General features: G+C 39.0%; 16 protein-coding genes, 1 long non-coding RNA gene and 1 other non-coding gene across 26 annotated transcripts; 6 read left to right on the plus strand and 12 right to left on the minus strand.

The window, feature by feature from the left end:
• Window positions 1–8,717: 8,717 nt before the first annotated feature.
• ca8 (carbonic anhydrase VIII) lies at window positions 8,718–21,166 on the minus strand. Of its 2 annotated transcripts, XM_068340907.1 has the most exons (10): window positions 20,723–21,165; window positions 18,147–18,338; window positions 17,854–17,978; window positions 16,405–16,500; window positions 15,177–15,239; window positions 15,020–15,068; window positions 14,587–14,699; window positions 12,388–12,581; window positions 9,847–9,893; window positions 8,718–9,749 (listed from the first exon to the last, which is right to left on the minus strand). In XM_068340907.1, exons 1-8 carry the CDS (start codon window positions 21,066–21,068, stop codon window positions 12,447–12,449), a joined length of 1,119 nt encoding a protein of 372 aa, XP_068197008.1. In that variant the 5' UTR covers window positions 21,069–21,165; the 3' UTR covers window positions 8,718–9,749; window positions 9,847–9,893; window positions 12,388–12,446. The 2 variants fall into 2 exon arrangements, with proteins under 2 accessions (XP_068197008.1, XP_068197009.1); XM_068340908.1 differs by lacking the exon at window positions 9,847–9,893 and having other exon boundaries at window positions 20,723–21,166.
• An 8,842-nt stretch (window positions 21,167–30,008) lies between these two features.
• Window positions 30,009–39,162, minus strand: xkr4 (XK related 4). 2 transcript variants are annotated; one of them, XM_068341523.1, is made up of 4 exons: window positions 38,468–39,162; window positions 34,205–34,404; window positions 32,333–32,687; window positions 30,009–30,609 (listed from the first exon to the last, which is right to left on the minus strand). In XM_068341523.1, the coding sequence occupies exons 1-4, from the start codon at window positions 39,160–39,162 to the stop codon at window positions 30,009–30,011; spliced, it is 1,851 nt and encodes a 616-aa protein (XP_068197624.1). The 2 variants fall into 2 exon arrangements, with proteins under 2 accessions (XP_068197624.1, XP_068197625.1); XM_068341524.1 differs by lacking the exon at window positions 32,333–32,687 and having other exon boundaries at window positions 34,195–34,404.
• A 1,691-nt stretch (window positions 39,163–40,853) lies between these two features.
• On the minus strand, window positions 40,854–56,677 carry LOC137612808 (potassium voltage-gated channel subfamily B member 2-like). Its single transcript, XM_068341522.1, has 3 exons — window positions 56,487–56,677; window positions 53,332–54,086; window positions 40,854–47,404 (listed from the first exon to the last, which is right to left on the minus strand). Exons 2-3 carry the CDS (start codon window positions 53,914–53,916, stop codon window positions 45,422–45,424), a joined length of 2,568 nt encoding a protein of 855 aa, XP_068197623.1. The 5' UTR covers window positions 53,917–54,086; window positions 56,487–56,677; the 3' UTR covers window positions 40,854–45,421.
• A 1,026-nt stretch (window positions 56,678–57,703) lies between these two features.
• dnajb6a (DnaJ heat shock protein family (Hsp40) member B6a) lies at window positions 57,704–62,692 on the minus strand. Its single transcript, XM_068340797.1, has 8 exons — window positions 62,545–62,692; window positions 61,298–61,404; window positions 60,626–60,735; window positions 60,391–60,456; window positions 59,955–60,065; window positions 59,556–59,702; window positions 59,267–59,465; window positions 57,704–58,584 (listed from the first exon to the last, which is right to left on the minus strand). Exons 2-8 carry the CDS (start codon window positions 61,360–61,362, stop codon window positions 58,479–58,481), a joined length of 804 nt encoding a protein of 267 aa, XP_068196898.1. The 5' UTR covers window positions 61,363–61,404; window positions 62,545–62,692; the 3' UTR covers window positions 57,704–58,478.
• A 455-nt stretch (window positions 62,693–63,147) lies between these two features.
• exoc3 (exocyst complex component 3) lies at window positions 63,148–71,729 on the minus strand. The gene is made up of 16 exons (XM_068340641.1): window positions 71,600–71,729; window positions 70,569–70,774; window positions 70,119–70,338; window positions 69,817–69,989; window positions 69,368–69,580; window positions 69,046–69,224; window positions 68,601–68,717; window positions 68,046–68,163; window positions 67,287–67,412; window positions 66,968–67,068; window positions 66,575–66,685; window positions 65,750–65,891; window positions 65,113–65,235; window positions 64,823–64,984; window positions 64,041–64,162; window positions 63,148–63,670 (listed from the first exon to the last, which is right to left on the minus strand). The coding sequence occupies exons 2-16, from the start codon at window positions 70,710–70,712 to the stop codon at window positions 63,466–63,468; spliced, it is 2,256 nt and encodes a 751-aa protein (XP_068196742.1). The 5' UTR covers window positions 70,713–70,774; window positions 71,600–71,729; the 3' UTR covers window positions 63,148–63,465.
• Window positions 71,730–72,695: 966 nt separating this feature from the next.
• LOC137612814 (uncharacterized) lies at window positions 72,696–74,346 on the minus strand. The gene is made up of 4 exons (XM_068341532.1): window positions 73,670–74,346; window positions 73,524–73,583; window positions 73,012–73,074; window positions 72,696–72,750 (listed from the first exon to the last, which is right to left on the minus strand). Exons 1-4 carry the CDS (start codon window positions 74,337–74,339, stop codon window positions 72,722–72,724), a joined length of 822 nt encoding a protein of 273 aa, XP_068197633.1. The 5' UTR covers window positions 74,340–74,346; the 3' UTR covers window positions 72,696–72,721.
• A 4,291-nt stretch (window positions 74,347–78,637) lies between these two features.
• Window positions 78,638–84,344, minus strand: cahz (carbonic anhydrase). The gene is made up of 7 exons (XM_068341434.1): window positions 84,187–84,344; window positions 83,120–83,317; window positions 81,568–81,686; window positions 80,785–80,877; window positions 80,020–80,082; window positions 79,752–79,907; window positions 78,638–79,597 (listed from the first exon to the last, which is right to left on the minus strand). Exons 1-7 carry the CDS (start codon window positions 84,218–84,220, stop codon window positions 79,478–79,480), a joined length of 783 nt encoding a protein of 260 aa, XP_068197535.1. The 5' UTR covers window positions 84,221–84,344; the 3' UTR covers window positions 78,638–79,477.
• A 912-nt stretch (window positions 84,345–85,256) lies between these two features.
• Window positions 85,257–135,855, plus strand: LOC137612748 (disks large-associated protein 1-like). 7 transcript variants are annotated; one of them, XM_068341431.1, is made up of 16 exons: window positions 85,257–85,344; window positions 110,912–112,425; window positions 121,627–121,841; window positions 123,394–123,589; window positions 123,750–124,029; window positions 125,186–125,310; window positions 125,964–126,089; window positions 126,306–126,458; window positions 126,833–126,915; window positions 127,470–127,515; window positions 127,827–128,108; window positions 128,235–128,367; window positions 128,706–128,797; window positions 129,655–129,807; window positions 130,798–130,890; window positions 131,229–135,855. In XM_068341431.1, the coding sequence occupies exons 2-16, from the start codon at window positions 111,028–111,030 to the stop codon at window positions 131,451–131,453; spliced, it is 3,600 nt and encodes a 1,199-aa protein (XP_068197532.1). In that variant the 5' UTR covers window positions 85,257–85,344; window positions 110,912–111,027; the 3' UTR covers window positions 131,454–135,855. The 7 variants fall into 7 exon arrangements, 6 of the variants coding, with proteins under 6 accessions (XP_068197532.1, XP_068197530.1, XP_068197529.1 ...); XR_011038870.1 differs by lacking the exon at window positions 85,257–85,344 and adding an exon at window positions 85,354–86,060 and having other exon boundaries at window positions 130,793–130,890; window positions 131,229–131,367; XM_068341429.1 differs by lacking the exon at window positions 85,257–85,344 and adding an exon at window positions 85,354–86,078.
• Window positions 135,856–142,775: 6,920 nt separating this feature from the next.
• ptf1a (pancreas associated transcription factor 1a) lies at window positions 142,776–143,885 on the plus strand. The gene is made up of 2 exons (XM_068341508.1): window positions 142,776–143,457; window positions 143,610–143,885. The coding sequence occupies exons 1-2, from the start codon at window positions 142,848–142,850 to the stop codon at window positions 143,810–143,812; spliced, it is 813 nt and encodes a 270-aa protein (XP_068197609.1). The 5' UTR covers window positions 142,776–142,847; the 3' UTR covers window positions 143,813–143,885.
• Window positions 143,886–145,257: 1,372 nt separating this feature from the next.
• Window positions 145,258–152,835, plus strand: LOC137612874 (uncharacterized). The gene is made up of 3 exons (XR_011038881.1): window positions 145,258–145,314; window positions 151,957–152,356; window positions 152,589–152,835. It is a non-coding gene; the product is annotated as an uncharacterized lncRNA (long non-coding RNA).
• Window positions 152,836–171,114: 18,279 nt separating this feature from the next.
• Window positions 171,115–185,122, minus strand: paxip1 (PAX interacting (with transcription-activation domain) protein 1). Its single transcript, XM_068340287.1, has 23 exons — window positions 184,929–185,122; window positions 182,341–182,475; window positions 181,962–182,005; window positions 181,746–181,809; window positions 181,378–181,488; window positions 179,854–179,929; window positions 179,078–179,596; window positions 178,742–178,839; window positions 177,180–177,981; window positions 176,547–176,641; window positions 176,249–176,344; window positions 175,971–176,108; window positions 174,825–174,946; window positions 174,357–174,541; window positions 173,904–173,947; window positions 173,324–173,391; window positions 173,108–173,210; window positions 172,776–172,944; window positions 172,484–172,584; window positions 172,157–172,291; window positions 171,944–172,019; window positions 171,612–171,675; window positions 171,115–171,363 (listed from the first exon to the last, which is right to left on the minus strand). Exons 1-23 carry the CDS (start codon window positions 185,007–185,009, stop codon window positions 171,351–171,353), a joined length of 3,339 nt encoding a protein of 1,112 aa, XP_068196388.1. The 5' UTR covers window positions 185,010–185,122; the 3' UTR covers window positions 171,115–171,350.
• Window positions 185,123–201,362: 16,240 nt separating this feature from the next.
• Window positions 201,363–204,175, minus strand: en2b (engrailed homeobox 2b). Its single transcript, XM_068341470.1, has 2 exons — window positions 203,719–204,175; window positions 201,363–201,679 (listed from the first exon to the last, which is right to left on the minus strand). The coding sequence occupies exons 1-2, from the start codon at window positions 204,173–204,175 to the stop codon at window positions 201,363–201,365; spliced, it is 774 nt and encodes a 257-aa protein (XP_068197571.1).
• A 10,203-nt stretch (window positions 204,176–214,378) lies between these two features.
• On the plus strand, window positions 214,379–219,357 carry cyp7a1 (cytochrome P450, family 7, subfamily A, polypeptide 1). The gene is made up of 8 exons (XM_068341052.1): window positions 214,379–214,461; window positions 215,963–216,203; window positions 216,306–216,515; window positions 216,797–216,991; window positions 217,096–217,295; window positions 218,228–218,358; window positions 218,518–218,696; window positions 218,811–219,357. Exons 1-8 carry the CDS (start codon window positions 214,379–214,381, stop codon window positions 219,111–219,113), a joined length of 1,542 nt encoding a protein of 513 aa, XP_068197153.1. The 3' UTR covers window positions 219,114–219,357.
• A 5,240-nt stretch (window positions 219,358–224,597) lies between these two features.
• Window positions 224,598–227,535, plus strand: tmem70 (transmembrane protein 70). The gene is made up of 3 exons (XM_068340952.1): window positions 224,598–224,810; window positions 224,999–225,089; window positions 226,225–227,535. Exons 1-3 carry the CDS (start codon window positions 224,625–224,627, stop codon window positions 226,665–226,667), a joined length of 720 nt encoding a protein of 239 aa, XP_068197053.1. The 5' UTR covers window positions 224,598–224,624; the 3' UTR covers window positions 226,668–227,535.
• Window positions 227,536–228,340: 805 nt separating this feature from the next.
• Window positions 228,341–240,662, plus strand: LOC137612883 (choline transporter-like protein 5-A). Its single transcript, XM_068341671.1, has 22 exons — window positions 228,341–228,471; window positions 229,805–229,853; window positions 230,240–230,313; window positions 230,923–231,007; window positions 231,770–231,854; window positions 232,018–232,146; window positions 232,270–232,330; window positions 232,556–232,652; window positions 234,154–234,237; window positions 234,492–234,604; window positions 234,751–234,882; window positions 235,747–235,846; window positions 235,937–236,029; window positions 236,344–236,431; window positions 237,368–237,636; window positions 237,729–237,823; window positions 237,920–238,023; window positions 238,109–238,182; window positions 238,839–238,909; window positions 239,017–239,105; window positions 239,461–239,545; window positions 239,999–240,662. Exons 1-22 carry the CDS (start codon window positions 228,390–228,392, stop codon window positions 240,091–240,093), a joined length of 2,154 nt encoding a protein of 717 aa, XP_068197772.1. The 5' UTR covers window positions 228,341–228,389; the 3' UTR covers window positions 240,094–240,662.
• Window positions 240,663–242,111: 1,449 nt separating this feature from the next.
• LOC137612023 (epidermal retinol dehydrogenase 2-like) lies at window positions 242,112–262,436 on the minus strand. Its single transcript, XM_068340320.1, has 7 exons — window positions 262,351–262,436; window positions 258,686–259,013; window positions 257,298–257,429; window positions 256,619–256,718; window positions 252,999–253,143; window positions 248,639–248,764; window positions 242,112–244,347 (listed from the first exon to the last, which is right to left on the minus strand). The coding sequence occupies exons 2-7, from the start codon at window positions 259,004–259,006 to the stop codon at window positions 244,251–244,253; spliced, it is 921 nt and encodes a 306-aa protein (XP_068196421.1). The 5' UTR covers window positions 259,007–259,013; window positions 262,351–262,436; the 3' UTR covers window positions 242,112–244,250.
• Window positions 262,437–269,515: 7,079 nt separating this feature from the next.
• On the minus strand, window positions 269,516–277,139 carry LOC137612733 (proenkephalin-A-like). Its single transcript, XM_068341412.1, has 3 exons — window positions 277,018–277,139; window positions 276,075–276,221; window positions 269,516–270,290 (listed from the first exon to the last, which is right to left on the minus strand). Exons 2-3 carry the CDS (start codon window positions 276,216–276,218, stop codon window positions 269,715–269,717), a joined length of 720 nt encoding a protein of 239 aa, XP_068197513.1. The 5' UTR covers window positions 276,219–276,221; window positions 277,018–277,139; the 3' UTR covers window positions 269,516–269,714.
• trnag-ucc (transfer RNA glycine (anticodon UCC)) lies at window positions 272,486–272,557 on the minus strand. Its single transcript has one exon. It is a non-coding gene; the product is annotated as a tRNA-Gly (tRNA).
• Window positions 277,140–288,358: the final 11,219 nt, after the last annotated feature.

Below are 288,358 nucleotides of genomic sequence, written 5' to 3' on the forward strand. Positions count from 1 at the left end.
AAGCATCTCCAAAATTCTAGTTGTTGTGGGGTGTGTTCAGCGGTCAGCATCGATCAGAAGTGGTCCCAGGAAGGAAAAGCAGTGAACCGACAACAGGGTCATGGAAAGATCCCATTTTCCTTCAGTTAACATCAGCCTTATACCTTACTGATGATGTATGAATATTAAGAAAACCATTAGAAGAGCATTTTCCTAAATAGTGTTTTTTGTTTTGTTTTTTACCACATTGTAAATATGTGTACACTAATAATATACATAAATAATACCACATATGTGCTCTTCTACTATCTCTATCCTGAGCATCGGTGGTGTGTGCTGGACACACAAGTCCAGTCTGTGGACTAGAGATTGAAAAAAAATCATATTTAGGAGTTGTAGTACGATAACAGTATTTCTGACGAATCCTTTATTCTAACAGTTCGGTATGATCATGAATATGTGCTCTTAGTCTTTGCTATTGAAACATGGCTGAGGGACGGTTGAGTAAGATTGAAATACTCTGCAGCTTTTTGTGAGCAGAAGACTGAACCACCATATAGTAAAATGACTCGGTGGATGACATTTAGCTAAGTTCAGGATGATGGGGGAAACGTTCTCTCTCTTCCTGTCTCTATCTATCTGTCTGTCTCTCTGTGTTTTCTGGGTCTCTGCTCTGACACAATTACACTTCAGCTCCTATCAGCTCCTGGGACGCTCCACTGCACCCCAGGAATGGAGACACACAGAACTGCTAGAGTCACTCTCTGAAGTTTTTTTTTTAATCCTGTCACGCTTTTGACTAAAATAGATTTTTAAATTAAAATGGAACATGTTACTACCCCTATATTAGGTTTCAATGAATAAATCTAAAATCAGTCATATCTTCGGTAAACCTTTCAACAGTAAAGTCAATTAACACTTAAAGTTTCATCAATTTTCACTCTTCTTAATCAAGATGCAATTGTGTTTGCTCAAAAGGATACTTCAAGATTATTGTGTGCACAGCTTCAGGAAGGAGGTCAGCTTGGATGGATGTTGTCATGACTGCATGCCATTTCCTGCTGAAAGTCCCTTTTCTATTATTATTACATTTAACTTCACTGTAACACATCTTTAATAGCTGATTTGTCCTGTACTGTCCTTATAATAAACACGTTTATGTGTAGTGGCTACCACTTCCCTGGAAAAGACAGTTTCATTGACTGTTTCTAGTCCTTATTGCTGCTTTTTTGTGTTTTTCATTGTACTTTTTAGCTCCTAATCAGACTCAGTATTACAACATAAAATTATTCAGCCACTAAACCTGAACCATAAATGTCCCCAAAGTGAAATGCACACTTTGCACCTCAGAGAGTAATCAACAATATTCACTTTGTCATTTACCTTAAACTAAAGTTACGTCAGCTGCATCTCTCCAGCATATGCATGTTTACGTAATGGTAAAAAAAAAAAAAGGTTTTAATTATTTAGTTGCTGCTCAAGAACACAGAACCGCATTCATTTTGGACACAATGTCAATAATAAAATATAAAATAAATATATACTGATAATCAATACAACATCAAGAGATTGAGCCAACTGTTTGACATCGGTGCAAACAATTCTACAAACCATGTAACAGGAAAAGATCCTCCTCCTCCTCCTCCCCCTCATCATCATCATCATCATCATCATCGTGATCATCATCATATTACTAGTCATTTATTTCTTCTCTTCTTCTTTGACTTCCTCTTCATCTTGTCAGATGCAGTCATCGTCATCATCAATGCAATTTTTTTCTTTTGTGGGGAAAGAAGAGGAAGATGATGTGATGGTGATCAGTGTGATGAAGAACAGAAAATAAAAGCATAATGCGATGATGGTGATGATAATGTAGTATATTGAGGAGCAGTGAAGGTGAGATAGACCTGACAGCTTGTGCTAAACCGGTCCAGTCCCCCTCTCTGAACCGGTTGCTGGTCTACATAACATTAGCTGAACACAGTGCAGACCCTACAACCCACTGTTGCCATTTCCACCACCATTCACCACAACACAGCAACTTAAGAAAGTACTGAGTGGGGAAACCCCATCAGTGAGAACAAAGGAAGCCTCTGGGGTGACAGGTAGGAAGGACATCATCAAACCTCAGAGGCCCAGTTCCTGTCCTGAGCATGAAAACAAAGCCACAGCTAATAAAGACACATCATACAGTTTGTGACATGAAAACGTCCTGATGATCTGTCTGTCTGTCTGTCTGTCTGTCTGTCTGTCTGTCTGTCTGTCTCTCTATCTCTATCTATCTATCTATCTATCTATCTATCTATCTTTCTATCTATCATCCATCCATCCATCAATCTATCTTTCTTGTTCTTCCTCATCCCTTGTGATCTCTTGTGGGCTATGGTCATTCAGGAGTTAATGATGTCAGTGTTAATGCGATCTAGGCCAAGGGCACAATGGACACACACACACGTGCGCACACACACGTGCGCACAAACACGTGCGCACACACACACACACATACACACACACACACACACACACACACAGGGTAAACAGTGAGCGAGGGTCAGACAGATGGTCAAGTTATCAAACAGCAGGGGAATTCAAACCATGATGCGCACCACACAAACATACATATATAGTTAGAATCTATCCTTGTTTAGATTTTTATATATATATATATATATATATATATATATATGCATTTCTTTCTTTTGTGGGGAAAGAAGAAAATCGAGAAGAAAAAAAATATATATATATAGCCACTGTTAGGCTTCAGAACCATGGATAAAGGCAGATCATGTGACCATGGCATGAGGATATTAGCCAAATGCAAACGGTCTGACAAACGTAACAGTAACACCCAAAAGATTCAGATTTCACGTCATGTCAAAATACCTCAGTAAGTGAACAGTTCGCTCTGATGTCTAATTTTCGACTTTCCTGTTGGTGCGTCATCTGCAGCGTTTTATCCTTTTTTTATCCACATCTCTGCAAACGTCTGAGCAGGGAACAAACACAATATCAGCGATGAAAAGAAGAATGTTTAGTGTGAATGATCTTGAAGATCAAGACTGCTGGCAATTCAGGTCACGGTGACAGTCAGAGCCAGCAATGTAAACTATAGGCTACCTGTAAGAAAACTGTCACAACCTGCCTGTTTTGTCATATTTTTTAAATCATTGGCAGTGTTGTCCCCCCGAGGATAACACTCATTCAGCAGATGGAGACGAACATCTGAACAGTTGCTTGCTTTTATGACAACAACAAAATCAACACTGAAAACTAAGGCTTTTGGTGGCAAAACAATAATTTATTCACAAATATAAATATATAACCAATAGGAACATATGAACAATATAAACAAATATTGTTTTATCTTTGACATAAAACTTGCTGGCCTAGACTTCTTCCTGGTAGCGATCAGGTGTTCCAATTTGTGCCTGCCCATTTGTCCCTCTAGCCTGCTATCTGGGTTGTGGTTATATGGTGATCTTGGAGTACAATGGCCTTCATCAGTCATCATCCTCCTCAGCCCCCCACCCCTGCACTTCCTCCTCCTCTACCTACTCCCTCTCCTCCTCCACTATGTATTACTTCACCACCCTTCGCGTGATCTCTAACAGTGTTTTACACTCTTCTGGGTTTAAAACATGTTAAACATAGAAGCCTGAAAGAAAGATGCAGCAAATTGTTTTGACCAGTTTTGTGACCTTCTGATGAACGGGTAGTAAAGCAATTTTGGTCCAGATTATCAACATATGGAGGATTTGTAGGTCAACAACACACTTGAACTGGGACACCTTGATCAAGAAGAAGAAGGAATAGTAGACGAAGAACATGTTCAAGTGGTTGCTCTCCTAGTGCCAGATCTGACATCAGGAGATCTGGATCTGAAAGACTGAAATCGATCTTCAACCATAAAAATGTTCTGAATGTTGTGTTATGTAGGATTAGACCTGAAAAAATAAAATAATGAAAACAGTTTGGGTTGTTTTCAGTACCGAATGTCACGTTTCAGTTTCGTTTTCATTTGAGAGAATTCATATAAACTATCTTAAGGAACATGCTATGCAATTTCCTCCGGGATTAATAAAGTATCTATCTATCTATCTATCTATCTATGGTCTCCACAGAGAATGATAAAGGCGAATTAGCTTCAAAATAATTCAGAGCCAGAATCCTGTGACTGAATTGTGTGCATCTGAACTTCCTGTTAAAAGTGGTTGAGATCTTGTGATGTTGCAGACTGACGAGGAAGTAGATTAAATAATCGATGCGTCTCTCTGCTGGAGAAGGTGAATCTATTATGACGCCGTCGCAGGTGTTGTGTCTGGTTGGCAATGCTGCTGACGTCGTCTATTCATATCAATCCCTCCAGCATCTCCAGCGTGGAGATAACATCCGTCATGAACTGCATCCATCCTGTCAGGGAGTCCCAGGTTGTCATTTCCTCTGCTTGAAGCAACAGATCAATACTTTTAATGCTTTCATCAAACTGACCATCTGCACAGATGTTACACCTCACCGATGTCACGTGGAAGTATTCTAGTTCTATCCAAGCCTGTTGTCGCTGCTGCTGTTAACTAGTCATGGATTAGTTATTACTAGTTAGCATTAACTATTGACAGATCTGACCTCACTGACAGGACAGAACAGAAGAGGAGAACACATGCCAGATGTTTATTATCTGGTAGAAGAGAATAGAAGGTAAAAACATGTAAACAGATTTTTCTGAAGCTCATTACCATATAATTTCACGTCTGTTTGCTTTAATCAAACATTTCTTTTTAATTTCTGCATGACTTTTTGTCAGGATGTCACATGGATGCATTTACTTGAGTGGACCAGTAGCTGTCTTTCATATTTAAAGATTAAATTTTCTAGATGGAAGGGTGGTGGTCATTATCTTACCTGGGGGGCCACTAGAGGAAGAGTCTGTTCCAGGCTGGACCATATCAAGTACTCAAAAAAAAGTACAACTGATCCAGTCTTTTCAATTGTTATTAATATAGACATTTCAGAATGTGTCAAGTGGACCTTTTTAAAAAATGTATTGTAATAAAGTCAGCTGCATGGACTTAGATTATTACCAGTCAGCCTCAGCTGTGAGAATATCCAGATACAGAACTAACGAAAATAGTGAAAAAAGGTCTGAAAGTTCTTGATGTGCATCGGAAACTACCACACAGTCAATAAAAAGGGCATGTTTTAAAGGAAAGCATTTTTTTTTTAAAAACTGTTCTTACATGTAAAAACTTCCTTATTTGGTGAATTGGGACTTTGATGCAATTTTCAAGAGTGCAATCTAAAAGTGAACCAGCATTACTCGGATGTACTTTGAAGGATTCGGACAGTTATTGACAGTGTTGTCACAGATCTGAAGTAAATGCTGCATTGAATCCGAAATATTGTAAGCGGATCACGAAATCCATCAATTCAAGTATTGTTTACTGAAGCAGAAACTTGTGGTATATCAAATTCTGCTTTTGTAAATGAATAGTGAAAACTGAGAGATTTGTATTTTTGTTTCTGATGACATAAAAAGAAAGATCACGTAGCAATCAGTAAGCAGTCTTGTTTCCAGAGTGGTGATTTGTGGGTTATGTGTCATCTTCGGCAGACTCTTGCAGGTCCAACCATTTCTTTCATGTAGCTTTAGTGCCCCCTGCTGGTCTTCAGGGGAATTTACCCGCAGTCCGTCATGTATTTGGTTCAGAAACTAAACTCTACATTAAGTTGAACTTAATTGTGTCAGCACAAAGACAATACACTTAAATATATTGCACCGCCTATCGTTATATTACACCGCTATAAAGTGAACATGTCGTGATTATATGCTTAAATTTAAATTTTAAAATTACATTTTCATTCGAGGATTCAGAAGACAGAGTCAGATGGAGGCAACTGATTCGCTGTGGTGACCCCTGAAGGGAAAAGCCGAAAGAAAAGAAGAAGATAGGACATGCATTCATTCATTCATTCATTCATTCATTCATTTTCTTCACGCTTCATCTGCGTTTGCGGGTTTTTTTAACATTTCCCGGCGGACTTATGGGCGAATGGCGGGGGATACTCCTAGCGCGACGGCGGTGCACCGTGGACAGTGGACAGTGACGTAAAATCGCTGACCAAAGAGGTGTGATGCCTCATTGAAACAGCAGAGGGCGCTGTACTAATACAGCGTGTTGTCTGCCGCTCACAAAGGCGTCACTGCTTCACATTACTGTAGTTTATTTCTTTCCTCCATGGGATCGTTCCACTCATGGTCATTCGCTGGTTGAGCGTGTGACAAAGGCGTTTTCAATTTTATATTATTTATATGTTGCATTTATCCTTTATGTCATTCATCTTGTTAGCCCCTCCTTTTCTCGTTGTGTATCCAATCAGTGGGCTTTTATTCCCACAGTTCAATATTAAAATTCATTAGATCAACGCTACAAATTTAAAAAAAAAAAAAAAAAGACAACAAAGGTATGAACACAAAATGCATACACATACCAAAAACAAATCAACTTTATGTCATAAAGAATTTTTTCCCACATGTATTGCTTTTTAATAACGTGTCAACATTACTTGCACACCTGAATTTCATCTGAGCTGGTGTTGAGAATAAACCCAAGAATATCTCTTTTGTTTTTTATGACAAAAACTGATAAATAATAGTTTTATATTGTGCACTTATAATTTGTGTTATAATTTGTGTATGCTAAACCAATTGATAAATTATTGACAGAATTTGTGTGAGTAGGTAGAAAGATAGAAGATAAATATATACCGGTACTTTATAATCCTGAGGGAAATTCCGTCGGTAAGGGTAGGAAAGGGTAGGAGTAAGGGTGGGAAAACAAATCAATTTTATGTTGTGTCTCCATTAAAGTTAGAGAATATAAAATTCTTTCTTTCCAAACCTATGTCTCACGGAATTGAAGCGAATGGAATCAAAAGCATGCCAGTAGGCAGCAGCATGAATTAAGAAGTAATGCCTGACAATCGAGTTAATTGTTGCAGAAGATGAGATGCATTTGCAAATTCTAATGATCAGTGATTATCATGACACAGAGTTATCTCTGAAACTGCTATAATTAGAATCATCACGAACAACTATTAGCTTCAGCAGTGCAACGTTGCAATCAGTTGTGCAATGTAACAGCAGTCTGCTGGTTCTCAGTCATTCAGCTTGAGGTAAATCAAGAAGAGCATGAAAAGAACTGGACTTGCTGAAGGTTGGTTTGACATTGATGGCTTCTTCAAGCCCTCTCTCAAACCATCTGTCTTCTTTGGCCATGAAGTGTGTATTTATATCCTCAAAAGAATGGCCCTTCTCTTTCAGGTGCAGATGGGCAGTCCTGCCCTGAGTCGTTTGTTCTCCTGGTGTTGTGCCGTCCACTTGTGGAGTACTGTAGTTGGTTTGTCTCCTCAATCTACATGTCTGGATGCATATACTACACAACCATCCATTCATTTTCTTGTACTGTAGATGAAATGATCACAATAGTCTCGTCATTCTTTCAGTAACACTGTGCAGAAGACATGCAGAATAATGTCTCACTATTACATACTGACTGTGCACCACTATCTTTGAAACAGCGAATACACCTGTGTCATCCTGAAAAAAACAACCACACCCTGAAACACCTTCCAGAATTTGGATACCCATATTTGAACATGCCCGCGGTACGTTTAATTGTCTTAGAGACAGAGAGACAAATGCAACTGAGTAAACAGAACATTTATTCAAATCAGGTAAGTCTCCATGTTTGCCAAATGGATCAGTCTGTCTGTCCTTAATGGAAGTCAACTGTAGGAATAACTCAGTCCACAGGGAATTGAAGAGAGAACCAGAGGGTGGCTCTGATGGAAAGGTGTCAGTTCACCTCCTGAGCACTGCCAGGGTGCACTTCAGCGTGTGTGTGTGTGTGTGTGTGTGTGTATACCCCAGCCTATAAGTGTGTAAAATTAGAGTGTAAGAAAAATGTTCCCATTTAGGATGAATTAACAATGGATTAACTGTCTGTAGGTGTTGTCTGAATTACCTTTGATTTTATTTGCATGTTTTTCAATACCGGACGTATGAATTGAAGGTCTACTGGACATCACGTTGGAGTGTGGTGTGAACATTTCAAGGCGCCTCTATCAGTTCCTCAGGATTTTTCAAGTGGAGGGTTGCTGTACTATTTCACTGTATGAACCTGGACTATTTGTGTGACCTTTATTTGTAGAACAATACAGATTTGATTTGTATTTAGATTGTGTGTGGTGGAACATATAAATAATTTGTTCTAATCTTAGATTAGTGGGAGATGTAAACTAGGCTACATCGTGAGGGTTAATGGTGAAAAAAAATGTATAAACCAGTCTCACATTGTGGCTCACCATTGTGTTTCTGCTAGTCTCTGGACTTGATTGTGGTCTGTATATATTATTGGATGGATCAATCCACTGTTGATATTTAAACACTGGATATTTATCTTGTTACATTTATAGTTTTAGTAAGTCTGTTATAGTTTATTGTGGTACGGTAAAAATTTTCAGGAGTCACCGTCTACTGCAGCACAAACACACACACACACACGCACGCACGCACGCACGCACGCACACACACACACACACACACACACACACACACATGGATCCATGGATCACGTTACTTTATTGGTTTAAGCAATGAAATATTCAAATTAGTCAAGCTCTATTGGCAACGGAAAGAAAACAATTATTATTCTTTTTTAAATAAACTTTTATTTGTTAGACTTTCTTAAGTTGCAGAAAGAGGCAAAGTTAGAAGACTTTTTTAACCTGGATCAGTTTGTAGTTTGTATGTCAGCATTTCAGCAGGATTACACAAAAACAGATTTCAGTGCAGCAGAAAGCCCCATCACATTTTGGTGCAGATCTGGATCAAGAGGCAGATGCAGGATGTTTTTCGTCAACAATAGAGCTTTTTTCACCTTAAGAAAAATTTAACAATACAATATACTGCATATGTGTGTGTGTGTGCAATTTGGTACAAATCCAAAAAATGAAATTATCCAACAGATTTAATGCTTGGTATGCCAGCTGTAAATATAAATATACCTAGAAGCATTCATATACAAAATGATTGGAGCTCTACTGATGGGAGTTTTAAGTAATAATGAAATGTGTCCATAATATAACCTGCACCTCCTCTTAAATCTTACAGGGATGTTGTGTTGTTTTTGTGTAAGCATTGCATCCCATTCTCCAAGAAGAAGAAACATTTTTGTATTTGCCCCAATTCAAAAATGACAAAAATGTAACATTTAAAAGTGTTTGTAACTTTTTGAATAATCATGCAAACGAACAAACAAACAAAAAAACAGTAGCAAAAACACAGTCTCCTGGAGGTAAATATTATGTTAGAAGTACAGTTTGCACAGGGTGTGTTTAGCCTGTGCAGCAGTTCTAATGTAGTACATTCAGACCTGCCTAAGGTCGTGTGTGTGTGTGTGTGTGTGTGTGTGTGTGTGTGTGTGTGTGTGTGTGTGTGTGTGTATACAGGTATATCTGTGACTTTTATTTTCTCTCATTTCAACAGCAGAGAAAGTCTGATATAAATCCCACTTCATCTAATTCGCATCTAATTAGGGCATGAACAGGAACACACACACACACACACACACACACACACACACACACACACACACACACACACGCATGCACAAAAGCTCACGGTGAAGGTAAGAGATCAGTAATTCAAGTTCCACTCCTTCCATCCCTCCATTTCCTTTTCCGTCTTCATAACTTTTATTTTTACTCTTCTTCTGTAATGAAAGATAAAATCAAATTATTAAAAAGACAATTGATAACCATGTTAACTATATTTTTATGCCAGTAGAATATGTTTAGGTAACTTCTTACTTATAGAAGCTCCAGAGTCCTAGATAGGTTGTGCAATGAGAATGTTCCTACAGATGGAGAAATTATGTTTCATTTTGTTGGTATGAAAAAACGAGCGTTAATGTGTTACATTTGTCCAGACTGAAAGAACTCATAGATACAATTTCTAGAAACGATCGTGAAGTCTTTGTCCCACAACGTCCATTTTAGTGACACGTCTCACAAATTATCTGGGGAGTAGACACATTCTTGCTGTCTTCTGTCTTGCTCACTGAATCGTACCTGAATACTGACTACTATCAATCAATCAACTTCAACTCAATCAACTTTTATTTATAAGCTTAATCATATCTGAAGACATTTCAAAGCGCTTTACAGATAGAAAGCCAACAATGCCCTCCAGAACAAGCATAAGCGACAGTGGCGGGGAAAAACTCCCTCATTGAGGAAGAAACTCCGGGCAGGACCCATGCTCTGGAGGGCGGTCATCCGCCTTGACCTTACGTATGTATTACGTATGTAAAGTACTACAAATGTAGCTGGAGGCAGTATCTCACTATCAATATCACAATTCATATTCTATCAGTGTGCAGTGGATATACTGCAAAAGCAACAAAAAAAATCATCTGGCCAAGAACATTTAGAGGAAAATTTGCAGACTTTGATCAAATGACACATTTCCACTCCCAGATCTGTTTACTTTACAGACCTATAAAATTTTCTCAAACACCATCAGTTTGTATTTCAACTTGTGCCACTTGTCCAAAACCAAAAACGTGCAAAAACATTCCCATCAACTATTTTCTTCTTCTTCTTCCTGTGATTGTGATCTTTATTCCACAGCAACATCTATTGTTATTAGCCAGTAATAGCCGGTTGTATTGGTCAGTATCTCAGGTGGGTTTGTGTTGCTGGGACCCCACAAGTATCAGTTTCCATTGTAAACAAAAGTCCTCTGTTCTTTCTCCCCATGTCCCCCTCCCTTTATCGCCTCCTCTTTCATCCGTCTGGCGTTCTCACTTCCCTTCTCCACAGTAGCCATTTATCTCATCTTCACTTTGCTTCATACATTTTGCTAGACTTATCATTTTATATATTATAGACTGTATGAACTATAATTACATTTCCTTTGTGAAGAAATCTGTGATGTGTTGCTTTGTAACATAAAATAAGTTTGCAATTTTGTATTGAAATCATGGCATTTGTTACAGGTTATGGTCGACATTTCTTGTGTCTGTGACACTGTTGTGTACTACGGTTAATTAGAAGAGAAAGCAGCAGACTGTTTGCTACAAACAACATTATGCAGCTCTTCTGCAGGACCTTGCTATTCTGTTTTACATAGCGTGGAATGCTAACCTGACCACATTCCCTCAGAATAAAAGTCGTATCTATCTTCACCTCTTCTGTGTTTCTGCCCCGTTGTACCTCTGCTGCTGCTGAGCTACATCCCCTTACTCTACATGCAGAATATAGGCTGGTCCCAGATTAGTAAACGAACTGGGTTAGTTCTTCCAGGGCTTGATTCATTACACTGTGGTACCAGGGGAACCAAATACCTCAGGGACAGTATGTCTATTTCCATTTTAAATCTGTCCCTCATGATGAAATATACCGAACCTACTAACACGTCTAGGTCAAAATCTGGTATACGACCTACAATACACTCAGTGGTCAGTTTGTTTGTTGTTGGTATCTATCGTGTGAACAATTAATTAAACACTACCTGAAATAGTTGTGGAATGTTGATTTAGAAGGAAGACATGAAATAAAAGTACGAAAGACACTCCCTACTTATATGTACAAATGTTTGATAAATTTGATCATTTTAATTTCATACAGTGCTTGTTGTTTGAGGTGGATTCATTTGGTGGTCTCCCTCACATCTTCTAGTGTATTATATTAATACTATATATGAAGAAGAAATGTATCTTATTTATTCCCTTGGGGAAATTATTTAGCTACTCTATCTTATCACACACACACACACACACACACACACACACACACACACACACACACACACACACACACACACACACACACACACACAAGGGGACTGTAAGCATGCAGATAATAGTGAGAGGTAGAGCGGTGGGCATCTACTTCATGTTGCACCCCAATGAGCAACTTGTAAGGGGATGGTGCCTTGCTCAAGGGTGCCTCAGCAGTGTTCTGGAGGTGAACTGGCACCTCCCACTGCCAGTTCACCCTCGGAACTTTTTGGTCCACTTGGGCCTTGAACCGGCTACCCTCCACTCCCCCGCCCAAGACTTGACTGAGCTACTGCAGCCCCAATAGAGACATTCTGTTACATTCAATGCAATCTGGAAACCGTAAAATATTCTAAAAGGATGAGATAAAAGATTATCATATTATTGGCAGGACCTTAACTGTACTAGAAACTTGCCTAGGTAGATGGTGTGTGTCCTGCTATCACATGGATAGCAGGACCCAATATTTCCAGATTTCATAGATAGAAAGTCTTTGATGATTTCTGGACATTTATTTATAAATGTTTGCAGTTCTTTTTTGTGAAAACAACAGAGCCCACATCCTTACCTTCTATACTTTAACTGCATGTCCTGTAGTATGTCTGGGGTAAAGGTGGAACATGAAAGTCACTGGAAGGCGGCAAGGACTGTCCGGTCACTCAGCGGCTGGGTGGGACGGAAGTTGTCGCCCAACAACCCATCATTCCCATCTAGCAGCTCCGCCCCTTTGACGTGGGACCGCAGTCTTCGGAACTCTTCAATCTATACAGATAAAATAGAAATGCCCTCAGCGTAGAGGACAAAAACTCACGTCAAGTCTCGACACATGAGAGTTTTGTCAAATAAGATCAACAAAAGCACAGTGTTATTCCCGGAACTTGTGACCTTTATAAGAATTTAGTTAGTAGTCTGCATTGAAAAAAGATCCCAAAAAGAGTCTCTTAATTTTATTGTTGACAAAGAGGAATAGGATCTGAAATTTGTATTGTGCTGCTGTCTGACTAAAAATAAATTTTAATTTGCCCTTTGGCATTGGTTATTCAGCATTATAATGGTTTGAATTTGCTCTGCACTGGTGTAAAAGTGTTCCTGTAATAGTTCTAGTAATTTCAGATATTAACAGGAACAGCATTTGCCCAAAGCACGGTAGACAGTGAACAGCCTGTATTTACTCAGCACACACTGTGAGCTTTTTACACATCATTTTGAATAAATCATCTGTTGATATTTTCTTGCATCGATCAAAATGTTTGCCCTGAATTGATGCAGAAAGAACCCCAAGGGCTGACATCCTGTTCATGTGTAAACACAGTCATTGCAGATATTATCACTTCCATAGCGTGTATTGTATGATGGATGACTACATTGCTCAAAACAAACATGACAACAGTTCCCGTGCTCTTGAGCTATGGACTTAACAAAAGGATTATACTGCACTGTCTCTGTGCAAAAACATGTGCACATAGCAACTGTTGAGTGACTTACACAAACACACAAATGCACCTTAGCATGCACATATACACTGTGCATATACACATCTCTAGTAACCTTTTAGTGGCCAATAATTGCCAGATGCGCTCTGTGTGAGGACACTCCTGCTGCTGCTCATGCTCATCTAACAGTGGGACCATGGCTAAAACAAGAAACGCCAAACAAGGTACATTTATGCAACGTATGACGCTGACTGTCTACAAAGTTTTCTATGCACTGAAATTATGAGGCGCTAACTTAATTTTGTGGCTCTCTCTTTCTCTAAAAACTTGCGTTTCAATGAGTGAATTTTCAGTGAGAAAAAGTATTTAGTTAATCAGTGTCAAAATAATACTTTTTGAAAAAAGAAATGTTATTTGCTATTTTAGCAATTTTCTAATAGATCAAAAATTTAATCACACACATGTGTAATTATAGTGTAATATTTATACAAGTACTTTAACTGCCTTTAAAGTGCTTACAGTGTTAAGTATCCAGTTGTGCTAGGTGGCCAACTTTAATTTATTTATTGACTAATAATTTGCATATAAATTAATTTAACATTTGTGTTGTTGTTTTGAAGGCTGACCTAAGACCTGGGGAAAGGAGTTTAAAGTTATGCCTTGGATTAATACTGGCCCATTAACAGTCATGGTAATTTTATGGGCTTTTCACCCTCAAAAAGACAAATTTAATATATGCTAACCTAAAATCACCAGCATGTGCACCATCTGAAGTGGGAGTGTGAACCATATTAGTCGACAAGATCAACTTCTCTGCTGCGAGCGAAAGATTCATCTCGTCTCCCCCTCTGGTTTTTACATCTCTATCAACATTTGGAGTCAATAAAATTACATTTAATAAATGGCTAATTTTTTGTTTTCCAATCAACGTTAGTATTCATGTAAAGAACAAGTGTCTGATGCTGGTTTGTTCTCCACCAGAGAAAAACAATCTATACTCTTGAGTTGTTAAATCCTTTACTACCTTCACCACAAGTTAAAAAGTGAGCTCTGTGGAGACTGGGATTATATCAAAAGAAGATGTGTGAAGATATTTTATTTTTCGCTTTGGTAATTTATTTATTTTTTTTGCCTAGCTTTTTTTTTGCCTAGCATTTTTGGGACAATGGTTCCTTTAATATCAATACGAGGATCAGATTCAAGTCAGATCTGTTTACTTCTGTCTACAGATTTATTCCATTTCAGTCTTGGACAACCAGGTAACTAGTACTAAGATCTCCCCAACACCTTTCAACAGCCAGTTCTGCTTTCTTTTTTTGATATTTATGTTTTACCTGTAACTGTGAAATGGTGAGAGGGTATCGGTACAGGATCCAAATCACTTTTTCACTACAGGGTGGCGTGGTCAGTGATCCCTCGTACACCCAATAGTCTCGTAGTAAAGGATCTGAAGGCAGAAAAAAATGGGATGCAAAAAGCAGTGACAGCAGCTTGCTAACCTGCATATGCTAACCACAGCTAAAATTGAAAGCGATACGGTCTACAAACCATCTGCAAAGTATTTATCTGGTGTTCATCTTGATAATGTTTTGCACATTAATAAAGCACCAGCTGTTTACATATTGAATATTGGAGAGTAATGGCATCCTGGTAAAATGTGTTCTATTCTATTCTATTCTATTCTATTCTATTCTATTCTACTCTGGAAATGTAATCAAACAATCAACAGTTTTCACAAGGTTTCATTCTTAGTCATTTTTTGCTCACCAGGTAACAGGGTGTTGGGATTGAAGCAGGGGATTATCTTGCTCTTTCCCTGTTGGTACCAAAAATTAATAATAATTGTTGTGATCACAAAGTGATTACTCATCAAGCATCTTATACATATGCAGGAAATGATCATTATCATCATTATTATTCTCACCTTGTACTGCAGGTCCTGTAAAACTTCAGTGATGGCTTTCAGACCCAGATGCTCCTTACCAATCTGATAAAAGCACAACACATTAAGTTTTTGTGGACTGTAGTGGCTGCATGATTTGTCAATGTATCTTCTAAAGACCTAATGAAGTCACTAAAGGGAGCAAACAGGAAATATGAAGTGAAGGAGATATTAAAAACTCAGTGTTTCCGGAGTGTAACCAGGATTGACCTGATAGCTGGGGTTTTCTCATTGTAGGTATTCTGATGTGGAATGGTTTCCTCTCCTCATAAACTACAGAATTTTTCCAGCACTGGAACTAAGAACCAATGCAATGGAAAATCAATTTTGTAGGAATGTAACTGAAGTTGTTTTCCAACTTGTGCAATTGTTCTAAAATTACACAGGAAGGTTCAAACCAATCTGTAATTAGTATGTTCTCTCATTAAGATCAACAGTTGCATGTCAAAATTAAAGTGTGTGATGTAACAATTGGCACTGACAATAGTGAGCAATTTTAGGAATGGGGGGAGGGAGGGAAAAACATTATCTGCTTAGGGCGTCATAAAGGTTTGGACAGCTGCAGGTTAAGTCAGTTTGTACCACAATAAACTAGGAATCAAAGAATACCGGGAAACACAATTCTGTTATGATCACTAATGATCCTCATCATTATTATCATCACACGTAAATTAATAAGATAGTTTTCACTTAAAAACAGGTCAAAACACCTGAAAAAAATCACTTGAATGAGCAGAGAAACATCAAGCTTTTCCCACAAGTCCATTTGACTATATTCAACTCAAAGATCACATGACCTGAATGACTGAGAGTCTTCACAAGCAAGTCAGACCCAAGTGTCTCATAACAGAGAGAATACTAATTACTATGCATGCTGAGACTAGAAGAGCCAGTCTAGTGATGACTAGACAACCAAGTAAGTCATGCATTCATTTAAAGTTGTCTATCAGGCCACATGGGCAACAGTTGAATTTGAAAGCCAGAGAAGGGGTTGTTTGTATATTTTGTACATTTAATGTGTATCAATGACTGTTATAAATTGCAGTGTCAAAATAAAATGGAAAAATATACATGTTTAATCTCAAGGTAATACCAACTGATCTTGGTCTGAAAAGCCAATTTATATTAACATTTCTTCTTTGAACATGAAGCATTAAATGGAACCTGCTGTCCAGCCACCAGCCTGCTAACTCTTGCTGCGGATTCCTACCTGCACAAATAGAGCTATGGTGAGGATGCCATTCTTCTTTCCCAGAGCATCCTCCAGCGAGTTAAACAAAGTGCTGTTCCAGTGAATTAGATGGAGCTACAGACAGACAGACGAGAGAACACAGTCTGCATTGGAGAGGTGATTGTTGTGAACAGGTGTAGGGAACAGTGGGAAGTACAAGAGTGACAAACCACCAGCTGGACTTTCAATCCTGCTCCTATGTCAAGTTAACAAGAATATGAGAGAAGAAAAAGCCAAGACAGAGACAGGATTTGATAAAAGTGATGATTAACATGTACGTATCTCACTGACAATCATTTATAAATGTAAATACAAACAAATATCTGTTTAAGACTGTCAGATGAGCATTTTGCGATTATGAAATGGGGTTAAAAATTCTGCATTATTAATTTGGTTGATATCCAACATCCCTTACCTTTAGTAATACTCAAGTCCAATTAATAAATAACTTTAAAAAAATCTGACCTGAAATTTTTGCTGTTCTCCAATATCACCTTTAAAAGCACAAAAGTGTTTTCCAAAACATGTGTGCACAATAGTTGTTAATAGTTTAGTTAACATTAGCTAACACTAGACGTCACAAGTCATGTTGTTATGCAAAATTTTGAGAGTTGTTGAATTTATTTCTTGTGAGAGAACTGTTTGTGGGGTTATTCTGCATCTCTATCCAATGAACAGAGCCATGGACAATTGAGAAATAATGTATTAAGCATCATCAAATTAAGTTAAATTTGTAAGAATTCATATTTGACCTTGATTTTAAAATAAACGCCAGATGTTAGTCTCAGGACATGCAGACTGAATGACAGCAACTGGGGTTAAAATAGTGACCTGTAAAGGAATAGCTCAACATTATGTGAAACATTCTCTTTTCTTCTGAGAAAACAGGTATATCTGAAATCCTTCACTAAAATTCTTCTTTAGCTAGATAAAAGGACTATTTCTAGCATAATCAAATGCAGAATAGTATGCCAAATGCATATTTCCAAGGAAATAGTGCTGTGTTGATTTTGAATGGTAGAATGGTATCGATCATCTCTTTTTATTCTTGATTTTATCGCCTAAAATTTGAAGAAAGAAATTGAAATGTTAAAATATTATTTTTAAAAAACTACTGTGTTATCTGTTGAATATTTATCAGACTATTGGTATAAAGTTTAGACCTGTGGATATACATGTCACCTAAAGTAAAACACGCACTCATTGAAACATATTGACTTCAGAAGCTTAGAGAAGATAAAACAGATTTGGGCTTCAAGGACTCAAAAACTACACTGCAGTCTGAAGGACAGCCATCTGAACACACAGACACTTTCGAAGGCTGTTTGTTCGACTCTACAAGTGCAGCTCTCACCATGGTCATGGCTTTATCTCCCTCTCTCTCTCTCTCTTTCTCTCCTGTTCTGTGTGAATGTGTAATTGCAGTACCTCCATTGGGAAAGCCTTGAAGTTGACAGTGTGCTCTGATCCTCTCTGGTTCTCTTTTCCCCAGTGGAATCGAACCTCATGAAGCTCAAACTCATGATCGCTAGGCAACGGACCCCCAATAACGACTGAAGACGGCACAGGAAAACCGAGGCATTGTGGGCAAGCACCCGGAGGAAGTAGGACACAAATCAAAGTGACTTGATTGGCAGCAAAAAAATAAAAACTCACTCTTACAGTTCTTAAATCATTGGTTCATGATTTTTGAGATTCTTTTACTTCTTCTTGAGGCTCACCTGATTTGGACTTGAGAACGATGCGGACAGTGTGACCATCATTGATGACCTCACAGTCTCGACACACCACGTAGTTTGGTGATAAGCCCACGTTCAGGAGGGAAGGGTCATACTGAGCCTCCCTGGAGTTTAAGTTAATGGGAGACTGGTACTCGCCATTGGCTGCTGGGAAATGGAGTCCCCATTCTACACCTATGATTGAAAAAATCCTTAAGTATTCAAATACATTGTCAACTTTATGATCTGTGTTTGTATGTGCAGTGTGTTGCTTTAAAGCAGGAGGTTATTTTATCAGCAGGCAGTCAAACAGGAAACGCACAGATCTTACTGATAAGTACGAGGTCTGTTCTTTCCCCAGCAAAGCATTGTGACAATGTGACCAAACAATGAAGATTCATCATTTAGCTTATTTATGTTACTTATTATTACTTTCACCTAGTAGGTCAAGTGTTTTCTGGAATTGGTTTATTTCTTTGTCAGTTTAAAGATTTACTAGAAAAAAATTTTTTAGAAAGATTTTGTCCAAATTTATTTAGAATTAAAAACTTTAGCAATTATTTATTAAATTTATTGTTGAAGAGCAATCCATTTAATGGTGGTGATCGAGTTTATTAAATTGTTGCACAGTTCATGATTTGCTCTGTTGTTCCAGAGATTTGGGAGCTACAAGGAACTTTTCCTGCAGTGGTGGTGAGCTCCATTAAATTTGGACTGACATCTTGATTAAGAAGAGAGCTTCTTAGATAAAAATGTGTGTGTAAACTGTCCTTTCTTTTTTTTTTAATTTTAACCCTCAAAACCTAATTTCTTAGGGTTAAACAAGGACATTTATTGTCACACCAGTAGTCGAGGTTTGGCCAGTCACCAAATCCTACCTTAACCCTTAGCTGGACTGTGGTGGCTGGGAAGCTGGATTGATGAATGGAGAGAGTGAAACGGTATAGGAAAAGTGATCCTAAAGATAGGCTTCACACTGCATTGGATTCACTTACAATTACTCCAGCAGAACAATGACAACATTGTGTGACATTTTGAACCCAGTGTGTTTTTAAAGGGAGGACAAACATTTGGTGAGTATTGTGTTCAGGAAAACCCAGTACAGTCATGGACCTCTGAGAAAGGGAGCTGGCTATACCTCTCTCCTGCAAGCACAGTGCACTGAATACTGAGCTCCACAGCAATGGGGGCTGAGGGGACACATCACATTCCCCCTTTCCTCAGCAACTGAAGCCTTGACAACTATTTACTAAAGGGAGTCAGGGTTTCACCACTGCCACAATTCACATAAAAAAAAGCTGTGCAAAATCTTCTTTGCTTTTAGGCATTTCTACATCATCTCTAATACTGCTAGTTAACTGATCCTTAGGTTGACGCAGTTCTCAGCTTATCTGTTTTACACCAGGTTGTCATGAAAGACAGAAAAACCCAAATTAAAGCTGTGGTTTCTGCAGTATGTCCTCCATCATTGTCACAAGAGTGCTTGCTCACGGGGTAGTTTTTGGGCCGGTAGGCCAGAGTCTAAACCAGCTCTTTTGGACTGAATAAAGTAAAAAAGGACTCGTTCCTGCCTGCCTTCTTTCCTTCCTTCCTTCCTTAGAAGATTGTCTGAACGCAGTTCTTTTCAGATGCAAGTTTCCCACACGACACGGCTGCGACTTTCAAGCCATGCACTGATGTCTTATTCATGCAAACAATGGTTCATTCAGCAAACTTACAGTTAAAATGTTACAGTTCAGTATCACAGTCCATCCTTCCATGCTCAGTAAAGGCAGCAAAACAGGAAGACAGAGTGAAGGAACGTGATCCGAATGAACTTACAACATGGAAATGATATTTTTCTTATATTGCCTTTTTGTGTCAATGAAAACAACACTGTCGATAACGCCGCAATGATCACAATATATAATATTGAATCTTGAGATTAGCGTGTGTAAAGGTGATTCAGTTTCAAATAAAAAATAAACAAATAAATAAAAAATATTTATACAAATGAATGAAGTTGGTGTGATAGCACAATACATACTTTAATGACAGATGACACTATCCTGATCACATTGATTCTTGAGAGACAACTATTGAGTCGAGGTTCATCACCTTAAACATATAATACGAGCTTCTGAATACTTTGTAAATCTGCATTTGGTTGAATTTGCAAATGATTGCTTTGTGTTTCTATTTACATTCTACACAGTGTGCCAACTTTCTTGGAATTTAAATGACACTTGCCATTCAGATTCAATCCTTTCATGATATATTATGATAGTAAAACCGTCTGTATAACACTTAGTTTATGCAATTAGCCTCATGATTCATCATTTTCTTCATATTCCTCATGTGGCTTCTATTTGGTGTATGGTATAGTTCATTAGCAGTTTGTAAGCTGCTCTTAACACACAATGGAAATTTAAAACATGAATCAACACTGCACAATAATTTCACATAGTTCAATAAATTAATTAAAGTATATACAAACTGCAAAATATTTGTGATCAAGATTATAAAACACCACAGTTTTGTACCAGCTAGGATCACATTTTCCCCAGCATCCTTCCACAAACTGATGAGGAGTACTTTACCTTCCTCGTAGCCCCAGTCCAGCTCATCATCCCCTGACTCCTTATAATCCAACCCCTCACTCGAGTTGTCAGCCATGGTGCTTGTCAGTCTGCTCACTGTGTGCACAAACCAGTCAGCTCTCCCACTAGACTCCCAGTCACACTGGTTTTTATGATCCTCTGGACACAAAGTCTCTGGAGTCTGAGTGGATTCCCAGGAGAACAACTCTCTCTGCTTTTCACTTTCAAATCTTCCTTTCTTTCTTCCCTTGCTTCTTATCTTTTCTTCACCATACCCTGCTCCTACCCTTCTCTGTCTGCTTCTGTCTTCCCTCTCCTGTCGACTTGCAGCCACAATGTGAAACATGTGAAGCTCTGGTGTTTCTTTTCTCTCTGTTGCTCCTCCTCTTCCTCTCTCTCCACCTAACTGTCATCTCTTCCTCTCTTTCTCTCTTCCTCTGTCTTCCTTTTCCATTTCTCTCTTTTCTTTTGCAGAGCAGACTGCAGGTGTGCTCCCTCACCCTGGCTTCCTTCCAAATAACTGCAGATCAGTAGAATAACTTTCTCAACCCTCCTTACTTCTTATGCTGCTTTCATCCACGACTGTTGACTGAAAATAAACTGTTCAAGGTGTTTCACTCCAGTATTAATGTGCTTCAGCTGCAGTTAGGCGTGTATGTTTCTGTTAACCTTTTTGCTGCTGTGGGTAGCCTGGAGGGATTGTGCTGGAATGCTGGCGGGAAAGGGTCATGCTGGTGTTTCTGTTGGAAATCACAGATCCATCCCTGGGTGAAGAAAACAGCAGTGGTTGAGAAAACAGACTGAAAAAAGGGCAGGTCAGAGAGAGTGAAAGGCCAAACTGTTTTCCAACCATTATGATTTCACCATGTCCAACGCTGGGTGGGGAAGATATTAAACAGAAGGATCAGATGAAGATGCTTTTCATTCTACTGTAAAAAGAAACAAAAAGTTGGCTGAACAAGTCAAAATAGATTATTAAGCTCATTTGCCCTCCTGCTGTTCTGTCATAATTTCTTTCTTTTTAAAACCGTATCCTCAAGGCTGCTGATGTTAATTGCCCCACATTCCATTAGCAGGAAATTGGCCCCCAAGCCATCTGAAGGCAGGCAAGCTCCACTTCACTGGGGATCTACAAGCTGAAGGTGGACAGCTGTTCATGCAGCAGCCGGTACCACCCATTTGAAAAGCAAAGTAGTGATTTTTTCATTTTGAAAACTTGTAAATTGAAATGAAAGGACATATGCAACAATTTACGTCAAAGAAATAAATAGGATAAAGGGTTTACTCATGTCTTTTCCATTGCTTAGACTATATGTTGTAAAATTTAAAAAAAGAAAGAAAAAAGAAAGAAAAGCGAATGAATAGAAGTGTGGATATGGTATTAGGTCATCATTGACTATGTGATGAAAGAGATCATACTTACAGTTCAGTTGTCAGGATGGTTAGGTGTGACTGCTCTAAGAAACAAGCCTGACAACCTCCAGACGCTTGTTGATTCACCATCGTGGATTCTCACGATGGTGTTTTGATTGTTTTCAGGGATGCGGCACATCTGATCTTTTCCCTTAAGTTCCGTGTTACATATGATGTGGTTCTAAGTTATTATTCATTTAAAATGATTCCAAAAGAAAGCACTATTACGTGTAAACCCGGCCCTCTCTAGTAGCATGAACACTTCTGCTGCACTTTGCAGCCCTCTGCCTTTGGCAGCAGGTAGAGCCTCTGATGTTTCAGCGAGCAGATCCTGATCCAGAATCCTGAAGTTCGGAAGGATTTCTGACCAGCCAGTTCAACATAAGTCATGTCTTCACCAAAGTGATCAAAGACATTCATCCTTCAGAAGTGGATGACTCACAATAAAAAGGTGTGACTAACATCAGCTGTGAAGACACAGTGAGTAAATCAGACATCTTTGGAATTAAAAGGAGTCCTATCTCTTATCTTTTGGTAGAAGAGACCCCCTTTTGTTCCACATCCTGTCTTGTGACAAGATTAGAACCTCCCAGACTGATCTGACCACTGAAGAAAGAGAACCCAGCTGGTATTCATCTTCCATCTAACTTTCACTGAGACAGTGAGTGGGAATACTCCCAAATACAACACTGAGTTTTTACTACAGTACATAAATGTAAGATTTGCTGAACTTCAGTATAATCCCTGACACTACTTAATACTGAAATTCTATATTTATGCACAAAAAGCTGTGATGCATTAATGCTCAACAATGGATCATTATATAATTTTTTTTTTACATTTCAAAGCCCTCATTGGGCAATAGGTGAACTATAATTAGCTAGTTGTAATTTTATCGAGAAGTACTGAAAATCATTTCTGTGCATGTTATACAAACATTAAAAAAATTAATGAGCCTTTAAATAAATGACCGCTATTTAGAAATAAGATTCCTGTCGAGGTTTACTGTAGGACCCAAATGCGCCGCCGTCAGGTAAAAGGGAAAAATAGATTTATTTAACAACGAATGTGAAGCGATGATGAACCAGATGATCAGGCTGAGCAGGTAAATCGGCAGGAGAGGAGAAAACAAGCAGGCGGCTGGAATGGTAATAGTCCAACAGGCAACGGACCAGAACTGGAACACGGAGAGAACAGAGTTATCAAAAAGTCAAGGTGTGGATACTGACAAGCAGTACAAACGAACTGGCGATGAATGGTGGAAAGCTGGTCCTCATGAAGGTCTGGAGATTGGTCACAGGTGTGGTGCTCTGCTGCCAGCAACAGCCACACCCAGGTAGGTGGAAACCATGAGGGACTCAGAAGAGGGAGAGAGAGAGAAGCAACTGCAAATCCTGACAATTCCCATATGTGATGAACATATATCGGTGCTACCATCTAGTGTTTATGAACAGTTATGATCAGGACTGAAGTTGGTCATAAGACTTATTTAAAAAATGAACAAACTTGAATCCAGGAAAATTTCCACAGTGTACTTTAATTAATAAATTAATTTCAGTAGTTCATGTTGCGTAAGCTTCAAATAAAAATTTACAAAAATCTCTTACTGCATATACAAAAATTTAATTTTAAGTTAATCACTCAATGATTTATTTTTTCCCCATACAATGCATTTTAGTTCAAACTTTAATCAACCAATGCAAATTACTAAAAAGACCTTTTTTTATACAGAATATTTGCATCTCTTTTAAATACAGCACACACACACCACAATTATCATGTTTATAGTAGTAGTTATAGCATTCATTGTTGCCTTATCTTTTGGGACATCCTTCATAGCCAAAACCTAAAACGGAGGAATGTTTGTTGTTGAACATTTTGCATACAGTTATTTACAGATATTAATTTGTTCTTTTTTCACCAACTCTCGAAACACAAGGATTGCACAAACGTAACTGAAAACTTCCTGTTCATCTTCTGGTTACTATGCATTACCTGGAACTGTGACCATTAGATGAAACTTAACGTCGTCACCCATCACTGCTACAGTCCCAGTTTGTCAGAATTGATATTACTAGTTTCTGTCTGACGTTCAGCAGTAATTTTTGACACATATCTGTTCATAATGGGATATAAGCATCAGATAGTCTGGAATGATGGAGGAGCAATGTATACACTTGTTAGACAATGATTGAATGCTAACACTTCATGCTATGAAGTGGGTAAAAGGAACACAACTGGCTACCCCACACACTTGGATAAAACACAGCAAGTGAATCATAAACCAACAAAATCTCATTACAGCCTCAAATAATATCCTGGATAATAAAACTGAAATCACACAAAAATATTCTGGAATAGAAATAAATTTTCTTATGGCAAACAAAATACACCAAGCAGCTTTGAAGGTTTTAAACCAGCTGCTGATGTATCATTTATAATCCACCTCCAGTCAGCTGGACACCAACCACCATTAAGAACATGTGGGACATTAATGGTGGATTCCTGTTGAATCTTTTGTAAGTATAATGGGATGAACTGGAAGAAACTGAGGAAATCATTTGTTGATGGAATTTTGTTTCATTTTTGGAAATACTAAATTATTGCTTCCATTACAGAACAAAATCAAAAGGGAACGTGGAGGGAATTATATTCAGGAAACTTACAGAGGTAGTTTCATGTGCATTATGTATTAGTACACACCATAAATATAATTCCCATATTAGTCTTTTGGTCACAATTGAAGAGTAAACCGTTTGCTGAAAGACTACATGAGTTTACAATTGCAAATATATGAAATTCTTTGATTTTCCAGACCTTTTAATTCATAATTCCCTCCACTCATTGTTTTGCTTTAGCAACAATTTGATGAAAACAAGTGGGTCTAGTGAAATCTTGATAAACTAATTTGAGTAAAGTTTTAAATGAGGTTAAGCTTACTTCATGTGATCATTCCATGATATTAGTACTAAAGCCTGTGGTTACCTGCAATGTTATCCTCAGATTAATGTTCATCCCTACGGACCTACGTGTCTCCAGTGATCATTTGGAAACAAATAAAGACGTACATAACTGGAAGAAAAAGACAAATAAATAAATAACATACGACATTTACCAAATGAAGGTTAAAATAAGTCAAATTTAATATGATACTAATGTGTTTTTAAAGCTTCTTAGAAATATAAACTGACTTCTGTCATTCTCTTTTCATTGGCACAAAAGAAGAGTTGATCCTGAGCTCTGTAAATGAAGTTTTGAACAGTGCCTAGATAATTCTTGCCATCTTGCTGCTTTAGCTTCCTTTGATAGGTTCAAAAATGGTGTACAAGTATAATAATAGTACAATGAAACCTGACCAACAGCAGTTAATTTAATATACTCTGCTGTACTTCTCTAGTTGCCTGGAATCGCTCTCGCTTTCTCATGTACAAACACGCTCACTCACACACACACACACACACACACACACACACACACACACACACACACACACACACGCACGCACGCACCTCACTCACACACACACACACACGCATGCACGCACGCACGCACGCACACACACACACACACACACATACACAACCAGTCAAAGTTTGGACACGCTTTCTCCTTCAATGATTTTTCTTTATTTTTATTTCTACATTGTAGATACAAACTGAAGACGTCGAAACTATGAATCAAGAAATATGGAATTATGTAGCAACCTAACAATTGTGGATGAATGTTTTATATTCTAGATTTCTCAATGTAACCACCCTTTGATGACAGCTTTCTAAACTCTTGGCCTTCTCTATTTGAGCTTTTTGAGACAGTCACCTGAAATGGTTTCCATTTCACACATGAGCTGCATCAAGGTTGATTTATGAATTTTCTTGCCTTCTCAATGGGGTTGCTACCATCAGTTGTGTTGTGCAGGAGTCAGGTTGGTTACACAGTTGACAGCTCTATTTGACAACTGGTAGGATCAATATTATGGCGAGAACCAATCAGATGAGTGCATATGAATGGTGTATATGAATTTTTTATGCACAGATGGTTTCACTTGAATTTGTTTTTACTCCGTGAACAAATGTAGAACTTTCTCAGACCATGCTTACGCACAAAATGAAAAATCACCATTCTAAAACTCAAAACACACTATTTTTACCCATGATGCACAGCATATTGACATGACATTGATATAAAAAAAAAACTTTAAAGATAATAATTAAAACCGCAAATTTTCTATGTTGAATAAATTTACTGAATAACCCTGAAAGGGACACTTTTCCACTGTTCAAATAATTAAAATCTTATTTCTTCAATTTAACAATTATAAAAATATGGGCGTGTAAGTAAAATGGAGCAATTTTGCATGTTCTTTGCTCAAAACTGAAAAACAACCACCAATTATGAAATTACACATCTGCATTAAAGTACAATGACCACCTAACTAACATTCCTCAATGGAGAACAGTGCCAGAGAGAAGAGAGGGTTTTATGCCATCAAACACGGTTGGGACAATTGTCTACATCCACATGTGAATTAGAGCTCCAACTACAGACTCAGAGTGCAGGTAATCTGTGATACTCAGTGTGGTGGGTCATTAGTCTGGAGGAACCCACAACTTTTTTTATTCTACAGAACAGATGGATGGATGGTTTGTGCTTGTATTTCACATTACCAGACCTGAAAACATGCCTTAATTGTGCTCATCATTTAAATTATTTTTAACATTTGTGTGACCGTGGATATGGTCTTAAAACTTTACTGATGACTCTTTTTGACACTCCAGGAAACCCTTCAATAACATACAGTAAATGTTGACATGCGTGCCGAATAGAGCACACATGTGGTCTACCGAACGGCTGTCAGATGTGCTTGGATACAGCTGGTAGTAAACTTCTATCTAATCCTGGTATGTTGTGTCCTCCACAAACTTGCTATGGGCCATCGTATTCCCACATCAGCAGAGCAGCACTTCAGGCTCACTATGAACTAATGCAAGTGCTTTAATAATGTGAGCACTTTTGACATTAAATACAAATGGATAATATAATCCAATGCAGGAAGATGCAGAAAAATCTTTGGATGCCTCCACCTAAATACTATAACTATAAAACGTACTTACATTGCTTCAATCGGTAGTTCATTCAGAGTTCTGATGCCTTCAGTGATAATTTACAATGTGAATAATCATGAAAACGAAGAAAACCACATATACACGCAGTATGGGTGCGTTTGTGTGCGTTTACGTCTGTGTGCTTGAATTTTAATTACAGGGCTCATTTGGTTTCTGTTTACTGTATTGCTGTATGATACTGTAGGTAGTTTAAACGCAGACACACTTACTATACTGTTACTTCAACAATAGTCAGTATAGACGATGCACACATACAGTATGCATCACTTTTATAGAACAGAACAGTGTGTTACAAATGATTGACTGTAGTCTGAGGCATAGTGTAGCACTGACTACTGTGCACTGAAATCTGATTGGGTAACCCAGGTACCTTCATATACCTGCCATGTCTTTTTAGTGTGCTGTTTTGAGTTAGATGTAGTGAGTTTAAAGGACTGGCCAGTACGTACAGTTTAAGTTCCTGCTGCTTGTATGAATGGAGCAGTGAAGAGATAATCGAGCCTCCTGCTCATGACTTCCCACACAGGAGAATATAGGGGTTTTCAGTTAGCTGCAGAAGGTTTATTGATCATTTGAAGTATCTTGGGTTTGCTAAAAACATCAGCTATATAATGTAAAAACTGTAAACAGGACTGTGTGTCTCATACAAAACACAATTATAGAAATAATACATAAATGAACACATACATACACACACACACACACACACACACACACACACACACACACACACACACACACACACACACACACACACACACACACACACACACACACACGTAAGCCACAATGATTCAAGAAACTTCTGTAATAAATTCCGAAATTGCTGCCACCAATAAAACAACTGTTAAAAGTTTGATGTTAATTCTGGTGAGAAGACTACCGATGGAAACTCATGGTTCCCTCTCAGGTCTGCATATTTTAGGCTCCACATGAATTCTCTATTTAATGCAACGTACAGTATATTTAGTTCACATTTGTTATAGACACTTAAGTGAGAGAGCTGTGAAGGATTTGGCTAACAGAACATCTGCAGTGTATGATGATGTCACTGTTTCCTGTTTCCCAGCATTACTGAAAGGCATGTTCTTAATTCAGTGCAGAGAAATGGTGTTGTGTGGGTTGGTAGTGCACTGACACTCCGTATGCACGCAGAGATAAAGTAACTTCATTTGTAAAAACACAAGTTACAAAATATGCTGTAACAATGGCAAATGACTGACCTTGTGATAGACAGTGTGCAATTGCTTGGGTTGAGGCTTTTGATAAGTTTGTGTGATGTAATGCCTTGTAATTGTGCTCATAGTTTTTGTGTACATCTGTTTGTCTGCTGCTTTTTCTGAATGAGACTGTTATTTGTGATATTTGTCTTACTTAGAGCTCTCACAGGGGCACTTCATTTAAAAATCCATTCTGTTTACTTTGTAAAACAGTAATAGCTGTTGTTGAATTAGTAGAAGGACAAAGAACAGAATTTTATTCCCCCATGTATTTATCAAAAAACAAACGAACATTAACTATCAAGGTGTCCCTTCACTGATAGATAATATCACAGAGGCAATTGAAACATCAAACAATAAGTTCTTCTGAGCTTATTGTTCTTTCCTTTTTTTTTTTTTTGTTGAAACACACACTCAGACACACACGTATCATCATAATCTATTACATATACACACATGAAAACAAAAAACACACAATTGCAATAACTATGACAACTCTACAAGAAACCAAAATGTTGCATGTTTTATCGGAGAACTGTTCAACCTGGTGTTTATTTTATTTTATCTGAGATAGCTGCTCATCACTTGACCTTTCTTGTTCTTCATCCCCAATTTCCTAATTTCCTCCACCATCCTCTCATTTTCAGGTACTTGTTAAATCTAAACTGCTCTTCCCTTCACAAACGAGTTAACCACAACCACATTTTTCTCTTGGCATTGTGCGACTCATCTCTGAAAAGATGAAAGGCCATCGAGTTTATGTCTGACCGTTTTTCACTCCTCCTTTATATCCCTGTCCTCCCATTCAGCCAGGTTTACTGGATTCAATCTAAAGAAATCACAATGACAAATGATTAGAGATGCTACTTTCCTGTTGTCATGTTGTTTACTGATCTTCATCTTCTTATGTAGATCAGAATTATCCAAGAATTGTCTAGGGCAGAGTGAAATGTTATAGTCTTCCCAGACATCCCTCTGACCAGCTCCTCAAAAAGCTACAGGACATCTACAAAGAATTGTGGTTGTTTTTTGGCACACTCATGTAGTTAAAGTACAAAACCCAAATGTAGCTGCTATTGGAACAAATCATCCAAATTTAGGATAGTTAACACACTAGTGAACACGTTGTAATAGATATAACAGTTCGTTTCCTCATCATATTGGAGGATTACCTGTGTAATCCCAACAATGCTTGTGTTGTGATTACCCTAATTCGATTCAAAACAAGCTGTGTTTCAGCTTCAGAACACTGTTTCAGTGCCAGAACAGTGTTGATTTGCATTCAGTTCATGGGAGACAGGAGTTCCCTGATGATAGGAAGTAAAAATAACAGCAGCAAAGAAGCCAAATGCATCCAGTGACATTAATTGCACTGCGCTCTATTTGCTCCTCAAATGTCGACCAGCAGGATGTTGATGCTGAATTTAAAGCAAAAGGGAGAAAAAAACAGATGAATATTGTTTGTAAAAAGAAATTCTTAGTCTATTTCATCCTCTGGTGGCTGCTTTTACAGGTTTCCATAGGTTAGAACTATAATGTGGTTTCATATTCCAACCTCTCCTGGACCAAAGTGTCGTCCTTGTATTGCAGTCGTGGAGGAGACAAGGAGCAGTCTATGGCCAGGATTGTTTTACGTATACTGCGGTCAAGGACATGGCGCTCCCATGATGGATAGTGGTTCCTGCAAAGGTCAATCTTGATGACAGTCTCTTCCAGCCGTGGAGCACGAGATGAAGGTGTGGATGGAACCACTGGTCGAAACTGGAACACTGGCATGCAGCCATCCCGGTCAGAATACTTGCCCATATCACGATCCGGGGTTATGGTGGCACCTCGGTTAGATCGAAGTGAGTTGGTGGCATCCTCAGATGGGAGGGTAGAGAACTGGGAAGTGGGGTCCAGGTTAAGACCCTGGCCGCTCGGTGAGCGTCCAAATCGTGGACCGTTGGGATGGAAAAATGCATAGTACATAAGCATAAAAACCACACCTGTGAGGAAACTGCTGAAAATGACACAGAGCGCTGGTACTGCAAATGCGTCAGTGGTGTAAGTAGATCGGTACAGATACCACAAAGCACTGAGAGCAGCATTCTCCAAAAGGATCACCAGGTAGTAGATGAAAAGCCGACACCTAAAACAAGACATAAGACATGATGAGAGCAGTTCGATCACATAGACAGAAACTGACAACCCTGCTACAAAAACAACGGTATTTGGACAACAGAATTTTTTTTTTTTTTTTTCTAGTTGCAAAAAAATTTCAGCTGCGTGAGTACCTGTAGGAGAACTATCTCCATCCACACAAAAAGGTATTTCTGTGCAGAACCTGCCAAAGAAATCTAAGCCAAACAGAAGTCTGGGTATGACATACGTAATTATGGATCTGTTCTTTGGATCTGACAAACTTTAGGCCCAGAATGATGCCAAACTACTGACAGAAAAGTGCAGTTTTTGCTTAGTATCACGCCTGAATTCAAAGTCAAATTTACAAATACGTAGGTCAAGGTAGCCCAAATTCCTTAACATAGCCCAGGAGTGGTGCACCTCCAAACCCAACACCAGGGCTATCAGTATCACATCACAAGCCAAATTTCCCACAGGATCTTTTTTTTGTTTCGGTGTTTTGTCCATAGCTGGATCTTTCCCACCTCAAAAACATGTTCAGGTGAATTTGTTGGTTCCAAATTGCCCGTAGGTGTGAATGTGTGCTTGAGTAGTTGTTCGTGTTTCGTGTGGCTATGTGATGCACTTGCGTCCCATCTGGAGCGTCTCCCCACCTATCACCCATAAGTTCTCCATGATAGGCTCAAAAAGCCCGAGCAAGGGAGGCTCAGAAAATGAATGAATGAATGAATGAATGAATGAATGAATGAATGAATGAATGAATGAATGAATGAATGAATGAATGAATGAATGAATGAATGAATGAATGAAAATGCTCTTGAATTTTCCTGAAAAACTAGCAATGGATGGGATCACAATGTGTCTCCATTTGTCTTCCCTCCCCTGGGTAATGGTATCTTTGTGGTTGGGTGTGTTGATCTTCGTTCATATAGCCACTTGTCTTAAGCACATTCCGGATGTTTCTACATCCTCCTGTTCTGGTTGGGGTGTTTTGGGTCCAATGGTTAAGGGTTGTGATGACCCCTAACTTGTGCTGCAGTGACAGGTGAGAATCAAGAAGAAGATACTGCTTTGTGTGGGTGGGTTTTCTGTACACAATGATGTTGAGATTCCCATCCATTTCAAGGTGTACTGGACAGTCCAAGAACGACAGGACATTGTCTCTAACATCTTCACGGATAATCTCAATGTTGTGATTCACTGTCTTGATGTGGTCTGTAAAGGCCTCCACTTTTTCCCTGTGAAAATGTTCAGAGCCTTGCTTTCCACCTGTCTCATATACACATTGGCTTCAACAGGAGTACAAGTGAGCCCATGGCAAAGCCATGTTTTTGTGGTCCGGGGTGAAATATGGACTTGTGGAGGTTTTCTCCTTACTGTTCTGACTGCTTCCTTAGTTGGAATACATGTGAAGGAATGACATAATATGAAAGGAATACATGGTTTCAGCTAGGTTAAATTTTATTCCCTTGACCTTGAAGACAAAGTCCAGGGAGGTTTTCACATGGTGTGAACTGTTTCCAATAAGAGTGGATGGATGGATGGATGGATGGATGGATGGATGGAAAGAGGGAGAAGGCAGGTATACTTGTTTTTTAATGTTTGTTTTTTGGGTGTGGTATGAAGTAACACTTCATACCACACGTTTAATTCAAACAAAAATATAAGAGAGGAAGAGACAGACAGAGAAACAGAGGTTCATTACTTTGAAAGAAGTCAAACTTCCTTACCTTGTTGGTCCTTCCTTGACATTAAACCAGGAAAAGATGTAGATGATGCCAACCACCATGTCAAACACAATCTCCTCCCACTTGCTGATACAGAAGTCTGTCTCACAGTGAACTATCCAGAAGGTCATGATGCACCAGTGCAGGACGATGAAGATCCCAAAGTAGAGTTGGAACACAGAGGCAAACAAGGCAAACGTGATGACCCTTGCAGCAATAGTGAAGAAGTGCCAGCAGAACTGAATGATGACGGCCAGGTAGCTGATGGGTTTCTTGTCATCGCGAGATTCTCGCAAGGCCTTCTGGTAGGATGCCAGGGCCCAGGCCAGAGAGACAAGGGATGCTGCTGCCGTCATACCTGCAACATAAAGTTACATAGTGTGGAGATTTTTATGTACAAAATGCTATTTTGTTAGTTGTTTCACTATTTTTACAGTTAATATTATATGCAGTCTTGTGACAAATTGTCCAAATTCACTCTCACTTCACCTTGGAGAAAAAGAAAACTAAAGAAAAGTTGGGGTACAATCTGTATAATCTCTCTGTGTCTGCATGGTTTCTCTCTAGGTTCTCCAGCTTCCACCCACCACCAAAAAGATGCAATGTATGTGAATTAACAAATCCAAAATTGTCTGGAGGTGTGTGAGTGAGTGATTGTCTTTCATGTGGCCCTGTGATGAGCTGACATCTCTTTCCACTCCACCCCAACTTTTGCCTGTGGCGAGCTACGCAAGCCGCAAGGTGGATAAGCCATTGAAGATAAGAGGGTTGCAATCATTTCGTGTTCAAGAAGATGAAGGAATGAACAAATGGCTGAATAATTCAAGACTGAAGGATTCGACTTGAATTCAACTCAACAGGAGGTAAAACGAGATTATTTATAATCACAATCGGCATGTGTCCCTGAACACATAGTCCATGCAGTCTGGTCGTCTAGTCCTGACAGAACCCTGCTGCCAAAACACCACAACTTTAGTTGGACTATACCGGGAATGGCAACAGGGAAATACTTGTTAAGCTGAGCTCTTAATATTGAACCAATGAAAGGTAGGCAGACAATATGAAGTTGTTCTTTTTTCAGAAGAGTGCATTTCTTTTGGTACAATGCAGCCCACCTTTCTAGGCTGAATAGTGCCAATTGTCTGATCTTTTTACAAGTGCTTCCGTAACCCATGGAGTAGTTTAGGACATCTCTTGTATGGTAAGGTGTACCATTTGGTTCAGGAACAGATGCTGTTCAGACTGTTAAATCTCTTAGACCTCCCTCTAAGGTAACTCATTGATGTCACTCTTTCTCAGGAGGAGCAGCTCTGGTGATCCTAAACGGCCGGAATCAGCGTGGCGTCTTTCAGATCACCCTAACGTCTTCAGGGCCTACCTTGCATATCTTACTTCACCAACCAGAGTTTTAGAAAACCTGTGTGGGTTCTTGATGGACTGAGCACATTTATTCTCTTTTCTCAGACTCTGAAACCTCTCTACCTTTCTCAGTGCACACAGTTCTTCTTTTGAAGTCCCTGTTCAGGGTCTAGAATTCCCTTCTCACCATCAAGATCTCAGTCCTCACATGTAACATTAAATTTGATTAGGTTTTTATTCCTTGGAGATGTAAGATGTAAACCTAATGCCAATATAATCAGATCTTTATTCTCAAAGGGGGGGGGGGGTATTTTTCCCCAATAATGTGACTGGTGCGAGATAAGGAAAAGAAAAAATGTGGACATGTCCGACAAGGGTATCAAAAACTTTAACTTTGTGCACAAACGTTTAACAATAGTATCACCTGATGTTCTATTTTGAAGACTTGTCATGCCTGTATGAAACTGACATTAAGCGAGGAGTGAGAGAGAGAGAGAGACAGGGACAAAGAGTTACCTTGCACAGCCTGAAGTTTGTGTGTTTGTATGATGATGCAAAGCTGCAGCACGAGTTGTGGAGCACTTTCCAGAAACGTAACCAATAAATGCAGCATGCTCACATCGGCAAACTCATACACCATCCTCCAGTAGTAATGCCAGCGCTCCGTCTCTCCACTCTGACGACTCAAAATACCCAGGTAGATGGTGCGACAATACCTGGGGAACACGGAAAAATACATCACTTCAACTTCAATCAGTCAATAAAAATGGATCAAAAATAACCGGACAGAAGCTAAAGTGACATCAAACAGATTTCAGGCAGAAAATGGCTGGGATTCTCCGCTTCAACTTGGATTCTTCATACATCTTCACATGGATTGTCACTTAAAGGGAATGAGTTTGAGTGGGATAATGTTCATGAATTATGCTCAAATGAAGTGCGACCTTTAAATCCTATTTAAAATAATTTGATCTACTCTAATTCATTCATCTAACATGCATTTTGTATCTGTCCACCTACTCCCACTTTTCCTTTTTATTCACAGTCCTTCACACTCTATATTTCAGACATTAGCTGTGTCCCACTTCAGAAGCCAAACCATAAGTTGGGTAAATGAAAAAAGGAATTACCTTTCCAACAATATCAATTTTGTGTTTCTACCCCAAACAAAACAGGAGATATGCTCTAATACTTTATGGATACATTAAGAACACACAGCTTCACACATTCAGCCAATAGAAATACAAAATATAGGCTTGTGCTTGACTTGCAACCACTAGTGTGCTTTAAACGTCTCATTTCGTAGGGATCACTTACTGTTATGTCAATGTTTTAAGTGTGACATGACAGTTTCTAGGTTTTAGTTGCTAGACCAGTATTAGGTTTTATGGGTAATGTGGCCACTGTGACTGAGACTGGCGATGTGTTTTGTTATGGTGGAAAGTGTTGTGTGTAAATAAGTAATGCCATTGTAACAGGTCAGAGGTAGGACCCACGTACAGCACAGACTGAGACCAGATCAGGAATAGTCTAACAGTTTATTCTGAGGTTCGCACAGAATGGCAGCAATATTCCAGACCAACAGTCTCCGTAAACAGGAATCCCAGGTGACAGGTATCAGACAAGGAACGAGCAGGCAGAGTAGTCAACGACAGAAGGCTGGTCAGTTTACCGGGGCAGAGACGAGGAAGACGGGTCGAAGACAGGCAGGGTCGTAACCGAGGAAGCAGTCCGGAGATCAATACGAGAGAGCTATGCATGACACAAAGACAATCTGGCAGAGACTGAGAGGAATGGGAGGGTATATGTACTGAGCCGGCAGGTGATAATCAGGTGAGGAAACACAGGTGAAGGCAGTTGCACTGATGAGTTTGGAGTGGAAGGCAGGTAGAGCTGGGCGGATGAGGGGAAAACCAGGAGCGGATTGTGACAGCCATTGCTGAATAAAAGCATCATATGCTCTTGAGCAACACATCTAAATATATGTATGCGCAAAAGAGTGAGATCTTTGCAAAGTCGTGATAATATCTCGCTCTAGTTGAGGATTTACAGTTGAAAAACATGATATTACAAGAACATGTTAAGGTTGGTGTTTTATGTCTCAGGGTCAAAGCTAGTCAGTTTACCTAACAACTAGTTTATACAATTCATCAGTTCACATTCTTAATGTTCATTCAGGCTGCTGACACATGGCTGTTTGGTTACATTAACTATACTATAGATTATCTGTGTATTTGTCAAAACCTTTTCAATACAATGACAGAGTTGAAGGGATAAAAGAAGCTCTATCTATTTGCTTTCCATCCTTAGTAAAAGCAATGTACCTTGTGATATGGTAGTACCTTGTGATTATTTGCTCTGTGAATTATTCGCTCCATTTTAAAATAAAATTATTTTTAAAAACATTTTAATCCATTCCAGTCTTGTAAAAAAAAAAACCCAACCCGTCTAAATTGTGAAAAAAAAATTCTCAACCAATAGACATGTATACTTTGCCTGGCCTTGATTAATTACATATTACTTACGTAAACAATAATAACGTATGAAAAGAAACAGAAAACTCATGAGCACACTCGAGCTACGTCTTTACTCCATGAATGAAAACAAGATCCGGTCTCAGCTGATGTATCCTTCCACCAACTAGTGGTGCTGTCACGAAGCAGGGCTCTTATGTCAGACTTTCAATATTATGTTGAAGAAAAAAATGGACAGAGATCTAAAAATTTCAATAAGATATAAAAATTTCATAGCACTGTATTCTGACTTGTTGCAAAAGTGTTTTGCATTCAGAAGAACAGCTAGAGAACAAAACCATGGTAAATACAAACACTGAAAAGACAAAAAAGAAAGAAAGCACACTGGCTCAAAATGACATTGCCACATCTTTGACTAGTATGACAACAAAAGCAGAAGCTGGAAAGACATCGACGAATCAAGATTTGATTCCAAAGGGTGGAGAAAACTGGGTGTTTTAAACTTGTTTAAAAATTGGACCCTGAGTATTTGATGAGGAACATTCTTGTTTACATGATTTTTTGGTTTTCCTGCAGTGATCAGCACTTGATGTGCATTTTTTTTAGGGTCACTGTCTCTGCCCCCCTTGCTGCTTGTTGTGCTCCTCTACTCTGTCTTGTAGGAAGACTGTGGGCTCTCTCCTTCAAAACGTTCCCTCATCCTGCAGTTTACTCCTGCCCTGGAAGAGTCAACACCTCGGCAGCGTTACACATGACTTATTCATGTTGAACTGAATTGACTTTTTAAATCCAGTTTCCTTCTCGCTCTTTGTCACTGTCCTTGAGCCAGACTATGACAATGATGAACAAAAACATAATTGGTCCGCAGGTTCAGATTTTCAGATATTCTTACTTTAAGTAAATCTGACAACAGTGCCTCTGTGTTTGCACTTTGTATGAAAAAACAAATTAGGACACAAATGTTTTAGGGCTAAAAAGACTAAGGCTTGAGACAGAAGCCATAGTCATTCATTTCTGGGGGAATTAAGTCTTAGTTCATTATTCTTAATCAGATTCAAACCAGGTTCCAAAAACAGATTCAGATGTGTTGATTATTATGTATTTATAAAGGAAAACCGTTATTTTATTAATATTGATAAACTATATAATAATTTAATATAGTATATAATATAAAATGTATTATTAATAAAGTAACTTCCTTAATCCCCAATAGTGAATTTTTTTTTCAGTCTATATATTTCACACAGTGGGTTTCAGTTCCTTGCTAGAGGGCACCTCAGCAGTGCTCAGGAGGTGAACTGACACCCCTCCAGCTACCAGTTCACAATCTGTACTTTGGTCTGCGCTGGTCTTGAACCAGCCAACCCCTATTCCCTCAAGCCAAGTCTTTGTGGACTGAGCTGCTGCTGACTGGTTTGCTATTTAATCTTGATCCTCCCACCTCACATGACCTAATGTGAGAGCAATCAACATTTTATAGTTAATATAATTCATTATCGATTTTACTTTAACAGTTTGTAGCCTGAAACAGAAGTCTGCCTCTTACATACAACTTTTGCCGTGAATATGGTTAAAAAGGATTAGTTATTGTAGCAACATTGATGGAAACGAGGAAATGGAATTAGAGAACAATATCAAGCTGATCAGAGAACATAAACCTCCCTAACATCTGAATGGATAATTGAGAAAGTTTATTCTAATTATTGATTGTTCAGCTCTAGTGTCAAAAGCCAAAGTGATAAAACTACCCCACCTCAAAAATCCTTTTATAATATCCCTGATCCAGATACTAATCATCACCGAAATCCAATGGTCTAGGATAAGCTTGGATTCATCTTCCCCAAAACTTTCGTGCAAATTCTTTGAATCAAACACACCAATCACAAAATCTCCTTGATGGAGGGAACAACCATGAAAAATCTGTAATTTCTAAGAACAAAATACTAACATGTCAACTGTTTATTTGATGCATCAATTCAGGAATGAGAGATTTATTTGAAAGAAGATATTAATAATGGATCTCAAAACTGTTCAGGCTTCAGCAGCCCCTCTGGAACAGCCACCAATCTGACCATGGGGTCGGATTTAACCACAAATGTAAAACCTATAAATATGATTTTTGTTGGTTTTCCAGCAGGGTACATATTGGATATGATAGCTGGTGCCATGGTCTTGGAGCAGGCATTAAATAAAAGGCCTATTACTGTCAGGAGGGGGGGGGGGTCATCTTAGCATTCATTTATTCCACATGAACACAAACACAAGGCATCAGTTTTTCCAAGATGTCAGTCAGCTTCCCTCCTACCTCCATATCTGACCCAGCTGGAGGATGTGGATGACTGACTGGCCGAACCAGATGCTGAAGGAGACGTAGGCCGACCTCCTCTTCTTTTTGCCCCCCACCACGGTGCTCGCAGTGCTGTTGGTGGTGGTGTTCTTACTGACGGTCGACGCCTGTCTCTGCGGGGTGGCCGGGTGGTGCGGAGCGCTAACGTCACCTTGTGATGCGGAGCCGCTCAGTAGTTTATTCCTATCGAGGTGCGCGCAATCCGCTGCGGATTCCGCTGCGTCCTCGGAGCTGAAATCGTGGACGAACCATCTGAAACTGAAAAGCTGGACCGAGAAGGAGCCAAGAATGACAAAGAAGAGCGTCAGGCCGAACCACCAGTATTCGTGCTGGAGGTAGTAGTCGACTGACAGCCACACGTCGGTACCCACATCGGCCAGATACACGGCCACTGCCGAAACGATCCACAGGCAGTCCCACACTGTGTATTTCTGCTGCACCCGGGTCAGCCGAAGGCACACGGAGTTGGACCCCCCGGCGCCGCAGCATCTCGACTCCCCGTTGATGAAGTCCGCGTCCGCCGCGTCCGCAGAGTTGGGCTGTGCGCTCGGGTGGAGTCCCTGCACCGACACGGGGTGTTCCGAGTTCTGCAACGGAGTGAAGGCGACGTCACTCTTCTTTATCTTTAGCACCCCGTCCGATTTAGCGGCCATTATTACAAATCTAATATTCCTCGTCCGTTATTTCCCTCCGAATCGCCTCCTCTACCCTCGCCTCTCTCCGTCGACACCCTTGTGCGCGTCTCTGCTCCTCCTTTCGGGGTTGGACTACTTCCTATACACTGACGCTTGCTCATAATACAGAATATAGACGAAAGTGACACTTAACGGAGTCCCGTTCTTGTGTAGATCTGTGGTCTGGGTCTGATGGAGGGGAAGCGCGCTGCGTCCTGCGCCCTCAGACAGTCGGCATGTTTGGATTCCGTTCCTGCGGTTTGTCCCCCTCGATCGGTGCTGATGCTGAAGTGAAAAGAGAGAAAGCTGCCGCCATTTCCTTCATCCATAACGCTTAAAACCCATGACATCATCGTCGACCCCCCCATCCCCTCCTCACTGACTCTATCCTCCACTCGTCGCGCCCCCATCCCTTCCGCTCTGACTCTCTCCATGTCAGCCACTTTCGTGGGTGTTTGCATACAGTTTGGGCCCTTACAACACACACACACACACACACACACACACACATACACACACAAGACTGTTGTCGTTGAGGTCAAATTCATGACAATGAACATTTTCCACTTGGACCAGAATAAGAGTTGGAATTGAAATCAAATTCAAGAGCTGTCATGGATCAGAACCATGGACAGCTCTGTTTGGCTCAGGCCCATGCGCATCTCTGTATGTCGACCCCAAAATGGTGTTGAAATGCCTCAATCGTCCAAACTGGTGAGCTGATTTACAGAAAAAATTTTGACAAACCGGACTCTCTGTGCGAATACAGAAAAACTTTTTTTTTTTTTTAAAGTCATGCATTTTGTTTTCCAAGTGCCAATTTGGCCCATATTGCGGTGGCAGATAGTTGCGGATAGAGCGCACGTATCAAACAGACGCTGCAGTCTCCCCCCCGCCCTCCCCACACTCCGAAGGTTACTTTAGGTAAATATATATTTTAATTAGTAACAGTAACATTTTGTATTGTCATTCCTGTCCCCAGTATGGTCACAAGAGTTTGAAATGAAAAGTGAAACTAAAATTATGTTTGTTTGCTTGCTTGCTTGTGTTTGTTGTTTGTGTGTGGTGTTTGCACTTCTAGAAAGGCCGACCTGTTTCAATTAATGCTGGATATGTTGATTATCAAATAATCTAATGCATGGGGCTAAAACAAGTAATTTTCAGTGGTGCTCCAATACCATGGCAACCACAGAAAACAGACGATGGGTTGACAGACTTTTTATTTAGCAAACGCTTCACAGAAGATTAACTTCACTCAAGTCTTTGTATTGTGCAGTTCAAAATTAAATCACATAAGTTTGATGTTGAAGCTAATATTTAATTCTTGAATGTACAAGAGTGACACAAGATACACTCGAGACTAAACAATGAATTAAATGAATATTAAAATTGTAGTCATGTAATTTACAATACAAAAAGTATAATACGGACAATTGTAAGTGGTTTCAAAATATTTAAGAATGGAAAGAAATGTATTTAATTCATTATTAAAAGTTTTTTGTATCTGAATATTCAAAACAAGCAAATGCTATACTTTTATATTGTTTAATTGTACAAAAGCATTTGGATCAAACTAGCAATAATGTTGCTGTTTATATATTAAAAAAAAAATCCTTAGTGGAAATTTAAAAAAAAAAAGATGGAATACCAAAGCAGATCAGATGAAAACATTTATTCATTTTGCATAGTGGTTACTGAATCAAAAGTTTCTACAAGTCATTGTTGTCTTGCTTTACAAATAATGACACAAGTAATCTTCAAACAGTCTGTTTCTGACCAAGTATTTAAAGCATAAAGCGAAATAAATGACAGAGTAAGAACACAAGATGATGAAGCAGGTTTTTTATGTCTGATGATTGATTTATAATTGGTAAGAAAGCAAATTACTTTTTTTCTTTTGGTAAATTATGTGTAAACAACCTTTGTGTGAAATACTAACATTTCTGATATCACACAGCCACATGGTCAAATAATCCAGAATAAGCAGGACCCCACAAGGGAACAATTAAATAAAATTACTCGGCTTACATCAAACCTTTACATCAAGTATACAATGACTCATTTAAAGTCCATATTTCATCACAGAAATACCAGAAAATATTTTTTCTCCTGGCTTTCTGTGAGGACAGACGCATTCCTTTTTGTCTCCTGTCTTCTCTAACTCTCATCCCGGCAGTTTATTTGAATAAAAAAAGAAGGTTTGACTCATCCTATATGAACTTGTACCATGGACCATCAATCAATCAATGTCAAAATAATGATAAGAAAATTATCACATTCTGTTTCACTTTTGTTTTTCTCATTCACAGTATTTTTGGTTTGTTTGTTGTTTGTTTGTTTGTATTTTAATCACAGTTGTAGTACGCCACAATTGTTGAAATCCAGTACTTGCTTGCAAGCAATGTTGCATGGAAACAGGTTGCATATCCACATAACCACTAAACAGAGTCAAAGAAGAGAAGAAAAAAATGAACACAAAATCAAAAAACAAAACAAGAAGAATACATCTGATCATATTTTTTCACCTTCTCATAAATTGTCTGTTTATGAAAAGGCACATTTTTAAATAAATATACTGGAATATGAACAACAGCTTCTAGTGTGTCATATAAAAATGGATGAGTTTTAACTCAGAATATGTCATCTTCAGTCAATAACAGTGAATAACTTAAACGGCCGTGCTCTGTGCGTTTGATTGTTGCGGTAAGTTAATGCACAATTGATAATAATTCAGAAATATACCAGTTAGATTGGGAAGCCTGCACAGGGCAGTCTTACTGTATATTGCATTCAAAATACAACCAATACAACACACGCATGAGAAATCACACAGACACTCCCTCTCCAGTCATTATTACATGATTTACATCAAACAGTACATGCAAGGTAGAACAGAAGAAGCACCTTGTGGTGACCCCATGGGCTCAGACACTAACTCTTTGAGTGGGACACTGTTCAGACTAAAGACGCAGCTTTAGCTGGAATGAATACCAAAAGGGTGAATATGGACATTTTCCTTCAAAGAATCGTTGATTATTTATTGCAACTTTATGACTCCAATTATTGTAATTATTATCACAGTTCCCACGTAGGTTGTATTTTGTGTAGATCTATTTAAATGTCCTTTTGGTGATGGTAATGTAGTCACCAAAGCAGTTGTTGAGTCCCGAAAACACGGTGAGATAAATATCATCATATTAAGAGAAAATACATTTTCAAATGATAACCATTTTGAAAACTAACCTAGACCACTGTCATGTGGAAATAACACACAGCCCAACTGTTGCTAATACTCTAATACTGCAAATAATATTTGTAACTGTTGAAGTTCACATGAAATAAAATACAAATGACAAAATATAGTACGAGGGAGAAGTGTACGTATTGTCTCGTGTCATCAGGACTCTTGCTTCATAGCCTTTTTCAAACTATATCATTACCTTGTGCAAATATGTCATTCATCCATCTTCCAACTGTACAGTGGAGAACTAAAGAATCCTTGCACTTCTGTTTCGGTATTTTTTTATGCAGACAGTAGCATTTTCTTGACAATTGCTGAGCTTGCGCGTAGTATGAGCCTCATAACTTCAATTACTGTGGCCACTATGAGCTGTAATACTTTTTGCGTATTTTAACATCAATGGATTTTGATAATTGTGTTGACTTTTCAGTAAATTACTGTTCACTCTTGTGTGTTTGCTTATTTTTTTGTTTATTCTGATTTGTATTCATAATATTCTTTATTTGTATATATGCAAGTCAATTTTCATTTGGAACAATCCAGTCTGTTTTGTCTCATCTTATTGTTTGGTGTAACGGTTCTGTTCCATGTACCAGCCACACTGGGATGAGGCAGGATGGATCCCAGCTAAAGATGAAACAAAAGACAACGTAGCTGTCATCATCTTCTCTTTCCGTTGCTACAGAATTCTACTACAGCTACTAAAACTGTTGCTTCCTACTCTGTGTGTCTCACATCTTTCTCATAATGTAAAAAGGCAAAAAAAACATTTTATGATGCATGAGGTTGATAATGCTCCTCATTTTCATGATATATCGTATGGCTTCTTTTTTTTAAATTTTTTCAGTTAATTTTATGATGTAGGAATATTTTTTTATAGCATGGATGATGACCCATCATCCATGCTAACTACTGTGTCCTTTTCTGCGTTTGTGTAAGAGGAAATACCTCTCCAGACCAGCAGGTGGTGGTAGCCTCTGTTTAACAATCACAGATGGCTATGGGAAAAACAAGGACTGCAGCTCATGTATAAAAAAAAACCATTGTCATGATAAATCAGAGATCCTGGCATTTTCACAAAACCCTCTCACCATCTAAATCACATGTGTCAAACTCAAGGCCCAGGGGCCGAATGTTGCCCGCCACATCATTTTATGTGCTCCGCGAGAGCATAAAAGGTCAGAGAGCCTAAAAATAAATAGAACAAAAGCATGCTTTGGCCATAAACTACATTTCCCTCAATCCAGTAATTAAGCCCATTTTAGTTATTACAAAAACGTTTTGATTGTTATTTTTCTTTATTCATTAGATACTTTGATAGAGGTCTGTGGGTTCATAGACTGACAAAAGAATTTATGTTGTAACTGAGCAACAAACAAATATATTTTTTGAGTGCAACTTTAATGTTTGTCATCTGAATAAGTAATTAATTCAGTTATTTAACATTGAGAAATAGTTACATTTATTTTACATTACACTGAGTAACATTTAGTTACATTTTTAAGTTACTTCTGGCCCTTTGATGGCAGCCATTATGCTTTTGTGGCCCTCGGTGAACATGAGTTTAACACCCCTGATTTAAATGATAGCAGTTAATCTTATGTTGTTTTGCTGTGATCATGACAATATCTGAGCTATTCAGGTATTTGAATGATGGATAGCACTTAAGAAGTGTTTCCTGTCTGCGCTCGTTTGACTTTTATTTTCCTGTTTTTCTCTCCCCCTCTCCTCTTGACTATTGGTTTTGGCCTTGATCATGAATGATGAGATTCTGCAACAATTCCTGAGTTGCAGAATTTTATTTCATTAAATTGATGTAGATATTTAGATTCATTCTGTCAACTTCCAAATGCTAACTTGTTATAACTGAATATAGCAGGGCTAATTGCACACACATGGGTCATCAATGCTTTGATGGGATGGGAAATAAGGTCACATTTTCCACCCCTATTTGAACATTACGTCAGAGCGAGTCACGATTCATCAGGCTATAGTGACACATCTTGTATAGAACTGCACAAAACTGAGACAGTAGCCCTAAATTGTGATACAGGCAGCGAGTGATTACCTGCAAGTTTACTGATCACATTTATTAATGAACTTGTCCATTGTCCCTATGTGCTTCCCTCTGTCTTTTTTCCAATTCAGTTGTCATTTTAAATCAGTGCACTTATATCATCTAGGTGCAAAAGCCTTCCTGCTTTTATTTCCAGCATTATAGAGAAGGGAGTGACAACAATAACAAGAACAAAAGCAACAAAAACAACAAACCTAACCAAAAAATAAATACATACACACATTCTTTACACAGTGAGATATAGCAGATACATATTTTTCTTGTATTATACAGTGCTACACTATCTGTACCATTGACGTGATTGAGTGAGACCTTTAATTCTGTAGAGTATATGAGCTTATGTTTAATCTGGAACTTTTTATAGGAGCACAAAACCTGGCCTAACACAATGATGTGCAAGCAAGACCTATAATAAAGAAGAAAAATCTTGTAAAATATACAAGTCCCATAGGCAATTTTAAAAGTAATACCTGCTTGGCTGTAGAAATAAAAACACTCTATTAATAAAAGGCTTATTTTCTGCTCAAAACTGAGCCCTACATTATTATAATTGAGTCACAGTTGTTGCTTTTTTTTTTTTTTGCAGAATATCAGTCCATTCTGACAAAAGACAGTATTGATCAAATAATCCCCAATCAATAGACATAGTCTCCTGACTATGACTCCCACATTATCAAGTAATGAAATGTTCTTGACAGCTGTGCTTATCAAAAAATAAATAAAGCAATTAACTTTGAAAAGTCTTGTGAAGCACAAGTTCATCTCTCAAAAAGAGTTAGTAGTAAAAGATGGTAAAAGTTTAATGAATGTTTGTGTGCACTAAGCATTGATCCTTATATACGTTTTTCTGGTCAGTTATGGAAACTGAGCATCTCCCTGCTCTATTTGGCATACTTCTGAACCTTTCCATAGTTTTGGCCTCACATTCTTGTTTCACAGGGTGGAGAAAGGTTTTTGTCCAAAACGATGTGATTTTCTTGTTTCTCTCCACTACCTTCTGGTCCCTCTCTCCTTTCACATTCCTCCCACGGCTCCATAGTTACAAGCTCTTGAGTGCAGTTTAGCTGGTTGGCTTTAGAAGACAGTGTACTGGGACTGTTGCCTGACTGGGCAGTCGGTCTCTCCATGTGATCCCATCTCTGGTGGCTTAAGCCGGTGAGCTGTCCTTCACCTTCTAATCTCCTACCTCCTGATCCTTCACCTGCCTCTTGGGAGTTGGTCAGACTGACAGATTGCTGGGCTAGAGATGGAGATTGCAGGATTGCCTGCTTTGCTTCCTGTGTCACTGAGCAAGGATATGTACCAAACGTGGAAACCAAGTCATCAGGAAGTAGTTGCACAAACTTGGCTGAGCCAGAGGGGGCTGCGGTGGTCATTGCCTTTCGTATGTCATCCTGGGCTCCAATGATGTCAACTTTAAGAGCTCTTGTCTTTTGAGAGCTGTTGTAATCTTGCAATGAGCTGCCGATCCTTTGATAGGTGTTGTCAAAGGTCTCACCTTCTTGTGCCAAACCCATATCTTCAGCCCCACTTTGTCTGGGACTGGCCACAAATTCATACAAACCTTCTTTGATGATGGTCATTGACTGAATGCTGTCAGGGCCTCTATTAAAATCAATGGTGCTGATTTGACTTAGATCCAAGGGGGGAGGGACACGGTGTCTAGTACTAGTTGGACCTCCGTCAGAACTTGGGGTCGAGGAGTTTCTTTCTCTCCTCTCCAATGAAAAATCATCAGAAACATTGGATGATGCTCTACTCACGCTGGCTATAGGTGAAATTACCGGGGTTAGAGTTGAGCTGAGTTCCGTTAATTTTTTTGGTTTTTGCTCTGGGATCTTTGACATCTCTTTGTGTGTGTCATCCAGCCACTTTGCATTTTGGTCACGTGAAGTAGTTTTGTTTGATGGCAGCTTGCCTCTTTCAGGGGAACCAAGCTGAGTCACTCCCTGGTAATTTGAAAATTGTGGCATGTCTGTATTGCTGGAATCTGCATTGGAGTAGTGTTTGTGGTAGCTCCATCGGCTTGGTGATGCGTGATTGTCCACAGGGCACTTGCTTTCCTCTTTCTTTTCACATAAGATGTCTGTGAGTTCCATATTACGTGCAAAAGCATCCCTTAGGTTAATAGAAATAATGCTTCCACTCCGTTTGGCTCTTTCAAGTGCCTCCCTCCTCTTTATAGCCTTCTCTTGCCTCTTCTGCTCTCTATAAAACTCTGAGAAGTTGTTGACAATGATTGGAATGGGAAGGGCAATGACCAAGACACCTGCTATGCAACAAAGCCCTCCAACAATCTTGCCCAGCAGGGTTCGTGGGTACATGTCTCCATAACCAACAGTCGTCATAGTAATGGTAGCCCACCAGAATGAGGCAGGGATACTGGTGAATTTGGTGGCATCTTCATCCTTCTCAGCAAAGAACACCAAACTAGAGAAGATCATAATGCCCATGGCTAAGAAAAGGATCAGCAAACCCAACTCATTATAGCTCCTACGCAACGTGAACCCCAATGACTGAAGTCCTGTTGAGTGTCTGGCCAGCTTTAAGATTCTCAGAATCCTCATAATTCGAAAGATTTGAACCACTCGGCGCACATTCTGGAATTGCATCACATTCTTATTTGATTCAGTCAAACAGAGAGTGACATAGTAAGGCATGATAGCCAGCAAATCAATGATATTCAATGGTGCTTTGATAAAGTCCCACTTATTGGGTGCTGAGAGCAAACGCAGCATGTACTCCATGGTGAACCAGGCAATGCAGACAGCCTCAACATGGGCCAAACTGGGGTTGTCATTGAACTGGCCAAATTCATCTACAACCTGGAGCTCTGGCAGGGTGTTCAGGGACAGAGAGATGGTGGAAATGATGATGAACAGAATGGAGATCATAGCCAGAATCTGAAAGACAAAAGCAACATTTTATTTTACAAATTACTTGACAGAAAATGGTATAGACATTTATAGTTCCCACAGGATAAATGATCGTGACTAATGAAATAATGTCAAAATGTCAAGATAGATTTTCACAAGCCCACATTTAAATTCAGAGATTGTTTATTAACCTTAATATCTATCTTTAGCTGATTTGAGGAAACTATTGCACTGTTTGTCACAACATGACTCACTGATAAATTAGACTTACAGGACTCAACACTACTAATACCATTGTTCATAATAATCCCTAACAGGGAACTCTATCTGAGGTGAGTCTTCTCTCTGTGCTAGGACATTTCAGGATAATGGTAATAGGATTATGTTGCTATCTTTGGAAAGGATAAAGAGAGGTTAGAAGTGTTTACTCATTCTTTCCTAACTAACAGGAAGAATCAAGGTACAGTTTGGATGCAGAAAAAATGATTTACATTTTATGTGTAAATTTGTAAGAAAATAATTAACATGTCATATATAAATTAAATTATGAACACTTTCCCATTTTAAATTTGAAAGCAACAAAATATATGTGGTGTTTTTTTAGTAGAAATATTCATGAGGAGAATAACCCTTTTGTAAAGCTAAATGATAGCTGTGCTTTATAGCTGTAAATACCCAGATAGTGATACCAGGTGAGTTAGTTGAATTCAAACACTTTGAGGGAAACTAATTGCTTTAAATCATTTAATTCAGTTCAGTTCACTTTGCTTTCAGTTTAGGACCTTAGCAATACCGAATTATTCAGCAATACTGTATGTAACAGTGTGGTTTACAAATAATAAGTCCGGTTTCTACACTTCAGTTTTACTCGCATAAGCTTTGTTACTCAAATAAAACCCTTTGTTTATATAGTAATTTTTAGCCTACCCTTGACTTGCTTGGCTTAGGCTAAGTACCAGTGGTTGTGGTTCTCACCCTGGAGTCATGTACTGTTATACTGATTGTTATCCTGCACAATGGCACACACGTCAACTCAGAGTAATGGAGACCAAACACTGTAGTGGGTGCGTCAATTTTTATCTTAATATCAACACAGAGACATTAATGCATGCGTGCATGCGTGCATGCGTGCATGCGTGCATGCGTGCGTGCGTACGTGCATGCGTGTGTGCATGTGTCGTGGAAGAGGGGGGATATGTCTTATGTAAACTGTTTTTAGCATTGTTTTTATGCAAACCACTTTGGATTACTCATTTTGTATGAAAAGAGCTTTCTAAATAGAGCTTTGATTGATTGATTGATTGATTGATTGATTGATTGATTGATTGATTGATTGATTGATTGATTGATAGCATTACACAGTGTGCACACTTCCTGCTTCATAATCCTCATTCAGAATTTGTTATCTGTGACAAAAGCTTTACATCAAAACCACAAAAGTAAGCAGGTACACAATATGCATGCAGCTTGCCATCCATGTGATTCATCAGATCAGGCCAACTTGCTCCATTGCACCGTGGTTCAGTTCTGAGGCTCATGATTGGTGGTTTTTGGTGGTGGACTTGAATCATGAGCCTAGTTGGTCTGCTGCCATGCAGATCCGTGCACAACAAATTGTGATGCGTATTCTGACACCTTCCTATCAGAACAAGCTTTAACTTCAGACCACAGGGCTTGCCTTCACTCCCCCCCTGCATCAATAAGCCTGGACCATTTTCCCAGCTTCTGAAACATCAACTTTGAGGACAAAATAATTACTGCTGTTTTTAATGGAAATATTTCAAGGAAAACTGACAAATTTTAAGCAGTTCTATGTCTTTACAATTTGATATCATGACTGCTCAGTATTCACCATTACGCCAGCACTTTGTATTCCAAAGTCCTTGTAATGACATAATTTACTCCAGTCATGCTGGTCATGCAGAGAGCATACACTATAAAATCAAAGCTCCCCCCACCCCCCCTTGCTGTTTCTACAAAGGTTAATACTGTTAATCTGCAGCAGCTGCCTTTCGCCAATTAGAATTCTTTCATTTGTTCTTACCAGGTAATCTAATATTAAGTAATTTACCAACTAGGTACTCTTTTTTCACCCATAAAACCGCATCGTGTATCTTCACTGTGCATGTCAGGCTTGCTGGAACGTGACCACGCTTTCCACCTCTTTTCCATTGAAACTTTTCATCTGTGGTAATGAAGGACATCTCCTTATGCCTGTCTTAAGTGCACCAGCAGGGCTAGGCAGACTGTATGAGGTGACGGATCAGGCAGGTAAAACAGATGAAGCAACCAAGGCTGTAGCTGTAGAAAACTGTGCGTCTAAATGCTCTTCTGCCCCTGCAAAGTGGATCACTCACAGAAAAAAGTGTCTTATATTAATTACACTGACTGTGTGTCTGACTGCAGTGAACTGTCCTACACTCTGATAACTGGCAGTCAGGAACACAAATTTTATCCTGAAAAAATGTTTAAAAGGTTCCTGCAGCAGACCAAAGGTATGAAAGTTTTAGCCAAACATCTCATTAAAAAGAAAAGAATCAAGAAAGACCATGAAATATTTTGCCTAAAAAACAGATGTTTCAAATTAGAAAACTTTATTTTAATTTATCTATGCAATCTCCCTTTTTAAACGCAATTCGTCTAACTCTCTTCTGGTTGCTGAGGGAACCACTGGTTCATAGAACCATGCTTGGACTGTTGACAGCGCTGTGCTGAGGTCAGACCCTGAATTTTCAAGGCTTTTTTGAAGATGTCATAGTTTATTTTTCTCCTGCACAGCTTCTCATCAACTCTGGCAGTTTTTAATCAGCGTCTGCTTCATCCACTGACACAGAGTTCTTTGGATCTTTTCTATCAATGTTGTTGTTGAGTTGTCAGATAAAATGTCTCATAAAGATGATTAACGACTGTCTGCCTGCAAACAGGTCATGCATTTGGGTCCTAGTCTGACCTTTAGGATAAATCTGTCACAACTTTCAGAAAATGGGTAATCCTCATGATACGAACCATTGACTTACGAACATTCTTAGATACGAACAACTGCACGCCGTCGTGTACGACTAATGTACAGTGCAAAAATTGATTAGAATTATTACATCAGGGAACAGTCACTTGTCTATAAAAAAAATTGAGTGAACGACAGGCACACAGCAGAATTCTACAAAGCTTTTATAGCATTCAATCAATCCTTCAGCACAGGTCTCCTCCTTCCAACGTTTTACTAGCCCATACATTCTGGCACTACCCAAATTTACCAACATATTGGCAAAAGATTTTCTGATCTTTTTAAGATATCACAAGATGTTATCAATCCTAAACCACTGATGCCAGTTTTTGACCTTTTTTTTTTTTTTTTTGTGAGGAGCATGATGACAGTCATATTACTTTTAGCACACAGTCTGATTATTAAACTGGAAGCAGCCCCAGCCTCCAACACTTTAACCTTATGAAGTATGTTATGCATCATATGCATTTGAAAAAAACATTTTTTTCATTGGGAGGATGTGAATATAAATCTACTAATCTGACAAACTTCATCATTTGAATAAAAATTGGCCAACTTTCCCATTTTGTTGTTAATATGAAAGTACTAATGAGCTTTCCCCACATTCACATAGATTTTTTTTATTTTTTTCTGTCCCTTTTTTCTTTTTTGTGCTCTTCTCTATTCTATTCAATAGTCATTGGTGCTGCTAATCAGCCGTGTCTAAATATATTTCCCTGTCGCTTATATTTGAAATGACCCCGCAAGACATTGTATACTAACTAATAAAACTGCCCGTTTACTGGCAGACAGTAGGTCACTTCATTCTTGCATTATGACAATTTATGTTTAATCGTTGTTTTATACGTCTGTTGAAAAGTTATATTTCAGAAAAGCCAAGATATTGTTTGTATGTTTAACTTTGGAAACCCCCAACAACAACAAAAAAAGAAGGAATTTAAAAAAAAAAAAAAAAGTAAAAATGTAAAAGTTACATTATGGTACTACAGCAATGTATTTTGTTTATGTGATGTTTTTATATCCTGCAATTGAATTGTATTTTCTTTTGTATTTAGAGCAGTAATGACATTTAAATGACTTCAAATGGCGATTATAGATTGAAATTTAATAAACAACGACTTAAAAACAAATCAGCTTACAAACAGGCTCTCAGAACCAATTGTGTTCATATAGGTTGAGGACTCATACTGACAGACACAAGGCAAACATATAGGATGACTGTAGCATCCTATAATAGTGCAGTTTGACTTAATCCTTCAGGTACGACCTCAATGACTCTCGCTGTATTAGAAACTTTTCCAGTGAGGTAGAACTGAAGAAGTCTCTTTGATGAAATATCTTCAAATCCTTCAAATAAACATAATCCAGTAGGTTCCAAGTAAACCTTCGTGGATTACAGACAGGAAAGCAAAATTTCCAGTAAATTAAAAATTTCATTACCCCCTCCCTCCCTCGTGCAGGTCATATAGTTGGTAGGAAAGATCAGTCTGTAATTCTATTTGTAGGTGTACCTATCCTGGTAAGAACCCCAAAGCAGATTAGGCCATATTCCTCCCTCATTCTAGACAGTGTTCAGCCAGAAGCAACACATACAGTCCAGTTTAATGATTATGAGAAGAAAATTTTACAGGAAATAATGTTGTTTCTGTGACTCACTACAAAAGAATGAAAAACAGAATGGCATTAGACCCAAAAAATAAGAAGATTATGTAAATTGTCTGAAACTAATCCCTATTATTGGAGCATTTAATACTCATACTATCAAATAAAACTCAACTATTATGAATAGCGGTCCATCTGGACTGTGGAGTGTGTGGGAGTGTGCCGCTGCTGGTAAAAAGAAAACTACAACAAAAATGCTGCACTGTATTTTCCACATGGCCAGGTAATGCTCTAATCAGCAGTAACAGAGAGCTGTATGTGTCACCAAGACGGGACGCTCCCATTGGTTAAACCCTGAGCTACTTTACTGCTACTGAGAGGCAAATGGCTTGTGTTGGCGCAGGATCCTAAGCAGCTTCCCTCCTGCTGACTCTATGTTTCAAACATGGTCACATGGACCTCTGAAGGCCACCACCGCAGTGCTCATTGATGAACCCTGTCATTTATCATTCAAAATCAACCACACATGTATGACATGCACAATATTACATACAAGTCGATGTATGTAATGTCCTTGTTCAGTTGTTACACAAACATACAATTTAAAAAAGTCAGGAAGGGGCAAATACTTTTCATACCACTGTAGATGTTTTGTACTGGACTCCATTGTTTGCCTTATTGCTAACCACTGCACATCTCAGCATGCTTCACAGTCCACCTGAGAACAATGTGCTGGATCTCCATTCATTCTTTATCTGCTCAGCAGTCAAAGTGCGCTCTGTATGTTTGGAGATGAAATTACAATAGGGACTAAGGCTTACAAAGAAAATTAAAAAGTGGATTAAAGTTGATTAAACTTTATTGAGTTAGATGGTTGAACTTATGAGCTGTTCAAACTTTGTCAGTTTGACAAATTCCCATTGGAATGTTCAGTTCAAACACTTCCTTAATTTCTCACACGTGGAAGTTGTATTATGTCCAGTTTCTTCTTCTGACATCTAATCATTACAGCATTTATAGTACCTGCTAGAAAGAGGTAGAGCCCAATCCTCTGTCATAAGCAGGATTAAAGGTGTAGCATCCAGCCAGTAGTTTCCAGACGAAGATAAATACATCTACCCACTTTTCATCAGAGACATGGGATTAAAGAGTTTAAATAAAAAACTGTGTGTTTTCACAGCTTTATACATAGTGTCAATGTGTGTGAGTATAATGTAGTTCCAATGAAATGTTTTCTTACAGTATTTAAGATGAAGCCTGGTGTGTTTTTACATGTTAAATTTCCATCCTCTCTATCACCATCTCATATGAAGGAGGATTCTGGTGGAGTGTGTGCAGCTGGCCTTACCTTTGCAGACACAGATGAGCTGGGCTTCTCCAGCAGATCCCAGAGCTTTTGCCTCTTCTCGGGGCAGCAGCCTTCATCCTCCCCCTCACCATCATTTTCCCTTATTGTCTCTGCCTCCCTTCTCAGCTCCTCATTCATTTGCTCCTTTTTCTGGTGGTACCGTGCCTGGCAGCATGACTCCAGGTAGATCTCATCAATACCCCAGTAGTCCAGCTCTTGGCCAAAAGATAGGGCACACATCTCCTCCATCATGTGTAGTTTGCCTGTTCTGTAGAAGTTGAGGATTGAAGAGAAAGCCATCGGGTGGCGATCAAAGAAATACTCATTTTCTGTGACGCTGTAGTCATCGCAGATCTCCAGGAGTGACTCGTGGGTGTTGCAGTCTCTTAGTCGTCCCAAACGAGTCCTGGGAAGTCGGTCGAGTGTTCTCCAAAGGACTTCGTGTGTGAGGCCCCCCACATTAAGTCTGACTCGTCGTGAGCGGGCCTTGATGCGAATGATGTCAATTGGCTCAGGGGGGAGCACAGGAGCGGCGGCCGGCAGTGGTAAGACTTTGGGTGTGCTGTAGTTCACTCTGTCAGTCATGTTTGTTGTGCATGTGCTTCTCTCTTCCAGCAGGGAGGGGTGACCTTGTTCACAGGTGCAGATGGGTGTTTTGAACTGAGATGATGGTGAACAGGGTAAATATTTCCCAGGGTATAATGTGGGATCACCTTGTGGGTTTCAAAACGGTGAACTACGGAATCGATCCATCGCTGAAAAAAAGACGCAACACATTTATATTAAACAGAGCAAATATCATTTAGGAATGAAGGTTATCCGCAGTAAGACAGAGTACGTGTGTGTGAATGAGAGGGACCCAAGTGGAAGAGTGAGGTTACAGGGAGAAGAGATCAAGAAGGTGGAGGATTTTAAGTACTTAGGGTCAACAGTCCAGAGCCATGGAGAGTGTGGAAAAGAGGTGAAGAAGCGTGTACAGGCAGGATGGAACGGGTGGAGGAAAGTGTCAGGTGTGATGTGTGATAGAAGAGTTTCAGCTAAAATGAAAGGAAAGGTGTACAAAACTGGTGAGACCAGCGATGTTGTTTGGTCTAGAGACAGTGTCACTGAGGAAAAGACAGGAGACAGAGCTGGAGGTAGCAGAGATGAAGATGCTGAGGTTCTCTTTGGGAGTGACCAGGAAGGATAGGATCAGGAATGAGTACATCAGAGGGACAGCACATGTTAGAGGTTTTGGAGATAAAGTCAGAGAGGCCAGACTGAGATGGTTTGGACATGTCCAGAGGAGAGATAGTGAATATATTGACAGAAGGATGCTGAGTTTTGAACTGCCAGGCAGGAGGCCTAGAGGAAGACCAAAGAGGAGGTTTATGGATGTAATGAGGGAGGACATGAAGGTAGTTGGTGTGAGAGAAGAGGATGCAGAAGACAGGGTTAGATGGAGGCAACTGGTTCGCTGTGGTGACCCCTGAAGGGAAAAGCTGAAAGGAAAAGAAGAAGAATCTACTGTAGGTCAGTGTTTATGGAAAAAAAAAACCTTGTTAAAACCTCAAACAAGAGGATTCTTAGAATTCCACACAAAGGGTCTCTTCCCCCATAAATTCAATAAGCTCCTAAACATACACAACACCTGCATTTTTATTTAAGAACTTAGATCAAATTTCTCTTTATGAGGTCAGTATTCCTGCTCCTGTCACCGATAAATGTTTCATTTGGTATTTATTTTACCTTTTGGAGTTAAATGGATTGCTCTCAGGGTTCTTATAAATTATGGATCCACACATTTATCCTTTCATCTGTATGTATGCAAAATTGGAAATCTGCCAGTTAGCTTAATTTTTGATTAACAAAAAGTTTGTCCAAAAAGTTGAATGCAATGTCTCAAGTTGTCGTATTCAGTAAAAAGTTTTAAACTGTCAAATAAACGTTCACATTAACATGTCAATTTTAACAAATCATAGAATAAAATTTTCATAGTTTTCCATGGTTTTAATATTTTTTGGATTATTCTGAAACTGAAATATTATACTGAATATCAAAACAGAGGACTTTAAATAACACAGGATCGATTTTAAATTTTAAATATTTAAATATTTTTCCGACTTATTTTCAATTAAATTTGAACAATCCAGTAAATCTGAAGCTTCAACATTCACTTACAGTTCTGTCAAATGTCTTGTGTGGGCACATGACATTGGTCTCTTGCAAAAGACAATCGTTTTTAACCTTATAAATAAACGACAGTAGATTTTAATCCCAGAATTGTCTCAGTGACTGTTCCAAGTGGTTTAAAATTTTAAAGCCGGTTAGGAAATTCCATGAAAGTGGAATATGTGACTGACCTAAAAGACTCAATTCATTTGTGAGTCAATGGTCAGACTAAAAAGGAGCAGTTGGCTCTTTTTTTGCACTAAATATTAATTAATTATAGCCTGAATAATAATAATTTAATAACTGGGTATTATTTTTAGTTTAGACATTATCTTGTACCAATGCAAACTTAATCCAGTGTTAGAGAATGAGTGGAATCTGAGCTGAAACTTTCTTTGGTGAACTATAAATGCTTATGTTGCCACGAGAAGTCCTCTGACAGCCGAACCTTTATCTGATTGTGTAATTGAGTTCCACAAATCCCAGCAGTGGCATTAGGCTTTGTCTTCCCTGGCTCAAGTCTGCCTTAGTTAATAATAGACTGACTTCTCCAGGGACACAAATGAGACACACAGTTAAGAGACGAGCGAGGTGCAATGTTCCCGTCCCAAGATGTGTCCTTGTCCTTCAAAATTAATGAACTTCTGAAATAGAATTATTTAGTTTTATAATTTAATAACACATTTTATATTTTATGAACAATTGTGTAACAGGTTACGCTGATGACCTTTCTCTTCACTGTCTTTATCCAAATCAAAACATTAAAAAGATGAAGATTTGGATTCAAATATAAAAAGCATTCAAAAACCCAAGGTGAGAGCACCACATTCATGAGATTAAAACGACTCACTCTTAAACCCAGATTAAGATCAGGAGCCCACAACAAATTGGAAAAAAAAAAACCCCACAAAGAAACTAAACAGGTAGAGAAAAAATTAAAGGATGTTCAAACCAACACATATCACCTGGACCCAGTCTCTAAACAAACTAAAAGAGTTGCTTACCGACGCTGATCAGGAGGTCCGACCATCGCACCGGTCAGTTATCTGAGCTGCTCTGCATGATCCCCGCTCCTGATTTGTGAAAGCTCCCATGAGAACACACAACAATGGCGATCTGCATTTTGACAAACATACAAACAACAACAAAAAGTACTGGAAAAAAAACAAAACACAAAACCAGTCAGCCAGTGCAGGAACGCAAATGTCCCGGGATGTGTGTGTGTACAGCCATGAGGGGAGAGAGAGAGAGAGAGAGAGAGAGAGAGAGAGAGAGAGAGAGAGAGAGAGAGGGGGAGAGAGAGAGAGAGAGGGAGAGAGATTGTGTGTGTATATGTGTGTGTGTGTGTGTGTGTGTGTGTGTGCGTGCATGCGTGTGTGTGTGTGTGTGTGTGAGGGAGAGAGAGAGAGAGAGAGAGACTCAGCACCATGGACAGCTCCAGATGGCTGGAGTTCCTCTCCTAATATTCGATGTTTTTAGGGTCAGTGCTTTTCATCCACATCCCTGATGTTATTATTATTATTATTATTACTATTATCATCATTATTATATTTGTCAACAAAGATAAGTTGGTTTTTTTAATCATGAAAAAAATCATCAACAGGTCTAAATCTTTTTTAGGTTAATGGTTAAATTCCAAACAGATGAACATTCATATTTAACACAAAACAGACACAAAACATTTAATATTCCGTGCCGACCACCATGTGGAAGATGAAGATGAAGGCATCCTAATCAGGTTTCAGCCCCATGGATAAGGGCCGATCACACCAACATGACGAGTCTGATGCGAACGGTCTGTAAAACGTGACATAAACACACCATGGAGGAAGATTTCAGTCATGTCAAAGGCTTGACCCTCCTCTTCATCCTCTGTTCAGCTGTGTGTGGATGTTGGATTTCCTTTTCTTGTGCTGCTGCTTTGAAGGCTTCTTAATTTTTATTATTCATTTTTATTTGCAATGAGAATTTCTGTGTGCGGCAGATTTGTTATTAAGTAAACTACTGTATGTACTATGTAATACTGTATGCTCCGATATATCTTTTTCTTTTTAATTATTGATGGGATTGTCCCACAAAGACAAAATTAATTCAGGAGAGATGTAAAAACCAGAGGGGGGGAAGGATTCCCCCATATTTTTAAGATAATTCAACTTTTATTTAACAGCTGAGTTAAAGCTGAATTCCATTGGGGACAAACCATCAAATGGCTTCCTACAGTGTCTTACATTGATTTTCTTTTCCTCTATCTTTTCAACTGTTTCATTCTTTATTTAGAATAAAATGATGGGGGGGGGGCCCTCAGAGAAAAGATGGACAAAGATGTCAGCATCCTGAAAACAGGATGAAACCCAACTTTACTGTTTTACAAAGTTCACATAACTCCTTCCACATCCATATTATAATTTATAGAATGCCTTGTGTATCATAACGCAGCTAACATTAAGACTCAACATCACATGTACATGCATTATTAAATAAACACATACAATGGAATTTGAAAATATGTAACTATAACTATACTAACACATTTTAATTAATAAAAAATCCAACATAGGGAGAAACAATCAGTCAAAAAAAAGAAATTTTAGTAGTTCTACCTACTACAGAAATTTAAATGTGACATTTTTTAATAGGATGCTTCATTTTCTAAACAGAGTGTGAATGCTATCAGCACATGGACTGCAACACAGTGGGGTAGTGGGAGATAAGAGCATTACAATACAGTGGTCCCAAACACTGAACAAAGAACACACCCTGAGCCAAGGTAGAAGGACAGGTGCAATTCAAACGTACATCAACAAAATGCATAGAAAAGCCTGCCACCAAATCCTCCGCTTTTAGTACTTTAACAATTGATAGCAGGGATGAAGGGAAATGAGCAAAACCTAAGTATGTACATCCAAACCGCAGCAGAGCTTGTTGCGTTTGGTTCCTCGCGCCTTGAGCTTTGCTTGTTGGTCTGTTTGTGCTGAGGTAACAGTTCTCCAGCAGCGTTACTTGTGTTCCAGTCGCAGCAGCTGCTCCTTACCATTAATGGTTAATGACCGCAGATGCCCATCCTCCTCCACCTCCACCCGTTCCTGACCATTCTCTACAATTCTGATATGAAAGAGGAGCAAGACAGAAAAAGGTATGAAATTAAACTTGAAATGAAATACGTCCAATGGTTTTTCTCTGTAGTGAGGCCACTGATAGCCATTTCTATTATTTCCATTCATAAATCCAAAAACTCATAAGTTAAAGGAAGCATGCTCTACTAAATATTGATGCAATTTTTTTTCTGTTAGGATGACCAAAATTTTTGCATCTGTGTAATCTTTTTGTGATGCATATTGCACATTGCACATTTTCTGATGGTCCAATAAACCTTGTTTCACTTTTGAAATAATACTGTGTTCATCAGTTTTTTGATAAATCAAAATTAAGTTGTTCAGATCCAAACACCCAATGATTTATAAATGAAAATAATGGAAAATGTCAGGGGCGTCCAAACCTTTTGATACCACTGTATGAGCCAGTTAGAAGTGTCTGTGATAACGTGTTGGTACAATTGATTACAGTTTACTAGCTGTTTATGATCAGCATGCAGTGGGGTTTTTCCAAGAAACATTCATTTATTTCTTACAAATATAATAGCGTGCAAGCTGAAAAATAGAAGTGGACAAGGCAATGTTGGGTGGGAGCATACTGTCATATAAATGAAAAAAAATAAATAAACAAGGCACCACTTTGCTAATGACAGATGCTAGTTCAGGTGTTACCTTTGTTAGTCACCATGTACCTTTTAGTAGTGATCTTTCTGCCATTAACAATCTTTGTTGAAGTAGAAACAGAGCGAAAGTTGCCAACGTTGCCTCCCCCGCCTCCTCCGCCTCCTCCCCCAAATGAAGTAGAAGAGAAAGAGGTGAAGCCATCCCCGCCAAGAGAACCCATGGATGTCATGTGACCCATTGTATTCAGGGAGCCGAAAGTACCAAAGCCTGAGAGAAAGGGCAAAGACAGTGTTCTTTAACATTTCTGTGCGGGTGCAACATATTTAAAATTATTTTATTGTACTCATCTGCACATACCTTGGTCAAATGGTGAGAAACCAGCACCAAATGCAGGAAAACCAAAGAAACCCCCAAAAAAGGAGTCCCCTGTCCGGCTGCGATTGACCCGATGCTGGTGCCGGCGGCCATTGTTGAAGAACGGATCGTAATTGAATGGGTCAGCCCCTGAGAAACCAAAGGAAAAAGACAGGTGAGAAGGACTCAAGATGAACTCATTCCACTGGTAACACTGGGCGTCCGGGTCACACTGGGCGTCCGGGTCACACCCCACCCCTGAGCCATAGTCAGCTGGGATAAGCTCCGATAACACTTGTGACCCACAACTGACATTTATTAAATTAGATTCACAAAAAGACACCAATAAAATGTCAGATAGGTGACATGCTAACTTCTATATACTGAAATCGTATTACTTACCGAAAAAGTCTGCAAACGGGTCTCTGCCATTGAAGAATTCCCTAAAGACGTCGTCTGGGTTGCGGAATGTGAACGGTTCGTGGAAATGGTCTCCATTGTGGAAATGTCCCCCTGAAACGATGCATGATTCAAATGTTTGCAAAATTCAAAGTAAAAGGTACAACAGAAAAAAATGCGTGATGGGTCTTTAGCATCACATGTGACGTGTTTGGCTTCTCAAACTGCTTTCCTAGACACTAAATGTCTTGAAGTTTGGATATATTTAAAAACAAAGTTGACAATGCCAGGAAGACGTGATGATCAGAGAAGTCGGACCACGATCACTCTGATTTCTGGGGTTCTTTGCTCATCTGGGTTCTCTGAATGGCACGCCTTTGTCGCACCATCAAAAGTAGCTCTATTGGACTCACTGAGTTTTGCCACAGAGAACACTTACCACTTCCTGTGCCGTTTCCTGTCAGTCCTTCTTTTCCATAGCGATCATATATGCTCCTCTTGTTGGCTAGAAGAGGAACAAGATAACAGAATAACACCACTACCAAAGCAAGGAATAAGTCAAAAAGCACACAAATAATGCAACTCCCCTTCCACCCTTAGAACGAAGAGTTCATATTAGTTTCACAGGCGTCTGTGTTTGTCTAAAGGCTCAGAGAGATCATCGCGGTACCAACCATCTGACAGGACTTCGTAAGCTTCTGAAAGCTCCTTGAATTTCTTCTCAGCTTCTTCCTTGTTCTCAGGGTTTTTATCAGGGTGCCACCTCAAGGCCAGCTTTCTATAGCTGAAGTTAGACAGGGAGACGATCATGACAACCAAGAATATTTGACAACAATAATAAATAGTCTACTTATGATCTTTGAAAACTGATTCTGAACCTACTGGACCACTTAGTTCTGACTGACCGGTGGGGAGTTCAGATAATTAAACATGATGTTTTGTGTGTTAATGACATCACAAAACATTAAATATGACTCATCCACCTGTAAAAACCAGAGCTGTCACTTATTAATCAAAATTTGAATGTTTGAATGTTGAGTGAAAACTTCATATTTAAGCTGTACTTGTTGTTCAAAATGTAGGATGCTGAGTCAATTAACACATCAATATAGCAAATTTAAAGAATGTCACATGTAATTCTGATCAGATTTTCAAAAAAATTTCTCCCCGCAGGCAAATTATTTTTAATCCTGAAACTGAAAACAAACAAAAAAACAATCAATGGCTTTCATAAAATTTCCCCCAAAACAAACATAAGCGATCAAATATCTTCTGCCAATTCAGAAAAAACTATGACTCATTCAATGAAACAATGACTCACTACTTTTTAAAAACAAACAACTCACGCTTTCTTAATGTCTTCTGCAGATGCGTCTCTCCGCACTGCTAACACCTGGTAGTAATCCACCATTACGGATGGATGATGAGACAGAGTTCAGCAAGCCTGATGAACCTAAAAATACACAGACATGGTAACATCAGATTGTAACATCAAAGACATCAGCAATATTAAAGACATCAGTAACATTAAAGCTGCTGTTCTTCACTTGGCTTTAACAGTCAAAAGATTACAGGCTTTTAAGCAGGGAGAGAAGGATTCCACAAATAACATCAGTATCTTCATTACTACAGCAAATAATGTACCATAAGGTTTCACTTATATCTGCGGTCAACAATGTCAACAACGTCTATTGTTAAGGATCCAGGGTGATGAGAAAGGGGCTACGGGACGGAAGCATACATGGATATGGGTGGATTGTTGGAATGTTTCTCTATACTATACTATTGATCCACCCACACCCACTGTACCATATGTACAGTGCTCAGCACAAATGAGCACACCCACAGATTTGGCAGAAAATGTGGCACAAGGCTATTCCCATACTTGTGCACACACACACATATGAGACCCTCTACATAAAGTAATTTGAGATCAAAGCTTTATCCAAGACTCATTATTAACCTAAGCTTTATGCTGGGAGTGAAAAAATATCTATTAAACTCAGTTTTGTCATAAGAAAATTAACTTATGGGTTTTGGAAATACAGTATTATTTCTAGGATTAGGGTTACACTCACACACACACACACACACACACACACACACACACACACACACACACACACACACACACACACACACATTTCTACTCCATCTCCCTTAGATTGAGCCTCCATGCCGTCCGTTCCTGCTTCAAAGGTGATGTTAGCTCCATCTCTCGGAACAGATTGCTACATGATTCATTCGCCTTTATCCGCTGCAGCGGGTCGCGGGGAGCTGGAGTCTATCCCAGCTGCCCTAGGGCGTGAGGCGGGGGACACTCCGGGCGCGACACCAGCGCACCGCGGAGCTACGCAGAGACAAACGCTATTCAAAAATAAATCCAGGATGGCTTAAGTAAATGTAATATAGCTGTATGGTATGATACGTCCAATAACTGACAAATAAAATGGAATTATAGCTACCGAAGCTCTTTGTGCGGTTCCCGTTAACTTATCAGCCAACCTGCCGCAGACTAGTTTAAATGTTAGCTTAGCTCTTTAGCAGTCAACATAATTAGCCACAGAGGCTGACTATTGCGTCAGACACTCACCTAATCCTAAATCCAGTTTCTTCAGCACCTCTCTGCAGACATAGGAGAAAGACCTCTAGTCTTTTATTTTGGTCGTTAAAGAAACTAATCGTTGTTATTCATATTCGATGATCCACTGTCTCAGATTAAATGTAGCTGCTCCTGGCTCTTCGTCACATTTAGATTTGTTGCTGCTCATTCCACCTCACGGGCGCATTACCGCCACCTGCTGGACGGCAGCCACAGATACGCTCTTCACTGTTCCAAACAAAATGTGATAGTTTCTAATCAATATACTTATTGTCTTTGCAAAATTTTACATCAATAAAATTACTGCAAAAAAAATCATTTTTGGCACTTTTAAGAAAGATGCCACTAGATGTCAAAACAATTTCTTCTGCTAAAACTATTTAAATGCTTATATATGGCTATATATATATATATATATATATATACACACATATGCATTCTACACTTTTGTCTTTCCATCACTCTGGTACAAGTTCATCCCTGTCTCATCTGTCCACAGGATGTTGTTCCAGAACTGTAAAGGCTTTTCTAGATGTTGTTCAGCAAACTGGTTTTCCCGCTTTAATACACATACACCCACTTCGGTTCATTGTCACAACTATAATTTTATTATTTTGTTGACGTAGATGGTAGAATGATCAAAGTATCAGCAGCAACAACAGACATGGTACAACAGTGCATAACAAGCTTAGCTAAACAATGAGAAAGATATCACTCATGATATCATAAACATGTACTCATGCAGCTCAGTGTCCCCCATAATGTATTTGCACCTAAAATTACAAAGACCCTTATAAGTAATCAATAACAAATTTGTATGAAATTGGTTTCATTGTTTATTTGATAGTAGCTAAAGAAAAAACATTTATCAATGATGGGTTATTATACACACATACACTCAGAGCTGGTGACTTATTTGAGTAGTTTTGCAGTTGCCATTGAGGTCATGGTAGTCATGGTGGTCATGGTCATGGTGGGCACAGTGATATCTTTAAAGATGGGTTGTGTCACACCCGAGTAGGAAACTTTGTTTTCGCTGAGAGCCCCAATGATCATTTGACGCATTTCCCTGCTGGCATCGCCGCGCACAGCCAACAGCGCCTGGATGTGATCCTCCCTGTAAAGAGCAGAAGGGACATTAATTTGAAGTGACAAGGAGCAGGATTGCTTTGTAATTACTGATTGATTTCCCCTGGTGTCTTGGCTTTCCATATTTTTTGAACCTCTCTTTATTTGTGTTCAATATTTTTTTCCTGTCTTATTCCATTTCTATTACACACAACTTAATTTCTGGACATCTTAGATTTAATTTTTTGGAATGTGTGGTTTGTTACTGACATCTGGTGAAAATGTCAATGACACACTTTGAGAATTAAGTGAGAAATCATAGCAGCTTATCTTGATGTCAACCACTATGCAATTTGCATAGTGGTTGGAATGTCTGCTCATGTAAGGTGAACTAGATGTCAGGGTGTGTCTACATTTACCTGATGTCAGGGTACTTGGACACCAATGTGGTGACCTCCAGGAACAGTAGTGTGGGGTCAGTCAGCTTGAACACTTCAGCGATGGCAGCAATGGCACCGCAAAGCTGGTCTGTGTCATCACCCTGTGTAAAATTATCACAGTAAGCCACGTCATACTAACATGATAAATCCAAAGGTATTCCTTTCATGACCGCAAAAACTTAAGATTTGTTCAATGAAAGTCCAGTTTGAGATGTCTTTAAAATGTATTATTTATTCTTGCAAACCGAATTGAGCCAGCATTCGTCCTGTGTGGATGGAGAGAAAAGCAGCAACTTATACAGAGCCCCAGGGTAGGCCATTAACTTCGCTCCTGGAGCTGCTTTTCGAGTGATACTTGACAGTTTTTATACTGGCCTAGACACAATAAGTATAATAAACCTAGAACATGTGTTTTATAAACTGCTGAGATCCAAGCTAACGCAGGAAATAAAAATGGCATGGATTTCACAAAAGACTACTGTTGTGTGTCATTGAATTTCACAGGACAGTCAGGGTAATTTCTCATCGATTCTCCTCCCCGTACAATCACTATGCTGCTTCAAAAGCTAAATAATGACTGTTTCTTTATTGCCAAGACTCAGGTTGTTAACACTAGACTTGAAGGGACTGCTTGATAAGCCAAGAGCAACACTTTAGGCTAAAATTCTCTGTACTGGTATAGTCTGACTCAATATCACATAAAAAGTGGCCCATAAAAGTGAACATTGGTGCAGTAGAGAGAGAATTCGACATGAACTCACAGCAGATAATTTCCTGAAAAGAAACTTGAACTGATCAGCTTCTTTGATCATCCTCTCTGCTCCCTCTCTCCTCTCATCAGCGTTTTTAAAGGTGACTCTCTTCTGCATCACTGCTTGAATGTACTCCACAACCACCCTGCGCAGGGCCTCATTCGTCATTTCCTGCACACACGACCAATATGTCATCATATCATTTGCTCTCATTCATTTTCTGTAGCAGAAATCACATTTTTCATTCAAAGTTACAAATTGCTGTATGAAAAACATTTATATTTTGGCTATTGTCCTACCTGATTGAAGGGTGTTTTGATCTTGTTGAAGTCACTGAAGTAGTCCTCAACCGTCACACAGATGGTGTCAACAGCATGAGAGCCAGTCAGCCACTTTCTGGTCAGCAGCTCATTCAAGTGATGCTGGTTAATGGAGAATCAAAATCAAAGCAATTGAAAATGGTAAGAGTGGGAGCATTTTTTAAGTAAATTAAACAATTTGAAAGTCATAACTGGTTTTATCCTTTGTTCTTTAAATTGAAAGGAACAACACTTAAGCAAATGATGCGCCATTGAGCATTCTCCTGAAAAATTGGAGAACATCCCTTGTTAAAAAACAAAATATCTTCATACAGTCCAGGATTTCAAATTTTAAGTCTCATCCTGTACTGTGTTTCTACCTCAGACATGACTTACACCATTACTATGGTGAAGATTTCAAACTGTGTCAAATCTTTACAAAAGTTAATTCATAGTAATAAATGTTATTTCTGTAGTCTGTATGTAAAAGGGCTCATTTCTATAAATACAAAAAAATAGAAAAGTTTGTTTTTCTATTCATTCATAGAAAAAGATTTTATAGACACAAATAACACCTAAAACAATACAAAAATGTTAAAAAAAACAATCTTTGCTAAATATTTTTCTCTCTAATTACTTCAAGATCAAGGAAGACTTCGTCCAGCAGGAATTGACACCCTTCTTTGGCGACCTCATTCAGTGTTTTGTCTATGGCACCATCGCTGTCAGTGGACTCAAAGGACTGGGAGTATTTCCTCTTCAGACTGTTGACAGATTCTCTGAAAGGTGCAAACATAGCATGGGATAAAGTCACGCTGTGTGTTATGTGTCTATGTATAATTAATCTAATATACACACATATATGTTTTACGTGACAGCCTTTTACAGCAGCTGCTATCCTGTTTCTCTTGTTTGTTTGTTTTTAGGTGTGATTCCATCTGTTTCCATTTTCATGGGCTGAAAGGAATTTATTTACAAGACAAATTTGGAAATGAGGAGGAAATTATTATTTTGTGTGCATTCTCAGTCATCCAGATCATATTAACCCATTTTGATTTCCATATTTCTGGTGTGCTGTATTTATACCTATTTGATTATATTAATGAACTAATATCTTTACAAAAGCAGCCTGGATGACAGAGGAATCATGAAAACAACATTCAAATTTAGCCATTGATTATTTATTTTCAAATATATTAATACATTACTGTCAATATTTCACACTCGGCACAACAAAAATATGAACTAAACCGATTTCTTCAGTCTTTCTCAAAACGCAAGCTTGGATTATTTGATGGTATCCATCTGTTTGGACCTCAGTGGTGGAGGATGTATGATTTACTAGATTGATTTTTAAATTATCTTTGTTCAACCAGGGCTAGACAGGGATCACAAATCAATGTGAACAGAAGTATTAAAGTGACATTGTGAAAAGAAGCATCAGTATTAAACAAATTCTTACTTGAACGTCTGGCAGTTGTTAATGATCGCTATCATGTACTGCACATAACACTGAGGAAGCTGTCGGTCTCTCAGGTGCTCCTCTTTGTACATCAATGCCTGCTCTCTGTATCTAAAAAACAACAACATGAAAATCATTCTGATTTGCAGAAAAATTGGTACAAATTGAAATAGTTCATTTTCTTGACCTGTGCTTACATATAACAAATTTTAAAGGAAATTAAAACATCAAAACCTAAAGTGTGAAAGGAAAGAGAATGCATCAACAGGTATCATTTACAGTGAACTAGTAATATATTTGGTGAAAGAAAGAATAAAATTTTTTTTTTTTAAAAACAGATCAATGAGAATTTTTATCACAGTCGAGGGGATGCCTGACTATTGCAAAATATACCTGATCAGGAATGAGTTCATCTGTTTCAGGCAGAGCTTCAGAACTTGTTCCTTGAAATCCCCATCAATCTGAGCAGCAACTTGCAAATTCTGTTCAAACATCTGACACAGAGTGAAGTGACATCAGGTCAGGAGTAATGACACAATTCCTTTAAAGTCCTATTTCTGTCCACTGCATTCACTTTTTTTGGTTTTACATCAAGTAAAAGTGTTTTGGTAGTTTCTCAAAAAGCCTGTGTGTGTGTGTGTGTGTGTGTGTCTGCGTGTGTGTGTGTGTGCGCATGTAAGAGTGTGTAACAGTGTGTAAGAGTGTGTATTACCTGAAAGACAATTGCTGGCAGTGTTGTCTGGTAGTATCCATCTTGGTCAGCCTCAGGCTCAACATCTTTATGCCAATCCTTCTTATCAGTTTCCAAAGCTTTTCGCAGCCACCCAGTTATATTAGACTGAAAACATGGACATGTAAATGCAGTCAGGTTGGCCATCCAGAGTCTCTACATTTAAAGAATGTGTTTTAATAAGAAAAACTAATAACCCCTACACCATATACAACGATTATCACTTTACTCTCTAAAATGACAAATATAACTGATTAAATGCCAAAAGAAATGACTGGTAGTAATTTGGAAAATATTGTGATCAATGCGTCACTCAATGTTAAGAAATTCCATACCCTTATTTGGCAGGAAACATTTTTGCTCATTTAAATTAATTAATTTAACATATCAAAATTCATTAATGATAACACATTTCAAAACTGCTTCAGTGTTCACACTGCACTTCCTCTCACCGCTCATATATTATATTTCAGAGACACAGATTCTTTGCACTACCGTAAGATTACTGATTACTGATTATAACTAGATGTCTATTTACAGCTAAGCGCTAAGAATTTCATTATGGTAAGTTTTAAGCAGCTAGTCTAAATGAAATAAAAACAGACATGATAAATTACTTGAACAGTACATCCATTCATGTACTTGTCATTGTGTGTGTGTGTGTGTGTGTGTGTGTGTGTGTGTGTGTGTGTGTGTGTGTGTGTGTGTGTGTGTGTGTGTGTGTGTGTGTGTGGTAATTACTGTAAATGTCTTGATATATTTGCTGAGGAGGTCATCCACCATATCTTGAGGGAGCAGAGGCTCCAGCTGGTTGATGTCACACTCTGACTGTAGGTCTGGATGGCCCATCATCTCCACACTGAAACACACAAGTTCATCTGAGGGTGTCTAAATGGCTTCTGCAACTCAATGGCAACACTGTTAAGAAAAGGACTATAAAACTTTTTTAAAAATTTAATAATAATGATAATAATAATAATAAAAAATCTTTATTGTCCCGCAGTGGGGAAATTTGTGAAAATTACATAAAATTTACATTAAAAAATTTACATAAAAACCAATAAATTAGGCAATAATGTATAATGTAATGTGTAATGTATTGGGTGTGATTTATTAACATTTTTTTTCTGTTTTTTTTCTGGTCTAAAGGTACAATGAAATAGTACATAAGATATATATACCGTATATACAGTATACCTGTATATAAGATACCAAAGTCGTGTATTATTAGGCCTTTATCGTAAGGAACAAGCCAGACATCCTGGAAAATTGTTCCAAAACAACAAGTTTGTGTACCTCTTATATGTGTTGAGGACCCAAGTCAATAGGGTCACAATTTCATTTGCCTCCAAGTCCTCAGAGGCGAGTTCTTTGACACGGCTGGACACAGCATTGTGATACAGACTAAAAAATCTGAAACAGACATTAGTACAGTATGAGCGAACACTTAACTAAATGTGTTAAACTATAATGGAACGTGTTAACTGATAAATTTGACTTTTTTTAATCTTCAAGTTGATCTTGTAACATGTCACAAAATTCCTTATTCAGCTTCACCCATTCTTCTGGTAAATGCAATTTCATACTTAATCAGGAACAACTGGAAAATCTCTTTTGGTTTCCTTTCAAAATTTAGTTTTAGTACTTCTAACACACACCTCTAAAGTGACAAGTGGATATTTACAGTAAGTTGCAAGCAAAAGAACATTATTCTGAATGTGAGACGCTGAATATTGTTTACCTGTTGAAAGTGTGGTAATGTGGGGGGAAACACTGCACCATGAGGTTCTTGACAATAATGAGGTCATCCAGAACATACTTCCTGGTTATTTCTAGAAGACGAACCAGCCACATTTTATCAACTTCTCTCGTCACAGCCTGGGTACCCTCAATGCGGGTACTGACTGTGGCCTCCAAAACCTGGAGCAGAAACATTTCTAACACTCTTAGGAAAAATCTAACTTGTCAATGCAACACTAGATGTAAAAGCAACTGAATGGTTGTTTATCTCACTTTCTTTTTACATTTTTATTGTGTATGTGGTCTACAATGACTTCTCTTACTTCAAACATCTTGTCCTTCCAGCGTTTGGGCCTGCCAGGTGGGATGAACCCTGTCTGCTTTTTACGATCAACCATACGGCGATCAATCTTCTCCTCCCGCTCAATGATGCGAACCACTGATACCAGCATGGTGGGGTCGTGACGAACTGTTAGCATGGACCTCTGCAGGACCATCCATAACTGTTTAGCCAGCTCATCTGATAACCCTTGAACCTGAGGAAGGAAAGAAATAGATGGATAACAATTCCTTATAACTAAATATGTTTTCCAGCTATCCTAATTAGACACATGAATGTTTAGAGCTGCAGTCTATAATGGTGGTTTTGAGACTTGTAATCAGCACTATGTGCTGTATATATATATACAGTATGTACACAAATACACTACCCACATTCAGGGATATTCAGCTATTCTGCACCAACCCTTCAATCTCTATCGCTTGAACTTACATCTTCAAAATAGATGGAGATGAGGTTCATATCGCTTGTGTTCTTGCTGTCCATGCGATACTGCTCATACATAAGGTCATCTCGTGAACACTCCAGCTCCATCAGCTTCCTGTGGGCCTGCAGCAGCTCTGCCTGCTCTATCACCTGCTGCGTCTCCGCCACAATCTCTGGTACTGCACACAAGAAGACACACAGTATGACGACCACGAGGAGACAACACAAAACAAACCCCTCAAACTCAGAGGGCGTGAAAATTTGTGATGTGACACTAAATCTATGAGGTAGAGCTGAACAAAACTTACCAGAGAAAATATTTTTAAGGTTTTCCACGGCAGATGCCAGTTGACTGTGTTGTACAACAGCGTCTTTGACATCTTTCAGGTTTTCTATAGTGTTGATACTCTGCCTCCAGTCTTTACTCACATCAGCCAGTGAATTCTGGATATTTTTGACATCCAGCAGGGCACTGTGCAGTTGGGTCAGTCCAGTGCGAACGCCATCGAGCTGGGACTGGATGGCCGCCTAAAGGATTCCATAGTTCGTTATACCATAGCTACTACTTTTTGTGTTATGTTTATAATTCATTTTCAACGAAAGATGAGGTTACAAGCAATGAAGTAAATATATCAATAACTATTGTTAAGGGAAGAGCGGTATAAAAACCTCATTATCATCAGCCAGAGCTGGAGTTCTATGGTGGAGCAGCCAACTCCAACAGCTAAAAAAAAAATCACTTCCTTCAGACATATTACCTTCAGTCGAGCCTCCACAGACGCCTTTTTGCGGGCTTCTCTTCTGCGGTACTGTTCTACTTTATCCAGCTGATCTGATCGTTGCAGCATTCCTGCAACGCGCTGTACCGCCGTGGCAACTGCTTCCCGGCTGGTTTCTTCCATGTTGCTGGTAACTAGTGTGGAGTATCAATCGATTCCAAAAGCCTCGTTCAATCTCACTGGACCTGAGTAGAGAAAAATGCTGACTGGCACCAGTCTGTCTCTGATCTAAACGATTTCATCTGTAATCATATAACACTTAATTCACGTAGTAATACATTCTTTCTGACATACGTCGTTACTGAGTTGTAAAACTAAACAGTGGAAGAATTGGCATCACACAGTGAATTGAAGAAGACACACATCGTGAAAACTTCTTGAACTTTCTTGAATTATGAAAAAATTTTAAATATTAAACAGCCTACCAAAGTGCTTATTCAATATATTGACATTCAGCATTCATTTGAATTTGTTCGCTATAATGATGCACCTGACAAGAACATAAACTGGACGCAAGTTCTTTCAAGAAAACGTCAATGCACCCAAGACACATCAGGTCAGTTTATACAGATCAGGTCAGTTTATACTTACAACTTACAGGGACACTGATAGTACTACCAGTACACTGATATACCCACAGGAAAACTACTATTATTACTGATAGTACAGTCAGAATACTACAAGTACAATGTCATTCCTACAGGAATGATGCTAGCTAGCTCCTGTCAGCTTCCATGGCGCTACGTTACGTTTGTTAAGACGAAACAGAAAATGAAGAGGACACAACTATAATTCACATGAACCCGTTTTCCAGTTTGACACTACAGGAGTGAATGTTTGCCATTAAAACCTGGTTGGTCAGCGCTAGAAAATAATTTAAGTGCTAAGCTAATGAGTTCAGGTCAACTAATTTTCTAGCATAAGCTAAGCTAAGCTAACTACGGAGGACAAACCCTCTTTTCCTGTTTGAAAAACAAGTTCACCGGATTAATCCGAAAAAATATTCTTACCTCAGACACCTAAGGGATAAACGTAGGGGTGATGACATGCATATCTGTCAATGTCGGATTACATTGCAGGTTTATAACGGAGTGATGAAAACACAACAACTTTCTTCCGTCTTCCTCCTTTTCTTCTTCTTGTAGCCTACGGGCATCAAAAGTGTATTATTGCCCCCTAGAGGTCATTTGTAGAGTGCAGCGTTCATACTGGATGCGTGTCCCCTTGGAGCATGCCTGCATTGACCTCATATTCATCAAATGTGTCATCGTCAGCAACGACCCCAGCTCTTGTGTTGCTATATATCATTCTTATGGCCATAAACAATGCTGGTGGAATACCATAAGCCTTTAAGATCTTAAATATTCAATAAAAAGTTATTCTGAAGTCCAAAAGCATTATCATTACGGAGTGGTTGTGTTTTCTCACTTCTTTTATGATGCAGCGCGGCACTAAGATGTGGCTTGAGGTGGATCTTCCTGAATCCATTCTGGTTAAATCAGATGGGGTTCAAGAGGTGCCTGAAGGCCGTTCAGGGCAATTGGATTGAAGACGTTATAACATAAATAAGACATCTATGAAATCACTGGTGTTTGTGAGATTTCTTGCTTTAGTAATTGGAATAATGACAAGTGACCACTTGTCCAGCATGTGGTTGTTCATCAGACAAGAATTGCACAGGGGAAGGATGATGCTGTTAAGGTTGCAGATCTTGTAAACCTCAGGTGGAATATTATCAGGTCCAGAAATTCTACCAATGTGATGTTCTTTCCTGCTCGTACCGTAGTTGGACATGAAACAATTACTGATTGTCTCATCTTTATGAAAATGAATGCCAGTGCTCAACTTAACACTGTAAGATTCTGAAAATAAAAGTGCACCGTGTTAATAAAAGGCAGTTGCTTGTTTCTTAGAGGGTTGGAGGTCTTTGATTTAGACCTCCCACTGGCTGTTCCACTGGGGTGTTTTATTAGTGTAAATGAGCAAACTGTGCCTTCAATTGTACTCTGGACAAACACTTTTTGATAAATGATGAAACAAAAAAAAACCACAATGAATACTTGTACAAGTATTTATTGAAAAATATTATAATATTCTCATTTTAATGCTTTAAAAACAGAATCCGACAGGACTCAGTGCTGTGTGTGCTTTCTATTTCCACCTGGAAGAGGAAGAAATAATCTTTTGTAACCAAAGCCTTTTGTAAACAACGTTTCCACTCATCAGTTAAACTGCACCATGTTGAACCCTTTACTGTTACGCTTATAATACTGGATATTTCAGTTTCAAAAACTAAACTCTTCGCTCCTACATAAAATGAACATAAATGTCTAGAACAGTGCTTCAATGGTTTCCTGTTATGGCAGTGAACACATTGCCCCCCTCATCCATCCTGATGACAGCCTGGGTAGAAAACACTTACCTGTTGACCTCTCAGGTTTGCTAGAATTCCCTTTAAAGCCTCTTTGCTGGCTGCTCTGCTCTTCTGTAGACAGAAATGGAATAATATTTCTTAGATTAAATTATGGCATACTGGTGTTTAGCCTATTTTTACCCAGTTCATTAGAGGGGAGGAAAAAAAATAAATCAAACGGCTTTCATGCACTTCAGAATTTAAAATTTCAGTAAAAATATCTATTTCAGCTGAATAGTCATCTGTAGGGGTGCACACATACCTCTCACAAAACCCTTAGACCCTCTTACAGTGTCTTCATGCATTGCTCTCTCAAACCCATTTCCCAGGAGTTCAAATTAAGAGATGGTCAGCTCAAAATGAAGTGTGTACAACTACTATCACACCAATGCCAATTTGTGATCACAAGGTTTCTTGCAAAAACAGGCAATAGATAAAAGAAAATGCATTTCTGTTTAGATTCATTAGATGTCTAATATTTACGTTACAAAAGGATTTGCAACCATTTGTCACTTAATTACCTTGAATGCCGTTCCTGCGCTGGTTTTTTTGCATGTGTGCTTGAGCCTTGTCTCTATTGTCTGTGAAAACAAAGTGACAAAGCATGGAACTTCTGTACTCTCCTCAAGAGACAAAGACCAAGCGCAAATTTATTATAGTTGATTACCTAAAGGTTTAATAAAGTGTCTTCTGCTTGGCTCCAAGTTTGTGTTTCCACACTTGAAACACAATATTTCACTACACTGGGTGGAACAGTCCACTAAACTTCCCTTTGGTAGAGACTTTTCTGTGTGCTGGTCAGTCACTGGTACAAACAGCCTCTCGTTTCTCTGCTGATTGGCCTCTTCGCACCCAGATGACCCATTGTCCACCTCCCTATACATCCCATCATGGAGAATCATCTGGTCTGTAACTAAGACTTTCTCCCGTTCCGAGTTAAACTGAAGCGCTGCCTCATCCTCTGAAGAGACACAACTGTTCTCTTGTTGCTCATTTACAATGACCGATTGCTGGTTTGGGCTTTGAGCAGCCTCAGGTTCAGAAGACCTATTTTGATCAATGTCATCTTCAGTAGGAGTTAATAAAACTTCGCTAGGCAGGTTAGTCAGGCGGTTTAAGGGACTCAAGCTTGTCTTTGGTTTAGAAGTGTTATTTTCAGTGTTCATTTCTGTCTTCCTTCGTGGACTTAGCTTGTCAGTCGGGGTACTAAAAACAGGCCAACTGAACTCCAAGTCAGAAGAGGAAAACAGGCGAGAACACCTCCGTTCTTTATCAGATTTGACAACCAGGTTGTCATTTTGGGATGACGGTCTTACTTTTTCAGCTTTGTCTATCATCTCATTGGGTATTTCTGAATCTAACAGGCCTCTCTGTGCCAGACATTCTTCAGTGGGGATGAACGGGGCAAGAGACTCCACAGACCAAACAGACTCATTCATTTTTACATTCACTTGACCATTATTTAAAGATAATTCATAGGGAATGGCATCCGTTGTGCCTTCGTGCGGATTTGTCTCATAGATCTGTTGCTGCTGCTCCTGGGATTCCTGGAGGGAATACAGCAGTCCATCCGTATGGGAAGAGGACCGTCGTCTACAGCCAACCAATACCACAGATTCCTCTTCTGTTCTGGACATTGGAAGATGCTCCGATAAAAAAGGCAGTGTGAGGATCTTGAAAATTGTTTCATTGTCCTTGGAAGAGGAAATATTTTCCGTGTCACCAACATCAGCGATGCCTGGCACCACTGCATTGTTCTCGTTTTCAGTTCCACGCAGATGATTCGTTTCAGTTTCATAAGATGGAAGCTGATCTTCAGTCAGTCGTGGCGTACCAGCTGACATTTTCGGCACTTTTGCCTGTGGTGTTCCAGCTCCCCAACTCATCAGAATGTCAGGAACAGAGGCAAGTCTCTCTTTGATCACCACATCTTGTTGAGAAGAGCTGCAAACAGGAATTATCCCATCTGGAGAGGTCATTGACCACACACTGCAGTTCCGATCAGGATGTGGATCCTCCTGACCAACAGCTTCCGCTGTGGCGCTGAGGTGTGCATGGCCAGTTCTGGTTGGATAATGGAAGTTAAAACCATGACTGAGCTTCTCATTTCTTCCGGGAAGCCTCAAATCTTTTGAAGTAATGCTAGTTGAAGTTACACTCTTATCCTCAGCAGAGACTTGTCTTTGGCTGCTAGAACTAGACGGGGAGCTTGAGGCTGTTCCATGCCCAGAATCTGATCTGACAGGTGGGCTTCCATCAACGTAGCCACCTTCACCTCTCTGTGGGGATTCTGTCTGGACTGCAAAGTCCACGGATTCTCTAACAGGGAGCGGCAGGCGAATCCTGCGAGCGTGGATTGGGTTCTGGTACGCACTTGAAGGATGCATCGGTTGGGGGAGGAAACGTCTGTAGTCGACAGGTTGGATGTGAGGTGTGGGCACAATATAAGCAGGTGACTCCATATAAGAGGGAAGTGGGAATTGGGGCATTACCATACCATAGCCTGTAGCAAAAAAGAAAGAAGATGGTTCAGATTTGAGATACATACAATATAATAGGATAGGGATTGGGTTCGTGTGATCCATTTTGGCATTGCAGAACGCTGTAGCTCGTCCTTCATGAGAAAGATCCCTTATTCAATTGGTTAAAAGTGCTAGGAAGAAAGTAAATTAACTCTTTTCGGACTGCAGGAAAGCATTCATTGAATGAATTGATCTCAAACAAAAACGTTTCTGCAAATTAATTTGCAAGACTTCCATTAGCAGGTAGTTTAATCTAGATTATAGAACAGGAGCAACAGTGCTCTCCTTCCCCCATTAGCTACCATCAAGCAGGGCGAAACATAAAACATCCAGTTTTTTCACAATTGTTTGGTTACTGTATAACTCCATGTCTGGCTTCATCGTTTTGATGTCTTCAGTTCGTATCTACACTATAAAAATAAAAAATACTGAAAAATCACTGAATGAGAATAAGTGTCCAAACTTTAACTTGTAGTGTTAAAGGAATACTTTCACTGGTCCCATCTTATTATCCCTTATAATAAACTATCCATGAATACATTTTCTTATCTATCTTGTTTTCTCTAAAATTCCATTCTAAAAATCACATCTATGTCATTAGTTTAAAATCAACAAAATTGAATAAATTAAATCTGCATAACTCACCCATGCCTGGGAAGCAAGGGAAGGGATTTAAAGAGAGGGGCATGGGCCACTGATATTGGACCAAATGTGGGACAGGTGGAGGAGGGATACAGAAGACGGGCCGGGCAGGAAAGAACTGTTGGGGGTGGGCTTGAGGCCCTTGATCTTGGCTGAGACCTTGCAGTCCAGGCTCCTGCTGTCCAGCGTTGTTCACACTAATGTTAGGGCAAGAAAACTGGTTCCCAGTATTCAGTCCTGGGCGAATTAAAGGTGGTGTGGGACCAGTTGCTGCTGCCATAGTCAACCTGCAGAGAGGGAAGACAGATACTAAACCTTCACTGTAGCAGGAAATAAATACAGCAATGACAACGAGAAGAAAAAAAAAAAGCACAACTACAACTGTAAATCTGCTACTGTGAAGATCTGTTCAACTTTCTGAAAATATTGAATCCTTTAAAAAGATATTTCAAAACCACCTTAAGAAATTACTCAATGTATTTTATTGCAAAAAGTAGAAATTAAACCATACATTTTTATCACACCACTTATGTGCTCTAAAATGCTCCCAAAATTACTTTGAAGAGTGAAGTGGGAAAAGCACGGCAGTTCAGTCATTGGTTGAAAGCCAAATTACATCGAAAAAATGAAATGAATTTGATTCAAAACAAAATGTTTCTGCGAATTAATTTGTTCATTGCAAGACAATTTAATTTTGAATTTTGTTTAATGTAGAACATCTGTCATATTTTAGCTTAAAACACGCAATCATCAAAAAACAAATAAACAAATAAACTCACTGCTAAAGAAACAAAAGGAAAAAACTCACGGATCCAGAAGTTGACCTGTATCTGCATTAAATCTGGATGGCTCTTTCCTTGGCCACCAAGTTAACCCTCGACAGGATATAATGAAATGTAGTTTGTTGTTGGTTTTTTGGTTAAAATATATGTAATGATAAAACAAAAGTAAGATAAATAGTTGGGAGTTATTCCTAGGCCAAGGTTTTGGTGTACAGTTCTGGCCGAGTGTTGGAGCTTCTCCTGGTTTTGCTATTTTGGGAGCATTCAGTTCAAAATTGTGATGGATAGTCTATGTAGCAATTTCACTTTTAAAAAACAGACACAAACAAAGAACTGACTTTAGATTCCTAAATTTGACATTTCTAGGGCCATCATTAACTAATTATAAGCAAGCATCCCCATTTCTGGCTCCCATATCAACTTTAATTTAAATTTCAAATTTAAAAAAAAAAAAAAGTCAGTACATGTTTACTTTCTGTGCTGTAAGTGGACAAAGAAAAGCAGGTAATCTGGGCATTTTACCTTGTTGACAGGATCCGTTTAAAATCACACACAACAGTGAAGAGATGAAAGCTGGCAGAAGACACAGCTGCGTTTAAGTGGACGTTAATCAGAGCAGCTTGTGCGTCATTAGGTCCGACAGGGAGAGGCTGTGCGACAGTTCACCACAAGAGGGAGACAAAGTCACACCAGATGACCATGGTTGTTTGTTCGTTTGTTGGAAAAAAAATAACAGACCAAAAAATAAAAAGTGACTGGAACAGACAATTGATGATATCAGTATAGAAATAAGCAGTATTAGACAGTATTAGGTGCCGCAAGGAAAAAAAAACAGAAAGGAAAGGCAGCAAAAGGGAAAAAAGTACAATGATGGACACCAGACTGCATTATTGCAATTAAAATTTTACATAAGGTCTTCAAGGTTTTGAAGAAAACACCCTGATTGGATAATTTGAGAGGAACACAGGTAATAATAATAAAAAAGAGTCTAAATAGATTTTTAGTAGAAACAGAGTGTGGGTAGACCTACTTCCTTAGGTCAAGTATGATTTAGAAGACTTCCAAGTAAGTGTAAATATTCCGTCATGTTTCCCCCATGCAAACCAAGTAAGCAATTGAGTCAAACTTAAAGCTATAGACTGATTGATTTGACATTACATTTCACAAATGTTATGGAACAATTTGTAAATGAAAGATTAATAAGTCATTGAGATGAGGGAGTCAATAAATCACATTAAAGAGGTATCATATGAACCACTGACCAAATCACCACATCTTCCTTCACCTTCAAAATAAGTAACCGGATTTCAGCATTTTTAGTCATATTTTGAGAAATTTTGTACAATATAATTTTCAGTTACGTAATGATGTGTTGTTATCCTAGATCATGTCCATCCATATGCCATCAGTTCTCAACAGATGAAAGATGATCCTGTTTTTGAGCGGATTTGTAGATTTTTCTATCAGGTTCTTGCTTACATGAGTGACATCTCTTTTCCAGCAATCCACAAAAAGATGCCATCCTGTGGTCGTAGCTGTCATGAACGTCTTTGAAAACCTCATTATTGATTATTGTGTCCAACACAATAATCGACAATGGTTGCCATGAGGATGAACAGACAGTTCAGCCTGTATCTAACAATTAAAAAATAATAATCTAATAACATGAGTGACAGATCAACACACCAGTTTTGTAAAATGCCCTTTTTTATTGAAAATTAGAAACATCACAAATTTGGTGTAATTTGCAGCCACACCCTGAAAACTGATTTCTTTCCTATAGCATTGAAATTAAGGCCAAATGTCACTTTGTTCAGGTGATATGAATACAAGTTCAGTTAAAGGAGCAATTGCTGACATAACAGTGCAATTAAAAAAAACACTAAATTATAAAAGATATAAGATAGAATATTAGGATAAGATCATTTGGTTATTAAATGCATGATAAAAGGAATATTTTGATAAACACATTTACAATGAATTGATGTCAACACCCACCAGACTTTTGGTGTCTAGTTGTAATATCAAGTCACGCAGGAGGCCACAATATACACACTGAAAAAAAGAGTAGCTGAAACATAAATACTAAACTTTGAGGGAATATTTTTAAATACAACTGGAGCAGTAAGATAATATTACTGGTCTTAAAAATGATTCACTTCAGTCTGGATATAAAAAGGCAAAAAGGCATAATAAATTAAAAAATAGTAAAATCTTTCAAAGATCATTTGTCCTGTTTCTAGGTTTGGCGTTATTTTTCAAACTTCAGTGCGGAAGCACTGTTCCTTCATTATTGTTATTTTGCTACTATACTACTATTGCTAATGTAGAAATAAAAGGATGTTTCAGAAGCAGGACATAGACAATAATACTGTTGAAGACAATATGAGGACATGTTTGTGTACACACCCACACAATTAGTGTGTAATTCTGAAGCTGTTGTCAACAGAGTTCATATAGAAAGCGAGACTGTATATGGGCTCCAACAGCAGGAAGGACGTTCAGGAAAGTATGAAGATAAAAATAAATTTATCTGAAGGAGGCGCGGACCTGACGGCCCTTCAGAGGCTGAGGAGGCCGGTAGTTATCCACCATGCAAGTTGGAGCGTCTCCTTCTCCAGTGAATAGGAGTGAGCGGAACTTGTCCATCTAGTAATGAGGGGAGAGAACAATATCTGTCAAATGATGTGTGTAGAGTATAGAAAATACACACACACGTAAAGCAAGCTTTAAACTTGTAAAAGTATTCGTACACACACAACACAAACAAAAGTTGTGAGGAGATGTGAGTAAAATTACATACTTGTGCAGGACTGACGCTGATCGGATCCTTGAGGACAATCCAGGTGACACTTTCGTAGAGGGGCGGTGTGGTCAGAGAGCCGTCGTACGTCCAATAATCAAGACAACCGGGCAGGAGAGTTTTTGCATCAAAATTAGCAAAGCTACTCTGCTTGCCCTGTAAGGATGGAGATAGGGAAGGAAATTTTACAACAAATGTTTCAATGATGAATTATACACTTTTTGATTTTTAAGGTTGTTAATCAAGTGGTATGGACAGGTGTCCTAACCTTGGTTTTAATGGTATCTAAAGCATCCAAGACTCTCTGAATCCTTGGATTGGCTGCACCAATCTGGAAATAAAAAAACATGTACACATTATTCCATTTAAACATACATTTCTTTTTAAGAATATCCAGGGTTTACAGGTGCTTTCATGTGGTGTCGGAGAAAAGTGTCCTCCACAGAAAACACATGTGAACACCGGAACTCAGAGATCGCAAAGATTTTAAAACCTGATTTGCTAACTTTTATATTACAGATATATAAAGGCACATGAAAACTAATGTTTGATCGGTGATTGCACACTTAATAATTCACATTGACTTTTTGCTTGTATGTTGTTTGTATTATAGGGTCAGATTGTAAACATTAGTTTCTGTCAGCACAGTGTGACATAGAAAAGTTCTAAATACTGTTGATTAACACTAATATCTGAGATAAAATAATATTCTCTTGTAAAGGGAATTGTATTGTGCAGTAACACCACTGAAAACTAACAGATTACTGAGCTTTAAGCTGTCAAAATGTTTCTTAAATGCTCTAACCAATGAAATGTCATACATTCTCTAGTAGCATCCACATTGATCTCACATCATGACTTAAACACACACTGAAGTGTGATCATCAACTTCCCAGCTCTGAAAATGGGAACAATAAAGAATGATATTTACTATAATCCATTAATTCATTAATATAATATTATTAATATAATATCATTCCTGCTGTGTGCTGCAGTCACAGATTGACTTTCAATAATGAATCTAAAGACTCACTTTGAGGAAGACTCCAACCACCGCCAGTCCATCGGGCTGGCTGGCTGCCTCTCCAAAGCTGGCGTACTTAGTGTTCCAGTGCACCAGGTGAAGCTAGACAGAAACAGACGTAACACAGAAGTAAACAGCAGCAAAGTGACAGCAGTTTCTGTCTGTTTTAAAACCAATTTTTCTTTTTATGCATCTTTCTGAAAGACATGTCAGACAACAGACTGATTTTATTGCCAATCCCTGCTCCAGACTTCCAGGTGATGGCTTTTTTTGTTTCTTGGACTTTCCTCTTGTCTCACTATTCAAATTTGGATTTACATTGTGTTCAAGTCACTGTAACTGTTTTCTGGTGAGTTGGGAGTCTTTTTTGTCGTCACATCCCTGAAGTGTAACTTTACTAGTCTCATATTTATACCTGAATACCTTTCACAAATTTCCCCACTGTGGGACAATAAAGGTCTATTATTATTATTATTATTATTATGAACCTTCCACTCCTAACATTTAATTTATCATTTCAAATCATTAAAAAAAACATATTCTATCAAGTGACAAATAGAATGGCTCTTTGACGGCAAATTCTGAATCTGGCACTGGATTCACCTCCAAATCTAATCAGCTCCCTTCTATTCCAAACTTTCTACAAAAAAACTGTGAAATATTCAGATAAGTTTCGATTTAGCTAACATTTAGGTGATACAGTTAAAGGATTTTATGGAACTTTTCTTAGCTGTCTGTATCAGTTTGCTAGTGTCTGTGAATTTTTTCTGCTAACTGGTGTTGCTAAGGTACCTCACAGGGGAACTTGATACCGCTGACAGTGTGCTCAGAGCCTCGGTCATCACTGGCCCCCCAGTGAAAATGAAATTGCTTCAGACGGTATGTTCCAGAAATAGGACCTCCAGTCAGGGCTGGTTTAGAACAGTTAGAGAAAGTTAGACATTTAATATCAATGATGAGAAAAAATCCGGTCAATGTTCCACAAGAAGTCATCAAGCAGTCTGAGATGTGACTGAAAGCTGAATATAAACCTTTTACTTATTTCATTTTTGACACCTTTATTTTTTATGCATCATTTAAAAATACTGTTATTTATCATGAAATGATTTTTAAATAAAAAATGTTCCAGATTTTACATGCACAGGTCACCTGAAAGTAGTTATTACACGGTAGTTTGTTTGTCCTGACATGATGTTCAGTCGAGGTAAATACAGTGTGCTGGGTGGGGGTAGCTTCTAATGCTGCTGCCGTAAGTGATAAGGGGTGGGCCCACACATTAGCACACGCCAAAGCTGCACAGCTCATCTGTTTGTTATGAGATACTGTATGTTTTTAAAAAAGGGGTGTCAAAACTTTACAGTCAAAAAAGAAGCTATAGTTTTTTTGTGGCAGATATGGATATGAATTTGTACTCACAAGATAACTCCGTCGGTCTGCCCAAGGGCAGCTGTGGCTACATACATAGTTTACCATCACCAAATATGAATGAGGAGTGAATGAATAATGGATCCTATGTAAGCGACTTTGAGTGTGTCCAGAAAAGTGCTATATAAGTCTAATCCATTACAATAATAATAATAATAATAATAATAATAATAATAATAATAATTATTATTATTATTATTATTATTATTATTATTATTATTATTATTATTAAATGTAAAAAATACACTATGCAAAAGATTTTCAATTAATTTTCATTCATTTCATTTTTAAAAAGTTTTATCTATGATTTGATATGAGTTAATATTTTCAATTGCAATTTAATGACCATGTAATCAAGCGTGGATTTACGGCCAAATCCACACTCCAGGAACCACTTCTACTGCTTTGTCTTCTGCTAAGCCTAGAGGAAATCTTTATTATTCTTATTTTTATTGTTGACTTGCTGTTGTTTTTTTCGATCTTATTATTTATTGCGAAACCACATGTCAACAATAACAGTAGAAAATGATCGAAACAAATCTACTTTTCATTTACAAGAAATTTCAAATCAAAGTCTAACTATACGGAAAGAAAAAAAAAATTGAATTAATGAAAGTACACATCTGGAAATGTAACTTTTTCCACGAGAACTGCTGATTCATGTGTATGATACACATGAACTTCAATTGTTATAATCTTTGTATGAATTCTTAATATATCTTTGCATTCTTTTGTATTGTTAACATTTCCTGATCAAGTGTAGTATTGAAGACTTATTGGTGCAATGACTTGTCTTATCAGTGACATCCTCCTAAGTGACACCCTTATCTGTTGTAGTGCAGGCAGAGCTGATAAAGTTAAAACTAGCGCTAAAATATTCAATTTGTATGAATAAAGTAAACATGTCTTCTGTGCTTACTGGAACTATCTGTGTCATCCACAAAGTCCACTTGGAAGGAATGCCCATTGTTCAGAATTCCTTTGGCATTTGAGGCGTCATACTTGAGTTTGAGGGCCTTCAGAGATGAGTCGTATCGGCCCTCCTTGGGCACAATATTGATGGGAGACTGCCTGGGCCCATTGCCTACAGGGTAATCTCTCGCCCATGTGTCAGGTCCTGTGAATACATTTTCAAATAAACAGGCGTGTTCTGAAGAATTCATAGTTTGTTAATGCTCCCATTAAATTGTCATACTTCACACACTGATCATCATAAATAAGATGAAATATCAGTCCACAATTAAACTAACATATAAATACAATACTGTGCTAAAAAAAACTACTAAAATAAAGAAAATCTTTTAATACACCTTTGTCACTTTCTTTACAAAACAGCATTTATACAACAATACTACAATATACTTTTGTTTTTATTCATGCTAATGATACTGAAACTGGATAAACCTGTTTCCTGTATAAACCTGTAGCTGGAATGTTCGTTTGTTGCCTACATACTGGGTCATATCATATTGAAACAAATAAAATAAATATGACAACATCATGAATAAAATCTAAATGAATGTACTCTGTTTCACTCACGAAAAGCAGTTTACCAGTGTGTCCATGGACTTAATAGATACACATCAGTCACAAGGAAACATATTCTTACTATAGTTATGTTTGACTTTAGTTTCATAGTGATTAGGTGATTTTGTCACTATTGGTATAACAATTACATAAAGGCATAAAATTCTCACATTTTCTAATATTCTGGTGACTTAAAAAATAATTGTATTTCAAATTGGAAAACCACAAGTTATTTTTTTTGTAGTGCTAACATGGTGCTGAGTGAATGTTGATCCTTTAAGAAAGCAAAATGTGAGTATTTGTGTTATGGTGGCTGATCTTATTTAACACATGTAATAGTGTAGGTCGTGCACTGGTGCAACAATGCCGTGAGACCTGCTGCTGCTGCTGCTGTCGATGATGATGATGATGATGATGATGAAGGTGATGATGATGATGATGAGGATGTGAGGTACTCACCGTTAGCGGGTCCGTATCCCCACCCGTGAGACATGATTCCTCCTCTGTCTGAATACTGATGACACACAAATGGTTCAACCAGACGGGCTGCAGAGGACGATCCGCTGCAGAGGACCTTTATATGGTTCTACCGGCGGTGGGTTTGGTTCAGACAAGTTAACAGCCCAGCCGCCCAGAGCTGCGACGGCCGCTCCTCTTGCGTCATTTTTCGTGGCTACTCTGACGTCACCCTCCTCTTCGGAACACTTTTTAAGGAGATTCAGTGTTGATCTTCTGTGTGTGTGTGTGTGTGGGGGGGGGGAACCTTTACCGTCTGTCCTTGCAGAGGTGATGTGGTCAGACATTAAAAAGGGGAGCCAGGATCTATCGATGTCCATAAGTTCAGTAAAGATTTTTCAACTAAGTATTACAATAGAACATTTTATTTCCAGTTATTAAATTTCATTTGTCCAATTATTTTTGGCAACTTGAAATGAAGGGATTGTGTTAAAATTCTTCAGTTCCACACAATGTTATGTAATCTTTTTGTGAAACCCACTGAATAAAAGCTAAAAGTCTGAACTTCTGCATCTGAATTGTTTCATTTATAATTCATCGCGGTACTGTATAGATGAAACTTTGCATAAATATTTTTAACTAACTCAGGCAGGTGGTCAGGGAGAGTAAGATGTTGGTGGCAAAACACAAATATGTGGGTGATCAACCATAACACCCACCACATGAACACAAACCGGCTTTCTAAATTTAATCTGAACATTAAACACCAGACGGAGCGTCAGTCACAACATGTTCTGTACCTGTTTGTGTTTAATCACAAATCTGCAGGCCCAAAGCAGGAGTCACACGTTATAAATAAGATTTGAATGACATAAGGTGTGACTTTAATGTCTATCAAAATGTTAAGAGCCCCACAAAAGTTTCAATATCTGAACTTCCCCCCAGTGAGTCAGAACCGAAGAAGCATCTTGAATGAATCCTCTTCCAACAGGAACAGAACGCAGTTCCTTCCCACTCATGTCAAGGACCTTCGCGTTTGCAGTTGCGCTGCAGCACCACCAGGTGGCGGCGACACCGGACCTGAAGGAGAAGCGCATCAATGTGCAATAAATTCATAATGGAGATTATTTCTGGCTCTTGTACTCCTGCAATTCTTAGCAGGTATGTAGAGCTAGGCATAACACCTGTTTGCGCCTTTTGATTCCCCCGCATTCGTTCTCACGTCCACACTCACACATTCCACCGGTGACTCAGTTCTGATCCACTTGCTTCCAGTATCGGACGTGCTTTTGGATTTAGCAGCCGGTGCCTCCTTCCAGCGATGGTGTGAGGATCCGTTTCAGGTAAAACCGGGACTTATTGATTGATTGAAGTACACAGGATTCAGCCGCGTTTCGGTCGCACCGCGTCTCCTGGCGCATTCCACCCACCGGAGACAAGGCGCACCGGTGATGAAGGGGTGCGTTTGGTACCGACACAGCCATGATTTGGTGGCCAAAGGCTAAGCTGCACATTTATTTAGCTTTCAGCTGCATTGGCGTTAATGGAAGCCTCAGCTTCAGCCATGATTCGTGACGTTCTCCTTCAAAGACTGATGATATTTTCCATTCCTGTTTGTCGCGATGTGATTCCGCGATGAGCTGCATCTGTACCAGCGCGTTACAGACAAATCACCAGACATTTATTTTTTTATTTTTTTTCACGGACCCGTGAGATTCAGATTATACAATACAAGATAAAGTTTGTGGATGGATTAACGCTGTCAGATCGCGGTGCGCACCGAGCCGCTGGTTTTTTGTTTTGTTTTTTGTTGTTGGAATAATCATGTTGACAAGAAGTCGTATGTTTTGACACCGGCTGGGAGCGCAACGAATCAAGTGGGTTTCTAATCTTTCGTGAGTTAAATGATCGAATCTCAAACGTGAAATACATCTAGGATGGAACGATTCAGGAACGATTGGAATGTTTCAGCGTGGGTGCCCGTGTGATTGAGGTTTGCGTGGTGCGGTCATGTCGGTGGAGATGCGCACTCCGCGTCTTCCACCTCGCTGAGAAGTTGTGAGCTCAGGCGAGCCGCGTCACTTGTCGCCAAAGGCTGAGGATTATACAGGACAGACACATCCACGCGTGTTTCTAATTCAAGGAGACCGCTGATGATACAACAGTGTGTGGGCAGTGTGTCAGTTCACCAGTGATTCATTTGTCATCCTTATATCGCTGCTCAGCAGGGAAAGGTGGACACCTAACTACAAGTTTGAGTAGTTTGTTCTTCAGGTGGAGTTAAATTCCTATGTGGTGTGTAATAAATCATTCATTCGTGCGTCTCTGCACAATCCTGGCAGAAACGTTATTTTTTTAATGCTGTTTATTATTACATGTGTGTGTCACACTTGTGTGTAAACCATAGACACTCGTGTTTTCACAAACTGGCTGATTTTCTTGAAGACCCGGTTAAACCAAGACATAATACCTGTCAGGTAGCCACACACTGGTCCAGGTAGTCCTCCCACTCGTCCATACATTTATGTCAGATGCCTCTGCTAATGCATTGCTGGCATCACCTTATTGTGTCCAGTTCATTTGACAATATACAGTATAGACTGCACTACATTTTCCTTTGTCAGCATGTACTGATCACACACTTTGGATACTTCCTGTAGTTTTTTCATCTGTGATGTCTGGGCTTGGCCTCACATTCATGTATCAATAACAGCAGAAGCACATGAAAAATACAGTTCTCTATATAGTTATCAGAATTTAAGCAAAGCCTTCAGGTAAGTCGAAGAATTTCTAGATTATTCAAGGAATTGTTTAGCCCTGGACAATATCCTCAAATCCCTTAGATAATCCCTTAGTGCTTATAAAGCTTAACAGCTTTATGTATATAATTGTGTTATGATGTAAAAGAATCTTCCTTATTAAATGGCAATAGTAGTCAGTGGAATATCTCTGTTATTTAACTAGATCTACAGCTGGTCTGCAGAATCAAAGGTTCCTGTAGTTCTCCTTTAGGTATTCATCTATTTTCATTCAGAAATGTGTCGAGTCTGAATGACTCCAAGAAAGTGTTGTGTGAGCATTCAGTCGTAAATCCTTAACTGACCCATCAACGTTCATTACCATGTATTTCTTCTGCTATAAATCAATACTATATTTGTAAAAAATGAAAGTAGACATTAAGCTGCATGTCTACGAGACGGAGAAAGTAATTATTATAGCTCTGTTGCTCCATCATTAGCATTGTGGTTCAATGTTGATGGGTAAGGACTGAGCCTTCCGTTTGTTTCACTGTTGTGTCCCTTTGTCTTTTAAAGGATTATCGATGAATATAATCAGTGTCTTAAGCTATTTCACTGCTCTGTAAATAATGATGCAACAATTGCATTGCTATAAAATATATCCTCTATTCCGTTGGAGAGGTCAGAGTAAAAAATGTTGTTGAGGATATACACTACAAAGAATAGAATGCTAGAAGCTACAACGTGCAGTTTGCCTGATGTACTTTGGATAAAATTAACCTCCTTCAAACCCACCTTACAAATGATTGCATGGAAAGCAAGATACTTAACCCCAACTCCCCCCGTGGGTGCCATAAGGGCTTCTTACTGCTTCTCAGGGATGTGTGAAATGCAGAGCACCTGAATTTCCCTGAGCGGAATTTCCAATGAGATCGATAAAGTGTAGGAAAAAAAGAAGAACTAGAGATAAGGAAATAAAAATCCAGAAGGCACAAATACTACGGTGAAGATATGCACACACAAAAAAACCCCATGACTATTCAGTTTATGACCAGATGGACGCAATGAGACAGGCCTCTGATTGGTCAGTAGGATATACAGTTTGATATTTTTTCAGATAGGCAAAGTGAGTCCAGTACAATAGAGCAGAGTAGACCACTGAGTGTTACATTTGATTCCATTTTAATTTCTTGGCTACTAGGAGCATTACCATTGTTAAAACACCGAGATTTGTTTGACAGCTGGTAAATTAATATTAACTCAGCCAATTGAATCGGTGTCTCCATGCCAGGAGAGAAGCATTCCCTTTGACCTTCTTCACAGTATTTCAATACGTCAGCTCATTGATAAGTCACCCATGGTGTCGCAGTGAATTTCTATCGGTATTTTAACAGCTCTTGGTTTTTGTGTGTTGCCTAGACAACACATCTTGTGTGAACACAATGAGTGACTTGACACTTTGAATTTGACAAGTTCTTTCGGAACGGAATGTTACTCCCCCACTATTTGTTCCACTCGATGTGGAATATTCACCGCACTTATTTATTTTGTGCAGTTTCATGACTGGAATTTATTTCGAATTCTGTTTTTTTGGGGTTTTTTTCCGTTTATCCTGTTCCCACATGATTTTATCATACTTCCTGTCTGATCCCATCAGACGTTGATGAGATCAGTTCAACTCGCCTTAAAAGCTTGATAACTCATTTGTGACCTGGTTATTCAGGCCTTATTCAAATGTGTTCCAGTACACACGCCACCACTGGATTTACCAATGGATTATTTCAACAAATGTCTGTCTTTTGGAAAAATTTGGACCCAAATAGATAAGAATAGGTTTGGTAAAATAAATAAATATAGAAATAAAAATAAAAATTACTACAGCTTCTTTTTCTATTATGTTTGAGTGCTTATAATAACAATCAAAATACACACTCTATATTTCCCACTTTCCCCTCTTGACGGTGTCTTTATTTATGTATTTATGATTTGAAAGTGTGTCTAAATTCGTGTGCATTGTAGATTTCCTCTTGAGAGTATCTGGCATTGATTTGGGGGATTTTTTTTCATCCAGTCCTTCACCACAGTGTTGTCTATCCCACCACTCAGTCCCACCATCATGTTGGCACCAATGTCATGGTCTTCCTGGAAACTCTCCAACCAGTCGCTAGAAGCTATGCAGACACATAGACTGAAGTCCTTGGCAGACTTTGGGCCATGTTACTGTGACTCTGGCCTGGTGCAGGACACAATTCAGGATGTTGTGTCTCAGAAAATCTCCCAGCACAGTTGGCCGATTTCCTGGTTTCCACTGTTTTTTCTTTCTGCTGTAAATGTCTCACTTTACATTTCTTACTGTAGAGATTTTACCAGTTAACACTGAGGAATTAAAAACAACCTGCCAGCATGCGGTATCTATAAATGTGCTGGCTGTGGTCTCTGTGGGCATCATGAAGGAAGCTTAATGGTTATGTAAATGAGGATTGAAGGGGGACATTACCTTACAGAGTTGTCCCTAGACCAGGTTCAACTGTATTACTACTACTGCTAAACATAATAATTATTCCAAATTCAAAATTCTTAAACTCTTCTAAACATTTTCTAATCATTTAATAACCTATTAAGACCAAAGCTCTCCATTGATCTACATTCTGTTCTACTTCTCTTTGCTTTTTGACCTCATTTAGACCTGATAAGTATAAAAGCAAAGCTTTTTCTTCTAACATGTAATTTGTGTCCACATACCTACTGTATGTGGACACAATCAGAATCACATTACCTTTGTACCCACATTACCATAAAGAGCAAAACTCTTAATTTCCACCCTCAACACAGCAGTATTTTTCCTGACTGCTTTCACATTTATGAATGACACATCCGAACATCTTTTTGAACAAGTTTTTAACATCACAGTGCCATAAACAAACAGAAAAACACAATTTTTGCCCACTTTTGACAGTCACAGCTACAATACAGATGTAATGTAGCAAACATTTGCTTGAAGTCTCTATAGCAAAGTATAAAATATGTAATCTGCCATAATTTTTATCAAGTCTTTTATCAATATACTCTTCCAGATAGTTCTGAGGGTCCAACCTTCTCTGTCCTTTTTTACTTTCCTCCTTATGCTCAAACCCAGCTAGATTTGGATTCAATGGACGACTCCTCTTGTGCATTTCACATTCTTCCAGATCGGAATTAGAATAAAAATATTCATGGTTGTATAGTAAGTTACAGATGTATTCATTCAAGGAATTCACTGAGGTTATATGAAATTTGAAGAAATACCTTCGAAGTGTACCAAAATAAGAACACATATCTATCTGTGGCTGTCTTTGCTTTATCCTGATATTGGCTCTTCTGGACAATTATTAAATTGTTACCAAGTTTGATTATTAGTATCCTGGTCAGCATCATTGTTGTTTGACATATCTTCCAAGTTGTCACCCGATCGATCACTGGTCAAACACAAATGCCCTAAAGACAAACTGCTTCATGTTTTTGTTTTGCTCACAGCAAAAGTGAACTAAATGGAAATTATGATTATTATTGTTGTTATAGTTGTTGTTGTTTTTACATTTTTTCTTACTATAAAGGACATAAGTCACATTAGGAAAATGAAGTGAGCAAAATTTCTCACAGACCAGTGGAGTAAATTCTAATTTAATACATTTACATAGTTGCTTGCTTGGGTTTGAACCAGTCTTCTTCGTCACCATGGTTCCTCTGCCAATCGTAATACCAACTAGTGTCGTTCTGTGGACTTTCCAGGATTTGTATCTCAAACCTGTGAGGTGCCAAATGCAGTCGCGGTACACTTCAATCTTTTACTTCCTGTTTCCACAGACCACTTTTTTATATCAACAGCTTCTCTTTGTTTGTTATAGCATTTTTTGTGTTATCCTGTATTTAACTCTTCAGTTAGGGCTGTGTAGAAAAGCAGAGCTTTTTTATTGGGTGAATTCACTGTTTGATTATACAACAAACCAACGCAGCGATTTGATTATATTCTCTTTCTTAGCTTTATAGAACTTCTTATCTTCTAGCTTTGAATAAATATATTTGTCATATTTCTTCTTTCCAGAATCGAGGCTTGTACAAAAGTTTCAGTTAAAAAGACGAGGCACCAACAATATTCAATGCTTTTTAAATCTATTGACCCTGTGTTTGGCTCATTCCAACTTAATGCAATTTATTTGATATTTCAAATCTGTGTTCTGTTTTGGAACACTGTTTCTAATGTTAATAATTCATTTATCATATTTCTATTGACTAATGTTGTTTTTTACTAGGTGTGATAAAGTTGATCTGTTTTAGTTTGAAGGCAAACAATTCGAAAGGGGTTCGTAGTCCTACCAAGATCCAAATACTTCTATCTTGTATAAAACGTACTTTGAGCCATTTTACCAATTCTTGGCACCACCATTCACAAATTCTGTCTGCTTGAGAGTTTTACCAAACACTGTGCAAATATGACAGGAAGGAGCATTTGTTCCTGGTGAGCGCTGTAAGCCATCTAAAACTCTTCCCTCAGTCAGAATAATCAGGTTTGATTTACTGGGGGGTTGGATGGGGATATGCTTTAAACCACTGAGGTATTACACCGTACTTACATGAATGACGTGCTTCAACCTGACCCAAATTGTCGGAAGTCTTGATGTTCTCGAACGTCCCCTGCACATGAATACATTGTGGTTTCATTCCCTGCTCTGAAGGTCACTGAGATTTCAGTAAAAGGAGGACGAAACGCTGCAGATGACGTGCCAACAGGAAAGTTGAAAAGACCACAAAAAGTCCGACATCAGAGGAAACTGTTTTTCTTCATCTTGTATTTTCTGACTTATTGCAAATCATAGGAACTATGGCTTATTTTTTCATGATTAACCCCCTGTTGCTTTTGACAAATCACACACAGAATATAAGCACCTTCAGATCCTGCTGGGTTTGCTTTGAGGCTTGAATGTCATTCTCTCTCGCTTGCTCGCTCTCTCTGTCTCTTTCTCTGTATGTATCTCTCTTCCTCCCTCTCACTTCCCCTCCTTGTACTGTGTAAGTAACAAAATAGCAGATATTATTTTAATGACATCTTATTAAGCATTATAGTCAAATAGCCATATGTCAGTTTGAGCCATCATCAATAATTGGCCAGTTAACTAGTAAATATCATGAGCTAGATGTTCACTCAAGTTAATTACTAAACACACTAGGAGTCTCAGTCATGGGGGTTACAATACTAATGAAATTTAACGCTGTTCCAGCCACACAAACCTCAAAACCAGCATGTTGCGCATAAAACATTAACACAACATCAGTGAAACATCCCTTTTTAACATCATCCATGAGCCTTTGCCCCCCAACTCATAACTGCTCCCCTTCAGAATGACTGCTCTCTAATGATATCAGTCAAGCACAAGCCAGATACACATGTGGAAAAAACTTGTTAGCACCTTTATGTTATTGAAAGAAAAACTCACAATGGACACTGAAATAACTTGAAAGTGAAAAAAGTAGGAATAAATAAAATTGACTGAAAATTAACCAATGAAAACCACTCATTGGTTTGTGTTACATTAATGTGTTATTACGCTGCTTGAAGTTAGCAGACCAGTGTGTGGGATGTAAGAAAAGCAGAGACCTTCAACCAATGAAAATGGTATAAAAGGCAAAAACATTTTAAGAAACTTGTTCATGTACTGATTTGTGTGCTGGAATTTTGTAAAAGCACCTCAATTTTCATTATTATGTAACATAACATTGTTAGTGATAAGTTAGTTATTCTGATGAGGATATCAAAATATACCTGACATTATTATTGATCCAGACTCATTTGAAAACTGAGATATGTTTTGTTTTTTGTTTTTTTATTTAACCCTGAGCTTGAACCAGACTTAGATGAGCTAGTGATATCATTGATTTTAGTGGATTTTCCAGTGTAGCCATAACCCTGTGGTTATTATGCAATTACTGCACAAGATTTTAACAATGGACAGCAGGTAATAATGACAAACAACTAATTCATGTGACTTAATTTGAGTGCAGCTAATGGCAGATAGCAACAATTGAACTTTTTCTTGGTCTAGAAGCTGCAGCATGTTTTTAAATTGGCTCACTTCAACCCATGGTATTCATTTACTGCCACATTAGCAGCATACTGCTATCCTTTTTTTGTCTTCTACGCTGGCTTTCACCAATACTTCTCTGCTGCTGTCTTGTTACACACTGCTCTATTCTGTGAAATAGCTATGCTACTCTAACGTCACACAGATAGGTAGGTAAGTAGGTAGTTACCTATGCCTTGCAATCCCTTCTGCCAGACTAACTACCTCATGAATACTGAAAGCTTGGTGAATGAGTGGGTCATGCTGAGCAGCCATATCAACTTAGAAAATGTTGTATTTTATGATTTTCTTCATATGCATTTCTCAGTGTTTGTCATTGATGTTTATTTTAGTTTAAGAAGTGATTATCACCAGTGGGCACTTCATCATGTTGAGATGCATCTGCTGCCGTGTATGAATAGATGGATAGATGTTATTGTTAGTGAAGAGGCTATAAGACAGCCATCGTACTTCAGAGTACACATACAGTACAATCAAATACGCACCTACTTATTCTGTTATTTAATATCTTTGTTGATGTGCAACGAAAAACAAAGAAACCAAACGTAAGCATTCAGGTGAACACATCAATGTACATAGAATATCTGTAAAATACAACTGTGTGTGTGTGTGTGTGTGTGTGTGTGTGTGTGTGTGTGTGTGTGTGTGTGTGTGTGCGTGCGTGTGTGTGCACAATAATACGTTTTTAGGCTAAAGGTATTCCTCCTTGTCTCCTGTCTTTCCCTCTCTAACTCACATCACCGTTTCTTCTGTCTTGTCTGGCAAATTCCTGTCTATGTCAGTTTTTTCAAACCCATCTGGACCAGTTATGGAATTGATAAGCTGAACTTTCAACTCAATTGATCAAATCATTGACAAGGAATTCTGGTGCGGGGTAACCTATCTGTCCTGGTGGGACATTGGCTGCTTGCTTCATGAGGAACTCTTGGGAGACGTGGAGAGTTGTGTGCCTGGTGGTTCTGTCCGTGGAGGACGTTGAAGATATTTATCTGTTTGGATTCATGATAACAAGGCTTTTACTCCTCATAGTGAGCGTTGTCCTGGTATATTGAAAATTCGGAACGATGGCAGCAGATCAAAAAGTCCAAAGGCTGACCGCCTTGTTAGGTGAGATGGGCCGGGCAGTGGGTACACAGACTGTGGTGATAATCGCAAGATGAATAACATCTCGGGGGAGCTCACTGCTCTGTGCGGGGTAGCGGGTAAGTGGGGAGCTCGGCAGGACTATAGAGAGGACTCGATTGGCTATGTTCCTCAGATCCAAAACCATCTTTTTCCACCCTATTCTGGCGTCCCCCATGATATCAGTTGGCAGCTGATAACAAGAACTTCCTCCTGGGGATACAAGGCCTAGAGGTGTTCTCTCTCTTTCCTGACACCTGTTGACTCTTTGGCAATGTCATCTAGACCAAGGACTTCCAACAGAACACACATATGCAACCATTGGACTTTAGACATAACTTTCATACACATCTGCCCTCTGCTTTACCTGTGTGATTGGTGTTGTGTCTGTGCCAATATTTGTAGCAACAAGGGGCATTCATTTTGCCAGTCTTCATTATGCTTCCTGTTGGAAGCAAAGTGTGGTGTGAAGAGGTGCTATTTTTCTCTCACCACCTCCCTCTCCCAATGACCATTCCTTTCTCCCACTCTTTTGTCTTTCCTGCTCCTGTAAAAGAAAGTCCATCCGCAGTTCACCAGTCAACGACTACTCATCAGGCAAAGTAAACACCTGGAATATCTCCGCCATCATCAAAAAATACCTCAATAATCTCTTGTCCAAGAGGCTTTTTTAGTTCTGAGTTCTTCTTCAGAACTCTTCTTCTGTTGGGTACCTTTTAGGCTCAGGGTCAAATGTCATCTTGATGAACATTTCCCTTTCAGCAGAGCTGAAATCAGCAGGTGGCACTACAACTAAAGGATCTCAAACCAGGTCCTACTGAGCACTCTTGTCTGGGGAGTATTTTTAAAAGAATCCTTTCATGAGATGTGCTCATTGAGACATGGCATAGCTACATTGACATGGCATTCAAATCATTGGATTCCACAAATTCAGTGAGTGTCTCGAGGGAGTTAGTATTATCCTTCTCCAGGCATTTGTTCATCATCTCCAGCTTTCTATAGAAGGAGCTGATTTTGTCTAAGATGAGGGATGTGCTTGTCACTTTCTAAAATGTTGTAAATTTGGATCATTCAGCTCTGCAAATACATCAAAAAAATTGCCAGCTTCGTCATATCAGTAAACGTGACAGCAAGTTCTTTGATGCATTACTCCACCAGAAACATCCAAGTTTTATCTCTGAGCTCTAATATTTTAACTCCGGAGGCACCATGCTACAGCCAAGTATAGAGAAGAATCCTGATTTTCGGGTGTCTTGTCTTGATGAAATTGACAATGCTCACAACAATGTTTATTTCCAGACTCTCGTGCCTCACTGCCAGCACTTCTCTATGTATGATACGGTGTGTCCGCTGTGCATTTGGCCAGACATTCACATTTCATGCACAAAGTCTCTTATGTTTTCTATTTTTAAGATAGTCCTTTATTAGTTCCACAGTGGGGAAATTCACACGATTGCAGAAGCAGAGGGGAGCGGGGGTTCATACATACATTTTCTCTACTCCATTTGTGCAAACAGCCATGTTTCCCATTTTAGTCCATGGCCTGTTAGATAACCATCAATGATACTACAACAGAACATCAGCATTGAGTGATAAAAAACACCAAAATAAAACAAAAACTGCAGGTTGTTACCTAGTCAATTTAACAGAGTAAAATCTACAGATGAAAAATATATAGGCCGACAAAGTTATATACTCCTTACCATCAATCTGAATTTCGCAAAACACACCACTTCTTCTAGCTTCCAGAGCATAAAGAAGGCTGCCACCAGATTCTGCTATGTGCAGCTAATGAAGGCACCACTGTATGGTGATTTAACAGCTTTCAGCTGAGCCACACAGGTGAACTACATTCCCTCATTGGTGAAAACAATTAGAATTCATGCTGGAATGTGACAGCCCCCACCCATAAAACCTAAAAACCTAAACCTTTTGTGAAAAGCTCTCAGCAAGAAGATTTTCAACTCCCTTTTTATGATCAATCTTCAGGTAGTCTTGCACAATGACAGTCCAAGTCATTACCTGCTGGTTATTATTACACGTTGGTGAAAGGAACACCAGAGGATTATGGTCTGTACAGACTTGAATGGGTGTGCAGCTAGAGATTGTAAGTATTGTAAGTATTTAGACCAGGGATCATAATAGGCCACATCAGTATCGTCCAATATTTTACTCTTAGCCAGTCTTGGGGGTTTTAGCTGTATTTTTGGGTGAGAAGACCCATGACCTGTGACTGAGAAAATTTTCTGACACTTGATAGCACATTTCTCTCCAGAGTGCCTTCATAGTCTTTGGATAACCTTTGGACATATGCAAGACAACCCCAACAAGATGCAGCAAAGCAACCCCAAAACATAAAGGAGCCTCATCAATGTAGGAACGAGGTTTTCTTCTTGGAATGTGTGATTTTGCGTCTTTGAACATAGAGCTGATGTTCTTTGCCAAAAAGACATTCACCCAGAATTTTGTGACTATATGCATCGTGTCAAATTCCATTATTGCTTTTTTATGATTAGGTTTCAACATCGGGGTCCTCCTTGGTCATTTCCCATGAAGTCCGCTTTGGCTCAAACAGTGACTTATGGTCTGATCCAATGCTGATGTACCCCGACCTTGAAAGTTTACGTTTAATTTCTTCGGAGGTTATTCTGTTCTGTTTGATTACCATTCGTGAAATCAGTCTCACTGTGTTGGATACTGCCTTTTGGATCTTAAACTTCTGAATTATATGTGCAACTATAGTCACAGGAACATCAAACTGATTGGAGATGATCTCATAGCCTGTACCTTTATCACAATTTGCTATAATTTTCTTTTTCATCTCCTGACAATTCTCTCCTTCATTTCCTGTGGTCCATGCTCTGTGTGCTACACATCATGTCACCAAACTGCACAGTGACTACTTGCCAGGGACTGTTTTACTATTACTACTAGGCAGACTGACTGACTACTAGTCTGATTTTTTTCCAGGCTTGTTTGATTTTTTTAAATGATTGTATTGAACAATTCAAAAGCAAAGAATTTCTTTAGTATCACTTTTGTCAGTTTAAAGTTATTTCAGTTTAAAGTTATTGATCATTGCAGGTTTTTCTTTCAATAAGAGACTGATATCAAAGATTTTGTTCACATGTGTAGGTGCCTTGAGGTAGTGTCATTGGGCATGGGGACAGATTAAAATTTTACATCTTTTTTTTTTCTTTGTAAATCACTGTTGACAGTACTGTATATCAAGAGTAAGGGGTAGTAGGAGCTCCTCTGCAGTATAGTTTCTTGCCCCATTCCATTCTATATGCAAACATGTTGAACACTAAGTGTGTCAACAGTAAGGTTTATCGCAAGTTTAAGACTGAGATACACGTTCCTACATTTTCTTAACTTGGATTTTGGTTGTGAAACATTTTTCACGTGGATCAGTGTTGTATTGTTAGTTTTGTTGCACATTTTTCTACTCACCCCAGTAAGAGGCTTTTCACGGCAGTGGATTTGTTTGACTACCTATTGCATATTCTGATCAGAAGGGGAAAAAAAGGAGACATCATATGCAGGGCGCATCCCACAGTTGGAGAAACAGAAGATTAGTGTATGGGGAAGATGTAAGGCAGTACACCTTGTCTTCTTAAAAAAAATTAGTTATTGGTATAGGTATGACTGTGGGAATGGGGATTGGTATAGAAACAAATACTAACTTTGTAAAAGAACAAACAACACTAAAAAGGTCTTTAAAATAATTTTTGATTACCACAGGCAGCTGATGACAAGCAGCATCTTTTGTCCCCAACTGAACCAACAACTGATTTATAGAGTCAGAAATGCTAAACCTGGGAGCTAATCCATGATCTGAGAAGAAGTGTCCCTGCTGGCTCATTTTCTGAAGAAAATTGGATCTTTTGTTGAGATAAAGGACGTTGATTTGACTTCACAGTGGAGCGGTGGCCCTTCAGACTGTTGCCAGCCACCAGTGGTGGGAAAGCTGCAGTAGGGAGATAAACATTTGGATGAGTAAGAACCACATGAGCATCATCTTGGTGAACAAGCAGAATTCTGTATAAAGAAGTTCTTCCTTGAAATATTCTAAAGAGATATGTTGCATACCCAGGCAGCCACTGGTCACTCTATACTGGTTAGATTCCAACAGATGGTTAAAACAATCAATGCATCTCTGTGATAACATGGGAAAAATGACAGATGTAACATTTGGAAACACAGGTCATGTTGAACTCAAGATAAATACACTTCAGTCAGCTTTATCCTCAGCATGACTGCCAGTGCATTAATAATACACTGAAGTGAAGAGAGTGAAAATGCACGATTTTAGCCAGCATCCCCCTCCCCCGTCAAGCGATGAGTTTACTATGAGAACGGGACTCTGTCAAACTATGGAGGAGGTGATGGCAGACATGAGCATGGGACTTACCTGTCAGTGGAGCCCTGCAGCTATCCCGCTCCTCCTAAGAGAGTGTGAGAAGAACAAAACAGTAGGAGGTCACAGAACAGGGTGACATAAGGGTTATGGAGATGCTTTTAGAGCCTCATCCCTTCCAGAACAACTGAAAGTAAGCAACTCATACTTTTTGCATTCACTCCATTTCTGCTGTGTTAACAAGAATTAACATACAATAGGAATTATAGGTAAACATTATCATTTATATTTCTGGGTGTAACCAGACCTAACTTTTTTTTCAGCCCAGAATCATATCAAAAAAGCTAGTCGAGTCAAAATCATGAAGGTAAGAGACATAATAGACCCCAGTCTTGGAATGACATTTTCCTTAATTATACTTTAAAAATGCAAATTATAGTTTACAAAGAATTACAAAGAGTGAATTAGAAAAGTTACTGGCTGTTTCTGTGATACTATGGTTTTTCGCCTTTTCACACCCTGATTCATACATTTAGTGAAGCCAATCACATTCTTTCATTGATTTTTTGGGGTACTGAATTAACAGGTAACTCATATCATCAGACCCTTTTCGGTGGACTGAAGTTCCATCGAAACTTAATATCAATAGCAGGCGGATCTGGAGATGTTTGTGAAATTATTAAATGTACATGAACACAAAAATGATCATACGACAGTAGGGCGACAGATCTGACAAATTGTTATTATATTTTAGTATGTTTTTATGTTACATTTTTTCTTTTCACAATTCTGAAGGTATAAATTGTACATAATAGTGTTTACGAGAACAATCTGCCCGCAGTCCTGTCAGACAGTGCTTTTTAAAGTGTAAACTGTTCAGAAAATGTGCATTTGTACATAGAAGTATTTAGGTAGATTATAGATTCAGTTAGTCTACCACTTTGGTGCTTCAAAAAGTAACAAGATTGAGTGGCAGGAACATTTGCTCTTATGTAGTTATAATTACTGGGTAGTTTTAAAATAAATTGTGTCAGAAGCACAAGATGTCCTGAACAGGAGAGATTGTGTGGTCTGACATTTGAAAATGAATGAGAAGTAGCATTTATTCTAATACTCATAGAAAATGAATATGTGTTAGATGAGAGACAGACAGATACTTTATTAATCCCACAGGAAATTGTGTGATGTGAAAGGCTGGTTGATTGCATTTTAGATCTATCATCTTTTTGATTATTTTTTGAATGATTTAATGTTTTTATTGAGTGTAGAAAAAGCTGGCCATGATCCTGAGGCAAGTCAAGGTATTTGTATAGCACGTTTCCAATATACGTTTAATTCAAAATGCCTTTGTGACCGGTAGAAAATGTCCCTCCTGGGCCACCAGAGTTGGGTAGCAGTCAGCTTCTCTGACCAATCAGCCAGAAATTGGTATAAGGTGCCACTATGCTTCCTTTCTGGCTAGGAGTTGACTGCTACACATGCTGCCATAAGTTGTCTTCTGTGTTTTTTTATGTTTATGTGCTTTGTATGTGTTTTTAGATTTATATTTGTCATATGTTAGGTTTTGTTCAGGGACTTCTCTCATGCCCACACAGGTGGATTCCTGGGGAGGATTGTTCCACAGGAGGTAAAAGGACAATTCCTTTAGTGTACAAATTGTTTATTTGGCAGAGGTATTTAACCTGTCTTCTTTTTGTTTTAGACAGACTGCCACTGCTGTTTTTGTTTTTATAGTTTGGTTTCATTGTTGGTTTTAATTGTTTTATTTTATTCGATTTTATTGGTTAGGCTTTTGTGCCCTTTTATACTCCTTGATTTTATTCTAGGCTTGTATTTTCCCCCAAGACAACAAACAGTACTGTTGCAGCAGTCCTACTAGCTTTTGACGTGTTTTTAATTGTTCCTTCTATTGCATGAGTGCTGCGGGGCCGGTGCCAGGGAGCTGCTTTGGACGGTGGAGCCATCAGTGGTCGGGGTCCCTCACTTCAGCTCCACACTCCCCTTAATTTGTGTGTGTAGTGGTTTTTTACACAGCCTTCACATTTTACACTTTACCCCTTGTCTTTTTGGTTGTTTGCTGTGTGAGTGTCGGGCACGGAGCTGGGTGAGTGCTCCGGCCTCGATCGGCTCCCTAATTACGGTCATCCCAGCCGTCCTGCAGTGCTCATGCAGACCTGATAGGTCTGATAGGTCTCTTGGCATTCTTGTTCTTTTTACTCTTTTAATAACGTTTTTAGTCTTGGGGGAAGAACTTTGTCTCTGCCCATTACTGGACCATCGCTTGTCCAATTTCTTCAAATATCTGTGGCCTGTTCACCAACTTAAACAAATCTTACAATTTGGTTATTTACTGTTCCTGAACTTTCTGAGTTGTCAGTACCAAGCAGCGGCTACACTTTACAATGACAAATACGTTCAGCACAGATCATTACAATAATACAATCATAAATAAAACGTAGTTTAAGCAAAGAAAGTTCATTAAATTCAGGAAAATAAATTGAAAATCTAAGGGCAACTTACAGTTTACAGCATTGCTTTCAGGCCTGATTCTAAAGAGCTGACAGTTAAAGCAGATCTCAGGTGCTCAGGAAGTAGTTAATAATGACAAGGAGGTTTCTGGCTTGATTTATAACTTTCAGTGACATGGAGTCAAACTGAGCGCTGATCTTTGATGTTTGATTTCTGGAGCCAAATACAGTAACTTCTGTCTTATCTGCATTGAGCTGGAGAAAGTTCTGACACATCCTCTCATTGATTTGATTAATAGACTTACTGAGAACAAAATGAAGGACTGCAATCATGTGATCACTCTGAAATATAAAGTTGTGTGTCACCTGCATAAGTGTGGTAAGAGACGAGGTGATATTCTATTATCTGAGCAAGCAACGTGCTGATATTGAACAGAAGAGGCCCGAGAATGGACTCTTGAGGAACCCCACATGTGAGCTTTGTTTGCTCAGACTAATTTGAGAAAGTTGTCCCTAAAATGACAACTCCTCTTTTCTTGTGCAGTCTTACTTCATTCATGAAACTAAAGTTGGGAGGGCTTGCCTCGGTATGATTTGTTGCATTTTTATGTTGCCCAAACCAAGTTTCAGTTAAAAACATAAAATCCAGCTTGTGCTTTTTAATGAAATCATTGATCAGAACCACTGTACCTGCCAAAGATCTAATATTTAAAAGAATTCAGTTTAATAGAAACCTAATTTCTCCTGTCCTCTAATGTGAACTGTGTTTAGCAAGAAATTGATGTTAAATTGGACGGCGACATGCTTCTTATAAGATGGAGTGTTCTTTTCCTTCGACCGGTGCTGGCTGTCCTCCATGTCCCGATTATGTGTCCTTTTGTTTTGACTCTCCTTGTCTCATGTCCTTGGCAAAGGGAACAGTGTGACGCAGGAGGAAAGAAATATTTGAGGATTATTTCAGCATTCAGCCAGCTCACTGTGTTCAGCAAGTTGATAATGTCCCGTTTCTTGGAACATTGGACGACCCGCTCTACTGCCCACTCTACTACTGAGCCACTGCCGCCCCAAATCACTCTAATCTTTAATCAATCATACTTAGCAGTACTTGTGACACTTAAATAATATCAACAAGTCAACAGGAAATTTTTTGATGTGTTGATGTCAGACAAACATGGATGTGATGTAGAATATTAATAGCAAAATGACAATAGTGTTGATGTGCCGTGCTGCTTTGTAAGCCCCTAACAGGAAATGAAGGGGGGTGTAGTCATCGATATGTAATCCATTCATCTGTAGTCTAACATTCATGATAACTGATGGCGTTCTGTCTCTACAGAACCTGATCAACACATAATTCTAACAATTTAATAATTTTTTCATTTGACTTCAGTGTAGGTTTCAGTAGTTTATGCCCTCTTCACTCAATCCATGTTAATTAACAGTTATACATTAATTGCATTGTTGTATTCCCCAGCGATGCCTGCATGACTTATTTCAATTTGAGATGAGGGGATATTCCCCTGTGGGTGTTTTTGTTTGAAATTATCTTGTCCCTGTGTATTAAAAGCTTTTAGGGAAGTCTCAGAAAAGTCTCAGAGTTTAAATAACTTTTTAAAGAATAAATACATTATAGTAAATTACTCTTTACTAAACCTGCACTGCAAAGTAGTTTTGCCATGCAGGTTCCACACTGCGCCCCCCCCCCACACACACACACACACACACATACAAATTTGATGGATGTAAGCAACATGTGTTCTCTTGATTTCCTCTCTCAACATCCATTTATTTATTTATTTCATTGCAGCAGTCTATGCAGGGTGAGCAGTTGGTTAACCAGCTGGATTTGACAAATGGAGGCAGAGAGAATTCACTGATGAGTTGAGACACAAGGTACAATGTTGTAAGTGCAGGGAAAAAAATAAAAAAAACATCAATCCAAATCCTGAACGCAGAAAATAGTACAGAAAGTTGGCAGAATTGTCTGGCAAAGATTGGAGGATGAGACAGTGGATAAATACTGCATGACTGAATCATCAAACCATGAGGTGTGACTACTGCCAACCTGACTACTGGGATCAACCATGCCTGGGGAGACACTAGGAGATGCACACAGAGACCAAGGAAGAGGTGACAGGAGAGAAAGTCCATTGCAAACCCTAATGCAGTTATCCCTCCACTTTAAACATAGTGTCATGGTATTTCCTTTCAGAATCTTGCTCAGAAATCTTTGGATATAGTATTTAGTAAATCAGTACAGTTTGTTGGAAGACTGTAGCCTTATTATTACAAATTACATTTTTCAAGCTTGAAAACTTAATATTTCATCAAAGAGGCTACTTCTTTAATTCAGTTTTTCTTTATCTCTTCTTATCCTGTGCTACTTGTTTGACAGAACCTGAATTATGACTGATGCATTCACCTTGTACTTTGTTTTGTCTCAGTGCAGAATGTAAACACAGGGTCAGTGGGTATTTATATGTGAATGTTGATTTTGCTGAATTAAGTCTGCAGTAATAATAAATAGGAGTATCTCATTTTATCATGCATACAATCTTATACACAAACTACATAGGAAAGAAAGCATTTCAATCTGTCAGTAGATTGCAATGCTCATTTCAACCATTTAAATCTATCAGTATGTTACTGCATACTGGAGGTGGGAATATAATAATGTTAGCTCACAATCGTCTTCATCAATGAATGAATCAGTCATTGTCATGATAGACAGACACTCTTAGACATAGCGCAGAGAAAATTGTCACTCGTCAACAGGTTTTAAGAGAGAAATGGCTAAATTAAGGCATTGATAATCCCACTAATGATAGCAATAAGGTTTCTTTTGACCCCTTGCATGTATCACTTGCAGTTCACATGGAAACATTCCAATAAACATTTCAAATAGTTGATCAACCCTGAGATGGCACTGCTGAAGCAAGTTGGTTCCATCGGTTCTGAGTATGTTGCCTTACGAATGTTGGCATACATACATACATAGACTAAACTTGTACATGACAATAAAAAAGTCATCATCATTGAATCTCACCATGGTAACACGGAAAAAAGATTCCTCATATGTCATATTGCACCTCAACTGAGATTGGAGACCACCCACACATTCTTCCTTTAACAGGGCATGGTTTGGCACCAGGAGGAGGGCTCCTCAGCAATCACAGAGCAAATTAACACAATGGGATGTCCATTAAATATTAATAAATATTATTAATCCTAACTCAAGTTGTTATAATTCACACGTGTGTTGGGAGGGACACTTAATCTTGAACACGTAATTAGGCTGCTTTCCGGTTCCTCAGGGATCAAATACTTCTTTCACTCAATCAGTGCAAATAAATTCATTATTTAATCTGTGTTTTTATGGATTTTCTGTTGTTCCTGTGTCTCTCATTGTTTAACTAAACCATAATTAAGATGGTAGACCAATAACTTTGTCATTTGTCATTGGAAAATGTACAAAATCAGCAGGGGATCACAAAATTATTGTCCTCACTATCAATCATTATCTGGATATGAAATTACCTGTATAACTTTGCATTTCATCCAGGGTATAATTTACTTTGGAAAAAAAAACCCACTGTCAAGAGTTCATTCTATGCAAGAGAAGAGCTGCGGATCAAAGGTCAACAGGATGGATTTTATTAGACAGGAGGATACCCCAATACACATAGCCAGAACTGCCCCCAGCCTCAAGTAACTGAAAAGGAATTAAACAAATTAGCTGTAGTTTAACAGCATAAACAAATTGGCTAGAAATGGCTAACCTGAATTGAAACAAACCAAAATGGGTAAATATCTCAATTATATCAAATGATAATTAGATTAAAATATGTCAAAAGGAATGGCCAAAATTATGGAAACTAACAAAATAGGTTATAAAATAGATTTGGCCAACTAAGTGTGCATAAAAAGCAGAGCTGAGCCTCCACTCCAGAGCCAGCAGACAGACGCACAAAAAGCAGCCCTGCAGAACAGAGTGGCAGCGCAGGGCAGAGCAACAATCAACTAGTTGTCACATTAAAGTGGCTTCATGATCATCTGATTATTATGTTATGTACCAAAGACAATTTTAGCAATAATAAGCTAAATTTAAAAAAATCTTACCTCTAGCCTTAACAGCAGAGCATACAAGCTACAGCATAAGACACCAGAAGACTAGACGATCACTGAGAAGAGGCTGTGGGCAGCCATGTTTCTTGAGGGCAGACACCTCCAACCGAGAAGTAACATGTTAGATGGGAGGACAGAGAAAGAGGCAAGGGGATGGGCGCTCTTTTCTTTCCTAATATCTTTCTCAATGATTGGCTAAGACTAGCAATTCATCACTGGCAACTGTGCTAGAAAGCAAATGCATACATTTCAATGCTGCTGCATTTGTAACACTGAATAATAAGGTCAAGAAAAACCTCTATACTGGATAAAGCAGGAAAAGATTCAGTGTAATCCGTCTGCCATATTTTGTGTGGAATATGACAGGAGAAGACAGGCATTAAAGACAGGCATTAATGATATGATTCACACATCTTCAACTGGTCATTGTGGTCCCATTTCTTTCACACATCCCACCAGTGAGCTGTTGCTTTCTATCTGTCTGTACTTTGTAAGCTTCACAGCCACGCTCAAACCCAGGATCTAATTTATGAATAATAGGCAGCAGCTCTGTCTCTGTGGAATCCCCACCGACTTCGTCTTTTGCAGTTTTCATCTATTCTCCTCTCTTGTTGTCCTCTTCTTTCGTCTTTCAGCCAATTTATACAGTAATTAAAAGAATGTTTTATTTATATAGAAGCAAATCACCAAATAGTCGTCTCAATGCACTTTTCTATATTATATGTTTTCACTTTTGCCCTGTCTATGAGCCCAGTGAAGGTGTCGGCGCGTCAGGATTTTTACCTGTCTGTTTTTAATGCAGCGATATCACGTCCATCCAATATTGGTATTTGGTCTTGTCATTGGCGTACAGAGATTTCTTCGGATTCGATTCAAGGCTTCGATTAGAATCCTGTAGCAGAACACTGAGGAAACCACAGAGCATGTTGTCCATTCTATCATCTGTACGATTGGCAAAGTTTTTTTGGGCTACTCACTTGTCATTGGTTCCCTGATTTAGCTCAGTTGGCAAGTAATTCACCTCTGTAGAACCAAAGCATTCCTACCTCTAAATTCTGTTCTGGTAAGGTGACTAGCTGTTCCAAAGTTAGCTGTATCGACAATATCCTACCACTTAAGACCCTACCAAATGCATTGCACCAGCAGACAAATGCATTGTCATTCTGGATCTGGGCAGGCCTGAACTATTTAGACAATGGGATGCCATGCGGTGTGGCCAAATTCCTGGAATTTCAGGGCCTTATCTTTTGTCTCAGGAAAACAAGATTGTGTTGTGACCCTCTCAACGTTGTTGAAGGGATATATTTGACTGCATCTGTTCTATACAACTGGATGTTGTGGTATGGTTTTTGTGCCAGTTAAGTTTGGTTAGTCAGTCCCTATAGTCCCTTTCTTCAGCATTTGCAGGGCCTGTAAGGCTCTTGGTTCTGAGTACACAGTGGCACCTGACCTCATCTGACCCTCTTGCCAGCTCCAGGTTTTGTACATCTTGCATTAGTATAGTTTGCTTGTGGCATGGACTAGAATGTGGTGACAAGTCTGGTTCTTCATGAGCTGCCCTCATACAAATGGAACATGCAGCTGGCGGGAGAGATAGATTCTGTTGTAACTGGTATTCTCCGAGTGAGGGGCTATCTGTTCACCTCAAGGAGGCTCAGAATGAGCGCCAGTCCAAGAAAACAGTTGATCTGATGAGGCACACTGCCTTCTATGTGTGTGTGTGTGTATGTGTGTATGCTTAGGTGCGTGAATGCATGCATGCGTGTGTCTGGATATGGAAGAAAAGGCCCATCAGCCTACAGTAAATTAGTTTCCTGTCTGCCTCCGGAGCTGTTATCCACCCTCAGAGGGTGACTCAAAGGCTTCTTGTTTGCCTGCTTCCATTTAGCCAAAAATAACTTGATCTCAGCCCTATTTTCATTTTTCCTTCCTCCTACACACACAGCATCAACTCAACCTGCCTAGCACATATGGTTGTTTGAAACATGTAGCACAAGACAGTGCTAAGAGATGTGGGGATTTCAGCTGCAATCTCTCATCTGCTTTTTTTTTGTTCCATATAATCTTGTCGATAGTATCCTCTTTTGCCCTTCACCCACAGCTGAAATAACTTGATTCTCATATGTTCTGGACATTTACATTCTAATTATCATTGTATAGATAACTGCATGTAGCTAATAGTGCATTGTTGCACTGTCAGTATATTTTGCTTTGGGGGAGAATATACTGTATGTGCAACAGAGACAGGAAGTGAATCTTTACTGATACACAATCAGCAAATCACATCACACACACTGAGTACACAAGTCCATACTGCTTCTGTGTATAGCGGCTTTGGTTGGTGCCTACCGCAAGTATTTCTGTTTGAGTTTTCCAAATTCCATAATCCCACACCAGCTTCCCACCCACCAGTGCTGCAAATTGTTCTTAGAATTCAACATGTTAACTGTATAATATATTATTTGATTGGCATCAGTGATTTGTTTTTTAAATCTTAGAATGTCTTCCAGCTGTACTTGGGTGGTTCTGTCTTGTTCACAACCAAAGAAACACAAACACATTATGAAAATAATGATGGGCCTACTTTGAATAAAAGTTCAAATTTGTACAATATTAGAGATCAATTATAAGAAGAGTTCTTGATTGTCACAATACAAAAGATGCATGTATTAGTAGATAGCATGTAGAATCATTGTAATATCATGTACATGTATTATGTACAGTATTTGGTTCTTTTGCTTTCAGTTGACAGCCGACTGAGGCCCACCTTCTCCGTGATACAACCCGAATGAACCAGCATAACTACAGTTCATCTTATATGAATCAGAAAATGTCATATATGAAAATGTCCTGAGAGATTAGTGGTAGCAAGATCAATTCACCAAGTTATCCCATCATTCATCAATGAAGTGGACAAAAAACAAAAAGATAATAATTTAAAAAATGGGTAATGTTCAATCACATTACTTTGACCTTAAAGTCTTTTTTGTTTTCCCGGAATAAATTTGTGTTATAACTACGTTATGATCGAGTTTAGAGCAGAATTATGGTCAATAGCAGTGTGTGTGTGTGTGTGAGTGTGTGTGTGTGTGTGTGTGTGTGTGTGTGTGTGTGTGTGTGTGTGTGTGTGTGTGTGTGTGTGTATGTGTGTGTGTGTGACCGACCACTCACCAACTTTTACACTTCATTCCTGTTTCTGTTTTGCATCAGTGAATTGGATGTTCTGCCTGAACAGACCTGCTTCAAAAGTCTTGTGTCAGTCCCTTGATCAACCTCCTGCTAATGGCCTAATGAATTTGGACAGGTGAGGTTAAGTCAACTGGGAGCACTGGCCAGTTACTTGATGTAGACTTTTCACAGCTTAGGACCTCCAAGACACTGTAAAGGGAGACCCGGGAGGACCAAGGCCACGGGGCCTTGACAATTTTAATAGACCAGTATTAGTATTTATTTGTTTATTTGCAAAAACTCAACTCACTGAGTGGATCATAAATATCAAATTAAAGTACATTTTTATTGTTCTCTTTTACTACATGAAGGTGCTGCTTACTGACCTCAGACAATCAAGCAAGCTGTACTGCGCTTACGTCCATTTGAATATGATGAAATGAAATCTTTTTATCAATAATTACAATGAACTAATGTGATTTTCCTTTAACTTTACTATATTCAATTGACCAATGCACTTTTACTTAATTTTTATAACTTTGCAGTAATAGAATGGCTCAAAGTCAATTCAGTTCTCTTAGATTTAACATCAAAATTTCCAATTATTCTTAGCTTAGCTCTGAGCTGGTGAAACAGGAAGGTGCTACTGTTCATGATGTCACAAGCCGCGCTTGCATGGTCATGATAAACTACAACCAATGCAGTCACAGGCTGCAACATCCCGTGACACCCTCGATTAAAATTTTTACCTTGACCTACTTGCATAGGTCAAAGATCAAAGGGAGTGCTCTGACCTACAGTCATTGATCAAAGAACTAGCTTTGATCTATGGTCTTACTCACACTGGCCTTCTCCCTCGTCTTTCTATCTTATCCGGTTCCTGAGTGTACAAATGTTGAAATTTGACCGTGACCTACTTTTCCCAAGGTCAAGGTCATCATCTCATTTTCATCCCTTTTACCACCCCAGTAATGTGCTTCTTGTTTCATCTTTCTATCTGCAACGGCTGCGAAGGTATTTGATGGAAAAACGAACGGACGAACACTGTTAGCAAGTAGCCCAACTTGATGTAGAGGACATCAAAATGTCATTACCAGTCTTGTGCCTTACCTTACCTTTAGTTCCTCAGGAGAAATCCCGTGGAATTATTATGGAATTTTCTTTCCAACTGCTGCAGGACTGCATGTCACTAAATAATAGTGGGTTCTTCAAAATTAGTTTCTCAAACTCTTTACCCTGCAATTTGGCAAGTGCCCACGCAACATTCTGAGATCAGTGTTTCTGACTTTTTCAGTCGACCAACCAACCCCCCCATCAGGCACAAGTACAGTGTCATGCATACAGGGGGCGGCAGTAGCGCAGTCCATTCTGTCTCGGACTGGGGACCAGAAGTTGTCCATTCAATACTAAATAATGCTAATCTAAAACAGAACTATGTATTGTACATGTGAAGAATGTCAGCGTAGGTTCCCTCCAGGTTGTCCAGGTTACACCCACTGCCAAAAACACCCTCTTTCCCGTAAACTGGGATAGACCCCAGCAACACACTTAACCAATACTTTGGAAAATCACTTGAAGACGAGACAATCAGGATTATTTCATCCTCAGGAGTACAAATGAATTGATGAAATGATGTTTCCTAAATTTGTTTCCAACCACCAAGTGTTCCCTTCCTTCCCATTTTTACCCAAATAAAATTCTATTTCATGGTTTGGGGGGGGGGGTGCATTAAATTCTGTGATTTCTTAGTCATTTTCAACATTATCTGGAGAAACGACACACCATCGCTGGGACTCAGGGTGTGTGTGAGTCACTCAGCATTCTCCCACACCTGGTGCTAATTATAGCTGGAAGTGCAATGTGATGCCTCTGTTCTCCCTCTGTCTCACAAATGGTTACAGCAGATGTCGTGGACTAAAACGTTCCTATCAGTTGTTTAATTGATTTTTAGCTGTCTCTCTCTCTCTCTCTCTCTCTCTCTCTCTCTCTCTCTCTCTCTCTCTCTCTCTCTCTCTCTCTCTCTCTCTCTCTCTCTCTCACACAGACACCCTTTTGCTAATAAATGAATGGATTTGCTGTAACATTTTGCATACATTATTCATTTCCTTTGCAGTTCCTTCGGCTACGATGTTTACCTAGTCCCATCATCACCTTTCTGATATTGAGGCAAACATTAACTAGCTGTTACATGGCAGAACATAATATATTAGTTATTTTATTTTCTGATAACTGAAGGCAGGTAGATTATGTCAACTATCCACTCTTAATTGTCAGGAAAAGTGCATTTGTACTTGATATGTGATAGTAGTGTGGCCTTCTGTATGAGCCCGGTAAATTTTGGAATCAGCACCAGTTACCCACCCTTTACACACAGAGCTCCAGTCTTCTTGTGCTACGTTTTCATTTCATTGTGATTTTTGATGATTATGAACCTGGAAGAGCATGACACAAAATCCTGGTCACAATGAAACATAACTGTGGGAATGCTTAAATCAAAGGTCAAAAGTATCCAATTGATCTTCAGTATTCGTGTAATTTATTTGAACTCAGAAGGGGTTTATCTTTATTGCATTGTTGACTTTTTTTTTTTTAAAGTTTATCTTATTGCTTTTCTCTCTCCCTGTTTTCCAGAGTCTGCAGCTTTCCTCTCAGGGACAATCTTCTGCAGCCCTTCTCTGGTCACAGGCCTGCCTGGCATCTCTCATCCATACCATTCCTCATTCCATCCACCTCTCCCTCTGCCTGTCATGAAGGGCCTATCCAGTAGTCGGAGCCATCATCACGTGGTTTCCTACGAACCGCTATATGATCCAATGGGTCATCACAAGCCATATTTGATCAGTCAGAGTGAAATGCCTGTACCTATTCCCATGCCGCATCCAGCTGAGCCATCGTACTACAATGCTCAGCGTACCCTGTACCCCTCTGACAGCAACAGCATTGTCCCATATGGAACCTTCCCAAGGAGGTGCCACTCCACCTCCTCATCTAACCATCCTGAGGTAAAGGATGAGTGTATGGCCATGGTACCATATGTAGGAGGGGGAGTAGGAGGAGGAGGAGGTGGTGGAGGCTATGGAAGTAAAATGCCTACCAGGGTACCAGCAAACTATGCGGACCCGTTTGACCAACAATCGTCATTTTCCAGAGATGGTTACCATACACTGCAATACAAACGAGGAATGTTGGCCCACAGTGGGGGGATGGGGACCAGTAACAACGACAGTCCAGGGAGAATTCGCCACCTGGTCCACTCAGTCCAAAAACTCTTCACCAAGTCACACTCACTGGAGGGGCCACACCACACGCAGTCCTTCAAGGGGGCCAATAACGGGAGCGTTAATGGTGGTGGTGGTGGAGGAGGAGGTGGTGGTGGTGGTTCTAGGGCAAGCCTAGAGGGTGAAACTCCACCAGTGGGAGTGCGCCACCGAAAGCGCAGCAAGAGCCGTGAGCGCTGTCGATCCGCGGAGCCCAAACATCGAAGCCACCACCATCACCACCACCAGCTCCACGGCTCAGCGTCTGCTCCAGGCTCTGGATATTGGAGTTCAGATGACAATCTGGAACGGGAGCTGTGTCTCTACCACCCACACCACCACCAACCTCCACCCTCACCCTCACCTTCGATTTCTCCGTCACCGATCGCCATGACGATTGGGCGGTACTCTGGCAATAACCCTGATAAGTTTCCCCAGACTCCCCTTCCCAGTCTCTCCTCCTCACAGTCCCACCAATACTTCATAATGGACCCTTACACCTCAGTCAATGAGCACACACACACACACGCACACCATGGCCACACACACCACAATTCTGCACTCAAAACCTCCAGAAGCAACAGTGATATGAAGTATGCATCATCATCCGCATGTGTGCCAGTTAGTGGTAGCAACAATAACAGCGGTGGCAGTATCGGTGGAGGAAGTGGCTCCTTGCTGCCACTGGGTCTAATGGATGGACCCCTTGTGAAGAAAGGGGCATGGTCATCAACCCTAACGGTGAGCAGGGCCCGAGAGGTCTACACCAACAACAGCAGCTACAACCAACTACGAGACAGCGCAGGATCCGGTAACCTAAACCTAGATAGAGCGCTAGTCAAATCTAAGGGCAGTCAGCAGCAGGAGCACTCTTGCCATTTCTTACAGGTAAATAATTCCTCAAGACTCCCACCCAGAACTGGTTGATTCACCCTTCTCCCTTCTATTGCCTTTCCTCTCTACACTTTCCACACCAATGTCTCCTCAAAGTCTGTGGTGTCCAGTCCTTATAAGACCGCAGGTTTTTTCCTCCTACCAAACAATACACTTCCATTCCACTGAACGATTGTTTCAGTTAGCTGTATTCCATTAAAAAAGAAGTTAAGTGGCCATTCCATAGCTTTTGATAATTCAACTATTAGTACCAGGGTGAACAGTGGTGCTTTCTTAGTCAATGCAGATTTTATTTTGAATTAATTTGGATCATGAAATAATAGATTTGCAGCAATGCAAATGCAAGTTTACTTGGATACTGGAATAAACTTTTTTAAAAAGAGCTTAAAGCATTGTGAAGTAAACATATTTGGTATGATGTTATGAAGATGGAAGTAGACAGCCAGAAAATCATTGTTAGTTGGAATAATAAAAGACAATTTTGTTGATTATGATTAGCTGAAATCAGAAACCAATAAAGTCTCTGTACTATTTAGATACATCCAAATTGAATTTCATGACATCAGTTTTATCGTTTATTTACATCTTACTGGAGCTTTCTTGATTGATAATTGGGCTGACTTGTCTTGGCTGGCAAAGATGGGCATTTCATGCCTTTTAAACTATACAAATTCAGCAACAGTAGCTTTATATAGAAAATCTGTCATGGCTTAATTGTGTTAAGTTGTATTTCCACTTTGTGATACCAGCTCTACTCAACTCTACTTGTTTTTGTGGGGATTTTCTGTTAGGTAAATTATATTAAATTATACCTTCTGTGTTTGAATCACCTGCATCGAGGTTCACAAAAAACAGAGCAGGTGCAAAATCATGACGTGAGAACACAATGCAAATGGTAGATAAGACAGAATCAAAATCGTTGCTGCGTTGGTTTGCATCACATACAAATTAATCTGCACAGCACAAGCCCACGACTACCATTTTAACCAGCCAAGCTGCAATACTGGCATTGATCTTTTACAGTAAACTGAGGAAGTCGAGACGGGATGTGTGCTTCACAGGAGTTTGCCATAGCATCGCCATGACAACTAGCTTAACCTAGGTGCTACTATCCTCTGATGGAAAGCCACCTCCGTAAAAGTACCTGATGCTAAAGCTGAGTCATCAAGTTGAGCTGGTGCCACCTGGTGGAAGCATAGCTTTTAGTGTTTGGTTGGGATGACAACTGCAGATTTTCTTGGACAGAAACATGATTGGATATCACCGACTAAGGCTGTGGAGACACTAGAGCTGGCTCAGATGAGAGCTGGAAGTCTACCGTTACCTGACAAAGTATCTCTATACACCGGAGTCTTATCAATCCCTCTGCTGTCAGTTCCCAGGTATTTTAATAAGATGTATGGAGGTTTATATATTAAAATTATTTTATAGATATAATAGTTTTTTTATAGTTATATAAGTTAATTTAAACTAATCTAATGTTCACAAAGTAATAGGGACCAAACAATTTTCACAACTGTTTAATTGTTCAGTTTATGAAATGAAAATGTGTCATTCACAAATTTATGAGCTTCGAATGATGAATTTCTAATTGTAATTTAATTAACTGTATTAATCCCTTAAGGGAAATTAAAAATCCACTCTACACACAGGTTAGTAGGTACATGCATATATATTGTGTACAGGGCCATAACATACACACAAAGGGGCCTGTGGGCCTGCAGGTGGGGGGGAGGTAGAGCAGCAGGCAGCTCCTTCATGGTTTCATACTTTCTCCAACAGTTATTTAGTTTTAAAAAACTTTTATAGTCTCAAAGAAATATGGGATTGGTGTTAATCTGTTAACCTCTACCCTTATGTAAAGTTCAGATGTGAACTGTTTGATGCACATTCAGAAGTAATAGTGACGTTCTGTAGTGCGTCCACAGCCTTAGAGGGAACATTGCTAATACCCCCAAGACCCCCACTGATTCATCCTGCCTCTTCTTCACCAGTATCCCCTTTTCTCCACTCACTAAACTTACTTCAACCCACCTTCACCTCCTCTGCTTCCTCTTAGTTTGGCAAGTCTTCTTATTCCTTCTCCTCTTCCTCCTCTTTACTCCTTTTGAGTTGAAGAAAGAAGTAAGTGCAGTACCAGTAGCAGCCTTACTCTCTGAATGCTAGGTAACGGCATGAATTCATGAATATCGACAACCTTTCTCTTTCGTAGATGTCCTTTTCATTTTTAGCCATGTTTCCTTTACTATCAGTTATCTTACTTTTTCTCACTGTTTTGTTTTTGTGGTCTGATGTTGTGCTGTGTTGTTCCATTTTTGGCTACATATAGGATAAATATTTGCTATCAGCTTGTTGTTCTTTTCTTTTTTTTTTAATTAAATGAGGGAATCTGTATTCAATGCATTCAATACTTGTTTCAGATCTTTTTAAAATTTACATCAAATGATGAAAAGAATAAAAATTCTCACATCTACAGAACAGTAAACAAAAAAAAAATTTATTTCTTCAAAAAACGTATGTACAATAGAGATTTGAAAGATGGTCAAATAATGAAGGCAGTTTATTCTAATGCATAATTACCTGCAGTACTCTCAGCACCAGCTGGGATTGTTAAATTGTATGTGCTTGTGCAATGCTTGTATAGGTTGGATGTTCTTGGTACTTGGTAGCATGACACATTACAGAATTGACACGCGTGAAACTTTATATGACCAAATATCTACAAATTTCCTTCCGGCTTTCTTCATGGCTTCAAGAGGCACCAAAAAATCAAATATTACGTGTGGTTGGACTAGTCAGCCATCACCATGGTAACCAGTGAAATCAAAAGGATTATTGAAAAATTGGTCTTTTCTCAGATTTTGACACTTGGATATTTGACTGCATTTCCTCCAGTGACACCACATTGGTCAGTGGGATGGATGTGATACTCCAAATCCATTCAATGTATGAAATGTATGTGACTGTATGTGAGAGAAACCTTTTTGGATCGACCACCATTCCAAGTAATATAATTAATCATTTCAACCACCTGCATCCCTTCTGTTATTAGAATGATAATTTCATCTCCTGGCCTACCAGGAGTCATACGCCATTAAATAGGAATGTACCAAACATGGACACTCAAAAGTAATGTTAGTGTCAATGTGAAAGACTGCCTTTATGTGTGTTGTATTTTAGATTGCACCCAAATTGTTTTAGAAATATTTTTCATCAACATAACAAAACGGTTGGGGTTTTGTTTTGTTTTTTGGGGGGGGGCTTCATTTATTGCTTCATCCCAGTCTAACAGGCTTGGAAAACACTTTGCAGAAATGATGCTTTATATCGTGATGTCCTCAAATTACTGCTGTTTGTTGTCCGTTTGTGAAATTATGCAGGCCACCATGTCAAGTCTCTGTTTTGGTTAATTCAGCATTGCTTGCCAAGAGCCTGTGTCTCCAGTATGCATCATAAATTAGTACAGTGCCCCTTATAAAAAAAAAAAAACATTCAGTTTCCCTTCAGAATCAAAATTTCATTTTGCAGTGGATTGGGAGAAAGGATCACATCAAGGTTTTTCCACTTTCAAACTGAAGAACAATTTTTTGACTTTTTCTTTAATTTCTGAAAGAATAAGAAGTCCAACATAATGAGGTATCTAAGAAAGCAATGAACTACTGAAATAAATACAAATGTGGATCTAAATGCCTGGCTTGCAACCAATCCTGTAGTTGTTGTTACAAGGCTATGAGTCTGTTTGTGCTGAAAGCTTGAATGGGGTAAAGTAGGGTCTTTGTGGTGGGATGTGCTATACTGAATGAAACATTCACATTGGAAATAAATATGAGACAAAATGATTGAGCAATGGCAGCTGGTCCTGTGGGCACTTCAGATTAACCCTTTCACCAGCAGAGGAAACCGCGTCAGTGGGTGAATTTCTTCCTGTTATCTGAAAGACAGACCACGATTCCTTTGAACCCTAACATTCCTTTTAGTGTAGGAGGAGCATTGTGGGAGCCATACAAATTTACCTCCAGCAGCTGCTGCTGTTCTTACTTCTTGCCAAACTGTCAGAAACAGATTCCATAAGGGGGCACGAGGACCTGACATTTTCTCATGGGACCTGTCCTCAGAGCTCCACACCAATGCAGCTCAATTGAGAGTCAGCAAAGACTGCAAGAATTGTCAGCTCTGTCACTGTTGCCCTGTTTTTCTCACTCTGAGCACATGTGACACATGAGAAAGAGTCTGGAGACTCTGTGGTGAATATTATTCTGGCAGTAACATCATCCAGCAGGACTGGGAGACATATCCTTCAAAGGTCCACAGATCTCCATGTCATAGCCAACCAGACATTGACTACTGTTAAGGGGGAATGGAATCCTCAAAGCAAACCGTATTCCAATGCCTGTAATTTCAATTTTTCCTTTGATTTTAAATGTATGTTTGAACCCAGCTTCCATTAGATTCATGATTTTTGTTGCCATTGAATTTACGTCATTTTTTTTCTCAAAAAATTATACAATGCACATCAGTAAAAAAATTTCCTCCTAAATAATTTGTTCATCAGGATCTGATGTGCGATTTAAATGTTCTCTACATGTTTTTGAGCAGTGTATATTGACAACTCAGATTCTGGATGTACTTCTGAGCTGAACACATCATTATACCTTTTTTTTTTTACTAAATAGGTCATTTGTGAGTGACTTCTGAACCACCTTAAAAGCAGATGTCATGTCGACCTGACATTTTGTCGTGTTGATTTACTTTGTCTTTCACAAACACATTTTTTTTCTTACAACCAGACTTGCTCTATACAATATACACTACTAGTGTATATTGTGACAGTCACTCCTAATCTAAAAACTGAAAGACCTTTCTTTTATGGAAGTGATCAGATGGTGGCCACACTAACCTATTATTCTTTTCTTTTTCTGAAATCACATATAGCAATATATAACAGTCATTCATTAGTTAAACTGAGGGTTTGTGTCTCAAATCTCTACAGACTTTGTGGAGATTTGAGACTGTTGCGCCTTAAGTGTGTAGTTAAGATGGTGTGTTTTCAATTTTCAAAGTTCACTATTTTAGCAACAGAATGAAAATATTTAACAATCACTTGTTAGCTAGACTCAAAAAACGCACTTACTTTGACTGAAAATCCTCCACTCTAGAGAAATTCTGGCCCTTAGATAACTGACGTTGCCTCAGATGAGGGGTTTATGGCAGGTATCTTATCTAATGTGGTTTTGTGACTGACAATGACTGACTCAGATTGTAGGCATGACAACTCCCTTTAGTCTTCTGAGTGGTCAAACACTGAAAGTTTCTTTATGTGTTTCCTGCTATCAAAGAAAACTTTCATATCAGACAACTGGAGAATAAAAAAATAAATTCCAAAATGAGTATATTTTTAAAATGTTAGTTTGTTCGAGTGGACAATAACATAGATACACTTTTGTGAAGTGTATTTTAAATACACTAAAAATTATTTTGTAGGAATTGTTCATTTAGCTACAGATTACAGAAGTGTGTGGATTTGATTCTTGTAAACCACACATTCAGATGTACCTTCAGAAATAGTTTTCGGAGCTCTAAATGACGGTCAGGGAATTCAGAAGCTAAAAATGAAAAGAGAAAACCCTTTTGTATCAGAATAGACATCATTGACGGAGGTTAACAGATCCAAGCAGCACATTAGAGCTATCTCTCTGGCTGTACACGCTCAACCTGCAAATTATCATCTCCAGCAACGCAACAGCACAGCTGCTGGCTGCACGGTTAGAGTACCTGTTATTTCTAGAGCTGCTGCCTTATACCAGCAAATCAGGCGAGTGTTGTCAAGGAAACAATCTACAGGCTGCTTTACGAATTACACAGCAAATGTGATGGGCATACTGTATATATGCTCAAATATGAGTCATGGTCATGTTAAGAAACAGGCAGATCGAGGTGGTTAAAATGGCAAAAGGCGTGAGGTCTCAACCTGCAGCGTATATAATAATGTAAAACAGATTGCAGTCTTTCACTGTTCTTCATCCGTCACAGTGGAACTGCAGAACGTTTGAGCTGCAGCGGAAGAAGCCTCTGCGTGGGTGAGAGGCGCTGCTGATGCTACCGCAGCTGGTCCTTTCTCCACATTCTCCTTTTATAGCCAAACTGCTCATTTGTGTTTCTTTGACGTCATACAGATACACACACACACACACACACACACACACACACACACACACACAGGATGAATTCCAACAAATCCATCCATCTTTCTCACTGTGATTTATGTTTTATTAGTGGACTAATTCTCCTGTCTGTTTCTCTGGTTTTGTTTGTTAATTTCTTACACCTCACTCAGTATGAAAGTGATAAGCATGTAAGTTAAAAAAAAAAAAAACGAGAGAGAAAAATGGAATCACTCCACCTGGCTCAATGTTCATACTAAAAATATGTAGCTACCGGTAATTAAATAATTAACTGGTCTCTATCCCAGTCAGAAACTAGGAGCTGCACATATTTATATCAGAATCTAAGTCAGAATCTATCATTGAGCTTCAATTCAACTGCTTTGTTGAGACCAGCAAACTACAGATGTAACTTTAAAATTGATCATTTATCAGTGGTGTTGCCATGGAAACTAACCCCTCCCCTCAACAAAGAATGATGGAAAGAATGAAAATTTAGCATAACCCCCCTGGAGCACATCCCTGGATGCATTACAAGGCCTTGTGCAGAGCAGCTGAAAGATGTTTCTGGAGACACCTTGAACATCTCGTGGCTCCGTGATGTATCGAAGGGTAACCTGCCTCTCGCCAGCGGTCAGCTGGGACAGGTTCCAGCAACACCCGTGACAAGCAATACATTCAGACCCGTTCCCCTGCAAACTGGGATCCACAACAATTTCCATATAGAAGCACTCAGTCCTCAAAGGATCCCATCTTCATCACATCTGGAGATGAAGAACATCCACACCAGGATCATCATCGACAGCTGCACAGCTTTGAATACAGTGACAAAGATCAGGATGCTACAGGTGGACATTGGGACCTGAAACTGGTTCCTCAACTTCCTGACACAACTGGTAGCAGATACTCAGCATTACCACCAGACTCAGCACCAGTCACATCGTCTATTGCACCGACTGTTTATGGTACCACGTCAGAGAGTCAACAACATTACATTCCCAGGGGTTCACTTTGCTGTTAACCTGACCTCCTCTACAAAACACTGCAGGAGTCATCAAAAAAGCACTGGCTCCACTTACGCTTCCCACCGTCCACAGGGGCACCTTTGACAAGATTGACTTATTGCTTCACCTCCTGGTTCAGGAGCTCTAAGGCCTATGAACAACCTCACTTTTTCTTTCTAACAGAACTCTGCCAGCATTTGATTTGTGAAATATTAATGAAAAAGAACCACCAATGAAAAATGGAAGCAGTCCCATCCAGGATGTTAAGGAGGACGTGGAGAGAAATAACAAATTTTTATAACAGTGGTCATGGTTATTGTGTCGCAGCCATATTGAAAAGAGCTTTATTACTGCCTTTTCTTCCATCTTTATTTAATTTATTTAAATAATTAATTTATTAACACTAATATTCTTGCTATTTTCAAATTATTACAGTAAATTCCTTCATATATTAACAAAAGGGTGTATGCGTGTGTGTGTCTGTGTGTGTGCATGTGTGTGTGTGTATGTGTTATACTAGCAATAAAAATGTATTTACCACATATTGCATGACAGTTATATAACTGTTATTAAATTAGTTCTCATGTCACTTGAAAGGACAAACAGTCCTTCCTGTCCTGTCGGTCTATTTATCCACCCTAATGCACATACTGTATGTGCTGTTCCTCTGCTCTGATTCCTCCTGTGGAGTGCCGTTCTCCAGGATGCATTTCTCTAGCACTGTTTATTTTAAAAGCAACAAAATAGCATTTCTCTATATCACCTTAATAACTCAGTTTATCAGTGTTATTACTCATAGAAAAACATATTGGAAGGAAGTCCTTTAGTTACCGTTACTGGCAAAAAAAAATTTTAAATCTCGTTTCTCAAAACGTTGATCAGTAATGCCTGAGCATCATTTTCATTGTATCGGAATAGAAGTCACAAACACAGATATATCCTAAATTAACTACCACAAGCTGCTATTATCACCATCCAGGTTCATATAATGAAATCATTATGGTGACGCAGACATCCCACTGATAAATCCTGACCTGCATCACAGCTACATAAAAATCCTTTTCAGAAGTGAAGTGCTTTTATATTTTGTTTAGTTTTGCTGCCAAGGTACTCTCTGCATGGAAACATTTAGAATGATTGAAAACAGACCCTCATGAATCTTTTTTCTTTTAATTAAAAAACACAAAACAGACTTGATGTCACCTGGAAAGTCCATATTGTTGGACATAATTTACAAGGGAGGATAGCCTACAGGAACTGGTGTACTTGTGGTGAAATATCACCACAATTTATAAATGCATCAATATTTAAAGCCTCTTCCAGGTGCAAATGGAAACTTTTTAATAGGAATTCCTTTTTCGTAATGTAAACTGGGCTCTGTGGGATTAAGGTTACTAGGCTTGTGGACAAACAAATGATGAGCTACAAGCTGTAAAGTCTGTCCATTGATCCATTGTTATTGGACTTTTTTTGTGTGTCAGTGTTTTGAAAGATGTCTCATATTTCCACACATGTATAAAACACATGACGGTCTTTTTTTTTGTCTATAATTTATTTTGGTGAATGTGTTTTTATTATTGCTGTGCCAACAATCTATTTCTATTACAAAACTATAGCATGATGTCTTGTAGGAACCTTCAAGTTTGATTAGTTCAGACATGGGCCACATAAGACACTCTACTCTGCTGACACAGTCAATTGATCTGACTTCTGAACAACAGATGTATCAATTAGCCTATGAAATTCTGTGACCAGCCCAGGCAGAGCTATTCATCTCCTGTTACACGCTCATTAGTCAAGACATCGCCCTGCAGTCGTATGGAGGCTGTTAGAGATGCAACTATGTGAGAGTAACTTCTAAGCCCAGTCTGTGTCTTTGGATCTTAGACTTTGCTCTGTATTGTGAAACATATTAGCAGCTTAATATACCATCAGGACTGTTCATCAGCAAGTTTGGTGGCTTGGACTGAGTCAGCAGTGGGCCGGATCATCCTGGCAGTGTTTATCTATTCTCTCTGCTCCATTGTCAGGTACCTCAGGATGAGTGGAGTGGCTTCTCCCCTTTGGGAAAGGAAGACGACATCCCTTGTCGGAGGATGCGGAGTGGCAGTTATGTCAAAGCTATGGCTGAGGATGACAGTGGAGACTCTGATGGGAGTCCGAAACCCTCCCCCAAGGTCCAGGCTCGTCGTGCCAGCTACTTGAAAGCCACTCAGCCATCTCTGACTGAAATGACAACTCTACAGTAAGATATCACCATCTCTGTCTCGTCCTGACTTCGTTTTAATAAAGTTAATCTCAGCCCAGAATCTGGACGCTCAAAATAGTTGTTTATCTTTTTCACTTTGTACTTACTCAATGTAAAATTTTATAAAAAATGGAAAGTTGATTTTTCTATGACACATCTTGCTTGTCTAATACAATGTACATTTTGGCAGGACACTTTTAGTGCATATAAATATAATAACATTGACTTCTGAGCTGAGGTAACTCTTATAGGTTGATGGTCGGCCCGCTGAGCATAAATCACAAACAGTTGAACATTCATATTTAATACAATCTTAAAAAGACATGAAACATTTATTTTTATGTGCCAGCCACATTGTGGAAAATGTCCTCATTAAGCTTCAGAACCATGGATAAGGGCCGATCACAGCAACATGGACAATTTAGCAAAATGCTAAAGGTCTGTAAAATGTAACATGGACACCCCATATATTAAGATTTCATCCTGGCTCTCATTAAATATCAGACTATATGAATAGTCTGCACTGTTGTCAGACTTTATGTGGTCTTTTTGTCATTTCTCTTGGTGCATTTCATCCTTTTATCCACATCTCTGTGAATTTCTGAGCAGAGAACGAAGCCACGTCTGGTCCATTAACACTGACGAAAAGCAGACTGTTCAATGTGGACACAGTCATTCTGTTGCACACATCAGCAAGGATGTGATTCAGCATGGGTAGAGATGTATAAAATGAATATAGCCAAACTTTTCAAAACTACACAGACGAACAACACATTAAAAGTCTAGAAAGAAAGGCCATCATCACAGCCCTGTACTCAAATGTACATTCAAATGTAACAAAATTTTAGATAAGCATTGACAACCACTGATGAATTCAGTATACAATGAACTGTGTTGTAGTAAGAACATGCATAACACCCAGGTAATGCAGGGGTCACATCTTTCTGTTTAGGTCTGGGGGCAGGTGTTGCACTTGTGTTTTGCTGCCCCCTAGTGTTTGTTACTAATGAGCGTTCGTTGCTGTGTGGATATTTCACTCGGTTCTTCATTACAGTTATAGGGTTGATTTAAGTGTGCAGAGTAAAAACTACCTGAAAATCTTTTATAGCTTGTGTTACAAATATTTGTGACTTTTTTGTTGTGAGACACTAATAATAATACTTATAATTATAATTATAAGACGAAGATTTTTGAAACCATGTTTTTTCATAAAAGTCGAAATACAAGATATTTACGTTGACACAAAATCCAAAAGAGATTCAGCAAACAGAAGAAGAAAAAGAAGAATACTGTATTTGAAATGCCAGGATCCAGTCTGAGTAGATTGTGAGACAAAACATCAAATCATGTGAAATTCCTTACATTATGCTGTTAGCTAAAATAGCGTTTTTGGGGGAGTTTTTTATTTTTTTGTGGATTTAATTTATCAAACTGTGGATTGTTCAGACATGGTGAATGAATTCAGCAGCTGTGACACGTGACCACTGCTCTGACTGAATGAATTTTAATGGTGAACTGTATAACTCTGCATCTCTGTCGTTCCTCTCAGGATTTCCACAGAACACTCACCCAAACTGCAGATCAGGAGCCACAGTTACCTCCGTGCAGTGAGTGAGGTTTCAATCAATAGAAGCATGGATACCCTGGACCCCAAAACCCTCCTTGACCCTAAGTCATTGCTGTCCTCACCCCAATACCGCTCAAGAAATGAAAGCTACATGAGGGCCATGAGCACCATCAGTCAGGTCAGTTGTCCAAATGCCTTTATTTTTATATTTTGGCATATAATGTAAGTCCCATCCAGTCATGTCACAGCAGATTGGATGAGACAGATTCAATCTTTCTTTTCTTTTTTCTTCCCTGTGTTTGCTGCTCTTTCTTACCCCCCATCTGAACCTCCACTAGATGAGCGAGGTGGAGGTAAATGGGCAGATTGAGCAAGTATGTGAACAGGTTTATAGTGAGATGCAGTCACAAGCCATGGACCCTGGAATGGACAGTATGGACACCATGGACACTCTGCCTATGCCGGGGTGTTTTCGGATGCGCAGCCATAGCTACGTGAGGGCAATCGATCAAGGTTGTGCTGGAGAGGACGAAAGAGAGGGAGGGAGACTGCTGCTGCTGCCATCCTCCCCACCACGAACATCTGCCACCACTGTAAGAACCATCCAGAGCAGCACAGGTAGGAACGGCCCAGCTTGAGTGTGTTTTTGTGTTTGTTTCTACTTTGAATGTCATACCAAGTTTAAAATCACAGTATTTGACACCAAAAATGAACCAATCTGGTTACCACCTGGATTGACTAGAAAGCCTATGACTCAAGACGACACACATGGATTGGAATGTCTGGAACTATACAAGATCAACAGGACACACCTTCATCAAGTACAGGTAGTCCTCAACATACGAACACAATTGGTTTCAAGAGGTTGTTCATAAGTTGAATTGTTCGTAAGTTGTTATTTAATCATTTTCAACCTATAATCACCATTTTAGGCCATTTAAATGCCATTACTACTCAAGATACGGAAATACTATTACCTTAGACTTATCAGAAACAATAACAAGAAATACGTAATTTGTACCCTCCGGAGTACAAATGGCATAGTCGGTATTACTGAGACACGCACTGCCGTTATAAGACTGGAAAATTTGGCCGAGAGCGTGGAGCTGGGAATTGGCAGTAACGCTAAAAATTTCACCTACCTGAAACTGTTGGGGAACTGGGGTCAAAATGATGCTTCATGATAGTTTGCAAGGAGGACAGAGACTCTTTGGCAAACAAATTGGCACAGTGTCTGTAACGGGTCTGCTCTCACGTAATCAGATGCAGAATCCCTTCACTGTGTAAAGCCCTCACGTAGCCAGGAGGTGTGTTCTGATTCATTTCCTTATTAAAAAGAAAATATTGTCCCACTAAGTAGGAGGAGATGATGGAATGCTATGATCGTGATGCTGGTAATGTATGCCATCAATCAATTTGATGTCACTAGACGAGCATCTCCACCATCAGAAATCCACCTCTATGCTTCACGATGGGATCTATTGATGGAGAAGTCAGCTGTTTCCTGTTTTGGAAATTTAAGTCCCTTGACACTCTATATCAGTACACTATTGTAGATAAGTGTATTTAAATGTACTAGTTTTCTTTAAGTGACAGGCATGCCCTCGGAAAGAATTTCAATTTATTCATTTTTTAAACAGATAATATTTGTTGAGTAGAGTCCTATCATTAAAATAAACCGATGCTGTAGCTGGTGCCGTGGTGTCTAATTGGTCAGCTCACACAGAAAGTTTCTTCTGCCTTTTAATTTCTGTGTCTCTCTCATTCTTTGCAGTTTCATCTTGCATCACCACCTATAAGAAAAACCCACCACCAGTGCCACCCCGAACGTCCACCTGCTCCACAACCTCCAAGCCCTACATCTCCATCACAGCCCAGAGCAGTACAGAATCAGCACAGGTATCGCATTGCTGATTATGCACCATTTTGATATTCCTTTCAACACATCAGAACATCTTTGTAACCGCAGGGTAGAACTCCCTGAGGTTTTATTCAATTTCATGTAAAAAAACACACTCCAAAATGTAGGAATTTGTATGAAAATTTTCTTGAAGGTTGAATCCAATGTAACAGGACTTTTTTTTTTTGAAGACCTTTTCACCTTTCGTCCAAGAGTTTTTGTCTATCTAAACTGACCAATTGTGACAAACAACTCATTCTGGTTTCCTGGTTGGCTTTCTGTCGTTTGTAATGGGAGCACCTGGGCCTGATGTCAACCTGATGCCGCCCAAGCTATGCAACTTGGGCGGCAGTGGCTCGATTCCCGCTCCCCCTCAAAAACACCCGGAGTGTGAGCTGACAATGGGAGGTGTGAGCACTGCCGAGGCGCCCTTGAGCAAGGCACCGTCCCCCTCACAAGCTGCTCATTTGGGGCGCACCAAGAACGAGCTGCCCACCACCCTACCTCTCATTGCATGCTTACAGGCTTCCTTGTGTGTGGTTGTGTGTATTACAGTATTACATGGGCCTGTACACACTAATTTTGTTAAATTCCTTTCGAGGATTATAACTGTATAACTGATAAATGTTCCATGTTTTCTATAACTAACCAGGATGCGTACATGGAAGAAGAGGGACCCAGAGGAGACATGACCATCCAGTCAGGACTCAGTAACTCAACAGAAAGCATTGATAGCATGAAGGCCTTGACAGCTGCCATAGAAGCAGCTAATGCACAGGTTAGTCTTTTTCTTGTTCGTTTATCCAGGTTCATCATAAAAAGATCAAATTCTAATGCTGTAATTAGTTGTTTTCCTTGTTACTGGCACCTAAAATTATGTTTAGTTATTTTATTTAAAATTTTTATATTATGTTGTATTTATATTAAAGTATTTTGTAAAAACTCATTCACTGCTTTTATGCAAACTACATGTCCTTTCATTTTTGCTCTGTAGATCCATGGCCCAGCCAGTCAACATGTCAGTAACAGCACTATGATAGTCAGCAGCCCGGCCCCATCAGTGTTGAACAGGAGATCACTTGATCATCAAGACGACTACAGGAAGGACGTTCTCAGGAAGGGCAAATGTCTCTCTATAGGCATCCAGGTATTCATTCAGACAGCGCATTATTTGACACATACAGTAAATTCAGTCCTACGGATCGGCGATTTGGGGATCGCTGTTGTTTCACAGCAGAAAGTTGGTTTCTCTGTCTTCTGTGTGGCCTTGTGATGTAACTCACTCGTACCCTTCCTATTGCCTGATATGTATTCCTGCTTACATATCAAGATTACGTCCACTTATCACTAATACTTGTACTAAGCTTTAAAGACCAGCTGTTCAAATAATTTAGCCAGTGTTATCCGTCTCGTGGTGTAACTATTAACTGTATCTGTTGGAATTTAACATGTAAATTATCCTTTTTTTATATCAATAGAAAATATTAAGCCCCAAAAAATTATGCTACCTGTCTGCTATAGGTGGATGGACCAGAGGAGATTCCAAATCAAGATGACCCATCCAAATTCACCTCTGTAGGTGTACAAGTGGAAGATGACAGAGGGTCAGTCACTCATTTTCTCCACTTTTTCTTTTCACTGTTGTTTGCATTCACTTAGAACCCAGGATCTCTTCCATACAGTTTTGTCACAGTGTTAATTTTACACCAACACAAATTCAAATAAACAATCTTTTCTACTAACACTAGTTTTACAGATAGAATACAGATATGTTCCTCTATCTAGTCCCTCACATCTCAAACAGGCAGGCTACACCCAGCTCCAGAATTCATTCTCTCTCTCCATCTCTTCTGGTCCTTTAGTTCTGGTGTATTTACACTCTACAAGTGGTGGGGTGTGTAGTTTACTTTGAGGATACTATCCTCTGCAGCTAAACATCACATAGACCAAAACCATGTCATTGCCAAATAAACCCAAACAATTCAAGTGGGTTGGAACAGACGCCCCCTCAGATTCCAGAGCAGCTGCCTTGAACTAAATGCTCAAGGCAGCTACCCTTGATACCGCACGCACACACACACACTAATACACAGACAAACACACACACATACACACATTCTCCCATGCGTTCATACTTACTCTACGTGTCCCTCTTCAGGTATCGTCGTTTCCAGCGCTCTAACAGTGTGACAGCGGCCGTACAGGTACAATGTTCCCACGACTATGTTACTGACGTCCTCAGTTTCTATTTATTTCTTCCTCTAAGATTTCTTTTTCATGTTTCTTCACTCTTGATCTATATGAATTTCTCTAAGAAAATTTTGATGAAACCGTTTGAAGAAAAAAAAAACTGTGTACAGGTGTATGCCACAGTAAAGATAGAACCTCTTGAAATGTGTTATATGTGTGAGAACACAGAGTCTGTGACTACAACCTGTTTTGGAATGGAATCTATTCCAAGTTTTTAAAATTGAGGCTCAAACAATTACTGAGATTTATTTATCATTACATCTAGGCTGATTTGGATATGCCAGATTTTCTGGACACCGCTCTGGACTCCCCAGACACTGACATGGATGTCATGCCATCTGGTGCCATATCCCGACAATACTCTTGTGATGCCACCACCTCCACTGTCAGCATCCAGGGCTCAGGGAACCACTACCATGCCTGTGCCTCCGATGAATACGAGGATGTGGGCTTCGACCCGTCCATCCTCCCCCCTCCGGACCCATGGATAGACAGTATATCAGATGACCCCCTAGATGTCAACTTCAACAGCTCAGCCATTCTGGAGGTACGTGGTTGCAGATTGGTTATATATAAAGTCTCTTGTACGTATCCTTAGCATTGTTTAATTGTAGTAGAAGAACAAAATGCTCCTGCAGGTGTGTGTCTAAATGTCCTGAGCTCTGACTGGCAGGTGGTGCAGCGGTCGGTGTGTCAGAGAGACGGACGCTGGTTTCTGAAGCTGCTGCGGGCGGAGACCGACCGTATGGACGGATGGTGTCGACAGATAGAGCTAGACCAGAGAGAGAACGCCCTTTCTGAAGATAGTATGGCTTTGTGTTTGTATCCGTCTTGTGTACTTGTATTCGTTTTTGTATAGTATTTGTACAGCACAATCATTTCAATAAGGTAATGAGTCAAAGACAGTGAGACTGGCTGACTGACGGACTGACTTGTTTCTGTCAAATCTGGAAAAAAATATTTAAGACAAAGAATTGTGTTTAATTTTTTCCCAGAATTAAACAAAAGTGAACTTAAGAGGGAGGTTAAATCCAGATCAACCAAATGCAGCAAATGGGAAAGCACGGCCCCTGGAAATCACCCATAAAAAAATGTGATTTCAACTGCATTGTAATAATTTTTATATTTTTTTCTAACTGTCCAGTCCTTGGGAAGATGAGGAGTGCTGTAGGAAGTGCTCAGCTGCTAATATCCCAGAAGTTTCAACAGTTCAAGGAGCTTTGTGAGGAGAATCTGGTGAGTGTGAACCTCATCTACACTCCTCTATCCAGCTCACATGGGCTGCACGGCAAGACATCAACATAAATTTGTGTTGCTGTCACTCCTGAAGTCCATTGTCGTTACATTGGCTCACCTCCATCATCTCATTTTGCCAAATAATAATGAAAGGCCCCTTGTTGAAGAATGTGGATACACCAGTGTTTCATGTGGATGAAATTATGTTTTAGCTCCAAAGGCGCACTTCCTGTTGCCAGCAGGTGGGGCTGTCACTGTAACTGCAGAGTGATGTCGATGCCTTCAAAATGTGACTCAATCCAGAATATAAATTCAAGATGCAATTATTGCACCATGGGTTAACTTTGTTCTTTTGGGCAAATGTATCAAATTAATGTATTGCATCACCATGGAAACCCCTTTTGTGACTTTTTATCTGCAAATACTGACATGATTCGAAATTGACTAGATAAAATCTGTAGAAGGACGATTTTAAAAACGAGACTGGAAAATTCAACATCAACTGCTTCCTGTTATGTTTAAGAGGTTTTAATAAACATTTTTATAGATTGTAATATGACATTTGTACACATATATAATATGTTATTTCCTGTTGCCACTAGGTGGCACTGTGACTATGGTCTCTGGTTGGATTGTGGCAACCAATTATGCAATAATGGTGTATAACATACTGTAAAATCTGTGAAGTGTGCCCAGTTCTGAATACAACTCGAATTTTTATTTTCTAATGTATTTGCTATTTTATATTTTTTGCAGCACACATTCAGAAGCTCAAAAGTCTGAGCTGATGAGTTTGAACTTGAATTTATTTTTGTTTCTGACCTTCACCTTTAAAACTGTGCTTTTACATTTACAAGAACCCAAAAGCCCACCCCCGTCCCGTGGCTTCAGACCTGGCTGGTTTCTGGGATATGCTCCAGCTGTCAATCGAGAACATAAGCCTCAAGTTTGATGAGCTTCACCAGCTCAGAGCCAACAATTGGAGACCCTTGGATCCCCCTGAGAGAAAGGTACACCCACAAGCTTTCAACTTTCACTACAGGGTATCTGTTAACAAGTGAGACTGTGCCTATTGGTATGCTTTAACTTTTATTTTGATATAATTTGACACAAATGGCTTTTGCTGATAATAAAAAGTGATGTTCTAATTATTTCAACTGTCAAATTGCTTTTTTTCCTCATTAAATTTACTCTAAAACTGCTTTTTCTTTCCCCGAATCTTCAGAGATAAGTACGGCTCTGAATTCTTACTTTCTTTAACATTCTCGTAATGCCAGCTTTTCCTTTCCCTGTATACATTCTTTTGTTCTGTCTTTTTGCAAACATCTCATAACAGATTGAAGAAATTCACTTTTATCGCAATCTGTTTTTGTACAGCCTCTGACAGGTGTTCCTTCATTATTCTTTTGTTGTCCTTTACAGATATTATGAAGGTGAAACAATTGTTATGATTCTGTGCCAAAGAGACAGGAATTGTACGAGGAATGACCCTCACTATTTTATATTTTATTTTAAATAGCAAACAACAGGAATTCAATTCAGAATAATTAATGAATTTAAAACTTTCAAATCATTTTAAAAAATTGTACCTAAATCTAAGTGTGACTGAATTAATTTATACCCAACCCATAAATGTGCATTTGATCTTCAGAAAAAATAACCTTAACCGTAGCCCCACTCACAAACACACACACACACACACACACTGACACTCACAAAGCCAACATTTAACTGAAATCTGCTTCCTATTTGTGTATAAAACCTGCATACAAACAGAATTTGATGATGACAGAACTTATTAATTCAGTCTGTTCTCTCTGTGTAAGTTAACAGCGGTTTTTGTGCTGTTCTTCCATTTGCATACTTTAAGTGTATCTGTAAATCTTTCTGAATGTCTTGTATCTGTTGCGACATTGTATATAAAGACTGTATTTGTTTCCTCATTTGCTCTCATTGTTGCCTTTTTTCTTTCTTGTGTTTTTTTTGTGTTGACAGTTCAGGTGCTTGCAAACAGCCATCTATCAATCAGCATAGCTGCAAATCCAGCAGCACCACAGGACCTTGACACAACTGGGCCTCTGTGGATCCATCATGTCTGTCTTTCCATCCATCTCTCCATGCTTTGTTCCTCACTTTCTCACGCACTACAAATGCATTTACAGTGTGTGGTATCAGAAGAAAACATATTCATGACATGCTTATGTATGTAAAAACATGAGAATTAGAGGTAAATATGACCAAATGTGTCAAAACAGCAATAAATAGACTGCAATATCAGTAAACCAATATTAGAAGGACGTGGAATAATAAGTGAAGAAAGAGTCTGGCATAACCTGTGGTGCGGTTTGTTAGAAATGTGGAGGATGAAATATGAAGAAAGTATAATAATCCCCCCCCCACCTCCCACCTCCCAACCATTCTCTCCCAACAGGAGAGACGACTCTCACCTTCAGTGCCAAAAAAGCCACCAAAGGGCCCGCACCATCACCCTCCTCTGGCTAGAGACCGATCTCTGGAGAGCTCAGAGAGGCAGAGGCTGGAGGCCAGGAAACGCCTGATGGCGGCAAAGAGAGCCGCGTCCGTACGGCAGAACTCGGCCACAGAGAGCGCCGACAGCATCGAGATCTACATACCGGAGGCTCAGACCAGACTATGAGGAAGCTATTTGGGATGCACACAGGCCTGACATGCAGACACACACCATATACATTACAAACAAAAAGAGGTATGGTTGTCCAAGCCACATTACACCTATAAACCAAATAGGTCATATTATCTGAACAACTTAAACAAGAAACACTTCATATGCTGGAGTAATATTGTGGTTCTGGTAACTTGATCAGATCCAATCTCATTGTCATCATTCCTTCTCCTTTACATCTTCCACCTATCAGCTGCAGTGCAGGATAAATTACTGCCACAGCTGTTATTTTTATACCAATATATTCATTGTCATTAAGTTAATTCAATTCATACTAGTACCGAATCATAAAATAAGTTGTAGGACGGTACTTTCCCAGAAGAGCATCTAGACTGACTATTCTACTGTGAGTCATGACAATATGAACAAGAGCGATGACGACATCCATTCTGCAGCTGTGTTTTTCTCTATTTTTACTATTGATCAACGATTTTATTAAGAATTGAAGTCACATTTACTAAATTTTTTTGAAGGTGATTTTTATGATAAATCATGTTTTATTTTATAAACAAGTTACGGTAGGTACATAGGGTATTTCATTTGAGACTAAATTTAACACCATGCTGAAAATGTCCTCTCTGGTTCAGACTTTCACACCTGCTTTTCCTGTCAAAAATAGGCCTGTTTGCACTTGTAAGTACACCCAGTATGACATCACGCAGGCCTGCATTGGAAAACAGCTTCATCTCAGCAAATAAGGCTCAAGTAAACGAACAAACAAAATCTTTCTCAATACTCACAGCAGCTAAAAAAGTCAGCTCAGGATTTCCAGCATATGACAACAACAAAAAAATCAGCATGGGAATAAAATTCAGGACAGTTTTCATTTCGTATTAGTTAATTGAAATAAGCACAATTAAATGTGAATTAACAACTGAAATAATTAAGATAGGAAGGACCTGTGGATGATGATGTTATTTAGCAACGAATTATTATGAATTATTGAGAAATGGGAAGTAGAAAAAGACAATATTTTCTAGAAATGTATACACATATTATAGACAAAAATTCTATAATGACATGCATTTATTGAGTGAAAAAAATCTAGAAAGGAAAACCACTATTACTTTAATAATGATAATAGTGTAGTTGAGCCTTCCACTGACACACTTGCTACTGATGTCACTTAGACACATACTATATATCTGGAATGATGGAATTTGCGTTCAACTTCTTACCATGACTCATTTTCACAATCAGACACAACTCTAGTTATGTGAAAGTGATTCTTCAGTGAGGTGATGGACAATCATACACTCCTAATTATAAACAGCGTGGTTAATGTGTGTTACATGCACACTGGTGTTCATTCCCACACACACTGAAAACAAGTTCTTTCAGGTCTGTTGTATAAACTGCTGGCTGTTGTAATACATCTTCTGCCCCCGGAGAAGACAACACCACGATCACTGTTTACCTTTCATCTTCCTCTCTGGCTCCACATTTCATCAGTTTTTATTAAACACAGGCCCTTCACATAATGACCAACAGTTGTTTCCTTCGTCTTTGGTGAACCCTCTCAAAAAGCAGGATAATATTGTAGGAAAGCCATGTATTTTCATAGTTTTGTATGGCTTACTTTGAATGTGTTTTCATTTTTGACTGTGAACATGTTTTATATCATACTGTCCCAGAGCTTTATAAGTTTATAAGTAGAGTTTCATTTTAAGTTTATGTTGCTTAGAAATCCATCAAGTGAATGGTAACATTCTGATTCTATTTGACACTAAATTTGGGACTTGAATTGCTTTGCGTGTATTTTCTTTTTGCACTGTTCCGCTATGGATACCCCACTTTGAGCAGCGTAACTGTAACAGCCAGCCAACACATAAAAGTATGATAAAAATATAATAGGAAACATTATAATTTATAAAAAATCAATGATGTGACTACCAGGCAGGAAGAATCAATGGGTTAGCTAATCCCAATCTGAAACATAATCCAACCATGCATGTCTGATAGGATATATCAACCTCAGGTGGCTGTTTTTAATTGCGTCTCCCACATTTATGCAAATGAAAAGCCACATTGGAGTACCTCTTTCATAATAATAAATACATGAACAAAAAGCACACTTATTATTGAGTTTAAACATATCATTTTTATATATGAAGGTAATCCCCACAAATAAATACCAAGAATTAATCAAAACCGCTCTTTGTTACTGCAAGGCTTTACGGGACCTTCTGACCAGACTACTAAGGAGACAGTCCAGACTCATCATGTGCCATATTTGAAGTTGTTGGTCCAGACACGGTGGTGTCAGGAAAAATACACTCCTGCCAGTGTTTATGGTGACAACTCCTTGTTTTACTGATATGTTAAAAAAAAAAAAAAGCATATTGATTCACATTTCTCTGAGGATGATGATATGTTGTGAATGAAAGTTCAGTACGCTGTATTTATTTTCTTCTCTTGTAAAGATGCCAGGTGCGTGTGTGTGTGTGTGTGTGTGTGTGTGTGTGTGTGTGTGTGTGTGTGTGTGTGTGTGTGTGTGTGTGTGTGTGTGTGTGTGTGTGTGTGTGTGTGTGTGTGTGTGTGTGTGTGTGTGTGTGTGCTTTTGAAGCAAGACGTCATTTTGTACAGAAGCTGATTACCTCTATGTTAAAGATGACAGTGACAGTGAGCCATAATCAATGTTCAGTCCCCCTCTTATCAAGATGAAAGGGTCGTACAGATGTGACAGGTTTGTTTGTACCTTGACATTTACAACATTTACTGAAACATCCTTTAGTGTTCCAGTAGCAAAGCTTACCGTCTGTTTGAGAGAAACAGTCTAACAGGAATAAAAGTATGGAAATAGGATCTGCACATCTGTCATGCTGTGTAGCCTCTAAGGAAAGCCTTGATGTTTGTCTTCATCCCATTAGCACAGACCCCCTGGGTGTCAGTTTGAGATGCTAAGTGCTAGCTAGGGAATGGCCAAAAATAATAGCAGTGGTGTCAGGAAGGACATCACCATAGAAGATCAATGTATCCCAAAATGAAACAAGGCTGCTTCAAAATTCATTTTTCATCAGCTTCATTGTTAAAAAGAAATAAAGTCTAAATTGTTTAACTTTCATGTATGAAAATGCATAACATTTGACAAATATTTAAGAAAGCTATTAAAATAAATAATTTTATCTCCACAACAGCTGGATCATTATGAATATCATTATATAGATATAGAAGATAAAGATATAGATATATAGATAGATGTGTACTTTACATTTTATCACTGAATGAAACTGTATATTTTATTAAATCTGCCCTTAATTAATAAAATTTGTTAAAATTAAGACCAAAATGATGTCATGGTTATGTAAAACTGAAAGGATATATTATACAATCATATGATTCTACATTTGATAAAAGATTTATGAGTTAATTTAGTATTTATTCTAGCATCACAACATAAAGACTTCATTTCATCAGTCCCCACAGATACATTTATAGGGAAACATTTGGTAGTAATGAGCAGAGCCTTATGTAGAGCCTACAGACAGACTTAAAAAGCCAAACTGACAGGCGTTAATGAGGATTGAGGAAGATGAGTAGAAGCAAGTCATGAACATGATGCCTGAACTAGGTCACTGAATTGGCTCAGTTTTTTGTATTATATGTGAAACAAATCAAATATATTCTGCTTTATTATCATAATGCCAGTTTAATGTCTCCCAAGTAGAATATTCATACTTTTTGGCACTATCTATGCATCGGTGAACATGAAACAGCATTTTAAATAACAATTTTTTTCCCCTGGCAGTCCTGTTCTTTATCAGCAGACAACCTGGGTGTAACACTGTTAGACTGTAAAACTCATGTATGCTTGAGTTGGCTGTGTGTGCTATTTGTCCTCTGGAAAAGAGGGGCAATGTAGTTTATAAAATCAGGGTCTCCCAGATGTGGTCATTTGTGACTCCAAAGCGTGTGTTGTGTGAGGATGTATGTGTTATGAAGTTTGCAAGTGTGTGTGTGTTATGTAAGTTTTACCATACTGGAATATGCACTGTGGGTGTGTGAGGTCTCTATACAGTAATGTGCTTCCTCAGTCCCTTTTTCTATGTCAGGTCTTTCCTCGGTATGGTCTAGTAGCCTCCATTCATACCTTCAGGTGTCTTGTGTTTGTACAGACAATGGTTCCGGTTTTTTCATAATGCATGCAGACACAATATTAGTACTTAAAAATTGATATATCAGTTGAAAACATGTATTTGATTTATTTATGCTCTTATATATTGTTTTTTAAACTATGAGATTCTGTTTAAGTGGTCATGTTCTTCTGATTCTCTGTTTTATTTTAAGGAGATGATTATATGTCCATATTTATCGATATTCCATAATAAAATTAGATATCAAGTCTTTTTCCATGGCTGATTTCTTTAACTGGTTTTGAACTTCCTGTCTGGATGGATTATGCACTGAAGGACTTTATATTAAGACACTGATTGGTATCATTTGGTTCACATCAAGGATTGACATTTATGATCCCACAATATCTAAGGCAAACCTAAGTCACGTCAGGTAGGAGTCACTTTTGTGTTTGTATGACACATTTTAAAAACGTCTAGGGTTTTGGGGGGTTTTTTTTGCTTGCTTGGCTTTTGTGTGTGCAAATTTCACCCTGTAGATATCAAAGATGGTTCTCAACAGTTTGCATAATCTCCACAGGACTACGAAAACTGTTCAGAAACCGTGGCTTATATCAATGTCAAACTTAATAAAGATGACTGCTATGATACCAAAACCTATCCCACTTTGAAAACCTATCCCTTTTTGAAAAACAATATATTAAAAGAAATCTGTTGCCACCTCCGACTCGCTGCAGTCTCCGACAAATTTACATATACTGTATCTCAAAGTCATTTCGCGGACACAAAAAATCAAATTAAACATGGATCACTCTTTCTTTGGTGAGAAATAGATATTTGTTCAAATAAAAAGTAGCATACTCGTCTGTTGATATGAGTCCCTGACGTCTGTCCATGCCCTCCCTGCTGCCTGCATGTGGCAGGATTCCCAGGCCTCCCTGGTGGTGACACAGCAGGTTGTGTGCTGCTGACCTGCTTTCATTAATGCTTGTGATGTATTTTTTTATCTGACATATTTCTTCATAGCAGGCCATTTTCTATGTGAAAACATAACCCTTGTTTCAAATTATTTGTAATAATCTTCATAAAATATAATTTTATCCTGGAGTACTTCACATCAGAATAACCAAACTTTTATAGCCTTGGTTGACTTTATTAAAACTTTGTTTTCCAGTATTGTGACCTTTAAATCTCGTCATATGTTGAGAACTTGACTGTGTTGTTCATCCTATGTGTTCTTGGTGTGTTTTGGAAAACCTGCAACAAACAGATAGGTTGTTATTTATCTATTTTAAAAATACTTTAAGGCTTTATTGGGGCTGAAGAAGGAGTAAATCTGGTATTTGATACCAAATCCCTAGAGTGAAGCTATGACTATGCCTGCTAAACCTGATTACAAGAGAATGCCAGTGCACTGGATGCTAGATAAGTATATATAATGTATTTACTACACAAGCATTGTGCTTGATACTATTATTTTATTCATAAAATTTAAAAATATTAAAATTATTTTGAAATATTGCACAAACCTCAGGGATAACAAGCTACTGTTGTCATTTCAGTAGTATCCCTAAAGCCAGGAATCAGAATCAGCTTCAGAATCACAATAGGAATCTGAATGAGTTTTCTTGGTTAACTTTGTGCACACAAACAAGGAATTTTACTTGTTTAACTTGTTTAACAGTTTTACTTGTTTAAAAGTACAAGGAGTTGGGACTTTTAATCTTAAAAATTGAATAAAAATAAAAACCACAGCAAATAATGTATTGGTACTATAGCATAAATTGTGCAATAAATATGTATTCAAGTCATTGTTTTGTGTTACAAAGGTCCATTCTGTGTTGGTTTAGTCCATCAGAGTAACAGCCCAGGGAGATGTCCCCGTGTCGGGTGGTTTTACTGGAAAGGGTTCTGTAAGGCCAACCAGAGGGGAGCAGATTGAAGAGGATGTGATCACAATGTGAGTTCTGTCAGAACCAATGATCCACTCTGCAGACCTCATTAGATAGAGGACAGAGGACACACTGTATTATGATGTGTAGGAGATGACCAGCAGCTCCTGAGGTAAGTAGAATTTATTTAGCTGTCACAGGAATTACAGCCTTTGCTGGGCCTTCATCAAGACAGTGTCTGTGTGAGAAGGACATTCACCTCAGATCGTAAGAAGGGGCAATCCCCAAAACAGGACTCCCTCCACTCCCTCCCAAAACATGCAATTGGAATTTTGGTGATTGACTTTATTTAATATTGGCAAATGCAAATTATTCTTTACCCCCCCCCCCCTTTTTCTCTCTGTGTATGTGTGTGTGTGTTTTATTTCAACTGGTTCACTCTCGATGTGGGTCACCACACAAATTCATCCCTACCCTACCACCACCCCCTCTGAACTATGTGCAGCATTATGGTTAAAACGCCTCCAGAGTGGAAACCGTTTCTCCTTCATAGTGTGGAAATATAGTGGAAAAAACTTAATGGCTATGATATAAATTCACAGAAAGGTCCAAAAACTAAACATCCCATTGTAGGTGAGGGTGTTATTTAAAAGCTGAGGGTAGCATCTTCTCTAGAATTACAACAAATTATCTGTATGATTAAATGGATTTCAAGTAAATCCCTACTTAACTTCCCTTAAGTAGCCCAAACACAAAAGTTTGGGAAGGGTCGAACATGGAAACAAGTTGTTGCATTAAGGCTCAGTGAGTCCCTTTAATTTGTTTTAGTCATCCAGATGGATAATGCCCCGCAGCCAGAGATTAAGGGGATTAAAACAGAATCACTGTGTGGGGGATTAGCCCCAGCTCTAATTCCATATATTTGTCTCCTACAGTTCACTTTCTGGATTAGTTTTTCCCAGTCAGTCTTGGACATGGAAGATGCACCAATGAGGAATGTAAAATCCCACGCCACAGATATGTCATATATTTTCATACAACAGAATCTAATAAAGAAAATTTATCCTTTTGAAATTTATAGGTTTAAGTCTGTGGTTATGAAGGGAAATTATGATCACAAGACTGTAGGCAGTTCTTACATATATAATTATGTTTATATATGTGTATATTTTTAATTTATATTTGCATGTACAGCTCTGAAAAAAACAAGAGACCACATCAAAATGATTCATTTTTTATGATTTTACTATTTGTAGGTATGTGTTTGAGTAAAATAAACTTTTTTTTCTTTCTTTTTCCTACAGCCAACAGTTTTTCCAAATTCCAAAGAAAAATATTAGCATTTATAACATTTATTTGCAGAAAAATTACAAATAACAAAATACTAATGCTTTAACTTGAGAAAAGTACATATATTAATATTTGGTGGGATAATTCTGATTTTTAATGACAACTTTCATGCATCTCCATGCATCTCCATGACTGTCTCCCTGCTTCTACAGGATATAACTTCTAAAACAGACACCTCCAGTGTCTGTTTTTAACATAAATATGAATAGAATCTGACAAGATAAAGTATTATTCCAAAATAAATTAACATCACTATCTTAAAATATTTTGTTCTCCATGAAAAAATCTCCTGTCGAAATTTACAAGTTCAAAATACTGTATATCATGGTGCATTTTTTTAAATTGTACTTTTCAGCAAAAGTTAAAATTAAAACAAATTTAAAATAAATACTTTTCTTTGCCAGCCAGACCTGAATGCTTGGCATCTTTTCTTGACAACAAGTTCGTTTTAGTTTGTTGTAAGGTTTTGTGTTGTGAAGATTTGAAGTCTGGGGTTCAGATGTTCATCAGTGAAACATCTCCTGTTTGAGGTTTGTTGAAGTTGAGCTGCATGGAGACAGAGCTGGGCTGCCTCAGGAATACTTCACACTGAAGACATGCACAAATCCAAAATTAGTTAATATAACAGCGCTACCTGCTGACAATAGAAAATACTGCATTTAATTATTCAATTTACATGGAGTTAACCCCAAAACCACATGAAAATAGTTTCAAGACATTGTTGATGCTTTATTGTGATCAAGTTGTATAGTTTGAGTCCCCACTATTTAACAGAAAGTTGTGAAAACTCCATTGTGCTTCATCCAATCTAGACCAGACCTTATTTGTATAAAACTCCCTTCTTCAAATCGTTAACAGGCTTTAAGTTGTTTTAGTGCCACCTGCTGGCAACAGGGAATACATATTGAATGACATTTTATTATTTATTGATATTCAATATTAAATGTGTAGCCAGCTGAGGCCCACTCTGACGTCATCCAAACAGAGTGGAAGCCCTGAGTGGCGCCGGGTGTGGGGGTCCAAACAGCAGCTTTAGTTTCTGGTGTCTTTACTCATTTATTTGGAAATTTAATACAATTTGTCACCAAACGTTTCAACCTTTTCATCAATGTTTACATTCTATGTTTTATTCCTACGAGAAAAAAGCAGTCTGTTGTGTGTCTCGTTATTTTTGTTTCCACTCTTTTTGCATTTCCACTCTTGACTCTGGACCCGACTGATTAAGTTGTCAAATGTTTACTCAGTTCCTGTATTTCCTTTTCAACTAGAAACTGCTTTCCTTTGTATTTCCATCTGGATATAATAAATTAATACACAGATTTGAACAATAAATAAATAAATAATAATTACAAAATCAGATTGCATTTTAATTGATGAGCTTTTATTATTCTTTATCAATCAATCAATCAATCCTTTTAATAGTGGTCTAATTTTTCAATGATTTGTAACTTTCTAAAAACTCCTTTTACTTTTTTTTCCTGGCTGTAAAAAAAAAAAAAACAACTACTATAAATACATGCATATGTATAAGTCTAACAGTGTGTGTGTGTGTGTGTGTGTGTGTGTGTGTGTGTGTGTGTGTGTGTGTGTGTGTGTGTGTGTGTGTGTGTGTGTGTGTGTGTGTGTGTGTGTGTGTGTGTGTGTGTGTGTGCGCGCAGCGTCCAGCTTGCTGCATGCTGCAGACCGGGGGACTGCATGGGAACCGAAACACGTGGAAACACTCCGCTCGCGTAGGTCAGCCCGTTCAGAAAGGCAGCGCGTTCATCAATGAGGCGGCGTGGAGAGCGCGGTCACGGGACATTAGCAGCCTGCGCTGTTCAACTTATCGTCTGGATTTCAGCAAGGGAGGGGTCAGAGGGCTTGTCCTTCTGGATGATAATATTTAGTACAAAGACGTCATCAACCTGTGAAAATGCGTGAACGCCTGCGTGAAAACCTCTTTTACAAATCAAACAATGAAAAGTCTAGGATGTGATTTTCTTTATTACCCCAGTGGGAGAAAAGACAGTGACAGTAAAAAGAGATGAAGATGTGTGGATTTTATCACGGATGTAACACTGTGCTTCAATTTAAGAATTATATTAAGACTCTTAAATTGGTTAACAACAATCTTCGGTGAGAAAATGTTTCGTCTCGCCTTAAATTACATGATTTTTTTTTTCAATATGGAGTTTGGTGTTCATTCGTCAGACTGGCAAACAGTCGAACCGTCAGAAAAAAAAATCTTAAAACCACATTAGATAGAAAAGGAACAAAGCAATTCCTGCTAGAACCAACCAAGGTTTCATGTTTTTCTTCAGGAGATCGAAAAAATTAATTAATCAGGAAAAAGGTTTTGGGAATATAAATGTCACTGAAGCGCAGCACATAAAATAACCCTTGTTTACAATATGATGAGGGATGCGGCGAAACTCGTTAACAGACGGTGGAAATGAGAAAATGAAATGAGTGAAAATAATTCAAATGAAAATATTTCTTCCCAATATTTCCCAAAAATCAACTCGCTTGTCCTACCTCAACAGGCTGGAAACGGTTTGGGATGATTCTATGGATGCAGTGCTGGAGGACAGGTCACCCTGTCGGTGTTTGGTGTTGTGTTCAACACCTGGTTAGTGTCGGGACGTGTGTATATTGTGTGAGTTGAATTTGTAGACAACAGATCAAGCCTCATTTATAACGCGACATGTTCCATTGACTTGCGATATAGGGACGCAAGTGGCCTTCTTCCCACGGCCAGGTCCCGTGTTGCAGCTTTCTTTGCAATACCAATATTACGCGCGGTGCGCGTGCACCCCGGCTGCCCTTAATGTCCATTTTGTCCCCAGAACAAAGTGAAGCCTTTCACTGAATGGACTGAATAGATGCGTACTAACAGACCCCAGATCGGTGGGTAGTCTCCATTCGGTATATCGAGGAGCATTAATAGGCTCTGTTGCTGAAGGTGTCAGCGAAGCGCGCGTTCCTGGACCCACCACTGAGCTTTTATTCGTCAACCAGTTCCCTCAATCCAGCCCAGTGTGGCTGGCACTCGACCACTCCACTGGTGCATGTATTTATGGCAGCAGCGCTGCCCACTTACTGCTTAATAAATGACGGTTGAGGGCTCTTCTGCATCATCAGGTGGTTTAATGTCCGGGCTGGAGAGGAAGAGGAGGAGAGCTGCGCTCCTGTCCGCGACGGACTGGTGTCCACATTGAAGGAATCGAATTGTTAAATGAATGATGAATGAATCGATTTATTGAACGAATGACCAGAAGAAAACTTTTCCGCGTTTTAGTGCTGGAAATACAAATCAAGTGTAAGGGTGGCCGGGGGTGGGTGACTTAATCGATGTTGATGTTTTAATTAATAACTTGTCATTTTCATTTTCATCAGATTGTTTTTGACGTTATCGATTTTTTTTTTTCCTATTTGTTTTACTATCGACGTGTTTTAATCTACATATATATTTAAAGCCGACGACTATAATGACATTGGACAGATAGATAGATAGATAGATAGATAGATAGATAGATAGATAGATAGATAGATAGATAGATAGATAGATAGATAGATAGATAGATAGATAGATAGATAGATAGAGAGAGAGAGAGAGAGAGAGAGAGAGAGAGAGAGAGAGAGAGAGAGAGAGAGACAGACAGACAGACAGACAGACAGACAGACAGACAGACAGACAGACAGACAGACAGACAGACAGACAGACAGACAGACAGACAGACAGACAGACAGACAGACAGACAGACAGGTGTTCCTTCATACTGAACTGCGGGTGGAGGTGGAGGACCGCAGCGCAGCGTGTGGAGGAGGAGGCGTGGATCTCTAGGGGGGTTATCTCGAGGTGCGCCTCGCGGACCGAGCTGTGATTGGTCGGTGACCCTGGTCAACGCCACGCGACTACGGATGTCGCTATAAAGAAGTCTCGCGTGCCGGTTCTTCGGCAGAAACGACCGTGTGTTCGGTGATGCGCTCACAAAAAGCAGCGAGTTCATAAGAGAACAAAGTGTCATTGTTGAGCCAGCAACAGGTGGGCAGACATGAACAGTGTGCTGGATCCTTTCTCCGGACTCGACTCGTTCTCTTCTCCTCCGTATTTTGACGATGACGAGTTTTTCACCGACCAATCCTCGAGAGACGGACACTTGGACGCTGATGAATTTTTGGATGACGACGTCGACTTCCTCACCAGTCATTTCCAAGACTATTACGGCAAAGACGGGGACAGTAGGGCAGCTCTGAACGATGGGGATTGCGACATTGGCAACTTGTCTTTTTCCTCCATGTCATCCGGCTTCTCGTACGGATGCGCGGACAGCACCCCAGAACTGTCCCCACAAAGCGGCGAGCCGTTCCTGAAGCGCCGGAGGAGGATGAGATCCGAGATGGAGATGCAGCAGCTGAGGCAGGCGGCCAACGTCAGGGAGCGGCGGAGGATGCAATCCATCAACGACGCGTTCGAGGGGCTCCGCTCCCACATCCCGACCCTACCCTACGAGAAAAGACTGTCCAAAGTGGACACGCTCCGGCTGGCCATCGGATACATCAACTTCCTGGCCGAACTCGTGCAGTCCGACCTGCCCATCAGGAACCCCAGCAGTGAGACCCACGCACAACCCAAGAAGATCATCATCTGTCACAGAGGAACAAGTAGGTCCGCTTTAAGATGATCTCATGATGAGAATAATACAGTTTAAGTATTTATTGTTAGGAAAGAATTATGTGATAGAACTGGTGAACTCCTAAAATTAAAAAAGGAATCAATAAAAAAAGTTCTAATTCCTCTCTTCTCACCCCATCAGGGTCTCCCTCCCCCAGCGACCCGGACTACGGCCTGCCGCCGCTGGCTGGTCACTCCCTGTCCTGGTCGGATGAAAAGCAGCTCCGGGAGCAGAATATCATCCGAACCGCAAAGGTGTGGACCCCAGAAGACCCCCGAAAACTGCAAATCAAAGGCAGCCTGACTGACATTGAGAACGAACCCCCGTTCGGCCTTGTGGTCTGAACAAAACTTGTCCTCTGGGATTAATGTGAAGTTATTCCTCTATTCTCGCTCAGTGTGAGCGCATTGTAAAACTGTGAACACCATGTGAGCTCATACTGTACAGATTCCCATATTGTATTCAATATTGTAAATAGTTTTATCACGTTGATAATTTCATTTGAGTAATTCAGGCAACTGGCAATCATGTATTTATTTTTTTACGAGCGGTAATATATGTATTAATTTAATTGTAATGAATGACAAAGAATATATTGTACGATGGTTAATATTTATATTTCCTGTGAAAATAAAAGCACTTCGTGATCAAAAAGCCTAACCTGTAAATAATTTCGATATTATTCATGCTTCCCAGTTCATTCTTGGCTCATGAACATGAATCTTACCGCATTAATAATAACAACCAGCGTGTTTAGGTATATTATTCACCTTAAGATGAATGAAACAGGTTCTCATCAATATTTCTGTTGAACACATCGGAAAGAAAACTGTTGTATTTGAAGGAATGCTGAACAGGACAGAACACTGTGAGCAGGACAGTTCTGCTGCTGTCATTATTCCTATTTACCTCATTTATTTATATTGATGGAAAGAAAATTAATGGAAAATAAATGTGAGGGAGGGTGATAATAAGGCCAGTGAGATTCCAGTCGAGGAAACGATTTGTTCCAGAAGTATTTATTCCAGAAAGTAATTTCAGAGAACGAACATAAAGCTGAAGTTAATTTCACTCCTAAAGCATTTTGTTAAACTGACATTATCTTTCATATATATATATAATGTAAAACCGATCGATGGGCCTTCATGAAATATTAATCTCTACATGATCAGATCCAAACCAGATTGGGTTTCAATCTAATGAAAACGGTGCACCAATAAATGAAAGCTACATGTATTGCATTACGTTACATTACATTTGCATTTATTGTCACTGTCCTGCAAGTACAGTACAGTACATAGTTTTGGCATGCAACCAAAGTTCAAATAAAAAGTAAAGTGTATAATAATTTACAAGAATAAATACATATTCAAATATTCGGAGTATGTAGAGAATATTACAAAATAAATGTAATAAGATAATATTCTGAAGTATAAGGTTAAAGAGTATATATGCCAGTCTATATGGAATAAATATGCAAATGTGTCAAATTATTGTAACCATTCCGAAGTAGAATTTAACAGGTGATCGAACTAATATAAAACAATACTGTGTCAAAAAATATGCTAATGCCATGCAAATGACGGAACACTGTATCCCCACAGCAGGGCCGCAACAGAGTGGCGTGAGGCTGTTGAATGCTGCCAGGTGCTGCTGGGACAGATTTTCCCGTGGTAGCGGCATCCCTCCATCATTGCCCCCACGGCCTCCTCTGTGGCCGCCCCCACATCACCGAGACTCAGCCGCATATATGAACCCATGCCATCCCCAGAGCTCGGAACAGAACAGAGGAGAATCGCTCTGGAAGGAGACGGATCGAATGGTTGGATTGAAATCCTGCATGGAGGTGGGTCAGATCACGGTTCTGTTTCACGTTCAGAGAAGTTCTGGATTTATAGAAATTTAAAATCACTAGAAATTTGGATTACTTATATGATGAGACCTCTGTCTCCCTCTCTCCCTCTCCCTCTCTCTCTCTCTCTCTCTCTCTCTCTCTCTCTCTCTCTCTCTCCTCTCTCTCTCGGTGATTCACCGCTCATTACCAGCGCGACAGGAGCATGTAATCCTATTAGAGCCATTAGAAAGTCAAATGTTAGTGAGTCGCTCTCTTTGGCAGGAGGGTCGGTTCCACTCTGATTGTGCGGCAGCAGAGCCGTGGGTTAAAACAGTGGTAGCATTGTAGTTTCTCGCACCTTCGCGCTTTTGTGCAGTTTTTTAGTGCGCGACGCTCAGTGCGCCTCTCTATAACCTTTGGTGCGGTCGCATCCAAGCGGAAGGGACTGGCTGAAACGCTCCCAAGCTATCTTGTCACTCCAGCTCAGGCTTGGCAAGGCATTAAAGGACAGGCAAGACCGTTTTACTGCGTGACAGGTTTTATTTCATTTGTCCCCAACCGGCCTGGACATTAGAGTTCCATGCCAAGCCGTAACTTGGTTGAAAAAGGCTCCTTCCTGTGTTCATGTTAACAGCTCTGCTGCGTTTAATATACTGTATTGTATGGCTGAATGTATGATTTCTGGAAGAACAATCCAGACTTCACATTTCAGTCAGTAAAAACACTCAAAAACATGTTTTTAGCAAAACTAACTGACTATTTTAAATAGATTAAAACTTAATTTGATATTAGTATAACAGCAGGAACATCGTGACCATAATTTTGAAAAATCAAAGATTGTTTGTCTGTGAAAAAGCGTTGATTAATTCGCGTGTACTATTTGCTGATGTCTGGTGGATTTGGTGGTTGATTTGATTTCATGCAGGAACTTACTTACAACTTAATTTACAGACGCGCATAACGTGCGTTATAACCACTACGGAATTTGACTCGTCACACTTTCTGACACATTAACGATGCTCATCTCTCTCAGAGGTGAGTCTCCAGGCGTGTGTTTTCCATTGAGGTCCATGTGGATCTAATTTGCATTTTATTTTTTTTTCGTTGAGACGCGCTGTAAACAGACAGAATTGATGACACGGGGAAAGATGAATGGCCCACGGAGGGTGTAATTTCACAGTGATGTCACAGCTGAACTTTAGTCGGTGAGCAGTCCTGGAGCACAGGTTTGATGAATTCATTAGTCATTCCAAAACTGGAGCTCAACAAATGACAAATGACTCTTTTTTTGCATTCCATCAACCTTAACGGAATGTTAATCAAGTACAACATGCTAAAAACGTTATATTTTGTATTCTCTACCACAAAAATGTTTACGTACTTGTCTAAAACGCGTTATATCTATTTCATTACACTTTAAAAACCATACATTAAATGTTATAGAGTTTTCACTGATGGATCCGTATTGCATGTTATAAGAGGCTTCACAAGTGTGTTGGTGGATATGTCCTGCAAGGTGTTCCGTATTAACTATAAAAATTGCAAACAAAGACACAAATGTCTTGTGCAGACATTTGTGTCCTTTATTCTCTTAAACGTCACTTCACGTCTTGGTAACAGGATTTGACAGCGATCGGCACTTTTACGCACCAGAAGCTGTGAATACTGGACGGTTTGCATGCAAGAACGATTTAAAAAGAAGTGTAGGGCGAATGTCTAAAACGTGGCTAAACATGATGTCGGTGAGGGTTTGCATGTTTGAACAGAGACACTGATGGGGGAGCAGGAGGGGGCTGCTGATGCGATCAAATCCGCCGCGCCTGCGCAGGGAGAGAGACGCCGTAAAGCCGCAAATCGGGTTGCTTTGCAAATTATTTCACCCCTGCGGTGATTAATAGTAGCCTACCTATCATTCCCAGGAAATGCATGAGGTTTTTAATCAACCATATATCGTCGAGCCCTGATTGGTTAATGTGGGAACCGCTGACAACCAACAGGTGTCTGCTGGGTGGAATCTGCTGGAGGAATCAGGGCAGGGAGAGGAGGCGTCTGCGCTCCCGTTCTCCAGACATGACTTAACAGACTAAATGACATCTTTATGGGCGCTCCCGTGTCACCATGGAACACTCCGTCGTTCTCTGGGGATGCACCTGGTTGTTCAAACTTTGTCTCTTTTCATGACCTCATGCGCCCGAGTCCCTGGACAGCAGCTGCCTAAAAGCAAGCAAAGAAAGGGGCCCTCGCAGTGTCTTCGAGACGGGTTGGCACCGTTTTCTACGTCTTTAATGTTCCATTAGCCTTTGTGGAAGACACAATATGGCAACAGTAAAGCATGACGTTTTGCAATAATAAAACACATTTTCAATTATGTGAAGCTGCTCGGGACAGTCAGGCTAAAAATATCCCTGCGTTGGTTTTGTGCGCCTCAAGCCAATTAACCGCTGCGTCTTGATAGGCCAATTGAATTTATGTCTCTCTTCTTTTTTTTAGGATAGAAAAGAGGAGGGTTTCGTGGATTCTCTTTCTTGGAACGGCGGTTTTCTTGCCATCACCTGTCGTTTTTTCTGCTACGATAAAGCAAACTGTGCCCGCGCCCCTGAACTACACCGCTCTCACCATTCTCCATCATTGTTTCTCGTGCTGATCACTCATTACCAGGTTTCAATAAAATCCTCTATTAGCTACGTTTTGTGTCATATTTTAGATGTAAGATTAAGCAGATGCTACGATTGTAAAATCCAAACTGTAGGACCACTCAAGGCTGAAAGAGAGACGAGCACTCGGTTGGTAGCGGGGGAGAGAAAAAAGCTTCGGGCACATCTTCAGAGGAATAAAACATTTAGGAGCCATAAACAGACTTCAACCTGCTCTATTTCAGCCTTTGTGTTGTTTGTGAATAATTAATGTTAATAGGGACAGGTTTGTATACTTTGAATGCGGGACCACAGGTGCGGAGTGACAGGATGAATAACCGGCCCTGATTTTTGCCAGAGCTCGAGGGCTCTTGTCCAGGGTCTCCAAGCTGATGGAAAATATTGTCATCTCTTTGATTCGAAGCATTACTTTCACCGAGAACAAAGAAGGGTGATGAAAAGCTTATGTTGGAGAGAAACGGGCGATGACGGTGGCCGCTTCAGACTGCTGAAAGAAAGAGAAAGGAGGCGAGTCAATGGCAATGCGCGCTTCTGGTTTTGTGCGCAAGTGCTCCATCTAACTCAAATAAAGGAACCTTTCCGACTTTTAAAGGAGCACTTTTTGCCTTTAATAAAGACTAGACGGCTGTCGCCATTAAGCATATGGTGCTAAGGCGCTGGTCTTTTGTCCCCACGAAACCCTTAAGATACTAACTTCTGTTCTTCCCGGGATAACCAACTTCTCAATAGCTCCAACTTTATGCGCCGGCAACAAGTGGCTCCGGGCGCACGAACAGATTTTCCCGTTGAGAGGAGGAAAGTGGGCTGAGACAGCTGTATGAGTGGGGAAAAAAGTGGATTTCAATTCTTTACCAGACACGCTGTTTGTATTTTAAGGAAACTATTGACGACGCATACAGATAAGTTGCGTTATTGCGTTGATCCAAATGGTTTGTTATGACGCATGGCGACGCTCGGATGTCGTGAGGCTGCGGCGAGAAAAAAACGTGCAAATATGGAACTCTGCTAAGATGATAGAACGACTGGGAATATACTCTCGTTATTTGTTTGCGTGTCCGTTTGTTTTTATTATTTTACAGCCCATTTGTCATACTTTGTGTGTGTGTGTGTGTGCGCGCGCAAGTATCTGTGTGTGTGTGTGTGCGCGCTCGTTATTGTTTTGTTTATTTTGGGTGTATATTTATGTATGTGTGTGTCTGTTAGAGAGGAGGTAATGAAACAATCTCGGGGTATAAAGATTATATGTGTATATGTATACATTCCTCATAGGAGTCAGGAGCTTCCTGAGGAGAATTCATGCGTAAAACTAGTTTACCGCTTGCTGCTCAAGTTGCATCTCGTCTGGTTTTGTTTCCACCTCGCCTGCGCCTCCTCCTCTGAATCTACAAGTGTATTGCCGCTCCCCGCCACACACACACACGCACACACACACACGCGCGCGCGCACACCTAAACACACACACACACACACACACACACACACAGCGTTATGACGTGATTATAGACATATTTTTTTTATATATCAGGAAGTCCCTCTTTTCTTGTCATAGCGTGAAACATTATTGTTACAATAGTTTTACTGCATTATATTTACCATAAAATGATCCACGCTATAATTTGATTCTATCAATTCGTGTTATATTGTCATATCTTAGCCAATTTTATCATTAATATCTGCAGAGAACACTGACTTCAGGTTCATTTGCAGGATGTGACTAATTCAGACAATGAGAGGAATTAAGAACTGTAAATGATCCCAACAGTATAGTAAACGCATGAACACCAGATGTCATTTAAAGTGTTTCACGTAAAGAATTACCTGTCTTGTCAAACATTTCGCATTCTTGTAGAAAATTTTTCATTGAGTAACAGGAAACTGATCAGTTCTCTTTTTTGGTCAGTCACCGATAGAACACATTCAACAGAACCACGTGGGCCCACTTTAACCACAAAACACAACTGTCGACAGAGAGCATTTACAGCAAGTCAATATTACTTTAATAATTTGATGTCTTTTTCAGAAGGGCTACAGTAACTATTAAAGTTTAATTTATTAAATTTAACAATTTTCAGTGAAACATGTTCTTCCCGGATCCAGCATAAACCCATGTGACATTAGAAATAAGTGAACGCTCACACCATTTATAACGTGTGTTTGTGTGGGGAGTCTTGTGACGCAGCCAGTTGGCCGCCTCCGACCTCTGAAAACCCCCCTGGTGGATGGAACACGGCAGGCTGACCTACGCGCCAGAAAATTGGGAAAGCGCCTTTGACTGAATTAGCCATAAAGACGTCTTGCTATGATCTTTGTTGTGGCTGAAAGCAGGGTGGATATGAGAGGCATTGAGCACAGCTTTTGCGTGCCCCATCATGAAATATTACAGTCTATTCACGAGGAAGCCCTCTTTTGAAAAAATATGGAAATGAAGCAGGCCGGGCTGAGGAAGACAAAAGGCAATAAATATATTCTAAATAAGAAGGTAACCAGTGCGTATTTCAGGGGGGGGGGGGGTCGGAAACCATCACAGGCTTTTTCCAGTAATTTATGAACTGTTGGATTCGGTCAGGAAGGCTCTACCTCTGGGAGAAACCTGTAGGCGTTGACAAATGATCCATTTTGGAGGGGTTTTTTTTTTAAGCACTCTTGAAACATGCTTGAATAACTCGACAAAAAAGTGATAAATTACAAATATGCTAATTCCAGTCACGGCCCGTTTGTACGTGTGCGTCTCCATCCATCTCCTACATTCTGTGCCGCTGATCCCCGTCGTGCGCTAGAGGACACTCAACCCGTTCAGATCGGAGCTCTTTTGTTCGCCTTCTGGGGAGGGATAGACTTTTTTTTTTTTTTTTTTTTTTTTAAGTTTTATTCCCCCCACCCAAAGCCCATTCCAAGTCAGTTGCCAGGATTCAGAGGTGTAAAAGCATGCATCATTTTTCACCAGCTCTCCGTTTTGATATCGACAAAAGCGGCTGCTATGGTACAGCCTCTCCGCTTGTTCCCTCGCTTGAACTTCACTGATGTCCGACTGCTCTCTTTTCCTCGTCTGAACGCGGCGCAGCAGGGATGGATTTGCAAAACAAATGCAGCTGTGTGTGTGCGAGGGAGTCAAGTGGCACAAAAAGGCCGTTTCAGTCAGCCGATGGGACGGAAAAGTCAGCATTATGCGCACGTCAAATCAATCAAAAACAAAAGCTCGCATGCAGCAGACACACAGTTTATGGTTTTTAAAAAGCATCTAACTTTGTCACATTATAAAAGTGAAGAAAAAAAAAAACGATCCAGATATAAGACGGTACATATATGGGACGCTGAATTCAGAATAATGATTTTATTCCAACTTTCTCGCAGTAAATTTATCGGCAGCAAAAACTTGACACCCGGAGAGAACTACAGGAGTCAGCTCTGATTGTATGTGTAAAAATGAAATTTACTTATGGATTTAAACGTAACAAGAATAATAATCAATAAATATGACAGTTTTTAAAGCAAACTAATGAATGCAAATATTTAATATACAGCGATACACTGTATGATAAAAGCAGACCATAATAAAGAATAAAAGAGCAATTAAATATAAAACCCTGAAGGCTACGGAATACAATGTAAAAAAATAAAAACAGTGGATGAATAAGAGCAATCTGAAATGCAAACGGAATATATAAAATGAACAAGCAACATGATGAAAATTTTCAAAATAAAAATAATAAAAATAGATGTAAATATTATTAAGTGCTGTAGATTTAAAAGTATACTTTCTTGTAGAATTATTAAATATTCATAGAAAATTATTCAGTATTCATGGTGACACTGACCGGTGGGACTGGAGGGGTCAGGGGTGGGTGTGTTGTGGTTGACAGTGGAGTCTTATGACATTCAGTGCATGAAGTTGACTTCATCTATGGACATCTGTGTAAAAAGGGTCAGTGGTTGTAGTCTATTTGTTCTTTTTCACTGTTTTCTCTGTGCTGTTTCCATCTTACTCCTATCATTTGGTTAGAAACACCAGCCTAACCAATCAGATGTTCATCCCTGCTGCGGCTCCCTGGTGACCGTGGAGGTTCCAGTGGCTCTTAGCCAGTTCTGACTGGGAGAATGTCCAGCCTCAGAGGGACCATGATTAACCCAAGACTGGTTCAACTCGGCAGGAAGTCCTCCACAACCAGCCGCAGCTATTTATCTACTTTCCAATGAAGGTAATTACTTTAGCAGGAAGCCTCAATGCTGACACTATATGTTTTATTCTTGCAGACCAATTCAGTATAGCTGTGAAAGAAGAGGCGGACATGAAGTGGAAACCCTCCTGAGATGTTTCAACAGGGTGTAATATATATCAAAAGTCAGTAACCATGGAGACTCACTGATGTGTAAGGGAAGCATTGGAGAGCGCAAAGACTTCGGTAAAACCTGAGTATAACATTATTATTATTATTATTATTATTATTATTATTATTATTATTATTATTTTTATTTTTATTTTTTTTATCTCCACCAAAAGTATTAAATTTTTTTCAACCATTTGTTCCTTTGCTTGTTCACCTGTTGTTAGAATGTCTAAAAACTTTTGTACAGAGTTTGTTTAGTGAAGAGATGAAGACAGATTTTCTATGTAATTCTTTACTTTCCCTGCAGTGTGTGCAGTGTTTCCTGTGGGTCTAGACTTTTGCGTGCTCTGACTCCTCCACCGCTCTTGCCACCAAACCTGTGACTCTTTGTCTACCTTAGAACTTTAACCCTGTGTTTGTCTCGGTTGCCCAGTTGGTCCTGAACCTAAACCAACCTGTAACACATCTGCTCTCTTTTAGCCTTCAAGCATGTTTTTTAAAAAACGTTGTAAGCATAATAATGCATATACCTTACATACTTTGGCACTGGTAACAAGAGTGCATACTTTAACATTTTGCCTGTTTAAATTGATATGTAGAATAAAATATAAAATTGCAATCCTTGGTCATCAGTTGTCTTCTGGTTAATGAGTCTTGTGTATCTATGGGTGCAACTTCGCCTGAATATGCTTCCATAGGGAACATAGGGGTGCATATTCAGGCAAAGATGGCCAGAGGAAGATCTAAAGGTGACCAAGTCAGCAGTAAACTCGCTCTAGAAATGGCAATAGGTGAGCGAATGAGTGGCTGGGTAGCAGCCTCACTGGACACCAGACCAGGAAACAGAGGAGGAAATTGGTGTGGGAAGCTGTTTGAATGGCAACTTTTTCTGCAACCATTCCTCAGCTGTCAAACTGTTGTCTGAATGTTGTAAGTCCTGGTTCTCAGTGGCCACCCTAAGATGATTCAGATTAAGGAATATACTGTATACACCGTCTTTCTTATTTCAGTATCATACTGTGATCAGACATTTCTCAGTAATGTCCATGACTACACACAAAGTACTGACCTGATGTTCTAACACCATCCAAGGTGATTTCATCACTAGACACCACATCCCTAACAATTTTGGGGCTGAATACAAAGACTTCAGTTTTGTTAGAATTTAATTTTATTAATTTTATGATTCTTTGTTGAGGTCTCAGACATGAAGTGTGTGATGTGTAGGACTGCTGTAAACATTATTATCATTCAAACACAGTGCTAGCAGTACCTCAAAAGTCATTTGAATAATAAAAAAAAACTATTAACCACACCAAAAGAGATAAAAAGAAAAGAGAATGGGTTCCATATAGCTTTGCACAACTTCAGTCCTGTCTTTAAGAGCAGCACCGAAGTTCTAAAAAGCCCCCCCCCCCCAATGAGAAGCAAGGAAGAGCTAGGTTGAGGTTTGACCATGAAGACTGGACTTGAGATGACTGGACTAACGTCATCCAGTTTTCAGATTTGCTCTACACCAGGTCATGTAATGGTCAGAGGGAGACTTGGAGAGGCCCGCTAGAACTTTTTTCAATTTTTCCTTGTGAAAGATGCATAAACCAACCTTCATGTTAGGTTATCCGGACGGAAAACTTGTGTCCTACCCTTCTGACAATGTTTTTTTTGCAAGAAAATGCTCCATGCCACATAGCAAGGGTTTTCAAGGTTTGATAAAGGACCAGCAGGTCAAGACCTTGTCCTGGACAGCCCAACCTTAACCCCACTGAAAACCTCTGGAATATAATGAAGAGGAAAATGGATGGTTGGATGGTCTCAGATTATAAAGCACAAATAAATTGCCCGAATGTGTGTGTCAGGAGATGCATGAATTCACTAAACAGCATGGAGAAACAGTGCTAAACAGGTGGAGAGCATGGCAAGATGCATGTGACTGAAAATCAGGGTTATTCCACCAAATAGAAATTTATGGACTCAAGTTAAAATATTAGTAATGTTTTGTCTAAAATTATTTTAAACTTGTTTTCTTTGCATTAATTCTGGTCTGAAAACTGCATGTTTTTTCATTTTTTTTTATTTTCAAAAATAAATGACAATATTTTTTCTTTGGAATTTGACAGAAATGCTGTGTACAGTTTATAAAATAAAACAGAAGAAATTAATTTCAAACAAGCACCTACCTGTAAAGAGCAAAAGCAGAGAAATTAATTTTGCAAAGGTCTCTTAACAAGACTGTATAGTGACTCTGATTCTCATTCTAGATATCATTAGGTCTCCTTCATAGCAGCAGCATTGGCAACAAACTGTCATTACCATCTCAAAGAAGAATACAAAATTATTTAGAAATTAAACACAACAAAGTTGTTCATGCAAGTTTGCAGTGCAAATAAAACGGTGCCTCTCCACATTAGAATCCACAGGTCAAAAATCACATGGGTGCCAAATTTGTTCAGACACCGTCATGTTTGTAGGAATAAGAAAGCATTAGTGGTATAAATGTCAAATAAAATGTTCTCATTAAATTATCAGTTGTGAGTAATGTAATAAGCAGGAGAGAAGGGCAATTGTTGCAGAGAAAGAGTCATACCCCAGCTAGGGGTCAACTTAATTGACATCTTCATGACGAGAGAACAGCTAATTGATTTTAAGCTTGTCCTATTCCTGCACACCAGGAGACCGATCGCAACGCTTAAGGGAATTTTTGTGTTTGACTCTGTGAGATGATTTTTAAAGATTGAAAAATATGCTAGTTTGAGTGTGTCCTGAAACCAAGAGTCACCTGCTTTGACTAACGCCTCTTTGATCACCTCTCCATCCTTGAAGGACCTCTTGTGCTTAATGGTGGAGCCACTCACTCCAAACGATGAATATGATATTGTGAAAAAAGATTGCTGCTTTCCTTCCATAGGAGGTGGTAAGTTTTGTTTTTTTGTTTGTTTTTTTTCCAGATCTGCTTATTTTTATACACTTTCATTAGTAGATATAAATTGGAACGCTAACTCTGAAATTAACCCATTGCAGCCTTGACCCCAGTCGACTGCACAAATGTGCTGACTCGTGTTACAAAAGATGAAATCTCAGACTGGCTATGTTGTAGGTCAATGAAATGACAAATAGCACAATGACAACAGATGGGTTGGTCATATCTTTTTATTCTTTGAGTGCTACCCAAACTACATTTATGATCAACCCGACCCGTTCAACATGTAAGACAATACAGAGTTGCTTCTCCTAAACTAGACTAAATATAAGGACAGGTTTGCATCACTTCTTACCTATCCTTACTACCTCATGTTCTTGGTGGTTTTCCATGCATAGATTTGCAAAAATGAAATAATGAGTGTCATAGCAGGAGCCCAGGATGAAATAAATGAGGTCCAGGAGTACATCAGGAAGATGGCTTCTTTTATGGGTGCTAAGAGAGCAGTGAAAGACAGAGTGATTGTGCATTGTGGAAGATCCTCCACGGGATAGATGGAGGAGGTAGCAAATGTGAAGAAGTCATATCAACTGCACTATAATAATGGCCTTCAGGACAGCACAGAAGCTGTGATCATGAATGGGTCCTAACACCAGGTCTACAGAGACAGGGGGCCACAGCAGCCAGTGGGATCCAAGCTACAGGCTGTGCAAAGACGCCCCTGAGACAATCCAACACGTACTAGCAGCAGATTCTCACACATCAAAAGTCTCTAACCAGAGGGAGCCATGGCAGATACTGCAGAGCTTTAGATTAAGGTTTCAGCATTTCATGTCCGTGCCTTAAGTAAACTGGTCTAAGTGATATTAAATATCTCATCAATGCTAATCTCATCACCATCCAATCCTTGCATCGGCCACTCCAAGTTCTCAGTACCAGACATTTACGTTCCACCAGACTGGCAGCTCATTGTGATTCAAATCGATCTAATCCCATCCCAAGTCATTTTTTTGTTACCTATCAAAGTTAATGTCGGTCCGGCCCATGGGAGGAGCGACATGACATTTCCACAGCGGATTCTAAACAGGTCAACCGAGGGGACCATGGAGTCCAAAGCAGTGGGAGGGAGATACTTTCAACCAAAACCGTGTAACTGAATCTAAACCAGTGGTTAAACCCATTCAGCAGTGCAGGAATGGGGAAAGCCCTAACAATACAATACCATTCATAGGCTAACACAACCCCAGTAGAATGACCAGGGAGAGGTTTTAATCAGGCAGAAAGGCTCCCAGCCAGACAGTCATCCAGTCTACAGAGGCCCTGGGTTCTCATTAAAGCCCACATCTTCCCACCTACATTTATCTCTGTGTTTGTTTTGGTGTATGATGCTGGACTCTTTCAGAGAGAGAGGATTAAGAAAAATGTAAAGCCTCTTCAGTTGGCAGGGGCTGAGATGTAAAGTGAAAGAGGAGTGAGGGGATAGAGAATAGGAAACTGAAAGTCAGTCTGCCCTCAGCTTGACCTGCAGCTTTCAGGGGGCTTGAACACATCAGAAATCCCATTGTGGGAGGTGATTAATTGAGAGTGATAACTTACCATGAACACAGATTGTTATAGGCTTTAATGTGGTAGGCCTGGCTTTTTAAATGCTGCTTTCACGTAGCTTTGTAGTTGAGCATATGGGCCCAGACGTATTCACTGACAAAAGACGAACAGAAATTTATCACGCTTGTATGTTCTGCTAACAACGTGTTCTCTCTCTCTCTCTCTTTATTCTAACAGATTTTTTTTTTTTTTTTAGCCTCACTGGATTGAAATGATGGGAAAGCATGTTCATACCGTGGAGAGAACAAGCTTTGGTTAGAAGTCAGCTTCAACAAGTTATTATTTTCTTAACTGATAAATCAGCTTATCAGGGATTCTATCAGATAATCCAGATAACACCAGTGATTAACACCAATATCAGATTACAAAGCCCTTCATAGTGCAGCAAGCAATGCTGGCATTAGAGAGGATGGATTTAGCAAATATTTTTTGCTGTTACTTTGGGCAATATGAGTATATTGTCAACATCAAGTAATTCATTGTTAGGTGATGTTTTCCCCTATTTTTAATAATGAAAACTATGAGAAAAATGTAATGGTATAGGCAGTTCTCCTCTGTGATCTGCTGTCTTTGTAAATTTCTAACCAAAATCTCAATGCAGATGAAATGTGCATCAAAAATTCAACGTCAATATATGTACATTAAATCAATTTTATGAATGTTTATCAAAGCATTATGGGGAAAAAAATGGCAAACAGCTCTAACATGTATCAGTCATCAAATCATGTTAAAAATTATTGTAATACTGAAAAGGAATTTATGTGAAATACTCTCAACAGAACTTAAGGATTAAAAGTTATTCAAATTGAATGATCAGTTCAAAATGTCCTGCTGATGATTGGGAGGGATGTCATAAAGAAGTATAAAAGTCAGCCTGGTTCTCATAGGCACACAGACACAGTTATGGTCAATGCTTTAATTTTTTATTGAAGTATTGATTTATTAGCAGCTCAGTGGAGCAGAGGTTTAAATCCTCCTGGGAATTTTTGTGCAGGGTTTGCATGTTCTTCCCATGTGTACATGGGTTCACTGGCTTTCTCCACCACACACAGACACACACATAGTTGGTTTCCTTTTCTTACGTCTGAAGGGACGAGCCCCACCTGCCTGTATTACGGGGGACGTTCCCTTAAACAGGGATTGCTCAGACGTGGTTGTTGAATGTGGATATCTTTGTTGTGGGTTTTGGTTGTGAAACAGATCATGTGAGTCAGTTTTTGTCACATCTACTCCATTAATGACAGTTTTGTGTGTCTGGAGCTTAAAGAGTTCATTTCTCAAATCCAAATATTTGTGAAGCAAACACAGTCAATAAACATTAGCATTAGCTAGTTTGCCTACTGAATGATAACATCTGCAGTGCAGACTCAAAGTGAGTCACGCAGACACGTGTAGTCTCTGATATAACACGACAAAGACAAAACACCAAAATCTTTTTTTTTGTACATTTTATAATCAAAGCAATTCACTATCTTCAAGTTTTTTGTTTTTGTCACAAAAATTAAAATTAAGTGTTAAAAAAATTTATTGATTCTGTGTAACTTTCAATTCTAAACACCTTTAATAAAACAAGAATGAATAGAATTTTTTAGCATCAGAATTTTGTATTTCCCTGTCCTTTTCATCTCTTGACACATTATTTGTGTATTTTTATGACAGAAACCAATCAGATATCGGCAGATATCAGAGAGGTTTGTAAGCTCTTCACATGTGAAGATGAGGCATAGCTTCGGCCTAATGTGGTGACATGCATTGTTTGCACTCACATATTCAGTGGTGTCAGGACCTGGGGGCTCCGTCCACCGACCCTTATCTATCCCAGCTCAATTACTGATGTGTCAGCAGAGATCTATGAGGCGAGAGGAACCGAGTGGTGTAGAAAAGGTTGGGACATGGCTAGAAGTGGCCTGAAAACACATGGTTGGGTCATGTTGGGTGACTGATTGTGTGTGTGTGTTTAATATGAGGGTAGCCAAAGCTGGTGGTGGTGAATATGGTGGAGGAGGGTGTATAGCTGACCCATTTGGTCACTTTGCATTTTTAAGGTTGGAAGCAGCTGAAGGTCAAGGGTGTGTGGCCTCTAGCACGTTCCCTGTCAGCCCTTTGATTTCTGCACGGACATGACACCCAGCGCTGAGTGGACTGAACACACATATGAACACATATAGAATGATAGTTGGTTGGTTATGTCGAGTTAAAGATCATTCAGTCAGTGTGTGTGTGAATGTGGAGACAGACGTTCTTTATATTCATCATAAAACAATAATAACAACAAAATAAAATTCACTAATCTCATATTTTCAATTTTGAAAAAACCAACACAAAAGCATTTTTCTTTGTTTCATCTGAACATAAAATTATAAATTAATGAACAGGTTTGCGATAGTTACACAAATAATCAAATATTAACATGAAATAAATAATTTCTTAATTGAACAAATAATTTGAAAATGCTGGGAAGCTCAACAGATAAAACAGAGTCACCAATGAAGGCAAAGTCATCCAAAGTTAAATTATAAAGCTTACTGATGAAACCATTATTTAATTGGTAATCAGTAGTCTAACATAAAATAAGACTTTTGTACTTTACTTGAGTCCCTAAATTACAACGCTAAGAAAAACATTTCAGCAATGCAGCAAATTGCTTCAAATACATTTATGTTTTCTACAAAGTGATTGACATTACCTGAAAAATAAATCATTTATTGTTCAGCAAAAAAGATAATTCATTTTTCAGGGCTGCAATGCAGAAACTAATGCATGTGGGAAATTGCAAATGTTGTCACAGGTTTTTTATTCTTACATTATCCAATTGGGACATATTCCATCAGTGTTCTGCGTTTAATCAGTCAGAAGTTTCTAATGAAAACTCATTGATAGATTCATTGACACACTCACAAAAAACAAAAATCATGTCTCCAGTCTAGATCGTCTCTTCTGATTCTCTCCACTGACACCTGGAATTGTTTTTCTTAGGGTTGTGATTGAGTGAAAAAGAGGTGAAGGTCAGGGCCGCGCTAAGCTCCTGACGAGGAACTGCAATAATCTGCAAGGCTTCATATTGACTCAGTGATAATTGGTCTGTGGGCCTAATGAGCTTAGTTTACATGACCAGCACAGATAAATCCAGAAGGGTTGAGCCGCTCCACTCCCATCCCCTCCTCTGTCAATACGGAAGCATTCTAAAGACGGAGCTATCAGATGCACAGAAGCCAGATGATTCATTTGAGCAGATTATGCTATTGTCATATAAGATGGGGCCTCAGAAGGAGCCCTGGGGGTGGTGAGGGTAGTGGGGGTTTGGGGGGGGGGGGGCTACACTGTTGTGAACCACAACTAAAGCACTTCATTCTGTTTGTGTGCATCTACAATCAATATTGCTGTAAAAAGTGAGCGGTTGTTTTCCGAGGAAGTTTAAAAAATACAGCAAATTATCTCTGTTGTTCGTGCATGTTTTTAAAAATGGAGATTAGTAATGGTGCAATGGTTCTTTAATGAGTCGACAGGAAAGAACCCTCTGTAACAGGAGCTAAAACTAATATTTGTAACCCGTAATCATGGAACTCTGCAGCAGTTTGAGTTCTAATCTCTCCAGCCACTCAAAAACCAATGAACACAAGTGTTATGTTAAGGCAATCCTAATGATCACTGTGTTCCAGCACAACTGAAAAGATCATGTGTGACCAGGGAAAGACCTCTAACAAGATGTTAGGTCTCTATTGTTATTGAAGGGGCATTGCTTTACGTGTTTCTTCAAATCCATTGTGTGTTTTTCTCTCAAGTTGTTCCCATTGAAAGGCAGTATTTGTGTTTTTGGTACTTGATGATCCGTTAGCTACAGCTCCTACAAAGAGCCTGAGCCGACCAGACCAGAGTTGTTTCTCATAGCACCCTGGTCCCGCATTGTGAACGGGTGCTGGCCTTTCTTCAGGACCTTCGGCCAGCATTGTGAATGGCTGATTTAAAGCTTGTGGCCAGGGAAGTAGGTGAAGGTCGGGGGAGTAGAGGTCAACCCCGGAACATCTGATTTACTTCAATACGACTGCAGTCACATGGACGGAGCGTAATGACCAATAAAACAGGATGCTAGGGCAGCCGGCACACTGTCACACCATCAGGTGTCGAACCTTCAGTTCCAGCAATTCTACTTTTAAAAAAAAAGCCATTTAAGGGTCAGTAAAACACACATTTTCTCCCCACTATTGTCCTAGGGTGCTTTCTATTCAATTAAATGTTTTGGACTTTCAACATTTTTCTTTTCTGAGCTAAGATATGGTTACTCACATTAATCTGCATACTCAATGTCTGCACATGCTGTGCAAAAAACCTCTGTAACAGTGGACAGTGTAGACTTGAGTGGATTCTCCAGAGACATGGAAAATGTGTGTTAGATAGCACAACCAAAAATGCAATAAGCCTCATTTTAGTAGAGAAAAGTATCACTTTTGGAAAGTTGGAATGGATGCTTGAACCGTTTTATGTGCCTTCACGTCTGAACATCTACACCAAGCTCCAAGCCCAGGTTCAGGTTTTTGTTAAATACATTATTTGCTGAAGTTATTTGGTTTGAAATGACAGTTTTTTAAGCACACTACAGAACTCTATACGACATACCTACATCCTGCCTTCATCATCTCGGTGGACTCGGTCTCACTGTACTTACAGATTCTGTCCAAGTCGTTCAAGAAAGGGAAACTATCTTATAAACCACTTTTATTGATGGCATGACTCACGTTTACACACTATACAGGTCTATCATCCCGTGAATTTATAATGTGGTTTCAGCATTTTTATTCTTCATTTTTCCAGTTTCATTTCATTTCCCCATCGTACCATATAGGAGTTAAACCCCTCCTGTCAGGTACAGTACTCTTGTTAAACTCCTACTTTTGGTTTTCCTCTTCCTTTTTTGTTGGTAACACTAACCTGCCACAACTTCCTGTCGTTCTGAACCATTAAAAAATGAAGTGAACCAATGGACCAATTTGATTCCTAAAATACTGAGAGAAGAACCCTATTTATTGTGTAAACTTGGTTTACGCAATAAAATCCCACATGAGGCCTTATAAACACCCTGGTTTCTGCTGCAGCCATTCCCTATCTGACACATGCAGCTGATGCCATCAGTCCCACAGTGATCGCTACATCAGGTAGCAAACTGCAACCCAAATTTCTCGACTCTATTCCCGATAGAAAGGCTGTGATGTGGGAGGAATTCCCATCCCCCTTCTCACATTATCAAACGGATTGAAAGCACGTGCTAAAAAGGCTTTCAGTGCCTCTCTCTCTGTGCAGTGTGTGTGTGTGTGTGTGTGTGTGTGAGTGTGTGTGTGTGTGTGTGTGAGTGTGTGTGTGTGATAGAATGAATGAATAGCAGCCCTGGCTGTCACATTAGACATGGTTTCGAGTGTTAGTGGGTGTTTTTCTGTCACTGTGTTCTGGTCGGCCTGAGACACGCCTGTCAGACTGAAAGCCTCAGAAACAGAGCCAGGCCTCCTGCTCCTCCAACTTCTGATGTGCTTTGTGTGTTTGGGCCGGACAGTGAATGTGTAGGTGTTTGTCACTGATAATAGACGACAGACAACTTCACCTGCCTGCTTAGCTGCTCGCTGAGCTTCTCATTACCGCGTCACTCACGGAATGACGGTTTGCTCCTGAAGCGATTCAAAGGACAAGAAAGACGTCTCCAAACCTCCCAAAGACGTCTCCAAACCTTCAAATATGCTTTTTCATCTAATAAAACACTCTACAATAAGTGAGCTGAACTGGTAACTTTAATTCCCACAGTTTAAGATGAATAATACATAATTTATAAATAATCTGTTACTTAAAATTGTAAAAGTCAATTGATTCTTGTTTTCACTGCAGTCTTGGGATATCCTGCTCACAATGAACACCCCATTCAAATGCACACAAGTATGGCCTAAAGTGGATGTGGTCCATGAGTGAGCTTCTGCATCTTTCATCCTATGTAATTCATCTGGGAACTTCTTACTGGAGCAATTTTTTACGTGTGTGATTCAGTCAATACTGTTGTCAAATCAAGCAGCTTTGTGTCTCTTATACCCTCTTACATGGACTATTTTAAAAGCGATATTATATTAGATATGTATGAATTAAATTGCTGTAAAGATTTATTTTATTAGACAACTCAATATTTTTTGAGTAAAGCATCAGCTCTTCTAAATATATCACACAATGTTTTATTGTTGGATGTGGCACCATTTTATCTTGTCTTCAATTATTAATCAGTCAAAAAAAAGTTTAAATAAAAGTAATGTGTTGTTTATCTTGTGTTGAATTCTTGATGTTTGTTTTAAGCTAAGCTCTTTGCTTTGCTCATTTTTGTGGGATTTTGCTGTGGTGTAAGATTCTCCAGCATAAATCCACGATCCTAACGTTTGCAATAAGTGTTGGTTTGGACAGTCTGATGAATGCACTTCATTGTTGACCCTGTTCTGAACCGGCTGTAATACATTAACTAAAAATCAATAGACGCAGGAGCTATATGCGTGCCACCCATGTCTGTTTTCTCTGTCTGATAGCACTGATGCTGTGATCAGAGGCTTCTAAGCGTTGTTGATCGAGTCTGAGAGGGACAGACTTTAACCTTCCTGTCAAAATGGCCATAAGTGATCAGCTAACACCACACGTTTTTTGGGCCCATTTCAGAACTGGTTTAACCATCACTGATCTAGTTAAAATTAGCTACTCTAAACAAGTGTGAAGGTACCCAAGATGTGTTAGCAATTCATTTAGGATCAGACCATCCAGGCTATAATCTTTCAGCAAAATGAATATAGGACTTAAATCTAAAGTAATCCTCTAAGTCAGAAGTCAGAACAATAGACAAAATGGACGTGCAATTTCCATTTGGTTAACTGTAATATAAATTATATTTAATTATATTCAGCAAACTTTTGTCTCAGTTTATTTCACCACTGAACAAGTAACAACAGGATCCTGACACTCCCTTGAAAACATGGAAGCTGAAACAAATTTATCTTTCTTCAAAAACAATATTGAACAGAATGTTTGAATCTGTCAGCAAAAACCAAATGTCTGTTATTTGATTTCCTCTTTACAAAGTTTAATCATGCTCCTTCTTTTTTTCTTTTTCTTTTTTAAAAACAAAGTTAACAATAGCTGGTAACTTCTAAGTGAATAATTGTAACTTTCTAGTTGTTAATCAACAGTAGGTGTTTAACAGAATTTACCACTATTTAGCAGTCGGTCCTTTTTTTCTTCTCTGTGACACCTGAGAAAAGGAGGTGGAGGTGCATCGATGAATTGATGGTGAGACATGGGGGATGTAATGGGGGGACATGAAAATGCAAGACACAAATATGACAGTCATTACAGGAGCATGTGAAGAAAAACCCAAGGCAATCCCTCTACAGTTTACAAACCCATTTTCAATGCAACGTCATATCCAGATCAAAACCAAACAGCTATCTAATAGCCATTATTCTTACATCTTCTTCTTAAATAAACATTTTTTTCATCGTTTTTTAATGAAAAAATGTTGAGCAAGCCAAACAACAACAACAACAACAACAACTCCTGAAGCGGTAGGGATGTGGGATGTGTCAGGGATGTGGCAGAATGCCAGGATACTTCTAAACCCTTATCAGTATTTGCTGTTAGCTTGCCAGGAATCTACAAGAAAAGAACACATCATAAAGGTTTCTATCTTCACACCGTTCGCCGTGTGTTTCAAACAGCTCCGAGTGCAAGCGTGTCAATCATTAACTGCCTCTGTTGCCTTTGAAAAGTCTGATCTCATCTACCATTTGGTGTTTCCGTTTTGTTATCTAGATTTACAGTGATACCCAGCCTCAAAAAATTTATTCCATACATCCAGCGTTTAATACTGCTTCTGCGGGGTCGCGGGGGTCACTGGTGCCTATCCCAGCAGACTATGGCCACGAAGCAGGGAGACGCTCCGGACACATTGCCGGCGAATCGTAGAACCACACGAAAGACAAACAACCACTCACACACACACACACACACACACAAACTCATCCTGTGGGCAATTTGGAACTGACCAATCCACACAAACTGCATGTTTTTGAAGGTGGGGGAGAAACCAGAGGATCCAGACAGAACACACACAGACATGGGGAGAACATACACAGATCAGAAAGGCACAGATCAGGACTCGAACGCAGAACCTACTTGCTGTGAGGTGACAGTGTTACCTACAGCACCATCATTTTATGGTTCTTGAAATTGATATTCTCATTTAGAGTTTGACACCAGTGAGTAAACATCTAAAATGTTGGGACAGGGTGAGGTTTACATTCTGGAAGCATTTTGGAACTGAGGAGAACAAATGTTGTCATTTTTAAGTCTTTCTGCTGAAGAATTTCAGCTGCTCCAGAGTTCTGGGTCTCCTTTGCTTTATTTCTATGTTTCATAATGTTCTAAACATTTCCAGTGGGTGATTAGTCTGGATAGCATTCAATTAGACCATGCTGTTATAATATGTTCAGAATATGATTTCCTTGTGTTACTGAAGTAAGGAAGGCCTTCCTTGAAAAAGATGCATGGTTCACGATTAAATGAAGCCTCCACTAAAGTGAAGGTCACCCATGACCTCTGATGCCCTGCATGCACAGTAGTCCTTCACCCCTATAGTCCTGAGGATGCATTAGCCTCAGTTTCTAAAATATTTTTAATTTTTACTCTTCAGATCAGAGGACACCTTTCACTCTACCTCTGCATCTAAATGAGCTTGCATGGAAGTTTTCTATGTGTAATTTTTGTATTATTTTTAATTAAATATTGCGTTTCAAGTTTTTTAAATATCCTAATTTTCTTGCAAAAGTGGTAGACACCTGTTATACCACCACTACCACTTCCACCAGCAACACCCCAATCCCATATTTGTTCTGTGTGTAAAGCTCATCCTGAAACATGTATTTGTCATTTTTGTAAAACATTTCGTAAAATTCTTCCAAAAATACATAATATATAAAAATTGGGATAATATGTAATCCAGCCAAGTCAAACCAAAATAAAATCATATATTTCTTGAACAAACTGATGTAAAATTGCGTGATGACTTTGCTTTTAAAAAAAAGTTCATAACAGCTTTATAACTAACTACAAATGTAATTTTCATCCCCGGGGGCAATGACTGTCCCTGGTGTGAGCAGCTCATCAATCACACAGATATGGTGTATATTGGTCTTGTTAACATTTCTACTGGAGCCCTCAAGGTGGCTGGCCAAGTTACATAAGCAGGCTGAATGGCAGTCAAACATTTGTGCTAGATAAAGAAGCCCTTGAAAGCTGTGAATCCACCTGTATGCTGTTTGTCTTCTCTCAGCGATCTCCCACACTTTGACGGACATTGGCCAAATATACAAGTGTTGCCAAACACTACAGGGTGTTTGCAATTTGCAGCTTCTCTCTTCACATTTTAATGTGTGAATATACATGTTGTAGAGCAGAAAGGCAAACAATGCCTACTTTGGGCAGTATGAAACCCCCACATCTCCTCCCAGATAACTCTCAAATTTCAATATAGAGTGTGTAGTAGATACTGTGTACCACGCGTTATCATGCATGACATAAACAGCTGATAATTCACCTGATCAGAATTACCAAGAAGAGGACTTCTGTGAAGACTTAAAGCCTGTGAAGAGTTGAAGTCCAAATACTGCTGAGTGGTTTAAAATATTTAATTTAAGTTCATAGTTTTATGTTGAAGTGTTGTAATATCGGAACTCATTGTGTTCATAAGCTGGGAACTTCCTGTATGACTTGCTATGGCTCGAACGGGCAAAAGTTGAATTATCTTTTGACTACATGCACCATCTTGTTAACCAGGCATTATTACACCTGCAGGCAGCGTAAGTAAGGAAAGGGTTCAACTATATTTGAGTTAAAGTCATCAAGATGGCATCACACCCCTCAATATGGTAACTTAAATCAGACAACTTTCCAACTTTTCCCCAAAATTTCTCTCCAAAATTTCTCGTCAACATTTCTCAAAAATATGTATTCATGCAGTGCTTAATAAAGACTTTAATCAGATAATATAAACTTTCCACCTGAGGATCTGTATTCCTTACCTGGAGATCTTTTTGGCAGATTTTTTTCCCCTTTGAGTTACCTCAATATGTTATGTCCAAACACCTGAGCCCTATCGGATGTGTAATCTGGTTCTGTTACTATGTCCACTACCTCCACACGGGACGAACCATCGGATCTCTGTTACACCATCATTGTTTTCACAGAGAATCCAACAGAATAAAAGCGCACCCGTCTCATCTTCAAAACATTGTGTAAATGGGGCTTCTACCACCATCTCTTTGTTTCTTTTCACTCTGAAAGACATCCAAACTGTTTTTGCATCATATTTGAGCAAAAGAAATGTTCACCAAACTGAAAGGAAGCCTTTCTGCTGCCTCAGGAAGGAGTCCAGAAGCCTTTCAATGCAGCGGAGACAAAGGCCTCCATAACACCCACTTTCACTAAGGCTGGCAAACGGACACTTAGTCACAAAGAAAGGAAATAAAAAGGTGGGGAGGAAAAAAATCAATTCAGTTAGTGTCAGAAGTCATGCTTGATGTGGCCAAGTTATGTGAATTCTAACTGCATGTAGCAGCGTGACATCATAAACAGCACTGAGAAAAGAAATAACGGGATTACTGTGTGCGTGTGTGTGTGCGTGCGTGTGTGTGCGTGCGTGCGTGTGTGCGTGCGGGTGTTTGTTATACAGTATATGCTCTGCTTAGTTGGCCTGTTGTACTTGATGTGCATGTGGTGGTGTCTTGCTGATGATCGGCCCTGGCTAATTGCTAGCCTGTTTAATCTGTGTGGGCATTGAGCCATTAACCATCAGCAAATGAGAGCAATTATTTCTGACTTTTCGTCAGGATTGTTTGTGCTCTAGTCAAAGTGTTGGTCTGTTGGAATTTCTTTTTTTAATTTTTGGAGCATGGCAGTAATGGCAGTAATTACTGTACTGCCTCCTTCCAGCATGTTGTGGTGAAGACAGGTTTGTGCAAAGACATGAAGGAGACAGAAAACACAACAAGACAGTTGGAAAATGAGATTAGCCAGAAGAAGAAAGCTGAAGTCCAAGCAGGAGTTGCATTCTGGACTTCTTTCTTTCTTACCCACACTGCAGCAAATTACTTGTTTAATTAAGAAAACGTTTGAACACCCATTATACAGTTTCCTTCAACAGTTTGCATGTAGTTCTTTTCTCATCAGCTCCAGCTTTATAATGAAAAAAAAAAAAAAGACATTATAACATATGATGCTAGATGCCATAATAATTTTCATACCAACATACAAATACTGAAATAATTCCTTACGACAAAGCAAAAACATTTTTGGAGGCATTTTTCTCGCATGTACAATACTGGTGTTCTCACTTTTTTTTTTAAGCATGCACAAAATCTAAAATCGAATCTTCCTGCTGACTGCTGATGCACACAGTTGAATTCCAAACATCCACTTTGAAATGGAAGTCAGTTGGAGACTCTGTTGTGTGTTACAACAAAATGTGGAAGTGTATGTTTGAAGAATAAGCTAATCCCCTTTCACCACTCCTCTAAGTCCACCTTAGTTCAGCCTTTTCAGCCAGTTCAGGGCAGAGTTTTTCGGGCTCTGTGTTGAGATGAATAGGGACCACAGTGTGTGGAACTGACTGCCACTAGCCTGCCAATCAATTTGTTTAACTCCCCAGGCGAGGGCGAGGATTGGTGGACCCTGCACACACACTCTATTCCTGCCAACAAAGCAGCCCATATGCCCTCCCAGCAGGGGCCGGCCCTGATAAGGGGGCCCATGTATTTATAGAACCAGTTATAGGAATTTGGAGCTAATAGGATGAAAGGACTACCATCACTGAATTGAAGTGCAGAGCAAATCAAGTGGAATGAACATTCACAGTGTCACTCATCATCCAGCCTGTATCTCCATTCTATAGTCCTTACACTCTCACTGCACTGCTTAGCACTGGTGATATAATTAACTTAGATTCAGCATAATAACCTCAGGTTAATGAGTCTAATGACAGTTGTGAACTAGACTTAGACTATGTCTGTTCCCTTAAACCATTAAAATTTTTATAAGTATGTAGGTCAGACCAAAAGTGCAAAGGAAAATTTCAAGATATTTTATCTTGTAGCACAAAAGTCATCATGCTGTCTGTTAAATGGTTTGTCAAACATATTTTACATCAGATTAAGCAGAGTTAAGCAGAGTTCGTTAGTACAAACTGAAGCTGTCTGTTCTTTACCTACAAGATCATTAACCCACCTCACAGGTAAAGAACCCTGTAACACCTGAACCCACAGGCTGCAGTGAGTATTTGTGCTGACTATCTCCTAAATTAAGAATCATTTGGAGATCTCAGGGCATTCCCAGACTTGGATTATACTATATGGACTCATTAGTTCTTACTTTTATGGTGTTCTGTTATTGCTTTAATTAAAATAAGACTCAATCTTTGCTGGAAAGTTATAAAGCTCTGGATTTCAATGAACACGAACATGAGGTAGTGACTGAATTTCTGCCTTTTAATGAGCTGTTTTAAAACAAAATTTCCTTTTTATATTACAGGAGTTTACAATGAGTTTTTAATGCGATTACATTAACTATATACTACAGTACTGAAGATGGTGGTAAACGCAGACGAACGGGTCAGCACAAGCACAAATCCAACCCATATATCATTCATTCCTATCAGTTAATCCTGTCACTAGGATTAGTGTTTATGACAAAAAGCTGATTTCTAATTACGCACCAAAGAGACAATATTTTAATGCTTATAATTGAGTACTAGAAACTTCCTTCTGACAGTTTTTGGATTAGTAAAACCAAAGCCAATTACTATCAAATCTAGCAAACATATTGAAATGAAAGGATCTAAGAGGATTTGTGGGGCAGATTTGTCTACTAAAACCATAGCTTTTACATCTGTGGGCCATTTGATGCCAGGAGTTCTCCATTCAGGACAAAGCTGATAGTTGTGTTGAGTGAAAACAATCTGGAAATATTTGTTAATCCCCCCCTCCGGTGGAGTCTGTTTTGGTCAGACATAATCTGCCCAGAGTCTGATTGAGCGTCATAATCTCTGGATGAGGAAATGCATGCCCCCCCCATCCATTCCCCCTCCCCCAAAAGCCACAGACTGGATTGGAGATCTCTAATGAATGGAGATGTGACCCCATCTACTCTGGCGTAGCTTCTCTACTGTATGAGTCTGCCCTGGGGGCTAAACAATATGCTCCTCTTTTATAATTAATGAAAACTTAAATCTGCTTCTCAGAGTGAAACTGTCTAATCTCTGATTTGTATTTTCACTGCCGAGTGGCTTCTCTGTCTGCTTCTCTTCTCATAACAGGAATTGATTAAGGCTCATTAAAGTTTGTCTAATGATCTCTTGTGGCAGTGAGGAGGAAAACTGCATTGCTGCTCCCACAGAGGCTCCTGAGCTTCAGTGCAGCCGTTAGTGATGCAGTGACGTGGAAGTGACTGACAGCTGGGCCGCTCCAGGAATGAATAGAGGATCAATGACACATATCAACAAACTGTGGGAGGGAGGGTGTGTGTGTGTGTGTGTGGGTGCCACTCCATGTTAAACTAGGTTGAAATGTTAATTCAAGACATCATTTACATAACTAAAACCAAACCTACTTAAAATAATAGACATGATTTACATTAATTATGTAAGTGTGACAATGTGCCATTTTTTTAAATTCCAATTTTGTATTCAAGCCACAATAGCAGCATCTTCCTCAACTCTCCCTCCAAAGACTTCACTACACAAAATAAAGGAGAACAGTCCTCCAGTGATGATTGTGGGAGCCACACACTTCCCATGGGAGCAATCACTTGTGCGTTTCCTGCAATTTGTGCCCCCCCTGCTGGCAACAGAGCACAGCCACAATCCCCTCCTTCACAATCACGTGGGTCTAGTTCACACCAGGAATCTGATTTAGTTGTTCCACAACCCCTCGATACAAATGTTAATTTACATTTTAATAACTTAGATGTCAGTGAACCAAAGCAGTTTAAAAATTGATACCCGATATTCAAGTTAGATTTTCATTTTGCTTATTCGTCACGTCGATTGAGGTCAGAACTCAAATTGTATTTCCACTCGTATCTCAAACAAAATATTGACCAATCTAGAATCTCAGAAAACTTGTATGTTGAATTAATCGTATCTCAATTACACACACACACGCACACACACACACACACACACTAGTGTTCGTGTTAGATGACATGAACTTTTTCAGCATGAACTTTTCCAAAAAACAAGCAAAAGGCATTTCAGAAATGTACAACTTTTATTCAAAAAAGCAGCGTGTAAGAGCTGGAGCCATTACACATTACATATGAAGAACAGGAAAAAGGTTAAAAATCCTTCACAATTCAAACATTATTTTAACAAAAATAATAATTTATGTTCAAATTAGTAACAAAAAGCTACAAAATTACAGAACATGGGTGAAATGAATGAAAGGGGCTTCCTGATTTGTTCCTCTTCCTGATGCAGTCCCTGCAACACCATCAAGTAAATTTGTATGTGTGACTGTCAAGGAAACTGAAGGACAACAAATACTAGCAGACTGTGTACAGGTACAGGTAGAGGCCATAACACACCCTTGTTCAGAAAGAATAACACTATAAAGATCTGGTGAGGAGGAACTCTGGGCCCATAAGAACATCTAATGTGACCTACATTTAATGTACATATTATATATACTCTATGCAAGAAGAAAACCAAGCATCAAAAGCCTTTTGTCCTGAGTTGTCATTGGCTGAAAAGGATATGAGTCATAGTTGAGTTTCTGGGTGAGGACTCCCGTCAAGATGAATTCAGCGGTGTGAACATCTGGCAAACAGACAAAAAACATCAAAGCCCATTAAACACAATGCGTTGGACCATGAAGGAAGTTAATGCAATGTCAAGTTTGAAGCATCTTCATTGTCACAGAACACACACCCTTTTTACCATTTTTTAAAATAATCATTATTTCTTTCAGACAAGCCCTCAAATTATAGTTTTAGGGTTAATAATTATACATGACCCAAATGCAACGAGTTTGATTTTTGAGGTAAAGCACTGAGGAACCTGTTACGTCAATGAAACGTTTACTTACCAATGTTTTTCAGGAAGTATTCTCTGCATAAGTGGAGGTCGTTCTCGCAGGATATTAAAATGATCTCTGGAAGGTTCTGCAAAAAACATTTTTTAAAAAAAAATTGCTTTCAAAAATTTTTCAATTTTATCTGATGTATTTTAATTTCATTTCTATAGCTAAGTTTGTGTCATAATAAAAGAAAATATAATTAAGTTATGACCAGTAATTGACCTTGTTTTGTTTATGTTCAATAATCTTTCTGTAGGAGGGCTGTTTGGCCAGCAGCTTTCCTCCAGCGCTCTCCAGGATGGACTTCATGGTGCTGAGGCTGGGGCAGATCCCTGGGGTGAGGTAGAAGAACTTCCCCTACATCCCCCATCACAAGAGAGAAGAAAAGACAGACACACAACCCAGTTCAAACATCAAACATCTCACCACCGTTTAAGATGTTTTCAATGTTTTAGTGAACCATGACAAAATGTATATAAGAACACACAACATGTGTGAAGAATGCTTAAGACCACAGTTCAGGTGCTTTGAGTGTGAAACTCATTTTACCTTAAAGAGTGGAGTACTATTGGCTCGCCTTAAAGACTCCTCCAGACTAAAATTAAACAAGACCTCAGCCTCTGCATCCCTCAGGGTGTAACTCTGTTCATCTGCAACACACACACAAACACACGCTTTATCATTTTACACATCTTTACACAACTAAAAGCTAAAATCGACAAAAAACAACAAGAGGAAACAGGAAATAGACCCAAAAAGAATAACTGATACCAAGAATTGTTCATATTTTTGTAAATCTTTTTAGAGTGTTACCATGGTTTCTTCAAGAAAACACACACACCTACAAACTGCTGGCTTCTCCAGCTGTCCTCCAGCCACTCAGGGCTCAGGATGTGCTTCACCACAGACATGGCGGTGAGAAACTTGACTGTCCGAGTCACCTTAGTGGCCACCAGATGAGTGACCTTCTGACTGCTGTCCGCTACTTCACCACCTAAAGCATACAACCGCTGAGGAGAAAGAAGAGCGCTGAGAACATATCTGTACGGAAGCTACATAAGAACATTAACAAAGACCATAAAATAATGTAAGTTTGTAACACTGTCACATGGTGAGGCAGTTCACTAGTACATGGTCTGTTCAAATGGCATGGATCAGTAAATCAGACGGTACCTTTGTGTACAGCTGTACTTGTGTGGGCTCAAAACCTGTGAACATGACTCGAGGCGTAGACTCAGGAGGCAGCTTCTTACCGGGGGGCTGGATCTCCTCCATTCTGCAAACACAACACTGTACTTTTACAAAATTGCATCACTGCATGATAATTTGGAGATCTGATCTCATGTTCGTCCGACGCCGACAGTCTAAACTGAGATCCGTCACACTGACCTCGCTTTCTTGTTTGCAGGCTGGTTGTTGGCGTCTGTCATCCTCTGCTTCTGTAGGAGCTGGAGATTCTGAACACCCCCACAATCATCACAAAGAAAAAACACAACATACAGTCAGGTTAAGGAGTAAAACATAGAGCATCTACTGTATATTTGGTCTCATCCATCTACTTAGTTTATAAATTAATACCACACACAAAAGCATTACAATAAACCGTGACTTATTTACTCCTTTTGCATGCAGATACCTATGGGAACGAAGGCATACGAAAGACCTGTAGGGGCATTTTGCCATTTTCTCTCTCTCACACCCATTTCTCTAAAGTAACCTTATTTGAAGAGAAAACAATTCACTCTGATAAAAACAATTATAGTTTACATGTTTGGCCCCATTCAACACAGATGAGCAATCACCAGCAAACTTTGTGTCAAATGAATAAGCATATTTCAGATGGAGTGATACATAGCTGCTCCTGCATGTACATAGTTGATATAATATAACATAACAGAGGCTCATTACAGACTAAACTGTTGGTGACACAGTGTATGCAGAGCAAGAAGCAGTGTATCAATAAACTCACCGCCAGAGCATCAGGCGAAACTTTGATGGGCATTCTCCAAGGAGCTGGAGAGAAGAAAAGATCAGTAAAGGAACATTTCATTACTACACATCTATAATGATAAAATAATAATGCAACTAAAACTATACTGTCAAGTATGCACATGCTAACACATATGATAATCTATCTGAGATTGAAGAATTGAAGAAACTCCAATGCAGGGTGAATACGGAGCTGTAATCTATCACAATGATGCGAGGTGGCTCCACAGGAGAAACACACTGCAGTGATGTTTTTCTCTTAATGTGGAAATTGGACAGTTTTTGTCTGTTAAGGGACAACCAATGTAAAAACGGCCAAACTCCTGACTTGTAATGTTTAATGTTTTTAAAATAAAATTTATTACTACTTCCAAATGCTCATCATGATAAAAATAAGATTTCCCCAAATGATGGTATGTTTCACTGTACATACTCAGAAGGTTTTGGACCAGCTGTGGGTTAGGGATCAGAGGTTCAGGGTGTGTGTAGATGGAGTATCTGTTGTGCTGGATCTGTCTCAGTGCTTCAAAGTTGCCCAGTAGTATATCACAAAGCCACTGGGCATTCACACAAGGGATTTTCCATTCCTTGGCTTTTTCATACTTGAGCCCAACGGGTCTGAAAAGAAAAAAACAAGGTTAGAGAAACCCTGCACAATGAACGGTGCAAATGCTAGAATACGATTCATTTATTTTTGTTCTTTTCGGAATCGTGAGTTAAGCTCAATATAGTGAAATATTCTGTTATGTCAGTCTTCTAAATGACATTACAAAAGAACACCTTGTGCAGAGCCATCAGTGATACTAGAAATGGTTTACCACTAAAACTTTCAATTGAGTCTGACTGAAACCCTTACAGCAGTGAAGCCCTGCTGCAAAGTTGTGTTTTTGTGTTATCTCACTCTTTACAGATGAGGACAGTATTACTGCGGCACAAATATCCGGTGTATCTGGCACCGGCCAGGTAGGCCATCAACTTCAGGTCATCCCTGTCAGCATCTACAAAACCTGTCACCGATATAATCTGAGAAGAAATAGACAGAAAAAAGGAACAGAGCTTGTGGTTAAAGGGACGCCATTTTCAAACATCTCCACTGCACAAACAACTTGAACAACTTGTCCACAAAAAAGAATCACAGGCTGCAATCATAAAGGGCTTTTGTAGTCTGACTCAAAGCCATTTAAAACACAAGGCAGCATGCATCCATTCACAATAACATTCATCCAGTAGTGACATTTTTACTGTCACTGGAACAGCCGCTGGCAGAAATGTGGGCCTCAGCAGTTTGTCTAAAGAACACTTTTGGTCCTTTTACACTGATGGTATTGACTTGACTCTGCTCAACTCCTTTTTTTAGTTATTGTCATTTCGTTTACATAAAAGCTGTAATATCCCTCAGTGTGGCTGGTCACCACAGCAACACACTGCAAACATACCATCATGTCATTTACACAGTGCCACCAAACAAAGAAACCTATCTTTACTTCATCTCCTCCTCTGACCTACGTGTGGTTTTCTGTGCTGCCATTAACAAAACACCATGTGAATATTAAAAGCAAGAAGGTAGTTGAAAGAATATTTTAAAATGGCTGGTTTTCCTCTTAGTCCAAGTAGCTAGAGCAACCAGTAGTCCAAAGCACCTCCATGATTGCATTTGGAATCAACTCAGCTCAGTTGGAATCTCAACAGGTTTCCAAAAATAGTACCAAGTAGATCAACGTTAAAGCAAAAGAAATAATTCTTAGAGAAGATATCATCATTGGAAAAGGGCCGCCTGATATGCAACCATTTTCCCTCTGATAAGGATATCACCCCTCTACCATTCAGACAAGGCCATTGGAGAATTTTTGAGGCAAATTTACATCCTTACAAATCCATCTGGTGCATTTTGTATAATCGTGACAAGTGATGAAACAACTAAGAGATGAAAACCCAACAATCCAGGGTAGTTAACCATGTGCCTTCATCAATCTAACACCAGATCAGGTCCACAACACACCCGACCATGTAAACCAGTGAAGCAGCTGTGTGAGGAAGCTGAACATACATGCTGAGAGCAAGGTTTGGCTCCAGGAGGGAAGGCAAAGGGAAGATGTAACGTCCGATGAGGAGGAACCATCCTCTTCCTCTTCAGCACTGTGTTGAGCCAATGGGCTGTCACACAGCGCTTCCCCTCCCTGAGTGCCTGACACAGAAAACATCAGTGAAGCAGTGATGAAGACAACAGTCAACTGAATAATCATTCATCCTCCATCCCACTTGACGGGTTGAGAGGTGGGTACACCCCATTCAGATCATCAGTTCATCGCTTACACACACCCTTACCTGTAGATACATGTTGCTGACTTGACTCTCACAGAGGAGGTGTGTGCAGCGACTTGTTAGAGTGGGGTCGACAGCCCCCCCACATGCCTGAATGACCTATGGGACAAATGTAGTAAACATGAATCTTCTATCTTTGATACTAAACGCTATTTCTGGTTCATTAAAATTCCATATTTTGATGTCTTAATATTTAAGGTGTTGTGAATTTCATGTTTCAGCATAATAATAACTTAAAACATAAAGCTGTTGATGGTTTAGCCTAGACAACTCTAAAAGACTATATTTCTGTGTGACTGACCCTCTTCCATGTGGCCAGGAGTTGTTTGTCAGCCATCTGTTCTGGGTAGTCAGCAAGAGCAAAAACACAGCCCAAAAGGAAGCCATCTTGGGGAACTGAAAATGACAAGAGTAACACAACTGCTGTAAGGGATCAAACCTCTGAAATAGGATTCAAATAATCTGCAAAATTAGAGAAACTTTGGTCTGCTATTTACAGAAACAAGAATGTTTACTATGTATGGGTGTTGAACTCATCCTTCACCACCAGAGGAAGATCATTTTCATTCTGAGCTATCAGTAATGCTGTGCATACATGTCTACATACACAAATTATTTTCACAGCCATTATTTAATATATTAAAAATAATTCTTCCAAACTTCCAACAAGTATGTAGATTGTCCCACCATGGATAATAAATCACTGGAACTCATGCAAGCTATTGAACAGAATTCATAAAAGGTCAAACTCCATCCCCACTCTGGGGAGTTTTTTGCCAGGCAGCATACATGTGGTTTTCCACGGTATTGCTGCAATTAAATTTTTTTTTTAAATTTACATATATAACTGACTGATTCAACACTTGGTTCAGAGACCAAGTAATAAGATGTTAGACCAACATAAAACTTTACAGCTCGTAGTGACCATACTCACCTTCTTGCCCTGGTTCATGCCCAAACAGCTGGGAGAAGTAAGACTGCTGGACATGAGGCTGTAATGTTGTTTGTTGGTCCTGCAGGGCCTGCTGGTTCTGCTGTTGTAGTGCCTGCTGCTGATTCTGCAGGTGCTGCTGCTGCATCTGCTGGTGATGTAGGAAGTGCTGCTGCTGCTGTTGTTGTTGTTGTTGTTGTTGCTGCTGCTGCTGAAGATGCACCTGCTGTTGATTCTGCTGTTGCTGCAACATCTGCATGCGTTGCTGTTGTTGGAATTGCTGTAGCTGTTGCTGCAGCGCCTGCTGCTGCTGTAGTTGCTGCAAACCAGGCCGTAGGACTTGCTGAGAACGAAGATGTTGCTGGGAGAAGGCGTGCTGCTGTTGCTGTTGTGAAAACATTTGCTGTTGGTGCATTTGCTGCTGTTGCAGAAAATGTTGCTGCTGCTGCTGCTGGGGCAGCTGTGTGAATCCTTGCTGTGCAACCTGTGACTGTTGATGTTGGTGATGGAGCTGGATCATCTGATGCTGCTGCTGCTGCTGTTGTTGTTGTTGTTGTTGTTGTTGCTGCTGCTGCTGCTGGAGGTGCATCATAGGATGCTGTGATTGCTGCGGTAACTGTTGGTGTTGGGCAGCCTGGTGTGATTGCTGTAGTAATTGTTGCTGCTGCTCTGCTGTGAGAGGCTGGGTGACCACTTTGGACTGATTGAACAGCAGAGGATTGTTATTATTAGGGGTCTGGGAATGGCACTGATTGGCCTGATGATCGACCGGCTTTGTCTGATTGGCTGTCAGATTCTGAATGATCTGAAACAGAGGAGGACAAAGAAATGAAAACCCAAGCAAAGCACTAGTATCGGAATTCTCATTTTGATGCAATCAAGAAAAAAAGTGCGAAATGTAAAATAATAATTAAAGCTGAAAGGAGCAGCAGTGGACTTATGACAGCTTCCTTTTTCATGACAATAAAAAAAACGCCACATCTCTACCATTAAATTAAGAAATTCTAAATTCTACATATTTTTCATTTTCATGGGGTTACCTATGAAAAAGGACACTGGCAAAACAGTTCAAAGAAGCAGCTGAGGAAGAGAAACCACCTCTCCGTCCAGAAAGAGCTCAAGACCCTGAGTAGAGCTGAATGGCACAAGTGGAGGATTGAGACGCTTATTCTTAGCCAACCCTTTTAGTTTGACAAAGCTGCTGTTAGGACCAACACAGCAGGCAACACGAGTCCTCCCAGGAGGAAGTGGACAATTTTTTTGCACAACATCCTGTGTTACCCACACAAAGAGCAAGAGCTAGGAGCAATACTTTAGAATTCTAGCCAGAAGAATGACAGATTTCCTCCAAAAAAAAGTAGACTAACACCTCCTCAGTACTGAAAGGGAGCATTCTTGGAGACCTGGGGTGCCTGGAACACAGCTGATCAGGAGAGGCATGTGAGGCGAATGGAGACCTGGCAGTGCTGTGGCTGGACCTAGCCAGTGCTTATGGGTCAATCCTCTACAAGTTGGTGGAAACCACCCTGGACAAACACCATGTACCACCGTTTCAAACTCCTTACATGTGCAACATTAGGAGGTCGATTGGCTGGCTGCATGTCAGAGTTGTTGGTGATGTTGCGAAGCGTTCTAGCTGCTGGACTCCATCCGGGGATGTTCTCTGGAAATGATAACACCCACAAAGGAGAAGCAGGTATGAACATCAGAAAAAACATACTGGGACAGAAAAATTACTGTTATCTTGATATGATGAAGCTGCAAATAAATTAAAAAAAGAAGAAAAAAAAGAGCTACTTAATGGCCAAAACTTTGTTTGCTCTTTCAAAATATGAGGCTGATTTTTGATAGAAGTCTAATAAAGAACAAATTACTGTGTAGTGTGAACTCTGTATACTAACCTTGCTGTGATGTGTGACTGGCAGCAGCAGCAGCAGCAGAGCGGATCTCAGGAGGCATGACTCCTCCCCTGTTAGGTACAGGAGGCACAGTGGCACAAAGGTTTATCAGCCCACTGCCGGTGGATGAAACTGGGTCTTTGTTGCCGGGTGGCCCACTCCGTCGTCTGGCTGTACCAGTTGGAATGGCAGTGGTAGGCGTGGCAACTTCAGCTGGTGTCCAGTTGAGGTTGGTGCCCTCTTTCTCTGTGGCCGAGTCTTCATCAGAGTCATCAAACATGCGCTCACTGCTTTGCTCAGGTTTTCGGGGTGAAGTTGGAGAGAAGGATTTAAACTTTTTGGGTCCTGGTCGTCTGTGGGGGCTGGAACCCTCCCCAGAAGAGGACAACCGAGACCGCCGTGGGCTGTAGCTTCCATCTGAATGAGAGTGCTGGTCAGAGGAGTCTGCTTCACTCTCTTCTTCCTCGGGCCCCGTATAGATGAGTCTGGGATGATAGAAGGTTTCATCTTTCCTGCTTTTGTCTGTACAAAATCAGAAAAATAAACAGAGTCACAATCGTTTGGTATCTGTTGTACAATGATGTAACAACTCTGGACAGCTTTGCCTTGAGATCCAACACCAAAATTTAGTTGCCAGCAATTAGAACGTGACACAAAGATTTTTTACTACTTCAACTACTTCAGCAAAGATAAACAAATATTTGAAAACTAAATAAATAAACTGTACAAGGAAGTAAAATAAAAGCATGAACACATCACACCGAGGGCAGTTATTTTACCTTTAACTGAATCTGTAATCCAGTCCAGGGTGACAATCTTGATGCTAGGGTTTTTCAGGGCACATTCAAACTTGGCCTGGAAAGAAAAATTCAACCAAAATATCCACTATATAAATAGACTCTTGTAAAGATGAACATGCCAATCTTTCCACAAACTACAGTGCTGTGAAAATGTTTTTTGTGTGTATGTGATATTGAATTGTTTTGGGTCGCCAAACTACTTTTTATATAAAACAAACAAGTTCAGTTAATACAAGAATGCAAGTTCAAAATGACAGTTTGTGTGTGTTCCTGTAAAAAGATTAGCCAATATCACTAATGTGAACAGGTATCTAATACTTTAGAAACTAAATCGGGAAAAAAACAACAAACAAAAGAAAACAACAAAACTGCATCAGTACCAAAGTGAAAGTGAGTGACACACACCATGACCCAGTTACTACCAACTCTGTTCAAGCTCATCTTCACTTTAACAAGCCTTTTTCTGAGACATGAAGCTGTCCGGTTGGTCTGACCAGTTAGACAGCATAGCTTTAAACAGGCATGGAGGGTCACCAAGCCAATGAGACCCCTGCCAGGCCAATAAAAAGAAAAATATTTGTGACAGAAAATGTCAAATACTCATTAAACACAAACTGTTTGGCAGCTTCTGTGCTACATCATTCTGAAAAGCGAGACTAACTCGCCCCAAGTTCACCTCTGCTCAGTGCTCCATCTCTGGTTACCTCTGTCACCAACTAGTAAACAATCCCAGGATTATTTGAATGAATGTTTGTGATGCGGATGTGATATGGTCATGGACTGAACTAGATTTTCCACCATCTAACATATAGTACATTAATGATATTTGAAATATTCTTGTGCAACTGCTATGCTGTATTTGGCTTGATTTCACTGACAATATGTTGTAGCCTAATATAAAAGATCGGTCGTATAATTAGATTATATTTGTAATTTTATCTCATCAGGTTACAGAGATGTGTACCTTAAAAGGTATACAAAGCATCGTCGTTCCTTGCGGTTAATGCGTTTCAGGAACCATATGCGATTAATGAATTCTGTGATAGAGCGACAAACTATTTATTTGATTATTTAGGTTAATTTAAATGTTTTTGAACCCTCCCCATACTGATATTAAACCACCTTCTATCTGTATTACCTTTTCCAACACTCTTATCGACTGTTTAAAGCACTTTTGTGTCTCACGGAAGTCAGAGACTCACTCACAGAACGTAGCGCACTTCCAGATACCATCAGCAAGTAGAATGCGCACATGCTATCACGTGACTGCCTTTCAAAAATCTGCGCTGAATAAAACAACTGAAATTTGACCTTGACCTAGTTTTCTCAAAGTCAAGGTCATCATCTCATTTTCCTCCCCTTTGCCGCCCAAGTAATGTGCTTTTTCTTCCTTTCTATCTGCAACGGTTGTGAAGATATTTGGTGGACGAACAGACGAACATACAAACACTGACAATTACAATACATCACCGCTTCGTGGGACGTAAAATCACATTTACTTACTCCTTTTGGTTCCTTCACCACTAGGTGTGTGACTTTCTTGTTGAGGTTGAGCTGACATTCCCCTCCATAAAATGTTATGTAGGCCCACAAAGCATTAAGGTCATATGGAAGCTGTGTACAAACAAATGTACATACATATACAGAAATACAGAATATTGAGTTTTCAATTATCAGGCCTGAAAATTATTTCTAAAACTACTAGTACTGTCAAATTCAAAATTTCCCCACACTACCGTCTTGTCACAGGAATGCGGTATACTACCTAGATTGCAAATTCAAAACCGGATAATATGGTGAACCATGACTACCAATTATCATGAACTTCTTGAGCACTTCTGACAACACACACTTGTATGTTACACACTCACCCGAGGAAGACAAGCTGTAACACCAAAGAATAGCTGTCCTGATTCTGGGGAGAATCCTGTAACTCTGATGTTTCTGATTATGGAAAAAATTAGCAATTTAATCATTTTGAGGGATTCATTATACGTTTCATTAGCACTTTGACCAATGGCATTTTAGAACTTGTTTTTTGGCTGTTGTCTTTTTAAATAATTGTAGATTAGATGGTGGAAGGATACGGGAGCAGGTCACCACATCTGACCGAAAGGATTACCCAGGATGGCTGCAAAACATTAAGGTGACAATTGTTAATACTTCACATGCCACTTTCTCTTATTTATAGGTATCTGAATTATTCAAATAAAAAATATTTCACTTTATGAGCCACAATGAGTAAAAACTGACTGTAGGTGTAGGATATGCTGGAGAGCCCTTACCCAAAAATCCAGTACATTACTCAAACATTACTTAAAACTGACAATGGATTTGTGCTTTAACTGGAATATGAAATTAAAATAAAAACATATCACATAAATGTTGAGTATAAGAAACTTAAATCTTTTAGGATAAAAAAATGTCATTGTTCAGTATGATTATATACTTTAGCACAACCCTTACCTTGACAACAGGGAGGTCAAAAACCTCTCTGGATTCGCCCACCTCAGGGTTGTCACCATCCTCCGCTATGATGTGAGTCGCCAGGGCATTGTAGGATACCTCCTTCCCTTTTCCTGCTTTAAGGAGCTGCACCACCTGAACAAAAAGTGGAAAATCAACATCCATAAAATCCAACTTCAGTCCAAAAAATTCAAATTTGCATGAATATAAGATTTATTTCACTCATCAATTAAAAACATCTTGGGATAGATGTGATAAAAACTGCATTACAACAGCCATGAAGTTATACCGCTGGGTTGTGCTTTTTTATCTGCATGCAGGAGTATTACATGTATAACATATAAATCATGAGATCTAGCATACACCATCAAAACATGTAAAACCTAATTTCATATCCCCCTATTATATTAAGGAAAACATAAAGAAACTGTTCTGCATACAGATGGCTGACAACAATGAGAGATCACATGAAAATAAAACATCCATCTTCATAAAGGCTAATCTGAGCAATTGCTCAGGCCTGTAGCCATATTTTTAAAAACAATCAACATGTCCACATATTTGAGATGAAACCTGCTGTACAACATTTAAGCAAATGACTTTGAAATGACGGCCCATGTTAATTCTGCATATCTGACTTCTGACCAATAAACCTTTTGTGTGCTATCTTGCTGGGTACAGCTGACAATTGCTAACACCAGTTTCTAGGGTTGGAATGGTATGTGTGTTGGTGGTCCCATTTTGTTGTCTGACAGGCAGTCAAACAGAAATAGAAAACAGCTGTGACTCTCTCTTCATTTAAGATAATACCAGTAACGGGTGGCTCAGTGGTACAGCAGTTTGTCAAGCACTTGAAGTGATCTGCCAGACTGGAAAGGTGACATCTCAGTAAATTCTATCATTACTGAATGTTAAAAGTATGAGAACATCACATTTTAAACTGGTATACATGAACTAGACTGACATTTGGTATTGTGTGAATGTGGCAGCTCAAGCAAGCCACATGCATGGATCAATATCTGCTTTTGTGGGATTAGACAAAAACTCAGTGATTTCAGTGAGTGGCCAGAAAAACTTGTAACAGCTAACAGAGCTGACTGAGGAAGACGAGTCAATATAATAAACACTACAACGACATTACAACACAAAGAAGTACAAATCAGCAAGGCTTCAGTACTAATGTTGGTTTGTTTAGACAGAGCTTCTGCTGACTGATTGGATTCATGTGTAATAAATGTAAACAATTCTTTAAAATGTTCCTTAAAGACGTTTCACCTGTCATTCAAGAGGTGTCAGAGCCTGTCAGCCTCTTGGATGGGAGGTGAAACATCTTCAAGGAACTTCTTAAAAGTCCAGATGATTATTTTAAACACTTTTGGATAACCATGAACTGGATGAATGAGAACCTTCAGACATCTATTACAATTATTATGACAAAAAAATCTCATAACATTGCAACTGTCTTCATAAAATTAATTGCTTAATATTAATATTACTTAATTTTACATACCTTTGAACATGTTTTTTTCCCAATCTAGGCCAATACTTAACAATCTGTCAGTCATCTCAGTGATGTAGCATCACATGACCATTAAATTGGCTGCCAGTGAAAATCTCACAACACAGACGCAGCCACAGCACGGATGAATGGAGATGTCAGGCTCTCAACCAGTCAAGAATCATCAATCAAAAGCACAAAGAAGTGTCGAGGGTATTTTACCTTGATTAAGTGTATGAAATAAAATGTGGCCTTGTATACCCTTCACATAAAAGCAAAATCTTAAGTATAATTTCATTAAAAACAGTAAAATTATCTCAGGTCAAAACAAGTTGTTGGCTGGCCTGGACTCGATCCATTTAGTTTCGGTAAAAAGACTACTTCTATGTGTTCATTTTTTGCAGACGTAACAGCTCAGTAATGCATCTCAACCTAACAACGATGTTTCACCCTTTATAATTAGAACCACATTACATAACGGGATATATCAGTTCATACGTAGCATTTGCAGTATATAAACACTCCTCGACTAGGAATCATTATTTGGCAGGAAGTGAACCTCCCTGCCACAGGTCTACAATCGCAATGACAGATAGCGGTGACGCATGCGTAGTCAGAGGCGCCTAATTTAGCAAGATGTTGACAATCAAAGGTTGATGCACAGCAATGATATACTTTATCTTCTTCATCTCACTATTTCACTAAACAACAATACAGCACTGTAGAAACAGTACAGTCTTGGTATACAAAAAACAAGCTGACAAACGTCTGCTTTGTATTTCGCTTAGCACCAGTGTGATACGTCGTAGTCCGTTAGCCAGTAGCTACCCAATCTCTCCGTCTGCGAAACTCATAGCTAATGCGAAAGAGTCGCAGAAGTGATATGCTTGGTAAAGTTGGTTGTATCCGTAGTCGAGTGCCATATATAAATCTCACACACGCATTTATGCGGTAAAATACGTGGCTTGTCACATACTAGCTCAACGCTTGTCAAATGACATATCACTGTTAGCTGTTAGCTTCTACAACAAAACCTTCATTTTAACAGTTAGCATGCTACTAAGTTAGCGGCTAACGTCGAGAGCCTCACCTTCTGGTCAATGTCCCCTACAACGTAGAATTTGACATCTCTGAAAAGTTCATCGGAAACCTTGTTTTCCTCTTCAGACATGATTGTCCATTGATGTTGCACGATGGAATATTTAAAAACCACACAAAAGCTTTATGACTCCAATTTTTGTGGTATAGTGGCTGAATTTGAGCGCACAGTCAACTGGAGACACTCGAGCGCCAAATCGCTGAGCGCGCCGCGGACGACAAGATTCGGAAATGTTTAGGGGGGTCACAGATATCCTGTTGGTTACGTATTCATTTATTTATTTGTCTACTAGTCTCAACTAATTATATCAGCTATTAATCCCTTATAAAAAAGATGTCCTTGAAAAATTTGCGATTTGGGGGATTATTATGGACTGGTATTTCTAAATACTTTTTGTAAAGGGCATTAATCCCCCCCCCCATATTATGGTAGTTGAAGTGTAACCTAGATTATTTCAACAAGACGGGCGCATGAGAACATTTCCTGCCATGTACAATTAAGAAGGAATCTGAGAATAAAAAGATTATTTCGGTTATTGCAAACGGATTTTCAATTGAATAGAAAACGTAATATGTAGATATTTTTTAATGGGACATTCAGTTGGAAACATATCGTCATGAAAATAACAAAAATTGATAAAAAATATGTATATTTAAGAAAATGCAATTGGCATATCTTGTTGATTTTAAAAATCATATCAGGTCGCTTGATTTATTGTGTAGTCATGAAGCCTGTCGCTGTCATGAAAAATATGATAGCCTAAACGATTCCATCCCTTGATACATACATCCTCCAGTCTCCTTGTATACTTCAGTGAAGGAGACAAAGTGGAATTCTGAGTGAGATCTCATCATTGCAGGATTGCATATCTGATTACATAATTTTTTAATTTACGAATACCTATACGAAATGTTACTGTCAAGTACTCAATGTATTTCTAAAACAATGTGTTTCAGAAAGAAGTGTACTTTATAAGCACATGAAACTATACCACCAAGACAACGAAAAAATTAATTGCATGACTTTTTTGGCCCTTTTTATTCAGATAGAAGTTTTTGCATTTTTTCACAGACATCTTTGGATTGTCTCACACATGTAGAGTAATTCACCTGCCACGACAGCAGACAGCGCTGTGACTTTATAAAATAATACTGTACCATTTATCATTTTAAAGGGGTGGCTACAGCTTCCCAGACTTTCATAAATGAATGCTTGAACACTCAAACGTATTTCTCTTGGAGAAAATGATAACAATTGGGATAAATAAAAATAGGGATACTTGTTTACAAAATGCAACTCTTTCTCTTGGATGATTTTAAATGAGCTGCAATTTACAAATACAACCACATGAAAGATGAGCAACACACACACTCATACCTGTGAGGCAACTGACTACTGACTACTCCATCGTGCTGCTGATTTGAATCAATGATGCTTGTATTTTAGATTTTATTTTTATTCTTATAGGCATTTAATTTCTTGTTTTATTGACTAACCTACATGATGAAATAGATGTGAGGATTTGATTGGAGTTTGCCTTTCACTCTGCAAACATCAAAGACAAAGTCATGTACAAATTCAGACTCGATGAAGTTTAAGTGGTCCTTCTGTTACAGTACATAATCTCTGTGATTTATTTATAGTTTCCCCACCATTTTCATGTAGAAACAAATTGGAAGGGTGGGAGATGTGTAATTAATGCATTACATTCCAGCAGCCACCGGGCGGCATCTGTGAGCGATAAGACTGAGCCACAGTGCAACACACACTTTATTAAATACAAAACAAGGCTGAAAAAAGAAAAATATGAAACAGAATATTAAAATAAAGCCATTTTCTTGGTTACTCTTGCAACTATACAGTGCTTAATCAAAAGCACATTTGGACACAAACCAAAAGCAAACACACACAAACACACACAGTTTGTGTGTGTTTGTACAGTTTAAGAGAGACAAGTAAGAGGTAAGAGAGAGCTGATCAGTGAGGAGAGAGGGAGAACCAATATAGAGAGGGAGATGAGAGAAAGCAGCATTCAGGCCACCAAAGAGCAGCAGGATCTGAAGATGGTTAGTTTGATTCTGCTGGTTAGTTAGTTTCTGCAGAATTTAGGAATGAGCTGATCCTTAGATTTTGGTGTCCTGAAAGAGGGAAGCATGACGAGCAGGTGTTCCCCAGCACAGGATTGATTGAATTTAAGATGCAGGTCCGTCCGTCCATCCATCCATCCATCCATCCATCCATCCATCCATCCATCCATCCATCCATCCATCCATCCATCCATCCATCCATCCATCCTGTGATTGCAGTCGTCTCATCTTCAGCCTCTTATCCGCCTTACGGATCATGGGTCTGCTGGAGTGTATCTTATTGGAGCTGATGGGAAGCCAGAGAAGAATCCACGCAGACACAAGGAGAACATGAAAACTCCATGGAAAGAAGGTGAACCTGGAACCTTTTTGCTTTGAGGCAACATTGCTATCCACTGCACCACAGTGCTGCCCCTAAGATCAAGCTCAAAGTCGCACCTATCGACGTTGTTATTAATAAAATTGTTAAAATTAACGGTTTGTTTAGTTTTTAGATGAAGATGGACTGACAAAGCCTCGTGATGGCTGAGCAAAATTGTAGGAAGAGCTCGGTTTGTCATGTTCCACTGATTTTGCAAAAAATCTTTCTAATTGCTGCCTGGTCAAAGCACTCCAAAGTTTCTGTTCAGTTGGGCCTACATTTTTGTGAAAACTGCAAAATTGTAGCCTGTTTATCCAATTTCTTATGAACTTTTTAAATTTCAAAGTTAAAAATGTTGCTGGAATGTCACCATCAGGACTTTTGGCCTCCAAATCCATTGTAACCAAATCCATCAAACACCTTATTCTTCCATCATCACTTTGCTTGATGCAGATCTTCCATTCAGAGTTGCTGATCTGTACGTATTTTTTTGAATAGTAATCTGGTGTCGCCCTGACCTAGGCTCAAACTCCCATCGGTAAACATGCAGCTGTTAGACCATTCATACTCACATTCATACCTATACAGTCAACGTACAGTACAAGCTGCTCGACAAACAAAATATTTGAGATACGAGCTGTCACTCTGCCCATATTTTTGTGTGTCATATGAGGAAAATCAGCGATATAAGCCGTGCTTCGGGATACCACCACTAGTTGGTGGACATAGCACTGCTGTGTATGTGACTTTTGCATTTTTTTCATATTTTATCATTGCTTATGTGACTTATATATATAATTAATTATGCACAGGCCACATATGCATGTTTATTGGTTGATAAAAAATTGTTTCCTTAATTCAGAGGGTTTGGGGCTATTTACAAGGTTGATAGATAGATAGATAGATAGATAGATAGATAGATAGATAGATAGATAGATAGATAGATAGATAGATAGATAGATAGATAGATAGATAGATAGATAGATAGATAGATAGATAGATAGATAGATAGATAGATAGATAGATAGATAGATAGATAGATAGATAGATAGATAGATAGATAGATAGATAGATAGATAGATACTTTATTAATCCCGGAGGAAATTGCATATATCCACTGCTCAGGAACGGATTAACATGATTTTAGTTACTTTAAATGGAGATATGTTTGACTAACAAGCTCAGTCACGAATTAAACTCATATCTCGAGGTACTGTAGATTGTATTGTGTGCATGTAATATATGTAAATACATTTTGGAAGAAAAATGCTTCTGAGTGTTTTCTGAAGGAGAGGATAGCACACTCTGGACTTTGTATGTTTTCATTACCTTTTGATAGTTCACAAATGAAGAGGAAAGAGAGTGGAGATTGAATCATTTTGCCAAGGCAGTGAAGTGTCTTGGATTCATGACTTCTTTGGAATTTTTTGCTAATAATTTGTGACAGTTTTGCGTCCATTTTAAAAAGAACGAAAATGCAAAAAAAAGAAGCATTCCTATTGGCATGTTCTCAACTCCATTGATAGAAAGGCCAACTGATTTATTCACTTCATGAACCCAGTTTACAAATCAGATTGTTGTTTTAAGGGCTCAGTGCAGTCCTATAGTTAACAGGCTAAGATAGCGTGGTTCCTCCAGAGGTGATGGTTCCTCCTCTTTTCTGAGCTGTCACCAACCTCCACCTGTTGCATTGTTTGATCAATCAAATGTTGCTGAGCCAGAGAAGAAGCCAAACCTTGATCCCATGGCCTCCCGACTCCCTCCTATTCAGCAGGTTTTGACCTAGTGTGATCAGAGAGGGAGGGATGTCACAGCTTAGATGCCATCAGTGAGGAGGATTTGCAGGTTTTAAGTCTGCTCTTTGGCCTCCTCACAGTAAGACTTCCTGGAGCCGTGGGGCTGCTCTGCGGCACAAAAGTTAAAACTGCCTACTGCAACAATGACGCATTTAAGGCTTCCACAGACATTGAACTTAGTTGGCGCTGTGAGATGATCTCCTAGTGACCAATGGGAAGTCATGCATTGAGAATGAAATGGTGCAGAATGGATGGTGACACAGTGACACATAATATATCCCAGAAATGTTAGTGACATAATGAGCTGACTGAAAATAATACATTCAGCAACATGCACTTATCTCAGAGTTGTATGAGTTTTCATTTCAGTCTCATGTCTGTCAAGTGTAGACATGGAACAACTTTGACTAGTTAACCAAAAAGATCTGGAACCAGGGTTAACTATTAACATAGTTTAAGAGGTCGGTTGGGTACAACAGTTCCACAACAGAAGGAGGACGTTATCCAGAATAACCCCCAGAAAAGTTGTTTTGACTGACTGATTAAATACATTCTGTTAGGCACAAGCTTAACCAACAATGAGCCACACCGTCCTCTTGCACTGTTAGCTTAGGAGAAAAATTTTTGTCTAAGGTGCTGAATGGGAACACAGTGAGGTCTTTTGTCTGCAAAAGACTTTGCAAGTTATCGAGCAAAAAAAAACAAAACAAAAACAACATTTTGATTGCAGCGGATTTGCTAACACGATCAGATCAGAACGCAGAATTTCATTTAAATCAAGCTTACAGCAAGAGAACTGTTTAGGAGACGACTCCAGTTTCATTTCACAGTCTTCATATATCCCACCTGCACACAGAAAAAAACTTTGTATTTTATAAATATATCAAATAAAAAAAACATAACACTTCAAAGATCCAGCGTCCAGTCTGTCAGGACAATCTGGAATATAATCATGAAACTGCTGTTTTTGTCTGAAGTACCTTGTCACTCAGTATGAAATGTGAAACTCTACAATTTCACGAGTGTTTTTTCAGTTTATCAGAAGTGACAAACCAAAGACTTGTTGAAGCCCATTCATTTCTTCTGTCATGGAGGCTGAAGTGAGGGATCTTTGACTGGCTGTAATATTAACTAACTCCACTAGATGTCATTACATCCTGCAAATTTTAGATGTGTCTGAAATGGTGTAATTTTGAACTTGGGTGGCCATACAGAGGATCATTGGATCATTAGTTTCCACAAGAGCGGTGCCTTACTGATGTCCCAATGACAAAACCCTCCATGACATGACACTACTATGTTTTTCCCTTTTGACAGAATACCAGTTTTATTATCATGCTAAGTTTAACCATGTCTTGACCCAGACTCATAAAAAACAACTAAGCTCTGCCCATGTTTTTCCCTAATACTTTTAACCTCTGTGCCCGTCTTTCTTTGTTCTCATCCTCCTCGAATCTCCATCATTAACCAGTTTAGCTGTGCTCCCATCGTGCCCTGAGAATACATTTCATTTACATTCCAGAGACGACAATTTCTCCATAGATCAGCTGATTTACCCCAATTTTCATTCAAATCCATTAATTCTGTGAATCATCTACATTTGCTGAGAATTAAAAAAAAAAAAATTATTGTTGTCATTGAAAATGATCTCATGTCAACTCAATTTCACAACATAAAAAAAAATCAAATAACCTCAAGGCTTTTGTTATAGTATTGGAGATTGGATGAATATGAAATGATTTAGAACAATGGGAATGCTCGTGACATTTCACTTCACAAATTCACAGCAAGCAGACCAGAAGGAATTAAAGAAGAAAGCAGTGCAGAAGCTGACAGAACTTGCTGCGAAGAAGAGGAAGATATCAAACTACAAGAACCAACACTTCACTGTAAATAGTGTAGAAATGAATAAAACCTATAGCTAGAAAACAATTCTTGAACTGAAGAGACGTCTTCTCAAGACGACTTCTGAAGAGAACAAGTTAAGCGTTGAAGAGAAACAGTTACTGAATATATTTTAAAAATACAAATTTAAATTTTCATTAAATGTGTTGGTTTATTTTAAGTCTATATATTTTGTTTTTTTAAATTAATAATTTCCCCTTACACCAGTTATAAATTACTGAAAAGCTCTCAACTTCAGTAGGGCTCTGACCCCTGAACCCCCATCACTGGTTCCACATTATTAGTTCTGCATAAAATATTTTCCAGCTGCCATCTGACATTCTAGGATATGTCTATTTAGTCATAATGAAGTCACATTGACCTAATCAAACATTTATTTCGGACATTCTTACTTAAGCAATATAATGGTCACATGACATGCCAGCTTTTCCTTCCACATTCTGCTTTGATGACTATAATTATTGATTTTATTAATATATTACTCCTTTCTGGTCCATATCGGCAGGACAATGAAAGGCTGCTGTCTGCAGCTCAAAAACGGGTCCCTGTCCAATGGGAGCTGAATGGAGGATAGCATCCTGAGAAGCCTATTCTCTAACCACACTGGTTTCATGCACACTCACACACACACACACACACACACACACACACACACACACACACACACACACACACACACACACACACACACACACACACACACACACACACACACACACACACACACACAGACATACACACACATGCACATACACATGCACATCAAAAACAAAACAAAACACAGACCCAAGCACCACCTCCACCTCCCCCATCCTATTCTTCAAACAGCACTGTGACTGACAGTTCCCTTTCACAAGGTTTTGACTGGCAAGGAAGGGGTTTAATTCTAAACCATTTTGTAGCACGACATGATAATGACTCCAAACCAAGCCCATGGACTGAGATGAACTGACGTGAGGGGTTTTTTTGTCAGACAGATGGGGGTGCAGTTTTTCTCTTTAAATGGGTTCTAAGATGACATGAAGTTTGAGTTTTAAATAAGTTTTATAAAATAAGTGAAAAAAGAAACTTTCTGGGATGCCTCATTAATGATCAAATAATGTCAGAACAACAAGACAACTCACCTGACAAGTCTACTATATCTACAGCTAGAGCACTAGCTGTTCTCTGATGAAAGAATGCATTTTTATACATAGAAAGATAATTCTTTAAATCATCTGTAATATGGATCATCGATACAATTTGAAAAATATACAATAATTTACAAGTCTGAGAGGATCCATTTCCATTTCAGTAGATTTCCTTTAATATTTGTTCTCTACTTATACAATTTTCGAGAAAAAAATTCAGAATATAGTAGACATGACAAGTTAATGGAGACATCATCAACATTAATATTAAATTTAAAAAAACTTTTTTTGGCACAAAAATTTAAATTAGTCAAAATTAGCTTTTTCATCATTCCATAGATCCACAAGCATGTTGCATAATGTGTTTTCTTCTCGTCATTTAGTTGTGACCCTCAACTTGTGATCCTCAACTCTCTGAGCAGCAGTCACTAAAACTTGTAATTCTACACATAAATACTTGAAAATAATCTGAGTGAAATAAATGATGCCATACTGATGCCAGATCATCTCCATGGTGAAGAGCTTCACCAGCTGATGAAGAGTAAGATGTGAGCAAGGTTCAAAAACCAAGTCAGTAAAAGAAACTAATCAAAGTGGATTGTGTTTAACATCCTGTGGTATTTTTCATATACAGTTTAGGAAATCCGTTGGTGGGCTGTCTTATTGGGTGAATAACTTGTGTAACAGTAAACTGATTTTGCTTAATGAAACAAAATATTAATTAATTATTATTATTATTATTAATTAATTAATAATATCATCTGGGGCTTGTGAAACATTACATTTGCAGGTTGTAACATTTTCTGGCAGTTTTTTTTGGTCAAATGATGGATTTAGACTTTAAAAGTGGACCTAACCAGACAAGACAATGATCCATCTCACAAATATTCACCATTAGACAATATACTCTATTACCATTAATTAATTTATGTGAGTGACCTCTAAAAAGTTATCATCAATACATTTTAGTAATAGACAAACCTCATGGTTTATGGCTGGTGTGACCTGCATTCCTACGTGATTGGCCTAACCTTTGGCTCCATGCTGCTACCCGTTTTGTTGACTGGTCATCTTCCTTCCTCTTTAACATAAGCGTTGTCTAGCTTTAGGGACTTCTGCTGAAAGCATCCAAATTTAAAGAATTAAGAGGGGTTTCTTATTGGTTTTCATTTATTTTTGTTGATGAGTTGCTATTTTGTGAGCAGAATCAGAAACAACAATACAGCAGAGGATTTGGTGGAAAACAGATGGCAAAGAGGCCCTTTGTGACATGTCAAAGCAAAGGGTGTGTGTGTGTGGGGGGGGGGGGGGGTTAGGGTGGCTGGCTTTTGCTAAAAGTAAACTCAGCAGATTCAAAGATGAGATAAAGGTCAGGAAGAACACACACACAAACATATGTATGTATGTACTGTATGTATGTATGTGTGTATATATATATATATATATATATACATACACATATAAAATAAAATAATATATATTATATATATATTATATATATTATATATATAAAATATGTATATAAAATTCCTGACTATATTAATAATAATTATTCAATAGTTTTCTGAATAATCACTGAATGATACTCTCCATCCTTCTCCTCTTAGCCTCTGTTCTGGACCCCCTTTCTCCGCTGTGGACCATTTCCTCTTTGATTAGTGGAGTAGGGAGGTCGATCCATGGAATAAAGATGCAGCAGAAGCAGTGTGGGGGTTGAGAAGATGAACTGTTTACTATGCACTTGGCTTCCGTTTCAGGCCTCCTGCTGCTTCAGTCTCTTCCACTAACCCCACCCACTCAGGAAACTAACTCTACCCCTTTGCCCCCTCACCTCCTGCATGTCACTGCTGTCACCAGCTCTTCTTCCGGGGATGCTGAGAAGAGGCACTGCACCTGTCCAGACCTGTCTAGACATCATCGCCATGCTGTATTGTCCTCAAGGGGGGGGGCAGAGGAAGAGGATGGAGGAGTTTGGATGGAGAGGTTGAAGGGTATGCGAGCAGGTTAAAAGTCAGAGTTGGATGGTGAGTTTTGTTAGTGAGGACCAAGGGAACGGAAACCAGAGGTCAGTCTGGCGACCCTCACAGACCTTTGGTGAACATGGCTGACAGCAAGACAAACCCGACCCTCAGAAGTGAAGCAACATTTAGAACAAGCTTTCTGGTCGCACCAAGATAACCTGTGTGTGTGTGTGTGTGTGTGTGTGTGTGTGTGTGTGTGTGTGTGTGTGTGTGCGCGTGCGTGTGTGTGTGCGTGCGTTAGTCTACGTGTTTAAAATCACCTTTCACAATCAAGAAGTACTGAAGGAAACAAATGCAACTGACTTCTTGGACAAATCGGCCAAAGAAAAGTGATTACTTTATAATAATAATCATATATAATAAAGATTAAGACAAGATGGGACCTGTATATTACACCACCACTGATTATTCTCTCCATAAGATTTAAATCTTTGATATGGAAATATGATAAGAGTAATTATTGTTTTGTACTCGGGCTTAATTTTACTGAACTGGTTTCTTTTAAGATTTGTTGAGGGGTAATATTTTCTTGCAGGTTTTCACTCATAATGACCTGTTCTCCTTAGATTCAGATTTAGTGCATTTCTTCAATTTTAGCCCTTAGCTTCATGTTTTCTCTGTGTGGTCAGGCACCTTTTGCTCGCTCAGAAACTCACTTCGGTGATCACCTGGATGGGGTGTGCAGCAGCATGAGTGACTCTTACTGAAACCTACAGGTGCATGATGGGTAGTAGTGGAGGGGCTGGCAGGCGGAGCTGGCACACACACACACACACGTTCACCATGTCGGTGTGTGTCAATGTGAGACTGTAGTGGAGGAGCTGGAGTATGACATCATCTCTCTGTTTAACCAGGAAGCACAACATGTTCAACCAGTAGAATCTCAGGGATCACATGTTCATCCTTTATTTAACATATTATTTTAATTCACATCAAGTTCAATTAAAGCAAAGATCTCTCATTTGACTCCACAACTGTTTTTTTTTTAAATTTTACCTCACATACTTTGCGATAGAAAACACTTTCCTCATTTTGTTTCATAATTTAGTAGTTTTCTTGTCTTACAATAGATATCGAGAGCTTTCTAAAGCCAGTTTATTTATATTTGGGTCATGAAATCATTTTTGATGCTTCGTCTCTTTGGGGGTTGGATATAGGTAGTTATAGTTATAGGGCTTCATGTTCTTGATGGGTAAAGGCGGAATCAATTCACATGGCCGCGTTAAATTATTATTTGGCCCTTCAGAAATCAACAAAATAGAAATCATGAGAAACAAGCTAGAGTGTTCTTCTAAGAACAGACCTGAAAACTAAAAAGCCTGATAAAACAGAAATTCCCATGGCATATGTGTTAGTTAGACCTGTACTACAAACAGTATTCTAGACAATGGTCTACGCGTAAACCAGTTATTACACCACACACTATGAAGTAAGTTTTTTTTTTCTTGAGAAACCATTATTTTCTGTCTGTTTTCTGCTTGCACCAAAATACCAGTTCATACACTGTGACAAGAATTCAGTGCATTTATTGTCATGTCATGTTATTGTCAGTTGCCTCCATCTAACCCTGTCTTCTACATCCCCTTCTCTCACACCAACTACCTTCATGTCCTCTTTCACTACATCCATAAACCTCCCCTTTGGTCTTCCTCTAGGCCTCCTGCCTGGCAGTTCAAAACTCAGCATCCTTAAACCAATATGTTTTCATCGCCACTACTCAGCCCTGAATTATTATCAAGGTGCATCAAGATGATCTGGGAGATTCAAATTTTGGTTATAATTTAATCACAACTATTATTTTATTACTACATCATTTACATACAAAGTTGGAATTGTAGCATTTAAAAAATGGTACATTTAATTTGAGTTGTGATCGGTGGTAAAATATGACTAGTCCCAATTGGCTGATAGAATTCTCATTTCCACTAAGACATTGTAATTTTAACATAAATAAATAACATTTGGAGTCATGAGAAATTAAATGTAGATATTTTAAATTAGCATTAATAAAAATGAAATTAGTGGGTTGTTTTTCTGACTGGGAGTGTGTCTTTTAAGCGGTAACAAGTACGCAGTATTTGAAGATAGCTCTAAAGGTGTAACCACACTTTCAGGAATGAGTGAGTTTCTCTCACTCTGTTTCACACCAACTGATTAATGTGTTTCTCTCTTTTACAGATAGTGCTGACAGAATTTGATTGATATCCTCAAATGAATTTAGAATGATACTTAACCGAAATTACAACACAACCTGAGGACTTCATAATTACTCATCTGGTGATTTTCTGAGACTCCACATTGTCTCGTCGAATAGAAACTCCTTTGGTGATTTTGTATTCTTGTGTCCTTCTACTATCCTCCGAGAAGTTTGGTCACTGAACTGCGACATTAACTTGTATTATAACAAGATTATAATATATTTGCTATGGAGATTAACATACTTAAGTCTCCCTCCTTTTCTGGTCCTTTGGAGCAGCTGCAACAGGCTTTGATCAGTCTAGCATGGCGAGAGCCAGGCTTGGCCTGGCCATCCATGGCCTGAGTGTGAAATTGTCCTGATGTCATCCCCCATTCTCCATCTACACCATCTTTTAGCAGCTGTAATTATATTTCTTCCTCAATGGCCATGTCCTTTTCATTGAAATATATAACATAACTATGACTAAACTATAGACTGAAGAAAGGATGAGCTGTCCTTAATGTGATGGTAACAGAGGAAATTGTATTTTGTGATATACACTATTTTTTTCTTTGCACATCTCCTCCTTTCTCCCAGCCTTTTGGAGAGAGTAAGTGTTTGACAAGTGGTTCAGTGAACTCTTAGTGAATAGAAATTTTCTCGTTTGTTTAGCTATTAGCCAAAAAAATCCTTTTGCCAAAATTTTGCAACAGACAAAAAAGAAAAAAAGACAAATAGGAGGAAAAAATACAGCATCTTGACAGTCAAATAAGACAGTTGTCCTCAGTGGATTTGGTTTACAACGAGTGTTAATGGGACATCGTGGTTTCCTTCCTGATACACTTCTGCCCTGGATCCAGAGTCACAAGAAGCCTCACAAGCCTGATGAACGTTATGGTCCAGAGGCCCACATGGAGGCGAGAGTAAATTTGGTGTGGCATTGGGATGGCAGCTAAGAATCTGTTTGCCTTCAGGGAATTGAGTCACTGTTACTGGACCTTTGCTAGGGGAAAAGGACACATCAATGCTTGGAGGAATGGTGCCTGTCCTCACCGTGGTCCATGTGGGGATATGTAGGATTTAGAAGGAAGGTAGTGTTTCACAATTTATGAGGGGCACCCAAAGGTGCAGAGCCCTCTTTGTGAAATCTGCTTTGCCACCATATGATGTGGAGGTAAGACTTTGATTTTCTACAATGCACCACCTGTGAAGCGCTCTCATTAGAGAACCTCAGGTGACTGGTTTTCAAGAGAGCATTTATCAAAATAATAGCTTCTGTATGAAGAGACAAAGAAAATACCAATCTGATCATAAAAGCTTTGCACATCCATAACAAATGATGTCCTTATCTGGCCTTTCCCATTGTCCTATCAGATGACAAACTACAGATCTTTTCCCCTTCCTATCTCAAAAGGAGAATGACAGCAAAATTAACTTTGCCCTCTTGGGTTGCTTGAGCACATACTCTAGGTAGGCCAGACTGGCTACAGACTTCTTTGTGTACAGTATTTCAGTTGAGAATGGCAGGATAAATTACTGTCTGAGTATAGAACAAAGAAGTGATAAAGGATTTGTATAAGGTGGTAGGCAAACCTGACCCCTCAATATGGCAAATTCTGTTCTGCTTGCAGAATTTGTGTATGGCCTGCTTAGTGGTAAGTTTTCAAAGTCCCCTGAGGACTAATGTGGGCAGTCAGTGACCTAGGTTAGGGCATTATCTCTACCTGCTATGACCAATCTGGCATTTGACAGGAAAGTTTGGTTTCTTGCAGTGACAGGAAAGATAACTTCAACCTAGTAACCTGGTAACTTCAGCAGCAGGTGCCATTGCCACAAACCCATCAGGGTTTTATGAAAATGTGTAAGTCTATAGTTGATGGGTCATTTGGATGAGAGTGGGCTGGTGGATTGTAAGAGTCATGTGACCCTTAGGTTTCTTTGAAAGATATTTTACAGAAATCCTCATACATTTAAAATATGTAGCTGGGAGGTGGTTTTGGTGTGGTGCAGACACACACACATACACATATACACACGCAAAAAACACACAAACTGTCTGCCAACACCCCCCTTTATAAATGACAGCCCCACAGTGAGCATAGAAACCCAGCTCATACCTTCTTCCCCAAGTCAAGAAAAGCTCAGCTCATCAAGTCAGTGACTGTTGGGCATTTCTACCACACAAGCCAGCTAAGAAAGGAAATGTAGATGAGCTGCCATTGACAGAGCTCAGGTCAATGCTGCTGCCCTCGAACGGATAATTCACAAAAAAATCTCTGCTTTTCTTCATCTAACTCTAGCTGGTCTCCATCGCTTTGTCTGTCTTTTGTTTTTGTTTTTGTTTTTTTTGTCAATCAGGTGATCAGGTAAGCAGCATTGTTGATGGAATTTTATTTAGATTTTTTTTTTTTACTGCTTTATCAGGTAAATACGGGGCTCATCTAAGAGTCAGAGCTCCAAGAATTTAACTATGATTTGTCAGCTGGGATAGAAAACCCTTCTGTGACCTTACACAAGAAAGGCAGTTGAAGAAAATGAATGAACCAACATTTAATAATAAAATGAATAGCCTCCAGAATATATTTCTTGATGAAAGCATAAAGAAATATCATTCTAGTTTTTCATTTATCTGCTCATGTAAAATCCCCAATGGTCAAAGCAAATGGACTTCTGTTTAAGGTCTGAATATGTTTAATTTTTTCACACTGTATAAACTGAAATATCCTACAGATGTAGATTCTGCAGATGATTCCACATTTTAAAGCAGGTGCTTACATTTAGACTGTGTTCTGGCTCAGCTGCTCAGAGCTGACACAGTTTTCCTGCCTGTCAGGTAGGATCAGTGGACTTTCATCACTTCTGTCCAGAATGTTTGTACTCAATAAATTCCTGTGTTCATGACTGGCACTATAGCCTTTGTGACCGTTACTGCAGGAGCATGTGTCGTTTAAATACAGTGCAGCTATATTTTAGGCTCCACTAAAATCTATAAAATCAGACTTCACAGCCTTTTACTACTTTAAATACGTAAAAGAGAAACTTTTATCGGCAGCATTTTTTGCAAACCTTTAATGCACCAATATTTAAGCAAAAAGGAATTAGGCAAAATTGCCATGAGGGCCTATATAATTTCAATCATTCAGGAAACAGTCGCAAATAGAGTTTTAGATGCGGGTGTACGACAAGAATGACGCAATGAAGGTGAAAAAACAGCTGATCCAACCTCTGTCTTTTAATTGTAGGTTTATTTTATTTACATATATTTCCAAAAATTAGGCAAACCTGAGGTGAATACAGATAAAATACACGAAAACATAAAATTCTGGATTGGGGTTGATGACAAGTGCACTATTCTGACAGCGTTATTGGTGTTGAGGTGACGTGGACTGCGGTGTCCTTCCTGTTTATTCTATTGTTATGCAATCGGTAAAAACTCGTCACTTCAACAATTGTAAAAAAAATATTATAAATACTATGGCCATTTTTTCCACCTGACATGAGACTCAGATTAGATGTTGTAATCATAATGTTCTTCTCAGAATTTTTTTTTGTATTTTATTATTATTATTATTTGAATTATTTCCATATAGAATCATGTTTTTGAACCCAGCATTGACAACATTTCAACCTTTTACATGTAAGACAGATTCTTGAGGTTTTACAAGAACGGAAGTCAAACTGACTCGTTGCAAAAGGGTGTGGAAAATAAAGACAAGTCACAAAATCAGGAGACACGTTTTAGTTTGAGCTACACGACTGAAATCTTGTCAGGTAGAGCAATCCAACAAAATAATGGATGCACCACTGAGCTGTTTCTACTTGATATTGGATGTTTGTGGTTTTATAAATAAGGGTTATCGACAAATAAATTGTTTCCTTTGTTTAACATTCGTGAAAATAGTGCTACATAATAGTGGAGGTATAGGTCCATGGTCTGGCCGGGCGGTGCGGTGTAGAACTCTTCACGGAGCTGAAAGCTTAGATTTCCAAACAAACGTCAATCAATCTCGTTTTTTAAAAAAAAAAAAAAGATCCTAGCTGCCTAAAATTAATCCAATTTGAAGCTATTGAGTTCATAAATGTATGATTTCGTTTAGGTTCGTGGAATTTAAGAAGAAACTTCATTTCAAACATCATCTTCTATCAAGTTTACCCTTCAGTCCATATTTATGAGGTCAAGCTCCCAGCTCCACACCAAAACCAACCAGACCTGCAGGAAACATTCACTAAAAAGATCCAACAGAACACAAGAAGAAGAAAAAAACACGAAGAGAGGAAATCAGAGTTCAAATCAAACAATACAAAACACGGAAAACCAGATTTCTCCAGTTTCCAGAACGCATCGGAAACAATCTTTGGGTTTTTAGCAGATAATGTTCATTTTTTTCCTCAGGGCGCACAGAAACGCATCGTGTCGTGACGCGTTCCATCTTCATTTGCGCCTGTCACCACGCTGCGCTATGGTTTCATGTTAGGCATTCAGAACTTTGAAGAATGGGCCACGACCGCTTTTCTAAGCAGGTCACGTGAACTTCAAGGTTCTTAGAGAAAAAAAAAGTCCTCATCCGAAATCCGTTGAGATGTTGAGACCGGATGTGAACCTCTAGGGATCTAAAAATGCCGCTTCATATAGACTACATGTCAGCATATGAAGAAACTTTCCGCTTCTTCAATGTGGACACGCATAATGCCGAAACTGTCATCAGAATAGACGAATGATGTCTAATACAGGTATTCCAAAATCAATAATTCCTCCGAATACTCTCATTTAATTTTAATCCCATCAAAACAGTCTCAGATCAACTTCGTTCCGTATAAGGCCATGTAAAGTTATATTGCTTTCATTAACACATTCAATATTCTGCTTGTGTTGAGTTTTATCATAGATTACACAAATGTTGTGGTATTTCGTGGCTCAGGGGCCCCTTCAGGTCCCCTCGCCTCGTCTAGTCGCTGTCCGATTTGCCCTCCTTGGCCGTAGAGTGGTTGTACAATCCCTGAGCCCTGAGATGCAACGCCAGAGAATTTTTATTCGCCGAGGATTTTTTGATTTTGGCTCGTTTGTTCTGAAACCAGATCTTAATCTGAGACTCATTGAGGCCAAGTTCCTGCGCCAGACTCTGCCTCCGCTGCTCTGTCAGGTAGCGATTGCCCTGAAACTCCGTTTTTAGCCGCTGTAACTGCTCCGTGGTGAAGGCCGTCCGGGGCCGCTTGTCCTCTTGACTCGGTGTGGGTGTCTTCTTTGGTTTGCGGGATCTGGGCCCTTGGGTGGAAGCCAAGACAAAGCTTTGTTCAGTCATTAGTTATTCAAGCGTTTACAAATTTTTACAAATCTATAAAAAATATTTTTGCTTCCAAAAAAACCGTGTCTGCAAGTCAAATCATGATGTGTACAAATTATGTGCGTCTGGATGAGGGAGGACTTGTCAGGATATTATTTCTATTAACAACAGAATAACTATTAATCCCTTTTCATTTATATTCGTGTTTTACAAATACACTTCCATTGTTTGGTGACTTTAGAGTGAATCCATAAGGTCTTATATAACTTATCTAATTAATAGAAATCCGGTCAGATGCTGTGTAAAAACCAAAAAGATAACTGAAAAATAAAGGCTTTCGTTTACAGTTATTACTTTCGGCTCACTTTAATCTCAAACTAATCCCAGATTGATAAATCCTCACGTTTAATTCCGACAATAACCAGGAATTTAACTGAGGGTTTTCCATCGCCTGCCTCCCAAACAAGGACCTCAGCAGGCTTTATGGTGACTGACATCCTCCAAATCCACGTCCACAGCAGCACAGTTTAAGAATGGGAGGGGGCGGATGCAGGTGGGGGGTGGGGTTAATATCTGATGGAGGATGGGAAGAGTTCCGCGCCTCTTTCCCCCAGTTTCTATAGAAACTGTTTTAAAAAGTAGGCTCCTAAAATAAGCTAAAACTATGTTGTTTCTATTATATCATTAACATATTAACAAATGCAGAGCAGCTTCTAAAAGTTTAATTAAAATAACCATCAGAGTTTCATACCATCCGTTATGCTCTATCAAATTGAAGGGATGTCTGTGGTTCTAGAACAATGGAATTAATTAAAAAAAAAACCCTGAAATAATCGAATTATTATAAGTATTAAATATATACAACTGCAAAGTCTTTAGATTTTTCTGACAGGCTCTTTGTAGTCACCTCCAGAGGATCATGCCTTGACCTCAATGGAAACTTTTGTATATCTGTAAAACACTTACATGATCATGTCTTGCAGATTGTTTTCTTTTCATGATTAATACTACATGTGAGAATATTTTTCTACGTGTGGCTTGAGGTCATTTTCCTCATTGTTTAATGCTCATTTCATTTTTAAACCCTAACAAAGGAAAAGGCGAAGTGCATTCTGCCCACTCTATCAAAATAACCGCAGCTCAAACACAAGCATCCACCCTCCTTAAAAAATGATTTTAAAAAAAACGACCCGGAATTTATATATGTATGTATAAAATATAGGGTGCTATAATAAAACAGCACGGATCACACAGAAGAATCGAAGGCGACCGAAAGGCTTAGGTATCATGAATGGCAAAATGCTTTAAAAATCTGTTATTAATCACTACCTGGTAAAATTTCAATATTTTTATTTGTAGCTTCGAAAAAGACCACAATTGTTCGATATTATGCGTCGAATTTCTCAGTTTTAGGACCCACAACCATCACTTTTTATCCTCCATTGTCAAAAAATATGATAATGAGATATCAACAAAGAATACTGGGGGGAATGGTGTTCAACTTGAGTTTGCTTCACTTCTTTGTTTTTAAATATTTTTGGGATGCGTATTTTTCTTCAATGTCAGGTTTCGTTGAAAGAATGTATTTTTTTTTCTCCACGTAATGTTATTTCAAATCAAAATAACATCTGAATTTAGCCAAACCAACTCGAACATGTGCAAAATATATTTGCATCCATTCCAGTGATCTCAATGGGATTCTTTCAGTTATGGAACGCGAATAATGACGAATAATGACGTTAATATTGGAATAAAATGTTATGGCGGTTCCAAAAATTGCTTCATAAATTGTTACTATTGATTTATCCATTAATTAAATCGGAAATGGAGCTGCGCGCTCTGAGAGAATGATGTCCATCTTATGAGTAAAAATGATTAGAGATGATAATGATTCTGAAAAGAATCTGAAAGACTGTGTGTGAGTCCATTCATTCATTCATTCATTCATTCATTCATTCATTCATTCATTCATTCATTCATTCATTCATTCATTCATCATATCAAATCATTTTCCACACACCTGATGACGGACGGTCCGAGTAGCGGGTACAATAAACCCAGGCTGGCCACAGCATTGGCTTGGGCGCAGGGGCCGAACTGGGTTGGGGGCCACGACCCCCTCGGCTCTTATCAGCCACTTCACCGTCCGTCACGTCTCCTGGATGCCGGTCGTCAGTCGCTCCTCTCTCCTCATCGCCGCCCGCTCCTCCCTGCTGCAGTTGGACAGTGGTGGAGGACTTTCTCCCCGAGCGCTCCTCTCTTTGGAGGATGACTTTCAGGCGGCCTCCCTCCGGGACTAAAGTTTCTGTTTCTCTCATAAGTCCGAAGTCTGGCCTTAAAATATTGTCTATGTAAAAGTTGGTGATCCGGTGGGAATGCTGGCTGGCGGGTTGCTGGAGCAGAGGACGCATGGCCCCGTTGGGCTCCTCGTCGGGGTCGTCCGGGTGGTCCGGGTCTCGTCGAGCATTTTCTTCCATAATGATGATGGCTGGTCACCACAGAAGCTCACTTTGCTCCTCTCCACAATGAAAGCTTTCTGAGTCTTGTGGCGTCCTGGTTGTGTCAGTTAAAAACCTGCAATCCTTTTTTTTATTTTTATTTTTTTAGAAAAAAAGAAAGAAAAAAATCAAGTCCTTTCTGCAGGATTATTTTCTTTTATGTGTGTGGAAATAACTCTTATTTCGAAATCACGTGCTTTAGCTTCAACTTTAAAGCGTTCTCAACTGGAATAAAACAAACAAAAACCCTTCCATTTAACTACAGGCTGAGAAAAAAGTAAAAAAATAATGCAATCTATTAAAATTTTTGAGGTTCTGGTCTATTGATGCGCTCAGTCGTACTAAACTCCCACAAAAAGACAAAGCTCAACTACTTTGGTTGCAGATTTTGGTTCTCATTTCTGATTGGATACTAGATGCTATGGTGACGTTTTCTACGGGCTACACGGACACGTGCCTTGGACCAATAGAAATGGATTACTGGCGTCACATGAGGTTCCATCGCTTGGTTATGATGCGTTCACGTTACATTAGAAAGACCCTGTAATATTCGAAAGGCTAAATTTAATTTTGCAAGCAATTTTCAGCCAAATAATAGTTCTGCTGCAGGGCTATTCTGAAGCTGCAGTTGGATTAATTTACATCTCGTGTTTTACACCATAATTTACACCAAACAAGGATAAGATTACATAAAATAAACCTATAAACCTCAGTTATCTCCAAATTAGTGGAAATGTTAATATTTTATACAGTTGTTTTAATTGCAAGAATCAGAATCAGAATCAGATTAAGTTTTACCTTAGAGTCCGTTTCCTCATTAAAGGCAAGAACCTGCAGGTTAAAATAGGGAACTATACTAAATTCTGGATTTACCTCCAAGTCAGCGGTCCACATATTTCCAAAAAGTCATTTTTGCATGAGGGGCAAACTGTTTGGTGACCTCACACATTTTGAAAAATTTATAGAATTTTTTCTGGAGGGTTTGTGGTGACCCAATCAACAAACAAACGTATTAGTTTGTTTGATTAGTTAGTTTGTAGACCCTAACAGACCAGATGACTGGTCAACTTGCATCTGAATGCACACGAGTGAACGTGGACTTGAACACATCGTAAATCACACGTATGAAGCCGAGGGAATTGCATCCATGCAACCTCTCGTCTGCAAACTGTTTAAAATGAGAACTGTTGACTCTGTGTCCAAAACAGTCTCAAAACAGTCCAAAAATTAAACTGGATTTGTGACTTTTTTCGTATATAAATGTTTGTTTGTTTGTTTTTAATCGAAAAGAGACTAAAAGAATCCTGAAAACCCCGTAGAGAGGACCCACGCACAAAAAGGAGGAAGGAGCACGACCCACTGCCCTTTAATGATTTTGTAAAGTGAATGGTGTGATAGTTTCAATCAAATCAAATCAAATCAAATCAAATAAACAGGTGTTTGATTGATCTGGACTGCTAATACAAAACATGATGACAACCTAATGGCTAAACACAACTAATAATATATTGTCTTGTCTTCAAGAAAATGAATGAATGAATGCATGAATGAATAAACAAATGAATAAATGAAATAATGCATGAATGAATGCACAAATGCACAAATGAATGAATGAATGAATGAATGAATGACAAGCTAAAGTTATGCTGCGTTTTATATGTCTTTCCATTCACTCCATAGTTCCAACAGATTTCCTAACTCATCCATGTTGTGCATGTTTGTGAAACGAGTCATTTGGAGATCCTTTCAAGTGTATAAACAAAGTGAAGAACATCATCTTAAAGATTACAGTAATTATTATTGCATTATTATAAAGCTTGAAGTAAATATTCTATCAGACTTTAACGGATGGACATTTCCTCTGTACTGATCCCAGAGTACACACCACTCATCCAACGTGTGAAACCCACAGTGAGAACAATAAAAGTGTGGCGGACTCTGTGCTGCAGGACCAGTTCAAGTACACAGATCGGAATGTTTTCTACGGATGGACAGGCCTACAGTACAGCCAGGGCTGGCCTGAAACAGGGTATCAAGCACAGCTACAAGCTGAAGGTTCTAGCCTCACTTCCTGCCGTGGAGGACGTCTACAGGAAGCGTTGTCTCAGGAGAGCATCACACATCATAAAAGACTCCTTCCATCTGTTTGCCCTCCTGCCCTCTGGGAGGCACTACAGGAGCCTCCAGACAAAACCACCAGGTTGAGGAGCAGCTTTTTCCCTACAGCTGTCTCCCTGTTAAACTCTGACCCCCATCTCCCTCACGCGGCTAACTCACACACACTAACCCCCCCACCCCTACATACCCCCATCCCTGACAAAGTGAACTGGAATTGTCACTGCACTGTTAACTTTATCATGTACATACTGTTAAGTATATCATTGTAAACATACTGTATAATCACAGCTGTTTCTGTTCATACTGTTTAGTCATTCATACTATACAGTATATAGTCATAGTCTGCCTATAGCCTTAAAATATTCACCAAAATAGATATACCTCCCATACTCTGCATTATGTATATCATTATGTATATACTGATATGTTTATTTAGTCACCGCTTTAGCCCTTCTGGTTAGGTATAATCTGCATTTTGTTGCTTTATATCTGTGACATGCAGCGACAATAAAGTTGAATATAATTGAATCTAATCTCATTTCAACACACCGTCCAACAGCATTTCTGATCACACCATATCTCAACCTTTAGGATGAGATGCAGCCATTGTGAGTCTTTGAAAGCTTATGCATTGTGTTTGTGCCCACATGTGAGTCGAGCCAGGACACAAAGCTTGAGGTCAAACAGGACCAGGAGCTTCCTGTCAGCTTCACAAAACCTTAAGGAGGAGAGGGAAGAAGGCTACCTCTGGTCATTATTAGTTCTTCCTGTCTGTTGTCTGGGGTTGGGGAAATTAATGCATGGACTCACAATGATGACACTCGCAGGATTTCAAAATGTTGGTTCAACTTTTACCCCCCCCCTCTTTTTTTTTAAAGAAGATAGACAAGTAAAGCTAATAGAAATAACTATTTTTTGATTGCCGCTACAGGAGGCATGAGTTGATAAAATATAAACACATTTTTACAGACTAGTGACATTTTGACAGACTAGTCAATAATCTTTTCATGAAGCCTGTCAATCAAATAGATATAAATCTGAATCATATCATTACAAGAGAAAAACATTTTACAACTAGATGAGCCCTGAGTAGAGGGGATACCTTTGCTAGCACCTAACAAAAATAAATAAATTGACGTTCCAGTCTTCATATAGTCAGTATTATTAATTAAATGATCTGGCTGACAGCCTTAAGAGAAAAAAATTGATCTGTTCCTTGTTCAAAAATGTAAAAAAAAAAAAAAGCAACAACAAAAAACAAAAATATAAACAAGCAAACAATCCTGTGAAGATCAAAATGAGAATGAATAAAATTAAAAAAAATTATAAGTCTACTTTATTATGGTCCATTATTATTTTATCATTACATCCTAACAATTTCAGTATGTGTTAACACATTAAAAAACTACTTGCGATTTTGAGGTCAAAATATCAATTTACTTTTTTTTCAATGTAGAAATGTGAATGAATAAATGAATGAATGAATAAATGAATGAATGAATAAATGAATGAATGAATGAATGAATGAATGAATGAACGAATGAATGAATGTAGAAATGATGTGATGTCTCACGCCAAATTTCGACAGTTGTTGGCGAAATTTTGAGGTGATGCTGGGCAACTGTATTAATAAATGTGTTTTCCACACAGAATCATGTGACTGTTGCCACTTTCACCAGCTTCAGACACACCTGGATGTGGACAAACAAATAACTCTCAATGTCACAAATGTTCGCAGTTGCACCCCAACATGAAATAAAATGTCATTCAATAAAAGATGAAGGCAAATTTGTGATTTAAAAACAAATTGACTAAAAAAGTAAATAAAAATTATGAGAAGTAAGAAAGATGCTGCGATAAAGGAGCTCCTCAGACTCACTTTACTTTTTGTTGAAACATGGTAGCTGAGGAAATAGACGCCACTGACAACACACATGAATGATATATTTGTCAGCGACTCTCCTTGAAACGGTCGATCCAGGTCTGACAAAATCACTCTGTAGGACAATTACACAAACATTTTTACTCCATATTTAGTTATTACTGTTTTTGGTTGTTTGTTGTTGTGCCCTAGTTCAATAATTCTGGACCATGTTCTTGTGTCTCCATCTCAAATTTCATTTTGTTTTTCTCATGGTTTTTGTGGTTGATATGCTTCATGTTTTTTTAATATTTACAGGGTTTTAACATAAGTTATTTTTGCTATTCCACCAAAAGAAATTCACATTGCAGCTGTGACAGCATTTTACCTTTCTTATTTGTTCTAGGAGGTGTACAAATATTATCAAGACAGGGTCACTTGAGTGATGATACTTTTATGGCTTATTGTTATATGAATTCATTCCATTAGGGATGAGCTGCTGAAGCCTCATGAAGCATCCACAGGGTTCATCTGATTGTGCAGGAAACTGAACCAAACAGTGCCATCTGGTGGAGCACTGCAAGTATATCATCTGCTTCAACCAGCCTCCTTCAACCAGAACTACTATCCACTGTACCTTGAAACCTCTATGTTCCACAATGGAAAATGGTTCCACATCCATTACAATCATATCCACCAATGTAGCATTAGGCTTTTGGTTCCTTGACACTGCCAAAAAAACCCCCCAGCATTTCAAGAAAATCAACGCAAAGCAAACTTCTAAAACGTGGAATTCAATCTCATAACCTTTGCATCCAAAGGACATTATGTTAATTATTTAGCTATCAGCTACGTGGCTAGTTCACCCACCATCCACATGATATAATAAATAATTACCGGGAGGAGGAAGATTGAAAGTTTATTATCTGAAGTGTTTCAACATGATGTTGTCACATCATGGAGGAGGTGTTTACACGTGTCATCGTGAAACACTAATTCACTGTGATAATTGTGATAATTCACTCTGAGAAGTGGAAAGTCATTCTGGTTGTCTGGTCCCACTCCAACTGTCATCGCCTCTATCTATCACCCCCCCTAACCTGAATCTTAATTTTTTAAATGACTTTGCTGCTTTCCTCACTCATCTACCCTCCAGCTCACCACACATAATATGGGTATGGGTGATTTTAATGGGGGTGGCACTAGCTCAGTCCATTAGGTCTGGGGCTGGGCACCAGGGGGTGGCCAGCTAAAGGCCCATGTGGACCAAAAAGCTCAGTGTGGCTTATAGGACCTACCATTAACCAAAAAAGAAAAAGAAAAAAAGAATTGCAGTAGTCCTGTTAAATGCTTATTTTTCATGATTAAATGCAAACAAAAAAACACCCCCCCCTTTATTTTTTAACAAATCGCACCCTTTTAAAATGAAATACATACATTGATACCAACAACAATAGTCAAACTCTGTCCAACTGGAGGAGACAAATTGTCCGGATCATTGCTTCCTTATCCGATTTTATAATTTATGTAATTTTTATGTGATTTTGTTGAATTGCTCTGTCATTATGACGTCCTGGAAGAGGGATCCCTTCACTGAGGTTCTTCCTAAGGTTTCTTCCATTTTTCTCTCTTGTTTTTTGTTGTTGTTGTTTTTTTTCCGGGGGTGATATCCTCCGGTTATCTGACTCAAGTTAACTTAACAATTGCAATCATGCTAAATGGTCACAAAATGCTGTTTGCCAACTCAGTAAGTCAAGCCTGTTTCACAATGTAGTTGTGAGTGTCAAAAACATGGACAGGTCCATCAGCAGTAGCAATAGCTGCAGTGACAAACTTCACAAATGAGGAGCAGACAATAATTCTATGTCAATATAAAGGCCATTGCATAAAAGAGGAGGAGGTCTTCACCTTCAACAGACTCCCAGTAGGTTAAATTTCTAGAACTCGCCATCAGTAGTTCACAACTAAAGAAAGTTCTTGGCTGAGAATGATTCCTATAAAGAGATCTACAATATCCCCCAAAAGATACTCCAACCAATAACCACAATAATAGCTGAATATGACAAATTAAATATTAAGTTAAATATACCCTGTGAGATATGTGTCCACAGAATTGCATTACCCTGTATAGTCTAATCTCAGGTGAATAAATATTTTAAAAAACTAATATATATTTGTATGTGTGATTGCTGATCTAATGATGATCTGATGATCTGCTTTTGCAGCGATTGCAGCATGCAGGCGATAATGGAGTTACTATAGTTTATCTGGAGTTTCAAGGCTAAGCTGATTGAACATTTGATTGCAGGGAAGTGTTTGTTCTTCAAGGCTTGCTGATTATCTTGTAATTTGCTCTCTTCACCTTTCTTTATCTCACTTCCTTTGTTTCTCTGACTGCTGGCCTTCATCTACTCTACACTACTTAGAGTTAATCCCAGGTGAAGGTTATACCTGCCAGCTGACCTGCCAAAAGGAGTGGTTGTTGAATGGCCAGCAGATAACATCCAAATATTCGGAATTTATGAGCCTAAAAAATCTAAACTACCCTGGCTGTAGCCTATCCAAGCTGAGTTTAGGTAGGAGGTGGGATACACACTGTCACAAGTTTGTCACAAATTTGGTCACTCTGACCTGGTTGATGTCAGTGCTTGTATTTTTGGCTCCTGGCCACAGTGAAGTTAATGTTATGTTGTATAACATTATACAACATAACACAATGGAAAAATAGTGTTTGCATCCGGCCCTCCTATTTTTTTTTTTAATTGCTTGCCTGGCTTGTAGACTTGTTCGGATAATTATTTTATCATCCATAACATTCCTGATCTTCATTTGAGTCCATGGTGAATAAATTACTTGGTAATACAGTACCTACATTAAATGATTCTAAGTCCAGCCAGACTGACTGGATCACTATTATTATCACTACTGGGGTGGCAGTAACGGCAGTACCTCAGTCCACTAAGTCTTGGGCTGGGAACCGGAGTGTTGCTGGTTCAAGACCGATGTGGCCCAAACATTTAGGAGTGTGAAATGGCAATTGGAGAGACTCCAGTTCACCTCCAGAGCACTGCCAAGGTGCCCTTGAGCAAGGAACTGTCCCCCCAACAGCCTGCTCCTTGGGCACGCCTCAAAGGACCTGCCCACTGCTCTACCCCATCTCCCTCTCTCTATTTGCATGCCTACAGGCCACCTTGTGTGTGTGCAGGGACCATACACACATCTGTGTGACAATAGAAAAATACAAGAGTGGATAAAATCATTTTCTTCTTCTTTTATTAATCTAATTTGCTACGTAGCAAAGCTGTGCAGGAAGCTGATAACCTCTAATATTGGGAAAGTCTTCAGACGTCAAACATTCACTGCCAAAGATGTCTACAGACATCAGTTATGACAGAAACCCTGCAGAATGTAAAACACTATTCAAGTTTATGAAAAGGGTGTCAACTCCTTCCTTCTTGAGGAAGAAGAGTTTTCATCTTTTCACCAGGTGGTGAATGCCCTGTACATTCAAAGTACAGAGCTTTAATATTAGGGAGGTTCATTAGTAAGTATAATAAACAGAATAGCTGTCCGTCGGTACTGGAATCTGTGTAATATTACCCAACCTGTGAATAAAACTCAGTTAGGCCCCTTCCTGGGCCATACCAAATGTCATGGGGGTGGTTAGGACTCAAATGCAGTACACCAGGGGAGAACTCTGCATTCATATCAGAAAACTCCTACAATAGGTTGCCAGAAGATCAGAAAAGATCAGAAAAGGAACGGACAAATCTGTAAATTTTCAGGAAAAAACCTTAAAAGTAGGATGATTTACTGACAATCTGTCAGCGAACTGAGGCCTGAGCTGAGCTTTAGTAGGTGGAGTTTGATTGGAGATGGAAAGCAGGTGGATGTAGCTACACAGGTGACAGGAATGAGTGGATTGAGAGGAAATAAATTCAGGATACAGTGGAAAGGGGGGGGACTGGAACTGGGATCATTACACCAAACCCTTCAAACATAGGAACAAAAGACAGTGTATGCTGCACCTAATGCTTGAAGCAAACACACTTTATCTTACCTGGCACAATATAGATAATTTGTAATTGAATATCTAAATAATATTAATAATAATAAAATATAAACTAAGGTTTGTTTTTTTTAATTTTTTTTACCACCATGCATATTTTTTTCTTTTACATTTTAAATGTTTGGTAGAGACACTTGACTGTTGCCGTTATTTTAAGCATCCAAATATTGCATAGTGGTTTATAACACAGTCATCGTGACGTGATAAAGTCAGAATCCAAATGATGGTGTAATGTAAAAAACAATGTACTACTTTATTACAGGACACATATTGTGAAATTATCACATCATGAAACAATAAGAATACATCTGCATGAATCACTTTTGTAACGATCAGTCATTTTCTGTGAATCACACTCCTGCTGGCTCCAATTTTTGTGCTCTGTGAGAAACACAAGCATTAACTGTAGAAGAAGACTGGACTCATTAAGAGTTCATGATGTCATCACCTCAGGCACAACGCACATTGTGTTTCTCTGTAGCAGAGGAATGTCAGCAAGTGTGAAACTCAGGGCCAGTTGGTTTGTGTAGCACAATCTGAATCTGGTTTATTGTCAATCGGGCTTACACATGGAATTGGTGTACCTGTTACTAAGTTTCAGGTGCTGAAGGCATCCTTTGTAATTTTAACAGTTATCTTGCATTGGATAGCAAAGATAACAAAGAGAAAAATCTAGTTTCATAATTAAATAATATGAAAGTAAAGGTCAGATTCCTTATTTTGAAAATATTAAATTGGCAATGCCCATGCGATTATCAATTAATGCCGCACACTTCCACTATAGTGCAAAAATATAAGCCATAATGCCAGATTTCTGAAAAGTAGTCCTTAAACCAATGGCTGAAGTCATTGTGACACAACTGAGCCTGAGGGAAACATGAATATGCAAACTGCAGACGAACAGTGAAGCAGCTGGTGATGCCATAACGCCATAATCAGTTACGGACATTACAAAAATGCTTTTAATGCATACATACAGGAAATATTTCTACTCTTGTGTGCTTTAGCAACAAAAAAGGACAATTGTGTCCCCAGAGAACGATTTTTATTTCCGCACTATAAGGCGCACCTTCAATGAATGGCCTATTTTAAACCTTTAAAAAAAAAAAAAAGTTGCACAGGATTATAAGGTGCATCTGATTATCAGGTGCACCTTCAATGAATGGCCTATTTCGAAACTTTTTTCACAAATAAGGCCCACTGGATTATAAGGTGCACCGTCGGTTTTTGAGAAAATTAAAAAGCTTTTAGATGCACCTTATAGTGCACCTAAAATACTGTACTTCTACAGTCCTGAGCTTTTCAATATACACATTCCAATCCAAACACACACAAACATACACACACACACACACACACACACACACACACACACACACACACACACACACACACACACATACACACAAAAGCACAGCCGGGACCTTGAATCTATTTACCAACCATTATAAAACAGTCAATCAGTTAGTATTGTCCATGGACTCCAGTCAAGGTCATCACACACACAACATGCGCAACCTCCCTTTCCTCGAAAGGTTCTATGAGCAAAACAGACTACATTTTATTACTTTATACATCTTAATATTCCAATAAAATTCCAAAATATTCAAATACATAAGAATTCGACCACAGAAATCTGAATGACATGGTGTTTGACTTCAACAGATACGGTTTTCTTGGTGAGTTGACATGACATTTTCCATAGAGAAGACTAAATTTAAAAAAACATACAAAAAAATGATCTTGCAATGCAATCAGCAGGTGTCTAACAAATTATTATAGCAATTAAGGCTGATGATACCATCCCCTGAGTCTTCCCTTGGACCCACCCTGTGGGACAAAGCAGGTATAAAAACCTGTCCCTATCTATGTGTCATCACTCTCAGCTTAACCAGCACAGCTGACTGGATGCTTTCACATTTGTTAGTGACAAGCATTGTTACTGTGTATTCATAGTCTGTGTGGGCAAACGTTTAACACACATTCTTCTCTTTAGGACTGTTGGTTTGAATGAAGCAGGCAGTACTTAGACAATCACAGTTCCTCTCAGTGTGACCTGTGTAGAAAAATCAGAAGCATTCAGGGAATCTGCTGCTGGTGTGAATCTCCTCTCATAGCTGTCAACACCAACATCATGATGATTAGCATTGCTCTGATTTGGGCGGTAGTGGCAGGATTCTGCTGTCTCTTATGGCTTGCTGTGGGGATACGACGCAGGTAAGGCCTTTCTTTTAGCTTAACCTCCAGTATTTCACCTATATAGTGTGTCTAATAGGTGTCTTTTGTGTTCTAGAATGACGTTTTGTACAGTGACACACTCTCAGTGACACACAGTAGTTTTTTCCAACCAACAGGTACATGTGCATGACTCACAAAGGAACATTACTGAATGACATAAGTATGCTTGCAGTATGCGCTAATCAAACAAAACCTTGTCATTAAAAAGGTTGGACTCCTTCTGGTATGTTGCTGATTCACCATCACCAACGTATTACCTGTTTACGTTGCTGTTTTTGCTGAGCTGCTTCTACTCAACCCGAAGCTGTGAATTCACTGGTCATTCTGAGAGTAGATATATTTGATTTTGAACATGTAATAATCAAAACAGGAAGATAATAAAATAAATTCAAAGGATACCCAAACTTTTCTTTGTATGTAATTAACTTAAAAAACAACAGTTTTAAGAACACAGCTTTCTTGTGGCAAAGATTAATTCATTCATTTTCTGCAACCCCTTACTCTGGGTTCCCAGAGCCTCTCAGCTGATTTTGAGTGAGAGGCAGGATACACCTCAGGCAAGTTGCAAGTTCAACACATGGCAGAGTAGAAAGAGAAATAATAGAACATAAAGATAACTAAAACTGAAAAGGAAGACCATGTATATTCCACTACTAATGGGATTAGAACCCAGGACCTTCTTTCTGTGAGACAGAACAGATTGAACAGTCTGTGCATGCAAAATAATGTACTTGTAGTTGCCATGACTGTGCATGGTAGGCTAAAGACACACATGGCAGAGAATAGTGCCGACAACATTCTGGCACATAAAAGGATTGCAAATTCATCATTGTAGATGCTACAGATAGCTAGAGCCAACTTCTAGGCTTGTATGACCAGATATAATTAAACAGATGAGACAAAAACCAAAGACCAAGGGCTGGAAATGAACTACTATTATGTTTGTATAGGTTGTTTCTATCCTGTTTCTGGCTCAATCCTATTTAATGCTATTTACATTTCAAATATATTTTCCATTGTAGGAACCTGTATTTTTTTTATTTATATTGTTACAAAATCTATGTTGGCATTGCATGTGTTGCCACTTATAACAAACAAACAAAACAAACAAACAACAAATGATGATGTCAATCAGTCACCAAGTGCTTTATTAGTAAAATTTAACACTGTTCCACCTACACAACTTCTATAAAGCATTACTTTAACTTGAACATCTACAGTCCCATAAGCCTTTGTGGTTCTAAATTAGAAATGCCACCAATCACAGTGAACGATAATTCTCGTGATGATATGTCTAGACTGCCCTGCAGTTACAAGCAAAGGATGATGCAGTGTTCTGTATTTTATGTAAAGAAAGGCATACCTATGCTGTCCATGTAATCAGTGAGTCCTTACACAAGAACTCTTTGACTCCTTTAGATTATTTCAGATTGTCACTAAATCTTCATCTCTTATCTCTGTTTCCTGGCAATGCTTATAGACAACCTGGTGAGCCTGCTATTGAGAATGGCCTCATGCCCTATTTGGGTTGTGCTTTGCAGTTTGGGGCAAACCCTCTCCAGTTCCTTCGGAGTCGCCATAAAAAGTATGGCCATATTTTCACCTGCAAGATTGCAGGGAAGTACATCCACTTCCTGTGTGACCCCTTCTCGTACCATTCAGTCATCAGACAGGGGAGACACCTGGATTGGAGAAAGTTCCATTTTGCTACATCAGTTAAGGTCAGTCAATGTGTTTTTGTCTGTTATTATTCATACTATATTCTTAAAGGATATCTTCATTTTTGATTAAAAAAAGAAATCCTATTCCCCTCTTCTCACTAGGCTTTTGGTCATGACAGCTTCGACCCTCGCCACGGTTATACCACAGAGAACCTACACCAAACCTTTCTGAAGACACTGCAGGGTGATGCTTTACCATCCTTGATAGAGACCATGATGGGCCACCTCCAGGATGTCATGCTGAGGTCAGACACCGTCAGCCCCAGCAAAGACCACTGGGAGGTGGATGGCATCTTTGCTTTCTGTTACAAGGTCAGTAATTTGACTTCTTAGGGAGAATCACATAGATTTAAGGCATAGGAGGATGTTTTCAATGAGTCTAAATCTCATTAAATTTACATTAAAAACATTTGACATTTATATTTACTCTTATAAATTCAGGTCATAACTGCAAATCAGTTAAAATGAACACACGTAACAAGACTTGCACCAGTTTTGCATTTCTTGAGCATCCATACCCAATATAATGAGTCAAATATCCCCTGAAACCCTAACAGGGTTTTTTTTGTTGTTGTTGTTCTGTTGTCAAACAGGTGATGTTTGAGTCTGGCTACTTGACTCTTTTTGGGAAAGAGTTTGGTGAAGATGAGTGCCAAGCTCGACAGGCAGCTCAAAAAGCATTGGTGCTCAATGCTTTAGAGAACTTCAAGGAGTTTGACAAGATTTTCCCAGCCTTGGTGGCTGGCCTTCCCATTCACGTTTTCAAGAGTGCCTATAGTGCCAGAGAGGTTAGTATAATTCTCATACATTTACACATGGAGGATACAATTGAATTAAGGTATGAGAAAACATGTATTTAAATGTTTTTTCTTTATGTTTTTTAAATGTGTAGAAGCTAGCAAAGACCATGAATCCCGAAAATCTGTCCAAGAGGGAGAATGTTTCAGATCTGATTTCTATGAGGATGATCCTGAATGATTCTTTATCAACCTTTAATGATGTGAGCAAAGCCAGGACCCATGTTGCACTCCTCTGGGCTTCACAGGCTAACACTTTACCTGCTACCTTCTGGAGTCTCTTCTATATGATCAGGTTTGATGAGTTCTCATCTTATGTACTGTGTATGCTTTTAGTGCATAAAGCGAGACAATCACAATAGGTGCTTCAACTCACCAGCCAGTAGGAGCTAAGATTTGTATCTGTGAACAAATGCACACAGCTATTACATGCAATCCTTTATTTCTGATGAAATTATTTTCCTCTTGAATGAGAACTAATATTAATATATTAATATTTTAATATTCCAGATATTTATCTGGAATAAAATTCAGACCTCTATGTAAATACTTTAAATGTTCCCCTTGCCTGGACAATTTTATTTTCATATATACATCTTTCTTCTTTGTGCTATTGAAACATTTAGTTCACTGCAGAAAACCTTATCTATTACTGAGAAATTACAGGGAGACGTTGACAAGAGTAATACATAAAAATAAAATATTGTTAATCTTAATTTCCCTCTTCAGGCGTGGTAAATTATTTCCCCGACTTTGGTCACAGATAGCATGGGATCAATGCCACAAGTCTAAAATATGCCACATAAATGAATAATTAAATGTGATCAAATCTCCTTTTATTCGGTCTGCAGAGCCAAACAAGAAACCCTCAATGTTCTATAATGACTTATTTCTGACATCTGAGAATCTACACAGATTATTACTGATGTTTGTCTGTGTTAAGCATGACATCAAGTCGGCTTTTTATTACATTTGGTTATATTTTGTCTTACTCTGGCCCATGGTCCACTCCTGGTTTCTTCCTTATTCAGCTGACAAACAAAACAAAACTAACATATATTCTTGGCAAAGGTGAATACATTCCACCAAAGGAAGTTAGATTTTCACTGCTATTGGAATTAAATAAATGTAGTTGAGAAGCAAATGTGATTTCCAGTCAGTAAATAACAATCACCCTAAGAGTGATAGTATCATACGTCATTAAAATGTTAACATGTCTGTATTCAGGAGTCCAGATGCTATGAAAGCAGCCTGTGAAGAGGTGCAGAGAGTTGTGGGAAATGTATGTATAGAGGGTGACCCTATCAACCGGAGACTAAACCTCACCAGGGATCAGTTGGACAACATGCCAGTTATAGGTAGGACTAGTAATTACTCTTAAATAAAAGTTATTTTTATTACTCTGTTTTATAGTATATTAAATCACAGTAGTTTGTGTACACAATGCATATTTTGTCTTACAATGACGTTCAGAAATCCTTTGAATTCATTTTCTTTCTTAAACCTTTCGTTTATAGATAGCATCATAAAAGAAGCCATGCGGCTGTCAAGTGCTTCGATGAATGTGCGTGTTGCCAAGGAGGACTTCTTGCTTCACCTTGACAACAAAGAAGCTTACCACATAAGAAAAGATGATGTCATTGCCCTATATCCACCTATGCTGCACTACGATCCCGAAATCTATGAAGATCCCTATGTAAGACCACTATGTATTTATCAATAATTTAAAAAACAATTTCCTTTCAGAAAGGACTTGAGTTTGAGTGTTCCATCTAAAAAATCATCTTCTTCTGTCCTTGTCACATAACAGGAGTACAAATACAACCGTTTCCTAGACGACAACGGTCAAGAGAAAACCACTTTTTCGCGCAGTGGCCGGAAGCTGCGTTACTTCTACATGCCCTTTGGCTCGGGCGTCACCAAGTGCCCTGGAAGATTTTTTGCTGTGTATGAGATCAAACAGTTCCTGACTCTGGTGCTGGCCTACTTTGACATTGAACTATTGGATCCTGAAATCAAAGTCCCACCACTTGACCAGTCCCGCGCTGGTCTGGGAATCCTTCAGCCTGTCTATGATGTGGACTTCAGGTACAAGCTGAGATCAAACCACTAGGCTCAGCCAGGCAGAGTGATGGAAGTACGTGTTGTACATAGTGTACAGTATATTTATCAGACCTGATGAAGATGCATTGCTGTATATATACATAGACTGAATTTAATGTTTTTGTTGCTTTAATGTGCTTTGGAATTGTATCGCGCCCAAAAACAGTGCTGGAACCTTCAGTGTATTTGGTAATGTTGAACAGCTGCTTCTGTCAGACCAGGGACAGCAGGCATCCACCATCCTGGGGAAAAAGATAAGAAAAAAGATAAAACAGATTAGACAAGAGAGACTTTATTAATCCCACACTGGGGAAATGTTCTTGTTAAAGCAGCAGCAGAGAAAGGTACTGAATAAAAAGTGTAGGTAGCATAGTAAAAAAGAAAAACATGTACAAAAAAAAAATGTATAATGAAAAAGGTTAAACCTGAAATACAAATATAAATAATACAATGATAATATAGGAATATTTTTAAAAATTGAACAGTGTTGTAAAGCAATCTGACAGCAGTGAGGATGAGTATGTGGCAACGCCCCATCTCACTCTGTCTACTTCTGAAAGTGCTGCTCAGAGCCTCCACATTTCCTCTCTCCATCGTCACTCAGTAGAGTTGGCTAGATGATGATGATGATGATGATGGCGCTGTAGAAGTTAAAGAACAGGATAGTCGCAGAAGCAAATCTGCAAAGAAACTATTTCAACTGTTTTTTCCAGTCTCACTCGACACAGTCCGGACCACCCTTTCTCGTACCAGTCTGTAATTTTCCTGTTGACCTGAATAAGCTTGACGCCACCCAGGATTGCATGTGGGCCTGGGGAATGTTCAGACTTCATGGAAGCAACATCCCCTGAAGTCAGATTAGCGCTGTTAGCAATCCAATTTATTAGGGTCATATTCTATACATGGTTTAAGCCATCTTGCTGAGTCCTGTTGTGTCCTGTGTAAGATAGTAAGAAATGGATCCATGATTGATTTACCATGACCTTGTCAAACAGTCCAAAAAACTGCTAGTACCAAATTACTTGAGTCACTCAGTATCTATAAAAATACACACAACGCTTTACCCTCATTTCTCAAAGAATGACATGTGGATTCATTTTTACTGAGAGGTTGGGGATACTGCTCAGTGGACAACTGCTCCAATCAGTACAATGACTACAGCTGAGTAAAACAAATTCTATTCAGCGTATTTGGGTTCGCCGGGGGCAACATACCCTGACCAATCAATACTAATGTCTAACAAATGTGTTAATGAACGATAAGCGTAATCAGAATTTACTGACTTCACCTTGTATGAGGTGATAGTAGGCTGCAGAAACCTTGGAGTTTGCTCTCCCTTTCCATCTCAATCTCCAGCAATGCTTCCACTTAATGTCTGAATATGTTGACCTTTATTTATCAGGGTGTGACAACCATCTCAGACATGCCGTGTAACAATAAGATAAGTTGAGTGCATTGCTCAAGCATGCTGCCAAAAGAAAAGTGGTAACAATACCAAAATGATGAAAGAATGCTTATTTTTATATGTCAGAGGTCGTTGCTGGATGCATTTCATCTGTCCATACGTCATATTTTACGTCCATCCATCTATCTTCAATGTATATCTATCTGAAAACAGATGTTTTAATAAAATGTGAGTAGATTGAGGGTGAAAAACACCTTCAGAACACTATTTATTTTCATTCCTTGACAATCTATACATCCTTTGCTGCAGGAAAATGCAAAATGTAAAAAGTGTGTGTGTTGACGTGAATGCTCTCTAGATGTTTAATCATCAATTCCTGTATATTTATAACTGTGACTATTAAACTCAATGAAAATATAACAGAAAAGTTATGTTAAAAAAACATAATCGATGTCTGAAATGCTTTGCAAAAAAAGAAAAAAACAAACTGCGTTTGGCTTTACAAATAAATAAAAGGTAAAAGAGAATTAGTGGAAAATATGACCTGAGAAATTTGTTGGTTTGGTTAACTGAAAGTAGGTCACGTATATTTCTGAGAAGATGATACTCTGACAGGGGTCAATTCAGGTTCAGATGTGTGGCTCGGGGCTTGTCACCTAATTCCAATACAGAGGTAAGTTCTTCAGGCAGAAGCACTGCTGTGCTGTGGGATCACCATAGTGTCATCAATAGTGGTCAACCTCCATATGATTATTATAAATGCAAAGCCCTAACATCCTACAGTGGAACTGATTCAGGTAAATCAAACTCCAGGACAAGGAACCATTCACAGAACATCTCAACACAGTGGATCCCAACATCCAGTTGTCAAGGGAAGACAACTTGTCTTTTTGAGATTGTGTCGTGTAGATTGGCGGGGGTGGGACCTAAGTGTAGAAGAAACCTATCCACATGTCTTTTATTTGACTTTTGAAACATCTTCTGAAGAAGTCTCTTGGATATCAGGTGAAACATCTTTAAGAAACTTTCTTAAAGTCCAGTGGATTGATTTAAACAGCTTTGGATACCCATGACCTGGATAATTGAAAATCTACACAGACATTTTCAAGCTTTTCCTGCAAGTCCAGCTGACTTTATTCAACACAGACATCTAGGTCAGGTATACGGTTTATTTTAGCTACTTCATTATTTTAATGCTTGATCACGGTTTTATCTTCATAAAATTTCTCAGTTAACTTCAGCAATAGTTAATATCAAATAGCAAAACATTCAGAGTTCAACATTAAGTGATCAAAGAACTGTTAGTGTCTCCAGGAAGAAATCTAACCCGACCAATATTGGTTCTTACTTACACCTGAGCACCAATCATCCCCAGGGGACCCACTACATCTTTTGGAGAACCCCATCATTAATTCAAAAAACATGAAATAACAGGCAAGTTGTGGGAGAGTTCTCTTACAGGTGGTCTATAGTCTACATTGCCGGTAATCATTTCTAACCTGACCTGAATTGTCTTCAGTCTCCATGTTGGTGAACATCTCCATGAACATTAATACATTGTGGGCTCATTCCTGCTCAAAATTTTGCACAGATGTGGAGAAAAGAAGGATGAAATGCTTCCTATGATTCACAAACAGGAAAGACAGACAGGCCACAAGAAGTCTGACATTAGAACAAACTGATCACTTAGTCTGAGATTTCTGAGTTATTTTTACATGTTGTGAAACCTCGATCTATGTTAATGTTACGTTATACAGATAATTCTCATTGGGTTAAATCATCTTGCCATGTTAGCATAATCAGCCCTATATATAGTCCTGAAGCCTAATTTGGACCTTTGGGTTTTTCACATCATGACCGGCACCGAAAAATTAAATGTTTCATGTATTTTTAAATTGGTGTTAATTTTGAATGTTCAACTGTTTCGAATTTGGGCTCATAGGACCTACCATTAACCTGAAGAAGAAGAATTTAGTTTGTGCAGGATGTACTGTATTTTGATACATGAAATAAATAAATCAATAAAAAAATACCAAGAGATTATTGTTTTATAACATGGCAATTCATGAGTGTGCTTTCATGACCAGCAGATGGCAATGTGGGTTTAGAAATAAAAACCTTATTTTACACACAAATTCTTATTTTGATCATTATTATATGGATAGGGGTTACGATTTGATTCAAATTGTTCCAAAGCTTCTATTACTAGTAACTGTGATATTTGTGAATGTAGGTTAATTTTAGGCTCAAGGTGCTGTAAAAAAAAAAATCTGAGAACCAGTTTAATTACAAGAGTCCAAGGCGAATCATTGCTTTCACTTAAAAAAATATTCCTGCTTAAAAAAAAAATATCCCTATTAGGGGTCAAAACTGTAGAAAGGGTTGGTATGATTCAGTCTCCAGTCAAAATTTAAATGTTTGTTTTGCTTGACCTTTTCCTGATGTTTTCCTGAGGATAATACCTTTGGAATAAGGTACAGTATACTTGTTGAGGTTTATATAATGTGTTCATTGCAAAATTCCATGTCTTGAAATTAGTTCAAAAAGGATGGATGAATGGATGGATGGATGGATGGATGGGTAGATAGATACAATAGATAGATGGACAAATAGATGCAAAGGACACCACGGTGGCCTCAGCAACAACAATGAGTCAGCCTATGGAGGAGGTGGATCACCGTCCTGTGTGTGTGACAACAATAACCACATCAGTGTTACAGCAGCATGGAGCACGTGACCAGCTTCAAATTCATGGAGATCCACCTCTCAACTGGCCTCACCTCGATGACTAACTGCTGATCTGGTCATAAAGACTCACCAGTGCCTCTTTTTGTGAGTACTCTTATGAAATAGCATGATGAACTTCCACCGTTGCACAATCAAGAGCATCCTATCAACCTGTATTACAGCCGGGTAGAAGAACTGCTCTCTGTCGGATCACGGAGAAGACGATTGTAGAATTGTAGAATATGATGAAAACCGCATATTGTTTTTAGGAGCCTGAATTTCTGTTATTTAGACACTTACAGGAAGCGTTGTCTCAGGAGAGCAAGGTTAAAAAAGACTCCTGCCATAGAGCACATGGACTGTTAACCCTCCTCCACTCTCTTGCAGTCACATACAACATGAATGCGGTTCATGTTCTGAAGACAAGCAAAAATATCATGATTGAGGATCCAGAGGTCCAAGAATCTGTACAGTGCAAAACTCTGATAATCCTGGACTGTAAACAGATGAAAAGGAACTCTGGACCATCTAGACTGGTAAACATAATTACATATTACTTTGCCATAGTATATAGTGCCTCTTTTTACGTATGATAGCCATATAATATTTTCTTCATTTTATCACATTTTTTTAATTAAGTAAAATAATAACAAGGACGATCATACATTTATAGCTCATTTCATTGTCTCTGGAGTCCACCTGGTACAGCACTGAGTTTTTGGAATAAACTCTTATTACTCCAAAGACAATAACACATCAAAATCAATGTCAGCAATTAATGGCATCATCCCAAAATTTTCACTTTGCACATCTGTTTTGAAAATTATTGCATATTAACTTTGGATCCATTGTGAGCATTTACAAATTTGACTGATCTGATGCAGGACTTAAAGCAGCTAATACAGTTATTTTAAAACCAATTATACATGCAGGTCTTTGTAATACAGTAGTATCTGATGGTCAATGGTGTTCCTCAGCCTCCTCAGGAGATAGAATCAGTTCATACTCATACTATACTCAGCCTCACTTTTGGTCTTCCAGTTCAGTTTGTTGTTGAGGTCCACTCCCAGGTATCTGTGGTCCTCTGCCTCGGAATACACGGTGGGTTTGTGGGTGTTCTGGAGGTCAGAAGTGAACAAAGTCGAACACGAAGGCAACAGAACAGTCCTTATATCTTTTTATGGTGAATGCATTTTTAAAAAATAAATGGATAAACAGAAATCAAATGCCTTTTCCTGCGTTAAGCCATTGTTCCGTGTTGTTCAGGTTGTGGTGTAGCCTCCGAAGCAGCAGGTGGCGGTATTGCTTTTCAAAGCTGACCGCCTCATGACCCAGGAAGGAAATAGAGCGGAAGTGTTTCATGCCGGGCAGGTTAGGGCGCTTGTCAAAATGATAAAGACGCTAACTCTGTTTTCTAATAATAGTTTGCCTAGATTACGACCTTTTATTGCCTCCCTATCGGTCAGTAACACACACAATGTGGTCGTGCGTTGTAAAGCGTCTTTTACCGGAGCAGCGACGAGGATCCAGCCGACGTTAGACGCCCGAAGGTCGTTACTCAACTTGAACTACAAGGTATTATACTTCCAATATGTTATTGTTGTATAGGATGTCTCGGAACTGTGGATAAACATTACTGGGAATGTTCCAAATAATATTTTTATTTTATTTTATTCGAGGCTTAGCTAAACTTGCTTAAATTACCGGGTGAATGCATTATTGCCGTGTGTGTTTAACTTTTTATTTTCCTTTGTTTGGTGCAGTGGACATGTCCATCCATCCGCTGCGTCTCCGCCAACCATTCTGAGAATGGCAATCTTATTTACACTGGCAACTTGGGGCGTGCTGTCCGAGGTGAGTTACATTCATCGTTTTATATCTGAAGGAATAGTTCATGGGCTGCTTCTAAAAATCACCAGTTTTGTGTCATACAAAGAGTTGCATGTGTTGGCAAGTTGACACACGTCCATGGGATAACCGATGCAGAGCCCCAATTTGAGGAAATGGAGATCTAGTGCTACCATTCGCTTCCAAATTAACCATCCAAGGTTGAAAGCTAAACTGACTGAATATGAGGACAGGGAGAGATTTCTGAATCTAAGCATTTGTGGCTTATCAGAGCATTCTTCAAACAAAGATGCAACATCCTTGTTGAAGAAAGGACTCCCATACGTCCTTCAGACAGACTCTCAGGAGGGTCTGGACCTGGAGCATGGAAACGGGACAACTTCTAGGTCTTTCTAGACTTTTTGTGGAATGCTTTTTGAAATTCCAACCCAAACAGAGGCTGAGGCAACTTGCCATGGAGAGTGAGGAAATGTGTTTGCAGAATACCCAAATGGCTTTAGCCAGGATTTTTCAAGGATAATAATATTGTAAAAATAAGTGCAATACATTATAAAAACATAGAAAGGGTTGGATTTTAACTCCAGCAAGGGCAGTTTCATTTAAATCCAATCAAACATGCAATATCAGTTAATAAGAAAATATGTTTTCACAGCACCGCACTGGCACCTTTTCTGCTGACATTTACTGTTAAGTCATGCAAAAATGTACGTCTGCTTTGTGAAGGAAAATCAATTTACCGTCCCTGTTACATGATGGGTGAAATGATATCGACCTCAGAAAATGTTGCGTTTTTTCTCTGATAAGATATTTTTTAGTTGATTTTTCCTTTTCTATGAATTAGCTGCTAACTGCTACTAGATGCTCTCAAAGTTGCCCGTTTTTAAGCCACCGTTATACGATGTCATCGAAACATCTCAGTTCTAATCTGCCTTTCCATCTCGGGATTGCACAGCACATAACTCAACTGTAACTTGTAGAACTGTGACTGAAAATAAATGACTAAATAAACATGCATTTTGTGTTATTTCATCAAACTGCATATTGGAGTTTTACTGTTTACTGAATAATGCAGCAACTTCATGTTGATGAAGATGTACACAAACTTTTTCTAACCTGTCTCTTGAATCCTGTCTTTCCTCAGGGGTGAAGCTGCTCTCCCTCAGCAGCAGTGCCATTAGCCTGGTGCTCATGTCAAAAGTTGTCCTGTTGACCGATTTCGAAAGTCAGGCCCTACAGATTATTTTTATGGGTGTAGCAAGCTTCTTCTGCTTCCTCATTCCTATCTTCCTACACCTTGTCACCAAGGGCTACATTGTCCGTCTGTACCACAACCCGGACAGCGACAACTACACCGCCATCACATACAGCCTGTTCCTCATTGAGAAAAAGACCATGTTCCACCAGAGCCAAGTCAGGATTCCACCCGTCTCCAAGATGTTCACCACCTTCTATGGTGGCCGCTTGGGGCTACTGGTCAACCCAGACCTGTTCCCCCTCCCACATGACTACAACCACCTGATGGGCTACGATAAGCCCTTCACGTTCGACCAAGGCAGCATTAACAGACCTGATCAACAGGAGTGAGGTAGTGTTAGATGGCTCATACCAACAAATCCAAACTGTGCTCTATGTTCATGAGATATAAATAAATTTAAACTAAATTTCCTGATTTCTTTTTTGGCCAGTATTCCACCATGAGGATACATTATTCCTACACTATCATCAGTAAAATCAAATCCTTTTTTTACTTTTCAAACACAAAGCAGATCCCAATTTTATTTCAGTTATTTTCAACCATTCACAATTTCCTCAGACAAAAGGGCAGTATGATTTGTTAGCAGTAGTGCTCAAAAAACATCTTAACATATTTGGATTATTTTCTGGAAAGGTAGAATATGACCCAAAGAATAATCCTAATATTTTAATGATGATTGAAATCATCTTCCAGGCCTAGAATTCAAAGAAATCAATTTTGGACATTGTGGGACAGATGACTAGATTTGTGTAACTTCATAAAGACCATCAATGATTGTACAAAAAATAATGTCACTATCAGAGTCTGATGTGAAGTTGTATTCTGGATCTGGTGTTCCAGGGTGTTTGAATGTATAGGATCGCACAGTTTACGACTATGAGATAAATAACATAGATCCAGACTGACCTGAGATAGATATACTTTATCCCAAACTGGGAAATTTAGGAAATTTAGATCAGATTGTAAATGATTTTGTGAGGTGTCTCATTTATCTTGTTCTTGATCTAGATCCTAAGAGAAAAAAAAAAGCAAACGGACAAAGAATGACACCAATATGATCCTGACCCTAGGGGAAGGGTCTCACGGTCCACATTGTATACAATGTGGATTAGTTGATCAAGAAAATTTATGAGCTGTTGAGATTTTTTTGTTCACTGAATGACTCACTTGATGTTGCTTTTTCATAAATGTTATTTAACTTGCAAAACTGTTTTCAGTCTCTTTTTTTCGTTAATAAACAAAAAGGGGTTTTTTTTGTCTTAAGTTGTTTGACAAAAGAAGCCAAAGTAGACAAATGTTAAATATGTTCACAGGGTTGCTCCTCCCCAAATTCTCCTTAATAAGTAAAAAGGATTTTAAAGCTAACATTTTCCATGAGTATTCAATAAAATTAAACTGTTAACCATGTGAACCGAATTGAAGTGAAACTGAATGTACAAACCATAAAGAGACTTGCCCGTGGCCAGGTGGGATAGGATCCAGCTGACCTCTGACCCCAAGAAGGATAAAAAAAATAAGTATTTTTTAAATCATGAGACAATAAACAACAGGCCTAGAAGGTTTTTTTTTAGGTTAATGGTAGATCCTGACAACCTAAATTCCGACAAGATGATCATTCATATATATCACAAACTTCAGACACGAAATATTTAAATTTCTGTGCCGGCTACCATGTGTGAAATACATCGAGTGTGAAAAATAATTTCCCTATTGATGGAAAGGAACTTTTTCTTATTTTTTACTCTTCACGAGGTCCTTCACTAATCGCACATCCTTGGTGTGTATATAGTACGTATAATGTGTATGTAAGTATTTATATATTAATATAGTTTCTCAGTATCTGGCAGTTAAGCAATCTTAAAAAGTGTGAGAATTTAAGATTCACCACGTTTCCAGTTCTGGAGGGTCGTAAGATCCACGTAGGCGTCATTATGAAGCACAAAAGCGCATCGTGAGACAGGAGGAGGTCTGGTCTTAGAGGATTTCGTTATTAGAGAATTACGCGTCAGTCCCGTCCTAGTCCGTTGTGCCACTGAAGAACCGCAGCAGCCATGGAGACGCGTCGTTACGCGCCGAGGAGCGCAGCCGCCGTTCAGAGCCGCCTGCAGACGGCAGCTCCAGCCGGCCTCTACGGTGAGTACCGGACCGGTGGACAAGTGTAAACGGACGCCTGAAAACCACGTGTATTTCTAAGGAAATAAACAAAACACAACTACAACTTATGTGACTCAGCTCAGTGCGGGGGTCAAAGCGGGGTCACAGTGCGCTGACCTCAGGAATATGAAATCCTCCGGGTTTTTTTCCTTATTTCTGTTCATTTCTGTTGTGATCAACAGAAGTCAGTACCGTGGACTTATTATTCTGCTCAGCAACAGGATAAAGATTAGCAGAGCATTAGCCTACTGTTCAGCTACAGTGGCTTTATTTTAACCAGGATGTCTGTCACTAGCTTCACTAATAACTCTTTCACTCAAACTTTATTTAAGTGAAAGATTAGATTTCAACACATCAATCTCTAATTCGTTGTATTTATTAAAATAAATATTATTTTCATTATATGGTCTCCAGATTTCCACTCTTATTATACTAAGGGTGCTCACATTTTTTCAGCATTTGAGCTGCTTATAAAATGACCAAATCAAATTTATCTACCGGCTACAAAAGTGCAGAACTATGTATACTGTATGTACATTTTTTTTTGTCATTTCCTGATTCCTCTGATGATTTGCACTGAATGGAATCAGCCAGGGGTGCATGGTCCAGAGAGTGGCTGCTGACGGCCACCCTCAAGCACACTTTCAAATGATCATCATTCATGGTGGAATGGTTTTTGAACCTGATAATCTTAATACAGGAAAAGGCTGACTCACAAAAATAAGTGAATCCGAATAATGCTGTCAAGGAGGCAGCACAGTTCCTCCTGTTGGGGCTCTTTTTCTCTGTCAGTACCAGAACTGTCCATGAGCGCTGGACTTCAGCTGAATGTCAGCTTGCAGTTTCAAAGTCTCATCTTCAACTCCAGGAGAATTCAAGTGAAACAGTGCAGCCAATAGTGTAGTACCAACATTTGAACTCTAAAGTACCTGGCTCAGCTAAGACCCAAATCTTCTTGACTGACATGGAGTTGACTAATTGTGTCATAACTTTGTCATTATGGTATATGTCACCATCTCCATATGCCTCCTCCATTTATCTACTTTAAAGAAGATAACCCACTTAAAGTAGGAATTGCTTGACCATGTATCTTGTCAGCACCTCTCCTGTACCATCCCACCCTCCCTCAGGCCCAATTCAACTGAATCATGTTTCAGTTCTGCTGCTGCCTTTCGGTAACACAATCTAAGATTAATTTGATAAGAAGGAGATAATGTTAATATATTTCTCAAAAAAGGATAAAATAACACATTTTTCCTAAAACTGTCAATGATGACAACATTTCCTTTGTTTTGTTTTTTGGTTCTTTCAGGAGAAAAACACAAGTTTGACCCTTTTTTCAGAGGTCCAGTACTCAGAAGGTAATATTGAATACTCAACTCTTCTGAGGTTACCTGCTCTCCTAAGAGCACTTATCTCTCTCCTCATTTCTCTCCTCCTTTCATCTCTCTATTTCTTCTCTCATTATAACCACAGCTCTGTACTTGTATACTGTGGGTAGTTGACAACTGGAAGGTAGTATTTTTATTTACACAGGTCTCAGTTGCATCATGGCTTGATTGTGTCTCTTAAATGATTGAAATGAATGTTAATGTAATGCAAAGTTACTTATCTGAATATAGTCTTTCCTAAATTATGCCCATGCTAGGCTTACCAGTTCCTGTGTCTTCATTTTGTATTTTAAATTACAGTGGTCCCTAATTATAACATGCTGTTTATTACAAATTGTTATTTTCTGTGGCTTTAGGAGCTGCACTGATGTCATCTGTTGTTGGATTTTTGTCATCGTCATCATCTCATACATAGCTCTTGGAATAGTGGGTGAGTGTATGAGCATACATACGGCCTCACAGCAGCACAAAGGGGTGTTGTGCTAGTGAACCCTCGTCCTAGTGTCCTTGTGCTTGTTCCACATGGAAGCACAGACTAATCGATCTGGTTTACACCAATGCCAAAGAGGCATACAAAATCAGATCACTCCTCCCATTAGGTAGATTGGATCAAAATCAAGTGGATCCGCATCTCACCTACATGAAGAGGCTGCCAGTTACAGCATCAGGGACGGTCCACAGAAGCTGAGGAAATGCTTAAAGAAAAACAGAAAAACAGACACCCAGTCACACTCAAACTATAAGGACAATATATAGTGTCCTGTTCACCTGAGGTGCATGTGTTTGGTGATGTTAGGAAGCTGGAAAACCCACTTTCACCTTGCTATCAAGTCCCCTTTTTTCAGTTTCTCATGGATTTTAGGGACATCTTTATTTCATATGTTTACAGTCTGATGATAAATGTAAAACTTATTTTTTATTCTATTTCATGGGAGTTTCAAACCAGGTCTGAACATAGTCTTCAACATGTTTAACTAATTTTGAAACATATTCCTGTTTCTTTGTTGAATGGTATTTCTGTCTCTCTGTGTTTGTCCAGCCTTGAGACTTGGGGACCCTAAGAAGGTGCTCCATCCGACAGACAGCTATGGACAGTTCTGTGGCCAGAAGGGAACGTCCAATGCGTAAGTTGTTCTTGTCACATTCAAACAACAGTGTTGCTCTAGCAATTACCACAGCAGCCATGAGAACACTTGTACCAACATCTACCATGAGAACATACGTACCAACCGCCGATCTTGGGTCGTCCAATGTTCCCAAGATCGGCAGTTCGACATTAAACTTCAATAGAAAAAACTTTATGGTTTAGACCATTTCTGTTGTCAGACTGAAAAATGGTCAATGATATTACAGTATTTATAACATTAAGTTCCACTAACAATATAATACTGGTCTACTGTAAATGTGTGCACCCTAATGGGAATGAACATCAATGATATTAAACTGAATTATATAATAAAAACCAAATACATTTTCAAATGTGAGTGATGGTCCACTGTGTTTGCATGACATAAATCTTGCAAATCTTGAATTTGAATAGCCTTTTCCCCCAAAATAAATTACTAAACTGGTTACTAAAAATCTGTATTTTTTATTCACTCAGGTATTTTTTGTCTAGTATTAAATTATTTTTTTTAACAATCTGAATACACAACAAGTGAAGAAATCCAGTAGGTCATAAGTGTTTTATCACATGACTGTTCTGTCAGATATGTTGGTGTTTGCCAGCCTAACCTTTTCAACCCACATCATATTTTTCTGTTATTTATTTAAAGTAAGAGTTAATCGAGTATTTGTAATAGCTTTTTCTTCCTCTCAGCATTCAGGCTTTTTTGGATGTGTCTTTTCAAATAAGAATTCATATTTAACCTCAATATGTTTTCCAGGAAGAAACCCACCCTGTTCTATTTCAACATGATGAAGTGTACCAGTCCAGCTACACTCATCAACCTACAGTGTCCCACAATTCAGGTAATCATTTTTACTATTGTTCCCAGGCATTTGTTAGAATAATGTTCAGTGCTCACTATGCTACATATGTGTGCACTCTTGTTGATAAAACATCTAATCACATGCATGTCCAGAACAGTAGAAAATCAATGACCAAACCTGTGTCTGTGTCCATTTCCACCAGATGTGTGTGTCTCAGTGTCCTGACAGGTTTGCCACCTACAGTGAAATGCAGCTTCAATACAAACTGAGCAGGAGTTACTGGGAGTATTACAGGCAGTTCTGTAAACCTGGCTTCAACAACCCTGACAAGGTCCCAGAAGTGATTCATATTTAGTATGTAGTTAGGGTGGAGTCAGAGTCAGATTCAACACACAAATTAAACCATATGTAAAAAGGTTTGGTTTGGTGCTCTAACCTTTTTATCTCTCTCTAGTCGGTGCCTCAGGTTTTACGAGATCAAGACTGTCCCTCCATGATAGTCCCTAGCAAACCATGTAAGGATGGGAAAACTGTCACCATCTTTTATTCACTGTTTAAATGTTAAATGTTCATTCAAGCCTTTATGCTCATGTTTTTCTGGTGTTGATCATCATACTGTTGTGATGTAAAAACCATTTCACGAGAAAAATGTGAGCAGTTTTTATTTTAAGAGTAAGTATGGATTTACATAAGTGCTAGCAGAGTCCTGTCATTTTATATATGCTGTGTTTGTGTCTCAGTTCTCCAGAGATGTCTACCTGACCTCTCCTCTATGAAGGGGACGGTGACTGTAGCTCACAACACCACCTTTAAAGCAGAGTTCCAACATGTTGCCAAGTACTGTATCATCTTCTTTATACACTTCTTTCCCTGTCTATATGATTCTGGGAGGGAACCTACCCCTGAACCTAATCCTAACTCTAACCATAGCAGAAGAGGGAAGGAATTCCCCAAAGGAAATTCCATAGTATTGGAATTTTGAATGTTGCTCTCTTTCTCTCTCCACAAACAATCGCATTCATAGTCAATTAATTTATTCAAAATGTCCTTCCACTATCTATATTGACATTCACTTGTCAACTTATTTTGACATTATGTAAAAAAACAAAAATAACACAACATAAAGGTATTTTAGCTCCAACACGTGGGCTTTTTTGCCCTATCTCCTCTCACTTTCTACTTCTTTTTCTCTCAACCTAAGGCAAATGTTAGTGCAAAAAATTTATTTCAGAAAAGAAATAATGTCAACGTAATTATCCATTGGGATGTAGCAAATGCAGTCGTAGGGTAACATAGCCAACATAATTTTAAAGTAGCCCTCACTTGAATAAAATGCCAAGCATTTGTGGCAAGTAAACGAGTGAAAGAAGAGGCTGTTAATAATACCCAGTACTGGCCTTTTATCACAACAAACCCAATGAAGTGCATCAACCAGCAACTGCCAAATCACATTTGGGTGCGATAGCAAAATAGCCTTATGTCAGTCTGCGTGTTTTTAATGCATTGATATTTTTTCGAACAGATCTTTAGTTTTATGTGGAGTAAAAACAAAATGTCCTTTTTTTGTTTGTGTGTGTAGGCAGTTAAGGAACAGACCAACAGGCAAACTCTAAGAAACAAACAAAATTTCATAAAGGGCCAAGAAACCTGAAGGGTTTGTGACAATCTGGCAAAAAAACTGAGATTTGAGCCGAGTTTAAGTTAGTAGCGCTTGATTAGAGACGGGAAGCAGGTGGATGTGGCAGCACAGGTGACAGGAATGAGTGGATTGAATGAGAACAACACACACACATACCCACACACGCACGCACGCGCATGCATGCACGCACACACACACACACACACACACTGATCATCTGAAAATTTATGAAAGCACAAACTTTTAGAAAATTGAGGCGGTTATTTCAACATGTTAAGTTTTAAAGTAAATGGATAATAAAAGGAAATTCTGTTATCCCCTGTAGCTCTTTTAGCGTAACTGGGTAGTTTGGGGAGTTCTGGTTGTCCTCTGTGGTTGATTTTAACCAGTGTAGTTTATCCTGTTTGGTGTTGGAGAAGTCGACTGCCCAAAAGTTGAATTTGCCTTAGTTTTTCTAAGGTAGAGGTCACCAACTGTTTTGAAAGTATTTTGAGTTGCTTCTGGGGTACTGAGTGATATGAAGAGCTCTTTGCTTGATAGATACTTCCTGATTAACATTAAGTTGCTTGGTTCACCTTTAATAAAAATATTATTATCAATAACAACTATAAATTTATAACACATTTTTACTTTCTGAAGATTGGAGGTTTGATCTCCAATTCTTGCAGCCAACTTGTCTGGTCTGTGTTTCCTCTGTAGGAGTATGGTCAGACTGCTGGACACCAAGCAGCTGGGCATGAAGATAGCAGAGGACTATACCAAATCATGGACCTGGATACTCATGTAATTAGTTCTTAATGCTGTTTGAGTAATTTATCACAGACAGCCAGATTAATTCATTGATTTATCTTATTTCTAGATAATCCTTGAAATGTCTTTTCCCTATGCTACAATAGATGTCTTTTGTCCTATTACCACTATCATGTCATCTATTTATTTTAAGCAGTAACTGGCCCTCATACAGGTTATAAACCTGATGAAGAACATTACCATTGTAAAGAAATGATGTTTTGAAATGTTTTTCCACTGTGTTCCAGAGGTCTGCTGTTTTCCTTGACTGTTACTTTGTTCTTCATCCTACTGCTGAGATTCACCGCTGCATTGATGTTATGGATTCCAATGATTGCCATCATGCTGCTGCTGGCATATGGTGTGTAGTCGCTGCTGAACCTTATTATCCTCAAAGTGATCATAGAAACACAGTGTTTGACCTCCTGTTAGCTTATTCCAATCTTCAAGGATTGCAGTGACCCTGTGAAAGAGAATGTTGATGCTCATGCTTGTTTATGCACACAGGTGTGCTGTACTGTTCCGTGATGTTGTCTCAGCTCAGACACAGACCAGGCGCTGATGTCTCCATTGTAGAAGTTGGCCTGCAGACAGACCTGGAGGTCTACCTACAGCTCAGACAGACGTGGATCGTACTGTGTATGTCTGTTTGTTGGATTTCAAAGCATTGCACCATTGAAGTTGGACCAGTTCATTCCTCATCACTGGGGCAGCTACCTCCTGCTGGCTCATGATAACAATACACTAACAACACCTGACCATGCAATACTTGAAGGGCAATTGCCCTCTATGCTGCATGTCTACTTTATGCCAGGAAGAAAATATCTCCCTAGACATTATTCATGTACTATTTTCAAAATACATTTATACTCCTGTAATTGACTAAATAGAGAATAGTCTCCAATAAAATTAATCCCTAATGATGATGAATGTGATTCAAAATGTAAATCTTTATTGAACCATTCAAAGTGTGGTAAGGATCAATCATTGCTTTGGCCCTCTCTCTGACTGAGCTCCTCTTCAGACTTAATGTAACATCAGTGGAGTCTACAGTGGAGGGAATACATCAGACAAAATCAACAATGACAGCAACATAATTTAATTATATTGTGAAACAAATGAGGATGGAATGATCAATTTATCCAACAGTTGCTGGGGTGACAAGGGACATAAAATGTGTTCATGTGTGAAGTGTTTTTCACAGAACATGAATAAGAAATTCATATTAGGTGAAGAAGAATATATTCCATAATTGTCCTTTGGGAACAGTGTAAATAGATGTTATAGGTCTCAGTAAATGTAAAGCTTCTAATGTAAAGGGTTTTTTAGATGGGTGTAAATGAATGAATCAGTTCTTTGTCATGCACATCAACAGTTCTGCATGTCAACAAACTAATGATAAATAATTTCTTATAATAGGGAGCTGGAATCATTTAAACCCAGATAGAAATCTCTGTGTGGTAAACCACAAACTAATGTGGCCAATCTTTTTATGTTTCTCAGTGGTGATTCTGGGAGTGACAGAAGCTGCGATCTTCTTCATATTGATTTTCTTAAGGAAAAGAGTCAAAGTGGCCATCGCCCTGCTCACAGAAACTAGCAGGTATGAACCCTAAAGTTAAATATCACATGAATTAGACATGATAAATGTGAATGTCATTTGAACATCATTATGTTTGTTCCTCTGTTGAAGAGCCATAGGTCACATCATGCCCACACTCTTCTTTCCAGTCATCACCTTCTTCTCTGTAGCTGTTTGCTTTTCCTACTGGGCGATTACTGCAGTGTATCCTTCAAACTAGCAAACAAGCAGCCAGGAAAAACAGAAATAAGAATATTTACATCTGATTTGATGAGTTATTGTATAAGTTTTATGAAGTAAAAGTCAAGATATTAATTGCAACTTCAGTTTGCACTGTTTGTTCCTTTCTTTACTACAAGTTTTTGTCATGAAAAATTGTCACAATGATTTAAGTTCATATTCTTGAAATTTCTCATTTGTTATCTCATACATACCAGAATATAAAAATATGATATTCTATTTTATTATCTTTCTAACCTGCTTGTTAGATGTGTCTTTAACCAGCTTTGTGACATCAGGTACCTGGCATCCTCCTCTGAACCTGTTTACAAGGTGGTGGCCCCTGATATGAGCTGCCCCTATGCCAACAGCACCTGCAAGCCTGAAGTACAGCACTTTGTCTTCAATATGGGGTTTTTGTTTTTCTATTTCATGAGGTCATGATTTATAGATTATACTAGGTGGTAGTAGGAATATTTCTAAATAATGTGGATCCAAGTGTAAATTACGGCATTTCCTATTGCCACTGGTGTGTGTTATGGCTATAGTAGATAGATAGATAGATAGATAGATAGATAGATAGATAGATAGATAGATAGATAGATAGATAGATAGATAGATAGATAGATAGATAGATAGATAGATAGATAGATAGATAGATAGATAGATAGATAGATAGATAGATAGATAGATAGATAGATAGATAGATAGATAGATAGATAGATAGATAGATAGATAGATAGATAGATAGATAGATAGATAGATAGATAGATAGATAGATAGATAGATAGATAGATAGATAGATAGATAGATAGATAGATAGATAGATAGATAGATAGATAGATAGATAGATAGATAGACAGACAGACAGACTTAATTTATCCCAAACTGGGAAATTTAGGAATTTAGTCAACACCAAAATGACCAACTTCCTGTTGGGTTTAGAGTTTTTTTGTGGATGAAGTGACTTATACAGTATATGTTTATCTAATTTGGTACCTGAATGTTGTACCAGTTGCCTGGCTGTGTTTCGGTGGTGCTAGACATAAGGTATCACAGAAGGAACACGTTGCATTTCACATGAAATGCAGAGACAGAAGTAACTTCATTGACTTGTTGAATGAAAATGCAGAATTAGGAGCACGAGGAAAAGTTAGGAGAAAATAAAACCATTAAAAGTAGGTCAAAACAGAAAATAATTTAGAAATCAAAATGCTGACAGGGAAGAACTGCAAACAAAGTAAGATATACACGCTACACACAACAGGAGATACACACAGAGAGAGAGTATATAATCTGTTGTCTTTATTGTCTCTGTGTCAGCTCTTCAACAGAACATCCATCACCACATCAGAGCTGTGTGAAGGCGCCCAGTGTTTGTTTGCCTTCTATGGAGGGGAGACGTCCTACCACCGCTTCCTGTTCACGCTGCAGCTGTCCAACCTGCTGGTCTTCCTCTGGCTGATACACTTCTGCTTTGCCCTTGAGCAGTGCACCCTGGCTGGGACATTTGCCAGCTATTACTGGGCCAAGAGGAAGCCCCAGGATATCCCACCATATCCACTTTATTCATCATTCAGCAGGGCTCTCAGGTCAGGACATTAGCAAAATGTCAAGCCTGGAAATCTCTCATCCAGAGTTAACGTTGAGACGTGATACAAGTTCTGCCTCCGTCTGGATTCAGGTACCACACAGGGTCTTTAGCGTTTGGGGCTCTGATTCTCTCAGTCATCCAGCTGATCCGGATTGTGCTGGAGTACCTGAGACGGAAAATATATGGTTTTTAACACACACACACACAATTCCTCACTAATACTATAGTAAAAAAAGCTCAATCATGATGACTATGCTGACGCCACACTGTTCTATATGTAGGTATGAACAATAGCCTGAGCAGGTTCATACTGGCCTGTCTGCAGTGCTGCTTCTGGTGTTCAGACAAATGCGCTTGTCACATGACTCGTCACGTTTACATCATGGTGAGTTGGTTAAAGTTCTGCATTTTGCATGAGCAGAATAAACACTGGACATAAAGTGGTAACTGTTTTCTTTGCTCTCCACTAGCTGGCAATCTATGGAAAGAACTTCTGCAGCTCAGCCAGAGACGCTTTCCACCTGCTGATGAGGAATGTGATCAGGTAAGAAGGTTCAGTGTGAGTCTTTTAGAAAAAAGTAAAGCCCTTTACTCCAGGGGCAACACCTCGAGAAAGAGCATTACTGGCCCAAAGTTAGAATATTGTAATTCTATCAATGTTCTTCTGATTCTGTCCACACTCACATGCCTTCAGTTACTACAAAATGTTGCTACTTGCTTTTTGGCAAACAATTATGATATGGATATATGATGCCTATTTTATCATCATTACATTGTCTTTCAGTTCCTTTGAGATTTTAAACTTTTTATGTTCATTTTGAAACGAATAAATGGCCTAGCCCCTGGTTATTTATCAAAGATTTTAACACAGCATGGCAGGGCCCTGTGGGCATCTGACAAACTTTTTTTAAAGGTCCTACACATTGTGGGGTGAGACTAGGTGCTCCCTAGCATTGGAACAAATCACCTCCTGACAGGTGCACTCTCACTAAGACATATACATGTATCTGTTCATTTACACCAGGGTTTAAAGAGCAGAGGAAGTATGACTTGTTGTATCGTCTACCGTTTAAAATTTAATCAAATACAATTTGAGTGGCAGAAAATACAGAGGATATGAGGAAATACCTTCAAATTAAAAGTCCTCACTCTTAACCTCTGTTATTATGACTAGCTTACCTAATCTTTCTCACTCTGTAGGGTTGCAGTTCTGGATAGAGTGACAGACTTTCTGTTGTTTCTGAGCAAAGTACTGATTGCAGGAGGAGTGGGTGAGTTGAAATGGATTTACATTGTCCAATTGAGACTTTACCTGCTATATTATTTATCACCTTTGATAAAACAAGAATGCATCAGATAATGCATACGTGTGTTTCAGGTGTGGCTGCTTTCTTCTCCCTTAACAACAAGATCTACATTATTCAGGAGGAGGTGCCAAGTTTCAACTTCTACTGGGTCCCCCTGCTGGTTAGGCTCGCACACAAGCACACTAAGCACAGTTTCACATAAACAATTAAAAGATTTTTTTAGCTAATCCCTAATTAGACATTACCAGTAGTATTCTGAACATTTATTGCGTTTTTTATTCATGAACTGACAGCACAAACCTGTATCAAAAATTAGAGAAACATCGATCAGTCATAACAAAAAATGTATAATTTGCCAGCGATCCAGAGAAATTTGACATTTGAAAAAGACATTTAAAAACATTTTTAGGTTCCAATTTTTTTCCATCTAGAAGCGCATTTTCTCACAAATAATAAGAACTCTGATTTTGGCAGTTACACTTCAGTTTTTCTAACCTCTGGTTTCTCCACATCAGACAGTGGTGATTGGTGCCTACGGGATTGCTCATGCTTTCTTCAGCGTCTATTCTGTTTGCGTTGATACACTCTTCCTTTGTTTCTGTAAGTATGGGATCGATTTTATTTTCTAATCTGGTTTGGTTAAATTTGGTTTGGTTACCCAAAAGTATCATTGTCCTATCACCTTTTGTGCGAATCCATCCAGGAATTTTGTGCATAATCCTTATAACAAACAAACAAACAAACAATCAGGTAAGCAAATAAACAGGCAGTCAATGTCAACAAATGTGTTATAACATTGGCATTGGATGACATAGGTCGACTCATGCAGGCAACGTGGGTGTCAGTGGTGGGCTGTGCTACTCAGTCCATTTCCTGTTTACATGTTTTCTCAGCGATGCCCTAGAGACACGTCATTCCAGATATTACAGAGTGTCTGTGGTCTTTGCTCCTTCTTCACATGCTATCCTTTGCCCTCTACTCCCCAAACACACTGCATGATCTAAACATTTTCCTCTCACACTTTCACCAATCCATCCATCCATCTGTCCAAAGGTGATGACCTGGAGAGGAATGATGGGAGATCAGAAAAAGCTTTCATGTCCAAAGGATTGCTCAAAATTCTGGGAAAATCCAGTGTAAAGCATTAATATCTCATCTGCTGCCTCAGAACGAGGGAAGTTTAACTACAGTCTCAGTCGACACCTTGATTTTTTTTTTGGAGATTAGTAATCTTCCTCCTCAGCTACGCTAATATTGAAATATTGTTTTAATATTCTTGACATAATACACTTTAGCAAATTATGCTAAAGAGATGTATTTACACACATTGTATGTTTACCCACTACCAGAACATTATGTAGGCAGATTTGGAATGTGAATACAACAGTCTGTTAAGATTAAGATGATCCCTTTCAGTGTAAACCCTGGAACTGTTTTCTTCTGCCTGACATATGCCCTGTTCATTTTGTATTTGTAATTTTCTTTTTTCAATTTTGTATTTGTAAAGCTGTTGCATTTTCATCTGTCTTTATTCATGAATTAAAACTCAATTCAATTCTCAATGAATCTGGTTTAACTCATCTGCAAAGTTAGAGTCAGGCTTACCAAACTTAAAAAGCCCATTTTTTGAATGGAATTCCTAGATTCATTGCCCTAGGCAAACCAAGAATTATTTTATCTTCGAGGGCTTTTTTTTAGCCCACTTTTCCCACCAACTTTTGAGCAATCTATATTGATTTGTGTTTTCCTTAGTAAAAAGCCAGCTTTTTTACAAATTAATGCATTCATACAGAATTTTCTGACCCAGGGTTTGTTATTCGAGTATAGTAGGGATTGTCTTCCGGGAATACACACATTTTCACAGAAGCTGACATAACACAGTAGAAGTCACTTGATCCAAATCAGCACAAACAGCCTCAAGGACTTCCCAGTCATTTCTGTAACAACATCCCTCTGTCCACACAGCAAATATTTCTCTCTCTTAAGGAATGGATGAAAACACAGCTGTGGTCTGAAGAGCCTAATGGCTCCAATGCACACAATTTATAAGACGCTTCATGGTACCACAGCACCAAGACTTCACCATACCTTATTGGGCACAGTGATAAGCAGCAAGAATTGAGACCTCCTAGTGTAAAATGTAAGTCATCAGGGGAAATGCCGAGCAAATTACACACGAGACTGACAAACGTTTATGTTGCATGTCATCATGTTGGCCCTTTTAGCGGAATGTACACCACTATCATAAAAAAATATGTAATTTCTGGCAGCATATATTTAAAAAATCCTGCAAAGGCTTGTCCTTATTATGATGTTCTGGTACAAGTGTGGATTTAAATACAAGCACATACAACTCTCCTCTCAGGCATGGCTTCCTCCCTCTTACCACTCTCTGCTGCTGTGAATTTTCTGCCTTATGCCTGCAGATGTGGGACACCAGCAGGTGAAGCACCAGCAGCTGCCACTTCAAATAGGAAAGTCATAACAACACCGGAGCCTGTAGGGCTGTTTGTCAGTATTTGTTCGTTTGTTTGAACAACGGTCCCCAGGACAACAATGTTCATAAGAAAGTCCAGTTGACTTTATTCATCAGAGGAAACTACCATGACCTGGATTACTGAGACTCTTCACAGACAACATGAACATCTGTTCAGACAAGCTTCTCCTCAAGAACAATCTTTTATTAGCTTGGGTTGTTTGTCATAAATTCTGTGTAAATATACTCTTTGTTAAATAAAAAAAACTTCCAGATAAATATACTGTACCAGTAAGAGTCTGTACAGAGCACATATAGGGGTTACAAATTTGATAGTGTTCACATACTGAGCATGTTCTCAGGTCACGACTCTGAACTCATCACACCAGAAGTTCAATTGCAATTCAGTATCATATGCAGCGTACTTATGTTACCAAGACAATAGTATCAATAATAAAAATTGAATAGCTCAAAATGTAAATAGATATTTTTTAATGTTCGCAAGTGAAGTCTTTATGTATTAAAACCCCCCCCACAAAAAGACCGATTTCTATACATGCAGTACAAAATCCCCCTTAGAATTAGACTGTACAAAAAAATGTAATCCAGTATTCTTCCAGAAAATGCCACAACTTTTTAGGATAAACAACGCAAGGAATCAACACAAGTTTCAAGAAACAAGAAGACAAGTCAAAATGTCATTGTTTATTGAGTAAGATATTATAAAATCATAATATTTGGCCATCAGATGCACCGTAGGAGGTTTCAAACATTCCAAAAGATCAACACTTTCATGAATCAATTATTCCAGATGATTCAATCTCTTCAATGCTCTCTTTCTGCAATGCTACTGGATAAAAGTACCATGGACCCAAATAGTTCAGGACAAACAGAACCATGAGGAGCCAGACCCAAGATCCTCATTCTGTTCCACTCCCCGGAACAGTTGGCATGTGTGGACTGTGGTACATCAGAAAAGCATGATGGTGGATCCTCCCCCATCACCCCCAAGCACAGGATCTCTCACTGCCCACCACGTTTGTGGTTCTAGATGAAAAGGAGTTCCCTAAATTCTGTGCTATTTGTCTCTCCTAATACTGTACCTGATACTTTGCATGTGTTCCAAACTCATGGGGTGGTGGCTCTGACAGGCAGCTAGAGTGGCATCAATGGCACTTTGGTTCGAAGACGACAGGAATTATTACTCTATTTGTGCTTTAGTGACTCGCACCATCTTCACATGGTGGAGTTGCAGCTGGGTATGCACACATATGGTGCTCAGGAAACCCAGAATGAACCTGAGTATCATGAGTATGAAAGAATCAGTCATTCACTGGTCGTACCGATTCATACAGGAACATCTCTTGTCAGTTCATACATACATTTCACTCTGAAAGCTGCATTAAAGATTATATAAAACAACAAACACAAAATTTTAAAATGTAAGAAAATTAAACAATTTACAGACACAACATTTACATTATTTGTGTCCAGTTGGAACATATATGATGCATGCCTTACAAATTACATTACATATGGTGACAATTGGTTTAAATTACACGGACAAAAATGCAGTCGACATATTGATAACATGGACATTAGTAATGTGCTTAACATTTGTGACGATACCACAGTAATTTGAATTGACATTAAAGTGTCTCTATGTTGAAATGTTTTGAACCACATGGAATGATGAGCTCTCCATCTAGTGACAATACACACAAATACCTTGATATAAACCATGGTCACATAGCATGATTATTGTATTTCAGTAAATGTGTCAGTGCTGAAATTATCATAGCCAGATTAGCTAATGTATGAATAAAGAGGACGTTATTAGTGGGTGTAGCTGAGACTTTATCCTGTGGAACTGAACACACCTGAGCTGAAGGGATCTCAGCTTCGGTCATGGATTTCAGCTAATTTCAAGCATGAGTAGAAAAAAGAACACTACTGAAAGTATACTACAGTTTTAGATACTATACTGAAGGTAAAATATAATTTTAGATACATTTATGTTTAACTAGTTGTCTCTTCAGGTTCTACGTGCTGATCTAACTTCATTACTGATATTACAGTGAATTTTTTAAAGTGTTGTCACACATGGTGACAGGTTTCCCTTTCTCTCTCTACGCTAGTCTCTCAATTCTTGAAATGTAGTGGCAAAACGGATGACTGTACTCAACTAGAGCTTTTCGCAATTAACAAAAAAATGATACCCCTTTAGTCACAAATAAATACAGCCACCAGTGGCATTAGAGCTTCTATGCAAGGTGCTGACCTGATTTTCAAAAGGGACACATATACTGTACTGGAGGAGGTGAGATTGAAGCATCAATTCTGACATTAATGGAGGACTTCCTTCCCCTCTGGAAGAAATGAACAACAATGTAAATCATGATCATGATGGGGTATGAAACACCTCTTAGTGTGTTCCTGAGTGAAACTGCCATTTTGAAATGATGGTAGTCACACACTAAAGAACCAAAAAGTATTCGCTCATCGAACGAAATTACCAGAATCCGGTGTTCCAATCACAGGTGTATAAAATTAAGCACGGGATAATGGTTCTTCTTCTTCCAATATGACTGTGCACCGTGCACATTATGAATAAAATCACATTTTCAGTTCATCAACTTAATTAAATAGTACTTATTTTGAGGATAATACAGTATGATACATTGAAATAAAAGACCGTTTACATGTGTGTTTAGGTAGTGACCACTGATGTAAAATAAAAACTTTTTTTTTTTTATCTGAACAATGACTTCAATAAACGCCTCCAGCCATTTCAGTTATCCTTCACTTGTTCACCTCCCTTTCCTTCCTTCATTCCCGTTTTCTTGGGCGTCCTTTGAACTTGTCCATGAGATTGAAGGCTCCCAGATACTGTCCTAACAGAATGCCCTGCTTCATGGGGAGGATGCTGTGGAGACAGAACAAACCATTAGGTGTCCTGGATGTGCTGATATTAAATGTGGAAGACATCGTTTTAATTTAAGATAGTTTATTTAGAGTTAACAGAGATATGAATGGACCTGTTTTAAGTTTTAAGCTAGAATTTAAAATGGAATTAAACATTTAAATATTTCATATTTACCATTTAAGGAAAGTTACACCAATATGGACAAGTGGATACACACGGTTTGTTGCTGGTGAGTGAGGTGCAGATTCTACATATACAGACTGCTGCAGAGCCACCTTTGGTGATTGGTCAAAAAACCGTGAGCTTTATTGTTTTGACAGACCATTTCATTTGGATGACCTGGTCTAGAATGAGTCATTTACTTCAAATGGAACATTTCTAAAAGTAAAACTTCCTGTTTTCTTTTCATTGAAAAATAAAGTGCCAAGAGACATCCTGTTCTCCAAGCTCTGTTGCTCTCTAATCACCAGCTCTCCTCATTCAACATGTTGACTCATTTTCAGGTTTTTCCATTTCTGTTGTCCGACAGTTGAGGGAAGGAACTGTCATAGTGACTGGTGTCCGTTAGAGCCCCTGACAGTAATATTTCGTGCTTCATAAGCTTTATGTATCAGATGATTGTGCTCACTGTCGTAAACCTATTGTCTCCATTAAACCGATTGTGTCTGATGTTCCATCGACTGTGGTTTCAGTGAAGCAGCCTGTAGACGTCAAGACAGCGACCAGCTGATTATATGACGTCTCCATCCGCCCAGCCGAGGACCGGGACAGACTGCGGCTTTAAGCTCTCCTATGATGCATCTGTGTGACTCCAGACGCTCTAATGCATATTTTAAGTGTTTCATAACTGAGCTGGACACAGAGATGCATGAACCTCGAGAAGGGAATCTATAAACATTCGGACGTCACCTTTTCAGAGTTACACCTCAACTATGAGTAAAACCCTTACATTCAACCCTATTAAGGATAGATAAACATATAAATATAGGATATTGAACAACTGATCTAAAAAAAAAACTACCAAGTAACTTTATATTTGTAAATGTTTTCTTTTAACATGCATTCATTGCATGTTTCTTGTTTTGATATAAAACCTCACCTCAAATTATTTTTGGATGGGAAATAGTCAAAGGAATCTTCTTAACTTGCTAAATTCCCATAAAAGAAGTTTTCAAAACAAAATAGAGAATACATATACACAACAAAAAAAGGTCCAGTTAGCGTCCACAGACGCTGATAGCATTGTACGAAAAGAGAGGAAGGGTCAAGTGTTGCTGAGCATGCCCTCACTAAAACCACTAACCAACATCTTGTTCACTCCCGTAGTGAGCTGGTCAATCTGACTTTAATGATGAACCGAAGAGCAGCAAAAAAATGCAGAATTGGAAATTCTGTAAAACACTGAGAGGCAGGCAATTTCATTCTGGATGAAGATCAGTACTCAACAAGCCGTGGGAGTAACAGCGTTATGAGAACTCTGCATTTAGTTACTGAATTAAACTAATGTTCACGCAATGTTTGAAAAAGTCATCACATGTTTGCTTCAATGAATCATCATTGAAGCAAACATGTGGGAGACACGGGGAGAACATGCAAACTCCACACAGAGCGGGACTCGAACCTGGAACCGCCTTGCTGTTCGGCGACAAGAGCTACCCACTGTGCAAACTGTGCCATGAATAAATATATAGTGAAGCAGAGTAGTAATAGATATATAGTAATAGATATATAAAATTGTTAGAATTCCTATTTATTTAGACCAAAGTCATATAAGTCTCTGCATAAATCTGTGTTTGGGGCAAATTTTCTGTTGTGTGTTTGCTCCAAACAATTATTTAATTTATTACTTTTTACTTTTTGTTTATCAAAGATTTGTTTTCAAGAAGAAAATGTCAAAGTGGAAATACTAAAGTACAAATGGGCTTCAGGCTACGGCCACTAGTGGTGTAACCAAACACAGGAAACAGGCTTTGCTTTAGCATTTCATATAATCTCAAACAGATTTCATACAGATTTCAATGCACTCCAGTAGCATTGGTCTCAACTGACACTTCAACAATTAATTTCACAGATTCAAGTTGTCTACATCATCAAACAACTGGGTGAACAACAACCATGATGAATAAACCAGAACAGCTCAGGAAAAATATTCAAAGCAAGAAGATGTTAACTTGTTTTTGTTTACACAATTTGGTTATTCATAGCATAAAGTCAAAATAAATTGTAAATAACATGGCCTTCCTTAATAATAGGATAAAACATCTACAGTTGGAGGATAGTCAGACAGCACACAAGGGATGAGCTGACAGCAAGAAGCACTGAAGCATAATAATAATGATGAACACCATCTGCCATGCTACCTTTGTACAGAACAGATTTATAGCCCGTGACTGTGGTCCCACTATACTTATAAAGTGTATTCAGCAAACACACTGTGGGTAATAATAAAGGGTTAGACAAAGTGATGTTCAGAGATGTGATTATGAAAAAAACACAAATACATTAATAAATATAATGTCTTCCAACATAGGATTAGGTTGGTGATTCATATAACTGAATGTACCACATAGACACATTAGTTCCTGATTTAAAGCCCGTTACCACGTAGCCCTAAGGGACACTATCAAATGTCCTTATATGGAGAAAGTACAACAAAGCATCAGTAGCTCATTTCCTCCTAGTACAGACCTGTAGTTAATTGGAAGGGTTACTGCCACTACCAAATCAATGATGGCATACCAACCTGTGTACACACCTTTTAACACCATAATAGTTTCTGCCCTTCATTCATATCAGAGATGATTTTTTTATTTTTTATTTCACAGATAAAGAATGTGGCTATAGTCAATTCTGTGGTGAATGGGTAGAATTTCTGAAAAAGGCTTTTTCTAAAATACTATCACTCGTGTAACATTTAACATGGACATTAATCTACATTTTTGGGGGATAATTTTACCTCTATTTATTAAGCTATATTAATGCTGTAAATGCAATACTATTTCTCACTTTAATCCAGCCATTTTATGTCAATAAGATGCCTCTGGATTTAGACATGTCACAATGTCAGGTGCTTAGTTGGGTTTAGAGCCCAATCTAAACTTACATATTCAGAAGGAACCTTTGTGGTCTATGGTATTATTTCCATTATTATTATTTTTATTATTTCCACACTCAAATCAATTCAATTAATTCATCTTCTTGATGCCAGTGCACTGCAGAGCCACACAAAAGACAAGCAACCATTCAGTTGACGTAGAAATCCACTTTCTATGTCCACACTCGCAGAAGTAGTGCAACTAATTTTACATGCAAATAATCATGTAAAAGGTTGGGAGTTGATTTGAGGTGTGGTGCCTGCATTAAAAGATTTTTGATTTGATGACAACATATGGCCAAAGGAGCTCTTCATGTAGGTGAAACAAATCATTCTTAAGCTCTGAAAACCCATCCAAGAAATTGCTTCAATATTAGAAATGGCAAAATCTACAGGTTGGTACATTCTGAAAGAAAGAAAGAAATCCCTGGTGAACTCTGCAATGCGAGAAGACCTGGACATACATGCAAAACAACGAGGGTGGATGGTCACATAATCATTTCCATGGTAAAGAGAAACCCCTTCACAGAAGGAGGAAGTGTGTCATTGTCCAACAGCAACCAAAAACCACTGCAGTAAAGACCAGTAATGCTTTAGTTACTCACATTTTTAAGTAATCTTTTTGTTCAACCATTTTAATTAAATCCAAAAGTCTGCACTTTTGCATCTAATTTTTTTTTCAATCAAAATTCACGATGGTACTAGACAGATGGAAAAACTTTGTCTAAATATTTATGGACCTAACTGTACATGCTACCTCTAGGATCTATTATATCAAAGTACAATCAGTAATTCCACTGCTGAGTGGAAGAAATTGGAATGATGCACCAGTAGGCCCAATGGGAAAACAACAAGAAGGAAAGTAGAAAGTAGTGTTACCAATTATACTGCTGATATTAAGCAGTGGTTAGTATTCGTCATCCAACTTCCTACACCTGAATGATGACCAGAAGGAATGCATTGTTTGGAAATACAGAAGTGTCTGGTTTTGGTACGATGCTCTTCAAATCAGCTGTAACATATATTGGGGTATTACTGAGGAGGCTGTAGCTCAGTGGTAACTTGGTCATCTGCTTATCACATGGTCATTAGTTTAATGCCCAGCACTGAAGTGAAGTGGACAACAATCCTCACTTTTCTCGACATATTTTTTGAAACAGACTGTTCCTCATAGTTTACCAAAATGTATTTACTCACTTCTTGAGAGCTGTGATGAGGTACATGCTCTTGGGCAGCAGGAGGTAGACCTGATCAGTGAGCACTGCGTTAATGATCTTCTTGCTCACATAGCTTGGATTCAGGATTGGCATTAGCCTTGGCCACCTGAGGAAGAAAAGGGATAATGTAATACTACTACAGGAAGTTTTACAAACTGTAATTTATTTCTGCCTTCCACACATTAACCATCTGTCTTCCTCTCTACTGGCTGTTGCTTAAAAGGTAGTGTAAAGGGAACAGAAAGCAGAGGTCAATGTTCGAAGCAATAGCCGCCTCGAAGTACGGATATGAGGCTCTTTACTTTTATACCTCAATAAATTACTTAGCAGTGTTCTTGTCCAGGCAGTAAGAGTTTTAAAAAGAAATCATTAAACGCAAGGATGAAGTCAGTCTCCTAGAAAAATGTGGTGGACTGTTATTTTTAGTACATGGGCTGTAATAAAAATTAAATGATTCTGCCATCATCATAACAACCCCCGACTACTCCAACACGGGGCTGGTAAACAAAGTACAGAGAATCCAAGTATGGTTGTACCAGGGGCAGGAGGTGCTCCAGGTGGAGACTTTCAAGGGTCTCAGTAATATGGGAGGTCAATGCCACAGGTCTGTAGCCCTTAACTCAACCTGGCTGTGGTGTCTTTTGTCTAGGGGCTTGGCATGGTGTCATCCAGATCACAGGAACCCTCTGCAGACAGGATCATGATGAAGAAGTGTTGCAGTACTCTACACACTTGAGAGGCACCCCGGGGCTCACCCTGTCTGGCCCTGCAGCCTTCCCACATCAAAGTCGTCTCACCTCAACTCCTTTGATTTTAATTGTCACAGTGGGGGGGTTTGGGGGGTAGCCTTAACATTAGGATACAGGAGAGTACTGGAGGTACACAGAAGAGCACTAATTACATGGAGACCAGGATCAGCTGGGGTTGAGGGCATTGCTGTGTCAAATCTGTAGAGATTAAGTTCATTGGTCCAGTTCACCATGCCTTCAACTCCTCTGTCAACAATTGATCTGTAACCTGTGATAGTCTCATGCTATTCCAAACCGTCCTAGTATTCTTTTGCTGAAGTTTCCTCTCCAGCTTGTTCCTGTGCTCTTCCTTGGTCTGTCTGATCTTTGCCTTGAGGCATGACTGGATAGTTCTGAACTCTTCCTTGTTCCCACCTCCAAAAGCCCTCTTATTTAAAATGGCTTGAATGTCCTTTGTTACCCAGGGGCTGTTGTTCAGTTAACAATGGCCAGTGTGAGATGGAGGAGTGGACTCAACACAGGACTTGATGCAATATGTGATGCATTCTATGAGCCTGCCATTGTCCTCCCCATGTGGCTCACAGAGTGTCTGCCAGTCTGTCACCTCAAAACCTCACAAGAGTTTTTAAATGCCTCAAATACCTCCTCCATCCAGATTGTGGTCTGATCTACCCAGAGGGGGACGGTCTTTTTTGTCCTTTATTCTCTGCCATAATACCTTTCAATACTACAATTATGGACTAAAGTTATGTCAACAAGAATCCGTCTTGACAACACTAATTGAGCAATGATCATATAAAAAGTTACCCCAACCTGCTGCCAAATTTTGGCAAAGTAATTGTATCAGCACGGTGGGTCACCAGGAAGACAAGAGTCCCTACCCAGCCAAAATCAAATTCAATACACCAAGTGTAAATCAAAAGACAAATTCAACCTTCTGATACAACGCCGTTGTATATACTGTAGTTTGAAGAGCGTCTGTGGAAGGAAAAGTTGAAACTGCAGCCCTATTATTGATTGTCGAGATAGGCTTTACCATAATCTCGATATTGAACAACTCTTCACTGTGAGGTAGAGGCACTAGTCAGTGAAAGTGAAGGTTTGTGGATAAAAAAGTGGATCAACATCACCCACTGCAACATATGCAACACCTGGCTATATCAATATTGCACTCAGTGTGTTAAATCCATGTCTCTTCATTTCTTCTAAGAACTACTCAGCAGTGACTCTTGATTGTCCCACAATAGTATGATTCAGGAATCTACAGTTGTGCAAGTTGTGTAATGACATTACACAACTTTTTAATTTTGTTTCAAGAGATGCTTTGTTTGATATTGTATAAAACAATTATTTAATTCTTAATATCTAATTATTCATTTTAAATTGCACCAACCTGTTAGTAACTAATGGCCTGATTTCTCTTACCTAATCTTTTTATGAATTCTTTGAGATGTGATGCATTTTTAATGTTTTACCAATGAGCTGGGAAAATGATTTCTCCACCATGAACACGAGCTGCATCCACAATGAACAAAGTGATGGCAGCAGATCTGATTTCTGATGGTGGTAATGAGAAATACTTCCTGTTAAAAATTACACACCACTAGGATGTGCCTCTACACAAAAGCCTGGGGCACAACAAAATTACTGGGTACTTCAAGTGTCATATGAGGTATTTGGGAGGACAGACTGATGCAAAAACAGAAAGAAATCCATTTTCTGAAGCATTTTTTATGGGGTTTTACTCATTCTGAAGACCTGGAGGTCAGGATGTGAAAAGTGGAAGATGACAGGCCAGGTGTTTTGTCCTGAAGCCTGAGGGGGCTGTTGGATGGAAACCACAAGACAGAAACAGAGAAATGTCTCCAACTTGAAACACTTACCTGAGGCCAATGTAGTGTACCAAAAATAATTTTATGTGTGTGTGTGTGTGTGTGTGTAAGACAAACAAACAAAATCCAAACATCTACCAGTATTACCACAATGTAGGATTTAGCATTAATTCCAAATTTGCATAGTAAATAATAGTAAATATAGCAATTAGTAAATACATACCATGAAAACAACCAAGTACATTAACAAAGTATCACTGTATTTTCCAAACTATAAGCTGCTCCTCAGTATAAAATCACACAAGCTAATAAATGTATAACAAAGAAGTAAATACACACATAAGTTAATTAGATTATAAGTCACATTTTTTGGGGGAATTTGATTTGCATGAACAATAACACTTGTTATTGTTCATGGATTCCTTCACCTGTGAAAAGTTGTTTAACAGAGACGTGGCAACAGCCTAACAGAGAAAGTCTAGCCTACCGGCAGTGAGGAGACCTTCTCTCAGCTGTCATTTTCACCCCCAGTGAAAAACAAACAAACATGAAATTACCGTACATATTTTAATATACAAGTCATGACTGAAGACCAGCCAAATCATGAAAAAAAGTGATTGGTAGTCAAGAAAATATGGTACTTATAAAGATTAATCTAAATATAGATGTCAGTCATTGCTTTATTCATTTTAGCCACAATTTAGAGCCCATTCAGGGTCTTTTCAGCTGAATTTCCTTTTAGTTTATAATGTCTGTTCAAATTTCAAGGATTTCTGTCAGGAGGCTTGCCGTTTTCCCCCCTAGGGCAACAGAGAAGCCAATGCCCTACACTGTTTACGGTACCGGTCAAGAGGCGCAAATCCTGAAATGTGTTGAAATGGTGTGATTTAACAGCTTCAAACTATAAGAAGGGGTGAACAGGTTGATGCAGTGATGCTGCAATAAACTAACCACCTTCAGGTAATCCATCCTGTCTGTCATTATGGCTTCTTGTTTCAAGGAACATCAATTTATACTGAAGTCTAGGGCACATTGTATTCTAATAACTAAAGATGAATGTTAATACCAGGGCTGAGCCTGTAGTGATATCCTAACATTTTAATTATGGATGTTTTGCCTGCATTACCCACATGTTAGATGTTAAAATACGTCTTCATCTCTTAGAGACATACGGTACCTGTCAACCTACACATAATGAAACAAACCTGCATTCACAGGCATCACTGGACAAAGTGAGAGAATCTGTGCTCACGCAAAACTTCTCCCAAATGTTATTTTCTTATTGTAAGAATAGATCACACACACACACACACACACACACACACACACACACACACACACACACACACACACACACACACAAAATGGTTAATGTTTGATGGTAGACCATCAGCGGAAATGACCCATTTTGTTTTAGTCACCAGAACTAATTACATCACAGATAATGTCATAAAATATAATGACGCATCTTTTATCATAAAGTTTATAATCGTCTCTGTTGATTGCTCTGATGGCTTCAAATGATTCCATGCTATTATCACCTGAACCAGTTGTACTAGTCATCTTAATTTATCTTTATTGCGTTTTTTTGCTCTCATTTTCCTGTACACCTGCTTGTTGTCACTGTCACTGTTAAGAACACGTCACTTCAACACAGGGATTCACATGCTGTTAGTTCTTTTTATTCCTCCCTATTGTCTGGTCCCTCTTTGATAATTTTCAAATGTTCAACAAATGAAAATCACACAAAAATTCTTACTTTGTTTGACATCCATCAAACATGCCAGTGTTGATGAAATATGGACACACAATAGTGGTTTTGATGCCATCTTTCCCAGTTGCCAACAACTCCAGGCCCACTGACTCTGCAAAACCAACTGCTGCAAACTTACTGGCACAGTAGTCTGAAAAAAGAGGATCACAGGAAAATTGTTAACTAGAATATGAACTTAACCCAGGGTAATCTCTCTCTCTTGTGGAATGTAGAAATCTGTTTAAAACGATATGATATATATGTAATGGAACAATAAATGGTGTTTATTATTGGAAGTGATATGCAGGATATTTGTAAATATTTCTGCATTTGCATTTCCTGTACAGCAGCTCTGATATCACTAGCTTCATCAGCAGCTACCTCCACATATTTTTAACCACTGCATAGCTTAATAAACGCATTATGTTCTGTCTGCACCTGCTATACGTCATTGTTTCTGTCCATGTAAATCAGGCACATTAATTTCTTTTTTAGCCTTGTAATACAAGTGGGAGCACGCGCATAAACATTTAGAAACTCTTAAAACATTCAGTCAGTGCAACTCTATTCTGCAGTCCATTTCCAAACCTTCAGCTAGAGGTTATCACTTCATGTCAGCCTGGGAGCAGTTATTATCTGCTGATACATACAGTAATTGTCTTGGTCCCTTCTCTGCGGTCAAAGGGTGAGTGAGGACATTTTGCAATCAGATGTGTGATTGAATGAGGAAAACCTTTATTTCCCCCCATCAATAAAAACTCCAGGGTATGAAACAATTTCAGAGTGAAGACAAGTCAAACTGGCAGACAAAATCAAACGTCAGAGTTGAGGCCAAGAAGTTGCAACCCTACATACACCTGTGCTTCAACTGGGACGTTTTCTGCCAGTTACACCACCAAGGTGCTATTTATTACAACACCGTAAATGTATAAAATCTAAATGTAATAAATCTAATATAAAGAAAGGCAAAATATCACATTATCAACCTAATAAAAATCAATACGATTGAACCAGAAACTACAAATAACAGGAAAATTAAACGTGGACTCAAACATTAGATCCGTATCACCCAAAGCTCTGATAGTAAATGAGATAACATCATATCAACAAATGTTTAATTTTGTACAGAATCATGGCACTTTCATTATGTAATTCATTATGTAATCATTATGTCCTTCACCATAAATTTTGCAGAAAGAAACTTAAAAATTGACAGAAAATCCAGAAGGCATCACTTTAGCCTATGATAATACTGCAAGAAACCAAGGAGATGTTTTCTGGTTAAACATTGGATTAAATATTGAGCCTCTTTGCTCTTTACAATGAAAATGAAACAATAGGTCATCTTTTTTGGGAATTACTTGAACTTTTGTCACATCTTTTGGTCTGATCTAAATCCTGTTCTACATAGAAAATTGGATCCTTACTTTAAAATTTCAATCTACAGTATTTTGCACACTATAAGGCGCACCTAAAAGACTTTAATTTTCAAAAAAAACCCAACAGTGCGCCTTATAATCCGGCGGGCCTTCTTCTGTGAAAAAAGTTTTGAAATAGGCCATTCATTGAAGGTGCCCCTTATAGTCCAGTGAGCCTTATAGTGCAGAAAATACTGTATTTTATTTGCATTACTTATTGGAGAAATGCCTGTGGAAAAAAAGTATGTTGTTACCTTTGTTCTTTCCTTGCATACAGTTGTGCTCTTTCCACATACAGTTATGCTCATAGGTTTATATAATTTTTTGCTAGTTTTGTGATATTTTTTAGGTCATTTTTCAGAGAATATGAATCATCTGAATATGAACTTTTCTTTACTCAGTTAGTGGTTGGGTGAAGACATTCGTCGTTAAACAACTGTGTTTACTCTTCTTAAATCATAATGACAAGAGAAACTACCCATATGACCCTGGTCAAAAGCTACCCAGGTGCTCAACACTGTGTCCTTGGACTCTACTCTTCTCCCAGTAGCCATTACATCACGTAACGCACAAAGCATTCCCCTGTGTGAACTGTATGAGAACATGTCAGAGGCTTCGGAACTAAATTCCATATCATACTTCAGCTAAATCAGTTCCTCTGCAGCACTGAGATTTAGGAAACTGTGCTACTTTCAATTTTCTCTCACCGAGAATCACCTGCTGCCTAAACAAAATACATTAACAAATCATGAGTGATGGACATTCTTATACACTTTCTATCTTTTTACAGAAGAAGCTTAACTGTGGACAAACTATTCCGTCCATGTTAATGTTGGATTTGGATTGATGCCATGGAAGCAGCTATTATGTAATTCAATGCAGGTCAGAGCACACAAGAACTAACAAATACAGGTGAAAGGTAACATCTCTACTGCAATCCAATGACTGGTTAAACAGTAATATTCTTTATCAGGTAACTTCTCTGACTGGTCCTCATGCAGTCCAAGTTTAAGAATTGATTGCTTTACCGCAATGTAAGATTAATTAGAGATATTCAAACAGCGATGAATCAATATCATATGTAGTACTGTAATGTATTAAGGCTCTAGGGCTTTCGATAAAACAACAATTTTTGTCACATTGGCTTTAAAGGACTTCAGACTGGAGAGTGGAGCACTTAGGATATCACTACTACTGATCATGCTAAATCACAAAATAGGGCACACCACACCTGATTGCATTATAGACACATCCCAACTGATACATGTCAGCCAAAGGATAGAGTAACAGTCAAGCCATCCCATAAGGAGGAGTGCAGTGAAAATCTTAAAAGTATACACACCGGAATGTTCTTTGTTCTTCACTTGGACCTGCTAGAGAAACGGGTGAAGAACCTTGCCGTTGATTTCCTCACCAACGTTGCCCATTTTGTAATTGATTAATAAAATCTTTTTTTATAATGTTTGTTTGATCAATGACAATCCAACTTAACCAGAATGAAAGACCGACAGAAGGCTGCCTGGAAGTCGATCTGACAGTTTCCACAGTTTTTAACTCCTTTCTCAAATCATCTTCTCTGCCTAAAACCTGGGAAACTGACAGACTGATCGACACAGCATCCACAGTGATGCGGTCGCTCTACCGGCTAGCGGTACCAAAGAAAGAGTTTTGCCACAAGGAAAAGTGCTTCATTTACTGCTCTATATTCAAACCCTAACCTACTGTATGGTCATGTAGGATCAGTTTAATTATTTATTCACAGAGGACTTTAGAGACAGTAAAGCTTCACATGGCTTTACACTACATCTTTTGAAACAGTACTGTCAAGTTTAAAGCAGTTTGTTGAATAACACTTGTTGTTTTATGTGTATGCCATAATTACATTTTACATGCCTTTTTGACAGGATGGATAAATATTCGAGTGCAGGATAGCATTAAATTAACTGATGAGCAGAATCACATTGAAGGCAGGTTGTGAATGTTAGTTTCAGCATTTACCATGAAGGTGTGGCAACTGTTTATTTAATACTTTCAGTTCCAGTTTCAATATTTGAGAAAGAAAATTCATGCAAGGATCGCCTGCATGATTTGTTTACTCAGAGTACATCAGGTTAAATATACATGAGATATGATATAAATTAGCTTTTTTCAGCGTGTGAACAGTGGTTTAACTCACTGGTTCAATGCCTGCTCAGAGAGATAGCTTACCTGCCAATCCGTTGACTCCTATGAGGCCAGCGGAGCTGGCAATACTGACAAGATGGCCATGATTGTTGGCAATCATGGCAGGAAGAAAGGCCTTGTAAGTCTGGGTGGAGAAATACAGAAATGAGTAACCTACTAAGTACAAAGTAGGGGTTTGATGGTAAAGTTCAGGGTGAAAGTCAATTTATCTGTTACTTAAAATAGACTATTTTGACCACATACAATGAAAAGACAAGCTCATCAGTAACCGATATCACAGTCTCTATAGTCTTTATGTCAAGTTGTTATGTAGAGCTCCTTGTATAGAACTTTGGTCATTTGATAAAAACGGTGTCAGACTTCGTTCAAAGGTTTTGGTTCCGTCAGTTTTTCAAGATAAAGAATAAACCTAAAGCTCATTTTGAGCTGGTATTTTCTGAATATTTTGCTCAACAAATCTTTTCCAACAAAAACTGAAAATCAAGGAAAATGTGTTTTTATGCTGGTTGAATCATTTTACTTTGTTGTATTTACCCTCCGCACCTGAAAGGCCGGTCTTTGAAAATATTGTGAAATGTTAAACTGTTCCATGCCGCAAAAAAAAGGTTGGGGAGCACTGCACTAGAGGATGAAGACATCATCAGAGAGCTAGGCCGACATGTAGTGTGTGTGTTCAGCTGAGTGCGTGTCATGTGTGACTGACCCAGAAGTGAGCCATTGTGTTGACTTCTACTGTCTTCTCAATCAGGGAATCCGGAGAATCCATGAACTTCTTTCCTGTCACAATTCCAGCGTTGTTCACCAAAATGCTAACATCACCGACCTCTCGCTTCACCTATATGGAATAAATCAGAATGTTTATTACTTATGATGCAATCCCAAAGGCAAATGTTGTGTCCTGTAGGCCACCAAATGTTCCTGGAATGCAGATTAACAATGTTCCTGTATCTACATTAAAAAACCGTCTTACTACTGTGACATGAATACAGGTTACTGCATTAGAAGTCCTTTAATGATCTGAGTCTTCCCTCCCTAAACCCACCTGCAGTCCTGACTTCAAGAGTGGTAACCCAGTGTGCGTGTAGTCGAATCCAGATTACACACATGGTAAAGAAAATGTGTGTGTAGTCGTATCCCAGGACGATAGTACCACAGAATTTGAAGGTTTTACAACAACAGGTAGGGCTCCAGCCTTGCAGACAACGTGACTTGATGCCGCCCGCTGCAGAGAGTGAAACCAGCTCTCTGGATGCTCCCTACAAGGCTCCACTAACTAATAGACGCAACCTTCACCTCTCCTCCTCCTCACTCTCCATCTCTCTACCTACCAACAGAAAACTAGAACTGGATGAAATAAACATCACATTCAACTTTTTCCCAGTAAATTATGGGAGCTTGATGAGGGAAAGGAAACAGGGAAGTGGTTCCAAAGAGATAAGTGAAAGGATTTTCCATCACTTAACTGACTTATAAACAGTGTTATTAGATATTCAATAATTTCAGTTAAAGTACCGTAAATTGTTGATTGACATTAGTTATCAAAGGCAGGGATGTCTGTATCTCCTCAATACAGTAGCCACAATTAGCTGTTAAAAATAGTGGCTGTGGGTTTGCGCTGTGCAGGGTATTCCACAAATGCTTCACATGGATGATGCACATTTACAAAACCAAAAAAAGGCGAGTAGAGTAGAGCTAGTACCAAGAAGTGAAAACACCGCTCATGAGGGCTGGCCTTCCAGGTCGTGCTGCACATATAACACCCACTCTTTTTGCTTTCACAACAAATGAGGTCAACCCTGCAGCAAGTGTTACATGGCAACAGTGTGGTGTTATGTAGTTACTGTTCAAGCCCCAGCCCTTCCCCATCAACTGAAAGCTCACAGAAAAATGCGTATCATGGAACAATCACACGATTGATCCGGCTTTCAGGGAAATTTATCTGGTCAGCTGGTCTCTGTGATGCATAAAATCTGGAATTTTAGGAAAAAAACTTGAAAATGTTTTGCCTTTCATCTAAGAGTCCAGTTGACTTTATTCAACACAGAGACCTACCATGACCCACATAACTGAGAATGTACACAGATATCTTACCTGGTCAGCTACTCTGTAAACCTCATTCCTGTCACTGCAGTCACACAGGTAATAGTGGACTCTGCTGGCTCCATACTGTTTTGCCAATTTTGCTGTTTCTTTCATCCCATCCTGGTTAATATCCCACAGCACCAGCACAGTGTCAAGAGCAGCAAACTCCTGAGCCATGAGGCGGCCGATCCCACTTCCTGCTCCTGTTATCAGCACCACCTCACCAGCTATGTTCTTCTTCTTCTTGGGCACAAAGAGGTGGATGAAAGATTCCACATTGTACCAGATGGACAGGAGGAGTACTTGGATGGTTTCCAGGAAGAAGTTCATGGTGGATCTAAAGTAATGGGAAACCAGGTTGAACTTAAGGAATAAATTGTGCATTCAGGTATACTTCTATTATTAATTACGAATTTTAAATTAACAAAATAGACAAGCACCAAATACTCAACAAAATAGACATGCTTTTGAAAAAAGCAAACAACTTGTTTGTTTAATACACATTTCCTCTTATGCATATTTTTGTTAGCACACATATCTTGCTAAAAATCAGCACACAAAACACAAACATAACAAGATTACAACTTTGCAACTGGTAACAGATGCTGATTCAGACAACACACAACTGTAGTCTACACAACGCATAGCTCATATTTCAATCTCACCAGAGGCGACCTTCATCTTAGGGAAGTTTAAGAGTTTGGTCACACTGTCTCACTGTCTCTCTAACTAGCTGATATTCATTTACATAGTTTACATTTTTCATTGTTAAACACGTCTGATAAAATTATTCAAGAGTGGAAAGATGTAAAACCGACACTTTAGGGTCAGTATTAAGTAAAGATTGGGAATCATGGATTCAGCAATTCAAAAACAGTGAGAGCATACAGAGTAAAACAAGGCAGTCAGAGAGCTAAAGAAGAGGCAGAGAGGATGTGGAAGAGCAAAAGTTGTGTGAGATTTGGAAAAGGAAAGGTACAGATGAGTAACACAGGAGTAAAAATCAAGAGCAGAAACACAAATAGTTTTGAAATTAAATTGGAAGAAGTGTCCGCCCCTCCATATGTGCCTCAATCAGAGAAAATTTCAGATGCTAGATAAAATGATCAGATATGGACAGACCCAAGTTAATCCTAATAACCCCTTAGGGTTCCTCTCTATGTGAGCCTGATTGAGGCACATATAGAGGGGCAGACACTTATTCCATGTATGACATGGATGACAGTGAACCAGGTCAATGTTACACCTTTGGTCCCCATCTTCACTGTAAAGTTCATGATCATTGCCCGGCTAAATGTGTTAGCATGTATCCGCTGGTGTCCTCATACAGTGGCGGAAACAAATATCATCCTTTGAGCCGAGCAGCTACAGAAACAAATCAACAGCAAACTTTCTTCATTGGACTCAAGTGTGGATCAATAATTTCATTTACACACACTACTGGTGAGACCCTCAGTGCAGGAGATTGGAGATGCATTTTTTCAGCCTGTAGTTCAGAAACTGAATAGTATATTATAAAACACTTAGCATTGACAGTCTATCCCAGACCCAGAACTATTGATTAACCCCTTTGATGATTTGTGGCTGCCATTACGTCACAAGTATCCTGTGAAAACTGACTCTATAGCTCTTAACAACACGCTACTGAGAGGAGGAGAGATGGGGTCAGAGTATTTGAAGAGATGTGAAGAACTGTAGACAGACCACTTAGGCTCAGACGTGCAAGAAGACACCATTTAAAGGGGCAGGGAAAAATTCACTTCCATCTGATGTTCTGTAGCTCTATTCTAAACACTGGCAAAACTGAGCGAATCATGTTACACACCACATAGACAAACACAACAAGCAGCAGGAGACATGAAGGATAAAATGACTCAATTACAGGATAAGCTGTTAATGGCTCGAGTTTGTTCAGCCAGAGAAAAAGCAGGCTCAGATTCAAGCCTCTGCACAATCACTACGATGTCATCATGTAGCAACAACCTGCTGATCAGGGTGCACCTGCAGCCCAGTACCTTTACGAGTCCCTACAGACCCCATTGAGAGGAAGAGGTAGAGGAGTCACAGGAAGTTGTAGAGTTTCTGGTCACTAGCTTGACGAGTGATTAGAAGAATAACATATCACTAGATCATAATGCCTCAAGTAAAATATTAAAATGTCAGTGATAAGTGTTAGGATGATAACATACTGTACATTTATTGGTTATATGCGCTACTGGTAGGAGTAATACGATTTGAGATGGAGTTTAATATCAGTCTTATCAGAAGTCATTGTAGAAACAGGCTAATTTAATTTAGTCCCTCGAGCACTTTATCTGCCTGTAACCAGTCTTACAGTATTGTTAGCACACATAAAATAACATCAAAACTTGCAGGATAATCAGGAACAGCATATGACAAAAACTGCAAAAAAACTATCTAAAAATATCATCATGAATAATAGGAAATTAACCCAAACATTCAAACCCACCCTACTTTGGAGACATGTAACATTTCACCACCTCAACACAGAAACATGTTTTAAAGTTTAAATGAGTCCCAACAACAATTTTTAACATAAACACAGTTTCAGGTAAATTTCGTACAGTTTCAGATTTGATGATGTATTGGTATGCATTGCACAAAATGCTGAGTGTTATGGGGGACTACAGTTCTGAAGATTTCTCACTCATGAGCTCACTCCCATACTCTTTACTCCATAATATGTAAATAAGTTGAAATTTTGTAAGCACTGGTTCTAGTGATGCCAATTTGGAAGCACAGAGATACACTTATGGCTCAGGCATGATCGAAAGCAACTGATATCCCAACCCACTGCCTCATATAATCTTATTATAACTAAAAAAAACTATAACCAGTTATAATAACCTTATTATAACTTATTATAACAAAAAAATTATCGAGGAAAGCAGGTAGTACTGCTCACTCGCATGTGTGTGTGTGTGTGTGTGTGTGTGTGTGTGTGTGTGTGTGTGTGTGTGTGTGTAGCCTCGGGTCTACAAAAATTCAACAAAATAAACTCCACAGGATAAGACATAAGACAAAAATACTATAAACATTTGCATGGTATCAATAAACATGAGATTGCTCAATTTTTAAAAGACATTCAGCATCGGTATTAAGTGTATATCGATTCTCACAACTTCAGTGGTGACACATTTTATCTGTCTCAAATAACAAACACACATCCTGATCCTGCACACGAACACACTGATAATCCATCACTATTTATCACGTTTATTCCAAAAGCCAATAAGACGCGCTGCTGTTTGAAAAAGGCCCCGTTTGGTTCCGTCCTCCCAACAAAAGTTCAGGTGGACATCAGAACCGGAAACGAGTTGATTCACTGACGTTAACCTCGTGTGGGGGAAATGAAGTTTAAAACTCATATGTCCAGCACAGCAGCGAGCAGGGAACTCAATAACGATTGAGGTTCCATAAGGGCAATAAAACCAAAGGAGCTGCCAACTTTCTAACGTCACGTTCGAATCTCATTCGACCCCAGGAACGAGTTTCTGCACAAAACATCAGCAAACTAGACTTTGTTCAGTCAACAGGCGAACGTTATGAGTGTGTGTGTTTACAGTAAACGTACCCGTACCGTGTGTGTGTGTGTGTGTGTGTGTGTGTGTTTGTGTGTGTGTAGGTGTGTGTGTGTGCTCAGCCAGCCTTACCTTACGGGACCGCACCGCCGTTCGTCTCTTTAATGTTTCTGTAGCCTGAGGAGAAAGAAAACAGGATGTGCACATCCACACATGGGTTGCAAGCTTTAACCGCCCCGATGGGTCATATGACAAAAAAACAGCCAATCGTTGTCCCGCGCCCCTCCCGAGGCGCGAGGAACTGTGGGACTTGAAGTCATAATGCTTTAAATGAGAATTTCAGACAAATAGAATTATAGTATTCAAATGGGTCTGTTTTAATGAAATATGTGTTTAAAATATACAGAAGAAAGGATGAATTAATTTTATTCACAACAAATTGTAAAAAAATGTCACCCAAACTTGTTCGAGATCTATAATAAAGTGACAATTTTATCGTAGTCCCGTTTAACACTAATAACACACTTTAATGGCTTCAATTCAAACCAATATTTCAACATTTTTAATTTGGACACAACTATGGAGCATATTGATTTTTGTAGTTTGTGAGTAACCCTTTATAGCAAAAAAAAAAGAAGAAGAGATGTTTAAGTTGTGTGATTCATATTTTCTTAATTCATGCACAAATGCAATTAAGTGCATCTGCCTGCCATGCCTTTTCATTAATTGATCAATCAACAGTATATGTCTAAGTAAAACCTGGTATAAAAAGCAGCATGGGGATATTACAGGATAATACAGGGGATATTCCAGAAAGTGTGGTAAACAAACCCAGAGCTCTGAGGGGGTTAAGCCTAGAATGAGAAAGTCTGATGACTAGTTGAGCATTTTATCATTTCATCAATAAAATGAAATCAGAAAAATACAGTGAATGGTTTATGATAGCAAAAGAGAATATACTTCAATTCAACTTGTCATCATGACAACAAAATCATAGCAACTGGTTCTATCGATCTTTTTTTCTGTCTAACATTTATGACTATTTAAGCCTGTATCACAACAGAAACTTCTTGTTACCTATGACTGAACATTTTAAATTGGTGGTGGTGACTGATATTATCTATCCTACTCCAGAATTTGTGGTATTATAAGAATTCATATTCATATTTAATGATGTTAATCAATCTGAAGCTCAAACACCAGATGGTATAAATGGAGATCTGGCTAACTGATTTATAGGGAGCCTTAACAACTTATCAACAAATGTCACACAGCAAGGTTTCTGTGACGAGGATTTTTTTATTTTATTTTATGTTCAGGGTTGTATATTTTGGCAGATGATTTGTCATGTTTCTGTCTTTACACTTACTGTTCCTGCGTTGTGTTCTGGTTTTCACTTTTGTTCTTTTCCTTTCTGTGTTGAATTATTTACTACTCCACTGTTGCACTTTTCTAACTTTTCTATATATTTAAGGTTTTGTATTGAATAAAGTTATCTGAACTGCTAGGAAAAGCTGAAATATTGTGACTCTCACCCAAGATGCGCTCACCTGCAGCTAAAACCATTAAAGGTGAGCCTGTCGCATATAGAAAAATTCAAAATTGTGACATTCAGTACTTTGACTTTCCAGCTAATTACAAATTTGATATAAATCAGTTCTTGGTGAAGGAGATCTACAACTAACAAACCATAAAGTAGTTATAAAATAAATAGTTTTTATCACGTAATACCAGTTCATCATGAATTCTAATGTTTACTGCAAGAACATGAATGGAAATGTGCTCGTCTAAAAGGAATTGTAGACCGCAACATTTACTTATTGTGTAAACGGTAGCAGTTTGCACCCTTGGCCAGTTCTGCTTAAAAAGAGTGGAAATCCTGCAAAATACTCAAGACATTAATATTTTTAGGTATACCAAGCGCCTGCAGATATTAGGTATTAGGTATTATGTATCACTGGAGAATAGACTCCAATCTGTTGTCTATAGCAGTGGTGCCCAACCTCCAAGCCGCAGACCGATACTGATCCATGGGTCAATTGGTACCGGAACGCACAGAAAGAATATTTAACTTTCATTATATGGGGCGACAGTGGCTCAGCGGTAGAGCGGACGCCTTGGAACCAGACAGCCCCAGCCATCGGCGGCTCGATTCCCGCTCCAGCCAGACACCCTCGGAGTGTGAGCTGACAGTGGGAGGTGTCAGCTCACCTCCCAGCCACTGCCGAGGCGCCCCTGAGCAAGGCGCCATCCCCCCCACAAGCTGCTCATTGGGGCGCACCCCCGAAGCTGCGACCCGTCCCTCCACCTCCCTGCACTCCTTGTTATTAACTGCATGCCTACAGGCCCCTAGTGTGTGCTGTGTTCAGGGGCCTGTGTACAATGTTTGTGTGTGTATGCCGACTAACACATATGTATATATGCATGTACAGAAAACTCGAGAGGAAAACATAATTTCCCCATTGTGTGGACTATTAAAGGTGGATTATTATTATTATTTCCATTTTATTTATTATCTTATTCTGATAAATGTTTTGTTTTGGAAAATTACCAGACCCTCTCCACCACATCTGTCTGTCAGTCAGTCATGATGCTCTTCAAGATGCTTGTCTTGGTGTAATGTTACTAGGACACTGTTAATAAAGTTGCATACACATTGGATACACATTTATTATTATATTTCAAAAAAACATTTTTATGCCAGTCATATCCTTTTATGTTGTTATATTGACCTGCTACGCCTTACAGGCCGGTCCGTGAAAACACTGACTGACATGAAACTGGTCTGTAGTGTAAAAGAGATTGGAGACCACTGGTCTATAGTGATGGACTGATTCCAACAGACTACATGAAGTTAAGAGTGGACACCACGCCCACTCAGGTAAACCAGACTGGAGTGAAAATATCACATTCATGTATAGGATGCATAGGTTAGTAAACCTGGTGGAAACAGCATCCCTTGGTATATTCATCCTCAAACAAAGACCGACGTGTCCAATTTGCCTCTGCCAAAGCAGTTTGTTGACCAATGTAGCATAAAGGTAGGTCATAAACCAGAATTACTGTGTTATCCTGGGCTATACAATGACAAATAAATTAGTTTGATGGTTGACGAGGTTGAGCTTGCTAACATCAGCAGTCTTACTGCTGCCTCAGGCTGTTATGTATAAAGTCAATGCTCACTGTGGATCAGCAGTGATTTCTATGTCTGCTACACTGATAAGGAACTTATTCTTGCTGTGATGTTCATTTTTATTTAACTTTTATTTCACCAGTTAAAATCAATAGAGAACAACCGCTCATTTTCAATGACAACCATGTAAGAGGCCTCAACAGAAGAAAAACAAAACACAACGAAACAAACCAAAGCAGGTGAAGATCGTCAAACAGTAAACACAAATTCAAGACACAAACAGTGTGGAAGAGACAATGGCGTTAAAAACAACATAAACCGTGAACATGGTATGTGGAGAGAGAGTAGAAGGGGAGTCAACTTGTACAACAGTCGATGATATGTTTCTTTTTAAACATATGGAGTGATGGAAGAGCTGAAAGTTAAAGGAAGTTTTGATGGGAGTTCTGTGACAGAATGACAGGAGTTCTAGCCAAGGACAGCACAGACTTTTGGAATAGTTATGAAATCACTGGATCTCAGGTGGTAGTTAATAGGTGAAAGGTGCAAGAGGTTGGAGACTTATTGAGGTGAGTACACAACAGGTCGATTCAAGAGCAGGGCCACGAATGGCAATTGTGTCACCAAATTTCATGGAAGTTGGTAGGTGAGGGAAGTGAGTTTATTTTCCATAGACGTCACTGTTTTTCAGAACGTCTTGGAGTCTTCTTCAGAATCTTCTTGGATGGAGAGTTCATCCATCCATCCATCCATCTTCCACTGCTTATCCGTAGTCGGGTCGCGGGGGCAGCAGCTTCAATGGGGAGTCCCAAACCTCCCTTTCCCTGGCCACATCCACGAGCTCTGACTGGGGGATCCCAAGGCATTCCCAGGCCAGTGTTGAGATATAATCCCTCCACCTGGTCCTGGGTCTGCCCTGAGGTCTCCTCCCAGCTGGACGTGCCAGAAACACCTCCCTGGGGAGGCGTCCTGGAGGCATCCGCACCAGATGCCCAAACCACCTCAACTGACTCCTTTCCACGCCAAGGAGCAGCGGCTCTACTCTGAGCCCCTCGCGAACAGCAGTGTTTCTCACCCTATCACTAAGGGAGACACCAGCTATCCGCCTGAGAAAGCCCATTTCAGCCGCTTGTATCCGCGATCTCGTTCTTTCGATCATGACTCATCGCTCATGACCACAGGTGAGGGTAGGAACGAAGACTGAACGGTAGATGGAGAGCTTTGCCTCTCGGCTTAGCTCCCTCTTTGTGACAACAGTGCGGTAAAGCGACTGCAATGCCGCTCCTGCTGCCCCAATTCTCCGTCCAATCTCACGCTCCATTGTTCTCTCACTCGTGAACAGGACCCCAAGATACTTAAACTCCTTCACTTGTGGAAGGACCTCATTCCCCACTTGGAGAAGGCATTCCACCGGTTTCCTGCTGAGGACCATGGCCTCAGATTTGGAGGTGCTAATCTTCATCCCCGCCGCTTCACACTCGGCTGCAAACCAGTGAGCGCTGCAGGCATACTCCCAAGCCCCCTCTAGGATCCCTGTGAGAGTAAAGAGCTGGTCCGTTGTTCCACGACCAGGACGGAACCCACATTGTTCCTCTTGAGGAGGAAAGGAAGAGACAATGGCGTTAAAAACAACATAAACCGTGAACATGGTATGTGGAGAGAGAGTAGAAGGGGAGTCAACTTGTACAACAGTCGATGATATGTTTCTTTTTAAACATATGGAGTGATGGAAGAGCTGAAAGTTAAAGGAAGTTTTGATGGGAGTTCTGTGACAGAATGACAGGAGTTCTAGCCAAGGACAGCACAGACTTTTGGAATAGTTATGAAATCACTGGATCTCTTTCCTCTTGAGGAGGAACAATGTGGGACATAAGGCATTTTTTTTGGCCAGATCAGCCAGTTGAGGGGAGGACCGGGAGTGTTGTGACTCGGGCCTGAATCTTCTCGGTGCAAAATGAACATTTAAAATAAGTCCAGAGTCTCCCCTGTTGTACTGCTGCCACCTCATGTAGAAAGACCTGGACATCAAACTTTTTTAAATTTAATTACAATCAAAGTTGGGAATTTGCTGTCAGTAAGACAGGAGGGTTATACATACCCCAGTTCAAGTCACGTAAAAGGACAAACTGAAGAAATAAGTAGCCTGAAGTTTACTAAGCGGTGTTAATCTTTGGATCCTGTTTTTTTTTTGTAAGTGTTTTCTGTTACCCCTGCCTTTTTTCTCTTTTCTCTCCTGCAGGCGTTTGTGTGTGTGTGTGTGTGTGTGTGTGTGTGTGTGCGTGCGTGCGTGCGTGTGTGCATGCATGCGTGTGTGTGTGTGTGTGTGTGAGACAACAAAGTGTAGTGCATCTTGGGCAGGCAGTTGATGAGACACCTGTGTTGCATTCATCATCTACACCTCCATAAAACACCGGTCATTCCTCCACTTCTCTGTATGATAATTCCGTCATGTTCGGCAGAGCGGTTCACTCCTTGTGTAGATTCCCATAGTGCACTGCACAAATGCGGGGAGTGTGATCTACAACAAGTGACAACAGAAAGACATTATCTTTTGATAATTTTAGTTTTAAAACTAACCATTCAAATTGTTTCAGGATAGCTTTAGACAAAAGTACAGAACATCGCAAATGTAAGCTTGCAAGCTAAACCAGTCCCTCACCTTTCATGGCTTAATCCTGGTGAAAGACATAACTTAGTATAAGGATGTCAAGATTTTTAACACTTCTTAAGCCATGATTTATAGATATCTAAGACATCAGGATTACCAGTGTGTACTTGAGATTTTATTGTATTCAATTTTGTTCAACAAACTATAGATATTTGCCATCACAAAAAAAATCATTAAATGTGAAATTAGAAGCAAAGGACATAGCATCACCAGTAGAAGGTCTGAGTTTTCGGTGAAAATTGGCAGAGGTTAGCAACATAAGAATAACAATTCAAAAATAATGAACATGTGTAATATTCACAGAGGGCTTAATCAAAAAAATGTACATGAAATGAGAACAATTTTGAACTGTGAAAGCCAATCAATCGCTGATTGGTGCTCAGACTTTGCAGAGATGGATGTGATTGCAGTGTCAAAGTAAAATAGCATTGTTTGTGTGTCACACATGAAACCAATTTAGAGCTTTTTGCTCGATGTTAGGATGAAGCATTGCAATCAGAATCATTATTATTCGTTTGGTGGCTATAGTTCAGTGTAAAAGTGATAATATCACTGTCTACTAATCAAATATCTTTTCTGTATTGTAGCTTTGTTCTTCATTGGGTAATGTGTTTAAATAACTTACTTTTCTTACTTACTGTCACTTTTCTTCCAAGAATTTATGGGGCTGATTCATTACAATCTTTCTACTATGTATAAAACAGTTAAATATCAGTAGGTGATGTCACCACCTGTTGGAGCCATATTTGGGTTTTGTTAAACTTATGTATGGATAGTTTATATCATCACATTGAAGAAATGCAGCTTTGAGTTAGAAATTGGACAGTAAATTATGAAATGTCATGCTTACCTTCAATACCATGAGCAGTATCTTACCTGTATGTACTTACCTGATTATCTATGATGTGGTAGTAGAGACACCCCTTTGCGTCTGCAGTGACTTTGACTACTCCGTTCATTTAGTGCTGTATGGGTTAGATGGCAAGACGGTGTGGTTTTCAGACCGCAAATAACCCAACGATCCATCTCGTGAATAGCCTTATTGCAAATGGCCTTCACAATCGCAATGACCATTTTATTTTTCCTTTACTTTCACGATTTGTTCATCCAAGAAAGTCAACTGGATTGTTTGAATAAATATACAGTACATGTCATTGTAAACAAATCTTTTTTTCTGGTCAGTATACCCATTTTGTGTTCCATAAAATATTTATTTTATCATCAGACCTAGTAAATTTTGAGTGAACCTGTACAATCTATACAAAAATGGACCTTACCCGAGAGACTGTTAGACTCATGCAGTGTGAGAACTGTTTACATACAGTACAGGTGTAATCACAGCTAATACTGGCATCTCTGAGAAATACAGTTGAATCCACACACAAAAACACTGAAAAAAAAATCCGACTCACCAGCACAAGTTGATCAACAGATTCTTTTAATAAACAACATGAAAACCAAACACATTTTAAAAATGATTTGTGTACGTCTGAACAATACATTGGTTTTTTTTTCTCAGAACGGGATCACTTGAACCAATGAAGTAGCAGCTGCACGTTTTACAAGCCACATGATGCAATGTCATTGGCAGAGCAGGTAGACATCAAAACTCAACACTACAAGATGACTGGTTGAAAAGAGAAGTTGGAGAGACGATGGGGGGGGGGGGGCGTGAAGGGTTACAACTGTGGCATCCTAGTCCATGAAGCCCCCGTACCGCTTCTGTAACTCCCTGCCAGTCTCCCAAGCTCGTTTCAACACTCCTCCATTCTTGTTACTGTCCACCAACCACTCAGGCCTGCCCACACGCCTCATAAAGCCTCCGTAGCGCTTCTTAAGGCCACGTCCTAACACTGCCTCCAGTAAGTCACCCTGCACCACTCCTTCTTCAGCCCGACGCATGAAGCCCCCATACCTCTTTACTGCCTCACCACCCTGACCATCAACCTCACTGCCGTGGTTGGTCACTGCGTTGAGAATCTTTAGGATCTCCAAGCCAACAGTTTCTTCCTCATCTGGATTTCCTGGATCATCCAAAGCCCCCTCTGGAGAGGAGGAGGAGCGGCGAGACATGAAACCACCGTAGCGCTTCATGAAGCCACCGTACTTCTTGGCCACTTCATGTTCTGTATCTTTTTCTGATGTCATGGTGTTCATTGCTTCCTGTTCCTGTTCAGGTTCAGCATTCAGCGTTTCTTCTTCCAAAAGGACATCCTGGCACAGTCGGAGCTTCTGGCTGTCTAAGCCACCCTCACACTCAAGGGAGCATGTCTGAAAAAGGACACAGGCATTACCGACTTAGACCTTTTCATAATTAATCTAATCCATAGATTTATTTCCTGAGTCGTAGTTGTTTTACAGCACGATTTCCAGAAATCTTGGGAGAGTATGTGAAATGTAGACAAACAAAAAAAGCAAAATTAAGTATCACAATTTGAAAATTCATTTATTTATTCATTCATTCAATCATCTTATCAGCTTGCTCCACTTTTGTTTGTTGCTGGAGTCTATCCCAGCTGACTCAAATATTGAAAATGAGAATTTTTACTTATTTTTTTTAAAGTTACATGCCCAATCTGAATTTAACGTCAGCAACATGTCAAAAAACCTGTGACAGTGGCAACAAGATTGGAAATGTTGTTTCATGCTAAAAGGAAACACTTAATGGAACAGCTCAACATTATTGAAGTTTCCTGGCAACATTTTGAAAAAGTTATTGGGTATAAACATCCAGAGTCCTTTTAAAGTACAGATGAGAATGTGTTCCCCACCTGGTGAAAGAATGCAGAGAAAAATATGGCAAAATATTTTCTTTCTCAATGTAAAATTACAAAGAATGTGGGGATTTAATCGTCTAGCCATAATTTCATTACAGAATTCTGAGAATTTGAAGAAATCTCTGACACCACTGCATGAAAAACATGGAAATTTGTGGTGATGCTCAGAAAAACCTTCTAAAGCTATTGCCTGTTAACTGATTTCATTACTGCTCCATGAATGACAGCTCTATGTTGTACGGCATTGAAATCTACTGAATGGTTCACTCCTGTGTTATCTGTAATTTGATATGGTAGCAGCCATATTTGAAAGTAAACTACAAAGCTATTCTAATGTACTCATGATGACACAATCAAATACTTAAATGTAATTTAGATCCTCTCTGACAAAACCTGCTATCTATGTATCCCTAAAATAACATAATAACAGCAGGCAAATTCTACACTGACGCAATGATGATTCATTGTTGGTTATGTAAGAGGTAAAAATACATAGAACCACTTCGAGGCTTTCCCCCCCACCCTGTTCTATGTCTTACTGATCTAATAGTAAAAGGCAGAAGTACAACAGACCACTGACACCTCACTGAGTGGTCAAACAGAGCCAGCAATTTTTTTTGGGTAACAGGGTAGATTTTTTTTTTAAGTGTACTAGATGAAAACATGAAAGGATCAAGGTATGACTGTATACAAATTCAAAAGTATTAATTGTGAAAATAAAGTGCGTTCTGAAAGTAAACTGCAATGTTATTCTAATGTACTCAGGTTGGTTATCTGTATCAACAAATACATAAATGTAAGTAGGCTACTTGTCTGAGGCGCCACAATCCCTCTGTTGTTCTGTCAATCAAACCGATCCGATGTTAAAACGTGGGTACAGCAGACCGCTGTACCACTCACTGATTGGTCAACTAGAGCAAGCTTTTAAGTGTCCATCAGCCATCAATGAACCGAAGTAGTCATTCATCCAACCATCACCCATCCATCCACCCATCCATCAATCCATTATCCACCCATCCACCCATCCATCCAACAAAATATGGCTGCAACAATGCATCATTTTATAATGGATTAATCTATCAGGGTGGTACAATGGTGTCGTATGTGCTGTTGCCTCAGAGCAAAACGTTCTGGGCTCGAGTCCGTTCTGTGTGGAGTTTGTATGTTCTCTGGGTCTGGGTTCTCTCCAGGTTCTCCCACTTTCTCCCACCTCCAAAAACATGCAGTTTAGAAGAATTGTTCACTCCAAAAATTGTCCGTAGTTGTGAGTGAGCATTAGTGTTTGTTTGTCTTTGATGAGACTCTTGTCCAGGGTGTACCCCACCTGGGAGAGGCCCCAGCAGACCCCTGACTCACAAGGTGGATGAGCGGCTGTAGACAAGACAATCTTGTAGACGAGACAATCATTGTGTCTACATTAATCCATTAATCCATCAAGTCATATGATGATTAACAAAGTCATCATGGTCTCTGAAATTTACAACTATTTCTTTGACATTGACCTTTTCAAAAACTGAGTGACAGAGAGAAAGAAGGGGAGCTCAAGCCAGCAACTTCTGGTCCCCAGTCCAGGACCTAGTGGACTGAGTTACTGTCGCCCCAAAATACTGTATTGTAATTTATGTCGTCGCAAACTATCGTAGCGGAGTCACCTGTGGCCACCGACTGCAGGCGCAGCCCAAAAACAGATGCGTTGGCCGGGTATCGAACCCGGGTCAACTGCTTGGAAGGCAGCTATGCTAACCACTATACCACCAACGCCACACAGAAACTTGAGGAGACAGAACTAGGAAAGTCTTTAAATGAAACTGATGAAACAATCTGATTAATAAGAATATCTTGCCAGACAATTAATTGTGAAGTTTTAGTTTCAACAGTAATTCATCTTCATCCACACTCTACTTTACTCTGGCACTATCGCTCTATTATGAGCAGCAGCCTGAATAATCAGTATTCAAATATCACAACCAATCCTGGATCCCCTTACATTATGAAAGAATCTGAATGGATTTCATTTAAAGCATTCCATTATTTTTGAATTGTATTTGTCTCTGCAAATTGGATGGTAAAATAAGTGTGATTAGTATATCCAGCTTGGCAACTTTGAAAAGCATCTCTTTCTTTCATTGAAAGGAACCCTTTAATGAAGTTAAACAATATCAAGTACAAGTTTAATTCATATTACACAATTTTTTTGTGTTACACTTATATTGTCAGTTTGTTTTGAGTGCTGTGAATGTATAGGTGTTTAATAATGTTGCTATGCCTTGTCTGGAAACTATTTCCTAATGACTTCAGTTGTAAAGACAATGGCGTTGGTGGAGTTATGAGCTCTCTGAGTGCTTCCGAGTTACAATCATGTTTTCTATGTGGCTCATTCCATCCATCAGTGTTGTTTCATGTTCCCACTCTGTTCATTAACGTGTCACAATAAAGCGTGATTACGGTAACTGTCTTGCATTAGAGAGAGAAGCAGCCCGCAAGAGAGACATTGCAACAGTCACCAGATGGTTTGGGAGCAGCCAGCAGCCAATGTTCAGTGTGACACCAGGCACTTAACTCTGGAACAACTGATAAAAAGTACACTTCCTGCCTTTAAACCTTCTGCTCCTGCACAGTACCCTACTCACCTAATGGACGACCGCCTTTATAAGCTGTGTGACCCCCCTCCAATACCCATTTATCCCAGTTATCCTTTAACAAGATGAGTCCAATAAACCTACTGGAAGTATGATCAGACTCAAGGCATCTGCAGGGCCCTGGGGGAGGCACTGCTACTGTAACCTGCATCAAAACCCATATGTGTGTCATTGGATTTCACTTATTAGAGACGTCATAAATTCCTGTTTCATGACATGGGGCCGGGATTCTTGCTGAGCTTTCAGTGCCGCTGGCTTGTAAAAACAGAATTAATGACCGGGGAAATTGAATTCAGGACATATTGGCACCATAGGGGACTTGGATGTCTGCAGTACCCTCTAGTGGCTAGAACCGACAGTTTACAAAAGGCAATGATGTACATCAGGGTGACCAACGCTTTTGAAACTGAGAGCTGCTTCTTGGGTATCGATTAATGTGAAGGGTTGCCAGTTTTGCTTTAATATGTTATTACTTATTCATGATATTCATCTCTGTGAAGTCACTGATCATGTTGATGATTTCTCGCAATAATTATCAATAATGATTTAACAAGTTTATTTCTACAAATATTTGCAAGTGCTTACATTTTTAAACGATCACTTGTACAAATCACAATGTTCTATTTTTACAATCCACTAACAATTACAAACATGCTCTACATTGCACTACTTAAGTATAAAATGATCAATTATGCAACATACAAAAGTCAACTTTCAGATTTAAAAATAATGCTTATCACCAAATCTACAGCATTTTAGTAAAATTATAATGTTACATTTTACAAAACCTTTCTCACTATTTTTTCAATATTTGAATTCAATCTTGCCATCGCCATGCTGCCACTGAGAGCATCTGGTATCTTTTAGTTTGTCTGTTTATTGGGGAAGCTGACACTACATGCTGTTCACCAGTGTATTGTACGGTGGGTACTTAGCATTTCCTGAAATGTCTCAATAATCTGTTGGTTTTCCGTCGCCACAGTCACAAATGAGGGACATGCAGGAATGTTTCACAGCAGCAAAAAACACTTGTTCCCATTCACTGCGGGAACAAGTGTTGGGGGGGAGGTAATCATATTCTCATTTTAAATGTTTTTTTAAGGAAAGTTAAAGAAATAATTGTTTAGAAAAATTAGATGCAGCTCACTGGAAAATTATGTTACGGAGAGCTTTTGAGAATGTTAATGGAATGTTAATGATCCCTGGTATAAACAAGCAGGTGAATGGAATGATTTTTAAACATATTCACACTAATGTTGCTTTTAGTGATTGAAATGCTATGAAAGTGCAACAAAAATATTAATAATGCATTCTTGTCAGCCTCTGGTGTAAGGGTCAAATAATCACAATCAGAATACTATATTGATCCCCTTAAATGGTATTATATTATATAATATAGTATTTCCATGTAAATAAAGTAAAAGTTGAACAAGTTTGTAAAATATAATGGACAAAAACAGGCATTTTATTTCAACACCAGCTGAATGAGACATATAGTGCTTTCCGTTATACAACTCAGACTCAACGATATTGTAGTTATGAAGCACTCAGCCTGTGAAACAGAATATAAATGAGCATTCTGGATGCTCGACGCATTACTTCAATTAAGGAACAGACTGAAATGTACTTCTAAAAAAATACAATTATGGGCTTAAAAACAAAGCTGCAGGCATCAGGAAGGAAAAAGACATGAAAATAACAAAATTTCAAGATTAGAAAAGAGAAAGAAGGAAAAAGAAAATTGATCAGAGGAAAGGAGAACTAAATTAAGAAGAAATGCCATAGCAGTAATGGATTAACTGTGATTTCATCAACAGGCTGAAGGAAGATTCAGGATGGATTCAAATGACCAAATGACAGATGAAGAAATGACGAGGACGAACAGAGAACAGAAAAAGAGAAGAGAGGTCTGTAAACCCCTCAGAAAAGAGTGAGATGGGAAATAAGAATTGTTGAAGGAACAAAAGTGAAAAGGATTGGAGGGATGGGGAGAAGAGAGGAATGGAAGACAAAGACAGAAAACAGAGTCTTACCAGGATGAATCACCTCCAGCCTCGTCTCAATTACGTCTGAATTAAATTAAATGACTAAATGAATCTCAGTTTGGGGCTTTTCCTAAAATGGTTTTTTATATTGTAATTTATACAAACACCTAGACGCTTAATACTGTACTAAACACTCAGTCAAATACAATTGGTTCCTTAAAAATGTGCATCTTTCAGATGTCTTCTAATGAGCTAGCTGTCGCATGATGCACGAGAGGTCAGCCTATCAGATCAAACGATATGATTGATCTAGAGTGTGGGTTTATTGATGCTCCTGGATCTGAGACACGACTGACTTAGAATCAGGCCTTTGGGACGGGGAAGAGTTAGGCTCCATTATGTTCACCTGACGAAGATTAATTTAAGGATGAGAGGCAGAGATTCCATCATTATATGTACATCAGAACCTGACAGCACACTGTGTGTGTGTGTGTGTGTGTGTGTGTGTGTGTGTGTGTGTGTGTGTGTGTGTGTGTGTGTGTGTGAGTGCGCGGGCGCGCACGTTTCTTTTTCCACTCTGCAATCATTCTCTCTATAGTCCGTTTGATCAATCAGTCATTTATGTGTGACTGTATTCAGAAGTCGTGACATTACCATGGAAGGGAAGCCCGACTGCTGTCCCAGGAGACGGTACACACAGAGCGCACACTCCTTCCTGCAGTCAGATCCGACCACCAGCGACACACACACGCCCAGAACCAGCATCCACAGGCAGACGCTGTGTGTGGGAGCAGCCATGGACTAGGAAACATCAGGATAAAGACAGGTGGCATTAAAGTTTACATCAAACAATTCACATAAATGAAGTAGAACATGGAAAAAATAAACAATTAAACTATAAAATGTTAGACAAGAATCACCAGAACAAAGAACAAATAATGTTTCCTAATAATATTGACCTAAAACAATAAAAATGTTGATGCTGCAGCCTACTGGTTTAACCATTAACATGAGTATGATAATAGATTTTGTAAAGTACAGCTATATCTCTATATTTTTCCAAACCAAAAACAATCAAACAACTACACACACACACACACACACACACACACACACACACACACACACACACACACACACACACACACACACACACACACACACACACACACACACACACACACACACACACACACACACTTATGCATACACACAGGTATGAATGCATCTAGACACAATTAAATGTTTTTGTGATTAAGTCTGATTTCAAGAAATGGATGAAGCAGGTCACACTTATTTGGAATAACTATAAATTCAAACATATTTCGCCTTTCATATTTTAATATATATCTTTCTTATTTTAATGACTCTTGGTTGTTCGTGTAATGAGGGTGAATAGGACTGAGTTCTTTACTGGAGGAAATGCACTCCGTATGATGCGCCTCTTGGTTAAACTGAACGTCATGCTGTGAAGTCTGGTGTGACTTTAGTGACTAACTAGTGATTAACTAGTACTAGTAAGTGATGGTGATCGGCAGCACAAGTGTGACCAGAAGCAAAGGCTGTTTCGGCTGCAAACGAGAAGCGATTGTCTTACCTCGGAGTTATTTTATCGACACTTTGGCGAATTTATGCTTTCCGGTTTTTGCGCGTCCCCTCGGAGGGAGTGAAGCCTCTGATGGAAACTGTCTGAAGTGAGTTTGTGTGTCACTCCGTGGGCAGGTGGTCCCTGAAGGCCCTGGCTTCTTTCCGGTGTCCCGTGATTGGGAGGGGGGGGAAAAAAAGATGTGAAAAGCAGTGACACAGGCGCTGAGCCGTCTGGAGTCCGCTCCAAGTGTCCGACGGTCCTGGACCCGAGCCGGAGCGCATCGTTTAAGTAGCTGGAGTGGGTGACGTCACCGAAGATGATGGGGAGGGGTGGGAGAGTTAATCAACGGATGATGCGACGTGACAGTACACCCCCCACCCCTACGTGACACCCCCCACCCCTACGCGCGCGCACACACACACACACACACACACACACGCACACGCACACACAATGTGTGCTTGTTGTATTTGCATGTAACCGACTTGTTCTTGTACTAATAGATGTGATAGAATTTATTACTTGAGGTACATTAATAATTGATTTAAGGAGAAGAAATACACTTTATTGTGCCCATGAGGAAAATATCTTTACTCTTATTATATTTTAAATATACATACTGCGTGCGTGTGTGTGTGTCCGCTTGTGTGTGTGTAGAAGTCACTGAAATAAACACACACACGTACACACACCACGGGCCTGTAAGCATGCAATTTAGACACAGTGGGAGGTGGAGTGATGGGCAGCTGCTTCTGGGTGCGACCTGGTGGGCAGTATGAAGGGGGTAGGGGGGGCAGTGCCTTGCTCAAGGGTACCTCGGCAGTGCTCAGGAGGTGAACTGACACCACCCACTGCCAGTTTAGATGCTATGGTCCACTCGGGTCTCGGGTCGACGACCTCCAGTCCCCAGCCCGAGACTTAGTGGATCGAGCTACTGTTTCCCCCTTTTGAAATTGATTGATTGATATTGATTCTTATGACACAGAAGGCTTATGATTAGCACATGTATACATTGTGTATACATGTGTTAATCATAAGCCTTTTAATTCACATTGGATCGCTTCCTCTGACTTTTGAATGACAGTTATTCTGGGCTCAAATTTCATTTGATTGTTTGTGATTCCATCTTACTGTGGGTTTTCACATTGGACACATTCATAGTTCATAGACATCAACTACAGTTGTATTTAATAGAATAAAAACATTTCCATTTCAAAGTCCTTTTTATTTCCATTCACATAATGTTACTGACGAATTAAAAACACCCACATGCTTTTTTATAAGCCTTACAGCTGTCACAGGCTACTGACTGAGTGGAATTATGGTACGCATGAATAACCCCTCCCCATCTCTAATGAGGTACAAACAGAAAATAGTGACAGTAAAAACAATATGGCTTTCTGTGGTCAGTAAACATTAAAGCACTGGATTTCAGATCAGACAACACTCCACAACCCAGCAAGTCATTTGAACCCCAATTCTGCAGAGGTGTTCTGAGCACATGTGAAAAGACTGGAGTGAAAGGACACCCCCTTGACAGAATGCTTTAGGACAGCAGCCTGCTTATCCAAGCATTCAAGTAATCATGGTTGTATAGACAGAGACCTATCAAGCTTTAATTACCCCATGACCAGTAACCCTGTGGTAAAGCCATGTATTTTCTACCTTGTTACAACCCAGCTGGATGAACGAAAATTATAACATAAAAAGAAGGAGTTAGGGTTTGAAATAAAATTATTTATTAACCAGATTATTTTAATATTGCTACACAGAGAGAAGTTCATTTGTCAAATCCATCTACATGTTAAAAGTAAAATAAAAACACAACCTATGAAGTCCTCCAATTTTACAGTGCTGCGAAAATTGTGAGCAGCGCCCTAATTCCTCATGACTAATGCAGTCAAGCACCTGCTTGTGAGTGGCTGGTGACTAACTTGGCCCACTCTTCCGCAATATGGTCACAAAAATGATCACAGAACAGCGTCTCACAGGAGCAAATGAGGCGAACTGTGATGAACATCTGATGGGTATTTGAGGGCTTCTGCTCTGGTTGAGTACCTGGGATTGGCGCACACCTACGGAAGCACGCCGCTCCAATCAGGAGACAGGGATGGAACTGGAGGAGTGTGAGGAGACAGTTTTGTGGTGGTTTTCTGTTCTTCATCCCTGTTTCCCTGCAGCAGATGTTTTGGATTTGTGTCTAGAAGGCAGAGCACATCTCGAGCAGGCAGCTGATAAGACACAACCGAATTGCATCTTTCATCAACCTCTCCATATTAGACCGGTCATTCCTCCATTCCTCCTTCATGGAAACATGGCTAAACAGCAGAGTACCGAACAATGCTATCGAGCTGGCCGGTTGCCACATGCACACATTCTCAACCTGTCCCTTGACGAAGCATTTGTGTCAGCATGCTTCAAATCCACATCCATTGTTCCAGTGCCAAAACACTCCAGCCCAGTGTGCCTGAATGGCCTCTGTAGCACTCACACACATCATTCTGAAGTGCTTTTAGTGACTGGTCTTAACACATCTGAAGAGCTGCCTCCTGCCCACACTGGACCCGTACCAGTTTACCTACTTTAGAAATAGGTGTGCAAAGAATTCAGTCTCAATTCGGATGTACTCTGCGCACACATTTGCATGGTATTTGAGTAGCTTCTCAGTTATCCAGGTCATGGTTGTCTAAGGTTTTTTAAATCAATCCACTGGATGGACGTTAAGAAAGTTTCTTAAAGACGTTTCTTGAAGACAGACAGGATCAGGAAACACACCATGACATAAACTCTGTAAAATATGATCAGGGCTTGATGTATGTTTTCTGAAAGTAAATTTGTGGAATTACCATTTGATCATATCACCACCTTCTTTGACAGTCAAATAATCTAATATTGTATAGTAATATTGTTGGCGATGTGATCATTAATGTTCTATTTAAGGAAATAATGGAACTAAAAATTGTTTCATTAGACTCAACTCATTTCGATCTACATTTCCTAATTCTACAGATTAATTTGAGTTTAATGAATGTGTTCTGTCTTTACAACTAATTAATTTCACACAGCTGTCAGAAGTCCAACTACACTGTATTTGAAATGTGTAGCCTCAAATGAGTTCTACTGAGAACAGGCTGTTTCATTTCAGCTGCATGTTTTTGAAGGTGGGAGGAAGAACCCAGAGAGAACTCACACAGACACGGAGTGAAGATACAAACTCCACACAGCAAGGACTCAAACCCAGAACCTTCTACCCACTGAACCACCATGCTGCCCACAAAGAAACACCTTTAATCAAATTATTTTAATGCAGGTTGTTGAGATCAAAGCTATTCAAAATGACAAGTTCAAGAATGAAATGAAAAGTATTAAAAAGAATCTTCATCTGTTATTGCTTAAATCTGTATTGTTTATCATAGACAATTGATTATAAGATTATGACCATTTATCATAAGTAATTAAAGAAATTAAAGTTATCAAATTTAATACTTCTGCAAAGCGCCACTCGTTTAGACTAATGTAGTGTAACTTTAGATGCAATCAGAGTAGTTAATTTTAATAGCTTGATTTTAGTTTAATTGAGTAATTTACTATTATTCCAAAATGTACAAAATGTAACGATAAAACAGGGCACCACCCTGGAAAGGAAATAAATAAATAACCAAATGCTATCAATCCCAATTAGCAGTGAAACAATAAAGTTAAAAAAAATAAAATAAATGAAAGTGGCAATACTAATCATCAATTAATATACTGCATACAGCAAAATCTGTAATGTCTACAACTGCCTAACAATCAAAATAGTATATTTACAAGAAAAGCACATTTGTTTGTACATGTGTGTGTATACTGATGTGTGAGGTATAGTTCAGACATCTTACAAGAGGATTACGTCACATCAGAGAGTAGACCAAAAGGTTTGAACACAGGACGAGGATGCAGAGCCTCACTGTGTTACTTATACCAGTTTGAATGGGCAGATGGACGTGTGTGTGTGTGTGTGTGTGTGTGTGTGTGTGTGTGTGTGTGTGTGTGTGTGTGTGTGTGTGTGTGTGTGTGAAAGAAAGAGATGCCAGCAATTAACCACAATAGCCACATCACTATGTGTACAACACACAAATAACTAATGCAATATTTAGCATTATCACAGCACAATGATTAGTCTAGCTGTGACATTAATGCCGTGATTCTCAAATAGCGGGGCTATCCTCGAAGGGGGGGGGGGTTGGAGGGGGGTGCTTGTGATACAGAGGAACGTGCACCGAGAAACTACTGTATGCTTTTAAATTGACGTACCATTTAAAGTGTAATTGCACATCCACTGCAGCAGGTGGCAGTAGTGCTTTCACATGTGGTGTACCATTAACTGTAATTAGAGATTGTGCAGGATAATAAGTACTCTGCAATGGTGTAGGGGTTTTTTCATGCTCAGACACACACACACATACACACACACACACACACACACACACACACACACACACACACACACACACACACCAAAGAGTATGTGTGGTGAAGGGTGGGGGACGCAAAATGTTTTCTTCTTTCTAGGGGGAGTTTTGCAGAAAACAATTGAGAGGCACTGCACCAATGAGATACTGTATTCACACGTAAAGCCCCTGTCTTCTTTGGACATAGTAGGTGGGAGGATTCTTCCATCCTCATTCCCACTGGATCCTCCGAGCTGTGGGTCCTGGTGGGATGTGTTGTTGGTAGATGACATCTGTTCCTAGGTAGGCATTGAAAGTGGTGCAGTTTACTGTGTCTGGCAAAGCAGCAAACCGTAACTGTGGTTCTGATGAGGCTGAAGCTCACCATTCTCTGGACAGGCCCTCACGGTGTGTCCCTCATCACCACAACCAAAGCACTGCACCACCGATGAGGTCACAAATAACACGTGGTCACAATCATCTACTGTACTCTAACATAAAACCAAAAGTTGAGCTCCTCATCCTGGTTGTTCAGGATCAAAACTCTCTGCGATGAGACACTACATGCTTCAGGAATCATTTAAGACGATATACTGTATTATTCATGTGATCACCATATTTTACTTGGACTAAATTTTATGATATCAACTCATTTGCAGCAGTCATATAAAACAGTGTTGGAGATCATATTCAATAGTCTACATCTTATTCCTGTAATATTCTGAAGTACCTCAAGGGTAGTACGACTGTTTTTCAGTGCCCTAATGAAAGTGCAGGTATAGGATTCTGACTTTGCCTCCTGGTCTCAAGTCAACTGCAATGAAATTCCTTCACTAATGAACTTGGTTAAATCACAATGGTTCTGTGTCCTATGGGTTTTTGTCTATGTTTGTGCTGCTCTGTATGTTTTCACATGTTTCTCTTCTACTTGGTCATGATACTACATCCAGTTTTCACACTTGCTGCTATATTTACTGCAAGCATCCCAAAGATTTGCATGATCTCTATGCATGTTTATTGAGACCTATACATTAACTAAACAATGGTTTGTATGGTCTCTTATACACACATATACACGAACACAAGACACACACAGCAGTACACATACTGACGCACATTTCTAATCTCTTCCTTACAGATAGCTGCTATCAGTGGTATAAGTATGAAACAACAATATTTTTAATTAAGAGGGCACTGAGCTAACCTCATCAAACCCAGTCAATGTTTGTTCTCAGAGCAATAAAGATTAGCAATACCAGTCAAGAGCTGTGTGTGTATGTGTGTGTGTGTGTATGTGTGTGTGTGTGTGTGTGTGTGTGTGTGTGTCTGTGCGTGCGTGCGTGCGTGTGTGCATGTGGGTGTGCCGGTTTGTGTGTATGTGTATGTAAGAATCCATGTCAGTGTGTGTACAGACAACTTACCCTAACACAATAGATTTCCGACAGGCTGTTCGTAAGCTGAATTTTCGTACGTTATTATCTACCTAGTTCCCTTTCTCTACCACCACCCCGGCTCCGAGCAGCATCGCTACATATGTGTATCTCCAACACTCATCTTCCTCGTCTTGCTCAGTTTGTTCTTGCAATTGTAAATCGAAATTTAATATATAACGACTTACAAACCATTCATCTTACAAACAGCCTCTCTGACCCAGTTGTGTTTGTAACTTGGGTACTGTCTGTATGTTAAAGGAACTACATCCCCGAAATATGAACATCCCTGCAGGTCCCCTGCATTTACAGTACATATTATACAGATTATTATTCCCGTATCAATGACTCCGATGTTGGCTGAAAAAAGGTAGTGTAAGTAAAATGTTTGGTTCCATTTACAGTACTTTCATTCCTTGATGGTTCTGTCACTGAGGTTTTAGAGGTTTGACTACCCTCAGTGACCGATCTGTTGTTACACATCAATTTGCTTTTTTTTGCCTGCGATTCTCAGCTGTGGGTTTTGCTGCATCTCCCATCTTTGAATTTTCCTCACCACTCTGATTAACTTGATTAAGTCTTTTCTCCTGAGTTGACCCCAGAGGTCCAGCTATTCTTCCTGTGATTTTCATGGCCTTCCACAGCATGCCTCTTCTGCTCTCTGACGACCAACATTCATCCCATTCCTCATCTAATCCTTCATTTTCTACTATCTTTGTGTTCAATGTGTATTCATTGTTTTAAATAACCATCGTCCATCCATTTTTTTGGACACGAGATGTCATGTTCACACAGGAGCAGCTGGGTTCTTAAAAGAGGTATGTTGGTATTTGAAGTTCTGGTCTCTCCCATGCAGTTTTCCAGGTCTTCTTCCTGATCCAGGTTTGGTTAAATCAGTGGTTTACATCAGTGGTTCCCATCCAGTAAGGAGACATACAGACAATTCAATTCAAATTGTACCTAATACAATCTTCAATTTTTTTAAACACAAAACTAAACAATCTTAAACTACAACTTATTTTAGAATGAGAAATAAATAAAAAATAACAAAGAACCTTTACAAGGTCATAATTTTAAGAACAACTTTTTTAAAGCACATTAACTTTATACGTATGTTGGATATTACATGTTTTTTTTATTAATATTCAAAATTGCTATCCATTTTAAAGATAAAGCCTCCCTGCACAAAGGGTTTAATGGGAACACCCCCATTAGAATAAAAAACCCAAAAACCTAGAAACCCAGAATTTACACCATGTATCCTTACATCTTTTCTATGACAGGTGTGAGCCTGTTTCATGCTGCAGATCTTCTCAAATATGGGTCTCAGTTCTGAGATTGCCACACTGAGGTCATTTTCATTGTAAAGTCTTGATCTGTATTTTGTCTTGATCGTGGCCAGAGAAGAAAATCCTTTGTCCCATAGTGTTAGGATTCCAGTAAGAGACCATCACAAGCTCTTAAAGAAGATATATCTAGGCTAAACTAAAAAATAACCTTTTTTAGAACCTTGTTGATGAACACACTGAAAATTTTTAAGTTTTATGTCATGTACATCTAGCTAGGTGAAATAAGCATTCCTTTAATAGAAGTTTAAGGATATTAATGGCAGGTACATTTGCTCAGCACAGCATTATAATTCATCAACATCAATTATCAAAAATAATCAGTCAATATAATCAAACTTAATCTAATTCTAAAACATTTTCCAAAATACTTTTTAGTGTAACTGCTGCTTAGGGAGGGGCTCTGACTCCCTCATGGTCAACAGAAGTTCTGTTTTCTACAGCAAAGTCCAAAAAGGAAGAAATAGACAGACAGACAGATATATAGATAGATAGATAGATTTTTAAAAAAATCAATGTTAAAAACAAGACAAAAAAACTCTCGTCAGTCCTTCTTTCTTCTTATACAACTGCCCATGTATTACAGTCCATAATTGGTAGTAATTACTAAGCACAAACATCAGAAGGTTGAATGACATTGCTAAGGTGAGGTCTTTTTTTAAAATTAGAGGTGAAATAAATGTCCAGATGGATGCACGGCCAAATGTCATCCAAACACATCTAATGGGTTTGATGGCATTTTTGTAAACAATGTCTGAATGTCATGGTCAGATAATGTGTGAGAAGGTCCTGAGCACATATAGGGAAACTGAGGGAGGGCCACTAATGAAAATAATAATAGGTGTGTTTAGCACCACACAGTTGGACAGAGAGATGAAAGAGAAAAGAATAACGTATAAGCATGTATGAGTAGGCTTTGTGGTAAATAATGGTAATTTTACAGAGTATTTGTTCTTGGGGAGTGATTGCAGTGCTAGAAACAAACAAGTTTATATACTTGTTTGTTTCTAGTTGTGGAGAGTGCCTCGAAGGAGTGTCTGATCATGTTGGTCGATCTCAGATTGCTCATTGCCCACTTCCCAGTGAATTGCACCTCCCTGGCATGAATTATTCTTCAGGGAATCTATAATATAATTAAAGTAAAATTCCACAGGTGAGTCACACATTACACAGAAAATTAGTCTTGTCTTACATTTATCATTTGTTATCATCATCATTGGAATTATTACTCCTTCTGCTATTATCACAGTCATTATCATTGCTACCAGTTGTGTTATTGCAGTAATTACTATAACTACTAAAAACTGATATTTTTTCTGATATGAGAGCCAGCTATTATTTCTAAGGTTCATTTCCATGTTCCTGTCCATAATACCCTTTCAACCCTCCTTTCACCCTTCCTCTCTCGCTCTCTGATTTGGTGAAAGCTGAAGGGGCCAGAGAAACAGTTGCCAGTGTGGTAGGGTCTCTCCTGGAGAAGGACGAGGAAGAGGATGATATTGTGATAGACAAGGAATTATCAAAAATAGCTCTTAAAAGGAAAAACACTGACACAAGAATGAATAAAGCAAAGAAAATTGATAAAGAAACACCTGAGACACCTCCTGATTCAAGTAGCTCTGAGAACGAAAATGACAACAGTCTGAAAGAGGCCATAACAGAAAATATGATTCGCAAAAATTTAAAAAAAAGTCCTGCAAGACACAAAAGGTTCGAGGGCAAAAGTAGAAAAAATATATATTTACTGACCTCAACATGTTTCTGGATAGCGTCAGCTTTTATATGAAAAGTAAAACAAGAAGTGGTGAACCAATTTTTACAGACCAAGGGTTTTATAGATTGACAAAACTAAGGAAAAAAGTAAAAGACATAATTGTAGAAGAGATGATTGTGGAGAATGGATATTAGTTGTTTTTTTTCTTAATTTTGTCTGTTTTTTTTAAATTTGATGAATGTTAAAAGGTTAGATGTTTCTTTGTTGAGATATTTTGTAATTTGACTTTTATGAATAAACACGATGTTAAAAAATAAAAAAATCTCTCTCTCTCTCTCTCTGTCTCTCTCTGTCTACCTCCAATCTCTTGCTCATGGGAGATTTTGGGGTGTGTAGGACAGAATTGTTTTGTTGGTTTTCACTGTCTGTTACTGTCTGTTCTGCCCCTCCTCACCTGTGTTCAACTGATGCCTGATTGTGTCTTCCCCACTTGTGTCCAATCACTCCCTATTAGTTCTTATATTATACTTTAGTTTTGTCTGGTCACCAGTTCATTGTTCACCTCACCTGTTTTTTGACCTTATATTTTGCTTAATTATTTGGACACCCCTGCCTGTTTTTGATTGTCTTGCTGTGTACCAACCTCAGCCTGGTAATAAACCTGTCTTTTGGATACCAGTCTTTGTTGTGCATTTGAGTCCTGTATTCCCTGTACTACGTTCATGACATGTTTGTGACTGACTTTTGTTATAAAATGCCTTGAAATAGTTTATGTTGCAATTCGGCATGATGCAAAGAAATTGAAGTTCGCTGAATTGAATTGGAGTGAAGCAGCTCAGTGGGCCACAGCTTTATTGGATAGACACTCACCTGTTTGTGAAAATAAGAAATGATAGATTTTTGATTACCCTAGTGATTAGTAATCTCCTCAACAGCGCTTCAATTCCTAAGTCAATAATGCAGTACATTATAGCATTCAATTGTGCTCCTGTGGCGTCCTAGAAATCTGTGTTCACTTTGAATTACCAGCAATGACTTAACATATGCACATCTTGCTATCAGCTCAATCAAGTTTGATTCTTACTTTATGCCAGGGGGGGCTCCAAACTCTTTTCTTCTGGGAATGAAAAAAAGAAAAGACCTTAGCGGTTTCATAAATAAACATTTGTATATTGTCTTACATATGTCTCTAATCATTAGTGTCAGGAATGGGAGGTATTCCTGTGTATTTGAAGGACGTGATTGTGTGGAAATTAAAACAAGTTTACCAAGTGAATTGTGGACCCCCAATTTATGTTGTTTTTGCATCATTTTATTTAAGAAAATCTTTGTTGCTCTCTTTGTCTCATTTCAGTCACCCAAGTTCTTCATTTTAATCCTATTCTATACTTGACATAATAGTAAGTTAATAGTAAGTTCTTATCATTGCAATGTCCTCTTGTTACCTTCTCCTTATCACTATTCCTGTAAATGTCTTAATCATAAGATAGATAGATAGATAGATAGATAGATAGATAGATAGATAGATAGATAGATAGATAGATAGATAGATAGATAGATAGATAGATAGATAGATAGATAGATAGATAGATAGATAGATAGATAGATAGATAGATAGATAGATAGATAGTAAAAGGGTAACTTTCAATAACAATGAAGTGCAGAAGTCCTTCCTCTGTATGTATACATGTCCATCTTTTTTCTTGTTTGCCTCGTATTGCGATCCACTCTGTAAACACTGGACCATTGTAGTTGCACCTACATTTGCATTTGTGATGTTATCATGCAGCCAGCTCTCTAAAATAATTGTTATCCAGCTACTCCACTAGTTATTAAAATCGGAGTCTCATTTTCTGATGATAGAGCGAGCGCTGACCTGAAGTAGGTTGGGAATGGCTGGTCTGTGTGGAGTCTGGAGCAGCCTGCGCGTTTACTTCTCTTCTGCTTTTGTTATTGATTTAAAGGGAGATAAAATAATGGAGATAACAACTAGAATGCAACTTAATTCACCTTGTGAATGTTCTTAGGCTCTGTGATCATGGCTTTACAATTTCCACCAACACCAAGAGAAATTTAAGATGTGACATAATTATAAGCAAAGTTTATATTACTGGTTAGTTACTAATAGAGGCACGGGTGTCCAAATAAAATAACAGTTTGATAACATTGATTCAGTTTCAATAATGCTTAACATATTTTCAAAGTACAAGTATTGGCAGACAATTCAACACTCCCTCACAACGTTGTCTTTTAGATTTTTTTTGTTCATTTTTTTGTTTAATTTTTAATTATTTCTGAGATGAGTCAAACTTGGTGTTTGTTTAGACCGTCTTGTGGTAGATTACAATCTCCTAGTAGGAGGTAGCATTGGACGTGAATGAGAACAAAACCCATATCCTGTGGGACTTTGATACCAGACTTTGTTCTGTG

Source organism: Antennarius striatus, chromosome 18, assembly GCF_040054535.1.
Source record: "Antennarius striatus isolate MH-2024 chromosome 18, ASM4005453v1, whole genome shotgun sequence".
Lineage (NCBI taxonomy): Eukaryota > Metazoa > Chordata > Actinopteri > Lophiiformes > Antennariidae > Antennarius > Antennarius striatus.

Excerpts from the sequence above, each read along its gene's own strand:
- xkr4 (XM_068341523.1), bottom strand. The coding sequence starts at position 39,162 with ATGGCCGCTAAATCGGACGGGGTGCTAAAGATAAAGAAGAGTGACGTC. Across the intron at positions 34,405-38,467 it reads CAGCTGGGTCAGATATGGAG|GTATTGTCGCACCATCTACC; the intron begins GTAGGAGGGAAG and ends CGTGTTCCCCAG. Across the intron at positions 32,688-34,204 it reads CAAACTTCAGGCTGTGCAAG|GTATGACGGCAGCAGCATCC; the intron begins GTAACTCTTTGT and ends TTTATGTTGCAG.
- LOC137612883 (XM_068341671.1), top strand. The coding sequence starts at position 228,390 with ATGGAGACGCGTCGTTACGCGCCGAGGAGCGCAGCCGCCGTTCAGAGC. Across the intron at positions 232,653-234,153 it reads GAGTTCCAACATGTTGCCAA|GAGTATGGTCAGACTGCTGG; the intron begins GTACTGTATCAT and ends TTTCCTCTGTAG. Across the intron at positions 239,106-239,460 it reads TCTACTGGGTCCCCCTGCTG|ACAGTGGTGATTGGTGCCTA; the intron begins GTTAGGCTCGCA and ends TCTCCACATCAG.
- ptf1a (XM_068341508.1), top strand. The coding sequence starts at position 142,848 with ATGAACAGTGTGCTGGATCCTTTCTCCGGACTCGACTCGTTCTCTTCT. Across the intron at positions 143,458-143,609 it reads CATCTGTCACAGAGGAACAA|GGTCTCCCTCCCCCAGCGAC; the intron begins GTAGGTCCGCTT and ends TCACCCCATCAG.
- cahz (XM_068341434.1), bottom strand. The coding sequence starts at position 84,220 with ATGTCTCACGGGTGGGGATACGGACCCGCTAACG. Across the intron at positions 81,687-83,119 it reads GGATGACACAGATAGTTCCA|CCCTGACTGGAGGTCCTATT; the intron begins GTAAGCACAGAA and ends GTTCTAAACCAG. Across the intron at positions 79,908-80,019 it reads TAGATACCATTAAAACCAAG|GGCAAGCAGAGTAGCTTTGC; the intron begins GTTAGGACACCT and ends CCATCCTTACAG.
- LOC137612748 (XM_068341431.1), top strand. The coding sequence starts at position 111,028 with ATGAAGGGCCTATCCAGTAGTCGGAGCCATCATCACGTGGTTTCCTAC. Across the intron at positions 126,090-126,305 it reads TAGAAGCAGCTAATGCACAG|ATCCATGGCCCAGCCAGTCA; the intron begins GTTAGTCTTTTT and ends TTTGCTCTGTAG. Across the intron at positions 130,891-131,228 it reads GGCCTCTGTGGATCCATCAT|GAGAGACGACTCTCACCTTC; the intron begins GTCTGTCTTTCC and ends CTCTCCCAACAG.
- exoc3 (XM_068340641.1), bottom strand. The coding sequence starts at position 70,712 with ATGGAAGAAACCAGCCGGGAAGCAGTTGCCACGGCGGTACAGCGCGTT. Across the intron at positions 66,686-66,967 it reads ATGAACTCATTCCTGATCAG|ATACAGAGAGCAGGCATTGA; the intron begins GTATATTTTGCA and ends GTTGTTTTTTAG. Across the intron at positions 63,671-64,040 it reads TCCAAGTACCCTGACATCAG|GGAGGATCACATCCAGGCGC; the intron begins GTAAATGTAGAC and ends TGCTCTTTACAG.
- LOC137612814 (XM_068341532.1), bottom strand. The coding sequence starts at position 74,339 with ATGATAGACAAAGCTGAAAAAGTAAGACCGTCATCCCAAAATGACAAC. Across the intron at positions 73,584-73,669 it reads ACACTTTATTAAACCTTTAG|ACAATAGAGACAAGGCTCAA; the intron begins GTAATCAACTAT and ends TTGTTTTCACAG. Across the intron at positions 72,751-73,011 it reads CAAACCTGAGAGGTCAACAG|GTGGAAATAGAAAGCACACA; the intron begins GTAAGTGTTTTC and ends TTCCTCTTCCAG.
- tmem70 (XM_068340952.1), top strand. The coding sequence starts at position 224,625 with ATGATAAAGACGCTAACTCTGTTTTCTAATAATAGTTTGCCTAGATTA. Across the intron at positions 224,811-224,998 it reads TACTCAACTTGAACTACAAG|TGGACATGTCCATCCATCCG; the intron begins GTATTATACTTC and ends TGTTTGGTGCAG. Across the intron at positions 225,090-226,224 it reads CTTGGGGCGTGCTGTCCGAG|GGGTGAAGCTGCTCTCCCTC; the intron begins GTGAGTTACATT and ends GTCTTTCCTCAG.
- LOC137612808 (XM_068341522.1), bottom strand. The coding sequence starts at position 53,916 with ATGACTGACAGAGTGAACTACAGCACACCCAAAGTCTTACCACTGCCG. Across the intron at positions 47,405-53,331 it reads GCTCATCTGTGTCTGCAAAG|ATTCTGGCTATGATCTCCAT; the intron begins GTAAGGCCAGCT and ends TTTGTCTTTCAG.
- LOC137612733 (XM_068341412.1), bottom strand. The coding sequence starts at position 276,218 with ATGGCTGCTCCCACACACAGCGTCTGCCTGTGGATGCTGGTTCTGGGC. Across the intron at positions 270,291-276,074 it reads AGTCGGGCTTCCCTTCCATG|ACATGCTCCCTTGAGTGTGA; the intron begins GTAATGTCACGA and ends GTCCTTTTTCAG.
- dnajb6a (XM_068340797.1), bottom strand. The coding sequence starts at position 61,362 with ATGGTGGATTACTACCAGGTGTTAGCAGTGCGGAGAGACGCATCTGCA. Across the intron at positions 59,703-59,954 it reads CCCGTTTGCAGACTTTTTCG|GGGCTGACCCATTCAATTAC; the intron begins GTAAGTAATACG and ends TTGGTTTCTCAG. Across the intron at positions 59,466-59,555 it reads TTTCTCACCATTTGACCAAG|GCTTTGGTACTTTCGGCTCC; the intron begins GTATGTGCAGAT and ends CCTTTCTCTCAG.
- paxip1 (XM_068340287.1), bottom strand. The coding sequence starts at position 185,009 with ATGTCTGAAGAGGAAAACAAGGTTTCCGATGAACTTTTCAGAGATGTC. Across the intron at positions 173,392-173,903 it reads TTTCGCCTGATGCTCTGGCG|AATCTCCAGCTCCTACAGAA; the intron begins GTGAGTTTATTG and ends GGGGGTGTTCAG. Across the intron at positions 172,292-172,483 it reads ATAGTACTCCACTCTTTAAG|GGGAAGTTCTTCTACCTCAC; the intron begins GTAAAATGAGTT and ends TGGGGGATGTAG.
- cyp7a1 (XM_068341052.1), top strand. The coding sequence starts at position 214,379 with ATGATGATTAGCATTGCTCTGATTTGGGCGGTAGTGGCAGGATTCTGC. Across the intron at positions 214,462-215,962 it reads GCTGTGGGGATACGACGCAG|ACAACCTGGTGAGCCTGCTA; the intron begins GTAAGGCCTTTC and ends CAATGCTTATAG. Across the intron at positions 218,359-218,517 it reads GGACAACATGCCAGTTATAG|ATAGCATCATAAAAGAAGCC; the intron begins GTAGGACTAGTA and ends TTTCGTTTATAG.
- ca8 (XM_068340908.1), bottom strand. The coding sequence starts at position 21,068 with ATGTTTCACATTGTGGCTGCAAGTCGACAGGAGAGGGAAGACAGAAGC. Across the intron at positions 18,339-20,722 it reads GGACTGGGGCTACGAGGAAG|GTGTAGAATGGGGACTCCAT; the intron begins GTAAAGTACTCC and ends TTTCAATCATAG. Across the intron at positions 15,240-16,404 it reads CCATAGCTCTATTTGTGCAG|ATTGGTAAGGAGCATCTGGG; the intron begins GTAGGAATCCGC and ends TGCTTTTATCAG.
- LOC137612023 (XM_068340320.1), bottom strand. The coding sequence starts at position 259,006 with ATGAACTTCTTCCTGGAAACCATCCAAGTACTCCTCCTGTCCATCTGG. Across the intron at positions 253,144-256,618 it reads AGGAGTCAACGGATTGGCAG|ACTACTGTGCCAGTAAGTTT; the intron begins GTAAGCTATCTC and ends CTCTTTTTTCAG. Across the intron at positions 244,348-248,638 it reads CTCATCACAGCTCTCAAGAA|CATCCTCCCCATGAAGCAGG; the intron begins GTGAGTAAATAC and ends CTGTCTCCACAG.
- en2b (XM_068341470.1), bottom strand. The coding sequence starts at position 204,175 with ATGGAAGAAAATGCTCGACGAGACCCGGACCACCCGGACGACCCCGAC. Across the intron at positions 201,680-203,718 it reads CTCGGACCGTCCGTCATCAG|GGCCCAGATCCCGCAAACCA; the intron begins GTGTGTGGAAAA and ends CTTCCACCCAAG.